The 248,820-nt window shown below is 39.2% G+C and overlaps 2 protein-coding genes and 1 pseudogene across 11 annotated transcripts; 1 reads left to right on the top strand and 2 right to left on the bottom strand.

The window, feature by feature from the left end:
- Positions 1-28,484: 28,484 nt before the first annotated feature.
- Positions 28,485-99,090, top strand: GSDME (gasdermin E). 2 transcript variants are annotated; one of them, XM_045495106.1, is made up of 11 exons: positions 28,485-28,595; positions 34,110-34,328; positions 37,596-37,825; positions 40,049-40,241; positions 68,021-68,192; positions 69,814-69,934; positions 74,801-74,962; positions 77,014-77,141; positions 78,882-79,077; positions 95,292-95,365; positions 98,102-99,090. In XM_045495106.1, exons 3-11 carry the CDS (start codon positions 37,615-37,617, stop codon positions 98,330-98,332), a joined length of 1,488 nt encoding a protein of 495 aa, XP_045351062.1. In that variant the 5' UTR covers positions 28,485-28,595; positions 34,110-34,328; positions 37,596-37,614; the 3' UTR covers positions 98,333-99,090. The 2 variants fall into 2 exon arrangements, with proteins under 2 accessions (XP_045351062.1, XP_045351063.1); XM_045495107.1 differs by lacking the exon at positions 34,110-34,328 and having other exon boundaries at positions 28,493-28,595.
- Positions 99,091-101,025: 1,935 nt separating this feature from the next.
- On the bottom strand, positions 101,026-226,593 carry PALS2 (protein associated with LIN7 2, MAGUK p55 family member). 9 transcript variants are annotated; one of them, XM_045495102.1, is made up of 13 exons: positions 226,337-226,593; positions 179,983-180,104; positions 154,345-154,497; positions 150,601-150,753; positions 149,604-149,831; positions 138,844-138,885; positions 136,969-137,100; positions 134,594-134,693; positions 134,203-134,271; positions 132,304-132,465; positions 115,987-116,189; positions 114,869-114,997; positions 101,026-107,797 (listed from the first exon to the last, which is right to left on the bottom strand). In XM_045495102.1, the coding sequence occupies exons 2-13, from the start codon at positions 180,097-180,099 to the stop codon at positions 107,621-107,623; spliced, it is 1,665 nt and encodes a 554-aa protein (XP_045351058.1). In that variant the 5' UTR covers positions 180,100-180,104; positions 226,337-226,593; the 3' UTR covers positions 101,026-107,620. The 9 variants fall into 9 exon arrangements, with proteins under 9 accessions (XP_045351058.1, XP_045351054.1, XP_045351057.1 ...); XM_045495098.1 differs by having other exon boundaries at positions 179,983-180,101; positions 226,337-226,513; XM_045495101.1 differs by lacking the exon at positions 226,337-226,593 and adding an exon at positions 225,638-225,776 and having other exon boundaries at positions 179,983-180,101.
- On the bottom strand, positions 107,805-108,609 carry LOC123606568 (annotated as a pseudogene).
- Positions 226,594-248,820: the final 22,227 nt, after the last annotated feature.

The following is a 248,820-nucleotide window of genomic DNA, read 5'->3' as shown; positions in this document are numbered from 1 at the left end:
ACCAAGGATGAATTATGGTTAGTTATGCTTTGTAACAACTCTGATTCTCTGTGATATTTTTTGTTGTTGTCACATTTTTTTTAAGTTTACTTATTTATTTTGAGAGAGAGAGCATGAGCAGGGGAGGGGCAGAGAGAGAGAGAGAGAGAGGGAGAGAGAGAACCCAAGCACTGACAGTGCAGAGCTTGATGCAGGGTTCAAACTCACAAACCATGAGATCATGATCTGAGCCAAAATTGAGTTGAACACTTAACCAATTGAGCCACCCAGGTGGCCCACAGCTGCGTGTTTCTTTTCACGAAATGTTGTATATTGCTTTTATACCTTCTTCGAAATGTAAAGGTAAGAGCCTTGCCACTTCTTTCTCCTGTGACACCTGATGGGTGCTTTAAAAAGGGCTTGCACTGGGGTGCCTAGGTGGCGCAGTCGGTTGGGCGTCCGACTTCAGCCAGGTCACAATCTCACGGTCCGTGAGTTCGAGCCCCGCGTCAGTCTCTGGGCTGATGGCTCAGAGCCTGGAGCCTGTTTCCGATTCTGTGTCTCCCTCTCTCTCTGACCCTCCCCCGTTCATGCTCTGTTTCTCTCTGTCCCAAAAATAAATAAACGTTGAAAAAAAAAATAAAAAAAAATAAAAAGGGCTTGCACAGAGGGAGCAACCAGCAGCTGCTGTGAGGGATTCTTTGAAAAACATTTGCTGAGCCAGGAATGGTCGCAGACACTGGGAATATACAGTCCTCCCTCTACCTTGGAGCTTCCAGTCTGGTGGGAAGCCAGTGGGTGGGTCAACAACCAGTGTGGTTAAGAAGGCTCCGTACAGAGGATGCCCAAGTGACTAGGGGAGCGGCAGGTGTGCCCGGAGAGGAGGGACAGACCTCAGACAGTGAAGAAAACGAGAGGACTTGTCAATGGTGGAGGCTGGCGGTGGGGAAAATGCCACATGTGACTCACGGTTCCTCTCCATGCCAGTTAAGCCACAACTCAGCTTCCCAACTAACACCACAGTGAAAGTTTTGATGTGTAGCAATATCTGGGGTTTCCTCAGCCAGGAGCTATGAGGCAAAGTGTGGTGAGCCCTGGCAGGCAGCCTCCAGGGACCCCTGGGGATTGAAGAAGGCCAAGGAAGTCATATGCCAGGACCTCACTCTTCTTCCTCTGCTGCAAGATCACCTAAGTTGCCATCTCCAGTGTTTCCCCGCACCCACTCACCCACTTACATAACCAAACACAGTTTTAGTGAGGGAAAGCAAGTCTAAGCCTGAGGAATCTGAGGGGTTGATCTTCTTTCCAAGAGTGATTAAGCATTACCAGAGTAGAGCATGTGAATTATCGGAATAGATAAAGGGTTTTTTTTTTTTTTTTTTTGAAAGAGAGAGAGAGAGAGCATGTGTGAGCAGGGGAGGGGCAGAGCGGGGAGGGGCAGAGGGAGAAGGAGAGAGAGAACCCCAAGCAGGCTCTGCACTGTCAGGATGGAGCCTGACTCAGGGCTCTATCCCATGACTGTGAGATCATGACCCTAGCTGAAATCAACAGTCGGATGGGATGCTTAACCCACTGAGCACCAGGCGCCTCTATTTTAATTTTTTATTGTGGAAAATATACATAAAAATCACCATTGTAACCATTTTTCAGTGTATAGTTCAGTGGCATTGAGGGCATTCACGTTGTCAGACCATCACCACTCCCCATCTCCAGAACCTTTTCATTGTCTCGTCCTGGAATTTGTGTGCATTTAAACTAAGCTTTAAACAAAATTGGATCTTGAGTTAATTTTTTTCTTGCCAATCAATCACTGAAGGGCTCATGAGGAAAACCAGATCAGTTACGGACAAGATGAAAGCCTTGTGTTTTCCTCACTTGTAAGTGGAAGTGTGGGTTACAGGTTTGCAGCCGCACTGCAGAAGCCTCACGGCAGCCCCATTTAGGTAATCCCCGCGTAACAGAATGGTTCGCTGAGGACCAGAAGTTAAGCGACCTGACCAAACTCTCACACAAGTAGTTAATAGCGGGATGGGGACATAAGCAAGCTCTGGTCTGAATGCAGCTCCTTCTGCTACAGAATGAGAGGCAAACAATGTGACCCCAACACCCTTGTCCCTTCCAAGAACGAGAACTTGTTCTCCAAAGCTTTCCTCAGGTCTCTGAGGCTGACGCAGGCAATTCAAGGATGGGAAAGAAGCGTGGGATGGGACTTGGGAAACCTAATTCTAGTTAGTGGTGAGACCTTGGGTAGGTCACTTACCCTACACAAGTCTCTTTCAACCCCAACAGTAAATGGAAAGATTATTCTTAAGTTTCTCTCTATGCTGCCACTGTGTGGTCTCAAGAACAGGGGAAATGTTCTTTGGTCAATCAACAAATATCCATGAGCACCAAATAGGTGCTAGACACAGTCCCTGTCCTCATTAGAGCTTACCTACAAATTGCAGAATCTGTTTTAAAGTATTCTTTTTGGGGGCGCCTGGGTAGCTCAGTCGGTTAAGCATCCGACTTCGGCCCAGGTCACGATCTCATGGTTCGTGAGTTCGAGTCCCCACATCAGGCTCTGTGCTGTCAACGCAGGGCGCACTTTGTATCTTTTGTCTTCCCCTCACTCTGCTCCTCCCCCACTCATGCTCTCTCCCTCTCTCTCAAAAATAAATAAACATTAAAAAAATATTCTTTTCTATTTTATCCTGAAAGTGGGAATTATTTGGCTGTATGGAACAATGATGATCACATATTTAGCAAAAGCTGCCAGCTTCTGAATCATCATGCTTTTGTAGAATCAAAATTATCCAAGAGTGAGCAGTTGTCACAAACCTATCGAGATGGTCCTTTGCCTCTACATGTTCATCCAGCCAACAATACAGGGAATGCAGCAGAGAGAGAAAAAATTAAGTTTCTGTTCTCCTGGAGCTTAGAGTCTAGTGCGCAGAGGGTGGGGGTGGCACGTAAACGGACAAGTGTGTGATGCGACAGACACGAAAGTGTTGCAGAGCAAGATTCTCCAGGATGTGGAGAGGCAAGCCTGGAGGGTGTTACTACTGCATGTGACAGGGAGTGGTGAGAGAGGGTTTCACTAGTCCAGGACTTGAAGGGACTTGAAATGAATGCAGAGGAAAAGCAGAAGAAAGTTCTGGGAACAGCAAATATAAGACTGAAGCGAGGTGCTGTGGCTTGTGCTATTGGAGAAGTGGCAAGGGAGGCCAGTGCAGGTGGAGCCATGAGTGGAGGGGGCAGGATGGTAAGTCAAAATGAGGGCTGGGAGATATTGGGGATCAGAGGGCTTGGGTTTTTCCTCTGAGTGAAATTAAAAGTCAGTGAAGGGTTTTGAGCAGAGGAACACGATTTAACTTATGATCTGGCTGCCTGGTGGAGACTAGCAGGCACAGGCAAAACCAAGAGCCCAATCTAGAGAGAGACGGTGTGGTTAGGACCAGGGCAGAAGTGGTGAAGGTAGAGGGAAGCAGTAAGAAACTGGCGATCCTTTGAGGATAGAATCAGTAAGACTGGCTGAGGAGTTGGATTTGGAGGTGTGAGGAGAGAGGTCAAGGGCAACTCCAAGTTCTGTGTTGTGATCTGTTAGAAGGATGAAGTTGCCATGAGCTGAGAGAAGGAATGCTAGGGACAGAGTCGATCTGGGTGCTCTGGTAAAAAAAAGGCGGTGATTTTTTCCAAGAGGTACTCTTAAGTAGGCAACTGGATATAGGTATGTGGTAAAGGGTAATGCAGCAGGCTTGGCTTGTTTAAACCCTGCACGTGTGAACAAAGACTGGCCCTTGCCCACCTCCTGGGAGATGCCCTCCAAGCCTTTGGAATATCCCTCCTGATAAGAGTGGTTTGTATACCTGGGACCTTGGCCCTGCTAAATGCTCAAAATGTTATATAGTGGGGACTTTGGTTACGCTGTATCAGTTTGACCTCTGGGCAAGTCGGAGACTAAGTAACGACGGTCAGCTACATGGGTGTTCCATGCCTTTAGGACCGAGCCTGGACACCAAGTTCCCTGGTTGACAATACTCTGAATATGTTGTCACACACAATTGCTGGGATGTGTTCCCTGAGAAACTGGAAGAGATTTTAGACTCCCCCGTCTCCCTCATTCCCACACATTGAGACTGAGTCCTGCCCAGCCTACCTGTGAATTTCGTCCTCAGCCCCACTGCCCCTGCCTCAGGTCAGGCTCTTGTCAGTTCCAGTCTGGCAAACAGAGCCCCTGTCTGCAGTCCCAACTGCTTCCCATCCATCCTCCAAGCCGCAAAGAGAGTGATTTTTCTAAAGTCTGATCATATCATTAATCTCTTTATAATCCTTCTCTGCTCAGAACACCTCAGCATGGGGTGTGTGTAACGCAGTGGTCATAAGACCAGACATTGGGGTCAGAGAGACTAGGGTTTGAGCCCGGGACTCTGCTGTTCTGAGTGTCAGCTTCCTCATTTCTAAACTGGAGTCAACCCCCAGGGCACCTCTGAGGATTCCACATTAGTGCCGTCTGCTGAGCACTTACTCTGTGCCAATCACTAGTTCAACTCTCCTTTGGCATTCCTGCTTTACCTAAGAGAAAATTGGGACTTAGGTTAGGTAACTAGCACATAGGCACAACTTCATACTCGATAAAGCCAGGATTCAGGTGCTTTTAGCTTCTAAGCCAGCAGTTCTCAGAAAGTGGTCTGGGCCCCGCTGCGGGCCCTCAAGACCCATCCAGGGGAAGTGTGAGATCTTATGTTTTCATCATAATATTAAGACACCATTTGCCTTTTTCACTCTCATTGTTTCATGAGCGTACGGTGGACTTTTCCAGAAGCTACAAGACATGAGAATGCAGCAGGTCGATGCTATGTCCAGCTGTCTGCCATTAAGCCAGACATTTAATGATATTTGCAAAAATGTAAAGCAATGCTATTCTTCCCTGTATTTGTTTGTTTGTTTGCTTTGGCAGTGGTAGTCCTATTTCATTGAAAGTATGTTTGTAGGTCAACATACGGTATGTTTATTGTTGATATTTTAAATTAATTCATATTTCTAAATATCTCAGTTCTAAATTTCTAAATTTCTCTATTGCCAGTGAATGTCAATAGGTGTAACCCACATAAATATAAGTTTTCTAGATTTCTCTATAATTTTCAAGAGTATAAAGTTTCTCTGGAGAACATATTGGTTTTAAGAGCATATTTGGTCTTGAGACCAAATTTGGTGTTGAGAAACACAGCACTAAGCCGTACAGAATATATGTCATTGCTTACCCCAGTGTCTAATGGAGAACGAGGGCTCAGTAAATGATCACATTTACTATTTTATAAGACTCTGTAAATGAATAACAGATTTACTGACTTGTGACTTCCCTGAGTCGTCTCATCACTGCCCTGTATGCACTATTCTCTCCTGAGCTATGTGCAACCTTGGGTCCCCATGCCTTTGGATACTCTGCCATATCTACCAAACTCACACCTTCTCTCTTTGAGGCCTCAGCTCAAACAGCTACACTTTTTAGACGACTGTCTTGAGTTAGACACTCCTGCTCTAATTCCTTGTCCAGTGGTCTTTCCCCTGAACCACACTGACTCGGGCAGAAACTTGGAGATTTTGTTGATTTCCTTGGAAAGGTTTTACAGAGAAAGATTTGTGACTGCCCGTTCAGTACACTTGAGAAAAAGGCCTCCTTCCGGGTGAACAGCAATTTCTCCATCACTAGAACAATATATGCAAGGAAGATCATCAGCCAAGCTTATGTTTCCCAAAATGTGGCCTAGACTCTGGCTACCAGATCACTGAGGTACATGTTAATATGCAGATTCCTGCCCCCATCCATGATGTACTGAGTCATACTCTGGGAATAGGACCTAAGAATATGATTTAAATTTTTTTAATGTTTATTTATTTATTTTGAGAGAGAGACAGAGCATGAGAAGGGGAGGGAGAGAATAAGAAACCCAAGCAGGCTCAGTGTTGGCCTGATATAGGGCTCGATCTCATGAATTGTGAGATCGTGACCTGAGCTGAAATCAAGAGCTGGACGCTTAACCTACTGAGCCACCCAGGTTCCCCTGAATATGATTTCTTTTTACTTTGGCAAATTTTATTGAATGGAAATTATATCTCAATAAAGCTGTGTAGAAAAATATGAATGTATTTAGTACTACATTCTATAAATATGTTCTTTGAACTGCCACCAATCATTAATACAATAGGTACGGTTTGTATGCCAGCTGTAGGTTGTTTCCCCTAATTTGTTGGACTAGAAATAAGCTTAGATGTCAAAGACAGCCAGTTTTCTTTTATTCTATAGTGTATAGTGTATATTCTAGCCAAGGATATGATTTTTAAAAAGAAAGTCCTGTGTTGATTTTGTGATTCTTATACACACCAAAGTCTGAGAACCGCTCTTCTAGATGCTTCTAGGTTCCAGAAGAGCCACTCACTCTGCCATCGGACAAAGATGACTATGAATTATACTACACTGGGAGAGGAAATGGTCTAGAAGGAATATTGGCCACATATGGAAAATTAACAAAGGGAGTTTGGATCTATTGGGAAGGGGGTTGGGGAGGATTTCACAGAAGATGTGATGTTGGAGTTGATTTGAATGGGCATTTTTATGCAGGGAAGGACAATAAGGATGTTCTAGGCAAGAAAAATAATGTGTGCAATGGAAAAGAAACATGGAAGCATGTCGCACAGACATAGAAGGACACAGACCATCCTGCATCCTTTGCTTTGATGTTATGCTCAACCAAGAAACTTTCTGGATATTAATTGGGCTATATTTAGCTACTCTGTCTTGGATAGTAAACATGAGTTTTCCAGCCATTGGAGAGACATTTTATGCATCCTGCACTACAAATAAGTTAACTGATATCCCAAGTTTTAAACTGGCCTTTGATGTGTCAATTACTCTAGACAGTATCAGGTGGCAAAATTACATTTCTAACCTGCAACACTAAGGAATTCAATGTGATTTCACAAGACATGTGAAGGGGGAAGGTTAGCCTTCCCCCATGAGGCTAGCCAAAAGAGCCAGCTGACCTTCAGACCCGTATCACACACTATGGATTTTTTCCTAAAGTCACGTGTTCATCCTCCTTCTTACTTACTAACAGAACTTGGGTTCTATTTCGATATGGGCAGCCTTGTGTTTGAAACGAAGCCAAGCCCCATCCCTGGCCCTACCGTCTTGATGAGGTGAAGTCTATACGGCAATTATTCCTCCAGTGACTGTCTTGGGAATGGACATGGAATGCAGTTCTGGGCAGCGAGATGAGACAGGGACGGGATTTGCTGGCAGCTTTGGAAATGTTTTCCTTAGTTTGACAAAGGGAGTAAAAGTAAGGACCATCCCCCTTCCAGACTTGGCCCATCACTTGTGTGGATTGTTTCTGCAGTCATCCTGGAGCCAGGAAAAGGTGAGCCTGAGGATGATGCCAGGGGGCGGAGATTGGCAGTGAGAAATGGCAGACAGAGCTTAGGCTGGCGATGATGTTGTCGAGTCTCTGAATCAGCCCTCCTGGAGCTGCCCTATCTCTGTACATCTTGATATGTGAAATGACAGATGTCCTTATACATTAGGCCATTTTTTGTTGTTTTTTTTCCCAGCTGAATGCACACGAACGACACCCCACCCACGCAGCCACACACAAACACAACATACCATGTTTTCACTTCCCCAACCTGGGAACTGAAATTAAGGTGTCACAGGGAATGTAGGAGCAGGCTTACTCCTGGGGCTCTAGAAACTGGAACCTATTTATGGAACTGGAAGATTATACAGCATCCCACCTACTTTCATCAATAAGATTATCTATTTGGGGCACCTTGGTGGCTCAGTTAAGCGTCCGACTTCAGGTCACGATCTCACAGTTCGTGGGTTCGAGCCCTGCATCGGGCTCTGTGCTGACAGCTGGCAGCCTGGAGCCTGCTTCAGATTCTGTGTCTCCCCCTCTCTCTGCTCTCCCACACTCGTGCTCTGTCTCTCTCTCTCTCAAAAATAAATAAATGTTTAAAAAAATAAGATCATCTCTTCTTCAAGGACAAGTGAATCCCTCCTGAGTGCTTCTCTGCCTCTACACCTGCCATTCTAACATTACCAACAACCTCTTACCTGACTATCTTCTCTCTCTCTCATGGCTTCTGCTTGTTCAGTTTGTACAGCCTAAATTCTCTCTATATATCTTTCAACTTCTGCAACTAAATACATTCAGAATTCAATTTTTCTAGAAAAGGTCACATCCTGGTGGGTAAGACTGTCACCTCAGGCCATCTCATCAACTACTGACAATACTGTAACTGACCATACTTGGGTCATAGGCCCAGCCCTCCTCTACTCAGTGAGAGCCTGGGCAGAGGGTCACGTGGTACCAGTATGACAACTTATGCAGAAAACCATTTAGAAGAGGGGTGTGGACTATAACAGGCATTATGAAGTATTATCTGCTCAGTACTATGGCAGTTTGCTAGATGTCCCACCTATATTTAATCTCCCCTTAATCCAAAAAGTGGAAGTTTTTGTTGGGTACATGGTTACCAGCTAATGACATTTCCCAGAGTCCTGCTAGGTACGGCCATGTGACTATATCCTGACTAGAAAGTTGTGAGCAGAGGCGATATATCTGGGATGTGTCTTTATTATTTTTTTTAATGTTAATTTTTTCTGAGAAAGACAGAGCATGAGCAGGGGAGGGGCAGAGAGAGAGGGAGACACAGGAACTGAAGCAGGCTCCAGGCTCTGGGCTGTCAGCACAGAGCCCGACATGGGGCTCAAACCCATGAACCGCAAGATCATGACCTGAGCTGAAGTCAGATGCTTAACCGACTGAGCCATCCAGGCGTCCCTGGGATGTGTCTTTAAGAGGGAATGTGCCCTCTGCCTCCCTGCTGGCTGCACATAGACATAATGATGACAACTAGAGCAGCTATTCTACCTTTCAAGGTGGAAACTGCATGTTGGCAAACCAGCAAGGTCAATACCGATACCCAGGGTCACCAACTTATCTTGATTTGCCCAAAACTTTCCCAATTTTAGCACTGAAAATCCTGCAAACCAGGAACCTCCAGAGTCCCAGACAACCTGGACAGCTGGTCACCCTACTCCATCGAGCTGCTACACCAACTCTGGAGCACCTACTCGAACTCTTGTTTGAGAGAGAACAAAACACAAACAAAAAGCAAAATCCTTCCATCTTGATTAAACCACTGTACTGGGGGTAGAGGGGGGGAGTTCTTTGTCTGCATCACCCTCTCCTGTCTCCTAATAAATACAGACACATTTGATTTAAAGATCCCTGTTGACTACTTTTTCATTGCTGCTCAACCTGAGGTGTGATGCTCCTTGGCTGGGCTCCCACACCCCGTTGTCTGGTCTGCACATGTCGGGGTTCCAATCTCTCATTACTGAACCTCCTGGGGAGGCTGAGGCCTGGTCATCTTCTGGCTGTAATCTTGTTCCTCTCTTTACCTTTCTTGGTGGGAAGTGACTTTTTGAAACCTATCGATTAGTCCAGGCCAACTCCCCTACATAAACACACACACGTATACACACACAATCACATGAATCTACACACACACACACATCCACGTATACATTTTCTCTCTCTCTCTCTCTCTCTCTCTCTCTCTCTTCCTCTTCTCTTACTCTCATCCCCCTACCCTTTTATGATACTCAGCCTTTCAGAGGGAGCCTTTGTGGGGAACAGATGGGAAGCTGAAGTAGATTCAAGGGCAAAATAAATTTGTTTTCTTTCTTTCTTTTTTTCTTTTTTTTAATTTTTTTTTCAACGTTTATTTATTTTTGGGACAGAGAGAGACAGAGCATGAACGGGGGAGGGGCAGAGAGAGAGGGAGACACAGAATCGGAAACAGGCTCCAGGCTCTGAGCCATCAGCCCAGAGCCCGACGCGGGGCTCGAACTCCCAGACCGCGAGATCGTGACCTGGCTGAAGTCGGACGCTTAACCGACTGCGCCACCCAGGCGCCCCTGTTTTCTTTCTTAAATCACATCATACATGTTCTTTGTAGAAAAATTAGAAGATGGAGTTTGGTTCCATAAACTTTTCTTTAAGACAAAATAAATGCAAACAATAAATACAGCTCATTAGGATTTAATCTCCTTTGCTACCACTCTCCTATCAAAGGTACTTGAGCTGCTCTGGTTATTTGGGAGTGAGAGTGGGAGTTATGCTTCTTGGCAGTAGAGGCCTTCAGGCTCACAGACAAGTATGACATTGTTTTTCTAGAAGCTATCTGCAAGGATGGCCCCACAGAAGTCAGTGACCCTCCTCTGTATCTCTGGGATTTCCAGGAGAGCCCTAGCTTCAAGAATCCTATCCTCTGTCCCTAAGGACCATCTAAAAACCCCCAAACTCTCAATGGTGGGATTCCTCCAACGTCCAACTACATTTCCTCCACCACTTCCTGCTCTCTACAGTAACCCTAGGGGCCTCTGTCAGGCCACGGGTATGGTTTTAGTTCAGATAACATGCAGAGCCACATTTTGATCTCTCCATGAGCACAGCAAAGAACTGCAGAAAACTGCCAGGGTGTCCACATTTTGTTGATGGATTAAAATATTTTTTCCATTTTTCATGTATTCTGAAGCGTTCAACCTGTGGAGGGAGCCCAATATGTTTCTTTTCCATAAAAGCTTCTTTGGGATTTATATTCTTCAGGGTGGGCATTTTTGTTCATTTCTCTATTCCTAAAAACAATTCTAGAAATAGAAAAAAATTTAAATGATTATAAGCTAACAGGAAAGAATAAACTGGAAATTTCCTGAGTTTATACTACTCTGAGACAATGTTGTTAATGTTTTGGCATATAACTTTTCACTTTTTAGCACTGCTTCTATTATACACATTTCTGTATCACACAAATAAATAAATCTGTGGTCTTTTAAGAAATAAAAGGACACAATTTGCATCAGATTGGTTTGGGAAGTAAATCATCATCTTTGGGGCAGAAGGTGAGAAAAGTGACCTAAGAAACAGTAAAGAGAGGCCAGCACTAAGCTGACAAGGCATGTTTCTAGTGTCTACCTCATGGATTCTTTTGTGTAATAGCAGTTTAAGTTTATTTATTTATTTTGTGAGAGGGAGAGAGAATTCCAAGCAGGCTCTGCGCTGTCAGCACAGAGCCCAACATGGGACTCGAACTCATAAACTGTGAGATTATGACCTAAGCCAAAATTAAGGTCAGATGCTTAACCAACTGAGCCACCCAGGCGCCCCAAGGCTTTGCTTTTAATTGAAATTTTTAATGACCTAAAAGCAAATCTTGGTGAGGTGGTGAAGACCTGGTTATCAAATGAAACCAAGGGTTTGCTTTAAAATAAAATGGAGGTGGCGGGGTGGGAGCAGGGGTGGATATAGATGAAACAAAATTGTCCGTGAGTTGGTAATCATTGAAGCTGGTTGATGGATATGGGAGTTTATTATACTAGTCTATCTTTTTTTAATAGAGGTTTGATTTCTTTCTTTCTTTCTTTCTTTCTTTCTTTCTTTCTTTCTTTCTTTCTTTCTTTCTTTCTTTCTTTCAAGTAGGCTCTACACCCAACTTACCCAAAGATCAAGAGCTGCGTGCTCTACTGACTGGGCCAGCCAGGCACCCCAAGGTTTGATATTTTTCATAATAAAAAGTTAAAACAAGCAACAGTTAAACTCAGGAACTGCTTATAGTGAGAGACAAAATCTGACTCAAACCCTGCCATCTTCCCATTTCTGAGACTTCTCTTTTCTCAGAAACACCACCACCATGACTATTGTATTAGTCACATAAGATTAATCACCACGACCAACATGGCCAGCACCCAGGAGCTCTTTCTTGCCACGAGGCATCCTTAGCAAAGATTCCAAGAGGGAGGTTGGGGTCAGTGGAGGGAGGGCGAAGCAACCTTTGCAAGCTTGAAGAATCACGGATTTCTAGGTGTTTCGCAAAATGTATCGATTTTGCATTCTAAACAATGTGATTTTTAGGTGAATTATTTAATCTCTGAGCCTTGGTTGTGAAGTCAGTGCAATGAAGATAAGAAGTAAATAAAACAATTTATGAAAAATTCTCAAGCAGGATGTCTGACACACAGTGGGTGGCCATTATTCATGCCCTTCCCTTTTCCTGAGTTATTAAGAAAGCTGAAAGAAGGTCTTTACCTTTCTAGACTTAAAACAGAGGCAAGAAGATAATGTGTCCATATAATATTGTGTAACAGGATGAGAGAACAATTACCATAAAACCTGGTATTGGAATTCTACTGAGGCTAATTGTCTTCATTGGGAAAATTAATTTGAAAAAATACTGTGACACAGCAAAAGTATGGCTTGGCAGAAGACACACCACAAAGATAGCAAAATGCCAGGGTCACTATTGCATAATTTATAGTTGCTTGTTTTGTTTTCTTGTAAGCTCTTCTAATTTCCCTAAGTCTTTAGTAGCATCTTCTGCACACACATGCCTTGTGGGGTGGTATTTGTGTAAATGAAAGACACGGGCTAACTTCCGTAACTGGATCACCTCCAAAGACAGCTAAGCATAAGCAAGTTTGCAGACCCAGGATCTCAGAAGCAGATGTGAGAATGAGATCGAAATCCTGGGAAATGCGTGAAATCTTTGGAAGGTCTTGCTTCTTTCTGGCTTGAGGGTTCCAGGTGAAATATGACTCATTTAAAAAGTCAAGCAAGTGACCATGATAGTGTTTGTGTCAAGTGGCAAGTGAGTGATGCGGCCAGGAAATGACTTGGAGAGAGCATCCTTGAAGAAGTCATGGTGGAGCTATGGGGGAGACAGAGGATGGACAGTGCCTGGAAGCCCCTCATTACTCAGACTGCTACAAGACAAGAGTCTTTCAGAAAGACAGAGTATTCGCCTCCTAAAGAAAGCAGGATGGGGGTGTCTGGGTGGTTCAGTTGGCTAAGCAACTGGCTCCTGATTTTTGCTCAGGTCATGATCTCACGGTTTGTGAGTTCAAGCCCCATGTCGGACTCTGCACGCACAGTGTGGAGCCTGCTTAGGATTCTCTCTCCCCTGTGCATGCTCTCTCTCAAAAATAAATAAATACACATTAAAAAAAAAAAGAAAGAAAGAAAAGAAAAGAAAGCAGGATGATTTGTTTATAACCTAGATCCTACACACTTTCCCAAGAGGTTTGTGCAACTGAGACACACATCTATGTAAACACAAAGAAATTAAAAGATAAAAAGGGGAGGCGCCTGGGTGGCTCAATGGGTTAAGTGCCAACTCTCGATTTCAGCTCAGGTCATGGTCTCACCATTTGTGGGCTTGAGCCCTACGCTCTCAGCACGGAATCTGCTTGGGATTCTCTCCCTCTCTCTCTGCTCCTCCCCCGCTTGTGCTTGTGCTCTCTCTCTCTCTCTCTCGCTCTCTCTCTCAAAAATAGACAAAATAAATAAACTAAAAAAAGATAAAAAAGAGATCAGAAACCGTGAAGAAAAAGCAAGGGGATGGTTGCACTGGGAACAAGAAATGTGGCTATGGCATTCGAATCTTCTGGAAACCCCAGGAAGTAGGAGTCACAGAGCTTTCCACAGCCGACAAAGGGAGTTATGCCAACTCAGAAGGAATGTACTGGATTCCAGAAACTGTTCCTTCCAAGAGATGTTTTTGTCTTTATATACGCAAGCTTCCTGGCTCTGCAAAACCCAAGGGCCCATGACATCACTATTTCAGAAGGAACAGAAAAGCTGCTAAAGCTTTTAACTTTTAAAGGTGGTGGAGAGAGGGAGCTATACTGACAAATTACAATATGACTATGATAGTCTTAAAAATTTTTTAGATCTGCATAATATATCTGAAGCTGAGAGTCTCCATAAACTATACGAAAACAAGAACCAATTACAAATCAGTAAATGGCAGAACAATGTGAATTGCCATCAAAGATGAACACGATTAAAATGAATTAGTCATAAACTACATTAAAATGAAGGCCATGGATATATGGATTTATGATTTGCACTAAAATATGAAGGAATAATAGTAGCACTTTATCTTAAGCTATCAAACAATTTTTTTCAATGTGCTTCAATACTGGCTATATAACTTGAGATGTCTAAATCATAAAACAGAATTGTAGCTCAAATGATTCCAAAGTGATGTAAAACTAAACATTGAGTTCGTTTATACCCAAGAACTTGTAAGTGCCTGAAAGGAATTGAGTTCATGAAGAAAATAAGATGAAAAAGATTATTTAAAATGTTTATTTATTTTGAGAGAGAGGCAGAGAGCGTGCATGCACTCCCTTGAGCAGGTGGGGGAGGAGTAGAGAGAAAGAATTCCAAGCAAGGATGTCAGCTTAGAGACAGACACAGGGCTCAAACTCACAATCAGATCATGACCTGAGTTGAGATCAAGAGTCAGAGGCTTGACTGAGCCACCCAGGTGCCCTGAATAATGTTTTTATTATCGCTAATGGGTTTTCAGGGGGCTCAAGACAAGCCCTTCAGAAATGGGGGTGAGGAAAGAAAAGCTTATTCTTTGCTGAATGCTGTCTTGCACTGGTGCTGACTGTAGCCTCCCAGACCGCAAAGGCAGTTCAGGGTTCAAGAGCATGGTATCCTATAACAGTTAAATTCTGTGACCTAACCTGCACCTACTGTCTGCCTCTATCTCATCCCCACAGGTTCTTGAACATTATTGGGTGTTTTATTGTTTGAAATAACCCAAGTTCCTGGCTATTGGAGTCTTCATCTTCTAAGATTAAGTTTCTTCTCATGGTTTTTTTTTTTTTTTTTTTTTTAATAAGAGACATTAGCATACAGAAGGAGAAGCAACAAACCAGAAAAGAACACCTCTCTAAATTCTAGTGACCTGGATTTCTGAAAAATTACTGAACTATATGGAAACCCAGTCCTAAAATCCCAACAGCTTTTGCAAAGACATAAAACCAAGTTAGTCGTAGGAACTACTAGCATCTGTTGAGAAATACATCCATGAACTCAACAGCTATCATTTATCAAACGCCAAATATATGCCAATTGCTTAACTGTGTCATTTGCTTAATCTAGAGTTATCTCTAAGCAACAGGTACTTGGTTGTTCATTCATTCATTTATGCATTCAGAAACTACTTGTGGAGTGCCTGCTCTGTGCTAGACATTGTTAGAGGTTCTGGGAATGTAGCAGTGAGCAGAGGTAGGCATGGCTCTCCCTGTTACAGAGCTTACATTCTAGCAGGAAAAACAGACATGAGATAGTTACACACCAATTAATTAATTGCAATTAAGGAAATCACTAGGAAGAAAAGATGTGAGAATAATTAAGAGAGACCTCATTAAAGCTGTGGGTCAGGGAATACTGCCAAAAGAAAGTGAAGTTTAAGCTGAGACCCAAAGATAAGCAAGGGGCAGCCACATGAGGAGCTGGGGACACAGTGGTCCTTGCAGATGTAGGTCCTGTAGAAAGGAGCTCAGCTGTAGATGTAGACTGGAGACCCAGAAAGTCAGGTAACTTGCCCAAGATCACACAGTCTGTAAGAACCAGGACATCAGTCTATTTATACTCCTCCAATTGCACCAAGGGGACTGTTAGAGACTCCAAATAAACCAAAGCATTATTATTTATTTTTATTTTTATTTATTTCTTTTAGAGAGATTGAGAGCATGCAAGTGGAAGGAGGAGGGCAGAGGGAGAGAGAGAGAATCTTAAGCAGGCTCCATGCTCAGCACAGAGCCTGACGTGGGGCTCAATCCCATGACCCAGGAATCATGAGTCTGAAATCAAGAGTCTGATGCTCAACTGACTAAGCCACCCAGGCACCCCTAAACCAAAGCATTATTATTGTGTCCATGAATTCAAAAGCTCACAGTTAATTTGACTAAAAGGTCTCCATTGCAGGGAGGCCTTCCTGGCCATTCTATGGAAAATCGCAAACCTTTCTCCCTCCTCCACATATAATTCCTTAGTCCTTTCTTTATGTTTTTCTCCTTTAGCATTTGCTACTACCTAACATGCTTTATGTTTTCTTCTTCCAAGATTGTTTTCTTTTTCTGGTTTTCTGCAGTTTGAGTATGCTGTGCTCAGATGTAGTTTTATTCTGTGTGTGGTTTGGGTTTTTTGTTTTGTTTTGTTTTCTTTTTTGTTTATTTTTGTTGTTTTTTTTTTAGGTTTTTTTCTTTTTCTTTTTTGGCACTTGTTCTGCTTGATGTTCTCTGGGCTTCCTGGATCTGTGGTTTGGTGTCTGACATTAATTTAGGGAAATTCTCGGTCATTATTCCTTCAAATATTTCTTCTGGTCCTCTCTCTTGTCCCTTTGGTATTCTCACATATATTATACCTTTTGTCATTGTCCTATGGTTCCTGAACATTCAGTTCCTTTTTTTTTTTTTTCAGTCTTTTTCCTCTGTGCTTTTTTAGTCTTAGAAGCTTCTGTTGACATAGCTTCAAGCTCAGGGATTCTTTCCTCAGCTATGTCCATCTAATTAGCCTATCAAAGGCATTCTTCATCTCAGTCACAATGTTTTTGGTATCTAGTATTTTTAATTCTTTCTCAGAGCTTCCATCTCTTTGCTTATGTTACTCTCAGGTTCTTTATGGATTATTTTCTAACACCAACCAGTTCACCAGTTCTTCAACACCAAGTTGGGTGTCCCACAATTCAATTCAATTTTGACACCAACTCCCAAAGGTAGCACAGACCCCACAGGTTAAGGGCTCAGTCCCACAAGATTGCCCCCACCTCAGACACTAGTTACAAGTATCACATTACCAGGTTACCCATACCTTTGTTTGACTTGGCCATAAATTTGCGAATCCCCACAACTCCTTCCTCAGTTTTGATAATTCACTAGAACAGCTCACAGAAGTCAGGAAAGCACCTTAGTTGTTATCACCAGTTTGTTATAAAGGACACCACTCAGGAATGTTCAAAGGGAAGAAACGCACAGGACAAGGTATACGGTAAGGGGCCCTAAGCCTCCATCCTGGCTAATGCACCACTCTCCTAGCACCTCAGTGTGTTCACCAGCCTGGAAGCTCTTCAAACCCTGTTGCTTATGGGGTTTTATGGAAGTTCCATTACATAGGCATAATTAAACCATTGTGGTGACTGAATGGTCACCAATGGTCAACCATTGGTGACTGAAATGATCTCTAGTCCCTCTCTCAACCCCAGAGATCATGAGTGGGGTTGAATTTTCCATCCCTTTAACCACATGGTATGGTTTTTCTGGGGACCAGCTCTTATCCTGAAGTTATCTAGGAGCTCCTCAACCAAGAATCATTTCATTAACACACCAGAGATACTCATTGCTCAGGAGATTCCAAGAGTTTTAGGAGTTCTCTACCAGCAACCAGCGACAAAGACCAAATATTTCTTCCTAAATTACAATTGTTCATCTGTTATTGAACATTTTCTACTTTTTTTTTCCACTGGAACCCTCAGCATAGTTGTTTCATTTTTTTAGTGTTTATTTATTTATTTATTTATTTATTTTCAACGTTTATTTTATTTTTGGGACAGAGAGAGACAGAGCATGAACGGGGGAGGGGCAGAGAGAGAGGGAGACACAGAATCGGAAACAGGCTCCAGGCTCTGAGCCATCAGCCCAGAGCCTGACGCGGGGCTCGAACTCCCGGACCGCGAGATCGTGACCTGGCTGAAGTCGGACGCTTAACCGACTGCGCCACCCAGGCGCCCCAGTGTTTATTTATTTTTGAGAGAGAGACAGAGAGAGAGAGGAGGGGGGTTAGAGAGAGAGGGAGAGAGAGGATCCAAATCAGGCTCTGTGCTGTCAGCGCCAAGACCAACATGGGGCTCGAATCCATGACATGCGATCATAATTTGAGCCAAAGTCATACACTCAACCAGCTGAGCCACCCAGGTGCCCTGCATAGTTATTTTAAATTCCTGGTCTCATAGCAAACACCCCTGACATATTCAAGTCTGATTCTGATGCTTGCACTGTCTCCAGACTGTGGGTTTTTTGGGTTTTTTTGTTTTTGTTTTTTATTTTTTTGCCTTCTAGTATGTCTTGTGTTTTTGTGTTTAAAGCTGGTCATTATGTATGTACTGGGTACAGAAACTGTGGTCAATAGGTCTTTAGTAATGTGATGGTAAGGTGTGGGTGAGGGCAAGTGTTGGATACTTCTGATTAGATCTCAGTCTTTTAGTGAGCCTGTGCACATGGGCTGTGAAATTCACAAGAGCTTCCCAGTTCCTTACACCCTAAGGTGGGGCAGGATGGCTAGAGGGGCTGAAATTGGGTGTTTCTCCTCTACACAGGTCAATTAGGCTCTGATAAAGCCTCAACAGATTAGGCTTTGGGGAAAGAGTTACTCTTGAAGACAGTTAAGATGTTAAGAAGAATGGGATGCCCTGGTGTATTTTTAGATGGTTACTTTTCTCCTTTCCCTGCTGGAAGCAGTAGAACATTTTTCTAATTACCCCCAAAGGCCCCATTGGCCCCACCTCCAAATACCATTACACTGGAAATTAAGTTTCAGTAGATTAATTTTGGGGAGAGTTACAAATACTCAGTCTATGACACAGTTTAATATATTGTACAATTGTATAATTGCTTGTATAGTGATACAAGCAACAATGCAATTTAATATAAATGCTGTTTATGCTTGAACTGCTGATGAAAAACATTTACTGAGCAAATTAATTTGGTGAACCCGGTTAATTCAGGGTAGTTCTCCCAGTCTAGGCCATACCATGGCACACACAGAAAACCAAGTATGTAATAACCAGCCAGTGACTCATCTCAAGGGCTGAAGGTCTTGATTTCTAGGTCCACTCATCACCCACATGCTGTGCCATTTGGAAAATGCTGTTTTAAGGGTAGTATTCAACCCACTAAAGAGACCAACCTGTTTGGCTAGATAGACCTATTTGAATGGTTTCCAGGGACTAAAGAGAGCCAAGGTCAAGAAAGGGGAAAATGGTGGTAAAGATCCAACTGACAATTCTTCTTATCAGCCCTCCCCCAATCTGCTCTCTGCCTATCTTTCCAGCCTCGGTTCCCCACTCCTGCCCCAAACCTTACATAATGCTACACGTGCTTGCTTCTACTCTTCCCTCTGCCTACCCATCCAAATTTGTTAGGTCCCAGGTCACAGCCAGGAAGTGTTTACCAGGTTCCCCTACCCGACCCCCCCCCCCCACCGCCGCCTCCACCCCAGCAGTATCCCCTCTCCTGTGTTCCTGGGTTTTTGGTCCACAGCACTGCATTTTACTTCTTTAAATTTTGAAGTAATCTCAGAGACTGAGTCCAACCTTCAATTTTTAGTTGAAACACATGGAGCCCAGAGAGGTAGAGGGATGGTGCTGTCCACGGGCTGGGGGCAGCCTAGGGATGGGTGTGTCCTGTCTCCTGTTCTTTCCATTACCCGGTTTAATCTCTCTTTTGCTAATCCTGACACTTGATAATTTATTCATGGGTGAGAACCTACTCATTGGAGAGCCTATATGATCTGTAGCGACTGCCAGATGGTCCTTAATAAAACATCAATAAAGCAAAAGCAGATGGCATTTACTAAAATGTATAAATAATAAGTATTATACAAACATGCCTGAGAGTCATCAAAAACAATTTTTTTTGGGACTCCCTAATAATAGATAATTATCAGACAAGACATAAAAGAGGAAAAATCAGCCTCTATATTGTGATCTGAAAGAATGTTTCAGGTTCTTGTAGATATTATGGATAATAAAGATTTTAAACTTAGTTTTATCCCAGAATTCTTAGCCCTACATTGACTATTATATGGCAATTTTAGAAGCAATGACAAAAGCTTTAAAATAAACAAAAGGGAGGTCCTACAACTTCTTCTTCCCTTAAAACTTCAGCCAAAGCCAGGTGACCCAGTTTGCCCACTTTCCTAGAAAAAGAGGTTTCTAGAAAACATAAAAAATTCTACATTTTACTATCAGGGCAATCAAAATCACTAGGCTGGCCTGCAGGTTTGTCTTAGGAGTCAGTATTCCAGAGAACTTTTAGGAATAGAAGTAATAAGCTGTTTTGATTGATTATTAATTTACCTGAAGGCTAACTTTCAGTATTTTGTTTAAATGTTTGACTTCTTCCCCAAGTTCACTTATTAGGCAGCAGTCAAAAATTAGGGCTTAGACTCAGACCTGAGGTTAAATCCTAGTATCAACTGTGCCAGACTTACAGGCTGCCTCTCTAGGATTCAGTTTTTTTCATCGATAAAATAGGGATAATAATACTTTATGGACTTGTACAAAGACTTAATGAAATAATGTACGTAAAAGACCATGCTGGACACAAAGTAAGCCTTCAAAGGATGTAGCAATTATGCATATCTAATCCGGTGCCCACCATTCTAACTAAGCTAAAAGTAGCCAACTTGTGAAATAACTAGTGGTTTCCTTTTCCTAACCCTTCCATGTATCTTTAAACTTCTTGCTCAAACCCTGCTATTCAGAAAGACTCCGTATCAATATTTATGTCTTATGTGATTGTTGCAGGGTGAATTCCCTTGGGGATATTTGCATTGAGGCCTATTTCTAATTCTAGAATGTGAGGCTAATCATTGTTGGAGGGAATGTTTGGCATTACCCTTGCACACGCAAGGGTTCTGGTGTGGAGGGAGATAGAAGAAATACAGGAGCTTGCGAGCATGCTTGTTTGAATTCTCTGGATCCTTTCTGCAAGGTTCTGGTCCAAAATACGTTTCCACATGACTTCACCTCCCAAATCAGAATTAGTGGGTTCTTTGAAAAGCTTTTTCAGCAAGTCAATGCTCTAATAGTTGTGAGCTTCTGAAGCCTCTTGATCGGCTGTCCAAACTGACAGTGGGATATGCTTATTTGGTTGGGTTTTGGTATGTGTATTACAGTTCTCCCGAGAAACCAAACCAATAGGATACAGTTGACCCTTGAACAGCTCGGGGGTGGCAGGGGAGGGCTAGGGGTACTCACCCCTCGCACAGTCAAATATCTGCAAATAACTCTTGACTCCCCAAAAACTAGTAGCCTACTATTGACTGGAAGCCTCACCAATAACATAAACCATTGATCAACGCGCATTTTATATATGTGTTATGTACTGTATAAGTAAGCTACAGGAAATGTTATTAAGAAAATCATAAGAAAGAGAAAATGTATTTATAGTACTATATGTATATTTATTGAAAAAAATCTGTGTATCAGTGGACTCGCCCAGTTCAAACCCATGTTCAAGGGTCAACTGTATATCTACATAAATATACATAGATATATATTTGTATAGACATATAAAATTTGGGAGGGGGGGAATTTTTCTGTATAACTCTATAGAACTACAGATGTATATAGTTCTGCCTTATTGGTTCTTTTTTATTCTATATATAGACATCTGGATTATATCTATATATGAGGAGATTTATTTTAGGAATTGATTCACATGATTACTGAGGCTGAGGGTCCCACAATCTGCTGTATATGAGCTAGAGAACCAGGGAAGCCAGTGGTGTAATTCAGTCAGAGTCTGATGGTTAAAGAATCAGGAAAGCCCGTCTGAGGGCTGAAGATGGATGTCCCAACTCAAACAGAGAGAGCAAATTCACCCTTCCTCCCACTTTGTGTTCTGTTCAGGGCCCGAAGGGATTAGTGGATGCCCACCTACACCGATGAAGGCATCGACTTTCTTCAGTCCACAGATTGAAATTCTAATATCTTCCAGAAATACCCTCACAGACACATCCAGAAATAATGTCTCTCTCTAGACATTCCTTAGCCCAGTCAAGTTGACACATAAAATTAACCATCAGTGTTGATGTTTTTTGTTTGTTAAAAATGTTTGTTTATTTTGAGAGAGTGTGAAGGGGGGAGGGGCAGAGAGAGAGAGAGAGACACGGAATCTGAAGCAAGCTCCAGGCTCTGAGCTGTCAGCGCAGAGCCTGACTCGGGGCTCAAACTCACGAACCGCAAGATGGTGACCTGAGCTGAAGTCAGATGCTCAACCGACTGAGCCACCCAGGTGCCCCTGATGTTTTCATTGTTTTTAATATGAGAATGTTAGTAGAGGAAGATAGATTTACTTTCAGAAAGTGAGCCCTACTTGAGCTATGAAGTACCCATGTAGCTGTGTCCTACTGGCCATCTAATTCCTCAGAGAAAACTAGCCTTGCAGGAAGGTGACAGGTACAGTTCTTCTGGGGGAAAAGTGAAGCTTGAAGATTTCAAAGTAGACTGTTAGAAAAAAAAAAAACCTGTAGAAACTTTGTTTCAACAGTTTCAAACAAAGTAAAAATCTTTCATGGTGTCAAAGGTGCACAGATTTGGCAGGGGCTGAACTTCTGAAGCTATTTTCTCTTCTATTGTTCAGACTAACAAATTTATTGTACTCAGTCAAGATTGAGTCAGATGCCAAGATAATTTTTTTCTTGCCAAATTGCTTTTTCCATTGTAATTAGCCTTTTTAAGAACCTTACCAAACAAAAAAGTGTGTATACAATTCCCATTCTCCCCCTTCAATTAAAACTCTGCAAAGAAGTTTTATCAGTAATAACTGTTGAAGATGAAAATCCCCCTCACCCACTTTATCATCAGTTTCTCCCTGTTTTCTTAGATATCCTTTAAACCAGATGTAGATTAAGAAAGGTTTGACTTTTTTCATAGTATGTGTTGTATAATCTGAAAATAAATTATCTAAACTAAAACTGGTTTATTAGCTGTCTGGGTTGGCCTTACTAGGATTCTTTCTAGGAACTAGGAACATGGCCAACACCGGTTTGTCCTCTAAAAGCACTTAGAAGCAGAGTCTGCTCCTGCTCTTGGAAACCAACTGCCTTCTTTTTTTTTTTTTTTTTTTTTCTGGGCACAAAAACTACGTTTTCCAGCCTTCCTTGTGGTTAGAGGGACCTATGACTAATTTCTGGCCAAAGGAACGTATGCAAAAGTGCCAGGCCCATGAAATACCTCCCATGAGAGAGTCTCCAGATTCCTTCCTTCTCTGCCTGCTGGAGATGTCCGTGCCCAGGCAATGGGGGGACCATTGAGCTGAAAATGGCAGCACCTTCCTGAAGGAACAGAGACTACCCTCCTCTATCACCACCTCCCATACTCTGAAACTGTCTTTAATTGTTCATTGACAAAAAAAAAAACAAAAAACAAAAATAAAAACAAAAATAAAAACAAAAAAAACCAAAAAACAAAACTAAGCTACTATCATTTTGAGCCATTATCATTTGGGGGGTTGTTTGTTCAGCTTATCCTACTTGACTTTACTTGATCCTTTCTCCCTCCACCATGTTAGATGTTCTCGCCAAGCCCTCCATGGTACCTGATTGTTGAACTTCTCATCTTTTATCCTTATTGCTTATCTGTCTGCCTTCCCAGATATACTCCCAAGCTCTAATAGGGCATGAACTACATTTCCCTCTTACCATTATATCCCCAGTATCTAATATAGGGCTTGGCACATAGTACATCCTTAACAAATATTTGTTACAGTAATAAAATGTTGGATGCATGGACTTTGCCTTTCTCTGTCCTGGGTGTAGCTGACTTAGATGCTGGACAATCTTTAAGAACAATGATAATGGGGTGAGAAAAGCTTGTACAGCTCTGAATTGCACCATTCTTGAATGTTTCTATAAACCTGACACTTGGTGGATGACTCCTGGTCTTCACTGCAAATCTCTAATGTTGATAAGGATATATGAAAAATAGACAACAATATAGGAGTGTTTACTAACTTTGTTTATTTAATGCCATTCTCTTTCTTTTTAAAAAATATTTTTTGGGGGGTGCCTGGGTGGCTCAGTTGGTTAAGCGTCCAACTTCAGCTCAAGTCGTGGTCTCACAGTTCATGGGTTCGAGCCTCATATTGGGCTCTGTGCTGACAGCTCAGAGCCTGCAGCTCAGAGCCTGGAGCCTGTTTTGGATTCTGTGACCCCCCCTCTCTCTCTCTGCCCCTCCCCTGCTCATGCTCTCTCTCAAAAAATAAACTTAGAAAAAAATTTTTTAAATGAAAAAAAAATTTTCTTACATTTATTTATTTTTGAGAGACAGAGAGAGAGCACGAGTGCGAGAGGGACAGAGAGAGAATGAGACACAGAATCCGAAGCAGGCTCCAGGCTCTGAGCTGTCAGCACAGAGCCTGACGCAGGGCTTCAACTCACAAACCACGAGATCATGACCTGTGCTGAAGTCGGACACCCAAACAACTGAGCCACCCTGGAGCCCCAATGCCATTCTCTTTCATAAATACAAATGTGATATATTGAAGGTGTCTGGAAATTCTTCGCTGTTTCTCCCATTGAAAGGTAAGGTATAATTGTCCTCTCTATGAATCTGGTCTTGCTTCAACAGTAGAATGTTGTGGAAGATGCATTCCAGGTCTTCAGAAGCTAAGTCATAAAACATAGGTTCTGTCTTGTTTCTTGCAACACTCACTTTTGGAGCCCCAAGCCTCCATATAAGAAGTCCCAGAGACCACCATGATAAAGAGGCCACATGTAGGGAGATATGCTTGATAATCCCAACTGAGTGCTGCCTTCCAGCCATCTTTGCCAAGGGATTAGACATGTGGGTAAAGCCATCCTGGACCCTCCAGAGTAGGTCATTCACTAGCTAAATTCTTCTGTGTGATCCTAGTCAGTGCCACATGGACTGAAGAATCATTCAGCTGAGCTCTACCCACATTCTGACCTGCAAAATCCTGAGATGTGATAAAATGGTGGTTGTTTCAAGTCATTAAGTTTTATGGTAGTTTGTCATGCAGTAAATTATAATTTGAACAACAAATTATTTCATTTATTTGCCCAATAATATTTGCATTGAGACTTCAAATTTTGATAATTTTGATTGGTTACTTGCTGGCCACCAAGTAAGTTTCACTTTTCTCCTGTCTGTATCTATACCTTGCAATTGAACAAGAGATGGTTGAGACCCTAAAAGAAACAGGCTGTTAATTCTGGGCCATATCAACCTTCCATAAAGCTTTTTATTTTAAAGCAGTAATTGGTAATATGCGTTGGCATTACAGTTTCCAGTGAAAACACTTTTGGGATTCAGGGAGAAAATTGGTTTAAAAATACATGTCAATGTATGCCAAGTTTTTTTGTTAATTTATGTTAGTAGCTATGCTTTCCTCTGGGAAGCAGTCAATATGGTAAAAGACAAAATTATACATAGGTGAAAAATTTTAGACTCAATTTAAAAGTGGCGTTAACTAGAAAGTAATCAATAAAGAAAAGGAAACTAACTTTTATTGACGGATTCCTATGTGCTGAGTGCTTTTTACAGATTTTCTCTTTTAATCTCATGAAAATACTGTAAATAATTTTTTAAACAGGAAGTTGAAAATTTGCCTAAGGTCACTCAGTTGGTAAGTAGTAGGCTAGGTTTCACCCAGATCTGTCTGATCCAAAGCCTGTGTGTGTTCTTTCCCTTCCATAGTGGCTATTGATCTAAGAGAGCCCAGGTTTCTCCAAAAGTGGCTCCCAAAGAACTAGAAATAGTTATGGCAGCCATGCAGACCTAGCTCATTAATATGTTTGTTTGTTTGTTTATTTATTTTAATGTAATTTATTGACAAAATGGTTTCCATACAACAGCCAGTGCTCATCCCAACAGGTGCCCTCCTCAATGCCCATCACCCACTTTCCCCTCTCCCCCACTCCCATCAACCCTCAGTTTGTTCTCAGTATCCAAGAGTCTCTTATGGTTTGCTTCCCTCCCTCTCTGTAACTTTTTTTTCCTTCCCCTTCCCCTCCCTCATGGTCTTCTGTTAAATTTCTCAAGATCACATGTGGTTTCTATATACAATGGAATACTACTTGGCAATGAGAAACAATGAAATCTGGCCATTTGCAGCAACGTGGATGGAACTGGAAGGTATTGCGCCAAGTGAAATAAGTCAGAGGAAGACAGGTACCATATGTTTTCATTAATATGTTCATGTATACAATACACCCCATTAATGAGTTTTATCAATGTAAAAGTATATCAAATCAACATATTGTATACCTTAAATAGACACAATGTTATATGTCAGGTATACCTGAATTACAAAAAGAAACTCAGATGGTATTAAATGAGATGGACGTAAATCTTGGCTCTGTTTCTTCTCAGCTAGGTGAGTTTCCTGGCTAGTGCCTCAGTGATCTCATTTGTAACGTGGACTCCCAACCAATTGCTGTGAGGATTGGATGAGTCAGTCAATGCATGCAATGAACTCAGAACCATGCTTTGTGATAGTAACTAGAGAGCGCCATATAAATGTTTTTTAAATTTTTTTTAATGTTCATTTCTGAGAGAGAGAGAGACAGAGACAGAGAGAGAGAGAGAGAGGGGGAGAAAGAGTGCAAGCAGGGGAGGGGCAGGGAGAAAGAGAAGGAGACACAGAATCCGAAGCAAGTCCCAGGCTCTGAGCTGTCAGCACACAGCCCGACACGGGACTCGAACTCACAAACCATGAGATCATGGCCTGAGCAGAAGTCAGCTGCTTAACTGACTGAGCCACCCAGGTGCCCCTAGAGAGCATCATGTAAATGTTAGCAGCTAATATTATTATGGGCCTCAGGCATTATAATTGAAAGGCAATGAACAGGAGTGAAATAATTTGAAGCCCCTAAGAAACTGATGCAACAGAAAGCTCATGCACTCTCAGTTATAAGTGGTAACCTATCTAGAAGGGGCTGGCGCTCTGTGGGGACTTCATGAACATGCTGTTTATAAGGATATTCTTAAGGTGAAGGGCCTAGGTGTGATAATTAGCCAGAGTCACCACCATATAATATTATGAACACAGAGAAGCAATAACATGGATGACAAGTCTGTCAGCAGGGCCCCCACAGTGATTCTTTTTTTCTCCCCATACCTATTAGTTTGGCAAGACAGGATCATCTGTCTCAACCATTTCTATTCACTCATTCATTCAACCATCATTAATGGTGCACTTACCTTGTGCCAGGCACCGCACGGATGGGTAGAACCCCATAGTCTAGTTGGAAAAACAAACAAAAGGATGTGTTAATTAATTTAACAAGTACTGACTATCTACTATGCATCAGGTGTGTGCTAGGTGCAGGGTATAGTGAACAAAACAGACAAAAGTCTGTAGCCTCAGAGAAGTGACATTCTAAGGAAGAGAAAGATAGTACATGAAATAAGTAGGATGTATTTTGCCTATCAGATGGTGATCAGTGCAAAGGAGAAAGGTAAAGCAGATGGCGCGCCTAGGTGGCTCAGTTGGTGAAGCCTCTGACTTCAGCTCAGGCCCTGTCCCGCTCTGTGGTGACAGCTCAGAGCTTGGAGCCTGTGTCTCCCTCTCTCTCTGCCCCTCCCCCACTCGTTCTCTCGCTCTCTCTCTCATAAATAAATAAACTTAAAAAGAGTAAAAAAAAATAAAGTGGGGCGCCTGGGTGGCTCAGTCGGTTAAGCATCCGACTTCAGCTCAGGTCACGATCTCGCAGTCGTGAGTTCGAGCCCCGTGTCGGGCTCTGGGCTGATGGCTCAGAGCCTGGAGCCTGCTTCCTATTCTGTGTCTCCCTCTCTCTCTGCCCCTCCCCCGTTCATGCTCTGTCTCTCTCTGTCTCAAAAAAATAAATAAACGTTAAAAAAAATAAAAAAAATTAAAAAAATTAAAAATAAAGCAGGCAAGGAACTAGGGAGTGTTCCTCTAAACTGATAAACTGCCCGTACTTTTGATTTGAAGAGTCAGGAGGGCTTTGCTGAGATAAGTACAAGGAGGTGGGGTGACTGCATTCTAGGGATATGCTTAGAACATATGGGGGCCCCAGGGAAAACCCTGCCTCTTTCCCAGGCCTGTGGAAGGCAGCAACAAAACTAAACACTCCCGAATGCAAGTTCTCCGAGTACGAAATTTTGTTCTCATTCATTGTTCTCAGCCTGGCAGAGTACTGCTCAGAAAAGATGATCTGTAAATACTGACTGAAGGGATATAATGTTTAAGTCAGACAGTCTGCAAACAATTTTTGAGCACCAACTATGCTCAGATTCCCTTGGTCACTGAGCACCTAGGGAGGGATGCTGGGCTCCGCCCTCAAGGAGCCTTGAATCTCGGTGCATGAATTCCTAGTAACGTCAGGACCCAGCGTGGGCACGGTCACACCACACAAAGCTGGACACTCCCAGGCGCGGACACCAGGGGCTCCCCACAGGGCACAGCAGCCTCAGATTTGCCGAGTGGAACGGTGAAGCCGCGGTGCCAGTCCGCACGCCACTGTTGGTGGCGAGGCCCGGCAGGCTTCAAACCCCTCCGGACCGAGGGCGGGCGATGAGGCCTCGGGGAGGAAAGCCGAGCACACTGCTCTGGTGCGCCCCAGGCCTCGGATCGCTAAGACCTGGCGGGGACTCCTGCCAAAGACGAGCCCCGGGGCGTCAGCGACCCGCCAGAGCGTAGTCACCCAAAGAGAGGGAACCGGCCGGCTCTGGGCCTTGGGCCGGTCTCGGGACACCGCCCGCCGTCCTCGCCCCGCCCCGGTTGCACCCGCCCCGCCCCGGCCCGTCCCGGCCTCCCTCGGCCCAGTTCCCCCGGTCCCGTCTGGCTGGCTGGCCGCGGCGCAGGAGAAGCTGAGGAGCAAAGGTCCCAGCGGCCCGCCCCCTCCCGCCGAGCCCCCGCCCCCAGCCCGCCCCGCTTGGCTAATTCGCCCGGGCAGGCTCGGGGCGCTGCGTGAGCGGCTGCGGGGATCGGGCGAAGCTGGCAGGTGAGTGCGGCGGCGCGGGCTCCGCTCCGGCTCTCGCCCCGGCGGGCGTTCGGCCCCGAGGAGCCGGGTCCGCGGCTCCTGTCTATCGGGGACACTCCTCCCCGCGGTTGCTCCATTCCTGAGGGAGACCAGTCGGTCGGCTGCCCAGCGACTGGCCATCGGGACGCACTGCGTTCCACTCTCCCCCATTCCCGGGCCTCTCTCCCCCACTTCCCCGCTGCCTCTTTCTTCCCGGGCTGTTGCGAGGACTGGTACCTTGTGTCCCCTCGTCCCCACCCCGTTCACCATCTCTCTCCACTCCTTCATCCTTTGTCCTCCCGTTTCCCCCTGGATGTGCAAAGGCTTTCCCGGCTTGCAGGGCGTGTGTGCGGGAAAGGAAGGCCGGAGCACACGAGTTGAGTGTCTGGGCTTGAACGATTCCCTATCTGCCTGAAATTGGGCCCCAAGCTTGGAGAGGAGGCCAAGCCCCCCTGAATGTCCTAGGCGGGGGATGGGATGACCTCATTCACAGCTGCCCGTGGCTTCCCTAGGCCTCGAGGTGCGGACCCCCTGGGCGCCCACTTCACATCTGCACCTGAGAGGCAACGAGGATGGGGGGCTCCTACAAAGGCGTTTGTTGTAGAGTGTTTTGAAACACCACTCATCGAGGGGAGGCTCTGTTCTACAGGATGGGGAGAGGGATGGAGGTCTTGGGGTCGCAGCCCTCAAGAGGCAGAGAATTGGAGTGGAATGAAAGAGGTGCTGTGAGGTCAGAGAAGCAGCTGAATACATGTAGTGTAAATTGATCATTGTCACAATCAACCACCAATGAGCTCTTCCTATTAAGGAAAACATCTGTGAGAAGTGGAGCCCAGGCAATTAGAGACTCGATCTGAGAAATATGGCCCAGGCTCCCAGCTGCTGTCCCATAGATCGCCTGCTTTAAGAGGAAGTTTGGCATTTTCCAGCAGTGTTTTTCTTTTTGTTCTCTTTGAACCCTCAAGGGGACCAGAGAGTTCTTCTCTGTTAAGCCCTGTCTCTTCTGTTACCCACTCCACTTCCCAAAAGCCTTTTCTGTCTCACCCTCACTCCTTTTTCAAACTCACGCCTGTCCTGTGACCATCATTTGTGTGTGTTTTTTTCTTTCACATACTGCTTTTTATTTTAGAAAGAAGCGATAGAGTACCTTGTCTTTAATTTGGCTTTTTATAAAATGAGCTCAGGTCCTGGGCTGTGAGCTGGGAGGATATAAAAAGATGACACCTCTGTTTTAATAGACTAAATTTTACTTTGTTATTTAGAAAACTAAAAATAATTCAGAATGTGCTGAAGTTGTTAACTATGAGACATGTACAGCAATGTCTCGTTTCCCTGGATAGTGAGGAAATAGCGTGTCCCATAACTGTGATTTTCACTTCCACTGTAACTGTAGTTTACCCTTTTGAGCACACTTTCTTATTTTATAAAATGAATCTTATTCATATTTTAGAAAATTAATCCTATCAAAGAGCTGACTGAGGAAATCAGCAAAGCATGGTGGTCAATGGCTCAGGCTTGGGAGGTAGTTGGACCACCATTGGAATCTTGGCTTTGCACTGATTCTCTGTGTGACATTCAGCGTCCTCCACAGATCTCCAGGAATACACTTAGATTTGAAAGAGTTGGGTTTGTTGCTTGTTGCAGCGAGGGCGTCCTCGCAGCTCAGGGAACCCTGGGGCGTCTCAGTAAGTGGGTGTTAGAAAGGAGTTCTAGCATTCAGGCTTGTAGGTGGTTTGGGGGAGAGTTTAAGGAAACAGGACTGAGCTCTGGATTGGATGCTGTCAGGAAGAGGGAGAATTCTATGGAGTATCTTCACAGATCTTGTCTAAAATGAAAGAAGGCTGCAGTGAGCTGTGGTTGGCCAAGAAGCAGCCGTCATTCGTTAGCCACGACTGGTAGTGGTGGTGGTGGCGGCGGTGGCTGTTTGGTCATTTTTGTGGTTTGGACAGTATTCGCATTTTGAGGTCACAAGATTACAAGGGGTCTTGTTTTTGTTCTAATTTATCATGACGTCACCCAGAGTGGTCTTGCCTGATGTTGCTGTGCTGAGGCACTGTTCGTGCTCAACGGGAGCATGCCGGGCCTGCACCTGGCCACCCCAGGGCTGGCTTAGGACCAGGCCAGCTCCCTGGTGCCAGGGCTACTTTTTTTCTTTGTTTTCTTCCCTCTTTCGTGATATGGACAAGTTGCTTAACATCTTCAAACTTGAGTTTCCATCTCTGCACAATGCCTATTCGGTGTTGTTTTGAAGATTCAATGAGGAAATGCATAGTGAGAATTTAGCCCAGTGCTGGCACAGCACAGGTACTCTACAGCTCCTCTCTTTATCTAGTGTATTTTGATGCTGAGGTTTCTTCCTCAGAACTACTCAGAACTTCCTCAAAACTAATCAGCTAGAGCTGCTCCAAAGAAGCATCCTTAACTGAGCATGAAGAAGAACTGGGTCCTTTCCAACTCAAAGATTTGATCATTCTGTCACTTGGAACCATTATGAATGGATGCTAATTATGTGTGTTCTAATCTCAGGCCATCATGACCTTGGCGCCTATTTTTCCTTTGCTCCCAGGAGTCAGTGGCCCCAGTTGGCCGGGTGCTTTTCTGATTTGGTATTGTCTTGGTTTCATAGTCTCTTCTTTCAAAATCTGTTGTCCAGGAGTCTGATTCAAACTTCCGTATCCTTACCACATTTGCTTTTGCTTTCTGAGTTCTAATTGTTTTGAGCTGGGTGAGTAAGGACCTTTTGCTAATGGAATTTCTTTTTTTTTTTTTTTTAAGTTTTTATTGAAATTCCAGTTAACGTACAACGTAATATTAGTTTCAGGTGTACTATTTAGCAATTCAACACTTCTATGCAATACCCCGTACTCCTCACAAGTGCATTCCTTAGTCCCCATCACCTATTTAACCCATCCCCCCACCCAGCTAATGAAATTCTTTTTTTCTTTTAAATGTTTATTTATTTTGAGAGAGAGAGAGAGAGAGAGACAGACAGACAGACAGACACTCCCAAGCAGGCTCCTGGCTGCCAGTGCAGAGCCTAACGTGGGGCTCAAACTCACGAACCATGATATCATGACCTGAGCTGAAATCAAGAGTCAGATGCTTCACTGATTGAGCCACCCAGGTGTCCCATAGCTAATGGAATTCTTAAGGCCTTTTGTGAGAGCCAGGATCTGGGGTACAGCTGTGAAATGCAATGGGTTTTTAGGCCTTGAGCAATTTAAGCTAGATCTCTCGTGAGGCCATTTTTGTCTCCTTTGAGATTGGAGCACACTGGAAATTTGAATCTGAATTCTGACTAATGTTGAGTTGAGACCCTATTGTGCTTGTCTGTCAGGCAATGTGGGTTCTAGATCTGTCAGTTGGCTTTCAGGCATAGTATTTAATCTTTCCTGGCTAGACCGTTACTTTAGATATTTGAGAATGGTATGGCAGCTTATTGTTTCCACTGCCACATGATAAACTCGACTGTATTAAATTTCTATCCTGTGTTTTAGCTGGCCTATTATATAAAAAACTCCTAGGAATAAAGAAAAAAAAAAGAAAATGGACCAAGGACACAAATGGTTAAGAAAAGGAAATACAAAAATCCTTTAAACAAAAGATGCTTGATTAAATTCATATTAAAATAACATATCCTAAGACTATACTGAGATATACTGTTTCTCACCTATGATACTGACAAAAATATAAAAGTTTGAGAACTACTGCTGAGACTTTGATACCTTACTGGTGAGACTGCAAAATGGTACAGCCCCTAAAATTATAGATGTATTTACCCATACGTCTAGCAATCCCTCTTGTAGGAATCTTCCTTTGGATTCTCCTACCCATGTATGAAGAAGACATGTCCAAGAGTATTTAGTGTGGTATTCTTATGCTAGAAAACGTAGACATAACCTACGTGATCAGCCCTACAAGACAAACAGTGGTACAGCCACATGATGGAGTATTCAGCTGCAAAGATGAAGGTACTAACATGGGAAGATTTCCAGCACATCTTGTTACATGATAAAAAAAAAATAAGATGTCTGCAGAACAGTGTGCAGACTTCTTTGAACTTGTATTTGTATAAAGAAATACTGTGGTAATATACCTGCAGGGAAGAGCCTTGAAAGGGTAGATGGAATCTGGGGACAAATGAGATTTCCCAGTGTATTTTTTTTTACACAATTTAGATATTTGAGCCATGTAACATATTATGCATTTAAACATAATAAAAAGAAACCTCTAGCTTTAACTTTGCAAGAATATATGGATTTTCTTGATTGAATTAGCCTGACTCTAATAAAAACCTATAAAGCAATAGCCACCTGCATTAGCTTTTCCTAAAGCACACTACTCTGTCAAGAAGGAAAATTAACTGTGTTTGATGGTGGATGGAAACAAAATAATTTAGGAGTTCCTTTTCTTTAGCCTCTAATTCCTCTGGGGAGGATTAGTGTCATTACAACAGCTTTGTCATCCGCAACAGATGGATTTTATTATGTTATGTATATATTTGTTTTCCTTTTTTTTTTTTTTTTTTTTTTTTAATTTGAGAGTGAGCGAGTAGGGGAGGGGCAGAGAGAGAGAGAATATGAAACAGGCTCTGGCCTGTCAGTGCAGAGTCTGATGCGGGGCTTGAACACATGAACCGTGAGATCCTGACCTGAGCCAAAACCAAGAGTTGGACACGTAACTGACTGAGCCACCCAGGCGCCCCAAGTTATGTTTTTTTTTTTGTTTTTTTTTTTTTTAATTTTTTTTTTCAACGTTTATTTATTTTTTTTGGGACAGAGAGAGACAAAGCATGAACGGGGTAGGGGCAGAGAGAGAGGGAAACACAGAATCGGAAACAGGCTCCAGGCTCTGAGCCATCAGCCCAGAGCCTGACGCGGGGCTCGAACTCACGGACCGCAAGATCGTGACCTGGCTGAAGTCGGACGCTTAACCGACTGCACCACCCAGGCGCCCCAACAAGTTATGTTTTTTAATGGCAAGTCTGATTTGGCTTTTTCAGAAACCTGTTTGACCTGAAGGGAAGTTAGTGAACTCCCTTTCATGTTATACCAGAAAAGAATAGAAATTATAAAACTAGAGATGCAGATACCAATGGTGTATATACTGAGGCAGATTCTGCTGTGGCTCTGCTCTTGGACAAGCAGGATGAATTCCCACAGATCATTGGGGAGACCTTGTTTTGTTAAAGGTTCTTTCCGTACGTTCGGCAAAATAAATCTTGCACGCTACCCTGGATCCACTTTCAGCAGGTATGTCCCCCACCAATCTGCTTCCTCCTGAATTTCCTTTCTTGGTACCTGGCATCTCTATCTCCTTAGCCAACCCACACCTGACATACCTGGAGACCATCCTTTGGAGTCCCTTTCCATACCACCCTCACATCCAACCAGAGTTCAGGGGAAACCACCAAATCAGCATCTTTTCTATCCTTACACCGATGACATAGTTCAGTATAGCCATTTGATGTCCATCTCTAATCTTGTTCCCTCCCAGCTGGTTTCCTGTTTTGCTTCCGGAAGATCTTGCTAACGGTCCACTCTTGATTGCATTGCTCCCTGTACAACCCCTCTGATGGCTCCTGCTGCTCTGGCCCCCAGCAAGGGAGGCATGGCTTGCATGGCCTGGACCAAGGCTTCCTCATCCCTGTCCTTTGCCCTTCTCTTCTCTAGAACCGTGCACTCCAATGAGAGAACCAATCCCAGAGTTTGAAAGGTAATTCTGTATCTGTCAAGCAAGTGGTGATGGGTATACTTACACAAAATGATGTCTCGTGGACCATGATGAGCTTGTCAGTCACAAATCTTGCCATGCACGATCTTCCCCACCCCTTCCACCACCTCCTGCAAATGCCAGGCTTTTATAATTGCTGATCCTCTGCCTGTTTCTACTTAGTCCACAAAATGCAGTTGGATCCTGTGTACTTCAGGAGGACTTCTCTGACCATATGCTTCTCTCCAGTTGGATTTAGAACCCTTTTCTTGGTTCATTTCTTATGACAATATCAATATCTAGCATAAACCGTAGCTGTTTGTGTTTCTATCTGGCCACCAAACTAGTAGCTCATCAAGGAGAGAGATTACTTTATGTATTTATTGAAGTATAGTTGACACCCACTGTTATATTAGTTTCAGATGTATAGTGTATGATTTGACAACTCTAACTTATGCACACCACAACTGTAGCTACTGCCTGTCACCATACAAGGCTTTTGCAATACCATTGACTATATTCCTTTTGCTGTACCTTTCATCCCTGTGACTTATTCTATAGCTGGAAGCCTGTAGCTTCCACTCCCCTTCATCTATCTCCCTACCCCACCCCTCTGGCAACCATCAGTTTGTTCTCTGTGTTATGGGTCTGTTTCTGCTTTTGTTTGTTTATTTGATTCCACATATAAGTGAAATCCTCTGGTTATTTGCCTTTGTCTGATTTACTGAACCTAATACCCTCTAGGTCCCTCCATGTTGTTGCAAATGGCAAGATCTCATTCTTTTTTATGGCTGAGTATTATTCCATCACACACACACACACACACACCACATCTTGTTTATTCATTTGTCTGTCAGGGGACACTTGGGTTGCTTCCATATCTTGGCTGTTGTAAATGCTGCAGTAAACATAGGGTGCATATATCTTTTCAAATTAGCATTTTTGTTTTGAGTAAATTCCAGTAGTGGGATTACTGGATCATATGGTGTTTCTATTTTTAATATTTTGAGGGAGCTGCATATTGTTTTCAACAGCAGCTGCACCAATTTACATTCCCACCAAGAGTGCATGAGGGTTCCTTTTTCTCCACATCCTCACTATCACTTATTACTTCTTGTCTTTTTGATTCTAGCCATTCTGAGTGGTGTGAAGTGATATCTTATTATAGTTTTGATTTGCATTTTCCTAGTAATTAGTGCTGTTGAGCATCTTTTCATGTGTCTGTTGGCCATCTGTGTAGAGATAGATTACTTTTTGTATCAGTATCCTAAGTGCTTAACGCAAGTACCTGTGTGTAGTAGGCACTTAAGGACAATTAGTGAATGATTCAGGAAATGTTTCAATAAGTGAATAAGTGCTCAGCACAAGCAAGCAATTTAATATAGTGAGAGATGAATTACAGATGAGAGTCTGAGCATAGGGACTTTTCCTTCCATGCTGTTCACTGTTTATCAAAAAGTAACTTTTTATGTTTTAGAACACTTTCCTTAAATGTTTATTCTTACTGTTAATACACAAGAACATAGGGAGCCACACAATAATCAGAGAAAAGGCACTTGAGAGAAGGGCGAGTGATAAGTAAGGCAAACATTTTCTGATGTCCTAGAGGAGGTTCATGTTAAAGCAAGCAGGTTCGACTAGTTAATGTCTAAGACTAATCCCAGCTCTCAAACTCTGTGATTTTCTATCTGTGTGACTGCCAGACACAAGGGTACAAATACAAATAAACCACATTTCTTATCCATTGGATAATTTAATCTTTGAGCATGGATAATTTAAAAAAAAAACACACCTTATTTCACTTGTGCTTTTTTTGAGTAATAATTACGTGTGTGTATTTATGTGTATGCACATATATATATTTGTGTGTGTATGTGGGTGTATATAGTCTATACGTATATAACTAGGTGCAATTTATATATTGTGAGTTGTTAATAACGTTTGCCCGTATTTCTTTTTTTTTTTTTATTTTTTTAATTCTTTTTTCAACGTTTTTATTTATTTTTGGTACAGAGAGAGGCAGAGCATGAACGGGGGAGGGGCAGAGAGAGAGGGAGACACAGAATCAGAAACAGGCTCCAGGCTCTGAGCCATCAGCCCAGAGCCCGACGCGGGGCTCGAACTCACGGACCGCGAGATCGTGACCTGGCTGAAGTCGGACGCTCAACCGACTGCGCCACCCAGGCGCCCCCGTTTGCCCGTATATCTATTACAGTGTTTTAAAAGCAATTTGTAAAAGATTTTTTTACAAGTATTTTTTATAAGTATTCTAGTTTTTTTTTTTTTATAAATATTGTAAGTATTTTCTCAGTTTTCTGTTTGTCTTCCTAAAGGCCTTTCTCATCCTACAATTGAACAAATATTTGGATTTTTAACTAGTACTTCTATAGTTTCATTTTTCCTCAAAAACCCTCAAATCCATTGAGAATTTTCTCTTGTGTATGGAATGAGCTGGGAATCTGGCTATATATTTTTTTTCAGATGATAAGCCCATTCTTCTGACACCATTTATGGAATAGTCTATACTTCTTCTACTGAATACAGTATTTTATATCTTCCAGGGTGTTTCTTCTTTTTCCCCACAGCTGAAGAGTGACGAGGTCTTCATTTCTGAATTAAAAAGTAATAGTTCCTTTCCATTTGTGAATAGGGGAAATCACACAGAGTGGAGAAAAAGCACATTGACCCTTCAAAGAAGAGGTCCTACCTTTGTATCTTACAAATTAGGGTTGTCAGTATGTTGGTCAACAAATATTCCCATGTGTCTGCCTTCTAGATATATTTCCTGACCATTGTGGCTGGCTCAGCCCATATGACTGCTTCTGATGAATTGTGAGTGAACGTGTTCTGTGTCAGTTTGAGGCCAGAGCATGTAATTGCTGGTGTGAACTCTTTCCTGTTGGATGATGATTGACAGTATTCAAGAAGGTGGCTTCCCCTTTAGTCTGGACCCTTGAATGACTACAATGGCAAAAGTTTTCTTGTCCTCCTGTGTTGGAAGTATAGCGTGGCCCATAGATAAACCTTTCTTGTTATAAGCCACTAATATTTGGAACTTATTTTTTTCTGAAGCACAACCTAGCCTATCTTCACTTACACACCTGTTCTCTTTCAGTATTCAATTTAATTTTTTGTCATCAACTGAACTCACACTAGTTTTGTAGGGAGAAGATAGGATTGACACTAGGGAGAAATAAGGCAATTTTAGAAAAAAAATAGGTGAGATAATAACTTCCTATTTAATTTGGGGGTAACTTTTTTTTCTTCCAGGTAATCTGGAGTTCTCATCATGTTTGCCAAAGCAACAAGGAATTTTCTTAAAGAAGTTGATTCTGGAGGTGACCTGATTCCAGTATCAACCTTGAATGACTCTGATAAATTACAGCTTCTAGGTCTGGTGACCAAAAAAAAGAGACTCTGGTGCTGGCAGAGACCCAAGTACCAGTTTTTATCTGTCACCCTTGGAGATGTGCTTACAGGAGACCAGTTTCGGAGTCCAGGTAGGTTCCTTTGGGTATATGCTACAGTTAGTTCCAGAAAGATGATGATTCATCTTCTAGGTTATATGCTGTCTTGAGTGATTGTAAGGTGACATCTTATAATGAATTCTCCTGTTTCTTTGCATACTGTTCTTAGAGATATACCCTTTCTTTAAATGAACAAAATTCTACAGGGCAGACGTGAAAAGTTATAGCTTAAGTTTTAAAAAATAATATTGAAGTTTGTGATGTAAAATTAAGACATGTAAAATTAAGGCCCACCGTAAGTGTTGTGGCCACTGAGCATAAATAGGTTGATTCAGATCCTACATATCCAACGGGAGGGTGTGAAAGTTTTATTACTCACATAATGAAGCTTTCTGGGGAGACCAGGATAGGCTCTCAAGCTGGTCCAGAAATAGCTGGAGAAGAGGGGAGATAAAGTGGTAGAATTTCTGTGTAGCACTTTGTATAACCTAAGACTTCCATTTATCAGAAAATGACATTGTTCTGGCCTAAATCCAGTAGATACATTGAGTATTTGCTATGTGCCAGGCTCTGCATTATGTGATTTAGGTACATCAACTTGTAACAGAATTCATCAGGGAGGCATTATCTCCAAATTAGATATGAGAAAACTGAGGCTCAGGGAGATGAATTTTAGCCAGTTCTTCTAGCTAGGAATATTAGAATAGTGATTATAATCTTGAGCTCTTAACAACTGTTCTATGCTGCTCCCCTAAGAATTTCCCAAAGTGTTTGTATTCCATAGGATACAAATAAAATAGGAAAAGCCTTTGAATTGAGGGCATTTTCACAATCTTCTTATTTTTGGTGGTGGTGAGAGAGATGATTCTCTGTTTTGTAAATTGCAAAGATAATGATGGGTGATTAATTCTCATTAACCTTTGTTGAGGAATGGGTTTTCTTGACTGGAGTGAAAGAAATACAGGTGTTGGGGGCAGTGAGTGGTTAGAAAGAAGCCTTTCAGACTTCAGGAAGATTGGAATGCCTTATGAAGTATAAGAGTATAAGTATAAGGAGCCCAGGCGAACCTTGGGGGAGAGAAATGAAAAAAGCCCAGTGTGAAGTTCTGAAGAGCCTCTAAGTGTAGCCATACCAAATGACAGTGACTGAGACTATTTTTATGGTGGTATTTGGTTGGATTAGAGATGAGAACACTAGAAATATGGAGACATGAGGCTGGCAATTCAGAGATGAAATCATCAGATGTTTATCTTTAGTGTCCAGAAAAGAAGGGTAGAGCTTGAAGGCAATGGGATAACCATCTGGATGTGACCAGATGAGATAGTAATTCATGGAGGACTTGATGGAAGCTGGGACACTTGGTGGGTGGTGGCATCTTCCTAAGTCTGGGAAGCCGGAAAGTAAGGGTAGAGAATCTGGAGATTGTGTGTTCCAGGATGGTGTTGGAGTGAGGGAGGGAGGGCAGGCATGACAACTGACTTTATCAGGAATAGAGATAAGGTATGATAAGGAATTAAATGGCTGGGTAGAGGTCAGTATAAACAGGTAAGTGTGGGGAGGGGAATTTTTTTCATAGAGATGGTAATGAAGGCCCAGGGAATGTTCTCTAAGATGGGTGGGAAGGGAAGGGAAGATGCCCAGGGTCTACTTGGCTGACCTGCTAGATATCACATAAGGCAGACCTCTCTGTTGTGAGTGGAGGCTGCTGTTTTCACTCTGCTTAGGTATCAACCTCATGAAGTCCCTTTATAGTCTTTACCCTGGAAAAGTGCACATTTAAAATATTCTATTTTATAATCTGGATAGTGTTTAAATGGATGCTTGCTTGAAATTTTATTTATTTTTAAGTAATCTCTATGCCCAATGTGGGGCTAAAACTCACAACCCTGAGATCAAGAGTCACATGCTCTTTTGACTGAGCCAGCCAGGCACCCCTGGATGCTTGCTTCAACATTATTCGTTAAACTCTTTAGATACTTTTTGTGCACCTATCTATATACGTATATATTGGAATTGAAATCCAAAAACAAAAAACAAACAAACAAAAAAAGCACCTGGTAGAAAACCTGGCCACCAGTTCACATCGAACTGGCTCCATTTTCCTTTTCACATACACAGCATGGCTGCCAGACTTCCAGTTTGAGTGCAAACTTCATGTTTCTCATGGATTTCCACAGGACTGGAAAGGTAGGTGACCTAAGGCAGAGAGGTGGCCGTATTATCATCAGACTCCTTTGCATGTCTCATTCACTCCAGCGGTTGTGGAGTCGGACTTTGTGAAATATGAGGGCAAGTTTCAAAACCAGCTGAGTGGGTCCATCGAGACGGCACTAGGGAAGGTCAAGCTGAGTATTGGAGGCAAAGGCCTTGTGGAAAGGCAGTCTTCTTTTGGAACCCTGAGGAAGCAGGAGGTGGATTTGCAGCAGCTCATGAGAGATTCCACTCACAGGTAATGAGAATTCTGTTTGGCATTTTGGATTTTGACATGTGTCCCATTTAAAGGTCATTCATTTGGACCCTTGTAAAAAGGGTGACCGATGGGAACTTCGCCCCAAAGCAAACATTATTGAATGCCTGTCGTGCTGAAACTTGACGAGAACTTATCTTTTACTCTGGAATTTCTTTATTTTTAGTGTGAGTGGCGAGACCTGGAAAGCACCATTTTTTTAAAAAATAAGGTATAATTAATATATAACGTTGTATTGTTTCAGGTGTACAGCATAATGATTTGCTATTTGTCTATATTGCAAAATGATCACCACAGTAAGTCTAGGTAATACCTGTCACCGTGCATAGTTGTAAATACAATTTTTCCTGTGATGAGAAATTTTCAGATTTATTCTCTTAGCAACTTTCAAGCAGGCAATACAGAATTATTCACTATAGTCCTTGTACTGTAAGTTACATCCTCATGACTTATTTATTTCATAACTGCAGGTTTGTACCTTTTGATCTTCTTTACCCACTTTACCTACCCCTCACCCTCTACCTCCAGTAATCACTAATATAGTCTCTATATGTATGAGCTCATTTGTTGTGATTCCATATATAAGTGAGATCATGCTGTATTTGTCTTTGTCTGACTTAGTTCACTTAGCGTAATGCCTTCAAGGTCCATCCGTGTTGTTGCAGATGGCAAGATTTCCTTCTTATATGTGGCTGAATAATATTCCATTGTATATGTATTAAGTTAGGTTCCTGACCGATTCCAACAGTGTCTGAGAATTCAACTCAATGCTGACACTATCTACTTAAAGATAGTATCAGATTCACAGGTGAAAGATTCAGTCCTAAAAGACTGCCTTCAACCCTCACTCTGTATCAGATGCCAGCAGCAAGCCCAGGCTGTTAGTTATGCTTCTGACCACCTAGCTACAGATTGGAGGTTCCCGTGACCTCCTCCTTGGACTTTAGATGCCATTCACACGTCTAAGTTATTACCTGTACTTCTGGCCAACTGGCTAAAAACCAGATTCCTATGATTCCTTTCTTGAGTTCAATTAATTTGTTAGAGAAGCTAACAGAACTTGGTAACATTTTACATACTAGGTCACTGGTTTATTATAAAAGGATATAACTTAGGAACAGCCAGGTAGAAGGGATACATAGGGTTGGGTGGGGAAAAGGGCGTGGAGCCTCCATGCTCTCTCCAGGTCACCACTCTTTCCAAATCTTCACGTGTTCACTAATCTGGAAACTCTCTGAATGCTGTCTGGGTTTTTAGGGAGGCTTTATTACATAGGCATGATTGATTAAATCATCATTGGCCAGTGATGACTGATTCAACCTTCAGCCCCTCTCCCCACCCTAGAGATTGGGGTGGGGGTACTGAAAGTTAAAACCTTGTAATTACACTGTTGGCTCCCCAGGTAACCAGACCCCATCTTTAGGTTACCTAAGGGCTTTCCAAAAGCCATTTCTATCCCTCTTACCACAGGAAATTCCAAGGGTTTTAGGAGCTCTATGCCAGAAACTGGATTAAAGACCAAGTTTAAAGACTATTTCTTACTATAAATCACAATATAACATATATGCCCTATTTTCTTATCTATTCATCCATATATGGACACTTAGATTGTTTCTATATCTTGGCTGTTGTAAATAATGCTGCAGTGAACATGGAGTGCAGATTGTTTAAATATTTTACATAAATACCCGCAAGTGAAATTTCTGGATTATATGGTAGTTCTATTTAAAATTTTTGAGGGACCTTCATACTGTTTTTCATAGTGGTGGCACCAGTTCATGACTTCACCAACAGAGCCAAGGTTCCCATTTCTCCACATCCCCTCCAACTCTTGTTATTTCTTGCCTTTTTGATATTAGCTATTCTAACAGGTGGGAGGTGATATATCATTGTGGTTTTGATTTGCAGTTCCTTGATGACTAGTGGTGATAAGCATCTTTTCGTGTGGCCGTTGGCTATCTGTAGGTCTTCTTTGGAAAAATATCTATTCAGATCTGCCCATTTAAAAAATTGGATTTCTTTTTTGCTATTGAATTGTATGAGCTCTTTATTTTATATATTAACCCTGTATCAGGTATGTGATTTGCAAATATTTTTTCCCATTCAGTAGGTTGCTTTTTCATTTTGGTGATGGTTTCCTTTGCTGTGCAGAAGATTTTTAGTTTAGATGTAGTCGCACTTGTTTATTTTTATGTTTGTTGCTTTTGCTTTTGGTGTCAGATTCAAAAAGTCATTGCCAAGACCAATGCCAGGGAACTTACCACCTACGTTTTCTTCTAGGACTTTTATGGTTTCAGGTGTAACATTCAAATCTTTAACCCATTTCAGTTAATTAAAAAAAATTTTTTTTTAATCTTTATTTTTGAGAGAGACAGTGAGACAGAGTGTGAGTGGGGGTGGGGCACAGAGAGAGGGAGACACAGAATCTGAAGCAGGCTCCAGGCTCTGAGCTGTCAGCATAGAGCCCGATGCGGGGCTCGAACTCAAGAACCGTGAGATTGTGACCTGAACTGAAGTCGGACGCCCAACCAACTGTGCCACCCAGGCATCCCTTGAGTTAATTTTTGTGTATGGTGTAAGATAGTGGTCCAGATTTATTCTTTTGCATGTGACTGTCCAGTTTTCCCCACACCATTTATTGAAGAGACTGTTCTTTCTCCATTGTATATTCTTGGCTCCCTTGTAATTAATTAAATGACCACATATATATGCATAGGTTTATTTCTGGGCTCTCTATTCTGTTCCATTGATCTATATGTCTGTTCTTACACCAGTACCATACTGTTTTGATTACTGCAGTTTTGTAATATAGTTTGAAATGAGGCCATGTGATGCCTCCTGCTTTGTTCTTCTTTTTTTAAGATTGCTTTGGCTACTCAGGGACTTTTCTGGTTCCATTTAAATTTTAGAATTGTTTTTTTCTGTTTCTGTGATAAATGCATTGGAATTTGATGGGAATTACATTAAATCTGTAGATTGTTTTGGGTAGTAGGGACATTTTAACAGTATCTTCCAATCTGTTAACACAGAATATCTTATTTATTTCTTTTTCAACTTATTTTATCAGTGTCTTACAGTTTTCAGTGTACACAATATTCACCTTCTTAAATTTATTCTAAAGTGTTTTATTTTTATGCAATTATAAATGGAATTGTTTTCTTAATTTCTCTTTTTGAATGTTCATTATTAGTGTATAGAAATGCAACATATTTTTACGTATAGATTTTGTATCCTGGAACTTTACTGAATTTATTAGTTCTAACAGTTTTTTGGTGGAGTTTTTAGGGCTGTCTCTGTAATGCCATGTCATATGCAAATAGTGGTAGTTTTACTTCTTCCTTTCCTGTTTGGATGCATTTTTTTTCTTTTCCTTGCCTCATCACTCTGGTTTGGACTTCCCAGACTATGTTGAATAAAGTGGTGAGAGTGGGCATCTTTGTCTTGTTTCTGCTCTTACAGGTAAAGCTTCCAGATTTTCACTGTTGAGTATGATGTTAGCTGTGAGCTTGTCATATATGGCCTTTTACATTGAGGTATGTTCCCTCTGTACCTACTTTGTTGAGAGGTGTTCTCATAAAGGGATGCTGAATTTTGTCGACAGTGCTTTTTTTTGCACCTATTGAGGTGATCATATTGTTACCTTACATTTGGTGAAGGTGGTGTATCACATTGATTGATTCATGCATATTGAACCATTCTTGTATCCCTGGTGTAAATTCCATTTGATGATTATGTATTATCCTTTAATGTGGCATTTTATTTGGTTTGCTAATATTTTGTTGAAGATTTATGCATCTATGTCCATCATGGATATTGGCCTGTAATTTTTTTCTTTTTTTAAACTGAGGTATAATTGACATGCAACATTATATTAGTTTCAAGTGTACAACATAAAGATTTGATATTTGTATACATTGTGAAATGATCACCACAATAAGTCTTGTTAATATCTGTTACCCTAGTGGCATATAATTTTCTTTTCTATGGTGTTGTTGTCTATGTTCTGTATCAGGGTAATGCTGGCATTATAAAATGAGTTTGGAAGTGTGTTCTCTTCTATTATTTGGAAGAATTTGAAAAGGATCGCTATTCTTTAAATGTTTGGTAGAATTCACCCATGGAGTTATCTGGTCCTGGACTTGTGTTTGTTGGGAGATTTTGAATACTACTACAATCTCCTTATTAGTAATTGGTCTGTTTAGATTTTTACTTTTTTTCCTGGTTCAGTCTTGGTAGGTTGTATGTTTCTAGGTATTTGTTTCTTTTAGGTTGTCCCGTTTGTTGGCATATAATTGTTCATTGTTGTCTTTTATGATCCTTTGTGTTTCTGTGGTACCAGTTGTAATACCTTCTCTTTGATTTCTGATTTTATTTGAATCTTTTTCTGGGTGAGTCTAGCTACAAGTTTGTCAATTTTGTCTATCTTTCCAAAAGAACCAGCCCATAATTTCATCGATCTTTTCTGTTGCCTTATTGGTCCCTATTTCATTTATTTCTGCTCTGATTTTGTTATTTCCATTCTTCTCTTAAGTTTGGGCTTTGTTCTTTTTCTAGTTCCTTGAGGTGTAATGTTAAGTCGTTTGTTTGGGATCTTGTTTCTTGAAGTGTAGGCATTTATTGATAATTACTTCCCTCTTAGAACTGCTTTTGTTGCATCCCGTAAGTTTTGATGTGTTGTATTTCTGTTTTCATTTGTCTCAAGGTATTTTTTTTGTCTTTTGATTCATTTTTGACCCATTGGTTGTTCCATAGCATGTCATTTAATGTCCACATAATGGTGAATTTTCCAGTTTTCTTCTGGTAATTGGTTTTATCATAATGGTCAAAACAGATTCTTGATAAATTTACTAAGACTTGTGGCCTAACCTCTGGTCTATCCTTGAGAATGTCCCAGATGCACTTGAGAGGAATGTGTATTCTGCCGCTTTTGGATAGAATGTTCTGTATGTATCTGTTAAGTTCTTCTGGTCTAATGTGTCCTTTAAAGCTGATGTTTCCTTACTGATAATTTGTCTGAGATGATCTATCCATTGGTGAATGTGGGTTGTTAAAGTCTCATACTGTAATTGTATTGCTGTCTATTTCTTTAGGTCTATTAATATTTGCTCTATGTGTTTAGGTGCTCCACTATGTTAGATGCATAAATATTTACAAATGTTATATACTCTTGTTGGGTTGACTCCTTTAACATTAAATAATGCTCTTCTTTGTTATTACAGTTTTTTGTTCTAGTTCCTTGAGGTATAAGTATAACTGGCCCAACTTTCTTTTGTTTCCATTTTTAAAAATTTTTTGTTTGTTTATTTTTTGAGAGAGCGGGAGAGAGAAACCCCAAGCAGGCTCCACACTTTCAGTGCGGGGCCCAATGTGGGACTCAAACTCAAGAACTGTGAGATCATGACCTGAACCAAAACCAAGAGTCGGACGCTCAGCTGACTGAGCCCTTCTTTTGGTTTCCATTTACATGCAATATCGTTTTCCAACCCTTTACTGTCAGTTTATGTGTCTTTACATTTTAAGTGAGTCTCTTATAAGCAGTATATAGATGGATCCGGATTTTTTTTTTAATCCATTCAGCCACTCTTTGCATTTTCATTGGCATATTAGTCCACTTACATTTAAGGGAAGCACTCAAAAAGGATGTTACTTTAGGAAAATATGTTCCTTTTTTTTAATTACAATTATACTATTTATAAAATGCTAACAAGGAGAGTATGCTATGTCCTACATTTTTGAATATTGGTATCAGAAGTGGGAAAATGGCATTCCCCTCAGGCTCCTGCTAATTTTCTGCTTAGGAAAAAAAAAAAGCAAATTAGGGACTTCAGCAGAAGAGCTGGTCTTCAATTTTGAAATCTTGAAGAAAACCCCACAGTTTTTCATTGGTTAGCTTGTAGTAAATACATTTTATCCAGTGTAACTCATTATTTTTACTTTGTTTATTGAACACTCAATAATTTTGTCAAGTGCCTACTGTGTGCCATGTACCATTCAGCATGCTTGGGATGCTGTAGTGAACAATATGCCAACATTTCTGCTCTACATTCCAGTGAGGAGAGACACAAACATGCAACTTAGTAAAATCTATAGTGGGTTGATGGGGATTGGTGGATTGGAGAAAAATACAGCAGGGAATGGGGGGAATCGGGCATGCTAGGAATGGGAGCTATGATTTGGAAAAGTAGCCAGAGAAGGCATTGTGGGGAAGTTGACATCAAAGCATAGATTTGAAGGAGGATAGATTTGAGTATAGGGGTATCCTGGGCAAGCATGTTGTGGGCAGAGGTCAGTGTGGCTGGAACTAAGTAAGCTGGGCAGGAGAAGGAGAGTCAGAGGGGGTAAAAGGAGCAGATGGCAGGTCCTGCAGGTACTTACAGGCTGCTAGAAGGACTAGTTCTCATGCAGAGTAAGATGGGAAGCTGCCAGAAGACTTGGAGCAAAGAAGTGACATGATGGGACTTAATTTTTTAGAAGGATCATTCTGGCTGCTGGATGGAGAAGAGACTGATAGGCAGAGGCAGGGAGTCCCATCGAGAGGTTATTGCAGTAATCCTCATGAGAGATGTTTCAGTTTGTACATTATCCTAGGTATGTTTTCCTGTGTAGTTTTATCACCGTTTTCTTCTCTTTACCCTTTTTCTTTGAAAACAGAAAATGCATCTCCAAATAAAGAGAAAACTCACCATTAAGTATAGGTGATTTATCTTTGCTTTTCTAACATAGGAAAAGAATTATAGGAAATAAAAATACATTCTCTAATTGAACAAAATTAGGTTTAAAAAAGTAATGTGTAAATAATACCATAAAAGTCCTATATCAAGCATTTAGTGGGTGAGTTTTGTATAGACATTGAGAATGTTGGGGCAGCTGCTGTCTTCAAAACTCATTCACTAAGATCTGGTGCTTAATGGGCACCTTGGCCAGTATCCACTTCCTTCTGGTACTTTCTAGGATCCTAAGACTCAGCAGGAATCTCCCTTTGGTCAGAGAACTTTAAGCTCTGTCTGGTGATACTGGGTGGAAGGGACAGCCTCTTCTTTCTCTGATAGTCATAGTTTTTATTTTCCTTTCTCTATGGCTTTTTTTCTTTGCTAGAGAGACATTTTCCTTTTCTACTCCAATACTTGGGACATACCAGAGAAATACTTGCTGTTTACCTGGAAATAAAATTTATTTGGGCGTTGTGCATTTTCATTTGCTAAGTCTGGTAAATAAGGGGGAAGAAGGGCAGGTGGGCTGGGAGTGTTGGGGGGCTTCCGTTTCTCAGTCATCAGACCTCTTCCATTGGTTAGCCCTGTTTTGCAGTTTTGTTATTTCTATTTTATGAACCACCTTTGGCAATGCTTATAATCACATTTCCCAGTATGGGTTTTCCAAACGCTCTTCATGATTCAGGTGTGGAAGATAGTGCCGACAGGAAGCATAAGGAGAGGGCTCAGTGAGTAGAGATGGGAGAAAATATTGTGAAGAGAAAGAAGTTATTGTCAGCAGTTGTAAGCGGGATTATAGGGAGGCACCCACTGTGTGCCAGACACTTGATGGCACCGACGTAAAGTGTGCATTTGGTCTGCACAGCTCTCTTCTTTTACAATTACGGATCTAAGGCTCAGGAAGGAAAAGTAACTTGTTTCCAGTCCCATAGCTCAATTTGGATGCTGGATCTGGGATTCATCCCAGGATTTCCTGGCTCCAGAGCTCCTGTTCTTTCTTCTAAAATCGTGTGTCAGTGACTGTGAGGCAAAGAAACCGGTAGAGGTAAAAGTCGCTGCAGTTCTAGCACAGGATGAAAGGTCAAGCATGAATTCAGGTTTCCGGTGGACCAGGTGCACGCCTCTGCAAGTCCGGTGCCTAGCTAGTCCTGTCCACCGGGAGGTGCTGTACGCAGGGATGAGATCACCTCAGGAGCGTCATTAGAAACCCATTCGTTGTAGAGGTGATGGGGAAGGGATGGCCTGGGGCTGAGGATGGAGGTGACACCAGGAACATTGTAAAAGAACACATTTGACATCTAGAAATGTAAGATGTGTCTTACAGCAGTCACCTCTTCCTTGTTCTGTTATTAGAGGGAAAGGTAAGCTGCAGGGGAGGAGAGGGATGGCAAGGGGGGACCCTCCCAATCACGGGATAGAGATCATGTAAAGCTAATATTCTTCTTTCTTCAAACTGGAGTCATAAATTCTTATCCACATCATCTACCTGTCTTTGGACTCGTGCAACATCATTGGATTGATAAGGTGCTCTTTGTCATACGTGTGGCCTTGGGAGTGGTAATTAGTAATGCTTAAGTGCTGTACATTCTTGAGGGCTTATTTGCAGTCAGTCATTTTTATTTCAGGTAATTTAGATAAGTTGTCACCAGTGTAAAAGTTATTTTAGCCCTCAGAATTCATAGTATTAGCTTTATTGTCTGTGAGATATGTGTACATCTCAAAAACAAACTTCATCTATCCTTGAAAACACAAGCGCCTGTATATGTAACCTTATCTAGCATTGTTGGGCATGAAGGTATTCCATTGGACTTAACCTTCCAGACACCTGGAGCTGACCCCTTTGAATGAGAGCTCTGTCTATCTTAAAACATTCTTAAAAAAAATTTTTTTTTGTTTTAATTTATTTTGAGAGACAGAGTGAGTGGGGAAGGGACAGAGAGAGAGTGAGGGAGGGAGAATCCCAAGCAGGGGATGGATGTGGGGCTCAAACCCATGAGCAATAAGATCATGACCTGAGCTGAAATCAAGAGTCGGATGCTCAACCCACTGAGTCACCCAGGTGCCCCTATCTTAAAACATTCCTAATTGAAAATCATGCTAAGATATATCAGGAGCTGCTGCTGCTGCTCTTCCCCCTCCCCCTCCCCCTCCCCCTCCCCCTCCCCCCCCTCCTCCTCCTCCTCCTCCTCCTCTTCTTCTTCTTCTTCTTCTTCTTCTTCTTGTCTTTCTTTTTAAAGTTTGTTTATTTTGAGAGAGAGAGAAGAGAAGGGCAGAGAGGGAGAAACAGAATCCCAAGCAGGCTCCACACTATCAGTGCAGAGCCTGACATGGGGCCTGAACTCATGAACTGTGAGATCATGACCTGAGCTGAGATCACGAGTCAGATGCTGAACTGACTGAGCCACCCAGTGCCCCTTCTTCTTCTTCTTCTTCTTCTTTCTTCTTTCTTCTTTCTTCTTCGGAGATTACCACGTTTATTGATATTTTCATAATGATTTGTATTCATGTTTTTATTTTAACAGTTTTTTAAAAAACGAGAGAGAAAGAGCATGTGAGCACGGGTGGGGCAGAGAGAGAGAGAGAGAGAGAGAGAGAATCCCAAGCAGGCTCCACACTGTCAGTGCAGAGCTGGATGCGGGGCTTGATTCCACAAACTGTGAGATCACGACCTGAGCCAAAACCAAGAGTCAGACACTTAACTGAGTGAGCCACCCAGGTACCCCAGGACTCATGTTTTATTCTTGAGATACATAATTATTAAAAACATAAAAATATTTTAAATTAAAAAACATTTTAAAAATGTTTTAAAGATTTTATTTTTAAGTAGTCTGTACTGTGAGGCTTGAACTTACAATGTGAGGCTTGAACTTACAGCCCTGAGATCAAAAGTCACATGCTGTGCTGACCGATCAAGTGCCCCAGATCTATCATTATTTTGTAATAAACTCTCATTTTTCTGCCTTGTCTTCCCTTGTCAGTGGCCATCTGTTACCACGTTAAGCCTTAAGTGTAACCACAACAACCCACCCCTCTCTGCACCTGATTTATTGCTTCTAATCTCCTAGGGTCTTGGGGAAGTTTATTCCTGGTAAATAACTTCTGGAACTTGGTATGTCACTTCTGCCCCTGGCCTCAGTTTCCTCAGCTGTTGGTGAAGTCACAGGCATAGATGATCTTTGTGGGTTTCCTCCTGGGTAAATGTTAGAAGTGAGTGGACTACAGAGTGTGTCAGCCCTTCTCCCTGAGTTCAGGCCTTGGTTTCAGCTGATTTCTAGAGCAGATGCCATTCTCATTCTGTGTTGTGTTGTAAAGCAAATTCTGGTAGAACAGATTAAAGTTCTGCATGAATGTGTGATAATTAGAAGTTTGGCTCTTCATTAAGAATTCCAACTTACAGGGGTGCCTGGCTGGCTCAGTTGGCAGAGCATGCGACTCTTGATCTCAGGGTCATGAGTTCAAGCCCCACATATGGCGTGGAGTCTACTTTAAAAGAAAAGAATTCCAACTTATAAATTATAGATCTTGCAAGCACTAGTATGGCAATGACAAACCTTCATAATAATTTAAAATATTTCAAAATCACACTCAATCTTATTATATCTAAATACTTCCAAATACCAAAGTTTTACATATACAAAATTTTAATTTTTTTAACATTTATTTATTATTGAGAGACAGAGAGACACGGAGCTTGAGCAGGGGAGGGGTAGAGAGAGGGGAAGAGACAGAATCTGGAGCAGGCTCCAGGCTCTGAGTTGTCAGCACAGAGCCCAATGCAGGGCTCGAACTCACAAACTGCTAGATTATAACCTGAGCCGAAGTCAGCTGCCTAACTAACTGAGCTACCCAGGCTCCCCTACACACACAAAATGTTAAATGCTATGCTTTATTATGGCCCACGTTTGACCTCTCTAAAGTTACTACAGTAGCTTTCATGAGTACTGTTTCTTTCCTTTTCTTTCTTTCTTTTTTTTTTTTTTAAGTTTATTTATTTTGAGAGAGGGAATCTCAAGTAGGTTCCATGCTCGCCATGGAGCCCGACACAGGGCTCGATCTGATGACCATGAGATCATGACCTGAGCTGATATCAAGAGAGGGATCCACTGAGCCACCCAGGCACCCCTCATGAGTTTCAAAGTGCCATCAACTGTTACCTTATTTAAAAGTTCTTTGAGTTCAGGGTTTTGAGGGCCCATATCTGTCTTTTTTTTTTAAATTTTTTTTAATGTTTATTTTTGAGAGAGATAAAGACAGAGTGTAAGTGGGGAAGGGACACACACACACACACACACACACAGAATCTGAAGAGGCTCCAGGCTCTGAGCTGTCAGCGCAGAGCCTGACACAGGGCTGGAACTCATGAACTGCAAGATCACGACCTGAGCTGAAGTCGGATGCTTAACTGACTGAGCCACCCAGGTGCCCCATCAAGGGCCCATGTCTTTCTTAAAGCAGCTATGCAATGAAGTTGGAACTGGTCTTTCCAACAAGATAAATTTCCCTGTGGTCAGTAGATAGTTTGGAAATCCTTTTGTCTTAGTGCTTGTCTTTGTGCAGGCATCATTTTTATTTTAAACTTTATTTATTTATTTTGAGAGAGAGAGAGAACCAGCAGGGGAGGGGCAGAGAGAGAAGGACACAGCAAATCTCAAGCAGGTTCTATGCTGTCAGCACAGAGCCCGATGTGGGGCTTGAAATCATAGACTATGAGATCGTAACCTGAGCCGAAATCAAGAGTCAGACGCTCAACGGACTGAGCTGCCCAGGCTCCCCCGGGCATCGTTATTTTAAATAGAGTTTGTGCCTAACAATTTAAAGACTTAGGACCACACATACTTAGAGAACAGGAGTATCCTGACCTTAGTCCTTTCCTTTATTCTCTTTTTTTCTTTGTTTCTCCTTCGCAGTTAGCCTTTAAGTAGTCAAACCAGGGGAGGGCATCCTGAAGGCTGGGGGTGGGAGCAGCCAGGAGCATCTCTTCATGCTTTTCTCTTGGTGTTGGTGGGAGGGGTATTTTTGGCCACTCACGGAGTGGTAAACTACAGGCTCATTTTTAAAATGAAAAAAAAAAAAAAACTGATTGTGGAAACATACATACAGAAGTATAAAGAGTGGTGTAACAGGCAGTCATATATCATCTTCTCCCACTCCTGGCTTAAAAGAGATCTTTTGCTTTAAACCAAGACATAGGAGCCATCTTTTTCTCCTTCAATGCCCCAGATTTCATTAATAAAATAGGACTAGTGTTCCCAAGGTATGTGTGTGAAATGAGAGAATACAAACAAAGCATGGCACGTGCCAAGTCCTCTTTGCATGTTGCTCTTAGTGTGAACACCTCTGTAACCATTGCAAAAATTATTACTTGTCCCAAGTAGAGCTTGGGTATTCAAGCCAGGAAGGTCAGAGCTGTCAGAGGTAAATGTGTGACTTAGTCTTTGATAATAGAGCAGGGAGATGCTGAGTTTCAGAAGAGAAATAAAGTCAAGTCCTTGGAGTTTCTAATGTGTAGCATTTCCGATCTTCACATCTTGGAGGAGACAGGCAGCCGTGTAGCCTCCATTGGGAACCCTGCCATGGAAAGACTAACTACCTTCAGTGGAAGCGGGGGAGGCTCTGGTCTGTGCCTGTGGCAACAGCCTGGCTTCTCCCAAAATGAGTGTGGACCAGACATGTAGCTGTGCCATGAAGTCTGGAAAGCAGTAAGCTGTTCTTCACGTTTTGTTCCAGGAGGTGCTTGTTCAGTTCTTGAATAAAGATGTACGAAGCCCTTGAACAACATCAGTAAGACGTTAATAGCTTTGTCTTGGTGAGCTTTCAAGGACCCACCAAGTCTACTATTCTTGAAAGATGTCTTTTCTGAGACCAACCCTGCTCTCCCCGACCCCCGCCTGGCCACACCCATCTCTGTGCTCTTTGAAAGTCAGTCAACTTGTTATTTTTTTCAAATTATTCTGTCTCCTGGTTTTGATCATAGTTCTTAGAACTGGGAGCTCCTGGAAGCTTGCTTGGCCTTCTGTTATTTTTATCCACAGTATAATCATAGCTAACTAATAACCCCTCATGTGGGAGATGAGGGTGTTCTGGGGATTCTTTCACATATTTGATCCTGGGAGTGGTTTGTGTGTTTGTTTTGTTTTGTTTTCTTTTCTTTTCTTTTCTTTTTTTACAGACACCATCCTGTCCTATGAGCTTTACTTTGACAGGTTACTTCAGATCTTTGTGGAACTAGGTACGATTTAGGTCCTGAGGAGAGATGTTCAAGTACTGTTTTCTTCTACAATTGGTAGACATTATCCTATTTCATCAAATCCCAGATGTCATCTGTTGTAAGATGCACCACTATTTTGCATACCACTAAGAAAGAACACTGCAAGTTAAGCCATGTCACCTGTCAATTTTAAAACATCCTGATTTCAGATATGTGAAAATGTGGGGAAAAAATGTGTGTTTTAAAATTGATGAGACGTGGTATTCAAAATTGGATCGCCTGGAACAAATCAGGGTTCGAGTTCAGATGAGCAAATGTTTATCCCACCTGAGCTCTTCACGTGGGGTCTGACACATGGACTGTACCCATTACTCCTTTTTAAAAAAATGTTTTAAATGTTTGTTTATTTTGAGAGAGAGAGAGAGAGAGAGAGAGAGAGAGAGAGAGACTGACTGACTGTGAGCAGGGAAGGGGCAGAGAGAGAAAGAGACAGAATCTGAATCAGGCTCCAGGCGAGCTGTCAGCACAGAGCCCAAGGCGGGGCTCGAACTCACAGACCGCGAGATCAGGACGTGAGCCGAAGTCCAACGCTCAACTAACTGAGCCACCCAGGCATCCTAAACCTCCTTCTTGATCTGACTCCTCCTGAGGTACTGGTTGGTGAGGCTTAAGTCCAGTTGTCTCAGCCAGAAATCTGAGTACCAGACATGGCTCCTTCCTCACCTTCTCTCCCACACCTAGTCCCTCACTAGTTGGTTCTACCTCTTTAGTATCTTTCCTACCTGTTACTATTGCCCTAGCCTCACAACCACTTCCTGGTGCTGGCCTCTACCATCTGTTTGGTGGATGTCCACCAGGTCTCCTGGTGGATGTCCTCCCCTCTGTCACCCCTCCCAGTAGATTCTCCACAGGCCATGGGTTGGATCGTGTCCCTTCCTGGCTCATGCCCTGGTGTGCTCTCCACTGTCCTAGGATGGTGTCCATACCCTCCTCTGGTTGACATGGCCCAGCTTTTGTGTTTCAGTGTCCTCTCCCACCATTCTCTCCTCACACTCTCAGGCCAGTCCCTGGAACTTATTTCAATTCCTGGGATTAAGCCCCAAGCTCTTTTCACCTTAGGCCATGTCTGACAGCTCCTTCACTCCTGTCCCCACAGAGGCACAGAAGGACACATGTAGACTCCCCTCCTCTGCTTCTGGCCAGTTCCTCAGAATAGCCCCCACTGCCTTCAGGAGCCATGTCACCCAGGGATTCCCCTGTTGGGGCACAGACCAGTGTTACTCTATGGGGTAACATATGTTGTACCTGCCTGATCCCGTGTCTGTGTTCCTCCCAGCACACCCTCCAGCTCACCTCTGGCCCTGCACAGTGTCTGCTGCATGCTAAACAGCATTTGGTTGAGAGAATAATTGGTTCACGTTCACTTTACATCTGAAGAACCTGAATCGCTGAAGTTAATTAGTTTCCCTGGACTTGGCATTTAAGCCCAGGTCCACAAAACACATGATTTTTCAGGTCTAGCTGCTGAAGCACGGAGCTCTGAAGGAGAAAAATGTCCAAAGGGCTCCTGCATGAACTCACCTCTGCACACCAGCTTTACTTGGTTTATCATCTTGTAGACCTGGAGCATCTCAGAAGCGGTGGCAGTGACTGAATCGGTCTGTGTGGAAGCTGAATGTCTGTAATTGCTCAGGAGTTTTGTCCTCTCTCTCTCCCTGGGTTGTATGCAAGCGAGATGAGGTGTCACACAGACTACAATGTGAACAGAGGTGGAGCCACTGCAGTGTGGGGGTCACCTGGTCGTGTTGGTAATCATGTGCGGTGAGCCTTGTGCCTTGACTTTCAGTTTTTTCGGGCAATTGACAATCCCGAAGTCACCACCAAGTGAGAGAAAGAGCGAGGCTTTTCTCATTGTATTAAAGTGGAGGCCCCAGGGTGCAGTAGTTTAGGTTTCTGAGGCTTCCTGACCCCAGCTCTGGGTTCAGTATCTCTGGTGTGCAGGAAGTTTCTTTTATGGTTGAAATGGAGACTCTTGGTTGGCAGTGAGGAGCCAGGCTATGGGTGGCTGAGAGGGCCTGCTGCTAGGCTCTGAGGAACAGAAAGGCTGCTTGTGTGTTAACAAGCATGTATTTAGTACTTTCTGTGTGGAAGGCCCAGCGGAGGTCTTGGAGGGAGAGGGAAGACAGAAGGGCACAGGGTTGCAGGGATGGACACACTCAGGTGCATTCTCATCCTATCCCTTATTAGCTGTGTGCCTTCGGGTCATTAGCTTATGAGGCCTCCAAGCTTCTTGTCACCCTGTGAAATACAGGTGACAAGAACTTCACAAGCCTCTTAGGGTGCCTCTAGTGGCAGAGAACCTCACATAGGATATCATTGTGAGGTAGGATGAGCCACCCTTAACCCAAGTTAATGGTGGATGGTTAATCCAGTGGCCCTTTGGGGCCCCAATCCCCATGCACTGTGTATCTCAGCAGCCTTACCTCTCCTCTTGGTCCCCAAATGGCCGCATTGTAGACCACAAGGTCCAGAAGCAGAAAAGCAGTTTCTTTCTTGTACTTCTTTTTAAGAGGGAGGAAAAGGCCTCGTGGGATCCCCCAGCAGGTTTTCCTCAGGTCTCAATGACCAGAATTGCTACATTGGCCCATCCTACCCGACTCCCTGCTAAGAACAATGGGGTTACCAGGATTGGCCGAGAGACTCGTCTGTGGGGCTGGGCCTGCCCATTCCTTCCACTAGCACCAGGCTTTCAAGGCTGAACAGACTTGGGGTGAGCAGCTGGTGGTGAACCATTCTCGGGGGCCAGAGTGCCCAGTGCGGCACCTGGAGGGGCAGCACAGACACAGGTGAGGTGCCACTTTCTGCCCTTTCCCTCCAGGAGCGCACAGACTTGAAAGGGAGAGACGGGTTACCCTGGAGGGCTAAATGGGCAGATGGAAACAGCACTGGCTCCTGCATTTCAGGATTCTAGGGGAGGTTTACCGCAATTCACCTCGCGTCACATCTCGGGGCGTAGGGGTGTCTGGCTGCGTCTGTATACTGGAGGACACTGGTTGTCCACAGAGAAGCCAGATGTGCTTGGTGAAGTGTCAGAAGAACAAAACTAAGCTTCCAAGCACAGTGCATGGACCTCGTCTGAGCAGCCTTTGTAGTTTTCCACCAAGTCCCGTCTGTGACCCCGTACTCTTTCACTGCGGCCGCAGCCAATGAATCAAAACTTTTTGAAAGAAAATACTAAACTGCTAATGCTTTAATTATCAGCATACATCTGTGTTTCTGTGCGTTAGTAATTCTCACTTCATACTCTCCCAATAGTAGGCCAGCCACCATCTTCTGGCTTTTTTCAATGTCCCAATCTCTGTTCCCGGGGAGATGTTGAAAAGTAGCTCCGGCCGTGTTTCTCCAGAGCGCTTGTGCACCCTCTGCCTCTCACTGTCAGTTTTCAGAGCAGTGTAGCAGAAAGAGCACTGGTCTGGGAGTCTGCAGCTGTGTGTCCTTTTGATGGAGTCCCAATAGTTTATTTTTGCTTTTATTTCCCTTGCCTCAGGAGACATATTTAGAAGAATGTTGCTATGACTAAGGTCAAAGTCCTCACTGCCTGTGTTCTCTTCTAGCATTTTTATGGTGTCAGGTCTCACATTTAGTTCTTTCATCTACTTTGAATTTATTTTTGTGTACGGTGTAACAAAGTGGTCCAGTTTCAGCCTCTTGCATGTGGCTGTCCAGTTTTCCTAGAACCATCTGTTGAAGAGACTGTCCTTTTCGCATTGGATATTTTCCCCTGCTTCATCAAAGATTAATTGACCATATAATTGTGGGTTTATTACTGGGGTTTCCTTTAAAAAATTGTTTTTAATGTTTGTTTATTTTTGAGAGAGAGAGACAGAGAGAGATACAGAGTGCAAGTGGGGGAGGGGCAGAGAGAGAGAGGGAGACACAGAATCTGAAGCAGGCTCCAGGCTTTGAGCTGTCAGCACAGAGCCCGATGTGAGGCTCAAACCCACAAACCTTGAGATCATGACCTGAGCTGAAGTCAGATGCTTAATAGACTGAGACACCCAGGCACCCCTCTGTATTTTCTATTCTGTTCCACTGATCTATGCATCTGTTTCTATGCCAGCACCATACTGTTTTGATGATTACAGCTTTGTAACATAACTTGAAGTCTGTATTGTGATGCCTCCGGCTTTGCTTTTGTTTTTCAAGATTGCTTTATCTATTTGGGGTCTTTTGTGGTTCCATATAAATATTAGGATTTTTTGGTAATTATGCTCTTGCAATAGAATTAAAATTTATATATATAAAAAAGAGGCCACGTGTCCTGGTTTTGTCCATGTTGCTAATGTGCCATGTGATTCAGGTGAGTCTGTAACCTCTGAGGGGTGACATGTTTCCATCTCAGGCCCATGCAGACACTGCCGATCAATCATGGCTTTCTTTTCCTCTCTGCCACAGGCCTACACTCGGTCTCAGAATCCTTTTCTCTACAGGTAAGCTGTGATTGCTGATGGGGGCCATCTCAGAGGATACTTGAGATACAACTGGTTTTCCGTCCCAGAACTAGTAATCCCCGGGGCCCTTAAAGTTTTATAATTTCTCTGTAGCATACTGGATAAAAGCTGATGTTTCCTACCCTGTCATGCTCTACCTACTTTTTGGAGAGCCTTATGAAAATGCCATTGGAACCCCTATTCCTATAGGACCTGTTATTATAAATGGCTATTACAGAGGGGGGATTGTGCCAGGAGTGACTGCTTTGGTCTTGTTCAGTGAGAAATCACCAGCATCTAGCCCAGTGCCTGGAACATAAGAGGATTCAGCTATTTGTGGGATTGAATGAATGAGTATGGGGGTGGTGGTCTGTGTGAGAAAGTATGCCTTTCTTTCGTCTCTGTAAGAGGGATCCTGGGGACTGGATTTATGCTTTGGAAAAGAAAGCTGCTTCCTTCCTTCTTACGGATATTATTAGAATTGTAAAAGTCTCTGGATTTCTTCTCTGTGAATTTGCATTTTGGCTTTCAAAGCCTTAGAAGTAGAATTCAAAGTAAAGCTTCAGCCTAGGAGATGAGGCAGCTTTATTGGGACTGGGCCTGGGGATTTTTAGGCGCTTTAGGAGAGGAGCCTCTTTTCCCGCTAGCTGCCCTGGTCTCCAGCAGCAGCCCCAGCTCTGAGTTTCACTTCCCTGCCGGCATCCCTGCCTGCTACTTCTTAGAGGCTCCTGCCTGGTCTTGTCTCTCAGTCAGCTCCCATTCTGTATCTGTGTAGCTATTTCTTAATTGCTTTGAGGGTCTACCTCCTGACTGAGGGCTCACCGCATGAAGCACCCTGAAAATTGTCTGCATGTGTTTGACCCTTCTGGGAAGGGTTCTTGATTGGGCTTTCCTGCCAACAGTGGAAGAAAAGAAACATTTGCAGACGGGTGCAGTGTGGTCACTGTATGTAAGCCCTCATTAAATATAAGCTTCATAGCCAGTTCTCATTTTACAGATGTGCAAACTGAGGCTCAGAGGAGATAATAACCCAGTGAATAGGAGATAAAGCTAGAAACCGTCTCCAGAAGGAGTACAGGTGTCTGTGTTGACACAGAGCGGCCTGCTACACAGAAGTAGGATGATCCCTCAGGAGAATGGGGGCAGGGAGGGTCCAGCAAGTACATTGAGGAAAAGGCACTCTTCTCCCCATTTAGTGTTACTTCCCTTCACTTGCCTCTGGATGTGTTTCTTCGGGTCTAACCCTGGGAAGGGTGATTATATGGTATCTCCATCTCGATGGCCTTCTGTTCTTGCTTTCATATTGTCCCCCAGGAAGAAAAAGGAACCTTGGGCTGTCCTTAAAAGTATGTGTGAAGAGGACAGAGAACATCTGGCTGTTCATTTTCTTACAGGAGAGCTTTTGTCTCCTTCCTCCTATCTATGGACATTGATCTCTGGCCGGACTGGGGAAGAGAAAGTTTTTTTTTTTTTAATTTCTTTATTGAGGTATAATTGACACATCATATTACATTAGTTTCAACTCTATAATGTAATGATTCAATATTTGTATACATTGCTAAATGATCACTATAATAAGTCTAGTTAACAGCTGTCACCGTATGTAATTACAAATATTTTTTTTCTTGTGGTGAGAACTTTGAAGATGGGCTCTTCTAGCAACTTTCATATATGCAAATAGTGATCCCCCTTACCTGTGGGCAGTATGTTCCAAGACCCCAGTGGACGCCTGAAACTGTGGATAGTACCTAACTCTGTGTATAATACATTTTTTCCTATGTATATGTACCTATGATAGAGTTTAATTTATTCCTTAAATGCTTAATTTATAAAGAATAATAAAATAGAACAATGTTCTGTAATAAAAGTTATGTGAATGTGGTCTCTTTCTCTCTTTCAAAATATCATATCTTATGTACTGTACTCACCCTTATGATGATGATGATAATGATGTGAGATGGTAAAATGCCTGTGTGATGAGATGAGGTGAGGTAAGGTGTACGATGTAGGTACTGTGATGTAGCCTTAGGCTACTCTTGACCTTCTGATGATTCATCAAAAGGAGGATCATCTTCTTTCAGATGATGGCTGACCATGGGTTGTTGAGACTGCACATAAGGGGGGGCCTACTGTACATTGTTACTAACTATAGTCCCTATGCTGTACATTACATCCTCATGACTTATTTATAACCAGAAATATATACCTTTTGCCCCCCTTCACCCATTTTATCCACCCCCAACCTCCCACCTCTGGCAACCACCAATCTGTTCTCTGTACCTATGAGTTCTTGTTTTTGTTTATTTTTCTGTATTCCGTAGATCTTACTGTATTTATCTTTCTAAATCTGGCTTATTTCACTTAGCACAGTGTCCTCAAGGTCCATCCATGCTGTCCCAAATGGCAAGATTTCATTCGTTTTTATGGCTGCATAAAATTCCATGTATGCATGTACCACATTTTCTTCATTTGTTCATTAAAGGGCACTTAGGTTATTTCCACATCTTGGCTGTTGTAAATAATGCTGCATTGAATGTGGGAGTGCATATACCTTTTCAATCCAGTGTTTTGTGTCCTTTAGGTACTCAGAAGTGGAATTGCTGGATCATATGGTAGTTTTATTTTAAATTTTTGAGAACTCTGCATGTGGTTTTCACAGTGGCTGCACCAATTTACATTCCTACCAACAGTACATGAGGATTCTCTTTTCTCCACATCCTTGGCAACACTTGTTATTTCTTGTCTTTTTGAAAGCAGCCATTCTCAGGTGATATCTCATTTTTTTTTTAAGTTTATTTATTTATTTTGAGAGAGAGTGTGCGTGCATGTGCATGTAGGAGGGGAGAGGTAGAATCCCAGAGCCCACATGGGACTCAATCCTGACATAGGGCTCAATCTCTTGAACCGTGAGATCATAATCTGAGCTGAAATTAAGAGTCAGATGCTTAATTGACTGAGCCATCCAGGCGCCCCTCACTGTGGTTTTGATTTGCATTTCCCTGACGATGAGTGATGTTGGCCATTCTTATATCTTTTTGGGAAAAATGTCTATTCAGATCTTCTGCCCATTTTTTAAATTGGATTTTTTTAAACTATTGAGTTGTATGAATTCTTTATGTATTTTGGCTGATAACCCCTTATCAAATATATGATTTGCAAATATTATTTCTCTTTCAGTAGGTTGCCTTTTAATTTTGGTGATGGTTTCTTTTGCTGTGCAGAAGTGAAAACTAAAGTTTGATGTAGTCCCACTTATTTTTACTTTTGTTGTTTTTGCTTTTATTTTTGCTTTTGGTGTCAGATTAAAAAATCATCAGCAAGCTCAATGTCAAGGAACTTACTACTTACATTTTCTTCTAAGAGTTTTATGGTTTTAGGTGTAATATTCAAGTCTTTAATTCACTTTGAGTTAATTTCTGTGTATGGTGTAAGATAGTGGTCCAGTTTCATTCTTTTGCATGTGACTGTCTAGTTTTTTCTCCACACCATTTATTGACTATCCTTCCCCATTGCATATTCTTGGCTCCTTTGTGATAAACTAATTGACCATATGTGCATAGGTTTATTTCTGGGCTCCTTATTCTGTTCCATTGATCTGTGTCTGTTCTTATGTCAGTACCATACTGTTTTGATTCCATTGCTTTGTAATATGGCTTGAAATAAGAGATTATGATGTCTCCAGCTTTGTTCTTTCTCAAGTTTGCTTTGGCTATTTGGGGTCTTTTGTGGTTCCATGCAAATTTTAGAATTGTTTGTTCTATTTCTGTGAAAAATGCCATTGGTATTTTGATTGAGATTGTGTCAAATCTGTAGATTGCTTTGGGTTGTATCTTAACAACGTTAATTCTTCTAATGAGCACAAACTATCTTTCCATTTATTTGTATCTTCAATTTCTTTGATCAGTGTCCTATAGTTTTCAGTGCACAAGTCTTTCACTTCCTTGGTTAAATTTACTCCTAGGTATTTTATTCTTTATGATGTAAGTGTAAATGGTATTGTCTTCTTAATTTCTCTTTTGATTATTTGTTACTAGTGTAAAGAAATGCAACAGATTTCTGTATACTGCTTTTATGTCCTGCAACTTTATTGAATTTGTGTGTTCTAATGGTTTTTTGGTGGAGAGTTTAGGGTTTTCTGTATGTAATGTCATGTCATATGCAAATAGCCACAGTTTTTCTTTTCTTATTTGGATGTGTTTTGATTCCTTTTCTTGCTGAAACGCTCTGGCTAGGACTTCCAATACTATGTTGAATAAAAGTGGTGAGAGTGGGCATCCTTGTCTTGTTCTTGATCTTAGAGGAAAGCCTTTCATATTTTCACTGTTGAGTTTGAGGTTAGCTGTGGGCTAGTCCTATACGGACTTTATTATGTTGAGGTATGTTCCTTCTATACCTACTTTGCTTTGTCAAGAGTTTTTGTCATAAATAGATGTTGAATTTTCTTTTTCTGCATCTATTGAGATGGTCATATGATTTTTATCTTCATTTTGGTGTAACACATTGATTTGCAGATGTTGAACCAGCCTTGAATCCCTGGAGTAAATGGCACTTTGTCATGTCGTATTATCCGTTTAATACATTGTTGCATGGGTGCCCAGTGGCTTAGTCGGTTAAGTGTCCCACTTTGGCTTAGGCCATGACCTTGCAGTTTGTGAGTTTGACCCCGGTGTCAGGCTCTGTGCTGACAGCTCAGAGCCTGGAGCCTGTTTCAGATTCCGTCTCCCTCTCTCTCTGCCTCTTCCTCATTCACCCTCTGTCTCTCTCTCTCTCAAAAATAAATAAACATTAAAAAAATGAAAAAGGAGTGCCTGGGTGGCTCAGTTGAGTGTCCGACTTTGGCTCAAGTCATGATACCACGGTTTGTGAGTTTGAGCCCCGGGGCATCAGGTTCTGTGCTGACAGCTCAGAGCCTGGAGCCTGCTTCAGACTCTGTCTCTCCCTCTCTCTTTGCCCCTCTCTCACTCAAAAATGAATAAATGTTAAAAAAATACATTGTTGAATTTGGCTTGCTAATATTTTATGAGGGTTTTGTGTCTGTGTTCATCAGGGATATTTGTCTTAGCTCTCTTGTGGCCTCCTTCTGATTTTTGTATCAGGGTAATGCTGGCCTCATAAAAGGAGTTTGGAAGCATCCCCTCCTTTTTTATTTTTTGGAAGGATTTAAAAAAAATTTTTTTAATGTTTATTTTTGAGAGAGAGAGAGACAGACAGACAGACAGACAGACAGTGCGAGCAGGGGCAGTGCAGAGAGAGAGAGGGAGACACAGAATCCGAAGAGGCTCCAGGCTCTGAGCTGTCAGCACAGAGCCTGAAGTGGGGCTTGAACTCATGGACCGCGAGATCATGACCTGAGCTGAAGTTGGAGGCTCAATTGACTAAGCCACCCAGGTGCCCCGGAAGGATTTTTGAGAAGGATTAACTAATTGTTTTTTGAACATTTGGTGGAGTTCATCACTGAAGCTGTTTTTTCCTGGGCTTTTGTTTTTTGGGAGGTTTTTGATCACTGATTCAATCTCCTTACTAGTAATAGATGTGATCAGATTTTCTATTTCTTCATGATTCCAGTCCTGCTGGAGAGAGATTTATTCCAACCATGCATTTTAGAATTTATGTGATAAATTATTCATCTATCCATCACCTGGTGGGTAGGATAGGCATGGAGGTAGGGGTAGGGTACTCTGGTTGGGTAGGTACAGAGGGTACTCTGTCCTCCAGGAGCTTACAGTTTGTCCAGAGGTCTTTTTTAATAAGAAACATTTTTTGAATAATTGGTGTGTTCATGTGGTTTAAATGTTACAAATCAAAAGAGAAAAGGGAAGGAGTGTCCTCCCGATCTTCCAGCCATCTAGTTCCCCACTCAAGCGGTAATTACTGTGAATACTATCTTCTTTTTCTGAAGACATTCTGTCCATGTTATTCAGTGGCTCATAATGGGGCCCAGGGGAGGTGGAGCTAATTTAGACAACCTGGGGAAGGTTTTCTAAGGGCACGTTGCCGCAGCCATCAGGCGATGGGGTCAGGGAGGGTCAGGGAGAATGAGCAGGCAGAGATATTCGGAAAAAGATTCCTGGAGGACTTGGGTATAAACCCCCTTCCAGCCCTACCTGTGGGTCTAGCTAGACAGGCAAGATCTTTACATGTGGAAGTGGACATACTAATACAAGAGTTTGCTAGAGAGGAAGGTCACATTCTGGTACAGCCAGAGGGTGCCCTCGCCCAGAGGGGCAAGAAAGCAGCGGTGGGTCTGCTGTGGCTGGGGGGTTGGGAGGCTTTGTGAAAAGTTACCATCTACAACCTTTCTGGACCTCCATATTCCTCATTTATGAAACTGCTAATCTAGGGTTTTAAACTTTCTTTCCCCTTGAATCCGTGTAGTTGTCTGGAGGAACCCATAAACATCTTTAAATGTGTACATGAAACATGGAGGGTTTTAATGTAAATGGATTACACTGAAACCTGATGGTTTCCCCACTTGGTGGGCCCAGGGTATCCCTGTTGCACAGGGACCTATGCTCTGGGGAGGCCATGGCCATGTTCTGGCCCCCAGGAGCTGCTCTGCATCCTGAGCTGCTTGCTGCCTGCTGGTGGTAACTAGGAAAGGACATGGGGAAAATTCCCTCTGAGCTGGCTTTGCAAAGAGTCCAATGAGGAATCCATTTCCCCCTGATAATCAGCTTCCCCTCTGTCTACACCAGGTCTTCTGTCCTCACTGAAGATGAGTAGGTCTGTGTGGTGTTGGTTTTCCAAAAGGTGGCAGCACTGTTCTGGGAAACAATCCCCAGATGGGTGGGGAGGGCCTGCCCTCGCAGCCCTGCCTGTGTAGCTCAGTGGAGTATTTGTGAGTCAGCCTGCGTGGGTCTTGTCCATAGTACTAACCTCCCCACTCAGCTGAGTCTCTCAGCTTTAGAGATGGACCCTGGCCAAGCCCTGGCTTCTGTTCTTAGCTTGTGGTGGGGTTAACCCCGCAGGGGCCACTCTGAGGGCCACTAAGCCTCACAGGTGCGTGGCTGGATGGGCACACGTCCAAGGACTGGACCACCATCAGATGCAAAAGAAAGTTATGGTCCTGCAATGGACTTTGCTCCCTTTTGCTTCTGGTGTTTGGTGTGGGAGTTCTGGAGGGAGGTAGGCATTTTAAGCAATGCGGTCTTGGGCAGTTTAGGCTGATTTTTTTCTCTCCAAATAATTTAACATTGGCTAAGACAGCATCAAGCATTTGGTGGATCTGTTTAAGGCATGTGGTAGTGCAGTGATTTCTGGTGTGCCAGAGTCCCTTCAGACTCTGGGTGGCCTTCCATTGTCCCTCTGCTGTGAGTTCTGGGGTTTGGAAGCTGGAAGTTGCCGCTTCTGATGTGTGTGTTCACATGGGCTTGGTTCAGTACCTGAACTGTAATTGAAGCAGCTGATTTTCAAGAATCTGCTAGAAGATGAAATTGTCTATACGGTCAGAGTAGAGCATCAGAAGGGCCTGGTTCAAACGTATGTTCTGACTGGTGGATACACTGGTTCTCCTCTTCCAAGTCTGTGCCTCTAGAACCTGAACACAATCTTGGGAGGATTTACCTTCTACATATCATTCTTTAAACTACACTGCTAACCCTCCATTTCCTCCATCTTCTATGTGTTCTTTCACACAGAAATGCATGTGTGTGTATGTATATACACACACACACACACACACATTTGAATGTTCATCAAGGCAAAGAGAGAAGCAAAAAAACCCACAAGTTTTATTCATCCATTTATTCCAAAATTATATATGATTCCCTGCTATGTACTAGGCATTGTCCTGATAGTAATTGGAGGGCACAGTCCCTACTTGCATGGAGTTTAGGGGGAGGAGGAAGATAATGTACAAATGAACAAATGTGCTAGAAAAGTATTAAGTCTAAATATGCTCTCCAGATAAGTGGTCTCAGGATGTGACAGTGTGACAGAGTTGTTACCGTGCACAGGGTGATCAGGAAATGCCTGCCATTCCTGAGGAGATGACTAGCGTCAGCAAGATGTAGGAATTGGGACATGGCATTAAGGCTATGGGGCAGGCACTCGCCTGTTGTGTTTAAGGCATGGAGAGAAAGCTGGAAGGTGGGATTGGCCATGGGCAGGGGCCGGATTACAGGATGTGATGTAGTCACTGAAGGTTTCTAAGCAAGTGAGTGAGAAAGTGCCTCCAACCCAATTAAATGACTCATATTTCCATCAAGTGCACACATTGGGGTTTATTTTGGGCACCTCAGTAGAAGAACACCAGAAGGTAGTGGGAGCCAGCTGGAGTTCGTGTGGCATTTAACTCTGTGTTCACTGCATGTCCTCTCCTCTAGACCCCACACTAGCCCCCTCAAGTAGAGCACTGTTCCCATCCATCTATATAAGAAAAGCAAGGTGCGAAGGTAGAGTAATTATCCAGCTGGAGGGGCAGAGCTTGAATTTGAACCCCATGGGCTGGGCTCCAAGCCCCTGTTTCATTTGCCTTCCTGGAATGGACCCCTGGGCAGCTTTTTGTAGTTGTTGTCAATTTTTTTTATTACTTAATTAAAAAAAAACCCCATGATTTATTTGTTTATTTGTTTATTAATTCTGCACCCAGCATAGGGCTCCAAGTCATGACCCCAAGGTCAAGAGTCACACACTCCTCCTACTGAGCCAGCCAGGCCCCATATTACTTACTTAATATGTGTGAAATGTTGTTATAATTTGCATTTCTTTGACACTACTGAGATTGAGCAGCTTTTCATGTATCTTTACTTTTTTTGTTATAAAATATATATAACCTAAATTCTATCATTTTAACCATTTAAAAATGTTTATTTTTGAGAGAGAGAGGGAGAGAGAAGGCAAGTACGTGCATGCACAAGCAGGGGAGGGGCAGAGAGAGGGAGAGAGCGAGAATCCCAAGCAGGCTCTGCACTAGTGCAGAGCCTGATGCGGGCCTTGAACTCAGGAACCGTGAGATCACGACCTGGGCTGAAATCAAGCATCGGACACTTAACCGACTGAACCACCGAGGTGCCCCTATCATTCGAACCATTTTTAAGTGTACAGGTCAGTGGCATTTCTAGAACTTTTTGTCACTTTCAAATAGAAACTGTGTAGCCATCAAGCAAGAACTCCTCATTCTCCTTCCTCCCAGCCCCTGGTAACCTTGAATCTACTTTCTACCATGATGAATTTGGCTAGTCTAGGTATTTCATATAGGTAGACTCAGCCGATATTTGTCCTTTTTTGTCTGGCATCTTAGACTTAGCATACCATCTGCAGGGTTGGTTCATGAGGCGGCATGCATCAGAACATTATTCCTTTTCGTGGCTGAATAGTGTCCCATTGTGTGTACATACCACATTTTGTCTGTCTATCCGATGATGGAGTTTCTACCCGGGACAGCTTTTCACATGGAGACAGGACCTTACCAACTACTCACTCCTGTTCTGAGGATACTTTCTGAACCCTGGAGAATCTGTGTTTGCCCCACGTCAGGGTGACCCTTACCTGTGTGTGGTTAGAGGTGCTGCTGAAGTTTTTAAAGGTAACTAACCTTGAATTATTTAAAAAGCTCAAGATGAACACTGTAACTGTTGCTGTGTCAATATGGACTCTCCTTAGGTTCTTTCCTGTCCACCTCATAGATGCATCGCGTCAGAGGAGAACTCTGCAGGGGTTATTTCATTGTTTACTTCTAAGCCTGAAATCTGTCTCCTGTACATGGAAAATTTAGCTTGTCCTGGAAATTCTCCAGAGTAGCCACATAGGAGCCCCAAGTCTGTGCTGGGGGGCCCTGAGCAGGCCATGTCTACCTGACTTCGGTTTCCTCATCTGTAAAATGGCATGAAACTCCTCCTAAGACATTCTGTGTCCTTCCCAGACAGGTTAAGAAGCTCCTTTTTATTTCAAATCCAGTTTCTTCCTTGCTGTGGGAAGCCTGACCCTCTCTCCTCTCGAAGGAACTGGTCAGCATTCCCCCCATAATCCCACATTTCCTGTGATGGCTGCGGGCCCTCAGCCGTTGATGAAATGGTGAAACTGACTTTCCAGGGTGGAAAACTGGTGGATTTCAGCCCCTGCACTAGTTGGGTTTCTTTTCTTCGTCCTTGACAACCAGTGATGCTGTTCGGTAGGGAGCCCCCTGCCCTCCCGGGCAGCCTTTCTCTGGATGCCTGGAAGCTCCTGGGTGGCCTTGGGAAGTTTGAGTTGAGTCTTTCTGGATGAACTGCCCCCTCTCTCGTGGCCAGGAAAGAAGCAATCCTGGTTGTTACCTGCGTACTCTTGAGCCGCCGGCTGTGTGAGAGAAGATCCATTTGCTGCATCAATCTCCCCTGAGGCAGGAGGCCACTCACGGCCACTTTCCCTTTTCAGAGCAATAAATCTGGGAAATCCTGTGCTGCAGCAGGTGCTGGAGAGGAAGAATGAAGTCCTGTGCGTCCTGACACAGAAGATAGTGACCACGCAGCAGTGTGTGATCTGGGAGCATGTTCAGGTGGAGGAGCAGTGCGGCGGCGTGGTGGGGATCCAAACAAAGGTGGTGCAGGTGCGTGGCTGCCCCGGGGTGGAGGCACCCGGGCTGGAGGTCTTGGTCATCGCGGCCCGGGGTCAGGGGGCTCTTGGGGTTGTGTCTTTGTTTGTCAGGCCTCTTCTGTAGTGAGCTAATAGAAACCCAACTCAAATTGGCTTAAACAAGAAATAATGTATTGGCTCGTGTAACTGAAACATGCAGGGAAATCTGAGTTCAGTTGCTGCTAGAAGGGAAATTGGGCAGATGGTGTATGCTGCCTCCCCTGGGGTAGAGTCCCTGTCAGGTAGGTGCTCTCCTTGTGGTGTGGTGGCTTCGTGCTGCCACCCCAGGGGAGTGTGCTTCAGGGCCGGCTCTCACCATCATCACTTGTACCCATTTCTGAAGCAGACCCAAGGCCAGGGCAACACAACCCTCAGAATGGTCAGGTGCCTTCCCCAAAAGAAAATGGGTCGAAGGAGCACTGGTCAGGCCAATGCACAGATAGCTACCAGAGCCTCTCGGAGCCAGAGGTCTCAAAATGACCACTTTGGGATCGCTTGCCTCAAATTCTTTGTGGACTGAGCTAGGGAAGGTAAAGAGCAGTACACGTGTCTATACACAGAAAAACAGATGCTTCTGGATTAAAATAGAAGCAGTCTTATTGCCAGGCTGATCCCTGAGCCAGTACTAGACTTCTGTGGAACAGGAAGCTATCAACCCCAAACTGTTTCTTCCACAGTCTACCATGGTGTCTGATGACCTATTCTCAGAGATTGGTTTCTTGGAGTGACTTTTGACTTTTTCCAGAGGACCTGGGAAAGTTGTTTTTGGAAGGAGGTGGAGACAGAGGTTGGGTCTGGAGGTGGACTCTCTTTGGGGCAGGAATTCTGGATAGCAGTGATGAAGGAGGGGCCTGACAGAAGGCGGCTTTGGCCAGCCCTGCCAGTGTTTCTGCCTGTGGTGACCCCACTACAGGCCTGGCGCCTGTCTGGAAATCAGGAAGCTGGCTGTCCTCCCACCAACTGGGATCAAGTTGCTAAAAGGGGTCTCTGATCTCCAGTGTTGAGGCAATGATCTCCCCAGGCCGTCCTGGGAAGGGGTCATATTTGTAACAGTGTTGGAAGGACAGAGCTCTGCTGCCTGACCACTTGGCGTCTCCTGGAAATCCTCCTCTCATGCCTCCAGCACCTCCCCTCGGCTTATTTAACAGCCAGTGTGCCAGCCACAGGGGTCTGGAATGATGCCCCTGGGGAGGTCCTTGCTCTTAGCTAGTTCTCCCAGTCAGGCACTGACATTGTTTGGGATTGTCATCACTGTCCGGGCTGTCACAGTGGTTACCATAATCCTCCGTGAGGGAAATGACAAGTTACCTTGCTCATTTATCTGTTTTATTCAGTACTGTTGACCTAGTCTCATTATCCTCCACACTCTGGAATCTCATTCCACAGAAGTTTGCTTCCCAATATGTGCATCACATCATGAGGCCCACAAGGATCACATCCTTACATCTGCTGATTGGCTCCTATTTTCCACTTGGTTCCTTGGGCATTTGCTCAATGTTTTTGTGTGCAAGGCCCAAGGCTGGCCACAGTGGGGAGGCAGAGAGAAGCCTGGGGAAGTCTGAACTCATGGGGGCAGCCTGTGCTCTCACTCACAGGTGTCAGCGAAGGAGGATGGGAGTGTCATCAAGGACACCAACGTGGTGCTGGAGATCCCGGCTCCCACCACCATAGCCTACGGCGTCATCGAGTTGTACGTGAAACTGGATGGCCAGTTTGGTGAGTGCCACCTCCTGCCCTGGGTGTTAGGGGAAAGAGATGGGAAGTGTGGGGCACCAGCACGGCACAGGGTCTATGCTGTGCGCATGCCATCAAACAGACTGTGGATTGGCCCTGGTGCCATGGTGTCCGTGAGGCAGGTTGTGGATGTCGCTGAGCATTAACTCTCCATCTCTGGAACGGGAAAGGCATTCCCTCACCGAGCTGTGGTCAGGATTACATGGGATGAGGCATGTGAAGTGCCTGGCATAGTGGTTGTTTATTAACAGCCTCAGCTGTTAATAATACTATCAGCATCCCACCTTCCTTCCCCCAACATGAAGCCAAAAATGCTCCACTTGACCTTGCTCTGTTGATCACCAGTGTGTTCAAAGCTGGGAGATCCTGGTCATTGCATCATTTGAAGAAAACAAGGGCTTTAGCGTAGCTCATGTTTGCCGATCTTAGATGCTCACGGCTCCTTCCTCCTGCTCTTCCTGAGAAGAGGTTGTGTCGAACCTAAGAAAACTGACCACTTCTTAGGGACATGAATGAATAAATGTAACATAATAATTGACTTTTTAAGGTATGGTAATGGTATAGTTATGTTTATAAAAAAAAAAAGAGTCTTCTGTTAGAGATTATACTGAAGTCTTCACAGATGAAATGGTAACATGTCTGTGGATTGCTTCAAAAATAGTCCAGGTGGAATGTAAAGGGTGTATGCGTGGGGTCGGAAGAGGTAAAGAACAATTGTTGAAGCTGGTCAGTGGGTATGAGGAGGTTCATTGTACTACTCTATTCTGGTGCCATTTCACGTTTTCCATAATGGAAAGTTTTAAAAGGTGTTCCTTGATACACCATGCACATATCTCTTGGTGTCCCCTGTTCTTCTCCTGTTTGTTCTCTGAAGTGGCAGGTTAGGGAAGAGGAAGTTGTCCAGGAGGCAGCTTTTTGTGTGCACTTGGCCCACACGAGTTAACTATGGCATTGAGCTACAAGTACAGGCACTTAGAACACTGATGGTCCTTACCTGACAGTCACAAGCTCCTGGGCATGTGAGGAGCCAAAGAAGAGATGCGTGAGGCCCGGAATGCAATGGTGGAGCCTCCGTTTTCTTTTCACACATGGAGCAGCCTGCATTTCAGGGAGGTGACACAGAGTGAGGGTGTCAGGTTTTTAGACATCGTTCTGCAGAGGCTCCTTAGGAATGCATGAACTATCAGAAATACCAAGAATTGTGACCTACAGGCTTCAGGCCATGGTTCCAAGTTTGTGTCCTTGTTTGGCATTTTTATGATTTTATTCTGTCTCTTTGGAAGTCTTCTACTTGAACAAGATTGTCGCTCCTGTTTTTGTTATCAGCATGTTACCACATGCATTTACGTGACTCCAGCCCAAGATTTTTAGGCCCGGTTATCCTGTCCAGATGTGTTGGTAGTCGAGGGGTCACATTTATTAGCCTTTGGAAAACTTGGCCTGCACCTGAGGATGCCTGTGAGTGCTCTGAGGACCTTTGATGGCCGAGACCAGGCTGGGGCTACCACTCAAGGCTGTGGGGCCTGTGGGGATCCCCTTCCTGTTTCTCTGAGGAGGTGGCAGTGCCCTGCCACTTGCAGCTCTGGTGGGGCACCTGCAGAGGGCCTCTCTTTCTCAGACAGGATTGGAAAGACACAGCCTTGTCTGGCTGGCTCTCCTGTTTACATTTCAATTTCCAGCCTTTTATCTTGGCTGGCTTCTGCTGTCTTTGAAAATATGCTCCTCTTTGTGCTGTTGAGAAGAGGTCCCCACGGGGAATCATGGAGGTTCTTTTGGCTCACTTCCTACACCCCGGCCTAGGAAGCCCCGCTCCATTGCCCTTTCCCACTGCCGGATCTGTGCCTGTGCAGCCTGGTGGCCAGGCCGACTTTCTGTGTGACTCATAGCCTGATTTTTGAGCCAGTTTTGCTCTCCCCTGCCTTTTCCCCCATCTGTGTTCCACAGAATATTGTGATCTGGCTTCATAAACATAGATTTGCAGGGGCCAGAAGGGCCCTTAACAGGCTGCCTGATGTCTCCTCCCCACCTTCTGAGAGGGAATACATTGGACAAGGATCCTGTTTGTCCTCTGAAACTTTATGTGGAGGCCGACTCCTCTGAGTCCCTTGTGGGAGGCACCACGTGGCCTGTCGTAGCCAAGAGATTCTCTCATCCATGACCCCTTCCTTCACCAATAGCTCTCCTTTTATAGCCAATCATAGACGTCGTTTTATGGTTTTGAACTTTAGCCTTGTACTTCGTACAATTAGGCATTATGCCAGTGTCCTTTCAGTGCATACTTCTGATTGGATGCCCTGTGGACATGAACCTGTGCCCCTGACTCAGCCTCGGTCAGTGCACTTGTCTGCAGCTCTACTGGCCCCAATAGCATTTCCCCACCAAGTGCCACCACACACTCTTAATTGGCTTCCCTGCTTCTGTGAATCTTTCCCCATCTGTTCCATCCTAGCAGTATAACTAATATGATTCTTTAAAAATAAAAATGGGGTCATTTCACACACCTGCGTAAACACCCTTCAAGGGCTCCCTTTGTCCCAAGACAAAGTCTGCATTTCAGGTGTGTTGTGGTCCAGCCCCAAAAGGTGTCTAGCCTTCCTTCTAATCTCCAGATGCTGCTGATGTAGCCATCTGGCCAGAGTTAACCCACTCTCTAGGAACACTCGTCTGGCCCTTATTCCAGAGCCCCATGACTGCCTGTGTGCTCTCTGCCCTCTTTGTCCAGCTAATTCTTACCAAAACTTTAGGAGGCTCCTTAGACACTGCTTCATCCAAGAAACTTTTTCTGGTTCTCTCTCTGCTCTTGCCATTTTGGCTTCAGGGACCTGTGCACCTCTTCCAGTACCCCTATGCTATGTCTGTTCCCACCCGTAACATACTTAGTGTTGAGGCCTGGACTATAGTCCTTTTGTGTCACTGGCTCTTGGCACAGTGACCAACACAGAAAACAATGAAAGAATTGGCAGTGTCTCCAGGGGTCTGTGGATGTGTATAGGCAAGAGTGGTGCTGATGCCATAGACTCCTAAATTACCAGCTGGGGGGCCTGCCTGGCTCTTGGCAGGATTTGAGCCTATGTTAATTGTCATGGTGGCTGTCTTGGGGGAGCAAGGTTAACACCTGAAGCCTGGTTCACATTCATCTGCCTCAGTGCCTGGTGCCAAGGGCACAATGAGTCAGGGGTGCCCCAGATGCCCACTGAGTGTGGGTCGGATGAGTGCATAAATGAAGGATTGTTTCATTTGTCTTTAGATAGCCATTTGATTTTTGTCATTAGTACCCACAAGCAAGTAAAAATATGTGCTAATCCTCATGCCATCCACATTTTAATTCTGTAGTCTGTGCTTAAGTACACAAATGATTAAATAGAAGCATAAGGGGCACCTGGGTGCCTCAGTCAGGTAAGCGTCCGACATTCGCTCGGGTCATGATCTCACGGCTTGTGGGTTCCAGCCCCATGTCAGGCTTCTGTGCTAACAGCTCAGAGCCTGGAACCTGCTTCGGATTCTCTCTCTCTCTCTCTCTCTCTCTCTCTCTGTCTCTCTCTCTGCCCCTCTCCCACTCACACTCTCTCAAAAATAAACATTAAAAAAAATTTAAATAGAAAGATAAAAAGAGCCCTAATTCATGAGTGCACTTGCTATTTTTGCTTATTAAGGACATAATAACTATCACATAACTGTTACCTTAGGTTCTTAAATATGGACATACTTAAGGAAATATTTTATTATTAAAAAAAAACTTTTTATTATGGAAAATTTATACATGTTCAAAAGTAGAGATAATACTATGAACTCCCATGTACCAGCTTTAATAACTGGGTTGATTTGTGTTTCATCTACAACTTGACCACCTCTCTCCATCCCATTCAATAATTTCGAAACAAATCCTAGGCATTGTATTGCTCTATAAATACTTCAGTATATCTGAAGATGAGACTTTTTTTTTTTAAAGACAAGTTTTGCCTTTATATAGATTCATGGAGACTGTATTTATTTGAGTCTGGTCTTTTCACTCAATATGTTTGTAAGATTCACTTATACAATTGCAGAAATCAGAAATTCACTTTTAATTGTTGAGTATTATTTTATTTATTAATGAATAAAAGACAAGACTTGAAAACTACAACCACATACCACTCGTATACTGTCAATAATACTTTAATATCATCAGTTCAATCAAATCAAATTTATTAATCAAATTCAAATTTTTTGTTTCAAACATGGGAAGATGTTTATGATTTGGCTTTATTAAAAAAAACCACTAGGGACACCTAGGTGGCTCAGTCGGTTTTGTGTCTGACTTGGGCTCAGGTCATGATCTTGCGGTCTGTGAGTTCAAGCCCTGCATCAGGCTCTGTGCTGACAGCTTGGAACCTGGAGCCTGCTTCGGATTCTGTGTCTCCATCTCTCTCTGCCCCTTCCCTGCTCATACTCTCTCTCTCTCAAGAATAAACATTAAAAAAATAAAAAAAAAATAAAAAAAAAAAAAAGAAAACCACTGGCCCCAACTGCTGTCATTTTAAAATGTACTCATTTGAATTTTTGCTATTTAACAGTTTGTTCAAGTCAGGCTAAGGAAATACTTTTGATGTTGGAAAGATTGCCTCCCACCCGTTCAGAGAGGACACACTGGAGAGCTTTAGGTTGAGAACAACCATTTTCCTGTATTTCTAGGAAGTGGCTGACTTTTCATGAAACAGTGTAATGTGTAGGAAGTGGGCTTATGGGGTCAGAGAGTGGATGTGTTCCCCTTCACCCCCCACTTCCCTATTAGGTAATCCTGGGTTTGAGATGTGCCAACAAGTCTCAGCTGACCCTATGCCTGGCTTGTCCTTTTCTCCCACATTACAGAATTCTGCCTCCTACAAGGGAAGCATGGTGGCTTTGAGATTCACAGAAGTGACTATGTCTTCCTGGACCTTCCGTCCTTTGAAGAGTTTCCATTTTGGGAAATGCCAGATTCTGGACCAGGACCTTCTGCCCTGGATTGGCCGCTGAATGTTTTAAAACAAGGTATTGTCAGCAGGGTGGGGTGTGGTGATCTGATTGCTACTTTAGTACTATACTTCATGAGGTGAGGTGGCCTTCAGGAGCGGTGACTCCTCAGCGACTTAATGGAGAACATTTGAGAACAGAGGGAACAATGCTTCCAAGTCAGACCTAGTCCACTCAGCAGGATGCACCTCTGTGGAATCTTAGGGAACCTCAGGTCTTGGGTGCCATGTTTTGAGGAAAGGGTGGAAGACTAAGGAGTGAAAGAGTCTGGGGTTTGGCATTTTCTTTCATTTTATCCATAGAAGACTCGCAGACTATTAAAAGTAGCTAGTTAGCAGCAAAGAGCGATATCCCAAATTTTGCATCTGTTTCATTACGTTCCAGCCTTCACTGCCAGCACAGGCAAGGCTTTCGTCAGCATTGCAAAATGCTCTCTTGGGGGCTCTTTATCCACGTGGCTTGAAGCCCTGCATCCGGTGAGGAGGAGGGGAGTACCTGTGACTTGCCTGCAGCAATTCCTTTTATTCTTCATAGGATTTTGTATTTTAAAAAGTTGGCTTTTCTTGTGGTGGTGTGGGCAGGCGGGGGGTGGGGGCGGGGAGGAGTGCAGTATGTAGCCAAAGAGGAAATGGACAAGGAAAAGGGGAAACAAATAACTGGGTAAGAATTTGGTAAAAAGAGCTAGAAACAGCTCAGAATGATCTGGAGAATGGCCAGGAGGATAAGAAGAGACTGTCATCTATGGGGCTTCAGAGGGTCCCAAACTAGAAGATACTTCTCTTTCTGTAGCAAAAGCATCAGGGTTGGAAGAAATGGCAGGGAAGGATAGGGCTCTTCCATCCTGCAGGGCTGCAGGCCCCTCCTCTGCCTCTTTGAGACTGACAGTTGGGTCTGACTTCCAGCTGCCATTTAAGCATGGTCGTAGGTTAGGACACAACAGAGCAGCCCTGCAGCCGTGTACTGTGCTCCAGGGAAGGGACAAGAGTTCATGGACTGCAGCTTATCATTTCCTTTCCTACCAGTCCACCCTGTCAGTTGGCCATTCAAATCAGCCTGAAGTGGAGTAGGGTGGGGGCCAGCCTGGCCTTTATGCCCTTGGACTTGACACCAACCAGGAGAGCTCTTCTCTCCAGGATGGCATGGCAAAGACCTAGCTGTATTTATAGAGAAGTTTTTGAATGGGTCAGTGACTAATGTGACCTGTTCCTCTCCATGGGGCTCTCTGACCATTGTGTGCTGGAATTTGCCATCAGCAGAGGCAGTGCATTATGTATTAGTATGCATTTCTGCATATGAAACAGTTTTGGTTTATCAAATCTTGTTTTTAAATCCTCACTGGGCTTAATTTACTAGAAGTATTCCAGTGTTGTTTAAAAAAATACAGAAAAGATTTTAAGGAGAGAGCCTCAACCATCCTGCAGAAGATGTGCATAACCCAGCTGGTGGGTCTGTGCACCTGCCCATTCTCCAGGATGCGTGAAGAATAATGAATGGGAAAAATGGAGCGGCTGGTGTTTGCCATAAAAATAAGGTGCCAGACTCTTTGAAAAGCAAGCATTAAATATTAAAGGATAAAAATATGCATGGTATTAAAAGAAAGGACATGGAAAATAATGGACTTTGGAGTCTGCATGGCTGCAAAGCCCTATCAAAGTATTGAGTGATGGTTAGTAATTCAGCCTTGATAATTGACTTCTGTAGAAATCATGCTAAAGAGGAGTCTAAACAATTGATTAGACTTTTCCAGAAAGTAGACTTAATATTTAGTAAGTCCTCAGAAAAAAGAGTTAAGTCTGAAATGAATCTGGGTGCCCTCTTTCTTTTCTCTTTTTGTCCCCCTTCTTTCTTCTTGCAGTAGAGTGAGTGGTTATTGAAAAACACGCAGGGTGGTATCTAGCTCGGTGTCTTTTGCTTCCTAGTTCCATTGTGTGTTACTGCATGTTATTGTGTTACTGCATGTGTCTTTCAAAGAACTGAGGACAATTACTGTAAAAAGCAAAGGCTGCTGTCCCTTGTTCTGAGACACACATGGGAGTCATGATGCTGGGTGTGCTCTGCTGTTTTCACAGGGACTCTGCTCTTGGAGAGGGATTTCCATCTGTTTTTGGAGCTGCCAGAACAGCAACAGACAGCACTTAGTGACATCCTCCAGGCGGTCCTGTTCGATGAAGAATTGCTTGTGGTCCTGGAACAAGTGGTAAGACCACAGACCTCTCAAGGCAGTGCTGCTTCTACCTGGGTTTTCAGGAGATGTGGACAGGCTAGACCTCTTTTGGGATGAGGCTGTGAGCTGGGATAAAATTGCATTTAAAATTTCCTCACTTCCTTTAAACCTTAAAGCTTCTCTTTTTCTTATTCCCAGATCCTTAGTTATCTAAATGCAGAAAGGTAGCTGATGTCAAGAATCGAAGTGCAGATTGGTTCCCTCAGGCTGTCATAGTAAATTACTACAAACTCTCTTACAGTTCTGGAGGCCCGAAGTCTGAAGCTGAGAAGCCAGCAGGGCCATGCTTCCCCCACAGGCTCTAGGGGAGGATGCTTCCTTGCCTCTTCCAGCTTCTTGTGGCTCCTGATGCTCCTTGGCTTGTGGCCACACTGCTCCAGTTTCTACTCTGTCTTCCTATGCCCCTGTCTTCTGTGATGTCTTCTCCTTTTCTGTCTCTTAAAGGACACTCACCATTGGATGTAGGACCCATTCCAGCCTAGGAGCATCTCATCTTGAGATCCTTATTTTAATTATATCTGCAAAGACTCTAATTCCAAATAAGGTCAAACTCTAAAGTTCCAGGAGAACATATATGTTGGGGGCTTCTATTCAGCCCTACTACAAGGGGGCTGTGTGGCAGAGTCCAATAGGTCAATTTATTCTATTTAGAATAGATTGAAAAGCAGGCCTTTGTATTTTTTTGGTTTGTAGCAGCAGGATTTTCTGGTTGAGTTCCTTAACTATTAGTTGTACAAATGGTAAAGGACACACCACCTGGCAACCTGTCAGACTTTGTACTCTCCTTCCTTAAGGGGGCTAGAGCAGATGATTTATATGATAGGTTTTTCTTTTCTTTTTTCTATTATTCAGAGATTTTGAACTCTGATTTTCTGATTCAATGCTTTTATGATTTCCAGAAGAGCATTCATGTTATTTTCCCCTCTTGAAATTGGACTGTACCAAAAGAGCTTGGCCACCGGTGGGGGACCCTATACTTGTAGAAAGAGTCTAACAGTCCAAGACATCTGGGTGTTCTGGGCGATGTGCAGCTCAGAGGAGGGTGTACGAGCCCCAGGAAGAACACACATGTTTCAAAAAGCCCCCTGACTTATACTTCCTAGAATAGCTCCAAGAGGGAAATATCAGACCAGTAGTACATTTGGAAAGAACATCAGTTGTCCTGTCAAGTGCAGGAGAAACAAGCTTCCCAGGTAGTGGGGGCCGGTGGGCTCTTCTACGAATGCACCTGATGTAAAGGTGATGATGGAGGAGAGCTCACTCCTTACTGGCAGGGTCACCCGCCTTCCAGCAGGTCCAATGCTCACGAATGGGGCTGCCCTGGGTCTAGCTGGGAATGTGATTGGGGGCTGCTGTGCCAAGTTTAAAGCTGGATAACATGATGGGATAATGTTTTTATGTTCCCCTCCTTAGTGCTGCATGTAGTCACTTGTTCCTGATCCCTGGCATGACCTGACAGACCCTGTCCTGTCCTGGAAGGTTTTCCTGCATCCATCTTACCCTTGCTGTGAAAGAATAGTACCTGGGCAAGGCTGTTTACTCTTTTTATGAGGAAATCTAACCTGGCGGATTAGTAATTTAAAAACAGAAAGGAATTAGGGTTTTGCTTTACTTGGGAGATGGTGGAAGGGCAAGGGGTTGCGTGTCATGGGGCAGAGGCTCAGCTTGGCCTCTGGCTTTACTACATCCATCTCTTTTCTCTTCCTTATGCAGTGTGAGGACATATTAAGTGGCCTGTCACTCCCAATGGCAATACTGGGGAAGCTGAAGCCCCCACAGCAGCAGGACCTCATGGCTTTCCTGTGTCTGGTGGGGTACAGAATGCAGGGCAAGTGTCCAGGCCCAGAGGATGCAATCAGCAACCAGGAGCTCTTTTCTACAGCCTACTTCTTGGTCAGTGCACTAGCAGGTATGGAAAGAGAGAAAGAAAGTGCTGTTGTGGCTTTGAAATTGCTTTGCTTATTGTTGTGGAAGATGTGGTAAATATGGTTACTTCCCTTTCAGCAGTACAGGGAGGGTAAGTGAAAGGCTGAGGAAACTTATATCATCGCCATGAAAAGTCAAAGACTTGAGTGTGATGCCAGCTTCCTCTACTCTCTCTTTTCTCTTCCAAGGAGGGCTGTCTGCAGGCACATACCCTCAGCGGCACAGGAAGGCATCTCCTCAAACACAGCCTGTGATTCATACTTGAGCCCTGACACTGCTGCATGGAAGTGGCTTCCATCTGCCTACTGCTTTTTTCCTCTAGTGTTTTGGTACTTCTGACCCTCATCGCAGACTTATTGGCCACCTTGTGTACATTTGGGCAGGGAGACTGTAGAGAGTATCCCAATGCACTAGGATGCTGGGCCCAGCAGCAACACAGCTTCCACGATGGTCCTGGGATGGCCCTTCTGGAGCACAGTGGTGCAGTGGTTATCTAGCAGTGGACCCTGCCCTGCCACTCCTCTATCACTCCCATCCAGGATTCACCATGCCGGAGGGTCTTGGGTATCAGAAGGTAGTCATCCTATGTAAGGAAGCTGGGCTTCCAGTTCCTTCTTGGAAAGGCAAGACCTGGCACAGCAGCCTAGGATCTCTGTCCCCACAACTTCCCTTCATGATGATATTAGTCGAGGTGTTGACTTCCTGATGCATTCATGGCTGCTCCCCAGCACCACAGACAAACAGAGGCCAAGGAGATTATCAGGTTTTAAAAAATTAATCAGACAGGATCCCTCTTGCTAGCTCTACATGCCAACGAATATATGTTACGTATATATGCTATGAATATATGCTGTGTTCTAAGTCATGGATACATGTTTTAACTAGGACAGGACATAAAATAGAGGCCTGTGGAACACTACTAGAGACCCTTCCTCCCTGATGTTAACATCAGTGTACTCGAGTCTTTCGATATAGCCATTCTATTAGGGGCTAATCTACTGGCCAGAGTTTTCCAGTTTGTGAAGGGCCTTTTTTTTTTTTTTTTTTTTCACATGCCCTATTACTTATTGAAATATTTCTATCAATAGCCTAGTTCAGTGATGTGAAATATGCAGTATATGGCTGAAATGGTGAAAGCATCACAGTCCCCTTCTCCTTGAAACCTGGACAAAGTTTCAAATTCTTTGCACCTTGTACATAGGCAGCCACTGGGAGTTGACACATAACCTGGGACTTACTTGCTGTTTCTGACAAGTTGTCAGAACAACTGCTGTCAGTTGTTTTGGATACTCAACCGACTGAGCCACCCAGATGCCCCTATCAGTTCTAGTTTTTTGATGGGAGTTTTCTGGGTTTTCTATACATAGTATAATGTCATTTGCAAAGAGTGAAAGTTTGACTTCTTCCTCACCAGTTTGAATGCCTTTTTTATTGTTGTCTGATTGCTGTGGCTAGGGCTTTTAGTACTATTATGTTTAATAAAAGTGGTGAGAGTACACATCCTTATCTTGTTCCTGACCTTAAGGGAAGACTCTCAGTTTGTCCCCATTGAAGATGATGTTAGCTGTGGGTTTTTCATAAATGGCATTTATTATGTTGAGATAAGTTCCCTCTAAACCTACTTTGTTGAGGGTTATTATGATGAATAGATGTTGTACTTTGTCAAATGCTTTTTCAGTGTCTATTGAAGTGATCATTTGGTTCTTAGCTTTTCTCTTATTAAAATTTTTTTTTTTTTTTTTTTTTTTTTTTTTTTTTGAGAAACAGACAGGGAGAGGGGCAGAGAGAGAGGGAGACACAGAATCTGAAGCAGGCTCCAGGCTCTGAACTGTCAGCATACAGCCCGACACAAAGCTTGAACTCATGAATCATGAGATCATGACCTGAGCTGAAGTCAGATCCTTAACCAACTTATCCTTTCTCTTATTGGTGTGATGTATCACATTGATTTGTGAATATTGAATCAACCTTGCAGCCCAGGAATAAATTGCATTTGGTCATGGTGAATGATTTTTTAAATGTATTGGGTTTGGGTTCGGTTTGCTGTATTTTGAGGATTTTAGATTCCATGTTCATCAGAGATAATGGCCTAAAATTCTGTTTTGTTTTGTTTTGGTGTTTTCATCTGGTTTTGCTATCAGGATAACACTACTCTCATAGAATGAATTTGGAACTTTTTTCCTTCCTTTTTATCTTTTGGAATAGTTTGAGAAGCATAGTTATTAACTCTTCTTTAAATGTTTGGTAGAATTTGCCTGTAGAACCATCTGGTCCTGGACTTTGGTTTCTTGGGAGTTGTTTGATTACTGATTCAATTTCTTTGCTGGTAATCTATTCAAAGTTTCTATTTTTTTTTTTTTTCCTGTTTTGGTAGGTTATATGTTTCTAGGAATTTATCCATTTCTTCTAGGTTATCCAGTTTTTTGACATATAATTTTTTATACTACTCTCATATAGTTGTATTTCTGTGGTGTTTGTTATTTTTAATTTCTCATTTGTGACTTTATTTGGGTCCTTTCTCTTTTTTTCTTGATATGTCCAGCTAGAGGTTTATCAATTTTTTTGTCCCCTACCCCCCCAAAGAACCAGCTCCTGGTTTCATTGATCTTCCATTGTTGTCTTAGTTTCTATATCATTTATTTCTGTTCTAGTCTTTATTATTTCCTTCCCTCTGCTGGTTTTAGGTTTTGTTTGTTCTTTTTCTAGCTCCTTTAGGTATAAGATTAGATTGTGTATTTGACATTTTTGCTGTTGGGGCAGGCCTATATTGCTATACACTTTCCTCTTATGACTGCTTTTGCTGCATCCCAAAGGTTTTGGACCATCATGTTTTCATTTTCATTTGTTTCCATGTAATTTTTAATTTTGTCTTTAATTTCCTGGTTGACTCATTTATTGTTTAGTAGCATGTTATTTAACCTCCATGTATTTGTGGTGTTTCCAGATTTTTTCTTGTGGTTGACTTCTAGTTTCATAATGTTGTAGTCACAAAAGCTGCATGGTATGACTGATCTTTTTAAGTTTGTTGAGGCTTGTTTGTGGTCTAATATGCGGTCTGTTCTGCAGAACGTTCCTTGTGCACTTGAAAAGAATGTGTATGGGGAGCCTGGGTGGCGCAGTCGGTTAAGCGTCCAACTTCAGCCAGGTCACGATCTCGCGGTCCGGGAGTTCGAGCCCCGCGTCGGGCTCTGGGCTGATGGCTCAGAGCCTGGAGCCTGTTTCCGATTCTGTGTCTCCCTCTCTCTCTGCCCCTCCCCCGTTCATGCTCTGTCTCTCTCTGTCCCAAAAATAAATAAACGTTGAAAAAAAAATTAAAAAAAAAAAAAAAAAAGAAAAGAATGTGTATTATGCTGTTTTAGGAAGGAATGTTCCGAATATAACTGTTAAATCCATCTGGTCCAGTGTGTCACTCAAAGCCATCTTCTTGCTGATTTTCTGTTTAGATAATCTGTCCATTGATGTAAGTGGGGTGTTAAAGTCCCCTCCTGTTACTGTATTATTATAGATTAGTTATTTCCTTTATGTTTGTTATTAACTCCTTTATGTATTTGGGTGCTCCCATGTTGGATGCATAAATATTTCAATTTTTGTCTTCTTGCTGGATGATGGCCTCTTTATTATTAGTGTCCTTCTTTGTCTCTTGTTACAGTCTTGTTTTAAAGTCTATTTTGTCCCATATAAGTATTGCTATACCAGCTTTCTTCTGACATCCTTTTGCATGATAAATGTGTCTCTATCCCCTCACTTCCAATCTGAAGGTGTCTTTAGGTCTAAAATAAGTCTTTTGTTGGGGTGCCTGGGTGGCTCAGTCGGTTAAGCATCTGCTGACTTAAGCTCAGGTCAAGATCTCACCATTCCCAAGTTGGAGTCCCACGTCGGGCTGTGTGCTGACAGCTCAGAGCCTAGAGCCTGTGTCAGATTCTGTGTCTCCCTCTCTCTCTGCCCCTCCCCTGCTTCCACTCTGTCTCTCTCTCTCTCAAAAATAAATACTAAAAATTAAAAAAAAAAATGTCTCTTGTTGGCAGCATATAGATGGGTCTTATTTTTTAATCTACTCTGTTACTCTCTATCTTTTGATTGGAGCATTTAGTCCATTTATATTCCAAGATATTCTTGATATGCATTTGTTGCCATTTTATTATTTGTTTCGTGGTTGTTTCTGAACATTTTCTCTGATCCTTTCTTGCTTTCATGGTTTACTGGTTTTCTTTAGTGATATATTTGCATTTCTATCTCTTTATTCTTTGCCTCTTTACTAGTGCTTTTGGTTTGTGGTTACCATTAGGTGTGTACATAACATTTTCTGCATGTAGCAGAACATAACATAGCATAACATCTTCTGCATGTAAGTTTGTTACTTAATGTTTGAACCCATTCATTACTCCTTTCTCAATGTTTTAAGTACATGGTGTCATATTTTATGTCTTTTTTTGTGAGTTCCTTGACTGTTTTTTCACAGAAATACTCATTTTTATTGCTTTTGTGTTTTTGACCTTCATACTGTCATTTTTTTAATCTTTCTAGTCAGAGTCCCCTTTAGTATTTCTTGCAGGGCTGGTTTAATGGTCATGAACTCCTTTAGTTTTTGCTTATCTGGGAAAATCTTTCTCTCTCTTCTATTATAATGATAGCCTTGCTGGACAGTGTTCTTGGCTGCTGATTTTTCCCACTCAGTACTTTGAATATATCCTGCCACTCCCTTCTGGCTTGGAAAGTTTCTGTTGAAAAATCCAGATAGCCTTATGGTGTTTTCTTTTGTATGTAACTGGTTACTTTGTCTTGCTGCTTTTATTCTTAAATTTTTATTTACCTATTTATTTGTTTGACAGAGTGCAAGCAAACAAGTGGGGGAAGGGCAGAGGGAGGGAGAGAGAATCTTAAATGGGCTCCATGCCCAGTGCAGAACCCAATACTGAGGCTTGCTCCCACAACCCTCAGATCATGACTTGAGCTGAAATCAAGAGTTGGATGCTTAAATGACTGAGCCACCCAGGTGCCCCTGTCTTTTAATATTTTTTCATTATCACTATATTTTGCCATTTTATTTTATTTATTTTTTATTTTTTATTTTTATAATATATGAAATTTATTGTCAAATTGTTTCCATAAAACACCCAGTGCTCATCCCAAAAGGTGCCCTCCTCAATACCCATCACCCACCCTCTCCTCCCTTCCACCCCCCATCAACCCTTAGTTTGTTCTCAGTTTTTAACAGTCTCTTATGCTTTGGCTCTCTCCCACTCTAACCTCTTTTTTTTTTTTTTTTTTCTTTTTTTTTCCTCCCCCTCCCCCATGGGTTCCTGTTAGGTTTCTCAGGATCCACATAAGAGTGAAACCATATGGTATCTGTCTTTCTCTGTATGGCTTATTTCACTTAGCATCACACTCTCCAGTTCCATCCACGTTGCTACAAAAGGCCATATTTCATTTTTTCTCATTGCCACGTAGTATTCCATTGTGTATATAAACCACAATTTCTTTATCCATTCATCAGTTGATGGACATTTAGGCTCTTTCCATAATTTGGCTATTGTTGAGAGTGCTGCTATGAACATTGGGGTACAAGTGCCCCTATGCATCAGTACTCCTGTATCCCTTGGATAAATTCCTAGCAGTGCTATTGCTGGGTCATAGGGTAGGTCTATTTTTAATTTTCTGAGGAACCTCCACACTGCTTTCCAGAGCGGCTGCACCAATTTGCATTCCCACCAACAGTGCAAGAGGGTTCCCGTTTCTCCACATCCTCTCCAGCATCTATAGTCTCCTGATTTGTTCATTTTGGCCACTCTGACTGGCGTGAGGTGATACCTGAGTGTGGTTTTGATTTGTATTTCCCTGATAAGGAGCGACGCTGAACATCTTTTCATGTGCCTGTTGGCCATCCGGATGTCTTCTTTAGAGAAGTGTCTATTCATGTTTTCTGCCCATTTCTTCACTGGGTTATTTGTTTTTCGGGTGTGGAGTTTGGTGAGCTCTTTATAGATTTTGGATACTAGCCCTTTGTCCGATATGTCATTTGCAAATATCTTTTCCCATTCCGTTGGTTGCCTTTTAGTTTTGTTGGTTGTTTCCTTTGCTGTGCAGAAGCTTTTTATCTTCATAAGGTCCCAGTAATTCACTTTTGCTTTTAATTCCCTTGCCTTTGGGGATGTGTTGAGTAAGAGATTGCTACGGCTGAGGTCAGAGAGGTCTTTTCCTGCTTTCTCCTCTAAGGTTTTGATGGTTTCCTGTCTCACATTCAGGTCCTTTATCCATTTTGAGTTTATTTTTGTGAATGGTGTGAGAAAGTGGTCTAGTTTCAACCTACTGCATGTTGCTGTCCAGTTCTCCCAGCACCATTTGTTAAAGAGGCTGTCTTTTTTCCATTGGATGTTCTTTCCTGCTTTGTCAAAGATGAGTTGGCCATACGTTTGTGGGTCTAGTTCTGGGGTTTCTATTCTATTCCATTGGTCTATGTGTCTGTTTTTGTGCCAATACCATGCTGTCTTGATGATGACAGCTTTGTAGTAGAGGCTAAAGTCTGGGATTGTGATGCCTCCTGCTTTGGTCTTCTTCTTCAAAATTCCTTTGGCTATTCGGGGCCTTTTGTGGTTCCATATGAATTTTAGGATTGCTTGTTCTAGTTTTGAGAAGAATGCTGGTGCAATTTTGATTGGGATTGCATTGAGTGTGTAGATAGCTTTGGGTAGTATTGACATTTTGACAATATTTATTTTTCCAATCCATGAGCAGGGAATGTCTTTCCATTTCTTTAAATCTTCTTCAATTTCCTTCGTAAGCTTTCTATAGTTTTCAGCATACAGATCCTTTACATCTTTGGTTAGATTTATTCCTAGGTATTTTATGCTTCTTGGTGCAATTGTGAATGGGACTAGTTTCTTTATTTGTCTTTCTGTTGCTTCATTGTTAGTGTATAAGAATGCAACTGATTTCTGTACATTGATTTTGTATCCTGCGACTTTGCTGAATTCATGTATCAATTCTAGCAGACTTTTGGTGGAGTCTATCGGATTTTCCATGTATAATATCATGTCATCTGCAAAAAGCGAAAGCTTGACTTCATCTTTGCCAATTTTGATGCCTTTGATTTCCTTTTGTTGTCTGATTGCTGATGCTAGAACTTCCAGCACTATGTTAAACAACAGCGGTGAGAGTGGGCATCCCTGTCGTGTTCCTGATCTCAGGGAAAAAGCTCTCAGTTTTTCCCCGTTGAGGATGATGTTAGCTGTGGGCTTTTCATAAATGGCTTTTATGATCTTTAAGTATGTTCCTTCTATCCCGACTTTCTCCAGGGTTTTTATTAAGAAAGCGTGCTGGATTTTGTCAAAGGCCTTTTCTGCATCGATTGACAGGATCATATGGTTCTTCTCTTTTTTTTGTTAATGTGATGTATCACGTTGATTGATTTGCGAATGTTGAACCAGCCCTGCATCCCAGGAATGAATCCCACTTGATCATGGTGAATAATTCTTTTTATATGCCGTTGAATTCGATTTGCTAGTATCTTATTGAGAATTTTTGCATCCATATTCATCAGGGATATTGGCCGGTAGTTCTCTTTTTTTACTGGGTCTCTGTCTGGTTTAGGAATCAAAGTAATACTGGCTTCATAGAATGAGTCTGGAAGTTTTCCTTCCCTTTCTATTTCTTGGAATAGCTTGAGAAGGATAGGTATTATCTCTGCTTTAAACGTCTGGTAGAACTCCCCTGGGAAGCCATCTGGTCCTGGACTCTTATTTTTTGGGAGATTTTTGACAACCGATTCAATTTCTTCGCTGGTTATGGGTCTGTTCAAGCTTTCTATTTCTTCCTGATTGAGTTTTGGAAGAGTGTGGGTGTTCAGGAATTTGTCCATTTCTTCCAGGTTGTCCAATTTGTTGGCATATAATTTTTCATAGTATTCCCTGATAATTGTTTGTATCTCTGAGGGATTGGTTGTAATCATTCCATTTTCATTCATGATTTTATCTATTTGGGTCATCTCCCTTTTCTTTTTGAGAAGCCTGGCTAGAGGTTTGTCAATTTTGTTTATTTTTTCAAAAAACCAACTCTTGGTTTCGTTGATCTGCTCTACAGTTTTTTTAGACTCTATATTGTTTATTTCTGCTCTGATCTTTATTATTTCTCTTCTTCTGCTGGGTTTAGGCTGCCTTTGCTGTTCTGCTTCTATTTCCTTTAGGTGTGCTGTTAGATTTTGTATTTGGGATTTTTCTTGTTTCTTGAGATAGGCCTGGATTGCAATGTATTTTCCTCTCAGGACTGCCTTCGCTGCGTCCCAAAGCGTTTGGATTGTTGTATTTTCATTTTCGTTTGTTTCCATATATTTTTTAATTTCTTCTCTAATTGCCTGGTTGACCCACTCATTCGTTAGTAGGGTGTTCTTTAACCTCCATGCTTTTGGAGGTTTTCCAGACATTTTTCTGTGGTTGATTTCAAGCTTCATAGCATTGTGGTCTGAAAGTATGCATGGTATAATTTCAATTCTGGTAAACTTATGGAGGGCTGTTTTGTGACCCAGTATATGATCTATCTTGGAGAATGTTCCATGTGCACTCGAGAAGAAAGTATATTCTGTCGCTTTGGGATGCAGAGTTCTAAATATATCTGTCAAGTCCATCTGATCCAATGTATCATTCAGGGCCCTTGTTTCTTTATTGATCGTGTGTCTAGATGATCTATCCATTTCTGTAAGTGGGGTGTTAAAGTCCCCTGCAATTACCACATTCTTATCCATAAGGTTGCTTATGTTTATGAGTAGTTGTTTTATATATTTGGGGGCTCTGGTATTCGGCACATAGACATTTATAATTGTTAGCTCTTCCTGACGAATAGACCCTGTAACTATTATATAATGTCCTTCTTCATCTCTTGTTACAGCCTTTAATTTAAAGTCTAGTTTGTCTGATATAAGTATGGCTACTCCAGCTTTCTTTTGGCTTCCAGTAGCATGATAAATAGTTCTCCATCCCCTCACTCTCAATCTAAAGGTGTCCTCAGGTCTAAAATGAGTCTCTTGTAGACAGCAAATAGATGGGTCTTGTTTTTTTATCCATTCTGATACCCTATGTCTTTTGGTTGGCGCATTTAATCCATTTACATTCAGTGTTATTATAGAAAGATACGGGTTTAGAGTCATTGTGATGTCTGTATGTTTTATGCTTGTAGTGATGTCTCTGGTATTTTGTCTCACAGGGTCCCCCTTAGGATCTCTTGTAGGGCTGGTTTAGTGGTGACAAATTCCTTCAGTTTTTGTTTGTTTGGGAAGACCTTTATCTCTCCTTCTATTCTAAATGACAGACTTGCTGGATAAAGCATTCTCGGCTGCATATTTTTTCTGTCTAGCACACTGAAAATCTCGTGCCAATTCTTTCTGACCTGCCAAGTTTCAAAAGAGAGATCAGTCACGAGTCTTATAGGTCTCCCTTTATATGTGAGGGCACGTTTACCCCTTGCTGCTTTCAGAATTTTCTCTTTATCCTTGTATTTTGCCAGTTTCACTATGATATGTCGTGCAGAAGATCGATTCAAGTTACGTCTGAAGGGAGTTCTCTGTGCCTCTTGGATTTCAATGCCTTTTTCCTTCCCCAGTTCAGGGAAGTTCTCAGCTATTATTTCTTCAAGTACCCCTTCAGCACCTTTCCCTCTCTCTTCCTCCTCTGGGATACCAATTATGCGTATATTATTTCTTTTTAGTGTATCACTTAGTTCTCTAATTTTCCCCTCATACTCCTGGATTTTTTTATCTCTCTTTCTCTCAGATTCCTCTTTTTCCATAACTTTATCTTCTAGTTCACCTATTCTCTCCTCTGCCTCTTCAATCCGAGCTGTGGTGGTTTCCATTTTGTTTTGCATTTCATTTAAAGCGTTTTTCAGCTCCTCGTGACTGTTCCTTAGTCCCTTGATCTCTGTAGCAAGGGATTCTCTGCTGTCCTGTATACTGTTTTCAAGCCCGGCGATTAATTTTATGATTATTATTCTAAATTCACTTTCTGTTATATTATTTAAATCCTTTTTGATCAGCTCATTAGCTGTTGTTATTTCCTGGAGATTCTTCTGAGGGGAATTCTTCCGCTTGGTCATTTTGGATAATCCCTGGCGTGGTGAGGACCTGCAGGGCACTTCCCCTGTGCTGTGGTGTATAACTGGAGTTGGTGGGCGGGGCCGCAGTCCGACCTGATGTCTGCCCCCAGCCCACTGCTGGGGCCACAGTCAGACTGGTGTGTGCCTTCTCTTCCCCTCTCCTAGGGGCGGGATTCACTGTGGGGTGGCGTGGCCCGTCTGGGCTACTTGCACACTGCCAGGCTTGTGATGCTGGGGATCTGGCGTATTAGCTGGGGCGGGTAGGCAAGGTGCACAGGGGCAGGAGGGGCAGGCTTAGCTCGCTTCTCCTTAGGTGATCCACTTCAGGAGGGGCCCTGTGGCAGCGGGAGGGAGTCAGATCCGCTGCCGGCAGTTTGGCTCCGCAGAAGCACAGAGTTGGGTGTTTGCGCAGAGCGAGCAAGTTCCCTGGCAGGAACTGGTTCCCTTTGGGATTTTGGCTGAGGGATGGGCGGGGGAGATGGCGCTGGCGAGCGCCTTTGTTCCCCACCAAACTGAGCTCTGTCGTCCGGGGGCTCAGCAGCTCTCCCTCCCTTTGTCCTCCAGTCTTCCTGCTTTCCTAGCAGAGCTGTTAACTTATGACCTCCCAGACGCTAAGTCGCGCTTGCTGTCGGAACACAGTCCGTCAGGCCCCTCCGCTTTTGCAAGCCAGACTCTGGGGCTCTGCTTGGCCGGCGAGCCGCCCCTCCGCCCCGGCTCCCTCCCGCCAGTCCGTGGAGCATGCACCGCCTCGCCGCCCTTCCTACCCTCTTCCGTGGGCCTCTCGTCTGCGCTTGGCTCCGGCGACTCCGTTCTGCTACTCCTCTGGCGGTTTTCTGGGTTATTTAGGCAGGTGTAGGTGGAATCTAAGTGATCAGCAGGACGCGCGGTGAGCCCAGCGCCCTCCTACGCCGCCATCTTCCCCTAGATCTATTTTGCCATTTTAATTACAGTATGTCTTGGTGTGCATCTGCTTTTGCTGATTTAGTTGGAGGTTCTCTGTGCCTCCTGAATCTGGGTATCTGTTTCCTTCCCTGGATCAGGGTAATTTTCAGCTATTATTTCTTCAAATAAATTTTCTGGCTCCTTTTCTCTCTCTGCTCCTTCTGGAACTCCTATAATGTGAATGTCATTACATTTGATGGAGTCACTGAGGTTCCTAAGTCTATTCTTGTTTTGCATGATTATTTTTTCTCTTTTGTTCAGCTTGATTTCTTTCCATTACTGTCTTTTCTATCATTGATTCCTGTGTTTTCTCCAGCCTGATACTCATTCCATCAAGAGTGTTTCTCATTTTGTTTATTGAGCCCTTTATCTCTGCTATGTTATTCCTTATCTCTGGCTTAATGGTCTCCCTAGTGTTCTCCACTCTTTTCTCAAGTCCTATGAGAATCCTTAGGATCACAGCTTTAAATTCTTTACCAGGCATGATACTATATATCTGTTTTTCTTAGAACTTCTGAGGTAGCCTTGTCTTTTCATTTGGGACAAAATGTCTTCTTATTTTGTCTAAGTCTGTGCCTGTTTCGTTGTTAGGAAAGTTAGCTACATCTTCTGTTCTTACCCTTAGGTAAGGGCTTTATGAAGAAGAGATCCTGTAGTGCTCTGCAGTGTAATGGCCCCTGTTCCCCAAGGCCTGGTGATTCCAGGAGTGTCTCTAATGTGTCCTGGCTACTTTATCCTTCAGACTAGTCTGCAGAGGCTCTCTTTGTCTGTTGTGGACAGAGTTTGGTCCTTGGCCTGAGTTGGTGTGTTTAACTAGGTGTGCTCTGGTCTGCTTGTTAATGAGATCTATTGCTGCTGCCACTGGAACAGAGGCCTCACAAAACGTGTAAGTCAGGAGATGCAGTGTTGTCAGGAGTTTGGGGCCCTCTTCTGAAGGGGGGGCCTGCTGGGAATGAGGCAAGCATGACTGGAAAGTGTGGTTCTTGCAAAGCATGAAGCTAGGTATAATTGAGTTAAGTACCAAGTGTTGGCATTACACTTTTTAGAACTTTAAAATTTTTTTTACATGTTTTTATTCATTTGTGTGAGAGAGAGAGACAGAATGCAAGCTGGGCAGGGGCAGAAAGAAAGGGAGACACAAAATCCAAAGCAGCCTCTAGGCCCTGAGCTGTCAGTACAGAGCCCAATGCGGAGCTGGAACTCGTAAACCACAAGATAATGACCTGGGCCGAAGTTGGATGCTCAACCGACTGAGCCAACCAGGTGCCCCTTGCCCTGGTTACTACAGGTGACTCTGCTTTTATGTTAATGGGAGGGGTAGGGGAAGGCATTTGCCAGTTTCTATGTTCTCAGAGGGGTCTCTCCATGAACACTGTCTCTCTAGAACATGCTCTCAGATGAGCAACTAACCTCCCCAGTGTGTGCACCAAGACACTCTTCAGATTGCTATTTCATGCTGTATGTCTGCGGGCTATTTGGGGCTGCTCTTGAAGAGAAGGCAGGCGCTGTCCTTTAAAAATCGGGGGGTGGGAGGGAGGAGAGGGTGGGTGATGGGTATTGAGGAGGGCACCTTTTGGGATGAGCACTGGGTGTTTTATGGAAACCAATTTGACAATAAATTTCATATATTATAAAAAAAAAAAAAACAAAAAAAAAACAATGAAGAACACACACACACACACAAAAAATCGGGGCTTTAAGCACCACTGGTTGCAAGAACTCAGGAAGAGTAAGTGCCCTTTTGCTTTCCAAGCCAATTGCTGTGGGGATTCATTTTTTTCTGTGTGCTCCCCTTGTTTCACCCTTCTCTGTGACCACTGCTCCCTCCATTCTGCGGTTGCCATGATCCATTTCTCTCTCAAGCCACAACTCTGGACTCTATCTTCTTGATGTGGCCTCTTCTCTACCTTTAGTTGTGGAGTTTATTCTGCCAGTCTTCAGATAGATTTCTGGCGTCCTTAGGATGATATGATAGTTGTCTAGTTGTATTTGTGGGATGCAGCAAGCCTAGGTTCCTCCTACTCAGCTGCCATCTTCCCCTTCTTCTTCAAGTAGGCCTGTCATGGGAAAACTGGGGGTAGTAGGCAGCCAAGAACTCTCTCCATTTGTTACTGTCCCATGGGGCCCAGGATCTCAAGCCTGCTCACCACCAGAGCCAGGTGATCAAGAGGTATTCTCTGGCTGGCAGCCATAAAAACTAGAGCATCAGACCTGTGCAATGGCTCCCCTCCAGGCGATATTGGTGCTCTGGAGTGTGGTAGAGGAAGAATGCAAAGATGGTAAGCACTGGCAGCTATCTATCCTTACAGTGTACTCCAGCAGGCCTCTCCTCTGTTTGAGGTATCTGCCCTTTAGATTGCTGCTTGTTTCTTTTTTAATGTTTGTTTTTGAATGACAGTGTGAGCAGGGAGTGGCACACAGAGAGGGAAACACAGAATCCAAAACAGGCCCCAAGTTCTGAGTCTGGATGTGGGGCTCAAACCCATAAACTGTGAGATCATGACCTGAGCTGAAGTTGGATGCTTAGCTGACTGAGCCACACAGGCACCCCCAGATTGCTGCTTTAAGATAACAAGCCCGTTGCACAGAAAGTCTGGACACCTGTCAAAGGGCTGCCTTGGTGTAGGTAAGTCCATGTGCAAGGCTTTAATGAACCATTTCTCAGTTTGCTATAGCCTTGTGGGTCTCATGGACATGAGCCCCATTGGCTTTCAAAGCTAGAGGTGTAAGGAGCTGGTTCCTGCAGTGCCTGTCTTAAAAATGTAGGGTTCAAACTCTTTGCTTTTCATAGAGAAGCTTTTAAGTTCTCTTCCAATTGTGGGTCACTGTGCCAAAGGTGGGGTTTATGGTGACTTTGTGGCTCAGCCTTTCTTACCTGCTTCAATGTGGGATGTTCCTTGCTTGCCAGATGTGTAGGAGTTGCTCTGGTGGTTGTGGGTTTTTTTTTCAGAGGATATTGTTCCATATGTAGCTGGAGATTTGGGGCACCACAGGAAGAGGTGGGTTCAGGATCTTCCTACGTTGCACCTTGAACCAGTCTCTTCATGCTTAACTTATCCAGCATCTTGCCTGTGTCTGGAACTCTTCCTCAACCACTTTGTGACTTTAAGTGTGAACTCCTCAGGTCTCATTTGTAAAGAGTCAGAATACAGAAGAGCAGTCAAAATAAATCATTTCAACTCAAGAAATACTGAAGAGGCCTCTTATGTGTTGTAGGCACTGCTAGGTGCTGAGATAGGGGAAGATAATCATCTGCACCCACAGGGAAGTTAAAGTAGTAAGATTAGTTGGTATGGTTTGTAAAGCAGATGCTGTTATTTCATCCTTCTCTCCTTACCACCATTGCTCAAAATAGTGAATGACTATCCTCCTAACCTGGAACTAAAGTATTTCTAAGAATAAGGGAGAGTGGATGATGACTACATGGGACTCAGGAGCCAGAAAAGTGAGGGAATGGAAGCATAAACACGGGAGACGATGTGTGACAGTGGCTCGGCCAGGACATGATCATGTTCCAGGTGACTTTGTCACTGCCCTTCCCGGTCCTGTGATCTTTCCACCTGGGGTCATATATTTACCAGCTGCATCTTCCTGATTTGGGATAAGGGCCTGCTTGATAATTCATGGACTGTGGACCCTCTCTGTGGGCAAATGCACACACAACATTTAAATGCAATTTTAGGGGGTTCTCAAGAGGGAGAACTGCCTTATCTTCCTAGAAGCATTTCTGTCTTAGAAATGGGCTATATTTCATTGTACTCTGCTGGGCCACAGCCTTGGTGACATGTTGCTATTTATAAATAAGGCTGCTAACGAATGCAGGAAATGGAGGGAGTTCATGAGTGGTCCCTGGACCAGATGATGCAACAGGTGACTCATTTCTCTCTTTGCCTTTCCAGTTCAAAGGTTATAGCCTGAGGGATTTGGGTTCTCTTAGAACTGCGTCTGTTTTTATCCTGGTTGGTATTTAAAATCCATTTTGAATAACATTGATGTGGATTTCCTTTCCTGGGACTTGGCAGGGCCCTTCCAGTGTAGCCCTCAGCCTCATCACAGCCCTGCACCAACTCATTGTGCCATTGGTGCCCCTTGTGTCAAGCTAGTGTGGGTGGCTGGGGGGGCTCTGCAGTGCCACCCCTTTATCCAGCCATGTTGCATTTTTCTCCCCAAAATGACTAGTGACCTGAGTGGAAGGAACCCTTCACAGTTTACTTGGTTCTCTGGCATATGCAGAAACAAAACTATGGTCAAATGAGGAAACATGCTCAGAGAGGTATACCCAAAGTCCTACCCTAAATATGTAGCAGAGCTCAAACACAGCTCTTATCACCAAATCTTAGGTTCTACTTTTTTTTTTTTTTTTGGGTGAAAAAATTTAGATTTAGCCAGCTGGATTCCATTTAGATGATCTCAATTTCATTGGCAATAGTCAAAGCATCATAGTGAGGAGCCAGTTGAAAATATGCTGCCTTCTCTCCATTGGGCCTGATGGAGGTGTTGATCTTGGCCACATCAATGTCATACAGCTGCTTCACAGCCTGTTTTATCTGGTGCTTGTTGGCTTTGACCTCCATAATGAACACAAGTGTGTTATTCTCTTCTGTTTCCTTCATGGCTGACTCAAGATTAGGGGGAACTTGATGATGGCATAGTGGTCAAGCGGGTTTCTCCTGGTTGGGGGGCACTCTTTTGAGGGTATTTGGGCTGCCTTTGGAGACACAGTGTCTTGGCCTGTTGGAAGGTAGATGACGTAGATTTTTGTGTGTGTGTGTGATTGTGGATGCTTTTCAGCACCCTTTTCTTGGCCTTCAAAAGCCTTTGCTTTGGCTTTGGGAGGGGCACAAGCTTCCTTCTTCACCTTTGTTGTCTTTAAGAAAAGGTAGGTTCTACTTTTCTACATAAATTTGCTTTTCCTTGAGTCTGTACAGTTCTTCCTGATTGGCAAATTGAATGTCAAGGACTATCCTCTAGTGAACACAGAGCTGGTTACCTGGTTCCCACCTAAAAGGCCTTTGCTGCCTCTTTAGCACCTTTCATTTTTTCAGTAATTACTGAGACTGAGCATGTTCTCTGCCTGGCTGATGGGAGAGCACTAAAGTATAAATTAGGTACAATTCAGGGGCTGGCCTGTTCCCATGGGTTTTTTGGACAGTGACTGATGTTTGTCTCCTGCAGAAATGCCAGACAATGCAGCGGTTCTGCTGGGTGCTTGCTGTAAACTCCAGATTATTCCTGCGCTGTGTCACTTGGTAAGAAACCTCTCAGATGGGACCTGGGGATGGGCACCCGACAACTGATAAAACACCTTTAGGATTTCTCATCCATAACAGCCCTTCAAGATAGGTTAAACAGATGTTATTAACTCCACTTTTTTTTTTTTTTTTTGTATCACACTGTCCACATCACACCACACACCCTACCCTATGGGAAGACTGAGATCGAGAGGAAAAGGATTTGTACAAAGAACTTGTTAGCAGGGTAGGACTCTCAACTTTGCCATTAGATTCCAAATCTCATGTTTTTCCCAGTGTTTGGAGAATTTTGGTCAAGGTTTGGTTGCAACATTGCAGGGAAGGAACCTGACACCATTTGGCAGGGTTATGGTTAGGCCAGTTTGATACAGCTCTGCCTCAAATTCACCAGGAAGGTATTTGAGAGGAGACTGGTCTCAGAGTTAGGTAGTGATGACCTTAGCCCTGGAGAGTCAAGATTAAGCCTTACCTTTTTAAGTTACAAATTGGGTCATTAATAGAAGGAACCATCAATACACTGCCCAGAAGTCACTCGAATGGGGCAGGTGTTGCTCAGCCTGGGGCAGAGAACAAAAGCATACCAGGCCAGATTATTTTAAGGTCTGGTTACTTACAAAGAGTCAAAACGAACATGCTTTGTAGGCTAAAAAATCCAAAGCTCAGAGCTCTGCTCCCAGATCTGGGAAGTTGGTATTGAGATTAAGTGCCTGGACAGGACCCTGAAATTTGTTATCCATCTAGTCTGAGAACTTTGAGCACCATGCTTAGTGCCTTGGGTACTTCTCTGAATAGCAAAGACATCTGAACAAGGGCATTGTTCCAAGGAACAGGTTACAGCCCATTCACAACTGAAAGCAGTTTCTACCCACTGGTAGAGGAATTCTGGGTTCTTTTACTGTGACCACAAAAACTGAACTACTTGAAAACGTGCCAGCATGTTTGTTCTGGGGTCAGCTAAGGGTAAAGGCTGGTGGTGTAGTTATGAAAACAGTATCATCTATTTGTCCGTAATGATGAGCATAGCAGTAACTTTGCACTTAGCATTTCCCAGGGTCCTAAGATTTACAAAATTATCTACTGCATTCAGGAAATACTTCCTGAATTGTGTGTATATTACTGCAAGACCACATTAGCTAATTCCCTTTCCCAACAAACTTATACTTCATTGTCATCTTCCTTGTAGTCTGTGTTAGATCTGATCATCCAAGTTCTGCTTTGTTGGTCTAAAGGTAGCCACATTTAGGGTTCTAGAATGGCTGGTATTCTACAGTGGCACAAAAGCCCACAGAGTCATTTGTGTGGTTTTTGGGAGCTGTTCAACATAGACAAAGAATTTTTCTTTTGAAGAATTTCCTGGGTATCTTCACATAATCTGCCCTAGATACTGCAGCAACGCTAAAGACAATGAGCCTCCTGCCTTCTGAACGAATTTGGGTATTGTGTTTCTTATAGGGATTTACTTAGAACAGGGTACAAAATTCTACCTGTATTCCTGTCTTCTCTTATCTGGTGGCCAGAATAACTTTGAGAGCCTTTCAGAAAGGCTTTTGGAAGAACAGCATCAGATACACTAATGTGTTTGCCAAACTAGGAAGAAGGTGAGTTAGAGACTGCTAATTCTGCGCCTGCCCCCACCCTTTGGGTGACTGTAATCTTTTATACCTAGAAGGGTCTCTGGACCCATGGGCCCGGCAGATATTCAGAGTAGGAAGCTGGATGCTGCTCAGCCCCTGTCCACTAGACTCCAGACACAGCCTGCTATAGGCAGTCTTGAGGCTGTGCCAGTAGAGCTCATTCTTAAATCGCTGGGATGTGGTGCTCAAAGAGCAAGCCTGGTCCACTCTGAAGTCAAACTGAGAGTTGATGGTCTTGACTAAAAGCTGATGTTAAGCCTGTGGTAATTACTTTTATCAAATGCGTGCTGCACTTCTGCCACTGGGGCAAGTTTTAGTAAGGTTATCATTGCTCAGGACACTTCTGGAAATTTTTTGGATTCCCTTCATTTTTTATTTTAAATTTTACTCTCTACATTAATTGGATCTGGTTTTCAATGCCTGTGTAAAAATCTGAGAACTTGCAATTAGAGCAGCAGCTGAAGTGAACTCTCATTCAGCACACTGAGGGCCCTATGTTCTATGACAGACCAGCCTCTTAAAAAGCTTAGATTTTAGAAAAACAGACTAAACAGTGACTATCTTCAGAAAGACGTAGGGTAATAGTCGTTGGGATATGGGGGTGGAGGGAAGATCAGGAAAGGCTGTTCTGACGTGGCATTTAAATGGACCATGAGAGAGGAGAAGAAAAGGTCTATGTGGAACTCTAGAGGAAGAGTATCCCAGGTAGAAGGAATAGCAAAAGAAAGGTTCTTGAGGCAGGAAGCATAACTAAACTGTGGTACTTATCCCTTTGAGGAGATCAAGCAGCTCTATAGGAAATTCTAATATCATTAAAATAAACAATACATACTATGTATATGGGAAAGTTACATTTTGAACTTCCTAATCTCCTGAAGTTAAGGGATCTAGGAGAAGATACAGAGTTCAGAGAGTAGAAGGACTGTCAGAACTGCAGGCAAATTGGAAAACTCAGGCATAAGGTCAGGGCCCAGGTCACATAAATCTTGTTATTTGTTACATCTTAAGGGTGCTCCTTTTGAGGAATGTAAAAAACTATTTTTTCTCTGTGGATTTTCTATAACATTTTAAGTGAATTTGCTTAAACATGTCATTTCAGTTTCATGGTCTCTCGGCTGATGGAGTATCTGATCTTAAAAACCCAATCTTGGCTCCTCTGAAGGATCTAGAAAGGTTTGGCGTCGCACAGCGTTTGTTTGCCACAGTCAACGTGAACCTGGAGAGACTGCCGTCATCCATAAAAGTTGTCACTGAGGAGGACCCCAACACTGTCCCACGAATTCTTTATATAAGCCTCAGTGGGCTCTGTGCTTTACGCAGAGCACATTAATAACATGTGAATTAGAAGTACAAGACCATCAAAGTTAGGTATTTTTCAGAATTTTTAAGATACTACTGAGTTTAGCTACCAAGAGGCCCAGTGTCTAAGGTAACTCCAGCACCCACAGGGTTGAGAACTCTAAGCTGGTGTTTAGTTAAAACCCTCTTCTACAGCGAGATAGGTCCATCTATCACTTTCTTTCATAAACAAAGACAGCTGAGTCTATAGACCATGTGCTGACTGAGGAAATGAACTGTAAATAGCACTACAGTATACATATTCCTCTGCTAAATAAAATGATCTCATAGCAGGACACCCTTCCTTAGGGGTCTAGCTATATGCATTTCATTTTTGTCATGCTTTGACTAACATACCAATTCTAGGTCTAGAACAATGCTGATTTCCTGTGCATTCTGGATGTTTAATTTGTAAAATACTACATATTTTAATTCTGTCTTGACATTCTTCTATAAAAATGCATAGAATGTCTCTTTAGTGCCCCTGATTCCATTGCTAATATCCACTGGGGACCTGAAATCCCTTCTTTCCCTTAGTAAAATGTAGCTAGGACCTCCTGCCAGAGGTCTGACTTTAGGAGCAGGGAGGATGAGAAGTCGCAGTTGTTGAAGAGAATCACGTTACTCAGCATGCATATATATATATATATATATAAATAACCTTGTCATCTACTCGGATGTTAAAATGGAAGAGATGAAGCAAACAACGCTTTCATTGCTTCCGTCAAAAATGAGACTAAATCTTAGGACGCATGAGGAAAAAAAATTGCACATTGTGTGGCAACAACAAAAAAAGCACCTTAAAGGAATCTGCAGAAATGGAAATAGTTGTGCTACAGCTGTGGCACTATACATTGCCTTTCTGGCTTTCTGAAATAAACTTTTATAAACAACAAACTGAGGACAGATTGTGTAAGAAGAATCTACTTGTATAAAAAATAGATACACATGTACCACACTGCAACGGGGAGCTTCCTTTAAGAGTCCACAAGAAGGGGCACCTGAGTGGCTCAGTCAGTTAAGCATCTGACATCGGCTCAGGTCATGATCTCCTAGTTTGTGAGTTCAAGCCCCACGTTGGGCTCTGGGCTGACAGCTCAGAGCCAAGAGCATGTTTCGGATTCTGTCTCCCACTGCCTGTCCCTCCGCCATTTGCACTGTGCCTTTCCATTGTCTCAAAAATAAATAAACATTAAAAAAGCCCACAAGAAACCTGACAGTGGCTCCTTGGGGGAAGAGAGAGGAGTTAGAAGTTGGGGCAAGGCTAGGGGAGTTACCCTTCTGTTCCTGTTAGAATTTTGTATGCATGAGCCTCTAAGTTGAAATGAACCAACTAACACCACCCCAAAGCAACAAAAACTAAAGATGCCATCCCAGGATGTGCCTATACTGCTACAGGTGTTCCTAGCCACCCTGCCACCCCCCAGTTACTGCCATTCCTTAGCAATGTACTGCCTTCCCCAATGTAATGTTGTGGACAAAGTAGTGCTGGGCCTCCAAAAGGCTCTTCTAACTGGAATCTTCATCACTACATATAATTATTAACTGTAAATGTACCTTTATTTACTGCTTGAGATCAAGAACTATTAAAAATAGTTACATTTGGAAACAAGTTCCAATAGAATAGATCACCTAGAAAACAGAAAATAGGGTAATACTTCTGAAGAGGCCAGCCACCTTCACTCAGATGTTTCCATGACCACTCCTCTTTCCTAAGTGGGTGCAGAAAGAAACACATTAGCTAGTGTGGTGTGGCCCTGGAACCTGTGAACATGTTACCTTACATGCCAAAAAGGGACTTCACAGGTGTTTTTCAGGTTACAGACCTTAAGATGGACAGATTATCTGGGTGGGCCCTTAAAAGAAAAAAGGCAGAAGAGTCAGAGAGATACTTGGCCAAAGAAAATGCAGGAAAGATGTGGCATAAGAAGGACTCAGTGCTGTTGCTAGCTCTGGGACAGGAGAGGTCAGTTCAAAAACAAGAGTGCAGTCCACCTGACAGCCAGGAAGGAAGAGGGGACCTGAGTTGTACAACACCATGGAACTGAAGTCCGCCAACAACCCACAGGAGCCTGGAAGCAGATTCTCTCTCCAGCAGTAAGAGCCAGGGCAGGCCCTGGGAAACGTCTCAATTTTAGTTTGGCGAGACCCATGTTGGATTTCCATCCTACAGAACTAAGTCTGTGTTTTAAGCTGCTAAATTTGTGGTAATATTTTTACTGCAGTGGTAGAATACTGGCAGCATAAGATGGAAGAATGAACGATAGAAGTGAGAAGTACACTGGACTAGCAGTTTCTGAAGTACAAGGTAGGGAATCCCAGAAACTTGCTTGAGAAAGAGTTGCAAAGTACCTTTTTTGGAAGCAGGCTTCATGCACTCACCCACAGTCATGCGTCTACCTCTTGGGCAGCCTGGCAGGTCCACCTCCCTTTTCCACCGCAGGCCTCAAGGGTGAGCTGTGTGCCCCAGCAGGCGTTGTCTTTCCCACCGGGGCTTCTCTTGCTTGGCTGGTCCTAGCATCTCACGCTATCTAAGCACAAAGGCCTTTTCTTGATCCTATATTTTAATCTTTCCTGTGTCTGCAGTTTTTCTTTGAGTACATCACCTTTGAAAGCCACCAAATCACTTGGGCTGGGACAAAGGAAACAACAGTTAGGGTTTCCTTGTTAAAGAAGAGAAGCAGGTGAAAAATTTATATATTTATTTTGGTGAGAAAAACAATGTTATTACAGGCTTTTTACAAAGATTATTAGCATTTAAAAGAAATTACCAAAGCTAATCTGATATCCTCTGTATTACCTCTAAACCTTAATTCTACCTATAAATGAAACACTGCATTGTTTGCAATATTAAATATTTATTTTTATATATACAAAAATAGTTTACCTGGAATATACAATCTCCCATGTTTGGACAGGATATGGAAATATGCAAAAAAAATTTATAGGGACAGTTTCTGAAAACTCAATACTTAATTGTACTGCAGGAAAATTTTATTTATACAAGGACAGCAGTAATGTTTCTTTTATACAGGAATAATACAATTACTTGGAAAGCAGCAGCAATCAAATTTTATTTTTAAACTTTTTCATTAGAAAACTTAAGCAGCTTGTTCAGCTTTTATTTTTAGGTTGCTAACAAGCATTTTGTCTTCTGTTAAAAAAAAAAGTTCTACAACCATTTCAAAGACTAGAGGTTAAAAACAGCATGCATTTGTGTTCAAAATAGAGATATACCAAACTGAAATGGGGAGGGGGACCCCAAAGCAAGGTTTTCACATAAAATACTCACCATGGGCTCTAACAGAACTCAACATGCAGAAAACTACACTTGTTTTGCTGAACCCTAGTGCTCATTCTTCTCCAGCAAAACCCTAGATCCCACTTCCTTAAAAGTCAACATTACCAAAGAAACAGCAGTTGGTGGTTCTTTTTCAAAGAGGACACACAACCAAAAGGAATATTTATATTTCAATTACAGATGAGATGAGCTATTCTTCAAATTTGGTTCTACCTGAAAAGATGAAGGCATTCCTCATTTGGACCACGTTTACCAGAACAAGCTTTATGTCTTCAAAGCAACATTATTTGTCCCACTGCCCGTCTCTCCTATTTAAGAATAAGACAAAATCCACATATGTTAACTGGTGATGACTTCTGGTTTAATAGTGGTAATTTATAGCTGAGGAGTTTTGAGTGCTCTGCTTTTTTCCACTTCCTCCAAGCTCTCAGGCCACCTTGACTGATAGGAGGAAAGCTAAATTTCAGGTATGGCCTGCCATATTTGTAGGTTTCTGCCCCCAGAGTTTGCTGTGGCTAAAGTACAACAAAAATATCCAGTCCAACTTTTAAGATCAGACCTTTTAGCTTCTGCTTTGTGGCAACAACAATACCTATTCAGTAGGACTCAAGACAGGTTTACAAGCATGGAGTCAATTGCTCTCCCAAGTATTAAGTGGCATTTACATTAACTGTAGCTGTGTTCATTCAGTTTGTGCTAGAAATTAGAAAACAGTAAAAACTAGTAGGGGAAAAAAAGGGAAGGAACTGTCACTTCTGGCTGACTGGCATGTGGAGGCAAGTCACATTCATCACAACACAGCATTATCAGCCAACAGCCACGAAGCTATGAGAAAGAATGCAACTAAGATATCTTCATATCGGATTCAAGGTCCACTAAGTGGGTCTAGCCAAACATTTCTCCCTATAAATAAACAGAGGCCTTTTAAACTTAATACTATGGGCTAAAATAGGGCTGCAGTGATAAATTTCAGCCATAAGAATTAAGGTAGGGCAGCTTTAAGGGGGGCAAAGATTAGAATGTGGTTGGATGTAAGAGAGTACTGGATTGCTTAAATTTCGTGAGTAACAGCAAGAATTCGCTAAAGGTTTGGACTTAGAGGTGGCATTCTAAACTAAATGACTCTCCTGACCAACACCACTGAGAGCAGAAAAGGCCCTCTTCCAAGGCTGGAACTACAACCTCAGAGCTGTTTTAAAACTGGAGGTAAGATTCTTGAATGGTATGTACCATTCATTATGTAACCTCTGAAAGAGATGCACTTTTAAAAAAAACTAAATGGTAAACAACCTCAATATAAGTGAATACATAAAATAAATGGATAAAGCAGCCTAATAAGGATTTCCCAGTCTAGCATTTACTATATCAGAGATACAAATTGCTTCTTGTAATTTAAGGTGAAGACAAATATTAAGCTAGCCTTATTTAACTAGTGGAATATTAAAAGTAAAGGGAGATATAAATTTTATCAAAGGTCAGGTGGTCAAGAATCAGAATTAGGATCTCAGCTAGAAGTACACCATCTCTATTTTTAACAAAAGAGATTATTTTAAAGAAAGTACTGCCATGTACTGCAGGAGTGGTAGAGAACCATGCTTTAAAATTCTTACCTTGGAAATGAGATATCGTTCCTTCACTTTTTACTGTGTTAAAGACTCATTTTTGATTCTGTGCACTAAATAATTCCAGGAACACAAAAAAGTAACATAATGGATGGGAAATATTTAAAAATGAATAAAACTTGAAGCTAACAAAAAATTTAAAAATCATCTTACCTTAAAGAATTAAAGAGTTATCTCCTTTAGGTATGCAATGTATACTCAAAAACTCATATGCTGAATTATTAGTTGTATTCTTAAAAGTTTGTGAATAATAGGGGCACTTGCGTGGCTCAGTCAGTTAAGCGTCCGACTTCGGCTCAGGTCATGATCTCACGGTTTGTGAGTTCAAGGCCTGTGTCAGGCTGTGTGCTGAGAGATCAGAGCCTGGAGCCTGCTTTGGATTCTGTGTCTCCCTCTCTCTCTGCTCTTCCCCTGCTCATGCGCTCTCTCTCTCAAAAATAAACATTAAAAAAAAGAAAGTTTGTGAATATTCACTTGTACTATATACAATAATGCCATTATTTAAAATACTGAATTTCTCCCAAAACTCAAAATGCAGATATTATTACACAGATATTTTCACAGCAAATCCATTGGAAGAGGAGGGCAGTTACCCTAATCTCTAAATCTGAGTCATATCACAAATTCATTTGAAAGCTTAAATAAGTATTTCCCAAGACAAGGCCATTTAGAACTCTGTCCTTTTTCCTTAAGGAAATTGTTATAGTGATAATTTTCTGATCTGAATTTCATCATACATTTTTTTCAAAAAGGAGATTAGTATCTGCCTCAAGGTAAAACCAGGGTCTTATAAAACAACATGAAAAAAAAAAAAAGTTTCAGAAGGTCTAAGAATTTGGGAGTAAACATTTAAGAACACTAGCTATAATTACATGGGTAAACACATTTAGTTTTATTATTCATGTAGTTTGGGAAAGTTTTACATATTATACATATGGCTGTATATATATTATAATATATATGGTGACTGAGACATTTAAAAAATGACCTATATATGTACATAAAAGTTCAGGATTTCTTTTTTCATATTTAGTATAAAGATTCATTACTACAAAATTATTGGCTCCCTATCCTGTGATTTCTGGAAAATGGAGTGTTGTTTCAGAAGTCATAAAAGTACAATGTTAAGTAGATCGCTGTTTTGACCAATTTTTAGAACTTGATGTTCAATATTTACCAGTTTAAAGTAATTGTACCTAACTCCATGGCTATCCATCTTGAAAATCAACTCCAATTACTAGATTATGACACTTGTTGTTTTACCTAACAATAAGTAGCAATTTAATGAATTGTTAAAGCAAAGATCATCTTTTATTGTTATTAAGAAAGTATGGTCAAAGCAGTTAGTATCTGGCCATAATCTATAATGCTACCCTATTGTATTTTATTGCTAATTTGCATTATTTTCTAAATTTGTGTTAATCAATTTGCTCTTTTAAAGAAAAGTTGTCCTTATAAGTTACTATAAGTAAATTTACTAGATTCTAGAATCTAGATTCAGGCTACTATTGCTGTAGTCGTTCATGGGCTTATGATTTCTATTTTAAAAAGCTATGTTCAGCAATTGTATAGTTAGAATTGATAAAAGTAAACAAAGTCCTGATGTATTGGATTGATATTATCCAAATACCAAACAGAAATAGAGACTGCATAATCAAGGCATGGCTAGAACAAAAGTGAAACTCTACTTGCAATGCATCGCATGTATTCCACTAGTTACACTGTTATATGGCTTACCCAGGAACATCAATTCTATGGGTATTTGTACATTTGAAAATAAAAAATATATATATATACATAATATTTAGTTGTATGGAAATAGTCATGCCCTGAATGCTGAATGTGGACATTCATCTGTCTACAAAGAATGCTCATTTGCATTAACGTATTGGCACGTTTCCCAAAAGCATATGCAGGTGCATGTGTATTTTAACTATTATCAGTTGTTCAACATCACTTTAAACCATCTCTCTTTGGTAAAGCTCATTATTTTGTATATTTCCCACAAGAGAGATTCACATTTCCTTGATTACAACTATACTCTTGTTGCCTTGGGAGACTACTGGGGCCCTTGGGACTCCTTGCCCCAGCAGAGATCTGCCAGGTCCTGCAGACTCAGATGAGACTTCAGTTTCAAGTCCAATGACTCTATTGAGATACAATGAACTTCTCTGAATTTATTCTCTTCAGCTCTGGCATCTTGACTGAAATTAACTAAAGAGCATTATTTCATTTTATATCATGGGGAATCAAGTGTGTATTAATTAGTCATGAATACAATTTATAATAGAAATAATTCCTTTAAGTATAGACTATTTTCTAATATGCATTTTATGCTAGATGATAAAGCTAAAAATATATATGATGTAAAAATCATCTCTATCATGTCAAGACAGCTGAAATATTTTTGTGGATAAACTTGTGCTGTTAACGATGATCGTACAGTTGTTCACAGAGGCTCCATGCAGCAGCATGAAGGCATACCATAGAAGACAGCACATTTCCTGAGAACATGAAAATGAAACTTCTCTTAAAATTTATAGTATGTTGAAACATTAAGTCATAAGATATTACCTTGACACTGTGCTTTGATTCAGGTTGCTTTGAGAAGCCAGAATTCTGATGTAAATATACGTCGTTTAAAAGTTACCAAAGTTATTAAAAGGGTATGATCCATTTTGCCACTGATGTCCTATGCTAGGACAAAGAACATTAATTTGTGTTCTGGATATGAAATTCTAGAAAAAAATACCTATAGATTTCCACTCTTAACCATACAGCAACTTGGGCGTTGTTTCATTGTTAAAAAGATTTAAAGCAATGTGTGCATACTGCTTACTGCCGTGTATTTTCTCTTCCCTCTAAGTGCTCCTGGCTGGCATTCCATGTGACAGCTTTGCTGAGAAGAAAACAAATTCAACAGCCAGGTGTCTAATGCCTACCACTGACAAAGATGACCACTAATATTTAAGCACCTAACCTTTTAAGTGTGAATACTGTCCCTGTGAAAAGTTGGCAGCAATATAAAACATGGCTAACTTAGTTTAATGATGAGCTACATCTCTAAATATGTTTGAGGAAGAATATATACCACGTAAGAATCCTAAAGGGAGATACAAATGGAGATGAATCTTAAAAATCTGAGTATGTTAATGCATCTAAAGGAGGGGAGCTGTTTTGTTTTCCTAATCATTAAACAAAAAAGTACATTTCCTAACAGAAACGTAAAAACAATATATGAAACCTTTTTTAATATATATTATATAATACATACAATGTACATATTATATAATGTATATATTACATATGGATGAAACGGCTTACAGTTATTTGCAAATCTTATAAATTGTTCAATGGATTTGGTTCTCAACACAACAGATTTAACAAATATTCTAACAATCACATCCCACTTCAAAAAAAGCACACTGATTGTTCACCAAATCCCCCACTTGCAAACTTAGAGGCATTTTAAAGCATCAAAAAAATTTGCAGAGGCATAATACATTTGCTGACCGTATCCTAATGAAAACCTGTTGAAAGCAGTAGGCTCATTTTTGTCAAATTTCTACATGTGAAAATAAATCAACTTTGTGTCAGTTTACGTGTTACAGGATAAGGCACTCTCTCAGCCTGCATGGCCTTGCTTGCTGGGGACACATTCACTCAAGCATCAGCCTGTCATGGCAACAAATGAGAGTGCCAACTATTGCTCTTCACTTTTCCCCTCAAGATAGAAATGAAGGGAAAAGAAACCAATATATTTGTTTAAATTAGAATGGATAGCCATCTATCTTTGAAATAATGAAGCCATGTAGTGTTGAGCAGACTTTCAATGTCAGCCTTGGATGGCACTGACGTTACAGTCCTGCTTCTGTAAGAACTTGTATTAGGAAAGAAGGCCAATAACTACAATTTTTTCCTAAGAGTAACTGACCCTTCACTAGTTGATACTGAACCAAAGGACAGCTTTACAAAACTATTTCAAGTATTCATTATCACAGTGAAAATGGGAGACCAATATGAGAATGAAGGATTTGAAAATTCCTTTGATGAAAAAGGCAAGGGTACTAAATCAAAACATATACAAAATGCTTCAACGCATTTCTTTATGTGGTATGAATAGAAATATTATCCATAAAAAGTTAGAAAAATTAAGATAAATTATATATTAGTACACCTTCCCAACCACATTTTATATAAAAATTCAGAATAGTGTACTGGTATTTCAATCTACACAATAAAAATGCCTAAACTTGGCAGATATTGTCTATCTGTGCATGTATTTTCGCAGTAGAAGGCTTATTTGTTGCAGTCACTTTTAAAAAGTTTTATTTCCATTCTGAACCTTAGTGAATCATCAGTAAACCCAGCTGATTGGGACCCACTGTGGCTCCATTCTCAGCTTCTCTATGGCAGTTTGTAGTTTTTCAAAGGCTTTGTCTAGATTGTCGTTTACGATGATCAAATCAAAATAGTGGTTGTATGCTCTCTGAATTCGTGCACTTTCATCCACGGTTTTCTTCAAGTCAGAGTCCTGTCAAAGAGTGTTAAAAGGAAATGTTTCTATCATAAGGTGTATTTACTTGCTCAAACACCAAAGTGAATGTAAGAACTAAGTACATTGGACTTTTATTTATGGTGATTAATATTAATTCTCAAAATCTAATTTATATAGTGTTGAAAAAAACATTACCATATGTTCATATCCTAGTCTTTACAGCAGAGTTCATGTTTGCTTTATGAGTATTCTCTATCTTCTATTTCATTGATCTTAGGAAAATATTCCTAATTAAACAACTGCTGATAATAAACTCAGGGTGAAATCTAAGGTAATAAAAGAATTATTTTAGGTTTCTAGCACAACTATAGCATCCTCTTCAAATGATTTTTTTTTTTAATTTGAATATATGTATGACATCCTAAAAAAGAATCCTAGAATTTTCCCTTTGTGTTTTTGTCTTGCCTCTTCATGATCCTGCATGCCAGCTGAGGTGGTCAGTACAATGAAACCAAACTGGTGGGACAGGAGATTATTCTGCCATTTTTCTAGATCTTTGAGTTGTACATAAAATCTGGGGCTGATAACTCCACAGTTGTTTAACCTGCTTATGAGGTTTGTAACAATTTTCCCAGCTCTGTGATCATGAATGATTTCAAATTTGCCAATGTAACCACGTTTCATCATCACAGTTTAGAAACTGGATAATGACTTTGGAGCATGGCCTAGTAAGAACCTGGCATTTGCCTCTCTTTTCAGCATTGTTAATGCTCTTAAGAGCATCTGCCAGGACATTCATGTATACCAATATGGCAGCACAGAAAGATGGTGGAAAGAGTTCAAAAGATTTTTATCTTACAGGTTCTGTAGATCATGGAAACCATTCTGCAGTGACTTTTAAGCTCAAAGCCAAATCTGCTGCCTAATTCTAGGAAAGAGAATCTTAGAAATGTATTTTGAAGACTAACCACATGTTTCCCACCTCCAACAACATATACTCACACACACATTTATTTCTGTAGCTAGCATTGTTTATATTTTGTAAAATATTTTGGAATAATATGGAGAATAAATAAGTAATGGGTTCTGCATGAGCAAGTGAAGCTTTTCATTAAATTGCAACTTTAAAAATGAAATTTCACATTTTTTCTGTATGTTCTTCAAATATTTATTGAGTTCTTATTAAGGTGTCTACTATGTTTCATCATCTATAGATAGAACAATGAATAAGAGAGAGTGGGTTTCTACCCTCCAGTGGAGGAGACAGATAAAGGGCAAATAAACACAAAAACTTCCAAGTTGTAATGAGTACTATAAAAGAAACCAACCAAGAACAAAGAATTTTGAGAATTCTACTTTAGAAAGAGTGATTACAAAGACACTGAGTAAGTGACATTTAGCCTGAGAACTATAGTGGGGGGAAAGAGCATTCCAAGCAGAGGAAACACCAATGAAAAACCCAGGAGGGAAATGACCCTGATGTGTTTTAAGATACTGAAAGGTCAGGATGGACAGAGGGACTAAGGGTGGGGGTAACATGGAGATGAGTACAGGCTAGGTCCTGGAGGACCCACATGCAATGGAAAGGCATCTCTGGCTTGTGATGGAGAAAGAGGAGATGGAAATGACACCGGACTGGAAATATATTTTGGTGATAAAATCATCAATATTAGCTATGCATGTGAAAAGTGAGGAAAATGAATCAAGATGTGGAAGAAGTAATTGTAGAAAATGCAAAGTTGGGGGTGGGAGTAGGGAGAGCATAATTTTGGGGGGAAAATGTTCTACTTTGTGTATGTTAAGTTTAAGATGTCTTGGGTAACATCTAAGTGCTAAGTAGTGATAGGTTATGCAAGTCAGAGCTCGGCGGCCTGGATTGCCTATACATGAACTAGGAATCATCAAAGTAACAATGGTACATAAAACCATTTTACCAATGGGTAAAAGTCAGAGCTCGGAGGCCTGGGTTACCTATACACGAACTAGAAATCATCAATGTAACAACGGTACATAAAACCATTTTACCAATGGTAAAAACACCTAAAGGGAAGTGTAGAGAGACGAATGGGTTCCAAACTAGGCCTTAGGGACACTACTACTTATATTTTAGTTAACATCACTGACATCTCTAAATCAGTTTGAAACAACTAAAATATCTTTTATGACAGATGTACAGCCACAACTCACCTTGAAAATAATTTTTACCTATTACAGTCACTAGCAATCTGGTTCATTAAAAAAAAAAAAAAAAAAAGGTTGTTTTGGGCAATAACAATCACGTAACAATAGCAGAGTACAACATACAGATGGATCTCTAGACTATATTGGTAGGTGGAAAATGCAGGCAGACTACCATATATAATAAGAGACTTTTTATGTAAGAAATAGGGGAGAAAGGATACACACATATACATACTTGCTTATATTAAAAACAAATAGTGAAAATGGCTACCTTTGTAGGTGGGTGTGTAGAGGACAGAGAAAAGCTAGATTTTTCTGTTAAGATTTACTTTAGAACTATTAAATGTATAGAATGATACAACAGAATTAAATTCACATGAAAAAAAGAACAATACCTGAAAATAAAAAGCAAAATGAAATAAACCAGTGTTTTAAGTTGATGGTTTAACTACACAGAAAGGAATTATTTCAGTAACGTTAAAATTAAATAATACCCACTGGAATAGATCTTAGGAAAAACTTTTTTAAAAGCCCAAAACTTAAAAGTTTTCAATAATCATACTATTGACATTAATACTGATATTGTTACTCAGAAATCATATACATAGTAGGTTCTCAGTTTATATGTAAAGTAAGAAATTATGTTATCAGGAACCAATATTTTCAGCATAAGAAAAATGACAAATACAGAGTCAAAGAAGTAAAATAATGTAAAGTTTAAATTGGAACCATCAAATTGTGTGTTTTCTGAAAAAGGAAAATATATTTCCTATATCTGGCCACCGAGAAGGCCTAGAAATAATGAGTAACTAAGTTGAATGCACAACTTTAGTACCTATATCGTCTCTAAATACCATTTCCCACTAAAAGGAACCAGGGATTTTGGAGGGCTGGTTCCAGGTCTGGGCCAATAAATGTGTAAGAAACCTGGAACAGTTTGTTGTACTAGAAAGGAAAGAGTCGTCAAAGATTATTGGGGTTGTGTTAAAAAGACTCAGAAGACAAACTGAATATTCCCATGAGCTAAACATAGGCCAATTTAAACATCAAAACGAATGGTAAGTAGAGGCACCTAGGTGGCTCTGTCAGTTAAGTGCCTGACTAGATTTCAGCTCAGGTCATGATCTTATAGTTGTGAGATCAAACCTAGTGTCAGGCTTGTGCTAAGCATGGAGCCTCCTTAGGATTCTCTTTTTCCCTCTCTCTCAAAATATATAAACATTAAAAAAAAGAGTAATAACGAAATACACAGAGAGGAAGTATTTCAAGGGACTTTAAACGCAGTGATTTGACTGTATATATTCAGGGGATAAACCGTAAGGACCAAAAAAAAAAAAAAAACAAAAAAAAAACAGCTCATGGTAATCATACCCCGTAGTGTCAGTATACTTATTCTCACACTGCTGTGTGTGTACTGTGTGATTAAGTAAGTGAGCAATTATATGATTATTTTAGGTCTAACATTCCCAGTGTTTTTGAGAACTGGGATACTCAGGGTAGGGGAATGGAGATATACATATAAAAGAGGTTAAATAAAAACTTTGTAATTCTGAATTTGAATGGGAAGTTTCAGTATGAATTCGTGACATAGTTTGCTTCAGACATACAACAGAAAAACATATATCCTACCTCTGTCTACCTGAAAGGTATAGCTAGAAACAATGATCAATCTTGTGACAATGTACACCCCTAGTATTATTGTCTTAAAACACCATTTACCCTAAAAGGAACCAGAGCTTCTTGAAGAAACGGCTGATGCCTGGCCTAGAAAAGGAAATGTACAAGAGGAGCCTGGAATATCTGTCATACCAGATAGCAAGGAAGCTATCAGAGACTATTGGGCTCATGAAATAAGGTCTCAAGGGCCAACTTGAATAAGCTCCTATTGGTCAAAGATGGGGCAATTTGAGCATCAGTAAGAACAATAACTGCGATAGAGTAACCACATCAAAAACTCATATCATGTGCTCATAATCAAACTAAAAAAACAAAAAAAAAACCCCTTATTTGATCACCTGTTGCCTCTGGGGGCTCTTAAGGAACAAATCCATTATTCTGAAAAGTGACCCATAAAAAGGAAAGTATCAACATATACCCTGACCTTCCTATTTGAACTCTATTTCAGAGTAATCAACTAGGTGATAAGGAAAAGTTATTTCTTAGAAGAGCTCTAGTTTATAAATTCATAAAGAATGACAAACTTTGAATACTACCATTTTACAATCCCTGAAATAAGTGATCCAGGCAAAGATGAATAAAACTTGCTGAAATCATTAGGTAAAAAGCTACTACTTCATAGACTGGGCTAAGGACATTTGAACACACTGAGCATTCTTATCACAAAAAGAGCACCTTTAATATGCCTCATAATGTAACAAAACAAGAAGTATCACTTATTAATTATTCTTGAGAAATAAAAGTGAACCTATATCTGATCCATCAGTTCACAGGAAATACAAGGAATAGAGGGAAATGACACAATGGGGACAGAACTGGTGAAAATCTAGACTCTGGAGCACTCTATAGAATAACTGACTTCATTTTTTGAACAACTAAATTAGAAGGTTACAAGAGAGGAGAGGGAGGGAAGCAGTGAGAATTTACAGATTAGAACGGAATAAAGTGATGTCTACTGCCAGCTAAGATGTAGTAACAGATATTAGACTAACCCTCTTGTCTCACAATGAAAACAGACAGAATGTACAGAAAAACAGTTTTTAAGACCTCATTCATGAGGCAACAAAAGACTGATATTTCAGAGAAGCAGAAAACAAATGAAGTGAGCCCTATGACCACCCCAGCTTACTGTCTTGAAAGACTTTCTAGGCTGCAGCACACAAGGTAGAACCCAGGAGGGAGCCTACCCAACATTCTGAGTTGGGACAGACCTGAGTTGGGACAGAGCCCAGGGAAACCAAGGGGGCAAGAGTTCTCAGGACAGAATACCTGAACAGAACAGCAGCATGGAGAGAGAACTTCAGAGACTTGCAAAGACCCATCCCCTTCCAGCATTCAGCTATATACCAATTAGGGCAGTGTAAACCTACCTGAGGCCGCCAAAGAACCACCAGAAAAAATGAGAGGTACTCAAGTTGAGCCAGGAACAGGACCTCTTCTCATCAGGCAGCACAGAAAACCTCGATGCACAAGCCACTTGGAAGAGCCCTCAAATGGTCTTGCCTCACAGGTGAACAATAAATGCCCATAGATCAAGAACTATTCTGGTCCTACCTAACACATTTTAAAAGCAAGACCTGAAAGGAACAAACTGTTTCCCAACAAGTGCATCTCAGAACAAAGCTCACAATGCCTGAAAGCAGCAGGAAAATAGGACCAATGTGAGAAGAAAAGTCATTCAAGTCAAAACTGATCCAGAACTGACATAAATGTCAGAATTAGTAAACAAGGACATGAAAACACTTATTATATTTCAGATATTCAAAAAGTGAAGCAGAAACATAGAGAAGCCTGAAAAAGAACAAAGCAGAGTAACACTACATGATTTCAAGGCTTAGCAACAGCGTGGGGAGAGAGAGATGCAGTAGAAAGGAAGGATTCTGAAGGGGCACAAGGGCATCTTTGGAGGTAATGGACATGTCTATTATCCTGACTGTGATGGCTTTATGGGTATATACATATGCCCAGACTTACCAAGTGGTACACTTTTAGTACGTAAAGTTTATTGTAAGTCAGTTATCTTTTGATTAAACCACAGGGGTGGGTGGGGGGAAGAAGTTTAGAAGACATCACGTAAATGAAATGTGTTGATCTTGTTTGGATCTGATTTGAATAAATCAACTGTAAAAAAATTCTAACTCTTGGAGAAAGTCAAATATGGATGGTATATTTGGTGATATTAAAAGTTGCTCTCAGGGCTCCTGGGTGGCTCAGTCAGTTGAGCATCCAACTTCAGCTCAGGTCATGATCTCATGGTTTGAGGGTTCAAGCCCCACATCAGGCTTTGCACTGACAGTATGGACCCTGCTTCGGATTCTCGGTCTCCCTCTCTCTCTGTCCCTCTCCCACTCGCACTCTCTCTCAAAAACAAATAACCATGAAAAAAAAAGAAGTTGCTCTTATTAATTTTTTTGTGTTAATGGTGTTACGGTTATGTTTAAAAAAACCTTTATGTTTTAGAGATAGATACTGAAATATTTACTGCTGACATATCAAAGATTTGCTTTAAAATAATCCAAGTAAGGGAGGAAATGAAGAGAGGTCTAATTAAAACACAAATGGCATGTATTATTGAAGCTAGGTGATGGGCATATGGGAGTTCATTTTTTTTCCTCTTCTGTATATATTTTAAGTTTCCTATAATATGAAGAGAGAGAGAAGGAAAACAAAAGAAAACATGCAACAAAAACTAAAAGTCAGAACCTACTACCAGTAGTAAACCTTATGATGAATATGCTTGTTAATGGTCTTGGAGCCTTTTCCTCATTGGTAAAATGAGAGACGGATTAATATGCATATTTTAGCACTGTTCCCTTTCACTTACATAGAGGAAACAAACTTGTGTTTTATGTATGTATGTATGTATGTATGTATGTATGTAAAGCTTATTTATTTATTTATTTAGAAAGAACCAGTGGGGGAGGGGCATGAGGGGCATGGGGTGTGTGTGAGGGCGGAGACAGAGGATCCAAAGCAGGTTCTGTGCCATCAGCAAAGAGCCTGATGGGGGGCTCGAACACACAAACCATGAGATCATGACCTGAGATGAAGTCAGATGCTTAACCAACTGAACCAACCAGGAGCCCCTAAAGTCACACTGTCCCAGATCCTAGTGACATCTCACGAATGAATTTTTATTCTGTAATATATATTTATTTCGTGAATATGATTGGAATAAACGTGTCCAAAATAAAATGGAAAAAATCTTAGGAAGAAAATAATATTGTTAGCCTGAAAAGAACTGCTCACCGTCAAAAGCTTAGTAGTGATGCCAGCATCCACCACTGCCTTGTGCATGGCACGTAACGTCTCTAGTTCCGGAGCAGCAATAAATACAACATAGGGCATGAACTCGGATGTCCTCAGCACTTTCAAGGCCTGTGGAGAAGAACAATTACAAACCAACTTAGATGGGATTAGAATTTATGTTATCCTTTAATTTATACTAAATGCTAAATAATCAGTCTATCTGCCCTCTCACTAAGGATTAAGGCTGTAAATTAATACTTGCCCCCTTCTATCTTTTTGATTCCATACAGTACTTTCTTAGTGATCCAGTAACTATGTTCTGACCTCAGTCACATTACTCTTTAATCCTTTTGAACAAAGTAATTAAAAAATCATCAAGAATGATGTAAATGCTTTATATGTTATTTGTAGAATTCTGTTAATATTGAAAAAGCAGAAATAATCTCAGTGTCTATTGAGTGGTATATAAATTAATATACATTTGTACTATGCAGCAATTACAAACAACTAAAAACAAAAGCTCTACAGTAACTCATATGAAAACATTTTCAAGAGATACTGTTTAATGAAAAAAACTAAAGAATCTGTATAGAATTTCCTATTTATATAAAAAAATAGCCCATTAAAATTATAGATATATCTGTATTTAAGGTATATAAAATGACAAAGATATACACTGAACTAAATAATTATCTCTGAGTAGGGAAGTCAGGTGGAGTTGAATGTGGAGGGGTGGGAAGGGGTCGGTGAGAAAGACAGGGAATGAGAATGAAGAGATTGTTGTGTGTGAGTATGTGTGTTGGGTGGGAAGGGGTGTGACTTTCATCTTTTATTCTTTGTGTTGCAGCTTTGTTGAAAATTTAAAATTAACATTTCCTAACACATGCATTTATATATTACTTGAGCAAGTAAGTAAATACTAAACTCTCAAGTTCTATTGCTATCCAAGCCTCTATTGGCGAATTGATCAGAAATTATCATGTGGATGCATGATAAAGTTCTCTATCACCACCCTCACAATTTGAAAACAAAACAAAACAAAACAAAAAAACCCAAAAAACAAAAGACTCCACAGAAATCAAAATTTTAAAAACAGTTTTGGAATCCATGCAGCTTACTTGTGGGTTGACATCCAAGATGCAAGTTCGTCCAGTTTGGACAACTTCAAGAATAGAATCAATTTTGGTTCCATAGAGATTTCCTTCATATTCCCCATGTTCCAAATATTTTCCAGCTTTAATATCTGCTTCCATCTCAGAACGTGACACAAATTTATATGCCTGACCATCTTTTTCATCTTCCCTTGGTTTCCGTGAAGTAACTAAAATAATGTTGAGAATTTATACAAAGATGCAAAGTATTAAAATTGAGACTAAAATGCACAGGTAGCTTAGGCTTTTTACATTTAGTGCAGGGTTTGGCAAATTATGGCCTATGGCCAAATCTGTTCTGCTTCTTATTTTTGTGAATAAAATTTGATTAGACCACAGCTATGGCACATTTATTACCTAGGGTTTCATTCATTTCACAATTGTGTAGCAGTTTGTGACAGAGAATAGACGGCCTGCCAGGCCTAAAATATTTACTATGTGGCCTTGAATTAAAAAGTTTGCTGACCCATGGGGTACCTGGGTGGCTCAGTCGGTCAAGTGTCCAACTTCTGCTCAGGTCATGATCTTGTGGTTAATGGGTTCAAGCCCTGCAGCAGGCTCTGCACTGACAATGTGGAGTCTGCTTGGGATTCTCTGTCTCTCCCTCTTGCTCTGCCCCTCCCCTGCTCTCACTCTCTCTCAAAATAAATAAATGTAAAAAAAAAAAAAAAAGTTTGCTGCCCCTTGACCTACAAGACTGTTTAAAGAGGTAGTCCCCCATACACAATTTATATTAAAAAAAATGTGCTTTATAAAGTCAGCTTGAAACTCAAAATTATTTCCTAGAAGCAGAGCCCTAAATTTAAATTCTTAGTTATAATGAATCCTACTAACTATGAGGTATATTGTAGGCGAATATCTTTTCCAGCTGCCACCAGCACTCCCCTTCTTCTTAAGGAATATCAATTATATTCTTTCTTTACGCTTGAACATTTCCTAATTGAGTGCCCAACAAGTGAGCAAAATTCTATTTTTAGTTCGTATTATCAATCTTCTGAAATGCAGTTTTACCCACAAATACCAAACCTTTCTTTGGGCTTCCTGCTTACTGATAATCTGAAATGTTAATTGTTTGTTTTGTACCACGGTGATGGATCTAGCCAACACTTGATATTATTATGTTCTATTAACTTACTCTACTTTAACCTAAAGTGTTTTCTTCTGAGAGAATAACAGTGGATAGACCAAGTCAAAATTTAGAATGCTTTTGCTTGATATTTTAGAGTTCTGAATACTTCCAGGGATATAAACTCCTTTGCAACTTGGGCTAGCCTAGGAAAGGATATTCTCTTTAAAACTATTGCAAAGATGCAGAGTTAGTGTGTGTATGTGATTTTTCCAGTTTAGCCTTCACCTAGTTTTGGCTAGATTATATATAAAAAGTATTCTTTTACTAATCAAGTACTTACACGTAGATTATCTGATGAGATCATCAAGCACATGTAATTAAAAAGTAATCCAGATTAAAAGTTGACAGTACTTTGACTACTTATAATACCCATAGCACATCAAGAAAACTTTGATAAGAACAGAATGAAATTCAAATACAAGCTCAATAATAAGGGTCTAATTCATAAATGAGGTCATTAAGTACAACAGGACTCCCTTTCTTCTCCCGTTGTTTTCTGGCTCAGCCTTGAAGGTGATGATCCCAGACAACTGTGGAGAGCATTTATAAAGTAACTTAAAGATCTTCAAGATGCTATGATGGCATTTCATATTAAAAAATATGTGACGCCTAAGGTTTCTGAAATTATTCACCAAAGGTAGTATGAAAAAACTTCTAAAGCAATTTTAAACTCCCCAAATAAATACATACTAGGACTTAGCTCAATATTTGTGAATGTAATTTTAGAAGAGTACTATTTTTGGGTGACGCTCTACAGTGAAACCGTATATGGGAATGTACTACTTGAAATAAATATGTATAGGTGCATATATTGCCCCCATTGCCACCTCCAATGTGTTGAGGGAATCTTAATTCTTGGCAAAATGTTTTTAGTTTACAAGCAAATATTAACTATAATCCCATTCTCTAGTGAAAACTAGAAACAAAAATCTAACAAAACCCAGCAACAATACTGCCACATATTTAAGTCCCTTTCCATTCCCAGAACAGAGAAACTAGAACGGGGTGACTTTACTACAAATGATTCCTTAGGCTTATATACTAAGCAAACAAGTAATGTGATTTCTTAGAATTTAATTGTATGGCAAAATTCTAAATTTTTACAGCTCTTCAAATGAGAGAACAATCAACAAAGTAACATTTTTGGTGTTGTTAAACTCAAGATGTCAATGTTAAAGAGCAAACTTGATTCAGAAGGTAGCCCATCCCTCTGGATTAATAATTTTTTCTATTTTATTTCAGGATCATTTAATATATAAAGAAAAATCAACTTAACATAATGCCAGCGTTTACCTCCTTCCCTATGAGACTTTCTCGTCCATACCACCTGACAATATGCAGCACAATACTATATACCAGGAATTAGGCAAACTTGTCATAATTTTTTGGTGTTTTTTTTTTTGTGTGGATTGTGAGATGTAAAAATAAAAACAAAAAACAAAACAAAAAAACAAAACTAAGCTAGATGCTATATAAACGTGAATGATTTTAAGAGAAAACACACCTACATTATATGAAGAAGTGAGAGTTAATGTATGGATATATTTAAATCTTTCTATATAAAAATTCAGATTTGAAACTTTACTAAAGTAACAGTCTGAAGAAAGGTAAAATAAGTACATCTTTCTGGAAATTAATTTGGCACTAAGAAATCAAGAAATTAAAATTATCCATCTATCTAATAACTTTAAATTTTAGATTTATGTATACACATTTTATCATCTCTTGTAACAAAAACAACTACTCAAACTATATAAATGGGCAATAACAGTATACTTCTTTGCTGGAATATTAAGAAGCTATTAAGATTTCTTTTAGGTTTACCAGGGTAAAGTAGACATAACATAAAATTGATCATTTTAACCATTTTTAAGTGTGCAATTTAGTGGCATTAATTATATTCACATTATTGTACAACCATCATCACCACTACCCATTTCCAGAACATCTTCATCATCTCAAACTGAAATTCTGTGTCCATTAAACGCTGACTTCCCATTATGCTCTCCCCTAGGCTCTGGTAATTACTACTCCACTTTCTGTCTCTATGAATTTGATTATTCTAGGTATCTCATACAAATGGAACTGTACAATATCTGTCCTTTTGTGCCTGGCTTATTTCAGCATAATGTTTTCAAGGTTCACCCATATGATAGCATGGATCAGAATTTCATTCTTTTTTAAGGCTGAATAATATTCTACTGTCCGTATATACCACCTAGTTTACTCATTCATGCACTGATGGACATCTACACTATTGCTATCTTTTGGTTATTGTAAATAATGCTATGAACATTCATGTACAAATATCTTACTCCCTGCTTTCAATTCCTTTGGGTATATTCCCACAGGCTGAATTGCTAGATCATACGGTAATTCTATGTTTATTTTTCTGAGGAACTGCTATACTGTTTTCCACAGCAGATAACACCATTTTACAGTCTCTTCAGTAACAAACACACGTTCTCATATCTCTGCATCTTAGCCAGTACTTATTATTATCTGTTTTTTAAAAATACATAATTCCATCCCCTAATGAGTATAAAGTGGTATATCATTGGGGTTTTGATTTGCATTTCCCTAATAATTAGTGGTGTTCAGCATCTTTTCCCTGTGTTTACTGGCCATTTGTGTATCTTCTCTGGAGACATTTCTATTCGGATTCTTTGCCCATTTCTGAACTGGTTTATTTTGTTGTTGTTGTAAGATTAATATTTACTATATATATATATACACACACACACACACATACATACATAATACATACATATAATGACTTGTGGGGAAAAGTTCATGATATAATTTCATTCATCAAATATTTGTTGGGTGTATACTATGTGCTAGATCCTATTCTAGGGTCTACAGCAGTACAAAAGACAGAGCAGCTCTCTATTCTTGTGGGACATATTCTTGAATGTGGAGACAGTGAGAAGTCAAATGAGAATTTAAGTGTAAAACACAACCACTAAGTACTGGGGAGGCTATTTTTTTTTTTTTTAAGTGGAATTTTTCAAGTGTTTATTTTATTTATTTATTTATTTTTTTATTATATGAAATTTATTGTCAAATTGGTTTCCATACAACACCCAGTGCTCATCCCAAAAGGTGCCCTCCTCAATACCCATCACCCACCCTCTCCTCCCTCCCACCCCCCATCAACCCTCAGTTTGTTCTCAGTTTTTAACAGTCTCTTATGCTTTGGCTCTCTCCCACTCTAACCTCTTTTTTTCTTTTTTCCTCCCCCTCCCCCATGGGTTCCTGCCAAGTTTCTCAGGATCCACATAAGAGTGAAACCATATGGTATCTGTCTTTCTCTGTATGGCTTATTTCACTTAGCATCACACTCTCCAGTTTCATCCACGTTGCTACAAAAGGCCATATTTCATTTTTTCTCATTGCCACGTAGTATTCCATTGTGTATATAAACCACAATTTCTTTATCCATTCATCAGTTGATGGACATTTAGGCTCTTTCCATAATTTGGCTATTGTTGAGAGTGCTGCTATGAACATTGGGGTACAAGTGCCCCTATGCATCAGTACTCCTGTATCCCTTGGATAAATTCCTAGCAGTGCTACTGCTGGGTCATAGGGTAGGTCTATTTTTAATTTTCTGAGGAACCTCCACACTGCTTTCCAGAGCGGCTGCACCAATTTGCATTCCCACCAACAGTGCAAGAGGGTTCCCATTTCTCCACATCCTCTCCAGCATCTATAGTCTCCTGATTTGTTCATTTTGGCCACTGACTGGCGTGAGGTGATACCTGAGTGTGGTTTTGATTTGTATTTCCCTGATAAGGAGCGACGCTGAACATCTTTTCATGTGCCTGTTGGCCATCCGGATGTCTTCTTTAGAGAAGTGTCTATTCATGTTTTCTGCCCATTTCTTCACTGGGTTATTTGTTTTTCGGGTGTGGAGTTTGGTGAGCTCTTTATAGATTTTGGATACTAGCCCTTTGTCCGATATGTCATTTGCAAATATCTTTTCCCACTCCGTTGGTTGCCTTTTAGTTTTGTTGGTTGTTTCCTTTGCTGTGCAGAAGCTTTTTATCTTCATAAGGTCCCAGTAATTCACTTTTGCTTTTGTGTCAAGTAAGAGATTGCTACGGCTGAGGTCAGAGAGGTCTTTTCCTGCTTTCTCCTCTAAGGTTTTGATGGTTTCCTGTCTCACATTCAGGTCCTTTATCCATTTTGAGTTTATTTTTGTGAATGGTGTGAGAAAGTGGTCTAGTTTCAACCTTCTGCATGTTGCTGTCCAGTTCTCCCAGCACCATTTGTTAAAGAGGCTGTCTTTTTTCCATCGGATGTTCTTTCCTGCTTTGTCAAAGATGAGTTGGCCATACGTTTGTGGGTCTAGTTCTGGGGTTTCTATTCTATTCCATTGGGCTATGTGTCTGTTTTTGTGCCAATACCATGCTGTCTTGATGATGACAGCTTTGTAGTAGAGGCTAAAGTCTGGGATTGTGATGCCTCCTGCTTTGGTCTTCTTCTTCAAAATTCCTTTGGCTATTCGGGGCCTTTTGTGGTTCCATATGAATTTTAGGATTGCTTGTTCTAGTTTCGAGAAGAATGCTGGTGCAATTTTGATTGGGATTGCATTGAATGTGTAGATAGCTTTGGGTAGTATTGACATTTTGACAATATTTATTTTTCCAATCCATGAGCAGGGAATGTCTTTCCATTTCTTTAAATCTTCTTCAATTTCCTTCATAAGCTTTCTATAGTTTTCAGCATACAGATCCTTTACATCTTTGGTTAGATTTATTCCTAGGTATTTTATGCTTCTTGGTGCGATTGTGAATGGGATCAGTTTCTTTATTTGTCTTTCTGTTGCTTCATTGTTAGTGTATAAGAATGCAACTGATTTCTGTACATTGATTTTGTATCCTGCGACTTTGCTGAATTCATGTATCAATTCTAGCAGACTTTTGGTGGAGTCTATCGGATTTTCCATGTATAGTATCATGTCATCTGCAAAAAGCGAAAGCTTGATTTCATCTTTGCCAATTTTGATGCCTTTGATTTCCTTTTGTTGTCTGATTGCTGATGCTAGAACTTCCAGCACTATGTTAAACAACAGCGGTGAGAGTGGGCATCCCTGTCGTGTTCCTGATCTCAGGGAGAAAGCTCTCAGTTTTTCCCCATTGAGGATGATGTTAGCTGTGGGCTTTTCATAAATGGCTTTTATGATCTTTAAGTACGTTCCTTCTATCCCGACTTTCTCAAGGGTTTTTATTAAGAAAGGGTGCTGGATTTTGTCAAAGGCCTTTTCTGCATCGATTGACAGGATCATATGGTTCTTCTCTTTTTTTTTGTTAATGTGATGTATCACGTTGATTGATTTGCGAATGTTGAACCAGCCCTGCATCCCAGGAATGAATCCCACTTGATCATGGTGAATAATTCTTTTTATAAGCTGTTGAATTCGATTTGCTAGTATCTTATTGAGAATTTTTGCATCCATATTCATCAGGGATATTGGCCGGTAGTTCTCTTTTTTTACTGGGTCTCTGTCTGGTTTAGGAATCAAAGTAATACTGGCTTCATAGAATGAGTCTGGAAGTTTTCCTTCCCTTTCTATTTCTTGGAATAGCTTGAGAAGGATAGGTATTATCTCTGCTTTAAACGTCTGGTAGAACTCCCCTGGGAAGCCATCTGGTCCTGGACTCTTATTTTTTGGGAGATTTTTGATAACCGATTCAATTTCTTCGCTGGTTATGGGTCTGTTCAAGCTTTCTATTTCCTCCTGATTGAGTTTTGGAAGAGTGTGGATGTTCAGGAATTTGTCCATTTCTTCCAGGTTGTCCAATTTGTTGGCATATAATTTTTCATAGTATTCCCTGATAATTGTTTGTATCTCTGAGGGATTGGTTGTAATCATTCCATTTTCATTCATGATTTTATCTATTTGGGTCATCTCCCTTTTCTTTTTGAGAAGCCTGGCTAGAGGTTTGTCAATTTTGTTAATTTTTTCAAAAAACCAACTCTTGGTTTCGTTGATCTGCTCTACAGTTTTTTTAGACTCTATATTGTTTATTTCTGCTCTGATCTTTATTATTTCTCTTCTTCTGCTGGGTTTGGGGTGTCTTTGCTGTTCTGCTTCTATTTCCTTTAGGTGTGCTGTTAGATTTTGTATTTGGGATTTTTCTTGTTTCTTGAGATAGGCCTGGATTGCAATGTATTTTCCTCTCAGGACTGCCTTCACTGCGTCCCAAAGCGTTTGGATTGTTGTATTTTCATTTTCGTTTTTTCCATATATTTTTTAATTTCTTCTCTAATTGCCTGGTTGACCCACTCATTCGTTAGTAGGGTGTTCTTTAACCTCCATGCTTTTGGAGGTTTTCCAGACCTTTTCCTGTGGTTGATTTCAAGCTTCATAGCATTGTGGTCTGAAAGTATGCATGGTATAATTTCAATTCTGGTAAACTTATGAAGGGCTGTTTTGTGACCCAGTATATGATCTATCTTGGAGAATGTTCCATGTGCACTCGAGAAGAAAGTATATTCTGTTGCTTTGGGATGCAGAGTTCTAAATATATCTGTCAAGTCCATCTGATCCAATGTCTCATTCAGGGCCCTTGTTTCTTTACTGACCGTGTGTCTAGATGATCTATCCATTTCTGTAAGTGGGGTGTTAAAGTCCCCTGCAATTACCACATTCTTATCAATAAGGTTGCTTATGTTTATGAGTAGTTGTTTTATATATTTGGGGGCTCTGGTATTCGGCACATAGACATTTATAATTGTTAGCTCTTCCTGACGAATAGACCCTGTAACTATTATATAATGTCCTTCTTCATCTCTTGTTACAGCCTTTAATTTAAAGTCTAGTTTGTCTGATATAAGTATGGCTACTCCAGCTTTCTTTTGGCTTCCAGTAGCATGATAAATAGTTCTCCATCCCCTCACTCTCAATCTAAAGGTGTCCTCAGGTCTAAAATGAGTCTCTTGTAGACAGCAAATAGATGGGTCTTGTTTTTTTATCCATTCTGATACCCTATGTCTTTTGGTTGGCGCATTTAATCCATCTACATTCAGTGTTATTATAGAAAGATACGGGTTTAGAGTCATTGTGATGTCTGTATGTTTTATGTTTGTAGTGTTGTCTCTGGTACTTTGTCTCACAGGGTCCCCCTTAGGATCTCTTGTAGGGCTGGTTTAGTGGTGACAAATTCCTTCAGTTTTTGTTTGTTTGGGAAGACCTTTATCTCTCCTTCTATTCTAAATGACAGACTTGCTGGATAAAGGATTCTCAGCTGCATATTTTTTCTGTCTAGCACACTGAAAATCTTGTGCCAATTCTTTCTGACCTGCCAACTTTCAAAAGAGAGATCAGTCACGAGTCTTATAGGTCTCCCTTTATATGTGAGGGCACGTTTACCCCTTGCTGCTTTCAGAATTTTCTCTTTATCCTTGTATTTTGCCAGTTTCACTATGATATGTCGTGCAGAAGATCGATTCAAGTTACGTCTGAAGGGAGTTCTCTGTGCCTCTTGGATTTCAATGCCCTTTTCCTTCCCCAGTTCAGGAAGTTCTCAGCTATTATTTCTTCAAGTACCCCTTCAGCACCTTTCCCTCTCTCTTCCTCCTCTGGGATACCAATTATGCGTATATTATTTCTTTTTGGTGTATCACTTAGTTCTCTAATTTTCCCCTCATACTCCTGGATTTTTTTATCTCTCTTTTTCTCAGCTTCCTCTTTTTCCATAACTTTATCTTCTAGTTCACCTATTCTCTCCTCTGCCTCTTCAATCCGAGCCATGGTGGTTTCCATCTTGTTTTGCATTTCATTTAAAGCGTTTTTCAGCTCCTCGTGACTGTTCCTTAGTCCCTTGATCTCTGTAGCAAGAGATTCTCTGCTGTCCTCTATACTGTTTTCAAGTCCAGCGATTAATTTTATGACTATTATTCTAAATTCACTTTCTGTTATATTATTTAAATCCTTTTTGATCAGCTGGGGAGGCTATTTTAGATTGAATGGTCAGTAAAGGCCTCTGAGAAGGTGAAATCTGAATAAAAACTAAAATTCAAGCATTTGAAGATCTGGGAGGCAGTGTTCCACGCTAAGGGATCAACAAGAACAAAAAGTTGTGAATGATAAGTTTAAGTAAGGAGTTTGAAGAAAAGAAAGAAGTGTGTTAAGTAGGGAAAAAAGTAGGTGAATTTTATATGAATAATATAGTCACAATTCTGTGGTTAGAAGTTAGTTTAACTGTGTTCTCTATACTTATAAGCAAAATGCTGAATAAGACTTTTTTTTTTTTTTTTTTTTTTTTTTGGTAGTCTTACAGTATCCCTCAAGTCCCAAGTAGATGCTACAATGCCAAGGATCTACAGCTTCCTCTTTCAGGGTTTACCAAAAAGTGGCCAACATGGTCCTAGGATCGTCTGCTCACCTGCCTCTGTCTAATATATACTCAGAAAGAAGTCACTGACATTATGAATCATAGGTTCAGGGCAGACCGCTTTATTTTCTTCTCCTTTACCTCACGGTAAAATGATTCTCCCTGGGGAACTGTGAAAGCCCATGAGACATATCGTAGCAGTGGAGCGACTTGTACTCCCATTGTCTGGCAAAGCAGAAATGTGCTTCCTGTGGGCTGTGTGTGTAGGGATGTGTGTGTATTCAAAAGATAGCCTGGCCTGAACTTTTCTGAAGGTATCCTGCACAGAAAGACAAAACAAAAGGTAGAGAACCAAGCAAAAGAGAATATGAGATACAGGAATGGAACTTGGCATGGGTCTCAAGGGGACAGCTGGAGATCATAATAGCCTGGCCAGGGAATTGCAAAGTAGAGAGGTCTTTACAGAGTCTCCAAAGAACCTAGCTACAAATAGGCCTCAAGGAAGAAAAGAGTATTCAGACATTTATGACATAAAGAACTCTAGTCCCCAAAAGGCAAGATTTTACAGGACAGCCCTTTTATCCTCACTTCTTCTGCCCTGACCCTGAAAACCAGACACAGCAGAGCAGGATATGAAGGGAGAATAATAGAACAAACTATACCCTTCCCTTCCCAATGTAGGTCCTAAGCCAAGAGTCAGGAATGAGCTGTAAGGAAGGGAAAAATAGTGAATTGGATGCAACACTGAAGTTTTGAATTGGAGTAGCCTTATTTTTTTTCCATACCCAAAATAAAATCTTATTTGACAAAATGACATAATTCTCATAACTGTAAGTGACTAGAAAGTTATAGAATCTCCCAGGGGACTGAAGGAAAAGAAGAGAGAAAGAAGATCTGATAGTGCATGTATGAAGTCAGTGACTGGATGAAAATAAAGCTCTTTCCTATTTGTGCTCCCAAAGAGCTCAGCCATCCAACAAACCAGTTAGTTATATGCTTGCCAGAAAAAATTAGTCGGGTGACCTAACTTCCTAAAGGTACTAGGAAATGAATGTGTATTCAAACCATGTGAGAAGGGATTTTAGTGGAGTGATAGCTGTTTCCCCAAATTCAGAAAAAGATTTTAAATTAATGAATTATTGATGGATGTTAAAACAATTGGGTAAAAGTTTGCTGAGGAGAATACTTACACAGTTTCAAAGTATTTTTGAGCATGTTACTTATCAATAACAAATGGCAGAAAAATTATCTTTTACAGTGAAGAAATCTATCAGACATCACCTAAATCAATAATCAAAGTTAACATCATCAGTAATGGGACATATTGACAAGATGTACCTCCAGATGTGATGTTCAGAGAAGGATAAAACATGACTTCTGTTTTTCTAGTAACAATAATGCATGACCAGAACCTAATCACAGGGAAACAATCAGGTGAACTCCTAGTGGGGATCATTTACATTAAATGGATAAAAGACTCCAAATAAAAGGCAGAGGCTGGCAGAATGGATTAAAACAAACAAAACAAAAACCATAATACAACTATATGCTGTCTCCAAAAGACACACTTTAGATTCAAAGACACAAATAGGTTGAAAGTTAAAAAAAAAAAAAAAAAGGAAAAATACCCCATACAAACAATAACACAAATAGACCTGGAATGCCTATACGTATGCCACACAAAATAAACCTAAAGACAAAGACTGTTACTAGAGACAAAGAAGAACATTTTATAATGATAAAAGTGTGAATCCATCAAAAGAATTTAAAAATTACAAACATATATGCATCTAACAACAGACTTCCCAAAACACATGCTACAAAAACTGACAGAATTGAAGGGAGAAATAGTTAAGTCAATAATATTTGGAGACTTCAACACCACACTTTGAATAATGGATAGAACAAATAGGAAGAAGATCAACAAGGAAATAAAAGGCTTAAATAATACTATAAACCAACTAAACATAACAGACATCTGTAGAACACTCTACCCAAAGATAGCAGAATACACATTGTTCCCAAGAGTACCTGGAACATTCTTCAAAACAGACTGTACCTGAGGTTATAAAGCCAGTCTCAATGAATTTAAAAAAAGTGAAATCATACACTATTTTCTGACCACAATGGCATGAATTGGAATTCAGTAACAGAAGAAATTCAGGAAATTAACAAATACGTGGAAATTAAACAATATGCTCCTTAACAACCAATGGGTCAAATAGGAAATCACAAGTGTAAATAGAAAATACTTTGAGATAACTGAAAACAAAAACACAACACCAAATATTGGGAGATGCAGCAAAGCAGCTGCTTCTAGGAAACTTTACAGCTGCAAATGCCTACTTCAAAAGAGCTCAACCCAATAACCTAACCTCTACCCAAAGAAAATGAAAAAATAGCAAACTAAACCCAAAATAAGAAGGAAAGAATAAGGGCTATCACAAAAATTAATGAAATAGAGGACAGAAAATCAATACAGAAAATCAACAAAAGCAAATGTTGGTTTTATGAAAAGAACACCAAAAGTGATAAGCCTTTAGAAAAACTAAGAAAAGAAGAGAGAGGAATCAAATTACTGAAATCAGGAATAAAAGAGGGGGTATTACCATGAATGCTGCAGAAATTCTGAAACTGATTAAAAAGAAATAGAAAATCTCAGTAGACCTACAACATAGAACAAGACTGAATCAGTAGTCAAAATCTACAAAAATAACCCCAGGATGGCTTCAAGGGTAAAGTCTATGAAACATTTAAACAAGAATTAACATCAATCCCTTACAAACTCTTCCAAAAACAAACAAACAAACAAACGAAACAGAAGAAAAAGGAACACTTCCCAACTCAGTATATGAGTCCAACATTAGCACAATTATCAACATTAGCCAATGTCATGAGAAATGAAATCTAGAGACTAGTACCTTTTATGAATATAGGTGCACAAATACTCAACAAAATACTAGCAAACTGATTCTAGAAACATATAAAAAGGATTATACACTACAACTAATTGGGATTTACCACAGGAACACAATGTAAAAGACTAAAAAACAAAACTCATATTATTGTCTCAATAAACAAAGAATAAACATTTGGTAAAATCCAGTACTTTCTCATGATAAAAAAAAAAATCAATAAACTAGGAATAGAAGAGAATTTCTCCAACCTGAAGAAGGTTATCTACAAAAAACCCAGAGCTAACATCATACTTAGTGATGAAAGAGGCATCCCTCTAAGATCATGAATAAAATAAGGATGTCCATTTTTGCCACCTCTATTCCATACTGCACTGGAGATTCTAATCAGGGCAATTAGACAAGAAAAAAAAAATAAATGACAGCCAGTTTAGAGTAATAAGGAACACTATATTTGCAGATGACATAACCTTGTGTATAGAAAATCCCGAGAAATTTGCAAAAAAATAATTATAATAAATGAATTCAGCAAGGTTAAGGGATACAAAACTAATGCACAAAAATCAGCTGCATTTCTATACACCTGTAATAAACAATTTGAAAAGGAAATTAGGAAAATGGCTTTTATTATAGAGTCAAAAAGATTAATATACTTAGGAATAATCTGACAAAAGCAGCATAAGACTTGTACACTGAAAATTACTGATATTATTGAAAGAAATTAAAGAAGAATAAACTAAAGTGTTTACAGAGCTATCCCCAGAACGCTGAAGAGATTGAGGACTTTGAAGCAAGAAGCTAAAAATTTGAGTTGGGGGTATAATTGTGCATTTGGAGCAGATCAATCCATATCCTCTCCCTCTTTATCTTGTGAAAGAACACTCTCAGCAGAGGGATATCTGAAAACTCTTCCCTGGAGAAATCTAACAGCTCCCTCCAAAAATACCTTATGCCCACTTTTTGACTCCCCAAACAAAACAGCTGTCTCCTTGCCCATCTCATAAATAAAGCTCAGCCATTTGCCAAGACTTGCTCAAGTATATAGAGCTTCCAATCAGTTTTAACACTTACTTAATTTTAAGTATGGATGTACACCCAAGGATCAGTACCTAAAAGAAAAAATCCTCTAGCATAAAAGGGAAAACACACACAAACATAACACAAGCAGAAAAAGTAACTTGGAGGAAAGCAGAGATAATTTAGCCTATAGAAAAAAAAAAAAACCTAAAAAAAGAATACACTATTTACTATTCTTAGAGATACACAAGATATACAAACAGACAATGCTGTGGAAAAAACAACTACCAAGAAATAGAAAATCCTAAAATGAAAAATATGATTACTTGTGATAAAACACTGAGGGAACAGAACAAAGAACTCAAGGTAATCTTTCAAAGAGTAGAATAAAAAGATAAAGGGATAGACAACATGATATAAAAGAGATTGAGAAGATGAATCCAGGATGTTCAACATTCAACTAACGGAAATTCTAGAAAACATGAAAAGAGAAAATATGGAGAAATCATCCAAGAAATAATAATTTCCCAGAATTGAGGGACATGAGTCTCTAGTCTGAAGAACCCACTAATCATCAGCACAATGAATAAAAAAAGATGCACACAGGGGCGCCTGTGTGGCTCAGTTGGTTGAGCGTCCGACTTGGGCTCAGGTCACGATCTCGCGGTTCATGAGTTTGAGCTTGGCATCGGGCTCTGTGCTGACAGCTCAGAGCCTGGAGCCTGCTTCGGATTCTGTGTCTCCCTCTCTCTCTGACCCTCCCCTGCTCAACTCTCGCTCTCTCCCTCAAAATAAGTAAACATTTAAAAAAAATTATAAAAAAAAAGATGCACACAAAGGCACAGCATTATTAAATTTCAAAATACTGAAAAACAACAGAATGAAACAAACAAAAGACCCTGAATATCTGTGAAAGAAGAATCAGGTCATGTATGAAAGAACAAGAATTACGATGGCACTGGACTTAATAGAACTGGATTCAAGAGTAATGTCTTTTGAGTTTTATAATCTAAAATTTCTATTCTCAGCTAAACAATCAATAGAGGGCAGAAAATATATATCTTCAAATACAAAGAGAAATTATACCTTATACACATTTCTTGTGAAGTAACAAGAGGATGTGTTCCAGCAAAACAAGGTTGCTGTCAACCCAGGACAGCAACAAAGGGAAGCTCTCCTGTGTTAACAGTGGGGCAGCTGGAATGGAGAGTGCGTAGTCCTCACTGAAGCAGGAAGACCTATGGTCCTGAGACAGGAAGCTCCAGGAAAATAAACATGACCTACTGGATGAATCTTTGGTTTAAAACAAATTTATACACATACATGCAAAAAAATCAAGGTAAAGACAGGAAGGAAAAGGGAATTCCAGAAACTGTTAGATGGAAGGAGAGAAAATCTGTTCAAGAAAGTAAAATGCAATGAACTGAAACTAGACCTATTTTTATATTGGGAAGAGTCAGCTAGTCAACAGACAAGGCCTACACTGGATAATGCAAGATATTACAGAATGGTGACATTATTAAGAAATGTGGAAGACTAACCAAATAAATAGCAACAAACATGAAAAGCAACTGTTTCCAGTAAGTAGGTTAAAGGTGGAATAGAGCAAGACTGGAAGTTAATTTATCTATTACGTATCTTTAAGAACTACTTGATTAAAATACTGTACATGTATTAACTTGACAAAAATGAAAAATAAAACACTTTAAAATACTTAAAATACTTTGGTTACAGCGAAGTTTTTATTTTCTTAACTATTTAACCAGTATTTGTCTGAATTTAGTGATATAAAGTGCTTACAATGGAATCCAAAGCCTCACCCCAAAGGGATTACAAATAGTACACGATTACTCCCCCAACCAATCCCTAAAAGTTTTAGCATTAAGATCACTCACTGAAAATTAAACCTCAAAACATACTAGATGCAAGCAGAGAAACTAGAAAATTCATCGACAAGAGATGGAGTGACATTAGGCTAAGAATTAGCCCAGAACAGCTTAATGGCATTAATATACCTAAAGAAATACTCTTAATCAAAAGGGGGCTTGGTCAGCAAAAGCAGCACAGAAAGGGGAGTTATAGAAGGTGAGGCTGGCTTGTCTCCTGCGTTGTTCAGGGGAAAGAGCGTGTAAATTCCCACATGTAAAGGCCCACACATATCCAAAATAAAGACAAATGTATACTAGTTCTTATAATAAGACTATGATATCATCTAACTCCTTAATGTGATTCCATTCTTATGAAGCATACTTCTGACATTATTTAACTTTCCATATAAATATGCAAATAGGGAAAAAATGCAAAGATGATAAAATGAATGTTTGGCTCATTTAATGGTTATACTTCTCCTATCAGTATTTTCATTTTATATGTCAACCTTTATAATCTTAATTAATGCTGCCTGCTCTGAAGATTCTCACTGTTGATGTGCTATCAAAAAATCAGGTTTACGACCTTGAAGGACAGAGCTACAAGAGAAAACGTACAAAATTCACAAAGGAATTGCCACACTGGAAGTGTCTGAGGATCCAGCAGATTTCCCTCTTTTCTTTACGCTAATGTGGGTAAAAAACACAACTTTTCAGATAGACATCAGTGGTACAAGAAAATACAAAGTGAATGCTGATTTTGCCACAACTCCTAGTACTTGCATTTAACTGACATCTCTGGACTCAGGAGCTTGGAGACACAAGGGCTGCAAGGCAGCAAGCCAACATGGCTACAGCATTATTTCAAGACCTCTGTAGAGTCATCGAGTTTTCCAGTATCTTCTATTTGCTTTCATATCAAAAATTATTTAGAAATAAAAAAAATAATAATCTGGCCCACCTACTCTTTGATGCCAATTAAACAGCAAAGAAAAGGGAGAAAAACTTACATGGCACTGTAGTTCCAAATCTAGTGGGATTCAACACTATGAACCTGTTTTTCAAGCTTCTTCGTCCCACACCTTGAGCGCCTATCAATACTAAAGTCTTTCTCTGGAAGGGAGGCATTTTGGCTACTTCCTCATATATCTGGATTTCATGACGATCAAATTCTAAATGTAAAAGGAAATGGAAAATCATCATATTCACTTACCTTTTAGATGGATGAAAAACGTCTGCAATTCTGTTCAATAAGGGCTTCGTTGTCCTGACAAGTAAATATCACTTGAACTGTACTTAGTATAGATTTATTTTTTATAAATTTGGTAAAGTACAATAAATTATTTTTGATCTTGATTTAAACATCTGTTTTCAACCATTTGCCCTTAAAAATTTGGCTAAGGAAGCTAGAAAAATGCCATGTTTTATCTTCACCATATATTCTATCCATTAAAACGTTTCTTATCAATTTGTTATAGAAATAATTCTTTTAATATATACAATCAAACTGCAAATTATCTTTTATAATTTGTTCAGCCAAAAAGTGTCTATCAGATATAAAGGACAAAAGTATAACTAGTGTGACTGCTTAAATAAGCCCCGTAGAATGAGTATGGCCTTCCAAAAATATCAAAGAACAAATACCATGTGCTGACTTAGCAAATACCAGTTGGATTAACAAAATGCAGACAAACATATTAATAATTAAACATTAAGATTCTGAATTTATGTACAAAATGAAATTTTGGATCCAAACTATTTTCAGTCAAAATATACTCCAAAATTAAATCTTAGTCAACGAGAAAATTGCAAGTTTTCTATTTTGCAAGAAAGCTTTAAGGACACACATTTAATGAATAATAAAGCCAAAGCGGATTTAAACTAGTATATTACCTGTCATTAGTATTATAACTCTCAATCTGTAGTGATAACACTTCTTCCTTAGGTTATTATCTTAACAGCAACTCTTTATTTGCACAATTTCTCCACCGATTAAACCAATATTGAGAGACTCTCTTTTCCCCTTTTATTATTATTATTATTCCCTTTAGAGTGTGCTATTTAGTTTAGTGCCAGAAGAGAAGCAGCTCTGATGTCTAGCAAGTACTTTAAAAAAATTATCAATTTCTTTCAGAAAGCCTTTTCATTCAAAGAGCTGCATTTCACTCCTATCTGCCTCTATAACTGAAAAGAATAACTATGGTAACTGTGATATTCACATTTAAGTCTAAAAGATTTAAGAGAGAATCCTACTATATCAGACTAAGATTTGTTTGGTCTACTACTGTTTCCCAAAAGTATCATGGACAATGTGATGACAGAATAGAGTTGCCCTGAATCATAACTCTTTTAATATCTTCATAAAGGCATTTCTTTAGAAATGACACACAGGGGCGCCTGGGTGGCTCAGTTAAGCATCCGACTTTGGCTCAGGTCATGATCTCACTGTTTGTGGTTCGAGCCCCACATCCAGCTCTGTGCTGACAGCTCGGGAGCCTGGAGCCTGCTTCAGATTCTATGTCTTCCTCTCTTTCTCTGCCCCACCCTCCCCCACTGTCAAAAATAAACATTAAAAAAAAAATTAAAAAAAAGGAAAAAAATGACACATAAATCAGTATCAAAGTTCTTCGAAGAAAGTTTTAATAAGATTGTTCCTTCACTAATATAATCATAAATCCTAACCAATTCATTTTATTGTAAATTATAGAATAAAACGCACTGGTGACATATTGAGATTTAAATAATGTCTCCCTATTATATTGGGCCATGTGTTCAAGTGACAGCCCCTTAAAATTGGGTATTCATCTGAATTAGCTTCTTTTAAAATTATTTATTTAGAGTTTATGCCATATTAATTAATGATATAAAGCTATCTCACTCAGACTTCTCAAAAAGTATTTAAAACATACCTGCATTTCTGGTTGTGAGATACATCATCTTTTTCTTTTTTTTGCTACTTATGGTTCCACAAAAAGGTCCTGAAGGATGACAAGACAAATATAACTTAAAACAGTGTGTTGGAATAGGATAAAACTGCCCTGTGGTATTCTAGAGGTGGGAGTGTTGTGTCCTACACAGCAGAAGGGGGCAGAAGTGAGTTGAGCCACTGAATTCTGATACTATACCCGCAGGTGGCAGAAAGGGATCAAAGAGTTTACTTTTGAGGGCGTTAAAATAAAGTATAGGGGCTGGATTATTTTAGATGCATTTTAAATAAATTCATTTGCTGATTCAGAGGAAAGAGGCAAAGAAAGGTAACCACAAAGGACTACTTGTTACACATTGTGTTAAGCTCATCACCTGAATTGTCCCAGTCTCTTCTAACAAATGCCTTTCTCTTCTCTTCCAGGAACTGGCTTGGAATGAGACCAGCACTTCCTCCCTCTTTTACATGGCTAGCCTAGAATCAAATGAATGAATTGTATATTTCAGTGACCAAAATTTGAGACCATATTCTAATAAGTAGGACAATCAATAGTCAGTAACAATATATCACATTTGCTCTTAAAAGCTGACCTTGAGATTTAAATCCATGGCACTGTCAGTAAAGATATTTAAAACACTTAGCACTAAGGAATCAATTGGCACCTAATCAATCTGCCATCTTGTGTTGAAATTTGGGGACCAAAATACAAAGGTACATAGGATCTTTAAATTATGTCAACTTTTTTTTTTTCTTGTTTTTTTTTTTTTTTTTTAATTTTTTTTTTCAATGTTTATTTATTTTTGGGACAGAGAGAGACAGAGCATGAACGGGGGAGGGGCAGAGAGAGAGGGAGACACAGAATCGGAAACAGGCTCCAGGCTCTGAGCCATCAGCCCAGAACCCGACGCGGGGCTCGAACTCACGGACCGCGAGATCGTGACCTGGCTGAAGTCGGACGCTTAACCGACTGCGCCACCCAGGCGCCCCTCAACTTTTTATTTATAATGCTTAGTCAAAGAATGGACAGGATAAACAGTATTTTTAACAGGACATTTCATTTGCACTCTTAGTAAGGTATCACTACCAACCATAATCCCACAAGAGTGAGAGAGAGAGAGAGGGAGGGAGGGTGGAGAGACAGAGAGAGGGAAGGAAGACCTGAATATCTTAAATTTAAAATAGGTAAAATTACACTGTCAAGAAACTAAGTTTTGAAATCCCCAAAAGTGCTATTTTAAAATAGCGGCCAAAAAACTGGCTGTTAGTGGCTTATCCCACAAAATTAGTGTCTTTATCTTTATAATTAGCATAGAAAAATTTGGTATCTTTTTTCACAGTTAACATCCTAAAAAGTAGAATTAAAGTAATACATCACCAAATGCAAGAAGGGACTGAAATAATGGTGATGGTATGAGAAGAGAGTAAAAGAGGACATTCCCCAAAAGGGGGACTCCTGCAAGAGGTCAATAAAGAAAACAACTACAGAAAGTTTTTTGATGAGAGTTCTAAAAAATTCAGTGGACACCTCTCAAGATTACAGACTCTGTTTATCTGTTTTTTGGTTCTCTCACCTCACAGTGCGCTTGCACATAATAATATCTTAATTTAAATTTAAGGACACATTAGTAAGATTGGCCTCATTCTTATTATTCATTCCCCCTTAGAAGTCAATATAACTTTTCAGAGTTAATGTGAGTTACTACCATCTCCACTTAGAGTTTACAGGTGGGTCTTGGGTCCCTTCCTCACACACCTTGCTTTTTAATGAGACAGTTCAAGGAATTTTAAGCTTTCTGATCTGTCAGTTTCTCCAGCTCTGAATACTGTGGTTGTTAGCTGGTGTCAGCAATTACAAAAACAGACTTATTACTCCTGCTAGAAATTTCTGAAAGCTGTATTAGGGGAAAGGAAAAAGAACATGATCACACAGATCTTTAGAAAATGAAGCAGAGGTGGGGTGCCTGCATGGCTCAGTGGGTTAAATGACTGACTCTTAATTTTTCGGCTCAGGTCATGATCTCAGGGTTCATGAGACTGTGAGATCGAGCCCTGTGTCAGGCTCTGTTCTGAGAGCATGGAGCCTGCTTGGGATTCTCTCTCTCTCGTTCTCTCCGCCCCTCCCCTGTTTGCATGTACTCTCTCTCTCAAAACAAATAAACATTAAAAAGAAAAAAAGAAAAAAAGTAAATGAAGTGGGGAAAATACGGTGATAACACACATCCCTTTCCACATATACAGATTTCAATCCACGACCAACTAACACTGATCATAAAGCAAACCTTCATTTCACAATAACTGAGAACAGGTGGGGAGATAGATTTAAGAGTTTAAGAAACTATGTTTTATTTGCCATGAATGTACATACAGAGAGAGGACATGAGAGAGATGCTACTATACACATAGTATAACACTTCTAGTTAAGACAAGCAAAAACAAACACTGAGAAGGGATGACCCCAATATCATATTTTACTGCAATCATTGATGTGGAAGAACCAACTGTTCTGATCCCTAAACCAATGGAATATCTCCACAGGCTAATTAATTCTGCATTTATTAACAGCTACTCGCAAATTCCCTCTCAATTTGATCTTCTGTCCACAAAATTAGCAGCCATGAAGCAGGAGCTGTTCATGTGGGAAAAATCATTGGAACAAATGCTAATACCTTCTTCCTGAATATTCAGCTATTGGCCAGATCTAAATTGAAAATAAAAAAGCAATTGAGGAAATTATGAGAAGCATACTAACCTGCCACCAGTTTGGATCTTCTCTGTTTACAATTTGAAGAATTTCTCCTTTTGAAAACTTCAATCCTGCTTCTTTGCAGGGTATCAGGTTATCATTGTATGGATTATAATCAAAATGACATTTCACAAATACCTAAAACACACAGCACAATTTAAGATAGTATAGGTGTATCATTTGTCACTAGATTTTTGAAATCTTTTTCAAATAACTGTGATTTAATTGTAATTGACAATGCATTTAGTACTTCAACTAAGGAACTGGTTTCATTCAGATAGAAATCAATTTCTAGACATTAATACTTAGGTATCAGAAAAGAAAAAATAAACATTAGTACTACAATTAAAATTTTGTTTCTATTTTAGCTTCTAATTTTAAATCAACAGAGTTTGACAATCATTTTACTCCACCATTCTTATACTTTCCCTCAATCTTTTCACATGATTTTCTAAATAATGTTGCATAATTTTGAATACAATTAAATGCTACTTTCTGATTAATGTCCAGAAACAATATATGCAGCTGATTTAAGGCGTATATTTCAGGTACATTAGGACCTTTTTTTTGTTTTTTTTTAGGACTGACTTTATGAAAGAGCCCTGAAACCAAAGTTAAACAATGAAAGTGAATGTTGAAGTCAGACCTGAAATACAGTTAGTAACTTAAAAAAAAAAAAAATTAAAAAACCAACTTTCATCACTGGTAATATATAGTTTTTATTTTTTTTTTTTTATTTTTTTTTATTTATTTTTTTTTTTCAACGTTTATTTATTTTTGGGACAGAGAGAGACAGAGCATGAACGGTGGAGGGGCAGAGAGAGAGGGAGACACAGAATCGGAAACAGGCTCCAGGCTCTGAGCCATCAGCCCAGAGCCCGACGCGGGGCTCGAACTCACGGACCGCGAGATCGTGACCTGGCTGAAGTCGGACGCCCAACCGACTGCGCCACCCAGGCGCCCCAATATATAGTTTTTAATCACACAGATTTACACTGGCCAAAACAAGGGTGGAAAATATTTTTTTTTGAAATCATCTTGCTCTAATTTAAATACTTAGCATTAAATTAACTGTAAGAAAAATACTGAAAAAGACTTGAAACTACTTCCCAATTTAAATTCATTGAAATATTCATTGAATATTTCTTTAAAATATATTTTATTAATAAAAGTATGCCAGTTACCACTATTAGTTATTATCTCCAATCACAGGAATATTTTGCTTATTCACTTGAAATTCTATTAAGCATTTTCAGTATTTGATGGCAATTTCAGAATGATTATATTCTTAAAACTTTTCATGCATATTTATAAAAATTCAAATGTTATTTACTGAAGAAATGACCTGGCATTAATCAGGTAAACTGTAACAAGCAGAAAAGCACAAAATTAGTAAAAATGGCAATGTTATCATACTTCTACAAATGTAACCAAACCAGATATTCAGGTAACACAAGCAGATACATAATATTAGTGGGGTAAAATGCAATGTGATGGATGCATATTAAAATCATTTAGAAGTAACTAAGTCTGGGTACATGTGACAAAATTTTAGTTATTTACAATTAGATGATTTTGAGAGAACGCATTCAGAACATTTTCAATAACTCTGTAAAGTCTAAATATTGTTTAACAACTCAGAAAGCCAGTAATTCTTTTGATACACAATTTTAGAAATATTGAAGAAGCAAGCATACAAACAATATTAAGATTGCTAAAATGTGACAACTGGCTAAATTGACAATGGCATGCAGCTCAATGTTTTGGCAATGGAAAAAAAAAAAGCCCAAAATTTTAAGTTTATTTAATCAAGGTAAATTTAGTTGGCTGATAAGACAGAAAAACTGGAGTACCAGAGAATGTCCTGGAATGACATCATACCTGACGGACGTGTGCTGGATGCCTCTCCATATTGATGCAACTCTAAAAATATATTTTTCATTGCATAAATAAAGCCAGACTTTAAACTAAATTAATTAACAAAACATAAACAAACTACTGGGCCATTTTATTACCTCACTCTTTGGTAAAGTAACTACTCCCCTAATTAATTGTCCATAGGGTATAATCCCTGAAAATTATAAATGACAGAAGCAAAAAGATAGAGGCGCTTGAGATGAGGCAGAGCAAAAGGATGGGTATGCAAAGTGTAAAAATACTTGGATACTCCTTATTTCTCAAGAAAGCTACACCAAATGAATAGTAAGAGCATGCTGCCATCTAACCAGGAATTTCATTCTTATCTGTGGGACAACATACATTTTGTAACCATAAATTCAGACTTTCTGAGATAGCCCAAATTTCAAATATCTATTCCCCTATTCCCAAATTGTTCTGGAAATGTCATTATTTGTGGAACAAAACACATCACTCAGATGTAAAAAGGTTTCTAAAAGAGAACAATTCTTATTTTTTCATTTATTAAACTAATTTTAGAACATTACTTTCATGCTCAAAATCTCAGATTAACCTGGTTTTACTTTGAATTTTAAAAATCTATCTGAAAAATTAACCCAGGTTTTTATCTAAACATTTTGTAATGACCTTAAAAGTCATCAGAGATTTAACTAGATTTAGTATAATTACATTTTATTAAGTACACTGTAAAGTGTTTTACTATAGACCATACATTAATGGCTCATTCATTACTAAGTTACTAATCACAACCTACTAAAATATGTGAATCTCATATTCTTATCACTAAAGAAAAAACTGAATGACCAATAATCTAAAGTAGATGAAACAGAGAACAGGAAGTACAAATAGCTTTTAAACACAAGAGATATTCAACATCACTCAAAACAAAACTGTATTTTAATAACATTTTCTTCCTGTCAGATTAGCAGAAATCCAAATACTTGATAACATTCTGTAGATAGGACTATGGTCCAACAGGCATTTTCCTAACAGGCTGATGGAAGATCTGGTTTAATCCGTTGGGAGAACAATTTGACAAAAGCTATCAGAATTACAAATGCAAAAATCCTCTGACCTAGTAATCCACCTCTGGGAATGTATTAAACAGCAATGTTGCTCAGACATATGCAAAATGACCTCCATACAAGACTATTAACTACTAAATTATTCCTAATAGCCAAAGATTAGAAGCAACCTAATTGTTTAACAATAAGTAAGTGGTTAAAACTCTAGAAAGACTAAAAAGCACAGTTTCTTTAAAAAAAAAAAAATTATTTATTTTGGGGGGAGGGGAGGACAGTATGAGTAGGGGAGGGGCAGAGAGAGAAGGAGAGAGAGAATCCCAAGCGGCTCTGCACTGACAATGCAGGGCTTGACCCCACGAACCATGAGATCATGACCTGAGCTGAAATCGAGTCTGATGCTTAACCAATGAAGTCACCCAGGTGCCCCATAATAGCATGGTTTCTTATGGGGAGTAAGGACTAGGTTGACAGTGGATTTTTTGAAAGAGAGATTTCAATTGAATACCTACATATATTTCTTGAATTTTGAAACAAGGGAATGATTCACCTATTTAAAAATTAATTTCTTATTGTAATACAAGATAAAAGAGGACTCCTACTTCTGACTAAGATGAAGGAATAAAGGCCCCTCCAGCCTGAAACAACTAAAATATCAGACAAAATTTTACAAACCACTTTTTAATACATCAGACAATGAAGTTAGCAATCCCTAAAAAAGGGAAACAAGGCGAACTATTCAGATGCCCTAGCTAACTGCATAAAAAAAATTTCCAGGTTGCAAGTCAGGAAGGAAGAATCTAGGTGGAGCCTGGCAGTCTCCAAGTTGAGGAGATGAGCTGGGTGACCAGGGAGATCGGGTGGCTACAGTGTACAGAACCGAGTAATCAGTGAGGAAAGGGTTGCACAGAGAAAGGACTCAAGAACTGCAAAGTGCTTCCTTCAGTCTTCAGCAGAGCACTGATCTGTGCATGGGTATAAGGGAACTACTCAAATTCACGTAAAGAACCAGCACAATAGGTAGCAATATCAGCAGGTCATACAGGGTCAGGAATAGTTTCTGTTCTCATCAAGGTGAGTGGAAAAGTCTCATAATTCATGAGGCATTGAGTAATCAGAAGGATTATGCCCTAGACTTAATCCTGCTCTGGCTGCACCTAAAGCTTAAAAAGCAAGATCTGAAAGGATTAAACTGCTCTTAAGTAATTTAAATACCCTAGAAGAGTTTAAGAAAAATTCTAAGATACAAAAATATTCAGCATTTAATAAGGTAAAATTTGTGATGTCTGACAGCCAATCAAAAATAACCAGGCATGCGGGGCGCCTGGGTGGCGCAGTCGGTTAAGCGTCCGACTTCAGCCAGGTCACGATCTCGCGGTCTGTGAGTTCCAGCCCCGCGTCGGGCTCTGGGCTGATGGCTCAGAGCCTGGAGCCTGTTTCCGATTCTGTGTCTCCCTCTCTCTCTGCCCCTCCCCCGTTCATGCTCTGTCTCTCTCTGTCCCAAAAATAAATAAAAACGTTGAAAAAAAAAAAAAACAAAACCAGGCATGCAAATAAGCAGGAAAACATAATCTAAAATGTAGAGAAAAATCAATTAATGATACAGAAGAAAAAAGTGATCCATGAATGATAAATATGATAGAATTAGTAGAAAAGGACATTAAAATAGTTATTTTTAACTTTACATATTATATTCTTATGTTCAAGAAACTAGAGGAAGGACTGGGCATGTTGGGTAGAAACATGGCAGATATAAAGACGACTCAATTTAGATCTCTGGAGATGAAACCCAAAATATCTCAGATGAAAAAGTATACCAGAAGTGATTAACAGATTGAACACACTGAAGAAAACAAGATTAGTAAACTTGAAGGCATAGCAATTAGAAATTAAGATTAAAAAAAAAAAAACAGGGAAGAAACAAGACTGAAATAAATGAACAGAGTATCTATCACTGAGCAAGGGGATAACTTCAAGGAGCCTAATATACATGGAAGTGATGGCATCAAAGGGCAAGAGAAACAGGAATAGAAAAATAAGTTGAAGAGATAATAGTCAAAATTTTTCCAAATCTGATGAAAGAAACTGTCTCTTCAACAAATGGAACTGGAAAACTGGGTATCTGTATGCATTTCCCACTTTCATCCAGATCTTACACCATATACAAAAACTCGTAGAGTAAATGGATCCTAGGACTAGATGTAAAGCATAAAACTATACAACTTTCAGAAAAAAATACAGAAGAAAACCTTTATGACCTATGGTTATACAAAAATATTCTACACAGAACAATACAAGCATGATCTATAAAAGAAAACTGGACTTCATCAGAACTGAGAACTGCTACTCTTTATATTACACCATTAAGAGAATGAAAAGATAAGCCTTTTCACTGTGAGAAAATCCTTGTAAATCATAATTCAGATAACTTACATTAAAAAAAACATAAAGAAGTCTCAAAACTAAATAAAAAACAACTCGGCAAAAAATGGATGAGATCTGAAAACAACCAAAACAGACATTAAAAAATAAGCACATGAAAAGATGCTCAAAATTAGGTAGTCATTAAGGAAATGCAAATTAAAATCATATTGAAATCCCACTACACACCTATTTGAGTGTCTAAAATTGTAAGGACTGACCACACCAAATGTTGGTGAAGATGTACAGTATGCTGATGAGAATGTATACGGGTGCAACCACTTTTGAAAGTAGTTTGGACACTTCTTTAAAAGTTCAACATGAAAAATAAATAAATAAAAGTTCAACATGGACCTACCATGACCTAATCCTTCAATTCCTAGGTATTCACCCAAGGAACTTACATGTAAATGTCCACAGCATCTTTTATTTATAATAGCCTCGAACTGGAAACAATTAAAGTGTTCATCAGCCAGTTAATGGATAAACTGGTATAGCCAAGCAATGGAATACCACTCATCAACAGAAAGGAATCAACTGCTAATACACATAAAAAGATTGATGAATCCCAAAAGAATTATGCGAAAGATGACATATTTTAAAAAAAACACAGCAAATAAAAGATTCATGTGCATGCTTTCATTTATATAAAAATAAGGAAAAAGTAAACTAAGCTATAGAAACAGAATGCAGAGCAGTGCTTGCCTGGAATGCTGGGGAGGAGGGAAGGATTATAAATGGATACAAAGAAACTTCTGGACATGATAGATATTAACATATATATATATATATATATATATGTTAATATCTATATTAATTGTGTTAATGGTTTCACAGGTATGTATGTGTATGTGTCTACATTTATCAAACTGTACACTTTAAATATATGCTATTATAGAAGCTTTATCTCAAAGATATTTTTTAAAAGTTTACTTATTTTGAGAGATAGATGAGAGTTGCGTGAGCAAGGAAGGGGCAGAGAGAGAGAGAGAGACAGACAGACAGACAGACAGACAGACAGACAAACCCAAGCAGGCTTCACCCTCAGCATGGAGTTTGACATGGGGCTTGGTCTCCCAACTGTGAGGTCATGATCTGAGCCAATATCAAGAGTCAGACACTTAACGAACAGAGCCTCCAGGCGCACCTCAAAGATATTTTTTAAAAGGAAAGATAAAAACTGTAAAAGTATGGGGCACCTGGGTTGCTCAGTCAGGTAAGTATCTGACTCTTGGTTTCGGCTCAGGTCATGATCTCACAATTTGTGAGCTCGAGGGTTGTGTCAGGCTCTGCACTGATGGTGTGACACCTGCTTGGGATTCTCTCTTCCTCTCTTTCTGTCCCTCCACCCCCTAAAAAATAAACAAACATTTTTTAAAAACTGTAAAAGTACTGAAAAAATAAGATATCACACAGGATTATTCTGGGCCTATGCAAATGACAATAATTAACAGGAGAAAATAAATGTATGAAATGGCTGGAGAAACAGCTCTACCATGACTCTTATGTTAAGCCAGAAGGTGGCTGGTAATTTGTTTGGGAATATGTTGTCTGAACATAGAGCAAGAGTTTCTCACACACCCTCAGTCTCAACACATATTTTCAGGTCCATATGAATTTGCAATCAAAATGAGTTACAAGGTGGTGAATGCAGCAATCATAGTTGCTATGAAGTTCACTATGACAATATCAGGATGATTAAGGATGTTATTTTTCTAAAGATTTTCCAAGTACATGACCTCATCTTATTCAGTTACATGATGCCACACACATATTTTGAAACGAGCAGGGAGGCTGGAATATATGTTTGGTTAAAAAAGCTTTGAGGGACAATTCACACTCCTATTTGGTAAATATCCATCTGTGGGCCACACACTTAAGCTTCCGTCAAAAAATTTATTTAAAAAAATCTATTAAACTACACTGTTCAGGTTAATTATTCTTAATTTATACATCACACTTGATTCACTGGTTCACGCAAAACCTACTTTTGGTTATTTTATTTCTTTTAATAATGTGAAAAATAGCCTTAACTTATACTTGAAACAGAGGCTACAACCCTAAGTGGGGCTCCTGCTCTCATTCCATCCATTTGATCACTCTGGCTTGCCAGCTAGGGTAACCCTTATCCTGAATCTTGTGCTCATTAACACCTTGCTTTCCTTTTGTATAGTTTTATTGTACATACATAGGCGTTCCTTAAACTATGCAGCTATTTTAAACATAAAAAATAGCATCACACTATAGCATAAAATCTTTTGATATTTCCAGGCTTGTTAAGATGTTTCCAGCCGTACATACATATGAATTGCTCTAGGAATTCATTTTCATATATGTGAACACTCAACTCTGATAATGCTGAACTTTCCCCTACCCAGTGTGCTTATACCAATTTACACTGCCACTAGCAGAGTAGAAGAGATACCGTAGAATCACATGTATGTTCTTGCCAACTGAATGGTATAAAATGGTATTTTACACTGTGATTTTTAGTATCTCTTCATATGTTCACCGATACTGTGTCCTTTTACTTGATTTGTGTATGTAAATTGACAGGAACACAACTTCATATATTATCCACATTTAATAACCAGTTTCAACCACTGAATAGTCTCTCCTCACTGAAAGATACATCATCAAAGTAGTACATGTGTTACCTCTCTTTCTGAACTCTTTATTCCAGTGATCATTCTATCTGTTCCTATGCCAATAATACAATGGTACTTAATTTCTACATATGAGTAATGCTACATTCCTGCTTTTCTGCCTCACAAGTGTCTTGGCTATTCATCTTATTAAATACCAAGAACAAGCTTATTGGAATTTGTATTGAATTTCACTGAATCTAAAAGATTTTGAGAAAAACTGCTATGTTCACAATACTGTATTCCTGCCCATGAACAGGATATATTTATTTAGGATGATATAATAATTTGTCACAATTTGTGTGTGTGTGTGTGTGTGTGTGTGTAGGGGCCTTGAATATTTTTGTTAGATTTATTCCTAGAAATAAATGTGACATTCTCTGACTCTGCTGTAAACGATGTTTGTCTTAGTTACATTTCTTGATGTTTGTTGATGACATACAGAAATAGAGGTGACTTTTGTATATTAACCTTATTTTCAAATATTTTGCTAAACTCTCTTATTTCTAATAATTTATAGTCTTGGGGTGTTCTTTGCAAAAAAAAATTATGTTACTTAAAAATACGAAGTTTTATTTTCTCCTTTCCAAATTTCTTGCTTCTATAATTTGTCTTTTTGTGCTTATGAAATTCTCAATAAAATATTAAATAGAAGTAGTGTTAGTGAACATCCTTCTCCTAGTTCTTACTTTTTTAACTAGGTAAAGACTTTATTAATCATTCTTTTAAACTTCATATTCTGGCTTCTTTGGCTTAACTAACTACAAACAAATAATGGCGTATAAGCAATAACTAAAAAGCAGAATTTAAAATACTATAGGTTTCTATACTTCAACATTATATATATTCATCCTAAACAAAAATTTTTAAAGCAGTCAAAATTATTGGAGCTTTATTATTTTTTTAAACAAATTTAGTCAATTGTTTGCCTAATTATTGGAAGCCTCATCAAAATCCTGAACAAGATCACCCTTCTCCCCAATAGCAAGTGGTGCTTTTCCATCCAGCCACTGCGGTGTCCGTAAGCTTTGCAATACCCACACTGGTCTAAGAAGCTGGGTGGCATTTCTGTCAGCTGCTATGTCTTGACACGGCTGGTAATGGTAAAAATGTTTGCTTCTAGAAATGTCTGAACATTAGGATTATTAAAGTAGATAACCATTCCCTAGTCTGAAAATATACTTACCTCCTTAATATCAGAGATACTGTTTATTCTTAGTTTCTTTAAGAAGAACTAAAGAATGATATCACTTATTATAATAGATATTTGTTATGTCATCTGTTACTCTGTATACCATCTCAGGGCAGTTCTTTTTTACCACTGCATAATAATGTCTGAAGTCTGCAAGCTTCTCTTAGTTTATGATAGGTTCTTACATCTTGTTGGAGTAGAAATGAGGCTTTGTGGGGGAATGGGGTTGCACCCAAATGGTCTTAGGCAGACCAGCTGAGATTTCAGTTCCTGATATTAAAGAGAATGATTCTAATATTTACCTATCCAGAATAGTATTTTATCTAGTGTTTTTTAAAAGTTAAGATTAAGGAAGTTCCCTCTTGTTCTCAATTTACTTATCCTTTTAAAAAACATCATGAATATGTATTAAATTTTATCAAATTCTGCACTGAGGTTTTTCTCTTTAAATCTGCTAATGTGCTTGGTTACACATATTGATTTCCAGTATGAAACCATCCTACCACACATGGGACAAATCCGACTTGGACATATCCTGTTATCTTTTTATACATCATGAAATTTCATTTGCTAATATTTTGTTGAAAAATTTTACATGCATATCCTTGAGTGAAATGGAGCCATAATTTATTTTCTTATATTTTTGGTACCTAGTTCATGGTGGCCTCAAAGATGAATAAGAGAATTCCTATCAGTTTGGCTTTAATGAACAAATGGAATTATGAACAGCCTTTCGGAACAAACCCATTTTACATAAGTCGAAGAACTTCAGAATTAGTTACAACTTCTAATTCACCTTGGTCTCAAATTTAAAATTATAGATCCTCAGGCCTAATGAAAAATTTTGGATTTTTAATAAGCACCTCAAATGATTCTGATAAAAATGATCTACTGCTCATGCTTTGAAACACACCACCAGGGAGAGGGAGCTCCTGGCTTCCCTTTGCTCTCACAGCAGTTCAGAGGAAGAGTTAAGATAGGCCCACCAGGACTACATGATGAAGCTTCTATTGAAAGAGTTGAAGAGGCTAAATTCTCTTGCCTCTCCATAACTTTTCTTAGGAAAGATGACCATAGTTTGCTCAGGAGAGGCACTGGTAATGCCTTTTGTTCCAACATAATTAGTAATCATTTCCTTACTCACTTTAAACATGTTTTATTTAGCTCTCCTTTGGAAGCCTTCATATTATAGCCTCTTTTCTTTTTTATCCTAGGATAGGCCCAAGAACTGCCTCAGGCTTGGATGACCTCTCCTAACCCATTAAATCTTTTCTCCCAGTTCTAAAGGCTAGTAAAAGAGTTTGAGAAGGCATGGGATGAGGATAAATTTATGCCTAAGATGGGACTAAATATACTGGCACTTCACACTATTCAGATCAGTTCACAAGGTGCAGAATCTACAAAGGAATTTGAGCCAAAGTGCTAACATGTAACATATTCATATTATAAAAAATTATCTTGCCTGTAAAAATCCAGGACACCCTTGGTAAACTGGGAAGATTCCTGGTTTAAACCACAGGGAGGGAAAGATAATCTTCCTATCACAACATAATAAAAATAATAAATAAATCTTAGATTCTACTTTTCCATACTACTCAGGTCCAAAAGGAAATGTGCCAGTTGAGAAATGCAGGTGGTCTGAGAGGTACTACTGATGTGAAATGTCTAATTTCAAATACCCATTTCTTTTCATGATTCTTTTCTCTGAAGACAAGGTCTCTACCTTCACCTCAACCAAAGTTCATGACAAACCTATTTATTTTCAGAAGTCAAATATACATAATAAAATCCATGACTAAATATTCTATCCTATTGAAGGAGGATGGTGGAGGAGTAGGAGGTCCCTAGGCTTGCCTTATCCTACGAATACAACTACATAACTATCAAATCATCCTAAATACACCAGAAATCTACCTGAAGAGTGGCAGAACAAATTCCACAACTAAAGGTAGAGAAGAGGCCACAGTGAAGAAGGTAGGAAGTATGGAGACAAGACCTGGAGAGAAAAGGATCCTGGCCACTGCGATGGGGAGGGAGCCGTGGTCATGGAGGAGGGAAGAGACAGACAAGCACACAGGGAAGCACATGGGGAAAATGAATCCCTGAAGCAACTGGCTTGGAAAGGAAGAGCATCCAAAGTTCATGAGTTCTTGCAACCAGTGAGGCCTAAATAAAGCCTGGAGTTGTAAAGGTTAGCATGCTTACCTCTGGGAGAACTCAGAGCTATCCTATCCTTCAATGAACAATGTATAACAGGTATTTAACATGTTATCCATATATCTCAAAGAATTATATAGACTTTTAAGTTCTCATATTGAAAATAAGACCATTGGCAGTATCTTACGTAAAAACTTACAACTTCACTTACTCATGAAACAATAAATTTGTGGAATAAAGTTGAAAAATTAAAGGCATCAATCTGAAACATGGATAGATATTTCCTATGTCTATATTATCTAGGTTTGAAAATCTCCTCAGTTCCAACACCCCACCATGACTGCCAAATATTTTTCTGCAATCACATTTTTACTTTTCTTTCTCTACAATTCTATTACACCACCACTACCTCATCATCACCATCACAACAACAGCAGCAGCTATGTGTTGAGCGCTATATGTGCCAGGCACGGCTATGAGAGTATGAAGTATGAATTAACTCATTTAATCCTCATAATATCTTTTGAGAAAATAAATATTATCCCTAACTACATACATGAGGCAACCAAGCACGAGACAGGCTAAGCTAGTAAGTGGCAGCATTGGTATTTGAACTCAGTATTAACTTTCCATTAGAGTTGTCTCTCACAAATCACCTCCTCACATCTCTAAAATTCTGCTTCTGGGTTACACGATATCATTTCTCTCCGTTTGGAAGTTCACTTAACATGATGAAGTTAGATGAAAAGTGTCATTAAAACGTTCCCCTGTTCAATAATCTACTTTACTAAAAGTTAGTTATAAAAATCAGGTCAAATGTGTACAAACCACGTATTCAAGGTTTTTCTCAATCTATACCCATCCTCTCTTTCTGGCCACATTCCCAATTTAGCCCATCACATGAATACTAAGCAAGAGCTAATTGGAGCTATATCTTATCCTCTCACAGGGCCTAATACAATGCCCAAAACATGACAGGTATCAAAAATGTTCGCTAGATTAATGACTAAAAGGCTTCATGATTTTTCTGATACTGAGCCATAGATTTTATAATACTAAATAGTGCTCACAAAGACATTTCTTTATCCTTCCTTTATAATAAGATAGTGTTAATTGTTTAAAAATTTAAAAATACAAAAATTCACTCCTGACAAAATAAGGCAATTCAGAACATGGAAATCATAGTTTTCTCTTTAGCAAAAAAAATTAGCAAGTGGCAGTTATACCCAACAGTGTGATTAAAGAAATGAAAGTATTCTTAATATTACCAAGAATTTTATTGCTAACCTGTTGAGGAGTTATGGTATCTCTATAGCTTGGTAAAATTTTTAGGGTGACACTTCCACTAATATTTTTCAATAATTCTTGTAATTCCTTTGGATTGTTTCCAACCTCATGGCCATTGACTTCTTTAATGATGTCTCCCACATGAAGCAGACCTTGTCGATCTATCATTCCCCCATGAAGGATTCGGGCAATTACCAGGTCATTATTTTCGACCCTAAATGTTACACCCTAAAGGAAATAAAAAACAGAATTATCACTGATTTTATATTATCAGGAAGAAATCTTAAATATTCATGAATATGTATATAAAAAACTAATACTAAAAGTAGGTGAGTGAATTGTTCCCATTTTTTCCCATGTTCTCTCCTCTCCCAATATCCTATTTTCTTAAATATTTTTTTAATGTTTACTTATTTTTGAGAGAGAGAGAGAGAGAGCGAGAGAGTATGAGCACATGAGTGGAGGAGGGGCAAAGAGAGAGGGAGACACAGAATCCAAAGCAGGCTCCAGGCTCTGAGCTGTCAGCACAGAGCCAGATGAGGGGTTTGAACTCACGAACTGTGAGATCATGACCTGAGCTCAAGTCAAACACTTAACCGACTGAGCCACCCAGGCGCCCCAATGCCTTCACTTTTTAATAACTTTCTTCTGTATTTTGATACTATAATTAGCAAGCAACTTGAGTTCATTTCTTCAAAGGGTATAGGAAGAAATGGAGTATCATTATCTCCTATAATTTTTGCTGCCCATTAGCAAACTTCTGGCCTCTATTCAGTTTAACTTTTTTTTTTTTTTGTTTAATTTTGTATGCTATATTAAGTTGAGAGAGCATCAGTTGTGTATTTACATACAAGCCAAAAAACACTGATAAAACAGATAAACATGAATTAAAATTTTCATAGTAATACAAATTAGGAAAAAGAAAAAAATGAGATAGTGAATAAGCCACAAATATGTCAGATTTCAAATTTTAAAAGGCATTGATATATCTACTCACCAATGGCTCCCCAGCTCTTTTGTGAATACCAAGAATACGAATGGCATCTACTGGTAATAACTGATTATTGATAGAAGAATTATTCATTTCTGGGCTTGATGGAGGTGAATCATAACATTTTGATGCCACAATATCATGGGCCTCCAAGAGTGACTATAAGGATTCAAAACAGCCTGTGGTTATTGGTTATTGATGGAATAAGTTATTAAAAAATAAAGAGTTAATTATCCCAGTGGAGTGCTAAAATATTCCAAGGCACACATTATTAAATTCTAAAATATGAGTTAAATCAAAGGCAACAGAACCTTTTAAAGAAATATAAATAGTTTCAGTAACATAAATAGTATTATATTCCTTGTTTTAAAAGATTTGGAGAGATTGACAGAGTTTTATGATTTTTTATTAAAAAAATGTTCAGAGGAAACTGAACCTAGTCTTCAAAGTGAGGTGCACTGAAGGCACTGGCTTTCACTGCTGCCGTTGTCATCAGCAATATCATTATTATTTATCATCAATCCCTGTTTGTTAGGTATCATACAAATTCAAATGGTACAGACCCTCATTTTTACTCTAAAATTGTTATATTAATTCTTTACATGTACAAAATGTCTGCTAAAAAGATATCCAATAGAAAATGGATAAATATTTGCATATCAGTGATAAGAGATGTTCTATTACTGAGAAAGGCTTAGTCTGTAAAACATATATTTTAAGGGAAAAAAAAAAAAAAACTAATGAGCTAGTAATGATCCTGAATATAATTTTACCTCCTACATTTACTATGTGCTATCATAAAGGATGACTTTGATCTAGCTTTCTAGGAATTTCTTACAATTTTTTGTTTATTTATTTTAGTTTTTCATTTATACTATAATTGTGTATACCCAACATAAAACTGAGCTAAAAAGTTATTTTTGTGAGTGGATGCAATGCAAGTTCAAAGACAAGTCAAAATAGAAAGAAGGAAGAAAATGTCAACAGATTCAGAATAGAAGCAATCAGGATATGAGTTTAATTGGTAATTTCTGGTCATTTCATGAAAATATGCTGTAAGTGACTAAAGAAAATTTCCAAAAGAAAAATTCACTAATCCACATGTAAAGATTATTCTTATAAAAGCTAGAAGGTGCTGAAACCTCTAACCTGGGCTGTTTAGTTTTCATCCTTTGCCCTCTTCTTAGGTAATATTATCTACTCCTGTGACTGCACCACTACTTACACATTGATAACTTCCAGAACTCTCATGAGCTTCAGATTCATAGACTAAAAATTTGTCCACAACTAGCCAAAGTCATGATAACCTCAAAATCAAAAAGAGTAAGGACTGTAGAATATTGAAACATACTGAATTAATGAAAAATCCATAATTGCACAATCCTATTTCAAAAACAGAAGGACTGAAAAACTCATCTGTTACCATTCGAGACTGCTATTTTAAACAATTCTTTACTTTGAAAATTGGTGAAGGGAAGGATCAGGCACTTCTCTTTTATGAAATGCATTATGTGATAAGTAAATAACCCAGTTGAAAAGGAAACACTCTACTCTTTATACAAGAATACCAGCTATAAAATATAAAATGAGTGAAACAGAAAAATGTCATTTTGAAGACTCTAATGAAAATACTGATTCAGGCAAGCATTAATTTGTGTTGATAAGTAGATAAATGGTTGGACAAGAAATAGCATTTGTATAATGCTAGAATAATAACACACTAGATTATGTCCTAGTGAAGAATATTTCAAAAGAAGGATTAGACTGTCTTTGCCTTTAATCAAGGGACCAATCTCAGCATTAATAATGGTGGGCTAACTAGGTGTCACACATCTTCTGATGTAGTTTAATTCATGTTGCATCACATCACTAATGATGCATTCTAATTCCAAATAATTAACTTGAATCATCAACCTTTTAGAACTTCTATTTACAGGAAATAGAAGGGATAACTAAGCAACACAGCAAAGAGACTACCAGACTCATCCAGACAGTGGGATATTCTGGAGGGCAGTGGCCTGGTCTCTTAAGAGGTCAACATCATAATCAAGGGAGAATAGATGGTCCAATCAAATGCCAAACATGGGTCTAGGTTGGAAACCCATAAGTACAAACCAGCTGTAAAGAATATTTTGTTGTCAAATGGAGATGAATAGAATATGCATATTACATGAGATAAAGATTCACTGAAATGGAAAAGTGGAAATTAATGACTGGAAAAAAAAAGGTAAGTTACAAAATACCTTGTGCAAAAGGATCTCAATCACTAAAGAAAAAAACACATATGTATATGCACAGAAAAAGTATGGAGGAATATGCACTAGAATAGTACAGTAGTGTTCTGGGCAGTAAGAATGCAATGTCTTAATTTAAAAATTTTTGCTTGTATTTTCTAATTATATCTATTGAACTTTATATAAATTCATATACTTATTAAATTTTATATATTTATGAAAAATATATAGCATGCCTGGAAGCTCTACCAGATGCTTGAGATATCACAAACTTAACATGGCCAGTTACCTTAACATTAACGTATCAGTTTCTTCTAGAGTGTTCCTCATCTCAGTGAGGGCCACCAATTATTTTTCAGAAATCTTACCCTTGTCAACTTCCCACATCCCTCTTCTGCAACTACACCACATGTAACCAATCACCAAGTCCTGTTGATTTTATGGGTTAAAACCTGAAAATCCTTACATACTCCTCTTTTTTCCCCTCTCATGGTTTCCCACTGTTCTCAGGATAAGGTCCAAATAGTTCACTCTGACTTATAAGACCTTAATCAACTAGTACCAACATAAGATGTCTCCAAAAACTGTCCTTTTTTTTTTTTTTTTTTTTTTGTACTTAAGATCCTGATTCATGGAGAAATCATTTCACTATCAACCTTCATATTTTGCAGCCACATTGTTGAAGGGTCATAGAAAGTTCCGGAGAAAAACCAAAGGGGTTTTGCCATTTGATTTTCAAGGTTAAGATTTGCAGTGAAAGCAGGTGACACTTTATTCTTCTATCCCAGCACCACTTATTGAACGGTCCATTCTTTCTCCCCTAAAATGCAGTATCTCTGTCATAAATCAAGCTGCCATATATATGTGGATATATTTCTGGGATTTTTATTCTCTTCTATTCATTTATTTTTCGAACACTGTCTCAATACCACACTTAATTATGGGTTTATAAGAAACCTCCCCGCCCCCTTCCCTTTCTCTTGTGAAACTGACTCTTTGTTAAACAGGTTAACTCTTCACTGATACAGGCCAATGCTTCAATTGTATTTATTTTTTTGCACCTGGATATGCTATGGGTAAGTTTCTATTCTTACACAGTCCTCTCTTATTCCAAGGTCATCGATTGCATCTCAGTCTCAGAAGCAATACTGCAACAGCTTTAACAAGGAAGGCTGTGAAACTGGTAGTGAGGAATAAAAATCCATTATCACAGTAAGAAAAACATCTTTAGCATGCGTTCTGATGGTGAATCAAGGCTGGTTTTAATTACACAAAGGAAAATCCATTCTGATGTCTTTTTGCTATACATTTATGTACTGTGTTTTAGTTATGTGTGTCTGTTTTTGTATCCTCAGTATATCAGGGTAGTAAAATACCTAAGTTGGAATTCACATATTTACAAAATATGGCTCTAAAAAATCTTAAATGTATCACCTTAAGCTGGAACTTAACTATTAAAAGAGAATACTTTGGGAATACAGGGGACTTGGGAAGAAGAATAATAGGCAAAGTTTACCTGGAAGTGAGGCTCTTTGAGTATACCAACCAGTTCTGCCACATTTTCATCCACATTTATTAAAGGAGTGATATCTTCAAGAATTTCATTGACTAATTCTAAGTTATTGTCACTGACAGCTTCTAGTTTTGAATCTTCTAGCCTCTCATGAGCCTGAAAAGATAACCGTATATTAAAGTCATAACACACATTGTCTTGCTCCAGACCATGGTTTTCTTCTTGATTTCTTTTTCAAAAAGAATGTTTTAAAAAATGTTATTCCAAGGTTTGGTTCACTGAAACCAAATTTAATAGTCCAATCAGAGGCAATATATAGATTCTGTAGTAAATGTTATCATGCAGTATAATAAATCTTGGCTTCTATTCCTAACCTAAAAGTCATGGAAAACTTTAATTAAACCATGAAAAACTGAGTAGGTATGGGGAGCCTGGGTGGCTCAATCCATTGAGCGTCCACCTGTGGCTCAGGTCACGATCTCATGGTTCATGAGTTCCAGCCATGTGTCGGGCTCTGTGCTGAAAGCTCAAAGCCTGGAGCCTGCCTCAGATTCTGTGTCTCCCTCTCTCTCTGCCCCTCCCCCACTCATGTTTTCTTTCTTTCTCTCTCTCTCTCAAATAAACATTAAAAAATGTTTTTTTTTTTAAATTTTTTAAAAAAAGGAAAAAGAAAAAACTGAATAGGTCAAATGACAATTTAAAAAACATTTTCTAGCCAATATAAATTCCTCATGACTTTCTTATCTAGGCTCAAACTCTAGATGATACTGCATATGCTTTATGAAAATAAATGATTATAAATAAAAACAAAAAATAGGAATATAATCATTATATGGACTGCCATTAAAAAATAATAAAAAACATTCTGGGAGCACCAGAATCCTAAAGCTACCATTTTCCAACTTTGAAAATCAGCAAAATAGTGTCAATTCAGGGAAGGAAGCTCTTGAACTGGACCTTGAAAGACTGTATGATTTTGTTAGGGGAGTGACCCTCTCATATTTCTGTATTAAGTTGCCTTTTTTTTTTTTTTAAATCTCACAATCTTTTCCATGCAAAATGGACTGTGAATCACACTGTCACAGAAAATAAGTAGGTTTCAATAGTGAGGGTAAAGCAGAGTTTTAAATTCAAACTGGAGGGGCACCTGGAATGCTCAGTCAGATGAGCCTCTGACTCTTTATTTCAGCTCAGGTCACGATCCCAGGGTCTTGGGATCAAGCCCTCGCTGGGCTCCACACTAAGCCTGGAGCCTGCTTAAGATTCTCTCATCGTCTCTCCCTCCTTCCCTAACCTTACTCCCTCTGACCCCCTCCCCTGCTTGCACGCTTGCAAAATTGCTTTCTAAAAAAAAAAAAAAAAAATTCAAACTGGAAATGAATGCTAAATATTCTCTATTTTTTAAAAATGTTTATTTATTTATTTTGAGACAGAAAGAGTGAGTAGGGGAGGTGCAGAGAGAAGGAGAGAGAAAGCATCCCAAACAGGCTCTGTGTCATCAACACAGAGCCCAGTGTAGGGCTCAAACCCACAAACTGTGTAATCATGACCTGAGCCGAAACCAAGAGTCAGATGCTCAACAGACTGAACCACCCAGGTGCCCGGCATTCTCTCTCTTTTAATTGCTCTTTGTTTTTCTGATAAATGGTTGCTGTCTGATTTTGAAGACAAAGCAGAGCATAACTGTTAAGATTTAATGTATAAATGAAACGATGTAAGATCACAAACCTTATATTTAATATTTTAAGATCAATTTCTCTAAGTACTCAGGAAAAAATCCAAGTTTCAAGTGGTAACAGTATCGGTTAAACTTTATCTGCACCTATAATACTTCAGCTGTTATTTTTACCACAGAGTGGATCCTTCAAAGACAAATACAGATTCTAATTTTTAAAATGCAATTTTTTTCATTTAAATGTATTTCCTCTAAGTGACTCACAAGAGTGAAGTAAGAGCTTAAGTAGAAGAGGCGGACATATATTAAGCAACATTTCTAAGAAATACCTCAGAAGAAGAAATTTAAGTCATATGAAGACAGAAGAAATTATAACTGTTATTAAACGAAGAAAAATGTCAAAAGACCAAATGTAATTTAGAGAAAGCAGTTTCTATTACATTTGGATAAGAAAAAAATAGATAAAAAAATTAAGATTAGAAAACGTCACAAAGAATGGAATGGATAAATTTGTAATTTTCTGAAAGCATAACACAAGCCTAATAAGGATAAGATGATGAGGACACTCAATATGTATCATAAAATGATTATCACCATTGGAAAAAAACTAAAATAACAGACATAACTAGCTAACTCTTACAAAACAAACTAGACTTGCTTATTACTTTAATACAAATATTCGCTGTTAACAAATACTGAATTTAGCATCATTAACCTTGCTAACCTTGTTTAACCTCTTATGGTAGTATAAGAAAGTTTAAGCAAAAAAAAGTAAAGAAGCTTAACATTTACTGAGGGCTGTGTGTGTGTGTGTGTATGTGAGGGAGGGAGGGAGGGAGGGAGGGAGGGAGAAAGAGAGAGAGACACCATGTTCTCAGTGCTGTGTGAGTGAATGAGTGTGTGTATATGTGTATATCAAACAAAGATAGATGTGTTATTATCTTCACCTTATAAACACTCATGCAAAGTAAGATAAAGTGATTTGCTTGAATTCATACTACTGATAAGTGGCAGTCAGGTAGTCTAATATGAAGGCATATCTGACTTGATCACTATATAGACAGCCACTGTGGTTAATTATTCCATCTACTATATGATGTATCATTCTAACTCATTTTAACTGTGTGAGATATGCTCTCATTGACTGCTAGTTGAGTTGCTGCTTCTTAGCATGTTTCTCTACTCCAGATGTGGTGTTAATTATGTTCTACTACATCTGTCCTCATAGTTATTTTATACTCCTATGGTTCAGAATAAAACCCACCCCTTCAACCTGTACCCTTTGTGCTCCAAATAAGAGGTATAAAAACACCACCTATTTCTCCAGGAAAACTGATAATGACTGGCTTACAGTTTTCAGGTAGTAAGTCAGTATATTTTCTATAACATCCTATGATTATGTAACATTATCAATTCAAGACACTGGGACAAGTAAAGAAACCAAAATGATCACTGACTTGAGAACACTAATAAACCCTTCGTTTCTATGTTCATCTACCTTACTGCTCCCAAATTGGGTGAGGACACATGGGAATGTGGAAAGACCCACAAGAAAGAGGAAGTAAGTAGGAGGGCAGAATTATGTTATAAAAACAAACATACCTGAAGGTTTTTTCACATGAACTGCACAGACTGGTTCTGTAGTAGGAGAATATCACCACACAATACAGAAATTCTCAGAAAAAAGCTTTTTAGTGAAACTGTTGCTGTAATTATATTAACACAGAAAGCCAATTTCTTAAAAAATATTTTCATAATGTTTATTTTTGAGAGAGAGCGCAAGTGGTGGAGGGGCAGAGAGAGAGGTGGACAGAGATGTGAAGCGGTTCTCCGCTGACAGCAGTGAGCACAGTGCAGAGCTTGAACCCATGAACTGCAAGACCATGACCTGAGCCGAAGTCGGATGCTCAACCAACTAAGCCACCCAGGCACCCCGGAAAGCTCATTTCTGAAATACAGTTGGGGCTATCAAGATCAACTTTAGTTTTTCCAAGAAAGCAAGCGTAGGTCCATATTTGTTAACTACGTAGATTTTTAAGCTCTAAGATACTGTGAAAGAAGCTGGGACCTCTATTCATTTTAAAGTCAGAATATATTTACTAGCTTTTAAGAGGCAAGTACCAACTTGAATTTACCTAATCCAACCAAAAAAAAAAAAAAAAAAAAAAAAAAAAAAGGAAATACTAAAAACTGACCAGAAGGACAGATGAATCATTAGCTATTTGAATAAATGGGTCTTGTTTCCTTTAAGAAAAAGCATTATTAGAAAGCTAGCATAATTGGGGCACCCAGGTGGCTCAGGTCATGATCTCACTGTTCGTGGGTTCAAGCCCCACGATAGGCTCAGTGCTGACAGCTCAGAGCCTGGAGCCTGCTTTGGATTCTGTGTCTCCCTCTCTCTATGTTTCCCCCTGCTTGTGTTCTCAAAAATAAAGATGGAAGGGGTGCCTGGGTGGCTCAGTCGGTTAAGCGTCTGACTTCAGCTCGGATCACGATCTTGCAGTTCTTGGGTTGGAGCCCCACGAGGGGCTCTGTGCTGACAGTTCAGGGCCTACAGCCTGCTTCGGATTCTGTGTCTCCCTCTCTCTCTGCCCCTCACTGCTCTCTCTCACACACACACACACACACACACACACACACTCTCTCTCTCTCTCTCTCTGAAAAATAAATAAACATTAAAAATTAAAAAAGATTAAAAAAAAAAACGAGCATAACTTAATAAAAATATATTCCACTTGCCACAAGGGTTGAAAGAACATGCCACAACTGGCTTTGTAGAACACTTGGAGCTGACACAAATATGGCCTAATCTACCTGGTAGGTCCAGTTTTGAGAAACCTATTCACCACTGCATCTTAAAAAATGACCTACAGAGAGGAAAAAGTTCTTTCAGGACTTTCAGGTGTTTTATATTGGCATAGTCTAACCATGCTTGCAAGCAAATAATAATAATAATAATAATAATAATAATAATAATAATAATAAAAAGTCTAACAGAAGTTGTGGGCTATAATAAAGAGACAAATATTACTATTTATTATATTGTATCTAATACTATTATCATTTTGTGTAGTAACCTTTTCTCCCTTAAAAGCAAGGACCAAGGGGCGCCTGGGTGGCGCAGTCGGTTAAGCGTCCGACTTCAGCCAGGTCACGATCTCGCGGTCCGTGAGTTCGAGCCCCGCGTCGGGCTCTGGGCTGATGGCTCAGAGCCTGGAGCCTGTTTCCGATTCTGTGTCTCCCTCTCTCTCTGCCCCTCCCCCGTTCATGCTCTGTCTCTCTCTGTCCCAAAAATAAATAAACGTTGAAAAAAAAAAAAAATTAAAATAAAAAAAAAAAAAAAAAAAAAAAAAGCAAGGACCAAAATACCATAAAATTTTTAAAATGTTTATTTATATTTTTAGGAGAGAGAGAGAGAGAGAGCACGTGCACATGCATGCACAAGGTGGGGGAGAGACAGAGAGAGAGGAAGACAGAGGATCTGGAGCAGGCTCCATGCTGTGAGCGCAGAGCCCAAAACAAGGCTTGAACCCACGAACCATGAGATCCTGACAGCCGAAGTCAGATGTTTAACTGAGCCACCCATGTGCCCCATAAATTTTGTTTCTATCTTCTTTGAACGTGGCTAAGTACATGGTAGTTGCTCATTAAATATTCCCTGAAAAAGCTAAGTACATGAGAAATAAGTTTGGCTGTGGTCAAAGAGTTATCCTCTTCTATTCTAGACATTTAGGACAAGAAAGATCAAGAGAAGCCCACAAATGGTCAAAAATAAATAAGAATTTGAGCATTAAGTAGAAATGAGAATAGAAAGCAATTTCTAATTTGCTTCTGCATACATTATATCAAAGAGAATGAGATTTGTTTTGAACAACAAAGATGAAATAAGTATAAATAAATTAGAACTGAATTCTCTAATGAGTAAAGAACTTGTCAGAAATTTAGTTAACCAAAGAGGTCAAATTCTTACGTTAGATAAATTGTATATCAAAGTACTCAGGGAGCTTTTAAATAACATTGCTGAGCCATTCTTAGAGGTATCTGTACAATCAGGAGAACCACACAGATGTCAAAAAACTAGAAATGGGAATCTGTTATGCTTTTAAAAATGAGAAAAAACTTTTTTTTTTTTTAAAGCTTGGCTTTAACAGTATTCAGAGAAAACATAAAAGATACTTTTTATAATCTTTGAGTGGGAAAGACCTTTCTAACTTATGTTGCAAAATCTGGAAAAGCCATAAATTAAGCAAAAAAGGCCCAATAAAATTAACATTTAAAATTTCAAATTTCTTCTTAAAAATTAGCAGAGTCAAAAAACAAGTGAAAAATTAGGGTTAAAATACTTAGGGAGAGGAGGGAAGATGGCGGCGTAGGATGACGCTGGGCTCACCGCGCGTCCTGCTGATCACTTAGATTCCACCTACACCTGCCTAAATAACCCAGAAAACCGCCAGAGGATTAGCAGAACGGAGTCTCCGGAGCCAAGCGCAGACTAGAGGCCCACGGAAGAGGGTAGGAAGGGTGGCGAGGCAGTGCGCGCTCCACGGACTGGCGGGAGGGAGCCGGGGCGGAGGGGCGGCTCGCCGGCCAAGCAGAGCCCCCGAGTCTGGCTGGCAAAAGCGGAGGGGCCTGACGGACTGTGTTCCTACAGCAAGCGCGACTTAGCTTCTGGGAGGTCATAAGTTAACAGCTCTGCTCGGAAAGCAGGAAGGCTGGAGGACAAAGGGAGAGACAGCTGCTGAGCCCCCGGACGATAGAGCTCAGCTTGGCGGGGAACAAAGGCGCTCACCAGCGCCATCTCCTCCACCCATCCCCCAGCCAAAATCCCAAAGGGAACCAGTTCCTGCCAGGGAACTTGCTTGCTCTGTGCAAACACCCAACTCTGTGCTTCTGCGGAGCCAAACCGCCGGCAGCGGATCTGACTCCCTCCCGCTGCCACAGGGCCCCTCCTGAAGTGGATCACCTAAGGAGAAGCGAGCTAAGCCTGCCCCTCCTGCCCCCGTGCATCTTGCCTACCCACCCCAGCTAATACGCCAGATCCCCAGCACCACAAGCCTGGCAGTGTGCAAGTAGCCCAGATGGGCCACGCCACCCCACAGTGAATCCCGCCCCTAGGAGAGGGGAAGAGAAGGCACACACCAGTCTGACTGTGGCCCCAGCGGTGGGCTGGGGGCAGACATCAGGTCGGACTGCGGCCCCGCCCACCAACTCCAGTTATATACCACAGCACAGGGGAAGTGCCCTGCAGGTCCTCACCACTCCAGGGACTATCCAAAATGACCAAACGGAAGAATTCCCCTCAGAAGAATCTCCAGGAAATAACAACAGCTAATGAGCTGATCAAAAAGGATTTAAATAATATAACAGAAAGTGAATTTAGAATAATAGTCATAAAATTAATCGCTGGGCTTGAAAACAGTATAGAGGACAGCAGAGAAACTCTTGCTACAGAGATCAAGGGACTAAGGAACAGTCACGAGGAGCTGAAAAATGCTTTAAACGAAATGCAAAACAAAATGGAAATGACGACAGCTCGGCTTGAAGAGGCAGAGGAGAGAATAGGTGAACTAGAAGATAAAGTTATGGAAAAAGAGGAAGCTGAGAGAAAGAGAGATAAAAAAAATCCAGGAGTATGAGGGGAAAATTAGAGAACTAAGTGATACACTAAAAAGAAATAATATACGCATAATTGGTATCCCAGAGGAGGAAGAGAGAGGGAAAGGTGCTGAAGGGGTACTTGAAGAAATAACAGCTGAGAACTTCCCTGAACTGGGGAAGGAAAAAGGCATTGAAATCCAAGAGGCACAGAGAACTCCCTTCAGACGGAACTTGAATCGACCTTCTGCACGACATATCATAGTGAAACTGGCAAAATACAAGGATAAAGAGAAAATTCTGGAAGCAGCAAGGGATAAACGTGCCCTCACATATAAAGGGAGACCTATAAGACTCATGACTGATCTTTTGAAACTTGGCAGGCCAGAAAGAATTGGCACGAGATTTTCAGTGTGCTAAACAGGAAAAATATGCAGCCGAGAATGCTTTATCCAGCAAGTCTGTCATTTAGAATAGAAGGAGAGATAAAGGTCTTCCCAAACAAACAAAAACTGAATGAATTTGTCACCACTAAACCAGCCCTACAAGAGATCCTAAGGGGGATCCTGTGAGACAAAGTACCAGAGACATCACTACAAGCATAAAACATACAGACATCACAATGACTCTAAACCCGTATCTTTCTATAATAACACTGAATGTAAATGGATTAAATGCGCCAACCAAAAGACACAGGGTATCAGAATGGATAAAAAAAACAAGACCCATCTATTTGCTGTCTACAAGAGACTCATTTTAGACCTGAGGACACCTTTAGATTGAGAGTGAGGGGATGGAGAATTATTTATCATGCTACTGGAAGCCAAAAGAAAGCTGGAGTAGCCATACTTATATCAGACAAACTAGACTTTAAATTAAAGGCTGTAACAAGAGATGAAAAAGGGCATTATATAATCATTACAGGGTCTATCCATTAGGAAGAGCTAACAATTATAAATGTCTATGCGCCGAATACCGGAGTCCCCAAATATATAAAACAATTACTCACAAACATAAGCAACCTTATTGATAAGAATGTGGTAATTGCAGGGGACTTTAACACCCCACTTACAGAAATGGATAGATCATCTAGACCATGGTCAATAAAGAAACAAGGGCCCTGAATGAGACATTGGATCAGAACGACTTGACAGATATATTTAGAACTCTGCATCCCAAAGCAACAGTATATACGTTCTTCTCGAGTGCACATGGAACATTCTCCAAGATAGATCATATACTGGGTCACAAAACAGCCCTTCATAAGTTTACAAGAATTGAAATTATACCATGCATACTTTCAGACCACAATGCAATGAAGCTTGAAATCAACCACAGGAAAAAGTCTGGAAAACCTCCAAAAGCATGGAGGTTAAAGAACACCCTACTAACGAATGAGTGGGTCAACCAGGCAATTAGAGAAGAAATTAAAAAATATATGGAAACAAACAAAAATGAAAATACAACAATCCAAACGCTTTGGGACGCAGCGAAGGCAGTCCTGAGAGGAAAATACATTGCAATCCAGGCCTATCTCAAGAAACAAGAAAAATCCCAAATACAAAATCTAACAGCACACCTAAAGGAACTAGAAGCAGAACAGCAAAGGCAGCCTAAACCCAGCAGAAGAAGAGAAATAATAAAGATCAGAGCAGAAATAAACAATATAGAATCTAAAAAAACTGTAGAGCAGATCAATGAAACCAAGAGTTGGTTTTTTGAAAAAATAAACAAAATTGACAAACCTCTAGCCAGGCTTCTCAAAAAGAAAAGGGAGATGACCCAAATAGATAAAATCATGAATGAAAATGGAATTATTACAACCAATCCCTCAGAGATACAAATAATTATCAGGGAATACTATGAAAAATTATATGCCAACAAATTGGACAACCTGGAAGAAATGGACAAATTCCTAAACACCCACACTCTTCCAAAACTCAATCAGGAGGAAATAGAAAGCTTGAACAGACCCATAACCAGCGAAGAAATTGAATCGGTTATCAAAAATCTCCCAACAAATAAGAGTCCAGGACCAGATGGCTTCCCAGGGGAGTTCTACCAGACGTTTAAAGCAGAGATAGTACCTATCCTTCTCAAGCTATTCCAAGAAATAGAAAGGGAAGGAAAACTTCCAGACTCATTCTATGAAGCCAGTATTACTTTGATTCCTAAACCAGACAGAGAGCCAGTAAAAAAAGAGAACTACAGGCCAATATCCCTGATGAATATGGATGCAAAAATTCTCAATAAGATACTAGCAAATCGAATTCAACGGCATATAAAAAGAATTATTCACCATGATCAAGTGGGATTCATTCCTGGGATGCAGGGCTGGTTCAACATTCGCAAATCAATCAATGTGATACATCACATTAACAAAACAAAAGAGAAGAACCATATGAACCTGTCAATCGATGCAGAAAAGGCCTTTGACAAAATCCAGCACCCTTTTTTATTTTTTTTTTATTAAATTTTTTTTTTTTTTCAACGTTTATTTATTTTTGGGACAGAGAGAGACAGAGCATGAACGGGGGAGGGGCAGAGAGAGAGGGAGACACAGAATCGGAAACAGGCTCCAGGCTCTAAGCCATCAGCCCAGAGCCTGACGCGGGGCTCGAACTCACGGACCGTGAGATCGTGACCTGGCTGAAGTCAGACGCTTAACCGACTGCGCCACCCAGGCGCCCCTTTTTTTTTTTTTTTTTTTTTTTAATTTTTTTTTTTTTTCAACGTTTATTTATTTTTGGGACAGAGAGAGACAGAGCATGAACGGGGGAGGGGCAGAGAGAGAGGGAGACACAGAATCGGAAACAGGCTCCAGGCTCTAAGCCATCAGCCCAGGCCAGCACCCTTTTTTAATAAAAACCCTTGAGAAAGTCGGGATAGAAGGAACATACTTAAACATCATAAAAGCCATTTATGAAAAGCCCACAGCTAACATCATCCTCAACGGGGGAAAACTGAGAGCTTTTTCCCTGAGATCAGGAACACGACAGGGATGCCCACTCTCACCGCTGTTGTTTAACATAGTGCTGGAAGTTCTAGCATCAGCAATCAGACAACAAAAGGAAATCAAAGGCATCAAAATTGGCAAAGATGAAGTCAAGCTTTCGCTTTTTGCAGATGACATGATATTATACATGGAAAATCCGACAGACTCCACCAAAAGTCTGCTAGAACTGATACATGAATTCAGCAAAGTTGCAGGATACAAAATCAATGTACAGAAATCAGTTGCATTCTCATACACTAATAATGAAGCAACAGAAAGACAAATAAAGAAACTAGTCCCATTCACAATTGCACCAAGAAGCATAAAATACCTAGGAATAAATCTAACCAAAGATGTAAAAGATCTGTATGCTGAATACTACAGAAAGCTTATGAAGGTAATTGAAGAAGATTTAAAGAAATGGAAAGACATTCCCTGCTCATGGATTGGAAGAATAAATATTGTCAAAATGTCAATACTACCCAAAGCTATCTACACATTCAATGCAATCCCAATCAAAATTGCACCAGCATTCTTCTCGAAACTAGAACAAGCAATCCTAAAATTCATATGGAACCACAAAAGGCCCCGAATAGCCAAAGGAATTTTGAAGAAGAAGACCAAAGCAGGAGGCATCACAATCCCAGACTTTAGCCTCTACTACAAAGCTGTCATCATCAAGACAGCATGGTATTGGCACAAAAACAGACACATAGACCAATGGAATAGAATAGAAACCCCAGAACTAGACCCACAAACATATGGCCAACTCATCTTTGACAAAGCAGCAAAGAACATCCAATGGAAAAAAGACAGTCTCTTTAACAAATGGTGCTGGGAGAACTGGACAGCAACATGCAGAAGGTTGAAACTAGACCACTTTCTCACACCATTCACAAAAATAAACTCAAAATGGATAAAGGACCTGAATGTGAGACAGGAAACCATCAAAACCTTAGAGGAGAAAGCAGGAAAAGACCTTTCTGACCTCAGCCGTAGCAAATTCTTACTTGACACATCCCCAAAGGCAAGGGAATTAAAAGCAAAAGTGAATTACTGGGACCTTATGAAGATAAAAAGCTTCTGCACAGCAAAGGAAACAACCAACAAAACTAAAAGGCAACCAACAGAATGGGAGAAGATATTTGCAAATGACATGTCAGACAAAGGGCTAGTATCCAAAATCTATAAAGAGCTCACCAAACTCCACACCCGAAAAACAAATAACCCAGTGAAGAAATGGGCAGAAAACATGAATAGACACTTCTCTAAAGAAGACATCCGGATGGCCAACAGGCACATGAAAAGATGCTCAACGTCGCTCCTTATCAGGGAAATACAAATCAAAACCACACTCAGATATCACCTCGCGCCAGTCAAGAGTGGCCAAAATGAACAAATCAGGAGACTATAGACGCTGGAGAGGATTGGAGAAACGGGAACCCTCTTGCACTGTTGGTGGGAATGCAAACTGGTGCAGATGCTCTGGAAAGCAGTGTGGAGGTTCCTCAGAAAATTAAAAATAAACCTACCCTATGACCCAGCAGTAGCACTGCTAGGAATTTACCGAAGGGATACAGGAGTACTGATGTATAGGGGCACTTGTACCCCAATGTTTATAGCAGCACTCTCAACAATAGCCAAATTATGGAAAGAGCCTAAATGTCCATCAATTGATGAATGGATAAAGAAATTGTGGTTTATATACACAATGGAATACTACGTGGCAATGAGAAAAATGAAATATGGCCTTTTGTAGCAACGTGGATGGAACTGGAGAGTGTGATGCTAAGTGAAATAAGCCATACAGAAAAAGACAGATACCATAGGGTTTCACTCTTATGTGGATCCTGAGAAACTTAACAGAAACCCATGGGGGAGGGGAAGGAAAAGAAAAAAAAAAAAGAGGTTAGAGTGGGAGAGAGCCAAAGCATAAGAGACTCTTAAAAACTGAGAACAAACTGAGGGTTGATGGGGGGTGGGAGGGAGGGGAGGGTGGGTGATGGGTATTGAGGAGGGCACCTTTTGGGATGAGCACTGGGTGTTGTATGGAAACCAATTTGACAATAAATTTCATATATTAAAAAAAAATACTTACAAATCATAATATAGACAAAGGGTTAATTTCCTTATATATAAAGGACTTCTACAAACCAATAAGAAAAAGATCAACACATTAAGAGAAATAAGCAAATAATATGAAAAATTCACAGAAAAGGAAATTCAAACTCTTAAACATATGAAAAGATGCACAGCCACATTCATGAGAAGTATAAGCAAATTATAATACAATATTCTTTTTTTTATCAGATTGTCAAAGATAAAAATTCTGGTAACATACCATGTTTGTGAGAATAGGGTAGAAGACAGACACTCTCACACATTTTTTTTTTCCCCCTGGTGGGAACATACTAGTGCGCAGGGTACACATTTATCTCAAGCTCACATGGATCATTTCCCAAGACAGATCACAGTAAGGGCCATAAAACGCATCTTAAAAAGTTTATAAGAATAAAAATTATATAGAGTATGCTCTCAGACCACAATGGGATTAAATCGAAACTCAGTAATAGAAAAACAGCCAAAAACCGATGAAACACTTGGAGACAAAGCAACACATTTTTTTTTTTTTTAATGTTTATTCATTTTTAAGAGACAGAGACAGAGCGCAATTGGGGGTGGGGCAGAAAGGGAGGGAGACACAGAATCTGAAGCAGCCTCCCGTCTCTGAGCTGTCAGTACAGAGCCTGATGTGGGGCTCGAACTCACAAACTGTGAGATCATGACCTGAGCTGAGATCAGATGCTTAACCGACTGAGCCACCCAGGTCCCCCAAAGCAACACATTTCTGACAATACACAGGTCCAAGAAGTCTTAAGAAAAATTTACAAATATATCAACCAAGTGAAAATAAAACTTACCAAATTTGGGGGGATGCAGCAAAGGCCATATTTAAAGAGAAATTTATAGCAGTGAATGCATAGTTAGGAAAGAAAAAAGACCTAAAATCAATAATCTAAACATCCACCTTACAATATAACTCAAAAAAGAGCAAATTAAATACAAAGTAGAAGAAAAATTTAAAGCACAAATCAATCAACTGAAAAGAGAAAATCAATAAAAGTTAATGAAACCAAAAGCTGGTTCTTTGAAAAGATTAAAATTCCAGCTTAACTAAGAAAAACGAGAGAAGACAGAGATTTACTAATAACAGAAATGAAAGGGGGGGGCCATTACTACTGACGTTATCAATAAAGGAATAATATGAACAATTCTAAGCCCAGAAATTTGATAACCTACATGAAATGGATCGATTCCTTTAAATACACAATCCAACAAAACATACAAAAGGAAATATAGATAACTTGAATAGTCCTATATCTGTTAAAAAATTATATCAATAATTAATAACCTTCCCAAACAGAAAGCACCAGGCCCACATGGATTTGCTGGTAAATTCTACCAAACATTTAAGGAAGAAATTATACTGATTCTCTACAATCTCTTCCAGGAAGCCGACGAAAAATTTCTTAATTCATTCTACAAGGAGAGCATTACTCTAATACCAAAACTGGACAAAACCTTAATTTGTCATTATACAGTTATTAAAACCGAGACAGACATATTCAACACAAAGTATGAACACTAATGTACACTATGCACTTTAGCTAATAAAGTTTTGAATAGAAAAACTGAAAAGAAAGTACCGAGAATTTCCATGTATCTGCCTCATCCTAGTTTCCCTTATTCACACCTTGCATTAGTGTGATATGTTTGTTTTAAGTCAATTTGATATATTATTACTAACTAAAGCCTATAGTTTACATTGAGATCCATTCTTAATGTTGTATAGTTCCATGGTTTTTGACAAATGCATAATGTCATCTATGCACGTTTACAGTATCATATAGAATAACAGTTCCACTGCCCTAAAAATGCTCCATGCTCCACCTACTCACCCTCTCTTGTACTTTCCCAAACCCTGGCAACTATGGATTGTTTTGTATTGTCTCTATAACTTTTGCTTTTTCCAGAATGTAATATAGTTGGAATCATACAGTATATACTCTTCTAAGACTGGCTTCTTTCATCTAGCAACATGTATTTAAGGTTCCTCTGTAGTTTTTTTGAAGCTTGATAGTTCAATTCTTTTTACTGCTGAATAATATTCCATTGTATGGATACATCACACTTTATGCTATTAAAGACATCATGGTTTGCTTTCAAGTTTTGATAATTATGAATAAAGACGTTATAAACATTCACATGTAGATTTCTATGTATACATAAATTATCAACTCACTTGGGTAACTATCAAGGAGTGCAACTGGGGCACCTGGGTGGCTCAGTTGGTTAAGCGTCTGAATTCGGCTCAGGTCATGATCTCACAGTTTGTGGGTTCAAGCCCTGCATCAGGCTCTGTGCTGACGGCTCAGAACCTGGAGCCTGCTTCAGATTGTGTGTGTGTGTGTCTCTCTCTCTGCTCCTCCTCCCCTCGCGCGCGCACACACACACACACACACACACACACACACACACACACACATACTCTCAAAAATAAACACTAATTTTTTTTTTTTTTTTAAATTAAAGGAGTGCAGCTGCTGGATTGTATGGTAATACCATGTTAGCTTTCTAAGAAACTGCCAAAGCGTCTTCCAAAGTAGTTGTGCTATTTGCAATACTAACAGCAATGAACGAATAGCTTCCTTTTTATAATATAGGCCTACTTCAGAGATACTGTGGGTTCGGTTCCAGACTACCACAATAAAGATAACATTGCAATAAAGAGAATATCGCAGTAAAGCCAGTCAAATGAATTTTTTGGTGTTCCAGTGCTTATAAAGTTACTATAGTCTATTAAGTGTGCAATAGCATTGTGTCTGAAAAAAAATGTATATACCAACTTAATTAAAAGTTACCTTATCACTAAAAACTGCTAACCATCACCTGAGCTTTTGATGAGTCATAATATTTTTGCTGAGAGACTCACACCTCGATGCTGATGGCTGCTAACTGCTCAGGGTGGTATTCCTGAAGGTCTGGGTAGCTGTGGCAATTTCTTAAAATAAGACAAAATGAAGTCTACTGCATTGATGGACTCTTCCTTTTACAAATGATTTTTTTTTTTTTTTTTTGTAACAGGAGACTCTGACAGTTTTTCCCCTACAGTAGAACTTCTTACGAAATTTAGAGTTAATCCTCTCACACCCACCATTGCATTATCATCTGTTGCTGTCATTTCAACAATCTTCACAGCATCTTCATCAGGAGTAGACCCCATCTCAAGAAACCACTTTCTTTGCTCACCCATAAGAAGCAACACCTCATCCACTAAAAAGTTTATCATGAGACTGCAGCAATTCAAATATTATAATGAAAAAGTGCAAATATCTTGAGAATTACCAAAATGTGATACAGAGACACGAAACAAATGCTGTTGGAAAAATGATACAAATAGATTTGCTTAATGCAGGGTTGCCACAAAGCTTCATTTTTTTTTTTTTTTTTAGAAAACCCACAGTATCTGTGAAGGGCAATAAAAAGAAGCACAAGAAAATGAGGTATGCCCGTGTACATTTTGCAAATATTTCCCCCCAATCAGTAGCTAGCCGTTTCATTCTCTTAAAGAGGAAATTTTAAAATTTTGATAAAATCTAATTAATGAAATTTTTCATTATGCTTCATGCTTTTTATGTTTTACCTATGAAGTCTTTCTCTAACCCAAAGTTGCGAAGTTTTTATGTATTCTTTTAGATGTTTTAAAATCTTAGTTCTTACTTTTAGATCTATGATTTGTTTTGAGGTTATTGTTGTATATAATGTGAGGAATAAGATATTGTAAATATTCTATTGTTCCAGCAACACTTATTTAAAGAACTATCATTTCTTCATTGAATTACCATGGTATTATTAATAAAAACCAGTTGACCATACATGTTTTGGTCTCTATCTGGGCTCTAACCTGTGCCACTGATCTATACCAATATTACACTGTTTTCTTTACTATAGGGTAACAGTAATCCTGGACATCAGGTTGTAGAGAACATCAAATTTTGTTCTTTTTTAAAACTGTTTTTGTTAGGGTAGGTCCTTGATAAATTTCACTATCATCATGCCAGCCTGAAATTTTGACTGCTATTATAGGGATTCTATAGATCAGTTTGGGGAGAACTGACATGTTAAAGACAAATGAACCTTCCAAACCCTGTATGTATATATGTATGTATGCCTTTAATTTCAGCATTTTTTTTTTATAGTTTCCAGTGTACAGGTCTAGCACACATTATTACATTTACTATTTCTTTAATTTACAATTTCTGATTCATTGCTAGTATATAAAAATACAATTGATTTATGTAGATCAATCTTGTATCCTGTGACCTTGCTAAACTCACTTGTTAGTTCTAGAAGGTGTGTTTCCCCTCGCCCCCCCCCCCCCCCCCCCCGCCCTTTCTGGTAGATTCTTAGGGTTTCAACAGAGAAAATAATGTCATCCTTGAATAAAGATAGTTTATTTTTTCTTTAATCTGTATGCCTGTTCCTTCCACTGGCTAGTACCTCCAGGTATAGAAGTGAATGGAAGTAATGAAGGCTGAACAGGAGTGATCACAGAAAGACAGCATTCTATGTTCCACCAAGAATTATGATGTTAACTATGGTTCTTTTTAAATAGATGTCCTTTATCAGGTTGAGGCAATTTCCTTTTAAATTTACCAAGTTTTATCAGGAATGAATAACGTTCAGTTTTGTAAGATGCTTTTCCTGTGACATAATCACATTTTTTTTATGTTATCATTAAAATGCTGACATTTATTGCTTTTCAAATGTTAAGGCAGTCTTGCATTTTTGAGCCAAAACTCACTTAATGGAATATTTCCTTTCTTGAAATGTCTTTAGCTGGCTTTGCTATTAGCGTAACAATAAGCCTCATAAAAGTAAATGTTCCTTTCTCTTCCTTTGAGGAAGAAATCAAGTAGAATTGGTATTACTTCTTCCTTAAAAGTTTGACAGAATATTATTGGGAAGCGATTTAGGCTGGAGCTTTGAGAAAGGTTTCAAACTGAAAATATTCAGTTGAAAAAAATAAATACAAGGCTATTCTGGTTGTCCATTCTTACGTAGGTTTTAGTTGTATCTTTTAAGGAACTAGTCAATTTCACCTAAGTTGTCAGATCTATTGTCATAAAGTTCTTCATAATACTATTCTTGCAATATCTGTTGGATTTGTACTGATGTCCTTTTTCATTTCTGATACTATAATGTGTGCCTAGCTAGAGGTTTACTTATTTTACAGTTATATTCAAAGTTATATTGACTTTTTCTATTTTTGTCTTTTATACGTTCAAACTTATTTTCATTATTTACTTCTTTGTCCCTATTTTGAATTTGTTCTTTTTCTATTTTTTGGAGGTGACTTATCACTTAGATGACTGACTTATATATTCTCTTCTAACTAGACATTTTCCTCCAAGCATTGCTTTGACATGTATTTTCATTTTCATTCAATTCAAAATAGTTTTTTTTTTTAATGTTTCTTTGTTATTTCTGCTTTGACCCAAGGCTATTTAAAAGTATGCTGTTTAATTTCCAGATATTTGGTAATTTTTCAGATAACTCTGCTACTGAATTTTAGTTTAATTTTGCTTTAGTTTCATAGGTCTGCTACAACAAACTGGGGTGAATTCTGCCCAATGTACTGTGTAGTATGAGGACTCTCCACTCAGGCTGGTGAGAATGCAAACTATTCTCCATCCTTTGTGATCTCTGGAAATTGTTTGGCCTACTGTGGTTTCCAGGGGATCTTCCTTCTAACTCTAGAGGCTTACTTCATATATATACAGGTCAGTACTCAGCCAAAGATTTGAGGGCAGATTCTAGAGCCCTTTTTGTGTTCAGCTTCCTACTCCCTGATTCCAGTTAGTCACTTCAATCTCCCCAGATACTGACCTCTCTGAAGACTACTGGCCGGTTGTGTTTCCTCTTGCTGTACTGCAGCCTGAAAACTATACTCAACTCAGTTTCAAAATGCTCACTTCATTTGTTTCCTGTCAGGCATCATGGTCCTATGCTGTCTGCTGTCCCATGTCTAAAGACAGTCTGTCTCCCCATCCCATATTTTGCTAACTTGTGAGGGTAATTCAAGAGTATTTTTTTTCTTCCTTATGGCTGGGGTGAACTTTATTCATCCTTATAACTTTACTTTTGGTGGTTACCCTAGAGATTTCAGCATGCATCCCTTTTTATATATCATAACCCATTACTTTTATCACTTCCTGAACAACAAAAGAATCTTACAGTTGACTCATTAAGTCTTTCCTTCCTTTTAGGCTATCATCTTAGCATACTTCACTTATATACAGGTTATAAATGCCCCCAAGACAAGGTTATTATCTCATCTTAAAAGTCAATATTATTTTATATTTACCATTAATATTCTCTTTCATTTGTCATTCTTTCAGAAAAACTCTTTTTTTGCATTTCTTATAGAGTAAATAGAGATTATTTCTTTCAGATGTTGTCTAAACTAATCTTTATTTTGCTTTCATTTTTGGAGCTACTTTTGCTGGAAAAGAATTCAAGGTTGGCAGTGTTTTTCCTTCAAAATTTTAGTGATCTTAATGTACTCTGTTTTCACATTCATAGTCCCTGTTTTATTGCTATTAATCTTATTGTTTCTCTTTAAAGATAATGTGTATTTCTTCTCTGATTGCTTTACAAAATTTCACTCTGTTTTTGATTTTCAGGAATTTAACTATGACGTTCCAAAAAATGTTTTTCTATATACTGAGGGTTCACTTTGCTTCTTGAATCATCAATGTTGTTCACTAATTTTGAAAGTTCTTGGCCACTGCATCTTCAACTATTTCTTTTGCCCCATTTTCCCTCCCCTCTTTCTGGGATACCAGTTACATGTGTATCAGATCTTCTGAGTATGACTTACATATTCTCTCTTTTCTTTTTCCATACTTACACTCGGCATTTCAGTCTGCATGCTTTCCGCTAACTGTATTTAAATTCATGAATCCCCTTTTCTGCAATGTTTTATCTATTCACCTCATCAAATGGGCTTTTAATTTCAGATATATTTTTGAGTACTTGAATGTCCATTTGATTGTTAATTAACACACACGCTGTATTTGTTTCAAGTGTACATTTGACAAATTTACACATTCCTCAGCGCACACCATGATAAGTATAGCCACCACTTGTCACCATACAATATTATTTCCATATCACTGACTATATTTCCTATGTTGTACTTTTAATCTCCATGACTTATTTTTTACAACTGGAAGTTTGTACCTCTTAATCCCCTTTACCCATTTCACCCATCTCCCACCCACCTCCCCTCCAGCAACCACCAGTTTGTTCTCTGTATTTGAGAACTATTTACAACAGCCAAGCTATGGAAGCAACGCAAGTGTCCATCGATAGATGAATGGATAAAGATGATGTGGTATACTGGGACTATGCCAAAATAAGAAGCTTTTGCAGCAAAGGAAACCATCAACCAAATGACAAGGAATCCTATTGAATGGGAGATGTTTGTAAAATGGGCAGAGGACCTGAAGGGACATTTTTCCAGAGAAGACATACAGACGGCCAACCGACACAAGAAAAGATGTTCAACTTCATTAATAACAAGGAAAATGCAAATCAAAATCATAATGAGATATCACTTTACACCTATCAGAATGGCTAGAAGCAAAAAGACAAGATATAACAAGTGTTAGCAAGGATGTGGAGAAAAAGGAACCTTGTACGCTGCTGGTAGGAATGCAATCTGATGCAGCCACTGTGGAAAACAGTATGGAGGTTCCTCATAAAATAAATAATAGAAGTACCACATGATCTAGTAGTTCCACTACTGGGTATTTACTGAAAGAAAACAAGCATGGTAATTTGAAGATATTGGCACCTTGTTTATTCCAGCATTATTTACAATAGCTAAGATATGGAAGCAGCCCAAGCATCATTGATACATGAATTGATAAAGATGTGTGTGTGTGTGTATATACACACACACACACAATAGAATATCACTCAGACATTAAAAAGAATGAGATCTTCCCATTTGTAAAATACGGATGCACCTAAAAGGTATTACACTAACTGAAATAAGTCAGACAAAGAAAGACAAATACCATATGATTTCATTTACATGTGGAATCTAAAAAACAAACAAAAAGCACAAACAGACTCATAAATACAGAATACAAACTGATGACTGCCAGAGGGGAAGTAGGTGGAAGGATGGGCAAAATATGTGAAAGGGAGTGGGAGATAACAGACTTCCAGTTATGGAATGCATAAGTCACGTGAACAAAAGGTACAACATAGGAAAGCAGTCAATGGTATTGTAATAGTGTTGTATGGTGACAGACGGTAGCTGCACTGGTGGTGAGCACAGCATAATGTATAGACTTGTCAAATCACTATGGTGTACACCTGAAACTAAAATAACACTGTGTCAACCCTATTTTAAAAGGAAAAAAAAAATTTTTTTAATGTTTATTTTTGAGAGAGACACACAGAGGGGAGAGGCAGAGAGAGGGTGAGACACAGAATCTGAAGTGCGCACCAGGCTTTGAGCTGTCAGTATGCACAGAGCCTGACGCAGGGCTCAAACTCACGAACAGTGAGATCATGACCCTAGCAGAAGTTGGACACTTAACTGACTGAGCCACACAGGCACCCCTCAAAAGAAAAAAAAATTTAAAAGATTACATAGTGTGTGTATATATATGTATATATGTGTATATATATATATATATACACACATTGATATCCATACAACAATGGAAAACTACTCAGCCATAAAAAAGAATGAGATCTTGCCATCTGCAAAATATGGATGGACCTAAAGGGTATTATGCTAAGTTTAAATAAATCAAAGACAAATGCCAAATGACTTCATTTATATGTGGAATCTAAAAGACAGAACAAGGGCACCTGGGTGGCTCAGGCGGTTAAGTGTCTGACGTTGGCTCAGGTCATGTTCTCGTGATTTGTGGCTTTGAGGCCCAAGTTGGGCTCTGTGCTGATAGCTCAGAGCCTGGAGCCTGCTTCAGATTCTGTGTCTCCCTCTCTCTGCCCTTCCCCTGCTCACACTCTGTCTCTGTCTCTCTCCCTCAAAAATAAACATTAAAAAAGTAAAAAGTAAATTAAAAAAAATAAAAGAACAAATGACCTTTTGATTGCTTTTTATTCTAATTTTCTAGTTATATTTTAAATGTCTTCACTTTCTCTTTTCTTCTATTAAAAAGATATTAATTATTTAAAAATATTTGTTTATAAACTCTAATAAAAGCATCATCTATGGAACTGCTTCCATTATTTTTCTCGTGATTATTAGTCACATATTCCTGTCTCTCCATGTGTCTAGCAACATATGCCTCTCTGTTTCTTCAGCAACTTAACCATTTTTCCTCTACTTGTACCGGGAGTATTGGCCAGCTGTGACTTAATATCTCTTTCTTGGAAGTAGATGTCTTCCCTTCCTCCTAGAATTTCTTTTCTTTCATTGTAGGAATACTAAGTTATCATTGCTCCCATTTATTGAGAAACTGCTTGAATGTTGGATACTATTGGTTATTCTGTTCTTAATTTCATTTTTATCATAAGATTACATTACACTAGTACCTGAGCTGCTCCAAAGCCATCCAGCCATTTCCTTTATTGAAAATAGTGATCAAGATGATCCTCCATAAGGCCAGTATCAATGGCACCAAAGCCACATTAAAAATAATTTTTTACCAGAAATTCTTAAGAATACACATGCACACAAAAACCTATGCTGTAGTAGAAAGAGCACAGAATTTAAAGAAAGAAAACCTGGTCTACACCTCATCTCTGTCACTTACTAGGACAGTGACCTTAGACAAATAATTTTTGTACTTTGAATCATGATTTTCAATTCATTAAGTTGCTGTGAAGACAAAACAATGTATTTTGTTCTTTTAATGTTTATTTTTGAGAGAGAGAGAGAGAGAGAGAGAGAGAGCATAAGTGGGGGAAGAGCAGAGAAAGAAGGAGACACAGAATCCAAATCAGGCTCCAGGCTCTGAGCTATCAACATAGAGCCTAACATGGGGCTCGAACCCACAAACTGTGAGATCATGACCTGAGCCAAAGTCAGACGCTTAACTGAGCCACCCAGGTGACCTCAAAACAATATATTTTAAAGACCTCTGTAAATTATAAACACATTTTAAGATGTCTTACATAATATTATTATCTAGTTTCTAAATCTACAGATCAAAAGCTATAAATTAAACAAATACAGAGACACAGGTATAATAGATATGTTGATAATAAAAACTGACAACTAACACCAAAGGAAGAGTCAAAAACTATTTTAAAAGTACCAATTAGAACTAAGGGTGAGTTAGTCAATATAGCCTAAGTAGCCCCTACATATTTCAATGGACCCTGAAGCTATTAGTCTATCTTGACCTGGTACAGTAATTGGTATTTATGATAAGAAGCTTAAACTTTAAAGTAAATCATATCCTGGGCACCTGGATGGCTCAGTCGGTTAAGTGTCCAACTCTTGATCTTGGCTGAGGTCCTGATCTCATGGTTCATGAGTTTAAACCCTGCATCAGGCTCTATGCTGACAGCCTGGAGTCTGCTTGGGATTCTGTCTTTCCTTCTCTCTGTCCCTTCCCCACTGGCACTTTCTCTCTCTCAAAATAAATAAACTTAAAAAAAAAAGTAATCATATCCTTTATTATTACTATTAAAATAAAGTATTATCTAATAAACTTTAGAAAGACTGCAATCAAAAATTACTAGAGTCTCTCCTAGGAACTTCCACTACTAGTAGACTTCCACTAAGTTACAGCACATTTGAATGGTTTATTTCAACAATATTTGCTTATGGAAATAAAAGGGAGTGATGGGGGAGGGGGAGGGGTGGAGGAGGGACTTGAGAAAGGGGGAGGCTAGACCACAGCATCAGTAACCTTGTGTGATGTGATCATTAACCTTTCTGGTAAACGCAGCTGGTAGTTCTCTGAGGTTCCTCATTAGAATATGAGGAAAGCCACACAGATATTGCACAGACTATTCAAAGATTATTTCATATACACTGAGAGCTATTACTCTGCTTCCATGTAGCAGAAAAATGAGGTTACAACAATTCTTTTTTGTATTTTTTATTTTTGTGATAAGTTGTCTTATCAACGGACAGAGACCAGCTAATTTGGCAATGAGAAGAAAATCAAAGCAGATATAAGCCTCTCCATTCACAGGTGCCCTTCCCCCGGAGATCTTCTCTAGCTAACCTCACCTGGTCTGCCAGAAGAGGAGTGAAGGAAAGATATTCACCATAGTGTGACTGCTTAGAAGTTCCTGTATGAAAAGGAATAATTTGAAAGCACTTGTGATGGTTTATTAGTTTTACAGGATTCTCTTTTTCCTGGTTTCTCTTTAGAGGGGAAAATAACATGAATTCAAAAGCAATTCCAGTCTGAAGCACAACTATTTGCTTGCATAACAAAAATCTCTCATCTTTTTCTACATATTAATAGTCTTAAATGAGTTAAAAAGAAAAATACTTTTTAATGTTTTAGAACTCTCTAGTAATAAAAAATACAAGAAATAAAATTTTTCTTTCATGTTCCTATAATTCTCCAAAGTATTAAAATAAGTATTTAGATGTTTGAGTCATTTTTTTTTCAAAAATGCTAAATCTGAAATCAAATGCATTGACCATTTAGTTTTACAGAATAGGGATAAATTAATTGGTTCATCAATTATTTATATAGACAGACTAAGGAAGAAGCTATTAACTGCTACCAATTTTATATTATAGGCATTAATGTTTATGAAAGTATTTTTTAAATTTTAAATAATATCCATAAAGTTGTAAAAGCAAGTTTGAAATACTAACTGAAATGATCACTTCTGAATCTATCTCTCGTTGTGTAATTATAAGAAACCAATGTTTGATTTCCTCTGAAGTCCTGTTATATCTTCCCAAGTTGTTAAATACACTCTTAATTTGTATTTATTGAAAGACAGCTCAATGTGATAAAGTTTTTATTTTTCTTTAAGTTAATTCCAGGTACGAACTTTACAAATTCTTTTCCTATTTAGAAATTTTGCTTTGTAAACATTGTAGAGTTGGAGAAGCCATAACTCATTAACCCTTATTTTGTTAGAATAAAAGGTTGGGATTGGTATACTATAAAAAAAATTACTAAATTTAAATTCCAGTTGGTTAATATACACATGGATTAGTTTGTACTGAGGAGCCAAAGCCTTTCTATCATGGGATCTTAGAATGGGTAAGGTTCTGAATACAATGAGGATCTGCATCATTAATTCACTTTTACAAATGGAAAATTTTGTAAAAGTATCATTTTATACAAGTTAGAAGAAAAAAAGATGGCACCTGGGTGGCTCAGTCGTTTAGGCATCCGACTTCGGCTCAGGTCATGATCTCACGGTGTGAGAGTTGGAGCCTCACACTGGGGCTCCTCTGCTGTCAGCATGGAGCTTGTTTTGAATTCTCTGTACCCTTCTCTCTCCGCCCCTCCCCTGTTTGTGCTCTCTCTCTCTCTCAAAGATAAAACAAACATTAAACAAAAAATTATAAAAAAAAAAAAGAATAAAAGAGACTGTGGTTAAAAATGATTATGGGAGGGGGTGAAATCAACATACTAGGTAGGAGTGCAAGAGGCAAAGGGAGAGACAAGATGACTACATGGAGGACAGGTCAGAGAGCACATGTGGCACAGAGTTCCCAAGAGCAAGAATCATTTGAGGGAATGCTAAAGAATGGGAGAGCTGGGTTGTGAAGTAGTTAATACACCACGCTTTAGTGATATTTATAAAAATTAATACAGGAAATAGTATAAATGAAATAAAACTGGACGAAAAATACTTGTAAAAGTGTATTTATGGATGAGTTGAGGACATAACTACAGAGTTCATTACAAAAAATACTCAGAATATCAGGGTTACCCATGAAAAGACAAGATTTCAAAAAGTACTAGATATAGGAAGTCAAGAAACAGAATGAAAAACAGGTACATGTTCTAATGTAAAAGAAGAAAATCAGTATCTTGCTATTGTTGAAATGGAGATAGTACCAGGATCTTTTTCACAGGTTCTGTTACCATTTCCCTAAAACTTTAAATGTGTTAGGTTAAAACTAAGAGTCATTTTATCTTGTATTAAAAGTCTGCACAGGCGAGGCAAAAGTGGTCTAATTTTTGTGTGCATGATTTCATTATGTGATAAGTGTTACTATTTGCTAAGCAAAAGGTATATCAACCAAGTCCTAAATTAGTAATATCTAAAAAGACTTCTGAAAAGACAATTTTAAAACTAATTGAGTAATCTTATGAATAAACCACTATACCTTAGCAAGTGATTTTACAATAGGATTCTCCATAATCCCCTTGAGGAAAATAAGGTCTATTTCTTCTGCTCCTGTAGATGAGGGCAGCTCTGTAAGGTTATCCAACACTTGCTGCATTGCTGCTAAGATAAAAGCAAAAAACAAAACAAAACCAAAAAAACTTAAATTACAAGCCATTATGAAATATAATTATAAAATAAGATATATTTTATATATGTAATTTAAATAAAAAGACATTAACAATTAACACTCTTTTGAAAAATTATGTTTTAATAAAATGAGTTGTTAAATGCTGTAAGTTTCAAGTTGAATTCCCATGAGGACAGTTTTTTGTATGCCATTTGGGCTTTATCAGACTACCTTATACATACTTACCACTTTGCAGTTGCTTTATATATTTTTTTAATTTAAAACTTACTCAAGAAGAAATACAAAATTTTAATAGATCTACAAAAAAGTAAAGAGATGGAATTACTAATACAAACTTTCCATAAGCCCAGAATTAGATGGTTTCACTGGTAAATTCTATCAGACTTTAAAGAGGAATTTAAAACAATACTTCACAAACTCTTCAAAAAAAAAAAAAAATTGAGGGAATACTTCCCAATTATTCTAAAAGATCTTGATACTAAATCCACAAAAAAGTATCACAAGAAAATTACAGTCAATATCCTTTATAAATATAGATGCACAAATCTTTAATATAATACTGGCAAACTAAATCCAGCCACATATGAAAAGGACTGTACACCATGACCAAGTACAACTTATCCCAGGAATACAAGAGTGGTTCATCAACAAATAAAAGTCAATCAGTGTAATACACTGTATGAACAGAACAAAACAAAAAACAAAAAACAAAAAACATGGTATCTCAAGAGGCACAGAAAAAGCATTTGACAAAATCCAAACCCTTTTCATGATAAAAATATTCAACAAACCAGGAACAGAAGGGAAATTTCCAAACTTCACGAAAGGTGTCTATGAAGAATCTGTAACTAACATGATACTTAATGGTGAAAGACTGGATGCCTTCCCATAAGATCAGGAACAAGGCAAGTGTGTCTACCCTTGCCACTTCTATTCAACATTATAGTGGAGATTCCAGCCAGGGCACTTAGGCAAGAAATAAAAGGCATCCACACTGGAAAGAAATAAGTAAAACTATCTATTGTTGCAGATGATAATACCTGGTATATAGAAAATTCTAAACTATATACACAAAAAATTATTGAGTTCAGCAAGGTTGCAGGATACAACCCGAAAATACAAAAATCAATTGTATTTCTAAATATTAACAATGAATAATCTGAAAATGACATTATGAAAACATTCTTTTTACAAGAGCACTAAAACAATAATTACAAATAAATGCAACAAAGGAAATGCAATATTTATACACTGTAACTATAAAACATCATTGAAAGAATTAAAGAAGACTAAAATAAATTGAAAGATACCTTATTTCCATGGATTGGAAGTCTTAATGTTGCTAAATTGGCAAACTGATCTACAGACTTAATGCAATCCATGTCAAAATCTCTGCTGCCCCCTTCCCTTTTATTGCAGAAACTGATAAGCTGAATGTTATAAAGTGGTCAAACATTCCCAAACTAATTTGTACATTTAATGGAGTTCTAATCAAAATGCAACAGACCCTCCCACATGTTTTCAGGCCAGGTCTGGCTTGTTCCCCACCTCCCCTCCCCGCCCCCCCAAAAGGAAATGGCCAGGGAGTTCCAGGAAACCTGGGCTGATGAGGCAGGGAAGTGGGAAAAACCAATGCAGTTCTCCACAGGTTGCGGAGGCCACAGTGTTCGGCAGTAACTGGTTGTCCTGGGGCAATGTTGTGCTAGTGAATGTCTACAGGAACCTGGTATACATTGTTAGTTTTAGCAAAAAGCAAATCATGTGCTTTACAAGGAAATCTTGAAAAGGACCTCAAGTCCCTTTGGGACCCATGCTCCTACCCGATATTCCACTATTCAGGCTTCATGATATGCAGTATGAACCCTAGCTCCTTGGGAATGATGATGCAAGGCTGGTACAATGGAAACCCAAGGAAATCAGAATTGTTACAGCTATCTAACCAGGATGAAAGCTCTGGATGCCATCCATGCCTATGAGATCCCGTTTCAAGCTGAGGCTGGTATCCCCCTTCCATTATGGGTGAGAACTTCCCCCCCCCACCTGCTAGAACTTTGAATCAGTAGTACTCCTTTCATGGAGTACTTGAAGCCCTCAGTGGTACCCTGTTCCTGCTGGATGGCTAGATGGCCCACTATGGGATATGGGTCTGTAGCAAGTACTGAGAGAGTACCTGCTCTAACAGGAGACCCTGACCAAGCTGGCCACCATGGTCAAGGCACAAATTGGGAGCTGTCTGCAACACCAACAGTCAGCAGCTAGAGACCTAACTAAAGTCTTCCCAACAGCCATCATGTACAAAACCTCCTCTCCAGTTAGAAGAGTCAACATGCCAAGCACTTCCTTGAATTGCAGAACTCTGAGGACAATGTAACACACTGGGGAGTACTCTGATAGAGCTGAAGGACTCTCATTGAAGACTGAGCCAAACAGACTGCAGTGTGCTTGCTGGGCAGGTTCAGACTGGAAGCCAAAGCCTCACTGAGTCCCAAGCTCCTACAGATCATTCCCCAACCCTTTCTTATAGGCAGTTTCAGAACATCCACTAACACTTTGTTTTCCCTTGGTAACACTTTTCTCTGGAGTTGAATTCAGATGTTATTTTTAACATTCCTGTCAAGGCTTCCTTAAAAGTCCTCACTTTTTTTCTTGTTCCTTTCCCCCCCCCCCCCCCTTCTTGGTTTTGATCATAGTTTGTCTGCCTTGGTCCAGGCTATCTAATCCCAAAGGTGAGAGTTGAGATGAAGGGACTTGGTCTCTTCCATGGATTCCCCTTTTTACGTGACTGAATAAGAACCATCTGGGTTTTGGGCATCTTGGAGTAGATTAGTAGGGTAGGCAGACAGAAACTGGTGAAGAAACTGGTGAGGCAGTAGGTGTATATGGAACAACCTACCCTGGTGTTCCAGTTAAACCAGGATGTGGAAACACTAACACAACTTCCCTGACATGCAAGGATTTGCTCTGACACTTTCATTTCATACTATTATGAATAAAATGAATAATGTTCTGACCTGGCATAATCCCTTTCTCCCTCATGTATTGGGATGCTATGGGATGGTGTGAGGGAATGGTTTCCTCTAAATCAATTCCTTGGTGTGACTTTATAAATTAGTTATCTAATAACATGACCTATTCAAAAAATGCCATTGTTCTTTTTAACAAAATTATCCTCAAAGCATATGAAAAAAATGAGGAACTGTGAGAAAATTGTAACAAAAAGTAATGAAAATTAACCCTATAAAATATTAAAACATAAATTAAACCTATCAAATCTAATGTATGTAAAACCTTAACACATAAAAGAGGAAGCTCTCTATAGTGGGGACCTAGCACAGTTGAGTGGGAGCCAGGGAAGTAAAGTGTCCTCCTTTACTCAGAGATTCCAGGGATAAAAGAAAACCCCAAAACTCAAAAGTTTCCTACAAGTTCCACTCCTCCTCCATAATCACTATAGGATGGACCCTTTATGCAGAAGCTACATTCAATGAAAAATACAAATGGAATTCTTATTTAAGAGAAAAATATATTGAATATATATATTCACATATAAACATATGTGAATATATATATTCAATGACATATATAAATGGAATTCTTATTTATGACATATATATGACATATATATTCAATGACACATATAAATGGAATTCTTATTTAAGAGAAAAGTATATTTAATCCAGATCATCCCATTACAAAAATGAACAAATCAAGAATCATCAAACACTTACGAAAGCTAGCAGCATGAATATGACTCACCAAATTCAACAAACAGATACATTAACTGCCAAAGAAACAGAATTACTGGGGTGGGGAGTGGGGAGGAGAAAGAGTAAAAGAAAGAAAAAAAGATGAAATTATAATGTGTAGGAAGATCAAACTGAAAAATTCTCCCACTAAAATTTTTCTTTATGAGAAGAAAAACATAAAAAAAAAAACTGCTGTGGATCACAAAGACCAAAATTTACAAGATGATGGGAAATTCATTAATAGACAGAAGGAATTAATAAAAGGGAAAGCAGCAATCGATAAAAAACAAAACATAATTTGATCAATAAGCTGGCTCTTTCAAAAGACCTATAAAAATAGATAAATGCTTGGCTAGTCTGATTAAGAAAAGACATAAGTAACACTAGGGATGCAATGAGAAAGTAACTACGGGCAAAAAGAAGATTAAAAAGAGAATGTAATAAACAACTTTATTTTAAAGTCTAGTCAACTAGAGATTTTTCCTGGAAAATGTCAACGACAGAAGTGTAGGAGAAAAAGATAAAAATAGAAATAGATTATAATAGAAGAAACTGAAAAGGTTTTCAAAGATCTACCTTCTTAAAAAGACACAGGCCAGGAGAGATATAAGAATAAATTCTATCAAACCTTCAAGAAAGAGCTACTTCACATTTTTAAAAGAAAGTATAGAAAGGACTGAAAGTATTCCAACTTCAATGCAGATTTCAAAACTCAAAAAAAAAAATGATATATTAAACTAACGAGCATATATGCAAATACCTTAAACAACGTACTAGCAAATTTAATCTAATAAGGTCTTAAAAAGTAACAATAGCCAAGTAGACTTTATCCTAGTAATATAAAGATGACTTAACATTAAGAAAAATATAATGTAATTTGTCACAGTATAAGAAAACCCTATCATCTCAATGTTTTGAATACAGCACATCAAATAAAATTAAAAACCTAATCCTGATGGAAAACTGCTACCATAATAAGAATAGAAGAAAGTCATTTTATACCGGAATCTATATGAACTATCATACTTAATGGAGAAATGGCAAAGGCTTTACCATTAAAGTCAAAGATAAGACCAGAATGCCCACTCAGGCCAGTACTTTTCAAAGCTATATTGTAAGTTTTAACCAAGGTACTAAGACATGACATTTTAAAAAACTACAGATGTTAACTATCTACTTGGAAAAGTCTCAAGGAACCAGCTAAAAAATTATCTAAGTCAGGAGTTTTAAGTTAAAGGAGTTTTGCTAAGTGACTAGACATAAGAGCAATAAAGAAAAAAACAAAAAACAAAAAACACCTTTCCTAATAGTAATAACCAACTAGAAAACATCATTGCAGGGAAAAAAGAGATCCCATTCACAATAGCAACAAAATCTATTTTGCAAAAATAGTAAAAAATGCTAAAATAAAAATATTCATCCAGATAGGTATGAGAAAAACTATAAAATACAATGAAGAATGTTTAAAATAAATAAATGAAGAGACCATGTCCTGGGATAGGAAGATTTAGTACTATAAAAATGTCAATTCCCTCCAAATTTTTCCTTAAAAAAATCAATAAATCCTAATAGAAATCCCAACAGGATTTTTTTTTTTAAATTTTTTTTTTTTTTCAACATTTATTTTTGGGACAGAGAGAGACAGAGCATGAACGGGGGAGGGGCAGAGAGAGAGGGAGACACAGAATCGGAAATAGGCTCCAGGCTCTGAGCCATCAGCCCAGAGCCCGACGCGGGGCTCGAACTCACGGACCGCGAGATCGTGACCTGGCTGAAGTCGGACGCTTAACCGACTGCGCCACCCAGGCGCCCCAACAGGATTTTTTTAATAAAATTATTCCAAAATTTATTTGAAAGAGAAAATGGGTAAAAGTAGCCAATAATTTTAGAAAACAAAAGCATAAATATAAAGGAGTAACCTGCATTATCAAGTATAAAAACAGTATAAATTAAAATAGTGCAGTATTGACACAGCAATGGCAACAGACAAATCTTGAAAGAAATGAGCTTGGGAATGTAAACTGGTTGCAGCCACTCTGGAAAACAGTATGGAGGTTCCTCATAAAATTAAAAACTGAATTACCCTACGACCCAGCAATTGCACTACTAGGTATTTATCCAAGGGATACAGGTGTGCTGTTCTGAAGGGACACATGTACCCCAATGTTTATAGCAGCATTATCAACAACAGCCAAAGGATGGAAAGAGCCCAAATGTCCATTGATGGATGAACAGATAAAGAAGAGGTGGTGTGTGTGTGTGTGTGTGTGTGTGTGTGTGTGTGTGTGTACAACAGAGTATGACTCAGCAATCAAAAAGAATGAAATCTTGCCATTTGCAACTACGTGGATGGAACTAGAGGGTATTATGCTAAGCGAAATTAGAGAAAGACAAGTATCATACGACTTCACTCATATGAGGACTTTAAGATACAAAACAGATGAACACAAGGGAAGGGAAGCAAAAATAATATAAAAACATAAAAGACTCTTAAATATGGAGAACAGAGGGTTATTGGAGGGGTTGTGGGAGGGAGGATGGGCTAAATGGGTAAGGGGCATTAAGGAATCTACTCCTGAAATCACTGTTGCACTATATGGTAATTAACCTGGATGTAAATTTAAAAAATAAATTAAATTTTAAAAAATAAAGTAAAAAAAAGGAAATAAAATCTTTTAAAAAATTAAAAATGAAAGAAAAGAAAAAAAAAGGAAAGAGATGAGCTAACCAGGATTTAATATGCTAAAGGTGACATTTCAAATCAGTGTGGGTAGGGTTCAGTTAAATATGGTAGAATAACTAACTACTTGAGTTTATATTCTTTCCCTTCAGAACTTCTATTAAAATAGTAGCAAAGTATTAATAAAGGTAAAGCCCTACAAAAATAAAGAGAAAAAAAAGGACAAAAAATAGCAAAAAAATATTGGAATAATACAAAAAGAAACTAACTTAGAGCAAAGGTAGACTCTACCTCCTAAATACTTGTGGAATATAACAACTTCTTTCCATCACCCCCTCATGAGTCCTAGCCATCATCATTTCTTGTCCAGACTACAAGAGCCTCTCTTGGGTATATGTGTATGTTTGTGTGTAATTAACTGAAACCTAGATTTTATGGCCTGTAATACATTGCTAGATTCAATCTGCACCATCCTTTATAGCTTTAGCTATATCAATCCTATCTCTGTCCTGATGCAAAGTCCTCCTTCCACTTACCACCCCATATTCACAACCACTTTTGTGTACTTAATTCATACTCACCCTTTAGGAGCAGGATTTCTATGTCCCTGGCTGCCCCATTTAGAATAAATTCTCCTAACATATATTTTCACAGTATTCTATACATTATAACTCTGATAAACCTATAATTAAGTACTTTGATATTTGTTTAATGTACAGTTTCTTTTCTAAACTCTAATTTAGTATAGAAATTGTATCTGTTTTGTTCAAACCCATATTCCCAGCCCACAGTCTGGTACATCCTACGTTCTTCATAATACAGTTTCAGTCACAAAAATGTACCATTTTTCTCCTACTAAAATCAAGAATAGGGGGTGCCTGTATGGTTCAGTTGGTTAAGCATTTGACTCTTGATTTCAGCTCAGGCCATGATCCTGGGGTTGTGGAATCAGGCCCGCACTGGGCTCACCACTGACAACACAGAGCCTGCTTGGGATTCTTCTCCCTCTCTCTCTCTCTGTCCCTCCCCAGCTCATGCTCTCTCTCTCGCTCTCAGAATAAACACCAAAAGAAAAAAAATCAAGAATAGTTTTAAATTATGTGTTGTTATATATAAACAAAATATCTGCCTACTGCTTGGAATTGGCAAAATGTAGTGTAGTTTACAAAGCAGTAACCTTAAAACTACTAACTTTCCACAAATTGTATAATAAGCCATAAAGATAGAAATGGTATCTTTCAATGCTTAGTCTACTTAAAATGGCTTTTTCAGTAATCCTTCTCTATATTTCTAACTTCCTAGAATATAATTCAGTATGTAAGGTAAATATAAAAAATAAGTTTACCCACCTATATTCTGTTTCAAAAACTCTTTAGAATTGTTTTATGTAAGCATTTCTAACTAGTTTTACAACTATAATTAAATGAGCTATCCTTAATAAATTAGGATTAGAGTCTTAAGATAAAAAATCCTTTTGTAACCACACTTGGTGGTATATTCACTCCCATTCAACTCAACAAACTAGATTTCCCATTGAAAATTTGACAGGTAAGGGGTGTTTGGGTGGCTCAGTCGGCTAAGCATCCAACTTTGGCTCAGATCATGATCTTATGGGTCATGAGTTTGAGCTCCACATCAGACTCTGTACTGACAGTGTGGGGCCTGCTTGGGATTCTCTCTCTCTCTCCTCTCTCTGGCCCTCCCCCACTCACACTTGTGCGCTCTCTCTCTCTCAAAATAAATAAAAGTTAAAAAAATATGACACATGAGTTTTCATAACATGTTAAAATTTATTTCTGTTGTTATATTTTATAGATAAAACAACAATTATTTCAGCAGAACCACCCTGGATAATTTATAGAATTCCTGAAATGAAAAACAAAATCTCCTCCTATGTGCTTTTAGAAAGGTTTAATCAAAATTTTAAAGGAGGTATCTAAAAAGTCATTTGGACTACTTCTCATGTAGTTGCAACAGAGCATCAAAATTCTTTCTAAAAAGATATTTCTAAGACAAATTTCTACTGAGGTTTGGACCAAGTCAGGTTTCTTTACAACTAAATTGTGACACAGTATTTCCACACAACTAATTTAACCATCACAGCAGAGTTCATGCAAATCATTAATGTTAAGTCAGTAACAATTGTTTTCCATAAAATGATAATATGCTGTCAATATTTTAGCTTTCAAACTAATATCTTGAAATTCTAATTTAGTTACAGTTATACCAAATCAAAAAAAACTTTGAACGTGCTCAGCTAATTTAATCAAAATTAGCTAAAGGTTTATAGGCTAGGTATGATGTTACATGTTGAAGCGACTACAAACATACTATTTTTGCTCCAAAAACTGAAAACTAGTAGACCAAAATGTGTAAACATGTGTACAAAGCACAATAGTGAATAAGAACACTTTGAAGGAATCACAGTTCCGACTCTTGATTTTGGCTCAGGTCATGATCCCAGGGTCATGGGATCAAGCCCCACATTAGGTTCCATGCTGAGCATGGAGCCTGCTTAAGATTTTCTCTCTCTCCCTCCCCCTGCCCCTCTCCCCAACTTGTGCTCTCTCTCTAAACAAACAAACAAACAAAACAAAAAATGGGGTGACTGGGTGGCTCAGTCAGTTAAGCATCTGACTTCGGCTCAGGTCACAATCTCACAGTTCATGAGTTCGAGACCCACATCGGGCTCTATGCAGATAGCTCAGAGCCTGGAGCCTGCTTCTGATTCTGTCTCCCTCTCTCTCTCTCTCTGCCCTCCCCCACTCATGATCACTCTCTTTCTCTCTCTCAAAAATAAACATTAATTTTTAAAAATCTATTATCTACCTATCTATTTATCTATATGAAGCTGTATTTCCTAAAGTATTCCTAGAGAAAATCTAAGCATGAAGTCAATAAAAGCACAGGCACAGTGGAGGGGCAACCATACAGGGTAAATAAGGAATCCCATACACAAGAGCATAGATTTTAACCTAAGTACCCACACGTTTCTTCACAGAGACAGTGGGTAGGTGTTCTGCATGGGAAGGGTTCCTAACACAAATCTTGGGACCTGAACAAAGAAGCACAGAGGCCAAGGTAAATCTGGTTCTTCATAATGGACACTAAAGAAGAAGGGGTGGAGGCAAGGCTACGATACAGGAGGGAATATACAAATACACAGTGTTTCAGGAAACAGGAAACTATTAGCATTTCAGGAACAAAAAATACTTTTGGCACAGGATTGTTCTCTGCCAAATGCCTATAGTGTTCTACAGTTATTATGACAACCGAAAGTTCCCCTTACTGCATTTTCTAGCACATCTATAGGTGGTACCATCTTCTCCCCTTCTGTTCTTCCAACAGAAAGGCTTGCACTAATATGTTTTATCTCCAGGGTAAATTCTTCCCTCTCAATTTAGCTATCCGAGGGTTCCTAGCTTGCTCACCTGCTCTTTGCCTTCAAATCTCAAGAAGAAGCCTGCCTGAGGCTCGCCACTCAGCCCCTGCTCAAGCCCTCTCATTCCAGAGAGAGCGGGGCAGGTTCAGGGGACAGCCTATACACTATAGAGGTTATCCTCAGTAGATACATATTCTGGATTAATCAACCTAGTCCTTCATTTATCAATATAAACCAACTGCTAAGATCACCAGACATCTAAAGAAAACATCAGTGACAGTGGACAAAGCTGAACAAACTCAACTGAGGAGAAACAGATGGTGCTGAGAATACAATTTAAAATTTTAATTTTTATTAGCATTCTCAGAGATACATGAGAGACTACTGCATTCATAAAGGAACAGGCAACTAAGAAGGAGAAAATGGGGCATCTAGAGAATAAGAAAAAGTTCCTGGCAATTAAAAATATTGTCAAATTTAGAAAACTCAAACAGTAGACTAAATGATAAGACTGTTAAGGTCAAAAGTGCTAATCTGGAAAATCAAGTGAAGATAAAGTCCTAAATGCAGAAGATGAAAACATGAGAAAAAACACATAAGCAAGTCCAATAGTGCCTATCAGGAGTTTCATAAGACAAGATCAAAGACAAGGATGAGGAAATAGCTGTCAAACAATAGGAAGAAACATCCCTGAGTTTAAATGACATGCAAACCTTCAGAATGAAAGGCTTTCCAAGAACAGAGCAGATTGTATGAAAAAGATCCAGATCTGGCCACATCTAAGTGACATCTCACAATGCCGAGGATTAAAAATGGGGGGTAAGTGGGTATTTCTCAAAAGAAGAGTTGTGCAGAAGGAACAATAATCAGACTTCCATGCCATTTATTACTGGTAATATTGAATGCCAAAAGATAACAGAGTAAGAATGTCAAAGTTTTGATGCAAAATAAGTTTAAAGAAACATTACATACATTCACACACATATATACATAAAATACGTTCATGTATGTGTACATACGTATGTGGTAAAAGTTTAGTTATGTTGAAATATTTAACACAACAATCTCTTCCAAAGAGCTTTCTAGCCTTCTAGACAAAATTTATGCCTGTATTTAAATATATCCTTTATTTATACAAATGTGACTGTTTTATTAATATCTTTATGATCTTTCCATATTGGAGCTCACCCTTTCCAATATATCTAGTACTTCACTATATAGATGCATCAACATCTATTTAGACTGTCCTCTACTGAAAGATATACAGGTTGCTTCCACTTTCTGCAGTTATCATTTATAATCAGCATCTACAGATCTATATCCATACACATATACATATATACATAAATGTATGTACCATAAGTGAGTAAATACTAAGAGCAGAATTGCTAGTTCAGAAGATATGTGATTTTTCAATTGTCAGATATTGTGAAACTGTTTTTTAAACAGGGTCTATCAATTACATTTCCATCAGGAGATCCTCATTTCATTATCTTTACAATAATAATGAATTGCTTCATAAAGGCATATCAATACAAATGCATAGAACTTGTGCAGCAAAAGAAGTGGTTTTAGAGAGAACCAAATTCTGAATTCTAATCTCATTTTTCCTCCAACGTGGCATCAAAATAAACCTAACAGCACCTTTATTTCCTTATCTGTAAAAAATAAATGACAATGATCCAGCTCATATGGTTATTCAACAAAATTAAATGACTCACCTACTAAAAACATGTAAACGCTAAATATTCTGCTCAGGCTAATATTCTGTAACTCAGTCTCTTCATCTCTCATTGTGACTACTGCTAATTATTCAAAGTGTCAATGAAAAACAAATCCCAGTAACAGCAATTTAAATATATTTTTTCCTACCTTGAAAACATGGTTTAAAAAAATAGTTGAGGGTTCCCCTAATTGCATTATCTTAACTGACCACTTTGCACCTTGTCATCATCTGATAAATTTAATTCAGAAATGAAAGTGAACTACCATTTGTAAAGAACTTATCAATATTCCTATTATAAATCAAGTGTCTTATAAAAGCAGCTAGTGTAACTTTCTGGCATTCTTAGTTAGAAAAGACTTTTTTCCTCCAAATTTTTATTTAAATTCCAGTTAGTTAACATGCAGTGTAATATTAGTTTCAGGTGTAGAATTTAGTGATTCATCACTTCCATACAACACCCAGTGCTCATCACAAGTGCCCTCCTTGATCTCCATCACCTATTTAACCTATCTTCCAGCCCATCTCCCCTCCAGTGACCATCAGTTTGTTCTCTATAGTTAAGAGTCTGTTTCTTGGTTTGCCTCTCTATTCCCTACCCCGCCCCCCACCACCACCACCACTATGGTCACTGGTTTCTTAAATTGCACATGAGTGAAATCATATGGTATTTGTCTTTCTCTGATTGACTTATTTCACTTAGCATAACACTCTCTAGCTCCACCAACACTCTTGCTAGAAACAATTTCCTATTATGGGCAATGCTTTAAGAAAAAAGTCCTCTTCAAAAACAAAAAAGATAAGAAACAGGCAGCATCTAGATATTTTCACTAAATAAAGAATTCTGGACTGATATATCCCCTCCCTACCACCATGCTTAAAACTGTTTTACTTCCTTCTGGTCTTTATAATCTCTGATGAGAAATTCCCATTAATTTAAATCATTCATCTATTAGTGGTTTTTGCTTTCAGTATTTTTTTTTTTTTTGTCTTGTTTCCAGCAGTTTGATGATGTGACTGGGCATGTATTTCATAGAACTTATCGATAACTGAGGTTTGTCGAACCTCTTGAGTCTATAGGTTTATGCCTTTCACCAAATTTGAGGAGTTTTCAGCAACCATTCAAATAGTTTTTTCTGCACCATATTCTTTCTTCTTTTCTTCTGGGTGTCTGATGAAACAAAATGTTAGATTTTCTGGTATTATCCCACAGATCCCTGAAGCTCTGCTCATTATTTTTTTTAAACTTTTTTCTCTCTTGTTCAGAGGTTGGATAGATTTCTATTGATCTCTAAGTTTATGGATTCTTTGTCATTTCCATTTTGCTATTGTACTTGTCCAATGAGTTGTTATTGTGTTTTTCAGTTCAAATTTTCCATTGTTTTCTATTTCTTTACTGAGACATTCTATATTTCCATTCGCTTCAAGAGAGCTCACCATTGTCATAGCATATTTATAATAACTGCTTTAAATCTTTCTCAAATGATTCCCACATCTGTGTCATCTCAGTGTTGTGTCTGTTATCTTTGCACATGTGAGTTGAACATTTTCCTGGTTGTCAACGTGCCAAGTAATTTTGGAATGTATGCTGTATATTTTAACATATGAGACTGAATCTTGCTGAAAACTTACGGAGAGTGTTGATATTTTTGTTTTAGCAAGCAATTTAGTCAGTTGAGGGCAGGCCTCAGATTCTGACCTTTTGAGGTACTATGGCCATTTTAGTCTTCTATGCTTGTTTATGAATTTAAGTTTTCATTTCTCCCCAGTAAATATCTAGGAGATTGCTGGGTCACATGATCAGTATATTTTTAACATCATCAGAAACTACGAAACTGTTCAAAACTTTCACAATGTTATCTGGATCTGTCCCACATATGCATCATGGGACTTAGGTGGTAGTCTATCAGTGTTTCAGTACTCAACATCTATGTATGCTCTTTAGGGTCAGATTGACACATGCACAGTTCAAGGGCGAGTCCAGGAGTGCATAAACAACTTTAAGGGGTCCCTTTCTAGACTACTTCCTCTCCATAAATATGCCTGGTACTTCTAGTTCTCTGGGATGCTCTTTACCAATGCTCCAGCCAAAAATCAGGGGCTCTGTTTAACCTACTCTGCCATGTACTTACTAAAATCACAACTCCTTCAGTAGAAGAGGAAGGTTTCCTTCCTTGGAGTTACTGTCTTCTTGGCTGTTGCAGCTGCTTCAACAGTGCTACCAAAGGATTTCCTGGGGACTGGGGGGCAAGAGAACTCAGAATAAGAAAAAAGAGATTTCTGCACTCTGAGTATCTTGTTCTTTAAGCCAGAACTAGAAGGTTTTGGAAGTTCTCACTGTTCATTCTGATGCCAACTTTTGGGTTTGGGGCTAGTTCAGGAGATACCAAAAGTAAACTCAACATAAATTCAGTGGTATTTAAATACCTGGTTGTCTTCTCAACCTGCCTGGTACTATCACCCTTTAATCTATAAATAGATACTCCTATATTCAGTTCTGTTTTCATAGATGCATTCACTGGGAGAGACAGGATATAGCATGTTTATTCTACCATACTGGAACCCTTTGTGAGTTATATTTTCCACCTAATTTGGGGTGGTTTGGTGCCTTTATTTCTTCAAAAAAATTTTTTAATGTTTATTTCTGGGAGAATCTGGGGGAGGGGCAAAGAGAGAGGGAGACACAGAATCTGAAGCAGGCTCCAGGCTCTGAGCTGTCAGCACAGAGACCGAGGGGCTTGAACTCACTGACAATGAGATTATGACCTGAGCCAAAGTCATACACTCAACCAACTGACCCACCCTGGTGCCCCTTTTTCTTTCTTTTAAAGTTTATTTATTTTGAGGGAGAGATAGAGAATGTGGGAGGGGCAGAGAGAGAAAAGGGAAAGACAGAATCCCAAGCAAGCTCCACACTGTCCGTGCAGAACCCGATGTGGGGCTCAAACTCATGAACCATGAGATCATGACCTGAGCCAAAACCAAGAGTCAGACACTTAACTGACAGAGCCACCCAAGCACCCCCAAATATTTTTCCTGTCCCTTTCTCCTCTTCCTGTCTGGAAATCACATTACATGCATGTTGAAATGCTTGACATTGTCCCAAAGGTCTCTGAAGCTCTGTTTACTTTTCTTAATATCTTTTTCTCTTTCTCCTTTGGGTTGAATACCTTTTACTTATCTTCATGTTTTTTCTGCTATCTCAAATCTGCTGTTGAGCCCATCTAATTAATTTTTTAATTACTGTACTTTTCAAATCTAAATTCCTATTTGGTTCTTATTTTCTAAATTCTCTATTGAGATTATTGAAAATTAACAAACTGTCCTATAATTCTCTGAACCTGTTTAAAATAGCCGATTTGAAGTCTTTGTTAAATCCAACATCAAGCTCAGACAGAGTGCGTTTTCCATTGACTATTTTTCCTGATTATGGGTCATATTTTCCTGGCTTTTTTTCTTGCCTTTATTTTTCCATGTCCAGAAGTTTCTGCTTGAAAACTGAATCTTTAATATATTACAGTAACTGGGCATTCATTTTATTTTTCAGAGTCGTCGAGTCTTTTTTAACATCTCAAGCCTGTACGATTTTCACCATCTGCCAGTTGATTGTATATAGAGTGGGGAATGGATTCAAACCTAGACTCTAGTCTCCCTTGCTTTGAACTTTTTGCCAGACTCCCTCGGTCTCCCCTCCACATATGTAGTTTCCCAGGCAACCAGAGCTATATGGAGAGCTTATCTCAGCCCTTTTGTGGCTCTCTCATTTCTAGGATTTCTCTGGGAAATTTCTATTGGTCCACTGCTCACTCCAAACCATTGTCAGCAAGGCAGCAGGTTTTCTTTGTTTCTAACCAAAGCTACCACTTTTCACCAGCAAAGCCACAGGTTTCTGTATTCCCTCTTAGTCCCCCATTCCCTAAATCACATCACCCCCAGTTCTGGAAGCAAAGCTGCTAGTTTTCTGTCAGACCCAATCTGGTAAAGCTTCAGTTCTCACCAAATGAAGGGACAGAGGGGTGCTGGGAAGGTATCTATCTGGGAAGATATCAGGCATGAAGGCCATAGACTCACACTATTCTCACCCCAAGCCCTAACAGTTGTGCAAGATCAATTTTTTAACTGCCTTTGGTCAATTTCCAGTACTCCTAAATGGCTGTTTTTGATGATTTTGTCCAGTTTTGTATTTACTTTTTGCACAGGGGAACTGCCAGCCTCTTCATGCCATTATTATTAGAATTCAAGTAATGTTTTTAATAAAGATTTTCAAAGTTTAAACCTTCACTGTCACAAGTGAAAAAGATAATCATAATTGGTAATGCTGCTTTTAATGAGGCAATTTTTTAGGATGCACATGGTGATATTATTCAAAAACATAGGAAGAAAAGAGAAACAACCTTTAATGTTACTTCGGAAGAGAATGGGTAAATATCCATCCTATATGAATAATGTGCAAACATTTAAAAGAACAACATGGTTTTTCACGTACTAACATGAAAATGCTCTCCAAAACACATTTTTCTGTGGGAAAAAAACAAGTATGGTATTTATAGAAATGAAGTACACAAAACTGTGTATTTTCCATAGGTACAAGTATGTTAATATATAGGAATAAGTCTGAAAAGATATAAAACAAAGTGTAACAGGTGTTACCCCTTAGGAAAGAGCAGAAAGATTGAAAGAAGGGTTGGTTAAAAGGCTCTCAGCTCTATCTGGTAATAATTAAAATTGTTACAAAATTAACATATTTACATATACATGTTTAAAAAAACAATAACTTAATAGGTTGCTCTAGCTATGAATTGTATATTTGGTAAATCATTATCAAGAGGGTTCCTAGAGATTTCCGTACAGACCCATAAGGATTAAAGAAAATCACTTCACCTAATAAAATTAAGTACTACCATCTACAAGATTTTATTAGGGAAAAATGCTTAGCCTCATTCCTCAAGTCATGAATTTGCCAAGGATAATCTCCTTATAGAGAATACTGCATCCCTTAAATATTCTGTTCCTTATGTATTAGTTTGTACTTTTTATCATGGATTTCTTTCTGAGTAAGCCATTTCCGGCTATGTCACACTAAATAATACCTTTTAAAAACTTTAGCAGGTTGGCTTTAAATTAAAAGATTTCTTTAAGGCCTATAGTAAACAATTAGAGTAAATGAAACTCATTAACAAATCCTACAAATCAGATATTTTTCCAATTTTTGCCCTAATCAAAGCCTTTACAGATTTCAAAAAGAAAACGGAGGCTTCAAGACACTGTGGGTATAGATGAAAACAACTTATCTTTCACTTTTACTCACACACACTGTAGTTCCCACATGTAGCTCTAAGGGTATTTGATTTGAGACTGCTAAAAATTAAGTTCTATATTGGTTCTTGATAAATATTGATTTATCAAGATATCTTGATATTGGTTCTTGATTTATCAGGCCAGAGAACTTACTCTCCTATAATATTATATTACTCTCTCACAATTATAAAATGATAAAACAATCTTTTGTATTTATACTAAGTGACTTGGGAAGAATTTCTTACTATTGTTGCTTTAAACAGTCCTCTTATAAGAGCTCTTTTAGACTTTTCTAATATAAACATGCACCTACACATGCTAATTTAACCAAAAGTCATCAAGTGGTATTGGTGGCAGAAGTCTTAACAATGTGTATTCTTCACAACTCCACCACCTTTGAATCTTGCCTAAATAACACTATAGATACAGAGACTATCTTATTTCCATTTCATTTCTAGGTCAGTTGTCCATTGCCTCCCAACCACATTAGTCAATTCAATAAATATCTTTGCATTTTCCCTAAGTTGGTGAATCCCTAACCACCTTATGTGTAGATTATTATCCCTTCCTACATTTTCTAACCCATTTTAGTTTTTTAAAAATGCTGTGGGGGGCTTGGGTGGTTCAGTTGGTTGAGTGTTAGACTCTTGATTTTGGGTCAGGTCCTAATTCCAGGGTTGTGGGATTGAGTCCCACGTAAATTTTCTCTCTCTCTCCCTCTGCCCCTCTCCCCCACTCACGTGCATCATCTCTCTAAAATAAATAAAAAGTAAATAAAATATTTAAATAAATGCTGTAAGCTGGATGGGTTAGGTATTATCTCCACTTTATAAATGAAAAAAATGAAGCCCCAAAACTAAGTGACATGCCAGAAACAGATCAACAGGAGAAAAAAAATTGAGAGTTCAGTTCAACTGACTGGTCTCAAACCATGCTTAACTTTTGCAGCTGTAATCATAGACTGTAAGCAACCTTCCTTGCAAGGAACTGACCATAAGCATAAAGAGGGTCTGCATTTTAACAAGTGGCAGGTATGAAGAAAAATCATGCAATAATCTAGTTTGGGTAGTGGAGAGGGCACTGGGTATGAGAAAATGGCAGTTTCTAGTTCTAGTCTTGGCATTGTGCAATATGACTTTATTATGATTTTAGCCCTGAAAGAGTAGACACACAAATTTCCACAGGTCAACATCTCTCAACATTCCTACTGCCATGCCAAGTGTTTGTACATGCTAATGGAATTAGAAATAACCTGCAAAAACTTGGAGGCAGTTACAAAGTTTAGTAAGATGGAAGAAAATGAGTTGCCAGTAATAATGTGCTCAGAAGCAGCAGGTGATGGAAACAAATGCTTGCAACAACAGTAGATGACTGAAATAAAGGTTAATGGTCAGAAATGGCCATTAAAAACTATTTGCAGTCAAAAGGATCCAGAGATGCTGGATGCTACAATTAACATTGAGTTAAGGCACTTATCACCATTCTATTTTATTATCTGTCTCCCTGGATTGTAATAGATAAATAGCCACTGAATCAAATGTATTTACTGAAAGGAAAGGATTAAATATAAAACGTCTGCTTTTTTTAAAAAAAAAAAAGCCTCTTTCTTCTCTCATATTCTTCACTTGCAGTAATTTCCTAGGATTAAAGGAAATTATCAAGTGCAAGAAATACTGAAGGAAGAGGGATAATGGTTAAAGATTCAAATTATGTCACTGTACATGACATAATTCCAAAAAGGACTATTATAATAATTAATAATTGAAGCTAAGCTAAGATCCAAAGGGAAAACATACATCCATAATTTCTTTTTTTTTAATTTTTTTAAACATTTATTATTAAGAGATGGAGAGAGACAGAGAATGAGCATGGGAGGGGCAGAGAGAGGAGGAGACACAGAATCCGAAGCAGGCTCCAGTCTCAGAGCTGTCAGCACAGAGCCTGATGCAGGGCTCAAACTCACAAACCACAAGATCATGACCTGGCCTGAAGTCCGTTGCTTAACCGACTGAGCCACCCAGGCGCCCCTACATTCATAATTTCTTATTTCCCCAGATTTTTTTTAATTTTTTAAATGTTTATGTATTTTGAGAGAGAGAGAGAGAGAGAGAGAGAGAAAGAGAGAGAGAGAATCCCAAGCAGCCTCTGCACTGTCAGCACGCAGCCCCACATGGGGCTTGAACTCCCAAACCGTGAGATGACTTGAGCTTAGATGAAGAGTGGGACACTTAAACCATTAAGTCACCGAGGCGCCCCCCCCCCCAAATGTTTTAAAATATCTGGTAAAATGAGGGGAAATAATGGTTTTTCAGCATTCACTAGGTGTTTCCTGTGTGCTCCCTATTCTCTTATAACCTCTCAAAGAACAAGAGCATTCTCTTCTACATAGCCCAGTATATTACCTTGTGTACAATAGGTACTCAAAAAATGCTCAACTAATGCTCTGAATTATTTTTCCTTCCATTACCCAGCTTTCAGCCCAAATTGGAGATAAAATTTTGTACAATCAACTGATACATGCCAAAGTAAAATATGAAGTTATTTTGGAATTACCTTGAGTTTGTAATAATACCAGCATGTCAAAGGAGCCAATTCATAGGTCATATTAACACTCAAGAAATCTAAATAAAAGTTCAAATTGAAGCAAAGCATAGATGACTGCAGTGACTCTTAGAGAAAAAAAATATTTTGGGAGAGAAAGCTGAAGGGTGCTCTTTATCAAAGATCTTCGTACCTAAAGCATAATTAAAAAAACAAAATTAAAGGGCTCCTGGGTGGCTGAGTCAGTTAAGCAGCCGACTTCCATTCAGGTCATGATCTACCAGTTCATGAGTTCAAGCCCTGTGTCAGGCTCTATGCTGACAGCTTAAAGCCTGGAGCCTGCTTCGAATTCTGGGTCTCCCTCTCTCTCTGCCCCTCCCCTGCTCACACTCTGTCTCTCTCTCTCTCAAAAATAAACATTTAAAAAAATAAAAAATTAAAATTAAATTAAATTAAATTAAATTAAATTAAATTAAGGGGTACCTGGTGGCTCAGTCAGTTAAGTGTCCAACTCTTAATCTCAGCTCAGGTCATGATCTCATGGTTCATGAGTTTGAGCCCCACTTTGGGCTCTGTGCTGACAGCATTCAGTCTGTTTGGGATTCTCTCTCTTTCCTCTCTCTCTCTCTGCCCCTCCCTTGCTCACGCTCTCATGCTCTCTCTTCTCTCAAAATAAATAAAATAAAATAAAATAAAATAAAATAAAATAAAATAAAATAACGAATGGCTTTTTAGCAGCTCTTCTGTTTGACAGGCTCCAAACTTTTGGTGTGCTTGGATTTGACAAAATCAAGTGTCAAGCTTGAAAGAAAAGTAAACAGAAATACACAAGTAAATAAAAAAAATTTTTTTTATTCAAGAGGACAAATATCAATATTTTCAGGGAAAGGTAAATTGAACATATCTAATTTTGTTCTCCCCCCTCTAAAATGTAATAAATGTGTATCTATAATTTTATTTTACTTTTAACAGCTTAAGTTTACAAAAATGGAAAGAATGAGAGAAAAGTTGATTTTGGAAGCTATAAAACCCGTGAGCAAAGGAGTGAATGGATTGAGCAAATCCAAAGAGGCTAAAGTTTAAACAAACTATGGGTAAAGTAAAAAAAATCATCTCAATTTTCCAAAGGCCCAGGGATTAGCAGAACAAGGTACCTGAGGTGAGGGGGGCTATAATAAGGAGACTTAGATAATATTAGTTCAGGATTTGTTAGATGATTCATTAATAAACTGTAGCTGCCTTTCTCCATTCCTGAATTTTGTTTTCTTAGAGTTATATTTATTTTCATACACTACTTATCAATAATTCAACTTCACCCTCCTTGCAGGGTGTTTGCCCCTTACCCTCCACCATGGAGGACCAAAAACTAGAGGTTTATTTTCTAGCGATGTTAAGGTAAGAACTGTCTCTGGGCAAAGGGGATTGAAATCATATCGAAAACGGAATTACTGAATAATGAAACAACCCCTCCATCTGCTTCTCCCTTTTGACTATCAGAAGACTTTATTTTAGCCTATACTTGACCTTCTAGGCAGATGTGAAGTTTTCTCTCAAGATATGACCAACCTAACAGGAAAGACATAGACATCAAGCTCACGTATTAAACCCCCAATCAAGTCATACAATGTCTACAGAGAAACTCAAAATGCAAAATGTGCTTTATGTTTTTAGTTTTCCACTCTTAACAATGAACCAATAACCTTGGGATATTAGATGCTGAGAAAAGCCTATAACATGAAAGATACAGACCAGAATAAACAATCAAACAGGTAAAGTTGACTTGGAATAATGAAACTATTCAGGGCAAAGAAAATAAACATCATTAACATTCTCAGAGAAAAAGAGAATATTGCATTCATGAGATCAGAATAAGATTGCTCTAGGAGAGGAACATCCAGAGGAAACAAAAGAACTCTTAGACAACAAAAATGCAAAAGTAGAAATAAAAAATTCAGTAGAAATCATGGAAGATAAATTCAGGGAAAAACCAAAGAAGTAGAAAAGCACAGAGGCAGGAAAAATAGAAGAGAATTACACGACCTGATAGAGGGCATCTAAGAGGAGTTACATAAAGAAGAATAAATTTTCCTCCTGGAGGGGAGGAAAATGTTATTGAAATACTTACTGCTTCTGGTTCTGGAAAACATTATGTTGCTAGACTAAATGGGGCATATAGCTCCCAGTGAAACAGATGAAAATAGACTTATAGCACGAGACATCACTGTGAGATTTCACAACATTAGGGACAAAGGAAAAACAAAAACCACACTCACATGTCAAGAATCAAGAATCAAAGTGCTTTTAAACTTGTCAATAATGACATCTAAAGATAGAAGATAATTAAGTGATGCATTTAAAAACATTTCCATCCTAAAATTCTTTACCTTGACAAACTATCAATCAAGTGTGGGGATAGTTAAAAATTATTTTCAGACTTGCTTATACGGTTTCACAAAATTAATCTACCACAACACTTTTTCTACGATTTAAAAACAAACAAAGGTGTGCTGCTCTGTAAGCATGAAACAAAGGAGCAACACAGAAAAGGAAAGACATTAGATACCAGGAGATACTAGAAGACGCAAACTAGGAGAAAGGCAAAAGTAATTCTCAGGAGATGACAAGTGTGTATCAGGTATAGAGAATAATGAGTCCATATTCAACAGATCAGAAGCCTCCAGGAGTGACATCTTCAAGAAAATAAAATTGATAAATCTGAATGAACATACTGAAAGGTGATTTAGAAAACTAGCAGAGATTTGGGGATTGGATTATTGATAAGTAGTATTTATACGGAACTAAGCAAATAATAACTTGAATAAAAATATAAGAATGGAGAAAGGTAACTATAGTTTACTAATGGATCAGTTAATAAATACTGATCTAATAAAAATTACTAATATAATTACACTGGGAGAATTGAAGAATCAAAAGTGTGTATAGACAGAGAGAGTAGGAGGAGAGTGGGAAAGAGCTAAATCCTCATCTTCAATAATGGTTAAAATCAACAAATCAAGAAGCAGCAGCATAAGCATGACATCTTAAAAAATTCAAGTAGTAGCCTCTGGGGAGCAAGAAATAGAGATAAAATTGAGAAGTACTGCCAGTCTTTCATCTACATGTACACTAACAATTTTAATTTTTAAAAAGTACAAAAAAATACAACTCTCGGGGCGCCTGGGTGGCGCAGTCGGTTAAGCGTCCGACTTCAGCCAGGTCACAATCTCGCGGTCCGTGAGTTCGAGCCCCGCGTCGGGCTCTGGGCTGATGGCTCAGAGCCTGGAGCCTGTTTCCGATTCTGTGTCTCCCTCTCTCTCTGCCCCTCCCCCATTCATGCTCTGTCTCTCTCTGTCCCAAAAAAATAAATAAACGTTGAAAAAAAAAATTAAAAAAAAAAAAAATACAACTCTAATGTATAAGTCATAATGCCAGTTTGAGTCCAGAAAAATCAGAGAATTATAACCATTCTTTCAGAGTTAAAAACAAATAGGACTTTTTCTTTGAAGGCGAGGATGACCAAGTTGTCCTTGGAAAATAAGCTTCATTAAACATATTTAACATATTTAAATGTATTTTAGTAAAATATTCCACTCAACCTAACAATAAAATAAAACCAACATTTAAAAGCCTACAAAGAATATTTTCAATTTTCAAAAGGTATGAATATTCTTTACATCTGTAAGTATAAAGATTTAACCTAAATAAAAGGGAATTTTTTAGTCAATCTTATTTGACTCATCATAAAACTGCTTCTACTTACTGCCATGTGTATCTAATGTCAACCTAAATCATTCAAAAAAAAAAAATTATGTTTATTTTTGAGAGAGAGCGAGCAAGCGAGAGGGAGCAGGGGAGGGGCAGGGAGAGGGAGACACAGAATCTGAAGCAGGCTCCAGGCTCTGAGCTGTCAGCACAGAGCCTGACGCAGGGCTCAAATGAACCAAATGGAAGATCATGACCTGAGCCAAAATCGAGCGCTTAACTGACTGAGCCACCCAGGTGCCCCTCAAATCATTTTCCTTAACTTGTACCTACCAATTCCACTATAACAAAAAACTGGGACTTAAAAATCATTGACCTGTACTCAAATACAATTCAGATTATAATATTATAATAAAATGACACAGATCTCTCTATGCAAAGATATTTTACAAGCTACTAGAATTAGCCATCAATTTGGAGTATTTTGTGTCTTAGCACTCTCAGATTGTGTCCATTTGTACTTACACCAGCCTTTAAAGCACTGAGCAAAACATTACAAGGCACTGCATTAAAGCACAAAACTTTATTTTTGATGGTGAAAAAAAAGTGGGAAATATTCTCAGATATAATGTCACTCAGTCATGTCCTCTGGGCAGGAATGCTCATGTGAAAAGACAGAGGGACACCAGCTCCCCACATGGGGAGTCCTAGCAACAGGAATGTCAAAACATAGTTCAAATATTAGAAGATTTTGATTTTACAGGTCCAGAAGAAAACCTTGCGTAGCCTTAGCTTTACTAATTATTTAACAAAATTTTAGAAATTTACAAAGTCCAAAGAGGTCCTACCTTGGTAAGAGGAGCAAATTATATCCCATCCAAAATGAAAATATTATTTTAGGTTGTTACCTCACATTTATTATCTGGAAGACTTTCTGGTTATAAGAAACTTAAAGAACATGCAATATATTCAAAGTGGTGAAAGAGTACTCCAAACAGATGAAATAACAATTGAACACTGTTACTATTTAAATCTTATTGTGTATTTCCCTATGGCAAGCATAAACACTGGACACAACTGGATATCCTTACCAGACTTCATTTCTTAGCAGCTAAGGATTGAGCTACATACCATGTTTTGAGAATACTGGTAACAAAATGAACTAAAAATATGGTAATTTAGTCTTTCATAATTTTTTTTTAAAGGTTACATAATAGTTTCAAATATTGCAGGATGTTTTACAAGTCCTTTTCTGTAATGATAGTTTTCTGCTTTAACAAAACTTCCCTCATATGCTCTGATTTGATAAAATGCTATTAGTGATGTAGTTTACATTTAGACTTAGTGAAAAGAGTCACCCAGTGTTCTGGCAAGCTTGCCGTCATTCATTACAAAATAGGTAGCCCTAGACAAAATCATCAGGGAATCAAATTTCTCTTCCTCTCTCTTCACTTCTGATGTCCACAGCTCTTTCCCCCATTTTAGTGTCCTCTTATGTATTCTTCTCCCCAGGTTTTCAAACTTCCCTGCTTCTCCAAAAATCAGCAAGGTCCCAAATACTGCTGCACAATTCCATTATTTTGCCCCTTCTTGGGTTCTCCCATACTCCCATTTCAAACATTCACTACACTAAATTGCCAACAGATGATTTTTTTAGAAGACAAAAGGAAAAAAAATGGTATCATTTATGATTTATTGAAATTTCCCTCCACTTCTAAAATCAGATATGTCAGCACCATTCTTTCCTTCCTTTTCTCCAAGGTCAGAAGAAAATATGCCCCTCCTCTCCTACAAGGCTGCAATGAATCAAATCCTTCTCGCCCACTGTGGGACCATGAAACAAAGGTCATTTCTCTCCTACACTGTCACTATTTTTTCCTCACTTTATACTTAAACATTTTGTAAATGTGCTAACATCTACCTCATCCTTCAGTAATAATTCTTTTAAATAACTATTTGGAACCCCACTTCCCTCTTCCCTAAATCATACCCTCTTCTCTGTCCTTTTCCTACCCCACCAAGCTCCTCTAAAGAGTAGTTCAGTTCTCTACCCTTCCCATCTCAGCCATTGCTTTCTGGCTTCCCCAGCCACTATTCTCTCCAAACTTTGTAAATAAATTTAGGAATGACTTGACTGATAAATCAGTTACATAATCTGTCCTCATCCTGTTTGAGGACAACCATCACTGTTTTTAACGTCCTTCGGGTTTTCATTCTTTTCTTGAGTGATCTCATTCACTTCCAAAACTGTAACTAGTTTCTATATGAACATGATTTTCAAATCTTAGTGACAGCACTCACCTTTCTCTGCCTTAACATACTTTCTTTGGGCGTCCCAAAGATGGTGCTTTCAATTTACCATTTTCAAAACTACTCACTCACCTAACTGAGCCTACTCTTCCTACTATATATTCTATCTATTATGACATCACCATCCACCCATTCTCCAAAGCTTAAAATCTCAAAGCCATCTGATTTTCTTTCTTCTCCCTAACTTCTAAATATCTGATTCTCTTTCAAATATTTTTATTCTGCTTCATCAAAGTCTCAAATTCATCATCTTCAAATTTTCCACTCTCAGACCTTTGGTTTAAAGTTTTTATCTTCTTTTGCACAGACTATTTTAAAATTCTCTTAACTAGTCTACCAACCCCCAATCTTTCCCCACCCTGGCCCCTGCTCCAGACTATGTCTAGAAGTATCTGGTTAAAGTGCAGAGCTCATCCAGAGAAAAGCTAGATCTACAGAGATTTATTTTTTAAACAGCTCAAGTAAATAGCACTGTCCCTAATTTACTCTCACAGTATAGTAGTCCTGTTTTGAATATTTTTACTGACCTCACCACTAATTAACAAAGTAGGTCAAAGTTTCATTACTTATTGTAAGAAAATATGTAGTTGTTATAACGAAACTACTCGAACTATCTGAAAATGTTTTTATACAATAAGCACTAATAAACCTGAAATATGACTGACTATAGGATCACTGCTCGATCTTATTAAATATGCAAATTTGAATATTTTTTAGTATCTGAAAACTAGGTTATTTTATGGTAATAAATTTCATCGAGTTTCTTTTTTCAAGATAATACACTTACAAAAATACCTAGAATTCATAACAGAACCAGTAATAAAATGGTTTTTAAATTCAGCCATGACGGAGGTGATTGAAGAAAAGTAATCTTAAGTAATGGACTTAAAACCTGACCTTCTCACAGCTCCACTGCCATCACTACTCTAACCACCATCACCTCTTGCTTATTTACTTCAGCAGCCACTCAACTGGTCACTTACTTTCACTCTAGTTCTCCACAGTATTTTCCAGAGGGGCTAGAAACATTATTTTAAAACATAAAAAAGATTTTGTTATTGTTCTGCCAAAACTGTCCAATGGTTTCTCACTGCACTTATAAAATCCTCTAAATCCTGACCATGGCCTACACCAGCCTTCACGAGTTGGCACTCTGTGTGCCCCGCTGAGTTCACCCTTGACAATCTCTCCCCAATCTGCTTATCCTCAGTCGCACTGGCCTGCTTTCTGTACTTCAAACAGGCCTAGTTAATTTCCCATTTCTCATCTTTACCATTTTCTGTTCTCTCTGCTTGAAATGATTCCCAGATAGCCACACATATATCCTTCCTCTCTCATTTGTCTCAGTATGTTACCTCCCCAGAAACAACCTAAACACTCAATCCTAACTAGCCTTTTCCACACACACACACACACACACACTTAGGCACTCTCCCTCCTACTAGGTTTGTATCCATCAGAGTGCTTATCTGAAGTACCTTCGCTTATTGTCTGTCTCCCTTCACTAAAAATTCGGTCATTTTATCTCCTCTGGCGCTAGGGCAATAACTTGACACACAGTAGGCACTCAGATATTTATCAACCAATTCAGAAATATGTGCTAATGCCGTTCAAAGTTCTATTTCTTGAGTTTCAGACTCCTATCTCCTTGCCTACCTCTCTGTAAAGATGTTCTATGAGTACTATAAACACAATGTACCCATGTATTGCATTACTTCCTAAATCTGGTTTGCTTCCTATATTTCCTATCTCAGGTAATGGCACCCAGGCACACCTTGTCAATCTCCTTTATCGTCTCTAGCTAACCTGCTGCCAAGACCTTTCAGTGTAGTATCTTTCATATATATCCCTTTATCTCCACAGTCATTGCCTTAGTTCATTCTCTCATCTCTCACCTTAACTTCTACAACATTCTATTTATTTTCCTTCATCTATCCCCCATATCACCATTAGAGTGAGCTTTCCAAAAATATAAATATAAGGGGCACCTGGGTGACTCAGCTGGGCGAGTGTTCAACTCTTGGTTTCAGCTCAGGTCATGATCTCACAGTTTGTGGGTTCAAGCCCCTCTTTGGGGCCTGCTTGGGATTCTCTATCTCCCTCCCTCTGCTCCTCCCCCATTCACATTTTTTTCCTATCCCACCCCCCCAAAAAATAAATACATTTTAAAAAATACAAATATGACCATGTTTATCCCCAGGTTAATATCACTCACTGGTTCCCTATCATCTATAAAATACAAATTCCTTAACATGGCACAAAGCCCTCACATTTTCCCCTGTAACTGTTCAAACATGCTCTCCTGCTCCCCGTTGGAGGGGCCCTTTTAATTCTGGCCACACTAGGCCATTTGCTAGTCCCTAAATCCACTGCTTCATTTTGTTGTAACTTCATCTTAATTGTCTCAAATGGAGCCTTTTCTGACCCATCCTAGCAGATTTAGAATTACAACACTTACTGTATAAGTATAGTCAATCCTCATTATTCATGAATTCTGTATTTATGAATTTGCCTATTTGCTGAAATTTATTTTTAACCCTAAAATCAATACTTGGAGTGCTTTTGTGGTTACCTGCAGACAGGCACAGAGGCAAAAAACATGTCCAGTGTATGCATCCCCAGCATAGGTCCAACAAGGCAACACTCTGCCCTTTTGTTTCAGCTCTCACACTAAAAACAAGGATCCTTTTCACAGTTTATTTAGTGCCATGTTTTTCACATTTTTGTGCTTTTTTTTTTTTTGTGGTGATTCTGCTGTCTAAAATGTCCCCCAAGCATAATGCTTAAGTGCTGTTTAGTGTTCCTAAGGACAAGAAGCCTGATGATGTGCCTTGCACAGAAAATACATGTGTTCAATGAGCTTCCTTTAAGCATGAGTTATTGCTGTTGACCATTCAATGTTAATGAATCAACAACACATGTTAAGGTGTCTTTAAACAAAAAACACAAATAACACGGTTATGCACTGACCAGTTAATAAAAATGTGATCACAGGCTCATAAGAATCTAACCCTGAATTTTCCCCTAAAAGCAATGACTATTTTCTAATTCAGTGTTCACAAAGAATTTCTAAAACATAACTACAATAATGAAAATTGACTGTATTTTCATTTACGTGTCTCCACCACAAAATTAGTGGGCTGAGGGCAGAAATGCATCTTACTTATCTTTGAACTCTAATTCTTAGTATTATGCCAGACATGCATACTGAAGTTACCATTTCTTGCACATAATTTTACAACTATGGTTTCTCATTTTTGTAATGTGGATATGCCGTGTACGTTTAGACATTATGGTAGGATCCTTAACTGTTCCCCAGCCCAGGAAGACCTAGCTCAACTTGGACAGTGAATGGTCTGAACTTTACCTTCCATCCCTGCCCCTTCACCTCTTTTATAACCAAAGATCATGCTCTTCAAGTTCAAACTTAAAAAATCAAAGTTAAATGAAAAGGCATTTATAGAGATTTACTTTTCATCAGTTAGCCCTAATGAGCTTAGATCTAAAAACAGAGAAGCTGCCAGCCAAAATGGAAGACTGAGCACACATGCCCACATTTTCTCCTCCTGAGGTCACAGTGAAATGACAGGAAAAACACTTTTTAAAAAGAATAAAATGCCAAGAGAGGCTTCTGGGTGGCTCAGTTGGTTAAGCATCCCACTTCAGCTCAGGTCATGATCTCACAGTTCTTGGGTTCAAGCCCTGCATCGTGCTCTGTGCTGACAGACGGTGTGTCTCCCTCTCTCTCTGCCCCTCCCTCCCTCTCTCTCAAAAATGCACAGTAAAGAAAAAAAAAAGAAAGAATAAAATGCCAAGAATACTGGAGGTGAGGTGGGAAAGAAATCAAAGAGATTAGCCAAACCAGAAATTTTAGGAAATTCCCGGAAGTTAGAAAACAGATAAATGAGGCCTGGAGGTCCAGCAAAAAATTAGGCTTGATAATCTGAAAATAATTCCTTCATTTACAAAACAGTAAATACCAAAAACATCCTCTCAGATACAAAATAAATCCCCAAGAAAATCTCCATGAGCCCACATGAAGAGGATAAAAGACCGGTTGGCTCCTCTAGGGTTTGCAAATGTTAGTACCTAGAAGTTCAGAGGCAGCAGCTTAGGCCTTAGTTTGCTCAAAATGGAGAATTGCATATGAGACCCTCCATATAAGGCTGGGACCTTACAGGGTTAACCCCCACCTTGTAAAAGAGTGGCCTAGCAAAGACGTGCCTGCTGGTCACGAAAGACAATGAGGGCATTAGCCTGTCTTAGCTTGGATTCCATATTAGGGGAAAATATTGCCTGAGAATTTGTAACCACAGTGTACTCTCAAGGATTCAGGGTTCCAATACACCTACCAAGTTCAGAAAACCATGAGCAGAGAATTTACAAAGACGCCAAAGAAAAGCCTTAGCAAATCTTCCTTGGAGGAATGTGCTCTTTAATCAGGCTGTACAGAAACCTTTCAATAAAACCCAGCCAAGCATGAGCTCACAACTCAAAAACCACAGAACACTCAAGTAAAAAAAAAAAAAAAAAAAAAAGGTAATTGAAAACACAAGACAGTAACACTGTCATAAAGGAAAGCAGATAAGATTAATAAACATTGTAATCTAAGACATTCAGTTCTTCCCAAGAAAAAGCCTCCCTTGAGAAGTACATGTGTGCTCAAATATTCTTCTTTTATACTGGAGTCAATATAATTACTGTGTAAAATGGAAAAAAGACATGTTTTCTAAGACACGTGGAATAATTTTAATAATGACAATACTCTCATCCAGGGTAAGTTCCACCCCCTTTCCAAGGAGCATTTGGAAGTACGTGAGGGCATTTTTGATGCCCCAATGGCTGTGGCAGAGAAACAGGGGCACTAAGCATTAAGATGTGTTCAGGACAACACCATACAAAACAGTACTGCCAAAATGCCAATTATGAATTGCTGAGAAACACTTTACTAACTAAATCTAAAACTGTTATCAATGATTAACTCTATGAAGTAAGACCGGGAACAGAAATTTTTAGCTTTCACTACACATTCATTTTTCTGTATTATTTTAACTCTTTACCATGTAACAGTATTTTTCAAAAGTTAATTAAAAAAGTTTATCATAAATTACTAGGGAGGAAAAGCTGTCCTGTTCATTGGCCTACATAAAATTCCTCCCTCCATATAAACTGGATTGATCAGAACATGAACACTGTGTACTCGACTACCCTAGAATTCCTAGACTCAGAAGGGAAATCTCTTTAAATACTTAAATGTTTCTTAGCTAACACATCTCCACAATTAAAATAAGCTTACTGATGAGGGTTGTGTGCTCATGCAGTGAGGACATGATGCCTGTTCTGTGAGACAGCAGCTCCAACAGTTGACAAGAAGCCCAAGGAAGGAGTCAAGACTAAGACACATAACCGTATATATTTGAAGTGGTAAGGCAGGATGGTTCTGTGGTGCAGTTCATGAATATATCACTTAGTAAACTAATGAAAGCCGATTGTTAATAACTCATCTATGAACAGGAAGATCAGTTTTAGATTTTATAAAGGCCAATTAATGAAACACTTGCACAGATGAAAATGGAAGATGAAAATATAATTTATATGTACTAGAAGCAGACAAAAAGTTGTCTACTAAAAAGAAAACCTGCACGTACTCCACAACTTTGAGAATTTGTCATCTTTGAGGGGCAATGTTCTCTCGCTCACTCTTCTCTCTTTCTCCCTTTTTATCACCACACCCTGACCACTACAGAATAGTTTTCTTTATACTTTTGCTTTCCCTCTCAATTTCTTTATTTTACATAGAGTAGCTTGTATACAAGGTATACTTCACTTATATTTTACTAAAAGACCAATATGTTTAGATCAACACGAAACTAAGATGGGTTAAGGTTCTTTCAAAGTATCTTTCTCCATCAGTGATATGTTCATTCAACTTTTATCTTTATATTCCAATGAATTATTTTGCACTGTTTAACAATAACACCAAATAAAAAACTTTGCATACTTTCACTCTAGAATTTCAATGTTTTCCACTTATCATTATAAAACTATTCTAAAACCTTTTCATATATAGTTGTTTGTATGTAGGGCAATCTTTACCTCTAAGCAAGGATAAAATTATTCTAAAAGAAATAACTCCTAAGTGATTTTTTCTTTGCAGCTAAGAATTTTATTTAAACAAACTTCTTGTATATAGAAAAATTAGAAAAGGCTCAAATGCTGCCAGAAAAAAAAAAAAAAATCCTGCATAAAAAAAGTTAGAACAGATGCAAACACTATCAGAAAAAACCTAGACTCAAGAACTAGCTCAGCCCAAACCTGGGACATAAAGCACCTTAAAGCACATAAAAATCCCTGTTAAAAGAAAGTACTTAGGAAATCACATCAAGAGGCTCTCACAATTTGGAAACAGTGATCCCTCAAGAATTAAATTAATGAAAGGAAACAAAAGATACACAAGGTTAGTAGAAAAAAACTACCCTAAGAGGGGTAGAACTACTGGAAATATTTGTCTAATTAAAGTGCTTAAGATATACCCTTAGGATAAGAACATAATAAGGAAAATAGTAACAAGTGTACTATAAGCAGTTGAAAAAAAGTATGTTAACAGCAAGACAGTATCTGGTCAATCCTAGAAAAAAAGAAGAAATTGATAGGTTTCTAAAATTGCCCACAGGAGAATTTGCCTACTCTGTATTCCAGGATTTCTCAATCTTGTCACTACTGACATTTTGCAGTCAAATGCTCTACCACTGAGCTATACCTGACACTACTGACATTCTGATATTTCCTTGTTATGTGGGGTTGTCCTATAAATTATTTAGCAGCATCCCTGGCCTCTACCCACTAGACACTAACAAGCATCCCCACTCCCACCTCCACCCCAAATGTGACAATTAAAACTGTTTTCAGATATTACCAAATGTCCTGTGGGAGGCAAAATTGCCCCAGAATCAGTTGTATATTTTAAATAACGCAAATAGATGCACAAAGCTAATACAGTTTGATATTTCTAACATCAAAATCATCCAATTTTCTTGCTCACCTAGTAAATGTCTCATAATAATTTAGCTCTATACAGAAAATAAGTACTTGCTATACAGTGTTTAGTGAGAAAAAAAAAAAAAATGTTAGAGAGGAAAGCCCATGACCATACTTTACATGTGTTATCTAATAATAAAAATCAAGTCACATACTTCTCTCATTTGCCCACAACTTCTAACATTGTTTTAATGTTAACATTGTTTAATGCATCTTTCAAGCATTTGAATACTTTTAAAATGTTTTAAAATTCTTTAATATTCTTATAATCTTCCTATCAGTATCTTGATTTCCTTTTTAACTTTTAGAGCCTATTTATTATTGAGAGACAGAGACAGAATGTGAACGAGGGAAGAGCAGAGAGAGAGGCAGACACAGAATCCGAAGCAGGCTCCAGGCTTTGAGCTGTCAGCACTGAGCCTGACGCAGGACTCGAACCCATGAACCGCGAGATCATGACCTGAGCTGAAATCACGAGTTGGCTGCTTAACCAACTTAGCCACCCAGGAACCCCTAAGCATCTTGATTTTCTAAGTATCCCTTTTCCCTAATATTTACAGTTCCTTTGCCCCTCCCTCCCATGACAACCACATAGCTCACCCATCATCCTTACTGTAAATATCTTTCCTTTGAACTTAACAGTATTTTATGCAGGGATAAATGAAATGTGACTAATACCCAGGTAAGTGATTGCAAAAGACATCTCCATCCTTTAATAATAATAAAGTGGTCAAATATAGTTAAGAATAAATTGCTTAAATCTAAGGAGTACAAAAAGTTATTTAAAAAATAAGAACCTAAATGAACCTTTAAACAAGATCAGGGCTTACCTTGGGGAAAGATCCCCAAACCCTGAAGATCCAGGGACTGTCCTTTGCCTAGGAATTCCTTGCAAACTTCAAGACACCCCTTTATGTCATTTGGACACAGGGAACTCATAATTTCCCTGTATCCAACTCTCATTCCTCATTCCTTCTGCCACCACTTTCAAGCTCTTATTTCCTTTAAATTATCACTCCAAGAGGGGTGCCTCAGTGGCTCAGTCGGTTAAGCATCCGACCTCCACTCAGGTCATGATCTCACGGTTCGGTTCGTGGGTTTGAGCTCCTGGTCAGGCTCTGTGCTGACAGCTCAGAGCCTGGAGTCTGCTTCAGATTCTGTGTTTCCCTCTCTCTCTGCTCCTTCCCCACTTGCGCGCTCTCTCAAAAATGAATAAACATTAAAAAAAGTTTTTTTTTAATTATCACTGCAAGTCTCTTTCCACTATTCTCTTCTTCACTGTAACTCACCCAGCATAAAACTATCACACAGATCATGTAAAAATGTCATTTTAATGACAATACTAGATTAGAAAATTTTTTTATTATCTGGGAATGTTTAAATTTTTCTTTTAAAAATCTAGCTTTTTATCTATTCAGCCTAATTCCTCTATTCTCTAATATAAACTATTCTAACCATTGTTCACTTTGTATATGCACAAACACATCTCTTCCTACTTAAATGCCTTCACTGATGTTACCCCGCCCAACAGTGTTCTTTTTTTCTTAGCTATTCAATACCTAATCAATTTATAACACACTTCTTGCTCTTTTAGAATCAAAGGTTTAGAGCTGAAAGGACTCATCTCAAAATTAATTCAATCAAGTGAGTAGCAAAGTCCCTCCCTACAGATGAGAATTTCTTTTCCTAAACTTCAAACTCTTTCAGAACTTAGCTGCACATGATAAAATGCTATTTATATGGTAATTTGTGCTTCCTAATTTCAGTAATAAATATTAAACACAGCCTATGAGCATGGGACAATGTTTGGCTGAGCGGATGCAAAGACAGTTTCTTTCTTCACATAAACCATATATAGTAACCTTTTTATTGTGTGAAATTCCAGTATATACATATATACACACATTTACTTTCAGTGAAAATTTCTACTTGACTGTAATGAGTTCTAAGGTGCTCTTTTTGGAGGTATTTTGGGAAAAGGGGGAACTGCAGGTTTGGAAGAAAAAAGAGAAGGGAAATAAAAGAGATGACAGAGTAAGAGAAGGTATTTTCAGTGTGCTCTTAGAAGAGACAGAAGAAGGAGCAAAACAAATTTCCAGCCTTCAATCTGAAAAGTCTTTGGGGAAGGAGAGAAAGGCTATGAGAATGAGAAGGACAAGCCAAGTCAGTGTTACATTATGTTATGTTCTGATGAGTGCTAGCATGAAATTATCATGGGTAGAACTATAAATACCCACTCAGCTCTAGCAAGCTGAGTTAAATAAAGGTTACTAAAAGCTTATTTTTTTAATTTAAATATCCAAGTTATGCTATCTCTAGAGCAAACAGTTGGAACTACAAGTTGGAGTAACTTTTAAGTGAAAATAAGAAAGACACTTTTTTATAAGACACCCTAAAAAATGCTTAAAAATTTTAAGAACTGCCCAGCCCATTCCCCCTAGATTGGAAATCTGAAAAGTTTCTTTCAAGAAAGTAGGAGTAAATGGAAAATAAGTATATAGTATGTGGTATTTCCAAATTTAATTGCATAAAATGTTGATAATCTGTTTGATATATTTTATTTAAGGTTTTAATTGGATGAACATTAGAAGTCTATAAAGATTTTTAAAGGGTTCGTTCACAATCACAAACTCCTTAACCTTATTTCCCCCATAACATCTTAAATTCCTTCAGGGAGTATCTGTCTACCTTTGGATTTTCAAGAACCTAATGCTAAGAATGATGAGGGCATCCAGGGATGACTTTGCCTACTTTTGCCTTAATAGGTGTTCCAACCTTAACACATTGTTTAAAGTTTTTTTCATTTATCCCCCATTCCAAAAGATTACTCGTTTGAGAAAGAAAATGAAAAACATCTGAATCAACTTACATACAAATATGCATGACCATTGTTTAATTTCTGAAATAAGGAACTTGAATGAATTAAATTTCTTTAACTCAGTTACCTACATTTCTTACATCAAAGTCCCAAATAGAAGGGCATTTACCAGATGAATAAAAAGGCATATAATTTTATGTAAAGCTAAATTTGCCATAAAACATTTTATATGTACATGGACATATATATTCTAGGTGATACAAAAAGACAAATCCACCTGAAGACAGCCACATTCATACAAGATACTAAAAAATTCCTATTATGTGATAATGAACAATTAGGAACATATTACAAGCACGGTCATTCTCTTCATTCAAAAAAAAAAAAAGGCTACATTACCAAACACTATTTACTTCTGTAGACTTTTAGAGAGAAAGCAGGAGGAAAAACAAGGGCTATGTGAGTTTTATAAACTCTTCAGATTATGTTGGAAGGATCTTTGAGTTCATATCTTCATCTTGTAAACACACTTAAATGTCATGTAAAAATAAGACTTATTAACTTTAGTTAACAGCACATAATTCATTGGACTACTTTAAAAGCAAAGCTCTTTTAAAAAAAATATTTACTGAATGAGACATAGCTCATAGCAGAGTGGAAAAAAAAAACAAAGTTATGAATCAGGCAAAGGCAACTGAAAACATTATTCAACAAATATTTTTCAGTGTACATATAACACTGAACCTAATGGTAGGTGATGGAAAGGATACTGACATTTACTGAACACTTAAAATGTACCAGGGTCTGTGCTGGACACTTATATTATCTAATTAAAATCTTATAGTAACACTATAGATATTCTAACCTCTGTTTTAGAGACGAGGTATATTGAGTTCAGTGGTAACACGAGACATGTCTGCCAGCAAGCTTACTGTCTGGTACCAGGTAAAGCTCTGTGTCCTGAACAAAGTAAAGGAGCTGGAAGTTAGAAAAACTGGGATTACAACCCATGTCTCAAGCTCTTTTGCCACGCTAATAATAAACTATATAAGCAGTGAAAACATTTCGCTAATAAGCAAAACTCCAAATAATAATGAAAAGCCAATGTTTCCTTTAGTAAAAAAGTAACCCAAGCATTAGGTTGGTAATAACAATAACGTATTTATAGTAACATCCTATAATTTATAAACTGTAATTACAATATTAAAACAGAATTTTCTACAACTTCCAAAAATTTGGAAGCAACTAGGATATGAGTTCTCATCATACTGCCAGATTAGAAGCTATGCAAATTAGCTGCAATGGAGAGTAGTATTCCCAGTATCTTGGGGAGCTGTTACTTAGACAAAACAGAATGTCTTTATATATAACATATTACACATATGTATTACTTCTATTACATATATATGTGTGTGTGTGTGTGTGTGTGTAAAATACATGCACACACACAATTGTATTTAATACAAGACCATGGAGTTATATTGTTCTTCATATGAAAATCAAGTTGAATGCTTTGGAGAGACCCGAAGAAAGCAAATGACCAAACAACAACAAGAAAACCAAGAGTGATCTGTATAATTAAACATAAAACAACTATAAACAACTGAGGAGTAATAAAACATACAAGGATCCTACAGTCAGATTCTTTCATAAACTTTTAAGTTCCTGCTCCAAAGCTAGGAATTGGTGATAATGCACTAATCTATAGAAGAATGATGACCCAGGGCTCCAGGCAAAAGATACATACTCAAAGAAGACTGGCACATGAATGTATATTTATATTTTTAAGTAAAAATATATTAAACTACATGTGAATCATTTTTTAATGACCCCTCACTTAAGTCAACTTTCAATCAACCACAACCACCACTAGTCATAATCAACTCAGATTAGGGGGTTTTACTCATAACATGTGCTGATACAAGTATATAGCTTTTTTCAAGAATGATAGATACACAAGAAAATCCTGGCAATAGTTAACTTTAAAATAGTGTTTCTCAATCTCAGCACTATGACATGTAGGGTTGGATAATTCTTTGCCATGGCAGTCTGTCCCATACACTGACGGGCCAGGCCCATCCCTGGCGTCTGATAAGTGGCCTCCCAGTTATAACAGCCAAACGTCCCTGGGGGAGTGAGAAGGCAGCAAAATCTATCCCTGGCTAAGAAATACTGACTTATAAAGAGAGGGATGGAATGGGGCATAAAGACTTTTACCAGCACTCCTTTTCTGGACTACTTAAATTATTACTATAGCAGGCTGAATAATGGTCCCCCAAAGATACTCAGGTCTTGGTCCCTGGAACCTGTGAAACATTACCATATTTGGAGAAAGAGTCTGCATATGTGATTGGAAATCCTGTGACATGGAGATTATTAAGGATCATTATGTGGGCCCTAAATGCCATTATATGGGTCTTTATAAAAGAAAGGCAAAGGGAGAGGTTTCCTTCTCTCATGCACACAGAAGGTGGTAAGAACAGAGCTAAGAGACTTGAAATACTGCCCTTGAAGACTAGAACAATGCAACCACAAGCTAAGGAATGCTGGTAGCCATCAGAAACATGACAGAGGCAAAGGACAGATTCTCCTCCTGAGCCTCTGAGGGAGCACAGCCCTGCTGACACACTGATTTTGGCCCAAGGATACTGATTTCAGACCTCTGGCCTCCAGAAGTGTGAGAGAATACATTTCTTTTGTTTTAAACTTATTAAGTTTATGGCAATTTCTTATAGCAGACACAGAAAACTGACACAATCATATATGAGTTTTATTTTGATTTTAAAAATCTGTTTCTGATGAGCAGATGAAATGTGTGGATAGCATTTAGCATAGTCTTAAAATGTAATAAGCATTCAATAACATTGTTCATGCCACTGACACTATGACTAAGCTCCAAGCTCTTGGTACTAAGAAGAAAAATTAAGGATGTTCAAACAGTAAAACTGGGCATACATATGCACAAGGCTCATGTGAGCGAAAGCACATAAATCAGCCACTCATATGATGTGTTCTTGACAGTTATGTAAGTGTTGTGCTACAATCTGTCCTGTACTGTAAAGATAAGTTGTGCATGAGGCCAGCCAATGATAGCTTCTTGGGAGAGGCAAGCTTGAACATTTATTAGTAAAGAACAAACAAGGTTACAAAGGGAAGAGTATGAAAGTGAGCAAAGCAATGGAAATCAATTTGATGCTTGTAGAGATATCTGACTAAAGTAGACATCATGGTAAGAGACCAAATTCTAGGGTTAGCGTTATGTAAATGGTATAGGACCCTAAAAGCTATGCTGATTTGGTTATTAAAGAGAATATTTTACAGAATGTATTATTTTACAAATATTGGCTTTCAGTGACTTTAAAAATATAAACATAATCTGGCCCTACACCAGACCTACTAAATTAGAATCCTTTGGTGTAGAATAACTCTAAAGGATTTGACACCTGCTAAGGTGGAGAACCTCTGTACCAAAGTCAAATCATGATAAATGACCTACAGAATAAAAATATTATAAAGTATATATCATATCCTTGAAGTATGTACTCAGCTAAACTAGCTTAGCATTTTCCTAGGTGAAAATTCTTCCTAAAATGTAGCCCCTCTGGGTTCTACCACATACTTTCTCTAAACTAATCCCTCAACACTTTTCCTTTCCTAAGCATATGCCCTTGATCAGCTCAGTCATTTCCCTATTTTCTCACAAATTTTTCTAGAAAAATTCCATGCATCTTAAGCTGCCCTACCCACTTTTAATATCTAATCCAACTAAGATCTGACAATATTTTATAGAACAAAAGAACCATGTAAAAGTAAAGTTCCACTAATGTATTAGAAACAATTTATGAAACTGTCCTATTGACCATTTATTATAATAAAACCTTAAGTACATTTATCAAGTGAAATTCTAAATCACTTTTTACAAAGATTTCCAAAAGCATAAAATTATGAAGGGAGTCTATGAAGAGCCACAGTTCACTTGAATCTACTTAAGTGTTTACTAAGTAGTTAACAAAGTGCTAGGCTCCGAAAGACACAAAGTATATGAAAATCTCAGTGATTTGGAAACAAACTTGAGCACTAGAGTAAAAGATAGGGGTGATCTGGGAATAGAAACTGAATATGATCCTAAAAGGAATCTCCTTTGTTGGTGGGGGGGAGAAGGGTAGTGATCTTGTTGGCTTTACCCTAGCCTGGGCTTGTTTCATGACTAAAGCTAAATATAAAACAATACAAGTTAGAGTGCAGATAATTAAGTTGTACATTCTTTCCTCTCCCATAAATACCTACATTAATTTATGCATATTTCCAGGTATTTCTATTTACCTCAGTACTCTTCAGAAAGTTCAATCACATCAAATTCTATTCATTTATATTTCCACCAGCAACAAAAGAGAGCACCTTTTAGTACCTCAATGTACTAAATACCTCCTCAATGTACTAAAATACCTCCTCCAAAGTATTATCAAATTCTTTTGGTCTAATTTCTGAAAATTGTATCTCATAGTTTTAATTTAATTTATATTATGTATGAGTTTGAATATACAGTAAAACCTTGGTTTGTGAGCATAATTCGTTCTGGAAACATGCTTGTAATCCAAAGCACTTGTATATCAAAGCAAATTTCCCCATAAGAAATAATGGAAACTCACATGATTTGTTCCACAACCCAAAAATATTCATATAAAAATGATTACAATACTATAATACAAGATAATAAAGAAAATACAAAATATAAAGAAAAATAAAATACACTTCACTTACCTTTGACAACCTTTGTGGCTAGTGTGAGGGAGTCATGCAGGATGACTTTCATTATTATGTATGGAATCCCTGATATCTATTAGCTCAATGGAATCTTTTTCTTTTCATGCAGCTTTAACAAGGAACCTATCCCATGACACTTGCTTTTTGTCTCCTTTTGAAGATTTCGCAGAAACGAGACATTGTGTCGTCGTTAAACAGATTCATCACTTGTACTGCTACAGCCTTATTCGAGTGATGCTTTTCTACAAAATTTTGCACTGTTTCCCACATTTTACACATCTCCCTAACCTCATTTGAAGTGAGGGATTCCACCACCTTCTTTTCCTCTACAGATGAGATGCAGACATAGAAAATCTTCTTATAAAATCTTACAACTTCAGCCACTTGCATACCTCGTTCGTACTTCTTGATGATTTCCCTCTTAACTTCCATTCTAGTCATCTGCTTCTTCTCACCGGTAGCCTTTCTTATCAACCTTTTTCTGCGTGGGGGCCATTTTATAGACTTGCAAGGATGTTGACTACAGTAAAGTACTAATAAACTCTTGTCATTTACTCTATTTAATGAAACTGACAATAAGGCAGCAAAGGGTCTATACCTGCAGGCAGCCTGACCTAGAATGAAGGAAAGCTTCATTCCTAAGCTTACTCTTGTATGGAAAAGCAAATGACTGTCCATAGGTTCTTTGAAGTGACAAAAAATACGCTACTGCCAGTTGAGGGCACCTTCCAATGTTCTGAAAAATCAATGATTTCTGCCAAACACCGCAGCCTGAGACCAAGTATCTGAGCATGGGAGACGATCACTCATAATCCCAAAGCGAGCGAGAGAAGAACCATTGGCTCAGTTGTGATTGTGTGACATTCGGTGTCACGTACTACTTGTAATGCAAGACATCACTAGTTTATCAAGTTAAAATTTATTAGAAATGTTTGCTGTCTTGTGGAATACTGGCAGAACAAGTTACCTGCAACCCAAGGTTTTACTGTCTGTGCTTAGGAATCATTCAGATTTCCTCTTCTGTGAATTATCTGTCTATAATCTTTGCCTAACTTTATGGTTGTTCTTTTTCTTATCAATTTGCAGATATTCATTATATATTAAGGAAGTTTGCCTTTTGTCTGCAATACAAGTTGCAAATATCTTCCACAGCTCCTATATTACCATCATGCTGTGTTTGATCACTTCTTTCCTTCATGTATATATATTGTCCTCAACCAAACTATAAATTCCTACCATGAAAGAAAGGACATTTCTTTTGAATATCCCCACAACAGTGCTTTTCAGATCTTCTAACTTTATATACCAGCAAAATTTAAAAGAAGGGAAACCAAACTTCTAGGGGTAGTAAAGGGTGAACATTAATTATCCTTGTAGCATCTACTTGGGCTGTCTCTCCAATCCCTTTCACATGGTTACAGCAAATGCCACCAAGTTCTAATAGTACGACATAAGTCGTGGAACTGGGGAGAAATGGGTACTAGATGAATCTCTTTCCTGTCATCCGGGATGGTACTGAGAAAACTCAGGAGATGCTGCCAGCCACGTATTCCATTAAGAGGATGAAAAAGTGATCCTCCACAGCAAGAGAAGAAATGAAGCAAATGTGCATGAAGAATAAAGAGATGAAGTGTATCATTCTGGCACCAGATGGAGTTCTTTGTCTCAACCTTTGGATTTCATCAGATACTCCCTGCATTTTTATAATAAATCTTACCTCTTGTTTATACCAGTTAGATGAATTTCTATTACTTAGAGCCAAAAGTAGCCTACCATCTACTCAAATCATTCCATAAAGGGACATTTTAACACCAAAAGCTGAGTAAGGAGAGAACCTCAGATTCTTAAAGAGGGAATATTTATTTAATAGCAGCTGTGTGCCAGGAACAGGTTTAAGTCCTTGAAATATAGTTAAACAAAAGAGATACAATTACTGTTTCCATGGGGCTTACAGTCTAGTGAGAGTAGACAGATAATATAAAAATACAATGTCAGATAGTGATAAGCAGTTGGCAGGAAAAAAAATTTAAAGGTAATGAGATAGAAAGAAATAAGGATAGTGTTATTCTACGGGGTGGTTAGATAATACTGCTTATCTGAGAAGATAATATTTGAACTGAAACTTGAAATGATGAAAAGGAGCCAGTCATGTAATGTTTTAGGAAGAGAATTCCAGGCAGAGTGCAAAGTCCTAAGTTAGGAACAAACCATTACATTTCTGGGACAAAAAGTAGGGCTATGTAGATAGAATATAGTGAATAAGGAGGATGTTAAAGAAGTGGTAAAGGAATAATCTAAGAAGAAGAGATATGAGATGGTGAAGTACATAGGGATGAGTTCATGTATAGGAACTAGTAGGCAGGAAAGGATTTGAAAATAACAAGCTTTATGAAAAACACACTGTATTTCTCATATTGTCTTGAATCATTGATAACTTTAACAAAACAGGCCTTTAGAAATCACCATCCCCAAGTACTCGACACAATCTTGAAGTTAGCTAGAAATGAACACTTCCTAAGCAGAAAATATCCTGTTGAACATTTTTTTTAAGACAAAAGCAAAGCCATTTAAAAAGAAGAATCTAGGATGATAAAATTATAAAGACTACTCCACATTCTATCCTATTTACTATGATCAAGGATGTACAAAGGTCTTAGTTAAGGAAGAACAAAAAATTTAAGTTCTTTCTAAGCTACAATAAACATAACATCCTTCACTATTACTAAATTGGACATTGCCTAGGTTAAATACTATCAGAGGAGAAAAAGTGGACACCAGGCTTCTAAGAACAGCCACAGCATAATTTAACAAAGTCAACAAAGTTGTGAATTTTAATCTTATCTTTACTACTACAAAAAAAGGAAGAACTTCTCCCTTTGTGGTGAAATTGGGTACAAGGGGTGCCTTAATATCTCTTCCTCTGAAAGCTTTTTAAAATAGAAGACCAACCTGTTTGAAGAGGTTCAGATATGGAACACCTCACAGAGAAGAGTTTTCTCCAGATCCTTCCAGACAACTTCTGTGTAAACTAGGCAAGTAATCAAGCCTACATGGCTACTAAGATTAACGTCAGTTAAGTCAGGCTTTGAAAGCTCTAATGTACTCATGAATCTCATCTTTCATTATGTTAGTTAGCCCACTTAACAACAGACCAAAAAGTAGACTGTTAATAACACAATCTATAAAGAGAGGTACTTTGCGAGTGTGGTGTGAGTTAAGAAGAAAAAAAAAAAAAGTCATTAGACACCTTGATCAAGACTTGATTCTAAGCGCATCCTCCTCAACACGTTGCCAGCAGTTTGGCAAAGTGCCCGAGATGATTAGCAGCCACTGTACGTAAGGGAGTGATATGGTCAACCTAAAGTGTATAGTCTCCCCCCAGTGGTCATAGACAAATAAGAAGAGTGGAGAAATCATTGCAGCTTCTGTGAGAATGACCACAAGATTCACTATGCAGAAACTGGTTGCTACAAAAATGAAAGAAAATCTTCAATTCAAAACTAGCAACCTATCAGTTAAGAGATATTTTATGTTTATATGTTCTTATGATATTCATAAATGTGAAGCCTAGTTTTGGAAGTAAAGAACTGACAGGTAAAATAAAACTAGCATAATTTTTCTCAGTATAATTTTTTAAGGAATAAACAGTATCTTCAGACAACCCAATATTTGTGTTATTTAAAAACAGGCAGGTGTTCATTCTTCCTGAAATAAATAGCATATCCCTTGTAAGTCAACCACATTTACCTGAAGTAGAGTTCTGATATAATTTAGTCACTTACCAAATAAATTACCTTGGAAAAGAAAATTATCAGTGTTATATACCTAATGTCTACTCTGCAAAACACTCTTTCAAAAACCACCCAGAACTACCATAATTTATATAAAGTAAGTGATGTAAAACATACAAATGGGTCCTCTTGTTTCTTTGAATATTTATTTCCTTGGTGTCTTTACAATTAGATAGCCTTTGACTAGCACTTACCCTGTATTATTTGCAACTCTCAGTAATAATTTGCTGTTACTCCCTTTTAACAAAGCTTCGACGTCAAAAATGTCAAAGGTATTTAATTAAAGCATCTGCTGTCTTCTAACCATCAATTATTAAAATGGTAAAATATATCTTAAAAATATAGTAAATACTCAACTTCCATTTAAAAGGAGCCTTTTTAAAAGGTAACACAATTATGGTTGTCTTGGTTATCCCAAGCTAAAAAGAAGGGGAGTGGGGAAGGAGGGAGAGAAGCAGGCGGTGTAGTCTTCTGGAACAATTTCAGCCTGAAATGAGACTCAGGAAAAAAGCAAACTGCTCCCTCAAATGTTTAAGAAAAATATGATTCATTTCTAAAAAATCCAACAGTTGGCTCTGAGAACAAAAAAAGGAGTCTGTCTTATATAGTGCTACCAGACTTGCTTAAGCACCTTAATTTTATTTAATCTAGAATGTAAAATAATCATTAAAAAAAAATCCAGGTGAAAAAGGAACTGAGTAGCATCAATGAGGACACACGGATGGACGGATGGACACACGCACACACCCGTGGTGTTTTTTCATAAAGATATTTACTGTGTAACCCCAAAGGACAAAATAGAGCAATTAAAAGTGTTACCATTTGAATATTATGTAACCCTAGTCTAAAATAAAAGAAACATGGACCTTAAAAAGTAACATGTAGTGCAAACATATATTTAAACAGGTATTTAAACATATGATAGATTTCCGATACAAATGACCTCAAAATGACACAACCCACAAAAGTTCTTTGTTTACTGTAAAAAGGCCTCAGAAGATATGACTACAATCAGGCCTCATACCTTACCACAACTCCACAGTAGATACCTAAAATAAGCATTTATTACCTGACGTCCGTTGTCATACGTATGTACCGCAACTATCTCTGCATTGATAGTTACTTTGCCTAATATATTCCACATACATAAGTTTCCAAACGACCATTTCAAAGATGCCAAGGATAGAAATGGCTGCTAAACCATACTCCAATTGAAGAGCATTTTTACACACCTCAAATGTTGTGAGCCATATTACAAGAAGACTAATTCAGGAAGCATAAAGTAAAATTCCAACAATCCCCCAAGGCGTAGGAAAGAGTAAAACGTGGCTAGCTTCTTGACCTTAACAAGCTGTTTACAAGTAATGCGGAGAATTTTCTGAGCTTCCCCATCAGCCTTCAATTCCCTTCCTCGCCTGCCCCCAGCCCCCTTACATAAATGCATGCCCCAAGTGATGGAAGTTTAACGGCTATAATCTCCAACTGTAATCTCAGGAGCTGGTGAGATTGAGACTAAACTCCCAATAAAGTGTTAAAAAAGTCCTTCGGGGGGGGGGGGAGGGAATTCACCAACCAATCCACATCCTACCATCATACTGGCCTGTTTGAGCCCTCAATCGACTCCCTAGGGGCCCTTCACCCCGCCAAAAAAAAAAAAAAAAACACCAAAAAACAAAAGACACCAGCACCTTTCTGGTTCCATATTAACGTACCGAGGATCGAAAAACACTGCCTCAGCAACGAACGCCTCCGGAGCAGCGTGTGCGCGGCCCACAACCACTTTGACCAAACGAGTCTCGTGCCTCGAAGTAGCAGCAGTAGTTGCAGAAAGCCTCCTCCCGCAAGAACTTGGGGCTCGGGAGCACGCCAGAAGCCGGCGGAATCGCCCCCTCTCGGCACTGACCCCGAAGGTGTCAGTCACAGCAACTACCGCCCCCGGCGCGGCTCTCCATTCATGCCTTAAACGCCACTCCCGCCGCAGAGGGTGTCGGCGCCCGCGCACCGCTTCCAGAGCCCGGAGGGGGCCCTGCGCGCCCCCAGCCCCAGCCTTGCCCCAGCCGGGGCCGCGCCGGGGAGCGCGTGGAGAGAGCTGGGCGCCGCGCGCCGGCGGGCAGCATGGGCCAGACACGTTGCCGCGCTCCGGCCCGCCCGCCCGCAGCCCGGGAGCCAGGGGCCCGGCAAATCGCGCCCCTTCTGCGCCGGCCGGGCCGGGCCAGGCGCGCGAGCAGCCCTCCCCACCCGCGCCGCCTCCGCCGCCGGGGCCCCCGGCGCGCCGAGCCCAGGTGCTGAGGGGGCGGGGCGGGCCAGGGTCCCCGCGTGGCGCACGGCGACGAGCAACAGGGCGCCCCCCGGCCGGCCGCGGCGCGCGGCGAGACCGTTACTCCAGAGGCATGGGGGCCCCGGCAACTCACCGGCTCGCACCTCGGCCGCCTCCGCGACGCCGCCGCTCCCCTGCGCCCGCCGCCGCCGCCGCTGCTCTCCCTCAGCCGCAGGCGCCGCCGAGCAGCCCCATCTACAAACTCGGGGCTCGTAGTTGGGAATTGGAAATGCGGCTCTCACTCCTCTCCGCCTCCCCTCCCTCCGCCCCCTCCCTCGCTCCCCACTCCGCCCCGGCTACGGGCGCCGGCGCCGCCACCACCACCACCGCGCGCTCGGCCAAGCTCCCCTCAGCCGCCCTCCTCCCCCTGCTCCTCGCGCCGCCGTTGCTGCCGCCGCCGCCAGGACGCGCTCCTCCTCGGCCTCGCGCGTGCGCCGGACGCCGGGGAGCGCGCGCTCGGGCGCGAGGAGGCGTCGCCGCCTCCGGGAAGCCGGGCTCCGCCCCTCCGGCCGCGGCGCGGCGGCCAGGTGGAGCCCTCCTCCGAGCGCCGGCAGACAGCGCCTGCGGCGTCGGGGCCTGACGGCGCCGCCTGCGCCCGGCCTCCTCTCCCGGGTCTCCTGGCCCCGGCCCGGAACCGCGCCCGCAAGAGGGTCGGTCAGATCCAATCGGCGCTGTTCTTCCGGGCCGAAATCGCCGCTGTCATTCAGCATTTACTAACAGGCAAGGTACTTCATGGGACGCAAAAGAGGCTCCTCCCTGTCCTTTCCAAGAGTTTACATGAAAAGAACCCAGTCTTGGGGCACAAAGGATAAACAGACTCCCGAAGGAAAGCCTCTGGAGAATCTCCTCCCTTCCCCTCCACACACACACCCATGGTTCTGATGCGTATTTAGCAGGGTCTACAACGCTGATGGTGTCCTTCGTGAATTTTTCTCCCGAAGGCCCGGCCGGGGAGAGTGATTCACACCCGAGGAAATGGACTGACACGAGCCCTTTTCATAGAACCGAGGGTCTGGTATCCTGTGATAACTCCCAGCGCTGGCTTTGCTGGACATTCCCAGTTCACCAGTTGTTCAGCTCCTCCCAAACATCTGGCTTCTCCAGACCTTAGAAGGGGCAGCTACGCCATCCTTGCCACCCCAACTCTGACTCTGCATGGAGGATGGTGAACTGAGATGAGTGTCCGGGGGTGAGATGACACATTTTGACAGGAGCGCAGATTGAATTTTTCAGTTGAAAGGAACTGAGCAATGCAGTGCAGCAGAGGCTCTGGCTAGAAAAACACAGCAAGGCAATCAGAGAACTTCTGATTCCTTTAACGTCTAGCTCATCCCAAAAGATCTCTGTGAACCGTCAGACCTGTGATGGGGGCTTTTGAAAAGCTGTTAGCGTTTTTCCTAAAAAAATTTTTTACAACATATTTACCGCAGTCCTTTCAAACCGTGAATGTAGAAAGTGCAAGTAAAACTTGACGTGAGGACTATCACATCAGGAGCCCTCCTCAATGCAGCCTTTCTTGGCTTCTCTTGGGCTCGTTGCACAGTCCTGCACAAAGCAGGATAATATATAACAAATGTTTGCAGACTGAGTAAATGCATCATGGTCCTTTGGACTCAGAGATGGAGTTTCAAACTATATAGGTACCCCCCCCCCTCCCCGGCGTCAGTGTGGTTATTATGAAAGAGAGGGAGAGAATACTATGGGTGAGGTGTATTAAGAAGGCCTAGTTCCCTACACAGTGGTTTTTCTCCTTAGCCTCAACCAAGCACTCAAAGATTAATTTACTTTTCCAGTAGGATCATTAATTTTACAAACCAACATGCAAGGGGAGTTTGTCCAGTATTAATTGAGAGCCTTCTTTCCTGGAACAGCAAATCCGAGGAAGGGAAACTGGAAGCATTTAAGGAGACCTGAAGGTACTAAAGGGTACAGAGTGGCTTTGGACACATGTTGTGTTCCCCTCCCTGTAATCAGGCCAGCTATATGAAATTAAGTAGAGTGGCTGGTGTGCCCAAGAGTGAGGCAAGGTGGAGGAGGAATGGAAGAATCAGGTTTCTCTTCTCAGAGACTCAGCATAACTTTCAAGTCTTCCTTTTCCCCCTAACTTGCTTCCCACAGGATACCTAATGGCTCATTCCTGCTGCACCCCACCCAGGCCTCTGAACTTTTATCCTCTTCTCCCTTCTGACCCCCAACTTCACCACATCCCCTCCTGCCCAGCCAGTGCCCTGGGCTCCGCTGAGGGAAAGGGGGTGAATGTTATTTCGTGGTGTGTTTTTGATCCCTATAGTGCAATTTATTTCCTCAAGGGTCTTCTGGAAAAAGTGTCCTAACTTCGTACTCTACCTCCATTCCCTGCAAATATGAGGAAGTTTTAGGGAGGGAGAAACAGGGGAGGCCCCGCCTCTCAAATCACATGTAGACTCCCGTGACTTGCAGCTAGGAGCAGCCCTGGCCAGCCCCCTTATTTCTTTTTTTTTTTTTTCTTTTTTTTTTTTAATTTTTTTTTTCAACGTTTATTTATTTTTGGGACAGAGAGAGACAGAGCATGAATGGGGGAGGGGCAGAGAGAGAGGGAGACACAGAATCGGAAACAGGCTCCAGGCTCTGAGCCATCAGCCCAGAGCCCGACGCGGGGCTCGAACTCATGGACCGCGAGATCGTGACCTGGCTGAAGTCGGACGCTTAACCGACTGCGCCACCCAGGCGCCCCTAGCCCCCTTATTTCTACACATACCAGGGACCCAGCGTTTGGGAGCAGGAATCAAGGAACAATTACATTTCACTTACAATTCCAAGTTTCTTCTCTAAATAATGACAGCAGCTCTTAGATGTAGGCTTATCACGGTTGTAAGACAGCTTCATTCTCAGAGCTGGAAAAAAATGATTTTGCTCCACAACTATTGCTTCAATTGCTTCTCTTCAGGATTCTCTTGCCAATGAAGTTTTTCTTTCAGCATCTATATTTTATCAAATACTCATATACAGGTTATATTATGAAACACCACTTTTTTTTTTTTTTTTAATAATATGCCACTTTAGGACATTCTGACCTTCCTCTAAACTTTAAAGGTGGGACATGCCAGAATAAATTTAAAGTGATCTAATAGGAACATTGGAACTCTCATCATTGCTTGCCAGCCTACCTTTCTGAGAGGTCATAATTTCTGAGACACTACCCATCCATTTCCCATATCTGTTACAACTTCTTCATTCCAGAAAGGTGAATGTTATGATTGAAAATGATGGGGAATCCTTCTCTTCAGTGTCCTTAATAGGCTGACTTTTCACTTCCTTCAAGGTTACTCTAGAGGGATAATTTTACCACAGCCCAATATCTCCTAACCATAACTCAATTTGAAGTCTGAATTTTGATTCTTAATTCCGGAGCATCCGTCATTGGCTTTATTTCATCCTTCCAATATAAACAAAAGCTTCCATACTTTTAACATGATTGTGTTTTCTTTTCTCTTCTGACCCACTTCACTACTACAGAAACTGAGAATTTTACTAAAGAACAAGCCCCAAATTTTAGCAAAGCAAGTTACCTGCTCATTTTCCAACTAATCTATCATAATAAAGAGCAGTGATGCTCCTGGAATATAGCTTTATGAAAAATTGCAACTGACATGCGTCACAAAGTCCAACGAAGCTTTCCTCCAGAATACTTTATTTAGCTTCACCCCTTTTATCTCTGTTCACTAAGCTAGGTCAGACTCCAATTTCCAGCCTCCATGCTAACCTTTCTAATTTCAGTCTCTTGCTTGCTTGCAATTTTCCCTACTCTTAGAACAGTGCTTCTCACTTTTGGCTGTTTACTGGGATCATCCAGAGAACTTTTTTAAAAATGCTAATAGCTGGGTCCAACCTCTACATTTAATTGTTCTGGGGTGCAGCCTGGGCACCAGGATTTTTCAGAGCTCTGCAGGTAATTCTAATACGTAACTAAAGTTAAGAACTACTGAAATGAGTCATCTTCCAAACAACATTTATACCAAGTCTTCTCAGAACATTGGGGTGGCTCCAAATTACCTCAAGTAATCAAATTAAAATACCTAATCCTGTGCTTTAAGACTCTTTGCCAATTGACTAGAATAGTCCCCTTTCAAAACAGCTTAAATTTATCTCCTTCCTAAAGCTTCTCCAGATTAGTCTCACCTGGCTGCATAAAGATCGCTGTTCCCAATTCTCTGAGCATTCCATCTGGCACTGGTTTACAAGCCCTTGGACCACAGTTGATTGCGTATATTATTGTTTTAATCCAGCTTTCATAGATACCTGTCAGAGGCTTTTCTTGTCATCTAAATCTCTCTGAAGTCCCACTAGGTCAACAGACAATCTCAAAATAAACAGAAATGTTATACTTAGCAGAACTTCCTCCTACCTATCTGAAGTCAGAACATTCCCTGACACAATGCAGTTCATTTTTCTATCACCACAATTAAAGCCGACACTTATAAAAATTTATGTGTTTGGGGTTGTTTCTTGTTTCTTACAAAATAAAAACTATACATCTCAGTATATCTCCCTGACTCTCCTTACCACAAGCAACTACAATTTGTTTCACACCCACCTCTCTATTGAAACTGTCACAACTGACATTTTCATTCATGTGTTTTCATTCATTTACTCATTTGTTAGTGATTAATCCTGGAAATAAAGTAATCTCAAATTACACCTACTTTATGGGGGAGAATAATAAGCAATTAAAATATAACATAAGGGGTGCCTGGTGGCTCAGTCGATTAAGCATCCAACTTCAGCTCAGGTCATGATCTCACTGTCTGTGGGTTCGAGACCCACGTCAGGCTCTGTGCTGACAGCTCAGAGCCTGGAGCCTGCTTCAGATTCTGTGTTTCTCTCACTCTCTCTCTCTCTCTCTCTCTCTTTCTGCCCCTCCCCTACACACTCTGTCTCTCTCTCAAAAATAAATAAACATTAAATATTTACAAAAATATATCACATGATAAGTGCTATGTCAGGAGTCTTAGACACAATGGAATCGGGGGTGGGGGGTGGGGAGAGTCTTAGTGTTGAAACAATCCAGCTTCTCTGCAGTATTTGAGGAGGCTGACCACCACACCCCCACCTTTTAAACCTCTCCTTTCCTTTCATTCCCCTAATACTATTAACCCAGAAACTTCTCAGATTATTCCTTGTGTGACCTCTTGTTGCATCATCTCCTCCCACTTCCTAAGTAAAAATATTTCCACTAAGAAGGAAGAGATTTTTGAGGGAGACAGTGTAGAAAAAGAGACCGTTGCTTCTCTCAAGAATGTCATGACCCTTAGGACTCTATCTTCAGTGCTTCCACATTTGTATCTACAGTTCTACCCTCCCCTGAGGCATGTTTTCAACTTCCTGTTGAATGTCTCCATCTGGATAAGCCATTCATGCTCAAATTAACATGTCTAAAATAAAATGCATTGCTTCTGCCTCCCTACTCAATCCACTCCCTGTGGGTTTCTCTTACACCTCCCTTTCCTCACCTCTCTTTACCTTCCCAGAACAGACACAGTCCGCACCCAGGTCCCTTGAAGTTCATCTTCTCAATGTCACTGCCATAGATTCTCTTGGCCATTTCCTTTAACAATGTTCCTCTGACAACTACAGAGTTGTCTTGCCCAATCTCATGTGCAACTGAATGCTAGCCATATCATCCCAGCCTCCTGTGGGACTCCTTTCACAAGGTCATTCACAGCGATCTTCAAGGCTCCCGGTCTGCAGATAGTATACATCCATCATATTTTGCACCTTCATATTTTCACCCCTCTGTTTTTTGCAGGAATGCCTTCCCTCATCTCTGCTGGCCAAACAGAAACTTTTATGCCCCTCTCACATCCCCCTCTTCCATTAAACCTTTCCTGCCCCACCCCAAAAAAAGGCAATTGCTTTTTTTAAAATTTCTGTAACTTTTTGATTATTTCTCATGGCCCTTTTCCTATTCTGCTTCATAATAGCATCATTTATGTTTCTGAATATCTACCTTAGCACTTTTTTTCACCACCATCGGTAGCCTCTTCTTGTTTGCAAATAAGAATCCAGCATACTGTGTACAGGAATGCCTGTGGAACTTGGCACAATATTGCACATAGTAGCGGCTCATTTATGGAGACAGATAAATTCATTAGTTGGTGAGCTTCTAAAATTAAAGAAAATTAAGTGGCAAAAATGTTGCTAATTAGAATTGAACTCTTGTTCTTTAATAGGCAAGTTATGGCTCTATGCAGGGACAATTCGATTTCAGGAAAGGACCCTAACACAGCTACTTTATCCTATCAGTAGCTAACCTCTACGTTTAATTAACCCTATGGGGTTCTCTTTTAAAATTAACCTGTAAATTGCATGTGTCCAATTTATATATGAGCTGAGAAAAAATAGCCCTCGTACTCAGGTATCAAAAGAAGATTTAGAAAGATATGAAAACAGGGGAAAAATTAAATATATGTAAACATATAAACACACACACACACACACACACGCACGTGTTTTCACTGGAGAAGCAGAGGCGGCCTTTCTGAGGAGTTTTATGTCATTATAGTTAAAAAGAGTATCTGAATAGCAATTAACCACAAAAGCAAATGATAAAACTCTCTGAGTCTGATGCTCCTCCAGAAGACCAGAGAGCAGGCATGAAGGTAAAACCAAGTCATGAGCTTGCATAATAGGCACTTAAGACATTTTTTGTTATATAAATGAATGTAAGATGGTCAGGACCAGAGGAGATGGAACAAAGATACAAGCAGGTGTATATGTGTCTGCATAGGGGGTGGTCAGGGCAAGCTGTTTTGGCTGTTAAAAAGTCCAAGAACTTAATGGCCCATTCTAAAGTGATGCCATCTTCATGTTAGACAGTACAGGGCACTTTATTCCTTCTTAAGATAGCAGCTGCTTACAAATATGAAAGCCCAGATCTTTAAAAAAAAATCCTGTTTCGGTAATAATAGTGAATAATGACAACTACTTATTGAGCTCACACTTTGTGGCAGATAGTGTTTTATGTCTTTTATATTCCACGTGAATCATTATCACCACCACTCTATGAATGAGGAAACAAGCAAAGAAGAGTTAAGTTAACCTGCCCAAGGCTTCAGAACTAGGAAGTGTTCAAGTCAGTTCAAATGCAAAGCTCCTGATCATTCTCACACCTCATACACAGAGTGCTTTGTAACTCTCAGATCCATCCAACTGGAATGAATTGTAATACAAGTCCTCACAATTAAGGGTTCTCTGTAACATGCCATTCAACTCAGATTCATCACCATGATTTTCAGACTTACCATACGTGTGTATTTGCACAATGTAGAATTTGCGGAAAGGCTATTTTTATTGTTGTTATTATAGTATAAATATATCATAGAAAAGTGCAAATTTTTCTGGACTATACCTTTCAAGAAAAAAAAGTATAATAAAATCATAAATAAATGACATAATAAAAAAACTAAGAAAAGTTTCTTCTATTCATTTAGAAGTACATAGCCATTGTTTAGCTGTCAACACATCAAAATGAAGATGGTTTTATAGTACAGGTACTTACCAAGTAAGAAAGGAAAGGAGAACATCAATTCAGCTTCATGATGTGTAAGTCCACTTCTCCATCAAGAAAGAATGACACTAGCATTAAGTGAAATACTTTTTAAACACAATTTATGTAAATTATCAATAGCAGTGCATTACAGAAACTATTACTGTAGTTTTTTTTTTTTTTTCTCATTGCCTGTTAACTTGACCATCCTTAGAGAATGCCGTGGATATAGAAACACACTCCCCAAATCTACTTTAAGGAAAGACTTGTTACTCCAGCTGCAGTAACTGTCAGAAGAAAGGCCCCTGCTCCTGTGAGCCCTTCAGGGATCACCTGAGCTGTAGAAAGGCCACATGCTCAAACTCACTGCCCAAGCCCTTTCCAGGGTGATCCACATCAAATGACTGATGGAGAGGGTAGGGGATCTAAAGGTCCAGCTGTTGAGAGGCATTTTAGCTTGAGTTCCCTATGGGGTCAGCTGAGACTGTTGTTCAGGCCTGCATTCCACATTGATTTCCCCACTGACCCAATCTTGCTACCTTCTCCTTCCTTCCAAAGGTGTTCATCCAAGTGCACCTACTGAACTATACACCGAACTCTTGTCTCCCCCTCAGGAAGTCTGCCCCTCAGGGTATGCAACAGGTGACAAAGAAAGGGTACATTTTGATTCATACATCACATTTTCTTTACCTTAAGGAGAAAACATAATCAAGTCCTATGTGCTAATTCAATTGTTTCAAGGGAGATTCATGACTGACTTTGAATCTATTTAATTTTTTTTGTATATATATATATATATATATATACATATATATGTATATATATATATATACATATATATGTATATATATATACATATATATATATACATATATATGTATATATATGTATATATATATATACATATATATGTATATATATGTATATATATATATATATACATATATAGTTTTTATTTATGCATTGTTTGAATATCTTCTATCCACATGGATAATTGCTTTGCTGGTTGTTATAAGGGATACAACTAAGTGAAAGAAACTTTATTGACTTAGAAGAGCTTACAATTTATGATGGATGCCTGTTATTTTTATCTAACCAATGTCCCTTTCCTTATGTTCTGACAGTTGCAGCCTCTTTTTCTTTGGGGAAATGTTTCTTCCACTACTCATTGCATTAAATTCTGGCTGCTAATCATGGTATCCTCCTTATCCTTTCAAGTCATAGGAGTGGCCATGTGACACATAGCCAATCAGAGGACTCCATTCCCTCAGCCACAGTGACTGGTGCAAGAGGTAGGCATGTAACCTAAATGAAGAAAAGTTGGAATTTTTATAAAACTACAGTAAGGATAAAGGTAATGTTTTTTCTTTCCTTTAATCAACACTTGGAAGAAATTCAGAAAAGGAAGATTTAGTCATTCCTGAGGCCAGCCCTGGACTTTTCTGGTTACACAAGTTCACAAGACCTTTTTATTTATTTATATTTATATTTTTATTTATTTATTTGGGTGGGGGGAGAGAAAAAAGTGGGCGAGGAGCAGAGGGAGCGGGAGAGAATCTTAAGCAGGCTCCACACTCAGCACAGACCCCAATGTGGGACTGAATCTCATGACCATGAGATCATGACCTGAGCTGAAATCAAGAGTCATACACTTTACTCACTGAGCCACCCACGCATCCCTCATAAGACCCTTTTTAACTTAAGCTAATTTGAATTGGATTTCTATCATTTGTCACTAACAGAGTTCTGACTTATAGACAATTTATTTGGGGGAGAAGTTATATATTTATGAAATGTTAACTCACATACAATTAAGATATTATTATATGATAGGCAATTATGAAGATACACACATATTGCAGGTACTTAACGTTTGATTAACTCATTCCAATTTTTTTTAATTAAGAAGTAATGATTATAATTCATTTCATTCTAAGTCAGTATATAATTCTTTCAAGTTGAATGCATACTTAAAAAGGCATTCAAGTGTATCATTGCAACATATGGCAGTTGCCCAATCAGAGATATCCATTTATATATTTCAGAATTAAGTCAAGATGGTATTTATATAAGGCAGGTAGTATGGTACAAAAGAAGAGTTTTAGAATCAGAGAACTCTAGGTTCTCTTTAAGGATTGACTTCTTATGAGTTGGGTAACCTTGGGCAAGTTATTCAATATATGAAAACCTTCCTTTTTTTCATCTGCAAAACAGGTATAATGGTCCTACCTTGCAGGATATTTCAGGATTATAAATTAAACCTGTAAAATGCTTGCTCAGAGCAGAGAGAAATTATTGACTATTATTATTTTCACAGTAGTTGTAAAAGGGCAAATGGCCATTTGCTAATTATCTTTAGTGCATAATTATGAGCCAAGAATGCTCTTAATTAAATAATCTTTCCTCTCCAAGAAGACTAAGTTTCCATTATATCTACTATTGTTAAACATTGATCTGGAATTTCTAGCCAATGCAATATGATAAGACAGAGAAGAGATATGATATTAATATTGGGAAGGAGAGACAAAGTTACCATTGCTTACAAATGATGAAATCGTATCTCTAGATGAATAAAGATAATCAACTAAAAGAACTAATAGAATAAAAAAGATTTGAAAGATAATCAGATCTGATCAAAATGTATAAAATGTAATTCATTTTCCATAGACATAATAATAAGATAGAAATTTAGACTGAAAAAGCAAATATCCCATTCAAAACAGCAACAAAAATGTGCCATACCAGAAACTGAAATATAAAACCAAAGTAGTTGAAACATACAGTATAGGAGAAAGAGTAAATGGATGGATTTCTAGAGCAAAACAGTCAAGAAATAGATCTATGTATATATGGAAATTTGCAAGTACAGAAGTTATTATTTATAATAACTAGAGTAAGTTTGGATACCCAAAAAGATGGTGCGAAGATAATTGGCAAAACATTTTTAAAATACTATCCAAAACATAAATTCCAGATGAAGAGTTAAATCTAAAAGATTAAACCGTTTAAGAAACTAAAGAAAATCTGCCATTATACTAGGATGGAAACCAATCAAAAGACTAAAAACTGGTTACACAAAATTATTTGGAGCAAAAGATGCCATAAGCAAAGCTTAAAATCAAACGATAAATTTAGAAATTCAAGTGAAATCCATGACAAAGTGTTGAGTTGTCATTTATAAAGAATATCTAAAAATTAGTATAAATATTAAAATGACCAGATATAGTTTAAATTAACAAATGACACATGTAAGCTTGGATTAATTGATATTCTTTAGGATTCACCTTTTACACTTGAAAATTTATGAAAGTTAGTGAAAATATCAGTAGAATCCAGTTGCTCAAATTATTCTTTTTTTTTTTTTTTTTTTTTTTAAATTTTTTTTTTTCAACGTTTATTTATTTTTGGGACAGAGAGAGACAGAGCATGAACGGGGGAGGGGCAGAGAGAGAGGGAGACACAGAATCGGAAACAGGCTCCAGGCTCTGAGCCATCAGCCCAGAGCCTGACGCGGGGCTCGAACTCACGGACCGCGAGATCGTGACCTGGCTGAAGTCGGACGCTTAACCGACTGCGCCACCCAGGCGCCCCTCAAATTATTCTTTAAATTTTAAAAAGGGGCGCCTGGGTGACTCAATCGGTTAAGCATCCAACTTCGGCTCAGGTCATCATCTTGCAGTTCGTGAGTTCAAGCCCTATGTCGGGCTCTGTGCTCTCCCTCTCTCTCCCCCCTCTCTGTCCCTCCCCTGCTCATGCGCTGTCTCTCTCTCTCTCAAAAATAAACATTAAAATTAAAAAAAATAAATTTAAAACAAACTATCAGGAAGTCTTTTTTTTTTTTTTTTTTTTTTTTAAGAGAGGATTACTTGAGTGAATTTGATTCTCAAAGTATAGGGATCCTACTTGTTTTAATTAAAGCTTTTTGCATGGTACCTAGCAGGATGCTTTACACAGATGGGAGTTTAATGATGATGATGCAGTCTATAATAATGTTCACACAATATGTGAAATATTTTGTAATCATGTGGACTTCTTTATGACAGCAAACATGACTGATTAGATCAATATCATTTGCATTTCATTATGGCCTGATGGTTTTTTTATTCTCTTCTTACATTTTAATGAGGTCTTAGTATGCTAAAAGAATATTAGCAGGATTACGGCAATTTTTTCATATTGTATCCTTTCTGGGATTCTTTGGATAGAAAAGGTGGTAAGGTCTTATGAGTTGTTACTATATAAACAATTTGAGTACAAATTGTTTCGAGATATTGTCCTATGATTTTTTATCCCAACTAGAGTGTAGGCTACTTTTTGGCAAAAGATTTGATTTCTACTTCTTTCCTCGTAGTTATTTGCACTGGGTAGGTGCTGACTAAATTAACCATTTCCACGAATATTTATTTCAAGCACCTAACATATACCTCAGATAGTATGTTAGGAACCTTAGTGCAAGGGTAACTTTGTTACAAGGGTAACTAAGAAGGCATCGTTTTTGTCCTCATGGAGCTCACAGTATAGACAGGAGACAATTAAACAAGCAAATGTATTAAATTCAATATAGGTGAGTCAATAGGGAAAGTCCAGCTGCTGTGGAAGCACATAACAGGGAGTACCAAGTTCACTTATTATTATTCTAGCACAGTAGAATTGTTTTCAAACCCTAGCAAATTATTTAAATTATGAATACCAACTATGTCCCCAGGGGAGAGGGAGAGAAATTGTAATTATCTCTAGTTTATGGGTGAGGAAGCTGTAAGTCAGATTGTTAAAGGGGTTTACTAAAGATGATATAGTGCAGTGTTAAGACATGGTGAATCTTGGCTCTGCCGTTGATGAACTGAGTGGGCAAATTTCTTTTTTTTTTAATTTAAAAAAAAGTTAAAAATATTTATTTTTGAGAGAGAGACAGAGACAGAGCGCAAGCAGGGGAGGGGCAGACAGAGAGAGACACAGAAACCTAAGCAGGCTCCAGGCTCTGAGTTGTCTCCAGTCTCGCTGAGCTGTTAGCATGGAGCCAGACATGGGGCTCAAACTTACGAACTGCCAGATCATGACCTGAGCCAAAGTCAGGTGCTTAGCCGACTGAGCCACCTAGGTGCCCCTCAAATTTTTAGATATTTTTGGGAATCAGGATTTTCCATCTATAAAAATGGAGATAATGGTGAGCATAATTGAATTAATACATATGAAAATAACTTAGTACAGTGCAAGCCACTTGGTAAAGGCTAAATAAATGGTAGCAAAAAAAAATATTGGGGTGCCTGGGTGACTCAGTCGGTTAAGCATCCAACTTCAGCTCAGGTCATGTTCTCATGGTTCGTGAGTTTGAGCCCCATGTCAGGCTCTGTGCTGATAGCTCAGAGCCTGGAGCCTGCTTCAGTTTCTGTGTCTCCCTCTCTCTCTGCCCCTCCCTGACCTGTGCTCTCTCTCTCTTTCTCTTTCTCTCCCCCCAAAATAATAAAAACATTAATAATTATAGTAATAATAATAACTAAAAAATATGAAAAGGCCACACAGTTATTTATTAAATAACCCAAACAGTTATTATTTATTTGATACCCAGTGTGTATCAGCAAAAGCATCATGTTGATTATATACTGAAAGAAAGTCCATATGGTCTACAAGCTTTTCAGGGCTATAAAAATATCTGAGAACTGAAAAACTTCATTGTTGGTTCCCCCCACCAAAAAAAAAAAAAAAAAAAAGAAGAGAGAGAGAGAGAGAGAGAGAAAGAAAAGAAAAAGCATAATGAAATTTAAAATAATAAATATTTTATTAAATATTTGCAAAATATTGATATTAATTTAGTATTTCATTATTTTAAAAATAATTTCTAGGTCAGGTTTACTATTTTGAGAGGATGGAGAGTCTGCTTAATGACTGTCTAGAAATCATAGTCCTTTAAGAATTAAACCAGTTATTTATAGCTAAATAATTTTAAAAGCAAAATTATAAAATTATTTTATAATACCATAGCAAAAAAGTTATATGAATTATGGGATGTGAGTTTATTTTAACATATTCAGTATGAAGTGTGAAGTGTGGTACGGTCTAGAGGAGTTAGGGTGAAAAAGTTTCTATCTGTTAGGTGTTGGTCATGTCTAGTGTGGGATCTCAATCCTCAATGAACTCAGAGTCTGGTAGAGAAACAGACATACACATAATCATACTACAGTTTTATAACGGATGTAGTTATGTTTTATGCCAAGCATAGTAGTGACAAAAAAGGAGGTAAGATCAATTGTAAATAATTCAGAGAAAATTTCTTAGAGTTGGAGATGCTTTGGCTGGGCCTTAGGTAATACAGCAAGGAGTGAGGTGAACAAGGTTGGGGAAAGAAAAGGATATTTGCCATAGGGCCCAGAATTGGAAGTCAGGGAGGTATGAAGATGTGTTCTGAGGAGTGCTCAGGAAACATCTAGAAGGGGAGACAGAGAACACAAGTCTGTAAAGGCAGATGGGGGGCAATAAATGGAACACCTTCTGCAGGCTTTGTCCTATGAGCAATAGTAAGATATTAGTTGCTTTTTAAAAAAATCAGATTTCTGATCAGAAAGGATGCTTTTTTGTACCTGTTAGGAAACACTGATAAAACTAAAGAACAAAAAAATAAGTAGGGGAAGGAAACCAATATTTGTTGAAGACCTACTCAGTGGAGCAGCATGCTGAGCCTCTCACACACACTATCTCATTAACACTCAAAGTATGGCTGTGAGATGGACTTGACTCCCATGTTACAGAAAAGGAATCCTATGAAATGTCAGGGAATTGTTCAATGTCAGGCCATTAATAAGTAGTGGATGTGAGTCAAGCACAGGTCCCTCTGATACCAAGTCATTGGTGTGGGTTTTTTCTGTACCATGTTGGTTTTCCAGGGGACAGATCGCAAGGGCTCAAATTAAGGCAGTGACAACAATGATGAAAAGAATGGACAGGTTTGAGAGATATTGTGATGGCATGGTGTCCCAGATTTAGTATCTGGATGGAGGGAATGAGGAAGAGTTTGGGATGACTCCCAAATATGGGAAAAACATGGAAGGATGTAGAGGAGGGATTTCAGAAAGCATAGTGGAAATGACTGGGAGAGTAGCAGACCCTGCAAAGCAGTCTTTGAAGAGCATGTGGACTGAAGGTTATGCTCTTGGGGGCTTCCATCTAGATAAGCATGATGGGGATTGGAGGCATGGGGTATTAATTGCTTTAAAGTTTGACTTGCTATAATTTCTGGTTTTAAAATAAATATAAATCTCAGAAGTGGGAATTTGGTTTGCTACTTAAAAAGAAAAAAAAAAAAAAAACAGTTTCTAGCTCAGAGGAGAGTTTGACATTCCATTCAACACAGAGGTTATCTACAAAGTAGTTACAAGCAGGAAAGAATGCCTCTCCCAGTACTAAAGCAGAACCAGACCTGGGCCAATGATTTCAGGAGCATCTTGGATGTTCAGGAAGCCATGGAGATCTTCTGAAAAGCCCGGCATCTAGTCAAGGTCTTCCTTACTTTTAAGTACCCTGAAAGAAACTGAGTGGTCATTTCTGAGTGGGGGGAAAAGTATAATAGCGAAAATTTGCCCAGAGTCTTAAGCTTATCTTAATGTGTCAAATTAATGAAACTTATTACATTAGAAAAAGGGTGAATACATCCTTTAAATTGGTTGTTACATTAAGGAATTCCAGTGTTCTCATCTATTGTTATAGACTAGAGCAGCCTCAAACTGCACCTAAGAACTTGTTAGAAATGCAAATTATTGGGACCTACCCAAGGTCACTAGATTAGACTCTGGTAGCTGTGGGGGAAGAAAAGACAGTAATATACATGCTTCAAAGGACTACCTACCCCTCCTCTCTGTTGCTAACCTCTCTCCCCACCTTGTTTTTGTTGAAAATTGTATTACTTCTCTCAAATCTAGGAGATATTCAGAATGTGTACAAGACATTTTGTGATGTTATTCTTTAAAGTTAGAGCAAATCAAAAGGTAACAGATGTTGAGGTGGGAGAGGTCTCTCTAAGCTACAAACTAGAACAGAAGTTATAAAATGAAATTATTGATAAATATGACCACATAATATTTAAAAACTCCTCGAGGTCAAACTCAGTAAAAAAATCAAAATGCAAGTTATAAACTGTGAAAAAAAAAGCTGTATCATATAGGGCAGACAATAAATCATCATGTATTTTATTTAAAAGGAAAAATAAAAAAGTCCTTAAACAAGAGAGAAGATAACCAACCACCCTACTAGAAAAAGGGCAAAAGAATAGACATGAAAAGGCCATTCACAAAAGATGAACTACAGAGACCAATGAATACTTGACCTCAAGAGAAATCAAAAAAACATATTAAAACAAGAAACCAATTTTCACCTACAAATTAGTTTAAACATTTTAATAATAAGTACCTAATGTTGAGGGTTTGGGAAGAGACATTATCATAAACTGCTTTTAAAAATACGAGCTGGTATACATCATTCTGGGGAACAATTTGGTAATCATCAAATGTCTTGAAAATATGCATGATCTTTAAACCCATAAAGAGAATCACATTGATCTGAAAAGAATTCATCCAAATAACCATACACACACACAAATGTGTCTATAAAAACATTTGTCTTAGTGTGTTTATAAGAACAAAAATTGAAAACAACCTGAGCTCCAAGCAATAAGTTGAGGTTTTATTAGATATATAGATCATGTCTCTAAAATAAATTACTGCTGTGCAGCTTTTAACAACTATGGTGCGGATGAAAGTATAATAAAATAAACTCATGTTTATAACATACTGTTAAATAAAAAGTCAACTAACAAAAGAATATATGTAGGAGTATCCTAGCCTTACACAAATATGCATGTATATTTGTATATCTCTCTTTATCTCTATCATCTATAAGAACGAAGGAATAGAATGTCTTTGAAGGCAGAGGTTTCGACTACCTAATACACAGTGTAGCCCCAAAGCTTAGAATAGTTACTGGGCACATAGCAGATACTCAAGACTATTTGACTGTCAAAATGTTGGCAGTCTTATTTCCTACTGATGAGTTTAAGGTACTTAAATATTTTTCTTTATGTTTCTCTAGATTTTCAAAACTTTCCACAATAAATCTGTATTCCTTGTTCAGAGAAAGAATACAGTCTAATTTTGAGAACATGTTAACGGATAAAATTTGCTATCTACAGGCAGAACTTGAAGAGCTAATGGGGCTCATGAAATTTAAAACATCCAATTCTTTCAAGGTGAAGCAGGCAGCATGGTAGGAAGGTTGACAAATGTGTGATTATAATTTGGGAAACAGTTCTATTAAAGTGTTCCATGTTGCCCTTGGACTAGGATTTTAAAACTTTTCCACCACGTACCCTAAAAGAAAGATCTCAAGATTTTTACTTTAAGGGTGAAATTTCTTTGAGCCTTGTCCTTTACAGTTCATTCAGATTTTTCATAGTGCTTCATAATATATCCAGTTCATTTCATGTAAAATATTTGAAATTGTTTACCATCAAATAATACCGATTCATTGGAATATTTTCTATGTTCTTCTATGGCTTATGTGCTGCCCAGTGCTCCATGGCTAACTTCAGGAGCATTGGTTAGGCAAGGGTGGGAAGACAGCATTAGCAAGCAGGATTTGCAGAGTCTGGTAAAGTGGAGTCAGAGAGAAAATTTATTGGCATGTGTTTACAAGAACCGTAGGTTGACTAATTGGCATCATTATGCCATCTGCCTGGCAGGTATATCTCTCTCGGCAGTGAAAAGTCTCACAGGGTGAGGATTAAATGAGATATAAAGTTTTGAGTACAATGCCTGACATGCAATAAGCTCTCAATAAATGCTAGCTGTTATTAATTATTATTACCTGAGAGAGTTTTCACACCCAGATGTCACTCCCACTTACATTATCAAACTAATTACTGTTTCTCTGATTCAATGTGTGCCAAGCCACATTCTCATGCAACTACCTGGGCAGATTTTTCCCACAAGGAGGGAATGATCAAAAGGGCTTCATGTAGCCATATTTGTCTTTCGAAATAAATAAATGAATCAGTCCTCAGATACTGGCCATCTTTTCATGGGCAGCACAATCAAATTTCTTTACCAATGAAACACAGTGATTTTCTTAAGGCATGGCTACCCCGTGAGGCATATCTGGACCATAATTCTTTCCTAATCAAAAAATACAGCTTATTTCCCTACCATTGACAACAGTGTAATTTTCAAGTCAGTTCCTTGTTCCCCAAAACAGAAGATTTCATGGCTTATAGTAAAAAATAAATTTTATAATGTGACCTAGAATATACATTGAATGTTTCATGAAACAGTACCTACTCTTATTACCTTAATTACCTAAAACCAGAAATGTAGGCAAACAGCCCCTGTCTTGGGATTTACAGATGAAACTGAGTGTGCCTCCCCACTTAGTCTCTATTTCCTTCCCTCCCTGTTTATTTTATTGCCCAGTCTGAACTGCACTGGTCTGTGCCTTATACACATTCTCCTCCTTTGCATATGAGCTCTGGCCAGCCGTCAGCTGTCAACATCAAGGTGAGCTCACCTATTGCTTATGTCTATAGCAACAGTTATTCTTGCCTGGATTTTGAAGGACAATTTTAATACTTTATTCCACGATCCCTGGCTTTGGTTTAAAATATATGTCCTTTGGCCCAAGTCTTCCTGTTTGCCATGACCCCTTAAATATTGACCTCAGCTTCACACAGAGGACTTGTAGTGACTGAGGACCTTTTTTTCTATATTAAATGTCTTCACACACTCATTTATTGTGCCAGACACTGTTCTCTAGGCCACCAGCTCTAACTTGCCCACGCTTTATCAATTCCAGCCCGCCTCCATCTCCAAATAGAACTGTCTCTGTCCATTCTTACAGGGAGTAGGCCCTTTTGCTTAGTTCTTACAGCATGTGAAGGAGCTACTTTATGAAGGACTGATGAATGCTTTCCTGGCAGTCACAGACTTTCTTCTTGATGTTATTTTTTTCATCCTCATGATTGCTTTCTTGTAGACACAGAAAAAATAATTTCTGGAGTCAGAGAACTATGAACTCAAATCTTCATTCTACCACTTACTGGCCTTGTGAAATTGAACATTATCTCCTCATTTGTAACCTCATAAGAGTTTTGCAAAGATTAAATAAAACAAGATCTTATACTATTTAAATGCTTGCTGAAGCATCTAACAAATAATAGGTGGTAAATAAATGTTAATCTGTTCCGGTCACCATTTTTTTTTAAGTTAGTAATGCATAAAGAAAAGATATAGTGTGGTAGCAGGGTAATGTTAGCACGTCTTACACACAAACTGCTAAAAACTTCATGTGCCTTATCCGATCTAATCTTGGAACAACTCAACGGGATTTCTTATCATGAAGAAAGTTGAGGCTTAAGGAGATTAAGGAACATAGCCAAGGCCACAAAATTAGTAAGGTGCAGAGTTGGATTTGAACCCCCTAATTAGAGAAGTGTTCCCTAATTTGAACCCCCTAATTAGAGTGTTCACACTCCTGACCCCATTTATGGTATAAAATCCATTGAGTGTGGGGTGGGGGGAGTCAGATTTCTCTACAGGTTAGATTCAGATTGCTCATTGTATCTACTTGAATAATTACATTCCTTGCGTCTCCCCATGATGAGGATTATAGGCCTCTTCCCATTACCCTCCATCCTCCATTAGGGAACATTTTCCATTGGACCATTTGGGAAAATCTTTGGCATGAAGTAGTTAGAAGAAGCAGCTAAAGCTCATGATAAAAAACATTTATGAATCACTTGACCATCTTTTTCACTCACATTTTTCACAGTTCTGTGGTTGTCAGTATTAAAGGTTCTGAATAACTGACTTAGCCCGAGGCCAGGCAATTGGGGGCTCTGTGTGGGCATTTATTCCAAAGGCCATTGGGCTAGTACATGCCTAACTGTGCTGCATCTGTTTGTTTTGGATAATAGCGAGTGCTTTTCCAGCTGTTCATTTTTCTATCTTCCTTCTTTGTTTCCCTATGGCTTGAGCTTTTGAGTTCTTAGTATTCATGATCTTTTTCAAGCCGCTAGACCAAACCTAGAATTATCATTCTAGCATTTCAGAGGACTTGGCTTTGTCCATTTTCAGACTTATGCTAAATCCTGAAAGCACAGCTTGCTATAGAGTACCCTTGGGGGGAAACACACACACACACACACACACACACACACATCAGAATTTAACACCTGGAAAAACATAGTTTTAATTACTTCTATTTAACACATGCGTCTATATATTTTCTTCTTTTCATTGAATTTTTTGAATATGTAAAACATGTACATGATTCCAAAGCAAAAACCATATGAGAAGACAGATCCAGAGAAGTCTTACTTTCTATCCCGTCTTCTCCACCTGTTCTTTCCCTCCTTTCAGAGGGAGCATGGGGCTTCATGAATTCTTATAAACTGAAAATACCCATGTACTCACCACCCACATGCAGAAACAGAAAGTTTCTAGCACCCCAGAAATTGTCCTTTGCCCTTTCCACTGCTATGCCACTCTTCTCTGCAGAGAAAACTGCTCTCCTGAGTTCAGACACTTTAGTTTTGCCAGATGTAGGACTATATATAAGTGGAATAATACAGTATGTATTCTTTTTTTTAATGATTTTTTAAAATGTTAATTTATTTGAGAGAGAGAGCACACATGAGCAGGAGAAAGGGAGAGAGAGAGAGAGAGAGAGAATCCCAAACAGACTCCATGCTTGATCCCACGAATCTCAAGATCATGACCTGAACTGAAATCAAGAGTCGGACACTTAAGCAACTGAGTCACTCAGACATCCCATCCAGTATGGATTCTTTTGTGTTATGCTTCTTTCATTCAACAGTGCATTTATAAGAGGCATCTGTGTTATTGTGTGAAATAGAAGTGTTCACTCTTTTTCATTGCTGTTAGTGTATTTTAATGTGTTGCATATACAGCATACCATAATTTATCCATTTTGCTGTTGATGGAGATAAGGGTTTCTAGTTTGGGGCTTTAACCAATAGTGCTTCTTAGAACATTCCTGTATGTGTCTTTTAATGTACATACGTATTTCTTGTGGGTATATTCCCAGGAGTAGAATTGCTGGGTCATATGGTATGTGTGTGTTCAGGCTTTAGCAGATATTGCCAACGAGTTTCTATAAGTGGCTGTTCCAATTTACACTTCTTCCAGCAGTGTATAAAAGTTCCATTTGTTCCTCATCTTTGCCAACACTTGACAATTTCTGTCTTAGTAATATTATCCATTATGGTAAGTATCTCACTGTGCTTTTATTTTGCTTTCCTTGATGACTAATCATTTGTACTAGCTTCTTATTCTTCAATTATTTATTTTTGCAAAAAACCAAATATATATATACATCTACATATACATGTATATATACATATACTACTTTATCACACAAACAGTAACACTATACATACTGTTTTCCTTTTTGCACATTGCTTTTTTCACTTAAATGATATATTCTGGAGATCTCTTAGAATATTCAGTAGCCAGGATACAAGACACTACCAAATTTTTTTTAAAGTGAAAAATCTTTGAAAGTAAAATTTTTGATTATCTACCATGCTATAAACTCATACACATTTTAATGTTTCTCAAATATGTATATATTTAAATTGAGCTAATGTAATATATATTCTTATGTATTCATATAAAATATGATTTTTAATGATAGCATATAAATCCAGGATCTTCTAGTTGTGAGTTTAAGGGGGAAAAAAGGTATTTATTGATTCATATAACTGGGAAATCCAAAGGTAGTCCTGCTAACTTCAGGTTCAGTGAGATCCAGGGACTCAAACAATGGTAATAAGAATCATCCTCTCTCTTCATCTCTCACCTCTTCTTTCCTCTGGCTCCTTTATTGGCAAGCTTAGAGCTTGTTTCTCATTGCTCATACAGCTTACAGTCTTATAAAGCATGAGGCTTTCTCTTGTCAAACACTCTCATCTGTCTCTCCAACCCCCGAAAAGGATGCTGGCCCTGAATGAGTCATGAACACCAGAATACTTCTCCTATGTTAGAGGCAGGTATGTGTATGATGGGGGGGAGGTGTCCTTTGAGTGACAGTACTGTCAGAGACAAACAGAAAAAAGGAAGCTGAGTGCCCAAAGGAAAGGTTGTGGAGCAGCCCCCAAAAGAACAGATATCATGTGTAGCTGTAAATTCTGTTGTCTGAATACATGGTAGTTAATTAGCCCCTTGATAGTCTCTTCGTATTTAGGCTGTTTCTACGTCTTGCTGGTATATATTATGTTATGATAAATATTCTTATATTCTACACTTTTATTCCTTAGGATATATCTCTGTATGTGGGGTTACTGAGTGAAAGCATAGGGATATTTGACATATATGGTCAAATCTTTACAAGGTGTTTGTTGTAGTGTACATTCTCAACAGCAGCTCATGAAACTGCTGTTGTACCAGACCCCAGGGAATATTATGCATTTTAATTTGATAGGGGTTATCACATTGCTTCATGTTTAATTTGCACAAAACAATAAATATCTGTTCTCTTTAGAGCAGGTATTGAATATACGGCTCTTCACTTGATTAATATCTCGTATTTTCTGTCCTCTCCTAAAAAATTTCTACTTGTTCTTTTCCCAATTAAAAAATTATAAAGAGAGAATGTATCTGTTAAGTATAAAAATGTCAAATTCTTAAGTTTTCTCCTTTAGATTTAGGATCTTTGAGATGACCTGAGCAATTAGCTAGGCATAGCTTATCACCAAGAGGTGGTTTGGGAGTTGGGCAACTGGTCAACATTTCTCACCCATTACAGCTTCTGCAAATAAACATGCAATCTAAAGGCAGTGTGCTTGCTATGGAAACTGGCAAGGCAAATCCCCTCTCCTTCCAACCAGATTGTTACCCATAAACTCCTTTTATATAGAAATTCTGGAGCTGTCACTAACTTTGTCCATCACCATGGTTCTCACAGTACACACACAGAACCAGCAGCATCAGAATTACCTAAGGACTTGTTAGCAATGTAAATTCTCAGACTCCATCTCAGACCTACTATATCAGTAA

This window comes from Leopardus geoffroyi, chromosome A2 (genome assembly GCF_018350155.1).
Source record: "Leopardus geoffroyi isolate Oge1 chromosome A2, O.geoffroyi_Oge1_pat1.0, whole genome shotgun sequence".
Lineage (NCBI taxonomy): Eukaryota > Metazoa > Chordata > Mammalia > Carnivora > Felidae > Leopardus > Leopardus geoffroyi.
This window is presented reverse-complemented; position numbering and strand designations above follow the sequence as displayed.

Excerpts from the sequence above, each read along its gene's own strand:
- GSDME (XM_045495106.1), top strand. The coding sequence starts at position 37,615 with ATGTTTGCCAAAGCAACAAGGAATTTTCTTAAAGAAGTTGATTCTGGA. Across the intron at positions 37,826-40,048 it reads AGACCAGTTTCGGAGTCCAG|CGGTTGTGGAGTCGGACTTT; the intron begins GTAGGTTCCTTT and ends CATTCACTCCAG. Across the intron at positions 40,242-68,020 it reads ATGAGAGATTCCACTCACAG|AGCAATAAATCTGGGAAATC; the intron begins GTAATGAGAATT and ends TTCCCTTTTCAG.
- PALS2 (XM_045495102.1), bottom strand. The coding sequence starts at position 180,099 with ATGCAGCAAGTGTTGGATAACCTTACAGAGCTGCCCTCATCTACAGGA. Across the intron at positions 154,498-179,982 it reads TTGTAAAATCACTTGCTAAG|GCTCATGAGAGGCTAGAAGA; the intron begins GTATAGTGGTTT and ends TTATCTTTTCAG. Across the intron at positions 134,694-136,968 it reads AAGATCCAAACTGGTGGCAG|GCTAGCCATGTAAAAGAGGG; the intron begins GTTAGTATGCTT and ends ATTTGATTCTAG.